Consider the following 288,358-nt stretch of genomic DNA (forward strand, 5'->3'; position numbering starts at 1 on the left):
TAGATAGTAGTGATGACCATGATGGAATTAAGTAACATATCTGTCATGCCTAGGGTGTACATTAGATCCCCACAACTAGTTCATCTTATAAATAAAGTTTGTACCCTTTGACCACCAGCTGTCCATTTCCCCTCTACCTTAGTTCTTAGCAACTACCATTCTGCCCCCCCATATCTGTGAGCTCCACTTTGTGTCTATTCCACACACTATGTAGTCACTTTATGCCGATTTATTTAACTTAACCTAAAGTTCTTTGAATTTATCCCTGTTGTTATAAAATATGATTCCCTCATTTATGGCTTAATACTATTCCTCTGTAAGGGTATACACTGCCCTTTCTTTTATCTTTTCATTCTTTGATAAGTAAGTTATTTGCATAGATTGGCTTTTGTGAAAAACAGGGTCATAAACAAGGCGTGAGGTGACTTCTCACTGTGGTTTTGGGTGTCACTTTCTGGTGCTTAGGGAAGCTAATCACCATTTGTACATCTACTGGGCACTTGTGTGTCCTCTTTGGGAGGTCTGTTCAAGTCCTTTGCCTGAGTTTAGCCAGGTTGTTTGCCTTTCTCCACCAACTTTTGTGAATTCTTTTTGTAGTTTGGATTTTAGTGCCCCTATTAGAGGTATGATTTGCAAATATTATGTTGTCCTCCATCCATAAGTTGATTTTGCCTTGTGTTGTTTGGCTCCCTTGCTGATAGAAGCTTCTTAGTGTGATGCCATTTCAGTCATATATTTGCTTTTGTTGCCCAGGTTTCATGGAAAACAAATCATTGCTAACACTAATGTCAAGGAGCATTTTCCCTGTTTTCTTCTAGTTTTACAGTTTCTGACCCTACATCAAAATGTTTCATTGTCAATGTTTAAAAAAAATAATATGTACCATGAGGATTTTAGCACAACAACTGTGCTATTTAGTTTTACCTGTCAGCTTGACACAACCTAGAGTCATCTGAGAGGAGAGTCTTCAAGAGGAATTATCCAAATCAACTTGGTCTGTGTGCATGTCAGTGAGGGATTGTCTCAATTACCAATTGAGGTAGGAACACCACTTGGTATGTGGGCAGCATCATTTCGTAAGTTGGGCCCTGGGGTTGAAAAAGCTAGCTGAGTAGTAAGCAAGAAAGGCTATGTATATTACCTCTTGGCACTTGACTGTGGATGTGATGTCTTCAGCTGTTCGAATTCTTGCTTTGACTTCACTGAAATCATGGACTCTAAACTGGGATTGTAAGCTTTTTGTCTTCTATCAAAGCAACAGAAGTGAGACTAGAACAACCTGAAATCTATATTTCTGCACCTCCTTTGATGTTCATTGTAGCCCTGGAATACACTCTGTAATGGTTTGAATATGAATGCCACTCCCCATAAGCTCATATATTTGAATGCTTAGTTATCGGGGAGTAGTACTACTTAGAATTGGGAGGTATGGCCTTCTTGGGGGTAGGTGTGGCCTTATCGGAGGAAGTATGTCACTAGAGGTGGGCTTTAAGGTTTCAAGAGTGCATGCCAGGCTCAGTGGCTCTCTCTCTTCCTGCTGCCTGCAGATATGGATGTAGACCTCTCAGGCTACTTCTCCACCACTGTGTCTGCCTGCATGCCTTCATGTTCTTCAACATGATGAAAATGAACTAAACCTTTGAAGCTGAAAGCAAGCTACAGCTAAATACTTTCCTCTATCAGGGTTGCCTTGGTCATGGTGTCTCTTCATAGCAAGAGACCACTGACTAAGACAGAAGTTGGTACCAGGATCAGGATACTGTTGTGTCCTGACCATGCTTTTTGTTGGCAGAATGTGGACTTTGAGACTTTGAATTAGAAAAGCAATTGAGTGCTTCACTCAGGGCTTAATGGGCCATACCAGTAGGTGAGTAGAAGCCAGTGGTACTGAGAGCAATGCAGATTATGACCCCTGGCTCAAGGGGTTTCAGAGGAGAGGAATATTAATAAGTGGCCTAGAGACCATTATTATGATATTTTGGCAAAGAATGTGGCTGCTTTCTGCCCTTGTCCAAAATATCTGCCTGAGGCTAAATTGGAGAGTTTTGGATTAATGGCTTTGGCCGAGGAGATTTCAAGACTCTGTCATATGGTTATTAGTGGCCACTCTTACACTGATCTATTTTGTAAAGGAGCAAGCTGAGAAAGGAAAAATACAACATGTACAGTTTGAGGAGAAAAGGAGCACCAGGAAGTGTAAGAGAGCCGAGTCCAGTGCTCAAGGAGAAGAAAAGTTTGAAGAAAAGCCTGATGTTAAATGGGATAAAGGGGGTGGTGACCTCAGGGCAAGACCCTGCCCAGCTGAGCTTCCAACTTGTGAAAAGGAATTAAAGAAAAGCTTAAGCAGTGAAGGAAACCATAAGAAACAGAAGGATGATGAAATGTATTTGAATGAAAAGGCCAAGTTCCAGCCCCAGGAAGCAGAAGAACATGGCAGCTTTAGCCACCTGGTTCTGGCTTTAGAGTTACCTCTGCCCCTAAGGAACACTGTTGGGGCCAGGCATGTGTCAGGGGTGTCCCTGCATGGAGGCCCAGAGACACCATTGAAGCTGTGAAGGTGAAACCTGAATTGTGTCAGAGACCCCAAGATGTTGGGGATACCTGCCAAGGAAAGCTGCTAACAGGGAGTGGAACCAGCCCAAGGGAAAGAAGTGTGTTACAGTCAACAAAGCTGATAGTGGTTGGAGATCTGAAGAGTGCTTTGACATCAATCATGGAGATGCAGAATTGGGAGTTTGCCCAGCTGTTTTTCAGTCTTACTTTGGTCCAATATTTCCTCATTGTGCTCTCTTTCCTCCTTTTTGGAATGGTAATGTATGTTCTGTGCCACTGCATGTAGGAAGTATGTGATTTGTTTGTTTGTTTTTAATTTATTATTATTATTATTAATTGGATTTTACAAGGATTGCAGTTAGGATGGCCTTGAGTCTCAGAAGATGCTTTGAACTTGGGACTTCTAAACAGTGTTGAGACTGTGATAGACGATGGGGACTTTTGAAGTTGGACTGAATGCATTTTGAATATGATTTGGCTACAAGCCTATGGGGGTCAGAAAGTGAACACAGTGGTTTGAATAAGAATGGCCCCATAGATTCATGTGCCTGAACGCTTAGTCATCAGGGAGTGACACTACTTAGAAGGATTAGGAGGTGTGGCCTTGTTGGAGGAAGTGTGTCACTGGTGGTGGGTTTTGAGGTTTCAAAATCCCAAGGCAGGTCTTACTAATATACACCCGCTCCTATGGGATGTGAACAACAGCGTTCCATGCCATCCATGAGATCAGTCCTTATGATGACTGAGTGGGTGACCAGCTGGATCTGTTTCCATTTGCACTGACTGAGAATTTGTCAGAACTTGATGGAAATTGTCAGACATTTTATAAAATTGTCAGAATTTAGAAGAACTTGTGTCTGGATATGGGAGCCACATATCAACTGAAAAGCTGTCCCACTGACCTTGGACCCTACGCTGTAGAGCTATTATGTAAGAGTGAAATAAATTTCTATCCAGTTTTTTTCCCCCTAGCCTCTGTGTTCTAGAATTACTTTTATCAGAAGTTAGCATTCTTTAGTATAGCATGGTCTCATTCGATGAGATAATAATTTGGGTCACCTGTCTTTCTCCCCACATCTGCCACAAAGAAGCAGTGCATAATTGAGCAAACAGTCAAGTCTGCATTTATTCTTCTCGAAAGTGAGAGTATTGAATTAGGCCTTTCAATATTATGACATAATAGTGACTAATATTTTTAGTATAATGCTTTAGAGTTTTTCCCCTGCAAGGAAAGTCATGAACTCCTGGGATATGAGATAGAGACGGATTTGGGATGGAGTGAGTAGTTCTTCTATCCAGGCCATTTTTGCAGTGGAAAATGAAGCAGTTTAGGTCTGGGGCAGAGCAACATTGAAGATGCCTTTGGGATATGTAGCTGTGAACATAATCAGTTTGAAGTGCGAGTCGCCAAAACGGATTGGCAAGCCAAGGTTACCAGGCATCCTGACCTGGGGCACAGAGTGTAAGATTCCTGGCCCAAAGGCAGTGAGTGAATTTACAGATGATTTCCTGGAGGGACTTCTGGGCCCCGCTCTCCAGGCCTGAGCACCCTACTCAGAGGCTGCAGTTTTTCTAACACAGCACAGTAGAGCCTGGCGTGGTAGAGGAGGCAGGTTTGTCTAGGCTACCCATTTGGGAATGGACTAGGAGAGCTGCACTGTAGGATTTCCTGCCCCCGGGCCACCACGTGGACATCATCACATGGCCAGAATGCCACAACAGTGAAACGGAAACAGAACTCTTTAGCTGTCTAGGCAGGGTAGCAGGGTCTGCTTAGCCAGGTACCACTGGTTGCTTTTGTTTTTAGATCAGAAATAGCTGGAGTGGGGGGAAGGGGAGAGAGAGAGTGCATGCACATGAAAGAGTAAGAGAAAGCAAGAGAGTGAGAGATTAAGATGGGGGGTGAAGGGGTGGGGGAGTGGAGGGGTGAGGGGTGGGGAGTGGAAGGGTGGAGGATTGATTTTCACTATCAGCAAGATGGTAGGTAACTCAAAGTCATTTAATTTGATGATGTAGAGGGCTGGGATTCTCATTTTGTCAACCACACTGGGAACGGGAAATAGAGTAGGGTTTTGAGTCTTTCAAGTACTCTTTAAACATTTGCCTGATTTTATTTCTGCACTCTCCTGCAGGGTGGACAGGGAGGCATCACTAAATCTATTTTTCCAGGTTCAGAAAAGAACAGGCCAGAAATTTGAACTTCTGTCCCAAAAGGTGACCCACGGAGAGCAGGGCCAGCTCCCTTCTCAGCTGCCTTGCCCTGAGAAGGGAAAGTGCCAAGCTACTAAATGAAGAATGATTGTTCTTAAGAGCCTCTGAGGGTGGGGCTTGAAGCATTTCTTTCCCACAGCGCCGCCCCCCCCCCCCCACACACATACACACACATACACACGCCGAGCTGTATCCCTGGGCTCAGATCCATCTGTTGCTCTAGCCAGGTAAGGAGAGAGAGGATTGTTTTGGGGTAACTCTTTCCTTGAGGACAAAATGATCCCTTTGGCTTCTGGATTAGAAAGCCCAACAGACTGAGTGACAAGGAAAAGTTTTTGATCTTGCTATTATAGTCACCTAATTAAAATGAGATGCAGATGCTCCAGCACCTAGTAATTTTCACCTCGCTTGCTTTGGCTGCAATTACAGCCCTTCCCTACTGACTTACACTGTTTAAATTACACAGGCAGAGGAAATATGACTATATACCTGTTTCTATTCATACATATACGTCTAACACATTATCTTTTCTCCCGAAGCAAGAAATGTGATCACAGGCTTTCTCTTCACCCTGGAAACAGAGGAGAATAAATCTTTGGTTCTTAAGTAAAATTAAACACCAATAAGAATTCAAATCAGCTGACACCTACACCAACCTTCAACAGACAATTTTGTCTCACACACACACACACACACACACACACACACACACACACACACACACTCCTTGTCTCCAGGAAAGGAGGAGGCAGGCATTCGACAATGGCAATCCAGACTCTGAAATACATAACCTCCTTTTCGAAGTTAACTGGCTATTGACTCTGACCCTTTGGATCAGGGAAAGTTAATTGCTTCCAAAGTTGTTACCCTTAATGAGTGCATAATTAAGTAAACAGCACTGCAGTGCAGGTGGGATTACATACATGTTTTATGCCCAAATTACTGTAGTTGATCACAATCAAGGTTCCTTATTTACCGCAAAGCACGTTTGCGTACAGGGAAAAGCCTACATAGACTGGAAACAGGCCTTTAATTGTCCAACAAACAAGCAAACAAAACACCGAGCAATCAGAACAAAGAAAACAGTGGGATCCGAGAATGTCCACCTTTATCCCCTGTCAGCAGGATCTTAAATCATCTGCCCATGGCTGGAGGAGATGGGCGTCTTCAGAGTGCTGTGGAGAGGTCCAGCCTGTTGACTGTCCAGCCACACAGCCTGGAGACAACACGGAAGGCAGCTCCTTCTCTCCCATACAGCATGTTGTTTTAGCTTATGTGCTCCGGGAGGTCTACTCTGTGACTCTTACAGAACAGGACTTGGGGCATAGATGATGAGGAGGGAAATGGGAGGTAGAGGACAGATGTTGTTTTCTGTGTCTTGAAATATTGTTCTAGGCATGTAAGCAAATTAACTGTTCACATCATCCTGTGGGGCCGGAGAGACAACAGTGGACATTCCTTCCACACCTTTCTTTTCCTAACTACCTCTGTCCTTTGGAGGAAGAAGGCTGGGAAAACTCTCCAAGCTGCTGGGGGTAGGTGGGACGGATCTCTTTTTTGCTTGTTTGTTTTTTTTGTTTTGTTTTGTTTTGTCTGCTCCTCATGCAGCCTGGGTTCTTGCAAATTGCTGAACCTTCTTTTGGGACCTGTGTGGCAGGGGTAGGAGGTAGCAGCTACCCAGGCTGAGTTGTCTACCTTTTTCTTTGCTTGGAGGCAGGCTGTCACCATGTGTGGAGTGGCAGGGTCCACCCTTAGAAGGACAGCCACCACGCTTGGCTCTGGCTCCTTCTTGCCCTCCTTTATTGAGCGTTCTTAATAACATGGCTGGCCCCAGGACTCTGCAGACGCAGGAAGGAAGAGTTGTGTTCTTTAATTATGGAAAAATATTAGAGCACAATGGCCCTAAAATAGAACCTGTGCACTGAGCCCTTATTTGGGGGACTTTATTGTTGTGATCATCCCTCTTGGGAAACGCCGCAGGAGTCTCTTCCCTTTCAGTGAAGCTGGGTAATTGTGTAACCCGAGGTGTCCCTGAGAGAGCTGCAGGGATGATGTCAACACACAGGTTTGTGAAACATGACTATGTTTCCATGCTAAGTGCTGTCCTGAGAGGTTCCCCGCCTCCCCGAATTCCAATTTCTGTAAAATGGGGATGATCATGTGCCTGCTGTCCATCACACCAGGCTAAGATGAAGATCAAGGGGTATATAATGGACAAGACACTTGCAAATTACAATATTCAAAAAATGCATAGTACTATGCTTTTCGGTAGTTGGAAACCAAGACTTTCTCTAGGTGATGGGACCATTCCACTTTTATTTTTATTTTTTTAAAAAGATAGTCTTACTACTAAAATTCATACTTTTCCACTGACAGGACACTAGCTATGTAAAACGTTCAGCGTCCTCATCAGAGGGTGGGCACAGCATTTTGTGAGAGTAGCCCCCTTTCTCACCTCCCCTGCACATGCTCAGAAAGATGTCATGACACCCAAGAAGTGATCTGCTCCTGGCTGAGTTGTCATCATTATCCTTATCAGGAGGAACCTAGGAACCCTGGCCCAAGTGTCTTTTGTCTTTGGTTTCTTGGTATCTGGTGGTGTGCTCAAGGTCACCTTCATCTGTTTTTATTGTTGTTGCTGGAAACCAGTGAAAGCTGCTTCTGGTTTCATGGCTCCCCACTTTCCCCTTTCATTATCTTCCCGGATTTGGACCATTATTACTGTGGGCGGGGCTAGCAGGATGGAGGACTTGCCTTGGGGATGGTGGTAATGAATCTCTGGAGAGCCCTCCTTCTGAATGTCATTAGGAAGAACGAAGAAGCTGTTAGCCACCTCGGCCATTGTCACTGGCTGTAAAGGGCCCCGCATAAAGCTCCCGGAAACCTCCTCGGTTCACATTTCTGAATTTGTCGTTCATCACGACTCCCCCCAGAAGTGCTTAGGCTGAACCCAGGTTTATCAAGAAAAGAGGTGACAGACGGTGCTTCTGGAAGGACTACTTTCAGAAGACACCAGTTCTGCAATTATGACCTCTGTGACAGTTTTGGTTCAAGAAAAAAACCACAGCATAGAGTGTGTGTGTGTGTGTGTGTGTGTGTGTGTGTGTGTGTGTGTGTGTGTATGTACATGAGCAAGCATGTTTTCTGAGGGGGTTAGGAAACCCTGTGCAAATCAGCTGCCTCCCTTGATTTGCTCAAATTTCATGTCCATTACTACCAGGACATCTGCACGGTTTTCTGCCCAGCCACATTTAATGCACATCCATTCTGCCCTAACCCTCCATGGAGGTCAACCTGCCCCATCTCAGGGGATATACAATACTCTAAATGGAATATTGAAGATCCCCATCTGTCTGGTAGTCCCAATCAATAAATGTGAGCCCTTCCATCCCGCTTCTGTAGGAGAGACATGTCACCCCTGGTTTCAGGACAAGCGTGAGATGGGGTTTCTCAGGGTTACTGGTCCAAACAGCCAGCTGTCACAGGGCTGAGCCAGGGAAAGGCTTATGTTCTTCATCACATTACTTCATTTCTAAGGGCTTCTTCTAAATTCCTCCTGTCTCTTTCCCTCCAGCCAAATGGACCAGTGTCTGAACTCAGAACTGTCTTTCTGACACTTGCACTTGCTGAATGACTTCGTTCTGAAAGAGCCTTTGTTCAGACAGCAAAACCCAGGCATGGAGGTTCTGGAGCATCATGGTTGGCTTCTGCCAAATTGCAAGGCTGAATTTACCTGACACAGAACTTAAGAAAAGAAGTAAGGTCCAAGATGTCCACTCTGGACCCATGAAACACCTAGCCTGGCATCTGTATGAGGACAGTCACTCCTCAGGCACAACAGTTTAAAGATACCCCGCAGAAACCTCTGGTCTCGTTAACAAGCACCCAAGCAAGCAAACACGGCAATTAAAAATCTGGGTTGTCTGAGATGTTCTTTTCCCATCCAAGTGGGGGCATCCCTGGGGCGCCAGTGAAAATACTCGCTACACCTGTTCAGCCTCTGTTGCCTCCTCGCAAGACCAGCGCAAGCTGACTGCGGTAGACGGCACCAGATAAGTATAAGGTTGCCCTGGAAGGATAGCCTACCTCACACCTAGGGCTCCTGCCCACCTCTTGCCTTGGCAGAGACAAAGGTTCCCAGTATGCTGAGCTAGCTGGGGAAGTGTGGGGCCTGTGAAGGAGGACTGAGGTTGAGATGTCATAGAGGGAGGGCATCAGGTCTTTGTATCAAAATGCTGCTCTGAGGATCTGAGTGAATGGGGGTAAGAGACGATGGACGGGTGTTCAGCTCAGCTGTTCTCTATCAGCTTTGGGATCATAAGCAAATCCTCCCCTCAGTCCCATCTCTTCCCCCATTATTATCTTTTTAAAGGGAGCAGCTGTGGGCCATCCTTCCAGTTCTATGAGAGGACACTTGGGGACAACTGGGCGGGACAAACTTGCCAATCATGCAAGAAGAGGAGTTTTTGTCTAGGACAAGGGTAGAGGTGGAAGGGCAATGTCAGAGTGACTTTCTGCTTTCTAGACATGGAGCTGGATGAGGGCTTTCCCCTTAAGTTGCCCCATCAATGGGGCATATCACTTGGCATGCTTCCACCACCTGCACCTATGCCCTAGGACCAGCTATTTTCCACATTGCTGCCAGGTGGCTTTTCAAGGGCATGGATACATGTGTTACTCGTTCTGCAAGCAGGGGAGGGCTCTGGTGCTCAGTAGTTCAAATCCTAGCACATAAGAGTCGGGTCTTCCGGTCCATCCTCACCCTTGCCCTTACAGGTTCTCACAGGCCCCGCTCAAGGCAATCCAAGCTTTTCCTTTCCCAAACACAACACAAGCTGCCTTGGCATAAGCTAGCTCCTTTCTGGGCTGGATGGCCAGAGAATGCTTCCTTTAAGGACCAGCTCAAAGGTGGCCGTGTGACCCAGGTTCTGGGGAACTGGTTCAGTACTTCGTCCTTACCTTTGAATGGTGACTAAAGGAACTATGCTAATCTCTCTGTGCAAACGAGGGCACAAAAACAGTCAACTCTGTGCCCAATGTGTTGGCACTATGGATGTACTTCAAGAAACAGTGCTAGTGGATATGGCCAATTATGTGACATGCTTATAAGAAATGCCGTTATGATGCTCATTCACTAGATATAATGACTATATAACACTAGATACAATGACTATATACCAAATACAAATGTGCATTTAAAAAAAGAACACAACTGGAAGTGATTTATGAGAAGATGACTGGGCCAGACCAAGACATCACTCTGGATGTGAACTGAGGCCCACCCTGAGCCTGCAGCTTCTCACACTCAAACTGGCTTAAAACATATTTTTACTACTAAAGGCCACAACTAAAACACCATAGCCAAATACTTGTCTAAAGAATCGTTTTTAGTATGCCTCCAGAGGGGAAAACTTGGCATCTCATAACAGCATCCTGGGGGGGGGGGGTGTCAAGCTCTTCATCCCAATGTGACTCCAGCCATCTTCCCAGTTACAAGAAGGAAATGCTAACAGGGAGTAAACTCCAGCGCCCTCCACCTTATCCATATGTAAGAAGGCTGAAGTCACATCTATGCAAGGATCTATTTCTAGTGGACCCTCCCACACTAAAACCCTAGCCTTGATCTCTGACTATCAAGTCTACCGTAAATGTTTGATGAGGAACAAGCCTGTAAAAAGAAAGCGCACGAAATGAATAGAGGGAGTCGACGCGTGTTCTGCCTTTTAATTACAGAGGCTTCTGCTAAACTCCTGCTCCAGGCTGGGTGCAGGCAGGGAAAACACATCGATAAGTTGGGTGGAGGGAGCAGGCTGAGGCTACAGCAAACGAATACGTCTAACTATGTGGTTATTTGTGCTGTTGAAACCAGATAGAGGTGGAAGAGAGAGAATGTATCCTAAAAGGGCAAGGGGGTGGCTAAAAAAAAAAAAATGGAAATTGAAGACATAAACAAAAGCATTCAGGACACAAAAGATAACGTAGAACAGTCCGGTTTTATTACTCGTTAAGTAATAAAGAGCCCTTTCCTCGCTTTTTCTTTCTTCCCCCTTTTCTTCTTCTTCACTTTTCTTCTTTTTCCCCCCCACAATATACATTAAACTGTGAATCGGATGTTAGGGTGTGTGGAGACGAAAGGAAAGATTGGTGACATCACAATATTTTTACAACTTTACAACCAATGTTAAGTCCAAGTCTGTGGCATCTACAGTGTCTAGCCAGGGTGGAAGGTAAAGGCACGCTCAGGTTTATGGACGATCCCCCCAACACAAGGCGAGGGCAGAGAGGGAAAGGGACGTGGAAATGTTGAAGACCAGCTTAAGACACGAGGTCCTGCAGGGTTAACACTACCAGGAATGGGCTGAGGGATGCAGGGATGTGGGTTTTGACACAGGTCTCCGTAACACAGCTGAGGCAATGGTACCCATGAACATGGGTACCAGGCTGGGGCAATACTCTTGGGAATCAAACACTGGTGAGAAGGTCAAAGGGTGATCAACACCCATTACCTTTTGAGTTCTTGTATTTGCAAAGGAAAGGCCAGGGGAACAACAGTATCTGTTTCTAGAAATTCTTTGTGGTGTCAGGGCACAGTGGTTACAGGCAAAATAAAGCCCAATGACATCTTAAGTACCCCAAAGAACAGCCTCACTGATCTGCAAAGGGACTCTTGGGACAAAGGACTGTGCACCTGTCCTGGGCTGGTGACTGCTCTGATTGTAGATGCAACACAGTAACTAACCAACCCAAATTTGTCCTTGTCAATCTTTTTTTTTTCCTGAAAGTTTTTTTTTTCTTTTATGATTTTATTTTTACTACAACACTAAATCCAGACCAAACTGGAAAAAGAAAGAGACAAAGAGACCACCGAATAAACTGTTTATATGAAAAACAATGCCAATAGTTACAGTGTGCAGACAATTCTTTGTTTATGAGGGAGTAAACAAAGGTTCCTTCTGTGTGCTTCAGCAAATGAAAAATAAGGGGAGAAAAACAAAACAAAACAAAACCACACACACACTACCCCCTCTCAACCCTCTACAAACACAAACAGATAAAGGAATTGAAAACAAAAGAACCTTTGCCCCAGAAAAATGGATTTTGCAGCATCCATTGTGGTTTGCCTCATATTTTTAGGGTACCCATTAATCACAGCAGGGACCAGCCTGCCCGGTCTACTTCCTGGTTTTCTCTGTGCATCGCATAGGTGTGCTGAAGGCACAGCTTGGAGACTCCTCCCATCTGCCTCCCCAACCACCACAGCAAGTTCTCCAGTCAGTGGACACAGCGGAGATGAGGGCTGGGACTTCAGTCCCTTCTCTGCCAGCTCAGGAGGATGTCACCATATTGAAATGATCTGAGAATATAAGGGGAGCAGAGAGCTCTGGGAAAGGGGATTTGCCACCCACAACACTCGTGGCGAGGGGGAGGGTACATGCTTGTTAGCACAGCCAAGGGTGGTTGGAGTTGGCACAACGAAGGCATCGTGAACTATAGGATGTCACCCAGCCTTCGGTATTACAATCATCACTACTGCGTTCTTTTTCCATCTGCTTGACTTCAGTCTTCCAGAGGGCGGAGTGGAGGGTGGGGTTTAAATAAATATCTGCATTTATTTCAAGTAGGAAAAAAAAGAAAAAGTTGATCGTAACGACAGTTGACAAGTGTACACAACTCAGGGTGTAAGGCACAAATTTACATGTGGAAAACAGGCTATTCACAGATGCAACCCCACGAAACACCCGTGTGATCAAATCACTAGTGTATGCAAGGTAGCAGCCAGCATATTAATTAGTTCACAGAGTTTGTGGATTTTCGTTTGCTGTCTCACATGCAAGGTGACATGAGATGGGAGGGGGGCTTCACAAGCTGGTGCCTTCGTGACAGTGGGGGTCTCAGACAAAGCCATGTTTCCAGCAATAGGGCATAGGTGCCGTTCTGAACATTTCTGTTCTGGTTGGAATTTAGGATCTGGAAGGATTTTTAAACTTTTTTTTTTTCTTGGTCGGAGACTGAACTGACCATTTAACTGGGAGATTTAAATCAACATTCCCCTCTAAGCACTGTCCTTTCGCTACCGACCCGATAGTCCAAACACAAAGCTCAGAATTCCAGCTCCAACTTATTTACTCAGTGAATTTATTGTAAAAATAAAGAAACTCAATTATTCCAGTTAATGGATTTCACGTTAAATAGTTTAACTTTCCACGGGCTTTCTGCAGAGCTGTTCATACGGTGGCATTTGGAAGAGTCTTTTCCTTAAGGAAAAAGAAAAGGGTGAGCAATAAATAAGAGTTACTTGCGTTAACGGTCACGTTATTCATTAAAAGCGAAGAGGAGCAGAAATCTATGACATCGTTGCCCAACATGGCATTTACCTGCTTTAACAAAGCCGTAACACTGGCGGGCATTTCACAGTATCTGCGCATAGTAAACTTCTGCCATTGTTAAAGTCTGAGTTAGAATTATCAATGAATTCTTTATTTTTATTTTTTTTTGTTTTTTTAATTTTCATGGTTTTTTTTTTTTTTTGAAAAATGTATTTGTGTTTTAAAGTTTTGAACGCTTAGCCCAGTTTGGTAACGTCCCATGCAGCCAGGGACAAAATGTTACGGTGTTTGTTCACGTGTGTGTGTGTGTGTGTGTGTGTGTGTAGTGCGCGCATGTGAGTGTGGGGTGTGCATGTGTTCATGTGGGGATGGGGTGCGGATGTGCTTTTGGCTCATGTTTGTGATGATACTGAAGTCTTTCGTGAGTCCGACCTGCTGTACGATGTGGGGGAGTGTGAAGGAAGAGAATGGACACGTGCCTGTTGCTAACCTTCACCAAACCACATGGCCTGCTTTTCAAGAGTGCCCCTGTGTCCCAGGGAGGAGGACCCAGCGTCCTCAACTCCTCCAGGGCCATCTTGGTCGGGTGGATACTCGAGGCAGTGGGGACCTTGCTGAGCTGGGTGGGTGCCTCGCCTCGTCTGATGCTTCGACTCCTGGCCCCAACCCCAGGGATTATGTACACGCATCATTGGGCTTCATGGATGTGGAAAGGGGAGCAAAGGAGGGTTTGGGGGGTACATCTGGCTTTAGCGAGGGGGTGCGCTTCAGCCCCGACCTCGTCAGTGAGTTGTAGGCATTGAGGCTGGGCTGCCTCGAAACAGTCACGGCCTGGCCAGGGGGCTGGGAGCTGTGCACCTGGATAGAGTCCACCCGCTGCGGGGCGGGAGGCGGGTTGTCTCCCCGGCCAAAGCTCTGGTTCCTGGAGAGGTGGGAGGAATTGGAGGAGTTAGTATTGTTTCTTTTGAGAGTGGTGGCCTGGTGGCTTCTCGTGAGCGAGTTCGTGGGGTAGCTCCTCTTATACTCAAGCCCGTAGGAGGAGGAGTGGTGCATTTCCAGCCGCTTGCTTAGGCCGGTCTGGGACAGCGAGGCTCCCGGGGGGCCCAATGAGGCCTCGCGCTGTGGAACTTTGGGGGGCAGGCTGTCCAGGTTCTCCACGAGGTTCACCCCGTGGTTGGGACTCTTGCTGCTCAGATGCTCTTTGATGGTCTTATACTCCAGGGTGGCAGCCTGGTCCTCCAGGGCCATCTGAGCCACCACCTCGCTCATTTTGGGCTGATCCACGTACTCATGCTGGTAGCCCTGCTGCGTGATGGGCAGCACCACCACGCTGGGGATGTGGCTTGGGGAAGCCCGTAGGGGCAGGTCCGTGGGAATCACCGGGGAGCCCATAGGGGGCATGTCCTTGGTGCAGGCGTTGATGAGGTTCTGATTCCTCTCCCACTCGCGGCTGCCCCGGTTGGGCTTCCGCTTCTGCTGCAGCGTCGGGGTGGATTCCGGGGTGGGCAGGGCGGTGAGGTCGAGGTGGTGCTGATCAGCCTTGATGAGCATCTTGGCCGTGTTGCTAGGCGTGGCCAGCTTGCCGTTGTGCATGAGTGGCGTGAGGATGGCCTCTGGCTTCGGGTCTTTGGACTGGGTGTCCCCAAAGAGGCCACTGAGCTTGGTGACGCTGCTCATCGATCCCCGACGCGAGTGGGTGAGCTCTTTCTCCTTGCGCTGCACGACGGCCACGTCTTTGCGACGGTGATCGCACACACAATACACGATGATGCCCGAGAAGACGGCCCCCATGACAAAAGCCAGAATGACTGCAATGGCCAAGAGGGTGACAGGAACAAGCTGGTCGTTGCTTTTGAGGTAACTTTCCCGAATCACTCCTGTAATAGACATCGCACATGACATTAAGAAACAACAACGACAAAACCATACTGTGAGGCTTACTGGTGTTTGGCAATCACACTGTTAATTAATAACAGGAATAAGTGACAGCAGCACCTCTGCATAGCTTGTCTTCAGGGTGCAGCTTGCCAAACATGAACTAATTAATCCTCCCTGCCCCCATACCACCCCAGCCAGCCCCGGGACGTATGTACATTCATTTTATTTGTTGTCTTCCTTGTGGCTTTCATTCTCTCTGGTCTATGATTTCTCAACTTCTTTCTAAGGACGATGGCAGGTTGACACTTTATTTATCTGGCTTTTCCTTTTGATCTCTTCCACCTTCATATCGCATGAATTAGAATACATGCGATATCCTGAGTCTGGAGGAAGTAGCAGCTATTTTATGGATGTTAAATGAACAAATCACCCAACAACCCAAGCTTTCCATTCAGCCTTTTCTGAGGACTGCCTGTGACGACAGGGGGGCTCTGTCTGGAGAAAGGCATGTTTGCTTTCGAAGCCTCAAGAGGATGGAGGCTTTGTGTCACCACAGTGAAAAATAGCTGAAGCTCGCAGGTTACAATATTTACATTTATTTTGCATCAAAAAAGGAAAAGCCACACTCGATTTCAGGTAAATGTGCAGCAGCACTGAAAAAATATTTAAATCAGGGGCCCGTTGTGGGCTTGTAAAGTGTCAGGTCCCATTATTACTCTTAGGGCTTGCTGTCACTACGAGATTCTTCAGCAGAGCTGATCTCTTCGATTTAATAAAAATTAAATGGCTACCCCCATCTATTATCTTCCACTACATTAACCAAGAAGCTTGGTTTCTGGAAAAAAAGTTGCCTTTTCTATCCCTGCTTAATCAGCCACCAAGCTGAGCGGTTCTAATCAAATGCAAACACCGAAGCTTTTATTTTTTAATACCAAGTGTGAACAGACACCACAGCCCTCAGATCCTAAGTGCTTGACGCCGGTAGCTAAAAAAATAAAATCTCAAATACTTCCATCCCTGCCTCTGGAGAGTGAAAGAACATGAATACATTAGAGGCACCGCACGAGAAAATGTAAACATTGTTCCTATTATGGAAAGATGGCAAGACAGAAAATGTACCTTGTCTGGTCTCTGGAGACACATTTTTCACCTGCTAAATCAACTCTTTCTGGAATGTGTTTAATGTATTTTGCTGGCAAGTGTAAGTGGCATTGAATTAAAATGAAATGAAATAAAAAATCTCTATCCATTCCCAAACTCACACCACTCATCCCTTAAACTTTGGTGACTGTTGCTGTTACATTTTAAATATCACAGCCCAGACCTAGAAGAAACACAGCTCTGTCATGAGGGGTTTTCTGACTAAAATATTTTGATTACTCAAGTGATGGTTTAGAAACCCAGAGGACCTAGCTGGAAGATCACACTCTTCTCTCTCAACAATCCTCTTCAATTGTGACATCACTTGTGTCTGCCGGGGTGGGATGGGGGTGGAGTGGGGGTAGAGTGGGGGTGGAGTGGGGGTAGGGGGCCGGGGAGGTGGCTGTCCTGTGACAAAGGAGTCTGACTTCCAGTAGGAGTAAACAGAAGTAGCAAACACCTTTTAAGATGCAAAATTTTATGATTAAACAAATACCCCTGGTGATGCGGGATTGAGGTCCCCCACGGAACACAAGTAGAACATGGTAAGCCACTGAATAATTTCCCAATGTGACATTTTTCAAATATTTCCAGACTTATCTTCCGGAGCTTTTTAAAGGGTAAAAACCAAAGGGGGGGGGGAAGAACCAGCAAGGAAATGTGGTTCTAACTCACACATTATATGTGTGGTGCTCCCCAGACAATGGGGTGTCTTGCATTCAAATATGTTTTAATATCTATGCCTGAAAGAAAATGTGCTAATGAAAATTTCTTCCCTAAAATTTGCATTTCCTTGTTGTTGTGTTCAAATAGCAACTGATTTTCCCTTAGTTTTGATTATGCATGGAATTCTATCTTGCACATTCTTTACTTCCTACACAACCACACGAACAAATGTGTACACCTGTGAATAAAATGGTTTTATTTATTTTTTCTCATTGATTTGGTGAGTTCCACGGTTCTAACCATGGCAAGACTCCCATCCACAAAAGGACGTCCCCACCACAATGGGCATTTCACAGAGTCCCTTTAGGTACTCACATTTAGTGGGGACCGTCTTCCCAAGGAATGTGTCATTATTAGAGGAAGCTGCCTACAATGGGCTTCGGTGTTCTAGAATTTAAATGGCTCTCAGTTTCGAGTCTCAACCTTTCTAATGCTGCGACTGTTTAATAGAGTTCCTCAAGTTGTGGTGACCCCCAACCATAAAGTTATTTTCATTGCTACTTCATAACTGTGATTTTGTTACTGTCATGGATCACAATGTCAATATCTGGCATACAGAATGGCCTTAGGCGACCCTTGTAAAAGGCTCATTGGATCCTCAAAGGGGTCATGAGCTACAGGATGAGAACCACTGGTTTAGAAGGTCCAAGGGAAGGATAAAACCAAAGCTGAGTGTTGAGACTGGGTATCATAAGGACTCCCCCCATTTCACATCTTCCTCCAAATGACACAGTAACCTGGTGCAGTGTGTTTTCTGTCGTCACAGCAAGTTTGGTGATGAGTAAGAGGAACGCAAGGAAGCTACTCCCTTCACCCTGTCCTTTGTTGGATGTCAACTGTGCATGGGGGCAAACTAGTTAGAAGGCTAGTCCCCAGGAGATAATGGTCTTTGTTCTGAAGACTGGCAAATCAGAAAGCCATCTTCTAACTACAGCATCCTAACTAGCTGTGCGTCATTTGGTCATATACCTCCGTCTCTAAGGAAATGCCAACAGGTCTGCAATCACAGCTCCTACACAAAGCAGCACCGAGCCAGCCCCTCCCCCTGCAGCTTGCCCTTTTAGCAGAGGGTAGTTGCTCATCTGAAAATGAGTTCACTCATGGGATTGAGCTCAGCCCCTACCAGCCCCTTGCCTGTAGACGTGCCCTCCCGACCATGCAGTGAGCAGAATGTGACTTCAGTTCAATAAGGCTACAACAACAACTCATTGACTTCACGGGGGGTTCTGTCCGATTACCACATTTATCCATTGCTTCTTATGCGTAATTTCAACTCCTAAATATTCTTCTTTCATGTAAAGGTCTTTAGTTGTCTGAGACTCATAGAAACCACTCACTCTTTCACCAGCAAAGACTTTTTTAGCTGATGACATGTGAGTTCAGGTTTCTGGTTGTTAACAAGTCAAGTAGGGTATGACCTTTCAGGAAAGTGGTGCGACTATTCTCTTCGGTCTCATTTTGCTGTGTAAATAGTACCAAAAAAAACAAACCAGAAAACCTTTCTGTATCTCTTCATCTTTTAGGTGACTGAAGCCTGGGGGGTGGGGGTGGGGGTTCACTGATCTGTTTAGATAAATCCAGAAACCCCAAGCTCCATGATCAAAACAGACCAGGTATTAAATAGAAAGCGAAGCTAGGAAAGGGGATTTTACTTTTGGGAATGCCTTCCAAACTTAAAGATTTCTGTGTATATCATGAAAATCAACAAAGGAGCATTCATGGCAATGATTAAATTAACTTTGTGATCTAGCCATGGTGAAGGCTTGAACTTCAATCAACCCAGTAGGGCTGATTCAACCAGCATGACGTAAGACCTCCAAGGGTCTGGAGTCTTGGGTCCTCCTCTATAGACTGGTGACATTTTGGAGAGTGGCTTAACACTTCTGGACCTCAGTTTTTTTCATCTATAACGTGGGGTCAACACTAAATGTCAGAAGACTCCACAGAAGGTAAGTGGTGGGTCAGTAATTCTCTGAGAGCTTCAGCATTAGCGGTAAGGCACAGCAGCTCTGGCTGAGTCTGCTAGTTATCCATCTCCCCAGGGAGGTAGGCAGACACATCCTTCCTGCTCCATATGCTGTCCAAATGTGGACAGCCAAAGAGATGAGGAGAGGAGACTCAAGGCAACACAAGACAATGTTTTTATTTCCGGACAGTGCGTAGGTCCCCAACTTTGAAATAATTAAAACAAACCTGGAAAATACTGAGCAAAACCCAGCAAGGGCAGTGAGATGCCCTGTGGACAAATAATCACATCTCCAGCTCCCTGAAGCGGTCGCCACGCCATTCACACTTGTCACCCTGACCTTCCCTAGGACTCAGAGTTACGTAGTTTAATAAGTGACTATTGACCATATATATGGGTTTTCAGTACATTGTAGGGACATTTTAAAATACATTTCTAAACCGTGTGATCCTGTGCTTCATCTTTGGATTGACTATATAACCTTGCTTTGGAGGTCTCAGAAGGAAACAGTCTTCAGTTTTGATCATTTTGATAGTAACACCCACCAGACAAGTGAAGAGAGATCCACAAAGGTACCCAGGTATTTGCTCAAAACAATAAGAGAAGAAACTGTGTTATAAATGAAAAGAAGTGGGCTCTGGGGTAATTCCAAGGGAGCCTATGCGGGTGAAAGGGTGATTTGTGATGGCTGGTGCTCCAGTGAGATTGCTTAATTCGAAACAAACGCACCCCTGCAAAGGGTTAAGGGCCACAGGCTGGGGCCGCAATGGACACCCGTTGCTTCAGATGCTGCATGGAAACCTGGGGATAGGGACAGTCTCACCTGCCCAGGTGCCCCGACATGGCAGGAGGAAAGAATAGGCTTCTCCACTCTGGGCAGGTGATAGCTTTCTATCAATCCCCAGGACGTCTGTTCTCACCGGTTGAAAATGGGGCGTTAGGAATGAAAACAGGATCTGAAAAATGCTCTGCATTGATTCATTAACCACCAGCTATGTCTCACCAGTCATGAGGCGCTAAATGGATCTTCATTTCCACCTTCCCACTGCAGGAAGCAAGGAGCACAAGCATACAGAGTTCTCTGAAACCAGGCCTTAAACTGGAAGAACTAAGAAAGGTAGTGTCTCTGTGGTTTTTGTTTTTTTTTCTGTCTTTTTTGAAGTGAGAGTTTTCAGGTTGCCTAGAGGCCCCAGTGAGGGAATCTGAAGCCCTTCAGAGGCCAAAGCAATGAAAAGATTATGAAGGATACCGCCCCCAGGCCCTGCAACACACACGATTCAAAATAAGAGCAATTATAGATTGTAAAACCAAAAGGAGCCCGATACAGTTCTGAATTTTCCCAGGATGACCTTGCAAATGAATCCTGAAATGTCAGAACCCCCAGTCCTCTGTTTTGAAGAGGGCTCTTGTAGGTAGCTCTGATTATGATTCCTCTGTGCCTGCCTCATCTGTGCATGGGGGTCACATCTGGCCTCCAGGACAATGTACTCTAGACACGATGCTATCTCGTGACTTGGGTTAGGCTGAGATTCTCTGGGTGTCTTTCTTTTCAGCCTCCTGATATTAGCACCTTTGTGGCTGCCCTCATCAGACATTTCCTGAGCACACTAAAGCACAATGCTGGGAGGCTGAAGCCAGGAAGAAGGCAGACCTTGCTCTTAACTCCACCCGAAGTATAGAAACAGAATAGGATACTGCACTCCTGCTCCAAGGCTGAACAAAAGCTTTAACAAGGAGATGAGACTGAGCTGAGCCTTAAAGACATGTAGGGCTGTAGAAATGCAGAAAGAAAAAAATGGGGGGGGGGACACTAATGAAGGGTGACAGCTCTATTCAGCGATAGGGAGAAGTCTAATGCCCTTCTGGTTCCTTACACGTCAGTGTGACCCACCCTGCTGGCTGCACTGTCCTTTGGTACTGGAGTTTCAGAAACCCTTGCCCCTTCTGTCTGGGAACATCTCTCACCTTCTCACATATGCGGCTCTATTATTCCAGTCGCAGCTCGGATGGAGAAGGACTCCCCACCGGGCCAGATCTACCTGCTACGTGCCATCTCGGCTCTGTTCTTCTCTGCTATAGCCCTCACTGGCGAGATGCACACCCTATGTTCCTCTTCCTCAGCAAAGCTGCTCTAAGAGAAATGAATTCAACCCTCACTCCCGGGGAGAACGATGTCCAGCAGCTATCTGTTAAACCAACTGTAAATAAACGCTTGGGTGAATGGATACAGCTGGAGGAGAGTTAAGACAATTAGAAGCTACACGCATTTGGGAGAAGGACTGGAATAGCCTTGAATGACCAAAAAAAAAAAAAAAAAAAAGGTGCTTAGAAAACCTGGCAGTCTTAGAAGGAAAGTTATTTCCTCTTGTCAAGGGAAGCGGCCTCTAAGCTTGCTTTGTTCTATATTGAATTCATTACTGAAAAACCACTAGCTTATGAAGAAACCAGAGCCAAGTACCCTTGCACCTAAAGCACAGCTATCATATCATCATCATCATTCTTTTTAAAATTAAAATGCTCAATCTTCAAGTGTACCTATCACCTGCCACTTACACAGAGACCTGGGAGATACTACAGGACCTATCAAAACAGACAAAGAGATCAAATCAGTTCTGCTTATGAAGCTAAAACCTGAGCCTGCTCCGACCCCTCCAATGACCTCTCTCCTGGTCTAAGATGCAGGCGGCCGGGAAACTCGAAATGGTTAAGTGCATACTTTAGCCTCTCACCCTGGTTCAGTGGGCTGCCTGTTTGGGAGCTGCGGTGGTATGATGGATGTGTCTGTCTCCATAGTGAAGTGATTAATAGGCATCTGTGTCGAGCGGACCCGGTGACCACAAAGACAACAAAGCTTTTCTGTGTCCTTTAGAGAAATATGCAAAGGCGAAAAGGAGGATGGACAGACATTTCCTCCATCGTTGAGCCAGAGGGGGTTTGTGTTGGGTCTGAGAACTAAGAACGATGGCAAACCCCCAAAAAAAGCCCCAGAGTCGAATTCCCTAAAAATAGACTCTCGATTCTGCTTTATAGTAAGACAAGCCTGCAATTTCCTTGAAATCCTCATAACAACTTGAGTGAATAGAATCTAACAACCCAATTTTTCTTGTTTGAAAATCTTATTGCAACAAACTGCCACGCTCAGAGTCTTCCAAGGCAATACGAATGAATGGACCAACCGAGAGCCAGCACCGCCAGGGCTAACCACACAGAGCCCACTGTAATCCCCATGAAGAGGAAGAAAAAAAAAAAAACCAAGCAGCAGGAAAGCCTCAACTGCAGACAATCTCTCCTCAGGGCCACACCCCAGCCCATAGGGATGACCACAGGGCATATGAAATGGGAGCTTTCTGTGGTTATCTTGGCAGGAAACGGTGTTCTTCTTGTCTTAGGGCCTAACGCTAACCAGATGGTTTGGGATAGACTGAAAATGCCAGCGGCCCTGGAAATGGGCTCAGAATTTGTAGCTCAAACTTTCCTTTTTATTTCTTTTTTTTTTTTTTTTTTTTTTTTTCTTCCTGACACGATGTAGATTAGACATTGGGAGGAGTCACTAGTCTTCGAGATGTCTAAAGTTAGGTGACTCACCATGGCTGAGTATGGGCAGCCTCTCGCTCTGGCTAGTTAGGAACCCCCCATCTAGGACTCACACATTGAAAGGATGTTTGCTGTGGCTGGATGCAGATGAGCCCTCTGCCAGTTCTACTATCTCTAAAATGGACACAGTTTGGGTTAAGATGCCTTCACGGGAAGAGAAAGGAGGGCTAGTGTGAAACTCGCTCAGCTTCATTTTTATTAGGAATGCTGCCTTAATTTCCCCCTGCGCTTGGTTTCTGCATCCTCTGTGGCTCTGCTGGTTTAGAGGTGACCTTAGACAGTAGCCTAGTGTCTCTGTTGGGCTGAGAGTCACAGCAGAATAATTTTTAAATCCGTGCCTTGGAATGTCGGTCTGTGGGCCCATGCTTTAGGACTGTTATTGTCCCCAAACGTTTAGTGATTATGTTAGATTTAAAAAGTTTTTGTACAAAATTGTTTTTTTTAATTGTGTGTGTGTGCATGGATATGTATGTTCGCATTCATCCTGGCGTCAGTGGAAGGTAAAGGTATCCCACTTAGAGCCAGAGTTATGGGTGGTTTTAAGCTGCCTGATGTGGGTGCTGGGCACTGAAACTCTGGTCCTCTAAAGAGCTGTATAAACACTTAATAGCTGAGCCATCTTCAGCCCCATTTACACAATTTTCAAGGCTTATTTTCCTGCCCTAAGGTTTTCTTTCTAAGTAAGATTGCGATCTTTAACATCCACATGATCCCTGAAATCAGACCAACGGTCTCATCCTGTCTTCTTTCCTTTGCCTTAAAATGAGGCATCGCACTATGAAATGGGGAACCGAATCTCCTTATAAAACTGGGGGATCCAGGCAATTCTTTGTTTGGATTATGTGTGGGGCTTTGATTTTTCTCTACAAAGCAAAGATAAAACAAATGAGGGAAGAGGTATGCCTTGATAATATTCCAAGAGGACACTGGGAGGTGGTAGTTAAGAATATAAACTTGGAGGTCATAAAGACCTGGATTCGAGATTTGGTTCTATAAATAACTGACTGTGTGACGTGTGGGTCTGTCTCTCCATCAGCCCCAGAAACACAGGTTATAAGATGAGGGTTATTAGAAGGATGAAATGGGTTTAGTAGATCAACACATGGAGAGCAGTTGGCCTGTTCAGGAAAAACACAACAGCAGTGTTTCTAGAATTTCGGGTGAGTTGCCTGCCTTGAACATGGTCTCAAGATAGACGACTGTAAAAGCATACTTTGGTACAACCCAACTGTGTTAGTTAAGACTGGAGAAGAAAAGCTTAAAACATACAGCCCCAAGTCTTGGCAAACGTGCTTCAAAGATACCCCATCAGCAACTTGAACAGTGTGATGAGTCAGTGCCCCCCAGCATCAGCATCACCTTGAACTTGTTAAAGACACAACTCGACAGGTCCAGCCTAGACCCTCCTCTGCATCCGATCTTAGCTGGGTCTGACACTGGTGTTTCTCGAATTCACTAACATTTTTGAACCCTGCCTTCAATGTCACCAGCAATGTTTTAGAAAACAAATCTACACAATTTAGCTCTGAAGCCCTATCTCAGACACAACTGAGGCAATAGATAATCAGATTTCCAGAAACGTTTTATGAAAAACATAAGAAGTAATGAACCAAGTGTGCCTTGGTGTTCAAAGTGCCAATCTTTAGGTTATATATATGTGTGTGTGTGATTTCTTTACTCTGATTAACACTAATGTTCTGACAAAGAATACAAAAGTGATGCTGTTTTATTAGAAAACAACTAAATCTATCATATTTTTTCCTTGCACACATTACTCTCATCTTTTTAAAGATTTTATTATTTTTACTCGTGTGTATATGTCTGTTGGGGGGGGGGTGTACATGTAAATACCTGACATAAATATTACATGTGCCTTAAAATATTCCACTACACTCATAACACCAAATAAAGCCACCCCAACTTGTTAGTTCCATGGTGCCTGGGAAGATGCCCATGGCCTCTAGTGGCCCTAACACGAAGACATGATGTTCCCATCCCTGTAACAGGGGCCATTGGTTTTTGATTGGAATTACATAACTCAGATGTGTCCCTGATCAGATCAGCCCAGGTATGTCTGGATCTCAGGGGCAGAAGAGGCAGAATGTCTGGAGTGCCCAGCATTGGGTAAAGTCGCCTCCTTTAATGAAACCCATCTAACAGTACCCCAAATCAGCACCTTAAACTCCATTCATGACCACTGAAAATTGCTCAGGGCATGTAAAAAAATCTTTCCCCCTACCTCTTCATGACTAGACACAAGAAAAGGAACCCAGGAAGGTAAGGAGGAACCTGAGTTCATGTTTCACCCCAATGTTAAGGTACTGCTTTATGATACCAAAAATGCCCAGCATGGCAATGTACTCAATGGAACCTGGCATTTAGTGTCTGTAAAGGCAAACTGAATCTGAAAACCCATAGAAATGCATGACTTTTTAAGTTACATTAAATTTCTGTTGTGTGCTTTTAAATCACAGAGTGCAAGGCCAATCAGCACTTGGGGTGTATTTATTACCCTAACAAATGTCAGATGATTGTGTCCAGCGTTATCTATTATTTATGAATAACAAGAGGCTAGAGGACTGCCAATGACACACTTTAATATGTCTAAAAGGTTAGGCATAATGCAGTTTACAGCCCTATAAATTTCTTGACACCGATTTTCCCCTTTGAAGAAAGCCCTGTCAGTGGCTGTCCATACGGAACTTCTATTATTTCTGTACCATTCATAATCACTGCCTCAGACTCCAGTGAAGTCATGGTAGATGCGAGTTTGAAAAGAAATGCATCCTTGTAAAAATATGAACTTTAAAAATAACCAGGGTGGGAGAACTCCAATGACTCCATTAAAAACGAACCGCTTCACACAGATAGCTCCCAAGCGGCAGACTTAGAAGAGATTAGGAACTATTAATTGAAGATGACAAACCTTCACATTGTCTGGAATAATGGGCTTTTGGACACTGATGAAGATCCCATCTAACGCGTGCCCAGGATATTTGAGTATATCCAACCAGGTTTCAGCAGTTTGCTCCAGGGCCTTGCTGAGATTTCAAGTACTAAAGAGATTGATGTCTGGTGAAGTTTGCAGGGCTGCTGACAGTCCATCCAGCAGTCTGTGCTCTTGGCAGGGCTATCCTGATGGCTTTGAACACTCTGTATCTCCCTGGTACCAACAAGAGGGCAAAGCTTTTCATGTCCTTTCTCTCTGGGGCAGTGGGGCTCGTTATATGTTTGGGGCAAGCCCGCTAGAGTTTGAGGCCATTCTCGTGTGTACTGTTAGGCAAAGAGAAGCTATCCTTAGGAAATCAGCCATTTTCCCAGGCCCTCTGTAGACCAGTCTGCCCCCAGAACATTGAGGGTTGGAAAGCAAGCTGTCTCCGAAGTCTTCAGACTCACAAACTACACAAAACTGAGTAAGCTCCGAGAGAAAGTTAATATCATCTTTCCATTCTTACATGGGACCCAAACTCTTAAATTGACTCTTCACAATTTCATTAGGAAGACACAACAGAATCTAGGGGAACAGAGTGCAGTTGAATCAATTAAAGAGCAAGTGTGTAACTGCTCCAGATGTTCTGTTAATAAGATCATGCCTAGCCTAGTCCCCGGAGTCCTTGAAAGTTCCATTAAGCTGTCAGGAAACTTTGTCATTGTGTGTGTTTTTGTACAAAGGATGGGAGAGAGTGGAAAAAAACCAAAGGAGAGTGAGGGGAAGGGTGGGGTAAAGTGTCATGTCGGAACGATAGGGCCTGAGAACACAGGAAAGGCAAGAAGAACAGCTGGACGGCGAGTTTCTTTTCTTTAATATACCACGGTTTAAGATGCTGCTTTAAAAGTAAAAGTCTAAGCTTTCTTCATCATAATTTAAGACCTTCATTTTGGAAGAAAATGGGTGTTATGTGGAAAAGGGGGTTTAGTGGGTGTCTCTAGAAAATTCCAATATTGGTGTACTGATTCAGGCAGGCAGGGAGATGTAATAGCTTTTGCATGGCTGACATTTAACTTTTTTTCCCTCTCTACCCTTTCCACAATAATCTCATCAAGACCTTAGATGAATTCAGCTGGTTGTCAAGAGGATAGAAAATTAATTAGATCAGATCTACATCCTTGCCTGCACCACCGAAGGAACAATTTCACTGTCTGCATGGGATTCTCAGCCTGAGCCTCCTCCCTGACAAATGCACCCAGGAAGTCCCCACATCCTCCACCCCGCGGCCCACGCTGTCCATAGCGCCATTTTCCTAGGTCCTTCCCAAGGGAGAGAGCACACAAGTAGATTCTCTTTCTGGGAGGGGAGACAAGTAATATTCTAAAGCTGAAAGGTAACACATTGGATTATATTTTCACTTTTTTTCTTAGCCTCCCATGACTTCAAGTTCTGTCACGGTGAAACATGTTACACATCACATACTCCGGCACCTAACTAAAGGGGCAGAGAAGGCCTCGTTTGGAGTTTGGCTTGCTAGGGCTTTCCCTGGAATCAGGAGCTTACTTTGGCAAGAGCATCTACCAGGAAAATGTCAGCAATGAGCAGTAATAAACCTATTAGAACTGAAATTGATACAAAAATCCCTCCCCCAAATTCCTAGAATATATGTAATCGAGAAGCACACGTGACCCAGCAAGCAGGCTGGTGTGTACATCACTGACAATCTACCTTTGTCTTTTCCTTCCTTCCTTTCCTCGGGCCTCTGGCTTCTGCTGTCTTCCATTCTACCCCCATGCCTGCCAAGAAAGCTAAGACACCTTAGCATGACATTCAGGGCTCTTACTTTGATCTCAGTTCACATTCCGGCCCTTCATAGTCGGGATCACTTTAGTCACTCCACGTGACATGCCTCTTAGTGACTCACCCAGTGCTGGAGCAGCTTTGTGACTTGTCCACTCAATGTGTTCCCCTTGCAATGGTTTTTCCTCTTGCTCTGCTACTGACATCCATTTCCCCACCGCCCCTTTCCTGTTACTGACACCCACCATTTCCTCCACTGCTTTTCAAGGCCTTTCCCTAGTCTACCCTACTTGGAAGCAGCCATGGCCTGTTTTTACCTTACCAGTGCTCTGTCTTCCCGTTTTTTGTCCTTGACTTCTCTTGCACGGACTTGCTTCTGTCTCACCAGAAGCTAGCTGTGTATCTCACCCACTAACTGGAAACGGCTTCTGTGCAGGTTCCTATCAAAATCTGTATTTTCGACAGGCAGTGGTGGTGCACGCTTTTAATCTCAGCACTCAGACGGCAGAGGCAGGTGGATCTCTGAGATCAGGGACAGCCTGGTCTACAGAGTGAGTTCCAGGACAACCAGGGCTAGACAGAGAGAACCTCTCTTGAAAAAACAAAACAAAGTAAAACAAAATCTGTATCTTCTTTAACATCCAGTAGAAGACTTACATTTGTGCATAGATGTTTGTTGAATGAATAAAGAAACAGAGGAATGCTTTTAAGGGTTTTTGTTTGTTTGTTTGTTTGTTTGTTTTGTGTGTGTGTGTGTGTGTGTGTGTGTGTGTGTGTGTGTGTGTGTGTGTGTGTGTGTGTGTGTGTGTGTGTGTGTGTTTGTGTATACAAAGGCCAGAGGACAACCTTGGGTGTTATTCCTCAGGATGCCATCTGTCTTTGTCTGTGTGTGTTTGTGCACAGGTACAAACGCACATGTCTAGTAGTAGGGCTCCAGGAACAAGGCACCATGTCTAGCTGTTTCTGTGGTTGCAAAGACTAGAATTCATGCTCTCTTGCTTTTCCACCATACACTTCGCTGGCAGCCTTCCCCACAACCCTAAGAGTTTGTTCTTCCGTCTTTCTTTGAGACGACGGCTCCCATCACCACTGCTGAATCTTTACTTCCTAGTGCTTTCTCAGTCTCAGTCTCCCACAAACAAACAAGCACGAAAGTGAGACCAAACACCTATATGGATCATAGGACAGTTGACCAAAACTTTCATGCTAAATAGACTTTCTTTTTTGAGACAGGGTTTCTCTGTGTAGCTTTGTGCCTTTTCTGAAACTCACTCTGTAGCCCAGGCTGGCCTCGAACTCACAGGGATCTGCCTGCCTCTGCCTCCCAAGTGCTGGAATTAAAGGCATGTGCCACCACGTGTGCCCAGCCCTAAATAGACTTTAAAACAAGTTTATTATCTTGTCCTGCTTGGGAGCAATTCTATTTATGAGCCTTCCTCCATAACAGTGTTAATTGGAGCCTACTTTCAGTGGGTGTCTGTTACCAATACTATGTTTCTGATGGATATAAAAATTATAGTGATTATTTCCTGAAATCAAATGTGATGAAACTATCACAGAAGGATTTGTTGTTGTTGTTGTTGTTATTTGTCTGTGCAGCCCTGGCTGTCCTGGAACTTGCTCTGTAGACCAGGCTGGCCTCAAACTCAGAGCAGAGATCTGCCTGTTTCTGCCTCCTGAGTATTGGGATCAAAGGCTTGGGCCATCATGGCCGGTTACAGAAGGAATTTTTAAACTGAGTTCTCTGATACAGTTTATTCTAAATCTGCCAGCTCTGAGACCAAAGTTATCAACACAGCTTCATGGAGTCTACTTATGCTACTTAACTTTTTGACAACTTGACATAAGCTAGAATCATCTGGGAAGAGGGACGCTCAATTGAGGAAATGCTTCCATTGGATTGGTCTGTGAGTGATGCCATCCCTGGGCAGGTGGTCCTGGCATCTATAAGAATGGCAGTCATGAAGAGAAAGCCAGTAAGCACCATTCCTCCATGATTCCTGCCTCTGATTCGGCTTGAGTTCCTGCTTGACTTCCTTCAACATGGATTGTTATTGGGACGTGTGAGCCAAGAAAGGGCTTCCCTCCCCGAGCTGCCTTGGGTCATGGTGACTTTCGCAGCAACAGAAAGCTAAGCAGGACTCTGCAGCTGTTAAACTTCAGACACAGAGGGATGCTTTGGAGAAAGTACGTCGCGTGAGGGAACTGGGATAAACCAATGGGTTCAGGTAGAAAAAACAGACAGGATACTTGCTAAATATAAACTTGGATAATAAACAATAGTGCTTTAAGAGAAAAGTATGTCTCATGTAATATTTGGTATATGCTTACACTAGAAGCATTCACTTTTATCTACATATTTGAAAAATAGTATTTAAGTATATTTGGAGTTCAAATTTCTCTGAGCACGTTGTATTTTACCAAGTACCTTTTCTACTTTCCAGCAATGTGTTTCCATGGCTCTATGACTCACACAGTCATTTAAAAGCTATTAAAATTGCTGTGTGTGTGTGTGTGTGTGTGTGTGTGTGTGTGTGTGTGTGTACACGCTGGTGCCATAGCACGCACATGTAGGTCAGAGGACAACTTATGATCGTCACTTCTCTCCATCCATCATGTGGGTCCCCGAGATCAAACTCACGTCCTCAGGGTTTCGCCCACTGACCCCCTCCACCAGCCCACAAACACTTCTGATACAGACTTGAAAGTTTTGGAGGTTAGCACAGCTTGACAGAGCTATAAAAATGATATTAAACTCTTCGTGGGGCGGACGCAGTACAACGTACACTTAGAAACGCTGCATTCTGAGAGTTCTCTTTTCCTTACCGTCGGGAGCTGCTTGTGCACCATTTTCCACGAACAGCACAGGGGGCCTTCCCTCTAACACCTCAAACGGCAATCAACCGACTCTGCTTTACGGCCAGTCCGCCCCCTCTCAGCTGCCCTGTCTCTGACCACGCATGCTCGTCTTGTTGTTTTGAACTTCAGATTGACCAATGGAGGTAAGGTAAGGGCCCCTTGCTCCTCCCACCACCGGATCCACAAGATAGCAGCCTTTTCTCTAGAACTTTCCTGGAGGCCAGGCATGCTCCACGATCACATCCGAAGATGACTGTGATGCTACATGAAAACTGTGCAATCAGTGCGGGTCGGTTGCAGACTTTTTAGAGAAAGCTCCAGCTATTCAAGAAGTCAGTGTTCGCAACACTTTAGACAGAAGTCCTCTCCGACACTCCCATTATCCTCCCCTCCCGCTTTGGGGATCCATTACTGTCATGATATTGGCACTGAAGGAAAATGGGCTGGGTCACAGCGTCCATCAGAGTGCCACACCCTTGCTGTTGGCAGCCTGTGGCTGTTCCCAACATTGACGGTGTATGTCTTGATCTGGCTCACAGAGGCCACACTGACCACATAGGCATTTTGTCACTGTCATTTCTACGTGTGTCTCATAGGTCTGGCAGCTGGATATGCCTCAGACAGCAAGGGAGTGTGTCTGTCTCACTCAGTTAGCCCAGAGGACACCTCAATGGCATCCAAAACTGCACTTTAGGATCAGTGATTAATTTTTCCTAAGACACCCCAGGAAACATTTTTTTTTTTTTTGCAGCGTATTACTGAAGAAAGAGCACAAAACATCTGGCTTAAGTCAAGAAGACAGCTGTTTGTCTTCACATTACTTTCAGGAGGAGTAACGTTTTCTGTGCATAAAACCACTTGTAAAAAGTTTGATAAGAGCCAAGAAATCATTTTTTCTTCTTGGGAGAACCGGCATGCTCTAAAACACCGAATCAGGAAGGCTTTAAGCATTGGCGAGTATTACAACTCTAACCGGACCTGTGCTCTGTGGTTCAGTGTACTTGACTCCGGTAGCATGGATTCCTCAGTCTGTTAGCACAGAGGGCCTCGCTCTGAAGGTCTGGGGCTCACAGAGTGAGCGGAGGGAAAGGGAAGAAGGGTCAGTGTATGTATTTTCAGGACAGGGGAACAGGAGACAGCTCTGAAGAAGCAGGGCTGCTGGAGGTCACCTTTCCCTCAGGCCACCGTGTGGTTAAAAACTAGCTGCCTTCTATTCTAGGGAGCTCACGGCGGATTGAGAAAAATGTGACAGGTGCCTGTAAGGCTACAGAGGCGAATTTCCTTATGGTCTAAATCCATTTGTCTTTAAATGCGCACTTGACTAAAGTTCTCTTGCCCAACTTCAAAGCTTGGCTGTCAGGACAGAAATGAGAAGAACACAGGGTTGTCGATTTCAGCACTGACCCATGGTCACTTGACCTTGAAGTGCCCAGACAGCCCAGGGCTTGGAAGCCATCAAATCTCCTTCCGAGTGCCAAGAACAGTGTGCTTGGTAGCAGTTCCATCCTTACCGGACTCTTTCAGTCCCTCTAGGCCAGCACTACCCAAACTTTATTAAGTCAGGGACCATCTCTACAGCTCTGGCTACACCAACAAGTCTCACCATATGACTTACTTAACAGTATATCTTACGACCACCGCCATGACTCCTTACGTAATATTTGCTTTAAATTAACTTTTACAATATTTCACATGGACTTCACATTAGTGTTATATTTTTATATAAAAAATGACTGTCACTTTTCATGGACAGAAAGTTAACTTAAAAATATTAACTGGAAGCAAACCAATATTCATTCTCGTTAAGTCCAGTCGCAAGACAAAGCTCCGATCTAAAGCCTGTTTTTTGCTATCGGTTACACAGGGAGGGATACCAGCAAGTTTAGGAAACTATTGACAACAAAGAATCGAGAGGAAACCACAATTAAGACATAGTTAAGAAAGAGGGGGCACACATTCCCTCCATAGCACTCGCTATTCCCAAAGGCCACCCACCATGTCCCCAGGTCACCTAAACCATCCTTATTCCATGTAAGGTGCTACACATCCCACTGGGAGGCAATACCATCACAGGCTATGGTGCATTCAGAAAATAAGCAATTGGCGATAAAGAGGATTACTGACAAATTCTAATTCATATAGTTGCATTCAGGATGGGCATAAAAACATGGGCACTCCACTCATCCTCCCCATAGATTTCACAAGTCTTACTAGAGGCGTATTTCCCAAACTAATTACACACTGATTAAAATACTGTCTACAGTTACTATTCATTGTATTTCAATTTAAACGCTGCTTTTCCTTCTTCCCCTTGTCTACAGTGACCGTCTCTTTTTGACGAAGCATGACCAGGTGACAGCATCTCACTCTCTGTTTCCTGAAACAGACAAGCATGCCATTTCTCACCAAGTGAGAACATTTAATTCTCTGGTTACCATTTACTCTGCTTTTCAGAGGACTCATGAGCGCAGCCTTCAATGAAGTCTGAAGAGGGGATCTCCCTCTGCTCATGAGTTCCCTCGTATATACCAACAGCAGGCTTGGGGTGACGTTTCATATTTGTGGCAGCTCTGCACCCGCCCGACTGCCTGCTGCATCTTGGGAATCTGGTTTTATACCATTCGTGATTTCAGGAAGAGAAAGGGGCTACAACAGTGGCCGTTCTCTCCCCAAGTCTGTCTAATTTAAAAAAAGAAAGCTCTTACATCTTTTGCTGTGGGGAGGCGTGGTGGAGAGTAAGGCCCGACCTAAAAATAAACCGGGTTCTCTCTTTTATTTATATGTAATTAGAGCCCCTTTGTAACTACCCATTACCACCTCAATGGTTATTGGATGGATACATAAATATATATTTTTAGATGTGGCAAAAACCAAGAAGGAAGGAGTCAGGCTGCATCTAATTTATCAAGTCCATGATTAAAAGGTTGGCCTGAGAGGTTCCAGATATCTAGGGACCCCGAGATAAAACAGCGGTTGGCTGTGTTTTTTTTTTACTAATGAATCCAGGGCTTGGAAAACATCAGGCATTTTTAAAGAATAGACGCAAGGCCAGAGACATTAGACAAGGCCAATAGGGTAATAAAGAGCAAGGCCAGGTACTGAGAGAGAAAATGACTTCACTTTCTATGAAAATGCTTCTTTGTGCCTCGCAGGTTTCCTCTCACGCTTTGATTACAGTGTGGTGGTATATCCGCGCAGCTTCTGAATGCTACTCACAGAATAGAAGGAAAGAGCCTTGGAACATTCCACGGGTGGGGGGTGGGGGTGGGCGGAGGGCTTGGGTCTACTCTTTTGAAAGGGGAGGCTAAGAGCAATGGTAGCAGAAGGGGGTTAGACGGCAGGGTGAGGAGGACGGTGCTGTGACGGAGGTGCGGGATGCACAGGGTTAAAACCAAGACCAAAGACATAACAAGGAAAAGAAAGGGAAAGCAGCAAACATACTCTGGAAATGTGTTTTGGAGGGTGGAGTGAACAAAGAATGGGCCCGGCCCGAGGTCCGTCAGTGACTGTGCAGAGCTAAGCCAGTTGGGCTCACGCTGCTCACGGATGCTTTGTCACTGGCGCAAATAAAGGCCACTGGACACTTGACTCCTCCTCCTCCTCCTCCTCCTCCTCAGATGCTGGTCAGCAGACACAGTTTCTGCGTCGTGGAGAAATGTGGAGCATCTTAGAAACAATTCCAGAGTATCTTTGGCTCCGGAAGCTGGAGCACACATGTGTCACATTCCCATGAGACAATTGGCCCAGTGAAAAGAGCGCCCGCAGAGGCCCTTAGGAAACCCAGACAAATCCAGCATCCCAGCGGATGCCGAACACGAGGATGTGACGTCATCAAAGCACTAACATCAGGAGATGAAAGGAAGCCAGGAGACCACAGGTTGGGTCAGGTTGAGGGACATCATAGTGAGTCAGAAAAGGAACGAAGACTTTTCCAACAGAGGAACATCATCACCAAGTCATACCACACAGTGCTCGGCAAAACAAAACGGAAGTTGGAAACAAATCATAAACAGCGAACAGAATGGTCATTCAGAGAAAAGGGGAATCAAAAAAAAATCATAAAAATCATGGTACAGGGAACATTAAGCTCTATCATTTTCGATTTCTGCATAACAGCTCATTGGCATTGCCCCATCCATCACATACTGCAGCCGTCCAAAACCAAACTCGTGTTTGACGGGGCAAGGCAAGGAGGTTGGTCATAGCACAAGAACAGCAACCATGTTAAACACCCATGCGGTCACCTCTGCCACCATTGTCTGACCCTGTGCAGACTGCTTCCAGCTCCGTCAGCGCTCATAACAAGACTCGAGAGAGGGAACACGGCCGAATTTTAAAACAGTCTGTCAAAGTGCGAATTGGATTCCTGGAGAACCTCCGTTACTTAGGGGAGTGGACAGATGGAGAAAATCCATGCTGCCCCTCTCAGTGAAGCGCAGAGAAAGATTGCAACCCATGCCTGCTGACAGAGACTTTTTTTCTCCCTAGAAAAGTGTAGCAGGTGAAAACAAAGTGGATTTTTTTTTTTTTTTTTTTTTTTTTAAAAAAAAACCTAAGTTGTCTCTACTTGAGACTACAGTCAGGGATGACGTATCTGAGGTCTGAAGCCACACACAAATAATGGCACATGCTGGGACTTGTGGCCTGTCGGGCAGCTTCCCCTTTACTGAATACTTTCTCAGGCTGGTAAGGACAGATCCGTCTAACTTAAAGAGGCCAATGAGACAAAACCAGCTTTGTTCTTCTTTAAATAGCTTTGGAGCGGGACATAGGAAGAAGCAGAAGTCTATAGAAGAAGAATAAAATCAGCAAAGAGGATGCACAGAAGAGCAGGATAAAAGGGCCATCTTTACCATTTAGGCTCAGGAACTAGGGCAAGAGAATGCTCACTGCTTACAGGACAAAAGCAGATTAAAAAATATATATGAAGAAATAGCATGGGAGTCCAGAAAGGAGTCCATGGGGGGGGGGGGGGGGGGCGGGGAATACGAATGCTGAAAACTCCTGGAGAGGGCATGACACGGATTGTCCTTTAAGGGTCCCCCTGGATGCCTGACCCTCAAAACTCCAACCCCAACTTGGACAGAACTCTTGAAAACCTATAGAAGCAAACAGTTCTGAGTGGGGGGGGTGGGGGGGGGGGAGATGGCTCAGCCACAGAACCGGGCTTTTGAGCTTTGATTTACAAGACTGTTTTGGGGATAAGTAAAGGCCTCTCTGAGCGCAGCTGCAGGTGAAGTAGGATGCGCTGCTACCAGAAGCAGCAAGCAGCTCGAAAAGACATGACATTTCCCGTCTGGAGGCCGGCACAGAAAGCGAAGGAGAGTTTAGGACAGTTCACAGTCGAGTCCCTTTCATTTAGCGAGGCTTCCATTCCGTGGCAAACGCATAGCAATTCTGCTTGATTAAATAACGTATTTTTGTTGCAGCTCTTGCCCTCCAAGGGTGATGACAGTCGTCTGAGGACCACAGGCCTGAGAGAGGGGTAATCCTAGGAGGAGGGAAAGACTTTGCCGTTGTTCCTCAAGTCACTGACTAGCAGCAGGCTTTAATTTCCATGGCTTTCACTTGCCAAAGCCTGCACAGCATTCCCATCTATTACGGTGGGGGAAGAGGGTCTAAAAACCTACAGCATCAGACCAGAAGGAGTTCAGAGGACTGGGAAGGGGTCTGAGGAGTAAGCATTTGCTCTGGACCAGCCTCAGCCTCTTCTGGAGAGAGGAAGCCCACGAGGATGTGCTATTGGTTTTGTGTGGTGTCTCCTGGGTCAGGAGACAACTGGGGATCAAGCCTGACTCAAGGGCTGGGTTGCAGTCTTTTCTGAGATGCTTTCAATCAGGTGCACAGGAGGTTCCCAATGCTACTAGATTCAGCTGGAAGCAGGTACACAGTCCTCCCCTTCCCCCCGCCCCTCACCCCCCCGCCCCCCCCCACTCCCCAGAGGAAGAGGCACTTCCAAGGCCTTACCCTTCTTGTCCTGGTGGTTATGTGAGGACACTGCCCCCAAAGGGTCTGTGCTGCCGGGTGCCTCGAGCAGGTTGTTCCAGTCCAGCATGCCTCCCCTAGACTCATACCCCTCTTGGGATGCCGAATCTGACGTGGTGGTGCTGGGCACGAGGGAACTGGAGTGCCCTGTTTTCATCACAAATACAGTTAGGGAAACATCACCACACAACACATTCCCTTTGCTCAGAGGCCAGGAGACAGGACACCCACGATGACCTTGAGACCGAGGGTATGCCTTAGCAATGACAAGGCTTGCTGGCAGGGGTGGACTGTCCTGTGCTAGGCAGAAGACCCTCTGACCCTTGCAGTTAAAGGGCAAAGGGCCAGAGACTGTCTCAGCCCCAAGTGGGGTGAGCCTTGGAAATCACTTACCCTGTCCTCTGCCACACCATAGGGGCAGTGACCCCTCTTCCAGAATTAGGAAGATAAAATGACACAACAGTCCTTCCTAACGTCCTTCCCTAGAACACTTCCCATGGCAGCATGAAAGGCCCTCCAGGAACATGGTTTGTGACTGATGGGGCATCGATGACAGTGGATGGCCTCTCCCATCACAAATGACAGCCTGTCTCAAGCCCTTCCCAGCGAGGCTCCACAGTGTGTCTAGTGTTCAGTTTCAGCTCAGCCTCATGGGCATTCCTATTCTGGGAGATGCTCTCTCTCCCACGGGATCCACTCCCACCTCTTTGGCAGGGAAGAACTTCCTCTGCTACCTGTTGTTATGGGCGCACCTTCTGTGTCTAGAGCTGGTTTCTGAGTTTCATGACTCAGATGTATGAGACATTGTTTTTGTGGCCTCACTGACTGAGAAGGATAAACTAGAAAAAGGTAGATTTCGATCTCGGATGTGGCCCAGCATAGGATAGTGCCAGAAGGCAGGTGAGACCGGGAGTCATGGCAGATACCCTAGACATTTCCTGTGAGCACATTTAGAAGCTTCCTCTCCATCATGCCACGAGATTAAATGCAGATTGTATCGAATCCTTTCATCTTGGCTGTCAAAATGATTTAAAGAAGTCTGATTAGCAGTCCTCTCTTGTAGAAATAAAATACAGCCTCTCTGCGACTTTTGAGTGGATTATTAAACCATCTCGCCTAAAGTAACATCTTGAGCACTTAAAAAAAAAAGACCACTGAGCATAATAGCTCATGCCTGTGATCCCAACACTTGGGAGGCTGAGGCAGGAGATTTGCTCTGCGCTTGGGGCCAGTCGAGGCACTGTAGAATATGTTCCAGGTAAGCCTGGGAAAGAAGCCAAGCTAGCTACTGCGTGTGTGTCGTCAATGTCTTTGGCACGATGGAGAATAGACTCAGAGTAATTCTAAAACTTCTCGCCTCAGGATACGACCACCTTGTACATGATAAATAAAATACTGGCCACCAGAAAGATAGATTCTATTGATAAATGCATCCTATCTCTCTCTATTCTTTGAAAATCTGCAGTGATCATTAGAAGTTGGAGTCCCAGGGGACTTTAGGATTACAAATTTAAAACAATGTATTTTAAAAACAGCATTCATCTTGAACTGCTGCTGCCGGTGCAAAGTAAGTCAAGAGGAGAGGTTCGAGTCAGCAATGGTGATTTCTTCGGACCCATCACAACTGAATGCTATCAGGAAGCCTCGGTAACATTTCAGAAGTCTCTCTCAGCGTACAACCTGCGTGGTTCCCACACAGCTCCCAACATCTGTTTTGTTGAAAATAGTCTGCTTCAGAGCCCACTGCTAAAAATATGCTCATTTAAGACTCAAAGAATGTTTGATTTTCTAGACATTGCGTTTCTGAGTTCTGCATCCCATCCAATGCTGATAAGAGGACAGGATTGGGAAAATCAGCCCAAGAAATGGAAAAAAGAAAATTTCCTTCCTGCTTACACTGTGGGTCTAAAATGTGTTTATTTCCACGTCTTTATGAATTCAAGACTACATAAAGAAAAAAAATATGGCCAGCCTAAAATACAACTCAGCACACAACATGAGAAAACAAATTGAACTAGCTTTGTAGGTGGGTAGGGAGGTGGCGGTGGTCGTGTGTGGGGGGAGTTATGCTCCTCTTCAAGTAGCAAGAATTTCTTCTACCTGAATTGATAGGCATTTTGAGCACTTTCAATTTAACTGTGTTCAAGGGGCAATTTTATGGTAATGCCATAAGTATGCTTTAGTGAGAACATTTCTTAATATGGTAATCTAGGGGAAATATATGCCTAAGGGACACATTTTCTGTAGAAAGATTTCCTGGACCATATGCTACAGATACATGGAAAACTCATTGATGATGGAACGCTATGGCTACGAGAGGAAATTAATGTGGACCAGATGGTGGTTAGGTAGGAAAATGCTTTACACAAATGTGAGAAATCAGCCTCTTCGTATCTCTGAAGTGTTAGTCTAATACACACCACATCTCGATTTTCTGTATGTAAATCTAGAGAAACTATGCATCTGATTTACTCCAAAAAAAAAAAAAAAGTCTTTGCAATTTTTAAACTTGTGCTTAAGGACAGAAAGCATGGGTTGGCAATAAATTAACCAGAGAGCAGATACTTGAGCCTCAAAAAGTTTAGAGCCACCAGGGGAGAATGGAGAACAGCCGCTTCTGTGAGCAAGCAAGAAGAGTATTCTTACGATGATTCTCCATGCCTTAATACAGCTGCTAGGAGATCGTGATGTTCTTTCTCACAACTTGACTTTACAGGCTATATGATTTGTACACGTTGTCTATGAGACTTTGTAACCAAAACGACTTGTGGACACGGTATGGCATGTCAATAGATTTGCGGCAATCATGCAGTCCAACAAGAGAGGTCACATTTAATCAATGGGACGGAATGGAGGCTCTGATGGTCTTCAAAGATACAAAAACTATAGATATATCCAAAAAGTTAATTTTCATGCATCATGTCGTTTCTCTACATCTACAAGTCACTATGATTCTAGAGGTTAGAGACCATTTCTACTACTCAACTGTTAACAACGACTGTAGCTGATTAGATATAAAAGGGACACTAATTCAATACAGAGAGGAAGAGAGAGAGAGAAGACAGTCAGGACCCAATTCACTAAAAGGGGTTCTTGCATATGTGACTGGTGTTGCCTACAGCATTAGCCAACAGAAAGCTCGCATAGCGCATTAAAACAATCCCTTCACCTGAGAAAGGAAATTCCATTTTTGTGGTTTGTTCTCTGGGCCTAAATTAGCCAGGAAGTGCATGGCATACAGAGGATATAACTACTACCGGTGCAGGTGCATTCTGGGTGGTCTTCCTCCTCTATCTTCACGCCCATCAAAGTAGACATTAGGTCCTTCCTCTGAGGCTACAAATCCTGCACCTACTCCATTGGCTGGCACAGAGCAGTCACTCAACAAATATTTGTTGGGTGAATTAATTAAATATTTTCTTAGTCAATGTCAACATAGCACCGGTTATGAGACTATATAAGTACTGTATAGAGCATCACTCTTTCTTTTTTCTCTAAAAAAATATGTTAGGTTTTCCCTCCTTAAAAAGCCTCTCTCTATGCCCTTAGTAACTTCCTGACCTCTGTGGTGGACCATCATTCATTTTGATGGTCAATTAGTCACCTTACAGCTGCATACTGAATAGCTCCTACCTGCAATGGGCGGGATCAGAAGCTAAAGGAAAGCCCCACCCTTTGGTTTCCTTACAGAAGCTTCAGGTCAAAGGCTCACAACAACTGAGCATTGTCCTATAAAGTTTTAATTTTTCCACTAACATGTGGAAAAATTAATAAATGCCTGTTCTTTGAGGAGGAAAGGAAAGATTCACTTGCTTGAAGAATGACTTTTTTTTTTGTCCATAAAGAGCATCCCAGAGCTTAATTATATGTTCAAAGAATTCCCTGGGAGTTAAAATTGGTCGTGAACAATTGATGAATGCTAGGAAGGTTGCTGGTTCGATTAGTTTCAAGGTCTGGATTTCTCAGCATCTGATAAAAATTATTCAGCTATAGGCAACGATGGAAGAGTCTGACATCACAAAAGAACAGGTGTTAAGTGGTTTCCTTCCAGAAGGTTAAGGTTAAGCCAGATGACATTTGCCTTTTGAGCAATTTTCTCCTGGTCTGCTGTTCAATATTCTGGTTTAAATCATAGATGAGAGGATGCCAAAGGTGGAGAAATCCTGTGGACTCCTCTGTTCCACTCTGCCTCCCATCAGGAGGGGGCTGGGCAGGAGGAGCGGATTGCACAGCTCTGGCTTTTAAGACTGTCTTGAAGACTTCAATGAGCCTTCTAATTTATGCTAATTGGTCTCAGAGATTGAAAACTTACACAGGGGGATTGAACACATTTGTAGACACCTTGAACTCGCCTCTCCATCTGAAACCTTGTGTTTTTCCTCTTCTTTGCATCTTTCCCTCCATTTTAGCCTATCCTTATATTTAAAGACTGTCCCTTAACAATTCATTTGTTATATATCTCAATCACAAAAACTACAAATGCACAAATGGCTGAACTCATGGTCTGAATTAAAAGGCAAAAGCTTAAATTTGATACCGTAGAGACGTTTTCATATTATATTTTGAAAAACACATTCAACCATTTAACTTAGCAGACATTTTGGGGGTTTATTTTAAAAAAACAAAAATGAAGCAGGTGCATTTTGGCTTGCACAAAAAGAAGTAAGGACACTTCCTGAACTTCACAAGTACTTGTGTTTTCAGGCAGAGAACAATGGGAGAAATCCTGTTTGGACAGCACGCCCTTGCCCCGCACTTCCTCATATACATTCTGAAGAAATCGCACTGGAAAATATGTGTAAATATTCAAACGCTTTCTGAGCTTAAATTTTGTTGGTCAATTTCATGCTACACTGCACACGTTTGCCTCATAAGACCCTGGTGTTTGTGCCCTATCATGGGAGTTCCTCTTTGGGGGAGGTTATCCTGACAACCAGGAATGGGGAGATGGTATTGTGGGGGCTACAGTTTATGAGTTAGAGCCACTGTTCTTTGGTTTTGAATCTCCTTATATACAAGCATATTCAAAAAGAAGAAATTTCTTTTCGCTTGAGAATCCATTAGATGTATTTACCAAATTCTTGAATGTTGGCATGTTTCGTATTATATGGATTAAATGTTTAAGATTTGTTCTACCTTATCAACTGTCCCATATAGACAGAGTTTTTTTTTTTTTTTTTTTTTAAAGCATAGTGAAATCTAGAAATACATTTAGTGAATTGGGGCCCTGAAGTAACAAAGAATCTGGTCTCTGATTAGGAATGAAAACTAGAAACTACCAAAGATGAGTAACTTTAAGTATTAATACTGATATGTATATATATCATCAATAAACTGACCATACACTGTGTTGAAAGACATTTCATAATCTGGTAGAGGAGTTGAAATGTCTATAAAAAATGAGGATAAAAATTAATTAAAAAGAAACCTAAGGTTTAAAAATACTCAGGCGGATTAGTGCAATAGATTTCCATGGGCATGAAATTATAACAGTAACATCTTCCTTACCATTCAGTGCCACGAAGGAATCTGAAAGACAAAAGCAGGGAAGAGGTTACTGAACTGCCCACAGGGAGTGGGGATAGCTAACGAGAACTGGGCCAATGGGGAAGCCCCAACCCCGGAAACTGCTTGTCACTTCCTGCTTGTAACCTAAGCTGCTTCCTACTCAGTCCCATGTCCTGTCTCCAGGTCTCTTCCACTGCTGAGTTTCCCCCAGACCCCTTGCTAACAGGCAGAGGAAACCCAAGGGTTAGCAGAGGAAATGGTCCCTGCAATGACCGTATGAGAGTCAAGAAGCCGCGCTCCATTTTGTACAAAGGGGCACGGCTGTGGGTAAAGTAACCCGGCCACATCCGTAAGAAAGAACTTCTCTTCATGTTCTGTCTGGCTCCATCCTCATGAATGAACTGAGAGAACCATCCAGTCTCATAATCCATAACGTTCTGAACTCATCAGCAGTTTTAGTTTGGGAATTAAAACTCCAAACCCAAATTTGGGAAGCCACACATGTAGGTCCGTGTGCTGGTGTCAAGGTCAGATCTCTGGTTCACCAAACACTGGCGCTCTATGACCAGTCTTCTAAGTGTGTCAAAGTCAGTGCAGCCACTACGCAAATACCCTCCGACTACGGACACATACACAAGAACGTGGGATAGAAGCAGTTCCTGTTCTGGTGGAGCATGCACAGAGGAGAAGCCCCCAGGGCAGCGGGCAGGCAGAGGCATGGTCTCACCTTTTGTTGGGTGAAGGGTGGAGCAAGAGGGAAATGGACTTTACAGCTGACCCTCGGCGTAAAGACTAAACCACTACATTGGATCCTTCTACTTTACATACACCTGTTCTCTTAGGTTCCTCTGCCTGAGAACACAGGTATGTGTGGGCACTTAAACACATCAGCATCTTCTTTGTATACTTCCTGATTCAAGCCAAATCTATCTTCCTGTTTTTCTACAGACACTTAGACCACCAGATCACTAAAATGAGATGAAAATATTTTCTAAAGCTAATTTAAGTATCTGTAACATCCCCATACCCTCTTCCCTGCCCCCGTAAAAAAACCTTATCTTTCTAAAACTGAAACTACAAGGCACAAGATAATTAAGATGTAATGATTGAACTTCAAACCATTTTACTGATCCAGGTAAATAATTGTACACAAAGCACAGACGTTTGGGTAATAACACATCGCCTTTGCCAATTTTGATGTGTAATTATTTCATATGAAGATACGATAAATGAAAATGTTGGCCATATATTTTACTAATAATCCAAATTACGTAAGAACAAGAACTTGTAGATAAGGCTGATATTTGCCTTCATAATTTGATTTTTCTATATCTCTTCCAAAAGAATATGATAGAGAGTTGAATGATAACCTAGTCTGAAATTTCAGTACTTATATGACTTATGCTGGGCAGTGATGGTGCATGCCTTTAATCCCAGCACTCAGGAGGCAGAGATCTCTGTGAGTTCGAGGCCAGTCTGGTCTACAGAGTGAATTCTAGGACAGGCTCCAAAAACTACACAGAGAAAAATGCTGTCTCGGAAAAACCAAAAAAACAAAACAACAACAACAAAGAAACCAACAACAACAAAAAACTACCTGGAATTATATCCATGATCTTTATTATAGAGTCTAATGCTGTTAGGCACTCCGTTTTGCTTCCTTAAGAGCTGTTTTCCAGTGCCATTTTGAATGCAAATTTCATGAAATTCAGCACATGGAACTTTTTTTTTTTTTGTAAATCACAAACTAGTTGAGTTTCCTTTAAGAAGCCCACAGCCACATTTTCAGATCTGTCTTGCCTCCTTCCTGAATGCCTTTCTTTCTCTTAACCCTAGTGCTTAGACTGTGTTTAAAAAAAAAAAAAAAAAAAAAACTCTAATAAGCTCCAACTGTGGTTTTAAAAAAGTAACAAACTAAAGAGCATTTCCTAAGAGCATAGCATTATTATTTAAGCTCACAACACTAAAGCATTTTCAGAGAATCCTGATATTGATCAGATCATAAGACAAGTGGACAGAGTTCTGAGATCTCTTCTAGAAAATTCTAAGTAAAATGTTGCCATGTATCAGTATGTGACATGAACTCTGAGAATGACATTGTGGGTTAATTTCTACAAAGAGGACATTTAGAATTGCTTTATGCTCATGGGTTATTTCTTAAGTGTGTTTCTATCTCAAATGGTTTCACACAGCCATACTTTGAAAAATAATTACTTTCGTTGGTGAATATGTTGAAGAACACTAAAACAACCCCACTCAATTAAAAAGCTAGAGCGCAATGATTAAGCTTTTGATTATTTGGCTAAAACGCAGTGTAATAGCACATTATGAAAAACAACAAAACTGTCACTTCTGTAACGGATATACTGACATGAACGCTTTGCTATAATTAATATCCTCTAGGATGGATTTGTTCGACAGCATTAGAATAATGGGAGAGGTGGCTGTATTTATAGTAATAATCCTGGGCAGTGTTGGCTTCCACACACACCACTTCCTTTTTGTTATGCCCAGAGTCGGCTGCACTGAGTTCCACATGTGGTGTGATGCTTCTAGACCATTCGATAAAAAGCGTCTTTATCCCTAGGCAGACAGATTTAAAAACGTTACTTACTGTGACAGTCTCCTAGGCCGTCTGTATTGCCACGCTCTATGTCCTGTTCAAAAGCCAGTCTTTAAAAAAAAAAAAATGGGAGGACAAGGAAAGAGAAAAAAAATTTTTTTAGTTTCATTAAAAAAAAAGTGACCCGTTTGCTAAACCGAGTGGCCAGTGTGAAAGAGAAACAGCTCTCTGAAGCTTATAAAAATGAGTTTTATACGAAACTCCAAAGAGAAGCTATGACAGCGGTGAGTTCAGATCTCATACAGGAAATTATTTATAAACCCGTAGTTTGTGGGTTGGTCTCATCCTTTCCTTAAGCACTCCTTAAACTTGAGAAGTTTTCATGCCAACGCTCACTCCTCCTATAAGCACCATGGGAAGTGTGGATGGAAAGGGTCTGCTCCTCTCCGCCTCCCTCTCCACTCTTCTCCTTGCTTTTCCAAGCCCTTTTTTTTCTATTCCCTTGCCTACAAAACACACAGAACCAGCGTTTAAAGGCACAACTGGCCGGTGAGCATGTGGAGCCTGTGAGAGGGCGGACCCCGGCTGAGATTGTGTGCTCTCCCCATTCATTCGAATCCTCAGCGTTCCTTTCCTCCTCCTCCATTCCTGCTCATCACCATTCATTTTGATTTTTAAAACAATCCCACTAGACTTGTCCATTGGAAGTGTCCTTTGGGAGAATTTTGTGCTCATTATTTCTAACACGTAATTGAAAATTCTGGTTCGTGGCTGCCTCGCAGTGTATCACGAGCCACGTAAGAAAACCGCTTTGAATGTCACACCTTGATCTAATAATCCGTATTTAGCCTCGAATGTCATTGGCTAGGATGAAAATTAAATTCATCCTCTCAGGATACGGATTTCTTGTAATGAAAGCCAGTATCCATCCAGTCCCCAAACCCACTCTCCCAGCAGGGGTACACATGTGTTGAGCAGTGCCCTGTGGCACTGAAACATGAACGCAGGCTTTAGAGGAAGCGTCTGAGAGCTTCGGTAGTAACTTTAAAAAAATAGTTTGTAAAAACTGTGTTACCTTTGGTCAGTTGTTGAACACAGGACAACTAACTGATGAGCCCCTTCTCGGCCGCGCCCCCACCCTCTCCCCGCCAAATCACTGATTCCTTCTGCTCCACCCCGAGGATTTTCATGAAAAGATACAAAGCTCCAACTCTATGGAAAGTCAGCAGGGCCCCTTCAAAGCCATGCTAATAATGTACAGCAGGCCATCTGCAGCCCTCGGGTTTCCAGGTTATTGTTTACAGTTATCGTCAGCTCTGTTCAAGAGAATATCTCTCCATTATGTGGACGGTGCTCACCAAACAGCCTCTTCCACGTGTCTAGCTATTTGAAAAGCAGAGAGGATGCTCCCAGCAGAGGAAAATAGTTGTTTCACAGGTGGGCCTGGGGAGGCTCTTCTGTTGAAGGAGAGCCCTAGACTGCCCTGGACACCTCACTTGCATTGTCCACAACTTCTCTGAGACATGCTTTGAATAGTTTTTTTCAAATGTTATTTAGATTTCACATCCCCTGAAGTTAAAAAAAAAATCCCAGGCCGAGCAGAGGAGTTTGATCTAGGGGACCCATTGGGAAACTGCCAAGCGTTGATTGTGTGTCTAAATGAGTGATAAGGTCAAGGTTTGTTCGGCACAGGGGAAAGCTTTATGGGATATGAACACCATGCTTGAAGCAAGATCACATGGGTTGACGAATGCTCCGCCATTTCTTCTCAGCCTTGTATGGTCCATTAGCTGTGGCTGGACAAAAGCATCCGCTAATCTAATTGGTACCCCATGGCTCCTTCCTCTGCTGTCCTCAACCATGATGCTCAAGGCGTGTATCATGTCCCACTTTCTGGGGAATACTTTTGAGGCCCATTGTGTGTCCCCTCGTGTTCTTAACCATCCATGTCTGAGGGGGATTATCCTATGGACACTCTGCCACATCCGACGCTGAGTCTCTGAACTGTGTTGGGGATGGAGCTGGTGCCTGCCAGTTCCATGCCTGAAATTCTCATCCGCAGAGGGATGAGTGCTGATGGTGTGAGCGAACACAGTCAAGCCTACATCTAGCCTGAAGAGTGATGGAGGCACTTTGCCCTCCCACACCTCAGGCTCCTTACCTGCTATGGGGTGACAGATGGACACAGGAACCACTTTCCTTTACCCACCCACAGTATGGGTCTCTGGAGGCGATACAGGTTCTGCGGGAAAAGGATGACTATCAGCTACCCAGGATTGCTTTCTGACGACTATGGATTTTCTATTTGTCAATGAGGCAAAATACATACTTTTTACACTTGCCATGCCGCTCACACCGACCAAGAGGCACCTTTATCACACAGGTAGAGAATGCAACATACAGGGAGCCACTTGCTCTGTCGAGCTGCATGCCCATGATCCTTTTGTCTTCTACGCCGTCATAGCTGCACCTAGTTTTACGAGGTAGGAGAAGACCATCAGGAGATTCTTGGGAACAATTTTCTTTCCCCCGCCACCAACCTTGTACTCCATTTGTGGGCCGACATAGTCACCGCATGATCTAAGACACCCTTATGTGGACATTATTAGCAAGGAAAACTAATGCTCAATATTTTTTAGAGACGGTGTGAAAAGTAACTGAAAACTACATAAACTATCTGGTCGGCCGCGATTTTTCCACAGGCAGAAAGGGTTGCAGTAACGTGACAAATAATTACCAAGAAAGGACCCAATGTTTGACTCACTTTTCTGGGTTGTAAACATTCATCTCCTCCAGGAAAAGGCTGCCATTTAAGAAACCACTGCTTCCTATCCTGGCCAGGAACTTCAAGATGATTCCCTTTTCTGATCCCAGGAAAACCACAGTGTGATTCTGATATGGCCCGGCCGCGTTGTCGACTGCAATTTTGGTCAGGCGGTATCTAAAATGACAGGGTCACATTTGGAGGGGAAAAGGCTCTGTGTTAGTCTGTCATTAAAGGTCCCCTTTCCACTTCAAACAACTGCGACACAGCTCTCTAGTAACAACGTCATGAAAAATAGATGCATGTAAGTAATGCTCTCAAGCTGTTCTGGCCCTTTACTTTCATATGCAGAACATTAGTATAGCTCCAACAGGGAGAAGGAAGTATGTGTGTACGGAGGCCAAGTTCCATAATAAATAAGTATCCATAACCATATGAAACCACTCATAACGATGCCTTCCATGAGCAAGAAGAAAAGACTGACGGCGCCAACGGAGAGGGCAGGCGTAAGAAGTGACTGTACTTAGCATTTCTTTGTAACATCAAGGGGGAAAGCAGTGGGTACCACTCTCCACGCTTTTCCTAGGAGGCACAAAGTGTTGGTCAACAAGATGCAAGATTAAGAGAACATTCTGAGTGTGCACAGAGGAGGAAGGAGGCTCCTGAAGGTGGAGGGCTCAGAGCAGTACGAATACTGCTACTGTACTAATACTAATAATCAGGACCTGCAAGCCAAGCCACTTTTGTTAAGGGAATGGAGAGAGACAAGCAGACAGTTAAGTCCTAGTGGGTATCCTCTTTCTATGAAATTCTTTGGTCATTCCACTTTTCACGGATACTTATTTGTCCTAAGTACCAAGACAGGAACTAGAAAATACCAGCCTAAGTAATAGGCCATGGTAGCTAGGTTATCGTCAAATGAGATTTCATACTTTAATAAAAGCCAGGGGATTAAGAATGGGGTAAACTCACCATTCTGTGTTATTGACTGCCGATCTAGAAAAGCCTGCTGTATTATTTGAAAATAACGCTCCCATCACAAAGGATGTTGGATGCTATCAGAGATCTCCAGTCAGCTACTGCTTCTCTGTTGGCATCACTTCAGATAACAAATACTAAGGTATAACTCCCTCCTGCTGGCATGCCATTACAAATGTGCTGTCCCGTCACGCCAGCAACCCAGTCGTGTGTAACCAAGCAGGTAACCACTTCTTCTCACGGGTCCTGCCTCACCATTCCTCTGCACCGCACAGATTGGATTAATAAGCTAATCTGGAAGGAAATATTTTTCTTTCTTCTAATTGCTGGCATGTGTAGAACCGGCCTGAAAATACTGGCACCCTTCTCACTGAGAAGGCGGCGATGGGGATTTAGTGGCATCTACCCAGCCTGTCAACATTTCCTTGCTGAATCCATGCCCAGGATAGCAGAAGATGTTTGTGGCATTTCAAAGCATGATCCACTGACAGGATCCACGAGCACAAGACAAAGTCAAGGAAATCCATTCGGGACGCGGTTTGCTTGACACCCACCTGACCATCGTCCTCAGGAACCACGGTCGGTTGATGATGGAAGGTACTGCCTCGTCCATCAGTGGATGCGTCTTAATGAAGTTCAGGGTATCGTCCGGAAACTCATTGGAGGTTGCATACTTTTCTAAAGAGGATGAGCCAGCACAACAACCTGGCCTAAAATGAGACAAAGGGTGGGGTGGTTGAGGGGAAGAGTTATTTCATGCCTTCTGGCAAATTCTTTGAATGAACTGCTTCTCTCAGCATCTGGCATGAAGGAGACTGTACTGCAGGCATTGAAGAGGAAGTTGAACAATGCAGAATGCCACCAAGTACAATATGCTGAGACTTCCTCTGGACCGCCTCCTCATTCTGTGAAGAAGCCTTAGCTGGTACAGCTCAGTTTCATCTCCAGGCAACTTGGCTTCCTTCCAGATGCACAAACCAACCCCAGTGAACAGAGCTGGAGCTGGAACTGAGTGAGTGAGTGTGTGTGTGGGGACATGCATCCCAGGCAGGCTTTATACTGTCTGTCAACTTGAGATAAACCTAGCCATACCTGGGAAGAAAGACCCTCAACTGAGAGATTGTCTCTGTCACACTGGCCTGTGGGCTTGTCTGGGAGGCATTTTCTTAATAGGTAATTGGTGTAGGAGGGTCCTGCCCACTGTGGATGGTACCACACTTCTAGGCAAGTGAGCCCAGGCTATGTAAGAAAGGTGGCCTGGCAAGCTAGAGGAGCCCAGCCAGTAAGCAGTGTGCCTTGTGGTTTCTCTGTCAACTTCCCGCTTCGGCTTCCCTTGATGACAGACTATAATAAACTCTCCCGAAGTTGCGTTTGGTCATGGTGTTTATCAGAGCAAAGGAAAGCAAACCAGGACACCTTGCTGGAGGTTCTAGACACAGTGGCTCTCAGCCTCCCTAACGCTGCGACCCTTTAATACAGCTCCTCATGTTGTGGTGACCCCCCCCCCCAACCATACAATTATTTCATTGCTACTTCATAACTGTAATTTTGCTACTGTTAGGAATTGTAATGTAAATATCTGATATGCAAGATTTCTGCTATGCAACCACCAAAGGGGTCATGGCCTACAGGTTGAGAACCACTGTTCTAAAGGTGTATGTTCTACAAAGGAGGGGATTAGGCTAATACTTTAAGACTCAATGTTACAACCTCTAAGAGTTTACTAGTTCACTTTTCATTTGTTATGCGTTTTGGGCAGGTCTGAAAAGCCAGTTACATTGAAGATTCTTTCCTGAAAGACCGGTTCCTTGCCACTGAACAGAGCTCGCTAAGGTGAACTTTTGCAAGAAATTCTGTAGTTTGGGGAGTTCCGTGGACATCTCAGCAGAGTCAGATTAGAGAATACGAAAGTCTGCAGTCTAGACACCCTGCTGCCTGCTGGTGCAGGAGAGGAAACTGTACAACATCACCCTCCCCCACCTCCGCCCCACAACCTTTTGTCATACCCACGTAGCTACAACTAGCAAGCCCTCCACAATCAGCCCACTGTTTGCAAAAGGGATGAGACAAGTGTATGGAAGCATGTGGGTAAACCCACTGACATGGGAGAAAATCACCTATCACACGTCCTTGTAATGCCTGAGTGGCACCATATTCACACACCAAAGTAGATATATATATTTTCCCCAGAAACCAGTCCCTCGATTTTAACTCCCCTTCTTGCTTATTCAGAAGGTGAGGAATAACCCCAGGTGCTGAGTTAGGTAATCTATCTGGTCCCTAGAGTGTCCCTTCACATTGATCTGCTTTGAACAGAAAAGGAACATGCCAGGCAACTCAGTGAATGGAATGGCCACTTAGGCTCCTTTGGTTCCTAATATCTAAATTGGTTCAGTTAAATGTACTTGTAGGTATTTTGGTAGGATAAGAGACTAAGGGAGAGCATTAGAAAACAAGACAAAACAGGAAGACATTGGGTTCGCTTTCAGCACCACACAAACTCAATGGAGAGATTTCCATGGAACTTAGACCACCAAGGTGAAGGTGCGGACTATGTACCACCCAGATTTGGAAAACATGGGATCAGGATGGGAGAAATGTCCCTCCAGAGTTAGCTCTCTAATGGGAGCATAGGAAGAGATTTTATAGAACCAAGAAATTTCTGCAGTGTCATGGGTCATGTATGTGAGCGAATCCAGGGCACAGCTTGGAAAGGGCTAGCACTCTATTGTATGTGGATGCAGAAAAGCAACCCACTGTACCAACTAAACAATTCTTATCCTTGATCTGGCGCCCTGGACTCAACTCTGATCCCACTTGTTCCCCCAATCAAGGAAATATCATTTATATTTCACATTTTATTGGAACTAAAGAGTTCATATAAAATCAGAGGGAGGCACACCAGAGGTATCTCTCTAGTTATATTAACTTTCATAATACAGTTTCCTTTCTGGTCCTTAAATTCTCCACCTATACACCAATGGGACTAGATGTAACAGAAGGTGCCTATCACCTATTGTACTGGGCAAACCACATTCACAAAGGTGAAGCAGAAGATTAAAGTCATGGTTTGTAGATACAAAGGTAACTCTGGGTTCTGGTAAAGAGGATGGATACAAATGGTCATGAGGGTCTTTCTGTTGTCCTTGGAACTCTATCTGCCCAGCTTGTGATGGAAGGCACCAGCGTGTGGTCCACAGGATGCTCACTATCAGAGATGCCCGTTTCACCAGTTCAGAGTTCAAAATAGCTGAATAAATAAATACTTGTTCATACCTGGGTTTAGGGACGCGCTCATCTGGAACTGGTGTCCAAGTAGAATCAGGAGATTTCTGTTCCTTGAATCTCCCAGTAAAAACATTGGCAATGTCGAGCATGTCATAGGCACAGACTGCAGACCCAGGGATGCTGCAAGGGACGTTTCACACAAGGTGTTACTCACATAACTGTTATACATTCCATTAAAAAACATACTCTGAAGAAACTCTTATCATGGGCAGGGAGAATTTAAAGCACTACAAGTAAAGGGATCATAAATGCAAAGAGGATGTGTCTGCCAATCAAATTTGCATCAACACTCTTAAAGAATAGACTAGTTAGTAAAGTAAACTTAAGGGGGAGAAGCCCATCAATTCTTCATCGCTCTTGAGGCCCCTTTGTTTGGGGGGAGAATTATGAGCTGATATAGAAGTGTTGTGAAGCCCACAGAAAACAGGGCCCTGCCTTCAGTAGCTAGATCATAGTTTACGATGAAGATAAATATAACATATTCAGAGCAAGCCAGTGAGGGTTGTGCATGAGTTAGCACAGGATGTCAGGGCATGAGACCCCTCCACAGGAGTTTGATGGGTGGACATTGGTCAGGCTGGAGGACCTTGCAGAGAAAGAAGGGCACGTTCCTGCACCAGACCACATGTCCGGGAATCCTGTGGTATAGAGTGTGCAACAAAAAATGGGAGAAAACAGGCTGAGGAGGGGAGGGAGCCAGAGCATGCTGGGGCTTGCTTGCTCTTTTTCCCCAGGGTAGAGAGGGACCCCTCAAGGCTTGGCAGCAATCTGGCATAACCTAGACTGCCTGTGTGGAGGAGGAAGTGAAAGGGATGAAACGAGACTGAGTAAGGCCACACATAATTTAGGAGGAAAATGGTAAACACATTTGTATATTGGCAAGTTAGGTTGTCTGAGCTTATTGAATAAATAATATTTCTGAGACCGCATAATCATAGTAAGAAGATAATTTTAGGGCCACTTAGCAAAATAAATGGATTATCTATAATACACAAGAACACATTATGGTTTTATAATCACAAAGTAATCCACACTTTTAATAAAATGAAACCCCCACACTAGAAATGTATTCCTAAATTCCACTAACCCCTGCATTCCCATGTACCAAGACAGTATGTTTTCCAAAAACCCTAAATAGATGGGATCTTCAATGTGAATATTCAAGCCCTGAAATGGTTTATCTTTCCTCTCCTCGAGTCTCCAAATCCCTATAGACGACCGAAGCTTACCTAAATCTAATCGAATACTTCTTGCTGCAATAGAAGCCCCTCTTTCATTTATCTGCAGTGACACATTCTTGACACTTGCCCTCCCTGTAATTGAGGAGCATGAGTTCATCCTTCGGTTTGTTCTCTTCTGGGCTCTCCCCCAATACCTAGGCATGTCTTTCTAGATGCTATCTTCCAATCTTATCATTTTTTTTCATGCCTGGCATCTAGGCACTCATGAAGTTCAGGAAAGTCCTGGTTAAAAAGTAGAATCCTAAGTGTATTCTTAGAAGAGGATATAATCTCTACACTCCTACATAGACGGGAGAGCATGACGCGGGCATTTAGAGCTCATGGCCAGGAGTTAAGACCCAGAGTTAGGCTCACTTTGTAGAACAGTGTTGGGCTCTGAAACCTTATTGGCTCTATAGAGAGATGGATGCCAGAGAAAGATGGTAAGTCTCCTCTTCTGTCATTTCCATGCATCTTGCCTGCTTTGGGAGCAATTATTCATGTGTCATTTAATTCATTCAAATTTCTGATGAACAACACATAAAAACAGAAATGAAATGACAGACAGTATTTCTAGGGATAGTGTTTGACGGCTGTGAGCCCTCGCTAGACGCTTCCAGAGGTGCTTGGGCTGGGGTTGGGATCTGGACCGTGAACCAACTTCTTCAAGCCACTGGGGCTTTACATGGAGGTTTGCATCTTCCAGTGGGATGATAAGTGAAATATTGTCAGGGGGGGACCCTTGGCAGGTGTACCTCACTCCTAAATCTCTCACTGTGGCATTTTAATAAATGCCCAGGCTTTACACACACACACACACACACACACACACACACACACACACACACACACACACATACAATCCCAATTCAGTCAGGGAAATACTAGAAGTGAAACAGGAATGTCAGATGACCTATAAGAGATCAGAGGAAAACACTGAATTCCAAACCTCTCCCTTCTATCACTGACTATGTGATCCAGCAATGGAATGTTTTAAGCTATTTCTTCATGTGTAAAAAAAGAGGACAATAAAATGTAGTTTACAGGAAAGGAATCACATATAAAGTATTTATATGTCAGTCATATAAATAGAAGATATTGTCATAACTTATGCTGCCTAAAAACCTTAATTTAATAATGTTCATAAATTCTAATTAGTTCATTGATGAAAACTCAGAGCAAAGTGCTTTTTATCTACATAGAGTGGGGGCTCCTTTTCTGTCAGTTGCAAATCTGTTCCCCAGGGAAAAGGGAGCTGGGAAGAACACATTAGGTCAACGCAGCCAGGGCACGGTTACCTGTTATAAGGCGTGGAAAAGGTTGCCAAGACAACGTCACGGCCATTAATGCGAATCACATCTGTAACTGCCTGGAGTATATTGAAATAGAAATGAGAGTCTCCAGGCACGGAGCAGTTCAGGCGAGCCTTCAGGAACGATGTCCACTGCTTCTCCAGGACTCTCTGAGACCCTCCCCTGTCATTCTTACAAACCTGAGCCACCCTCGGGAAAACCACCTGCAGAGAAAAGCACATGGGGAAAATGGCATGCGGTCATTTCCTTCTGAAATGCAGAAGATCCTAGAAGAATGTGCCTTCGCTTAACAACAGAAATAGATGACAAGGTGCTTAATTTAATATTGCATTTCTAAAATCAGTAACAAAAAAAAGGGAGGGGGAAAAAGGAAGAAAAGGAAAAAAAACTCAGCAGAGAAACAGAATGTTTTAAAAGATAAGGCGATGGCATTTAATATGGAGCCATAAATCCTTCAGGGGATCAGCTCCCAGCCACATAAACTCATTTCCATACAGACTGCTTAGCTTTTATTTCCTCAGACAAAAGCACACTTTGTATGCGCCATCTCTGCCATCCCCACCGGCTGCCTCTGGGGCCTGAAATCTCGTACTTCCAGTGAGTCCCTCTAGCCATGCAAGCCACCCTGGTATTTTATTCGTGCCTTCTAACTTAGTGACCTTGATCTGCTGTCTGGTAATAAATAAATAAATAAATAAATAAATAAATAAATAAATAAATAAATAAATAAATAAATGAACGAACGAACGAATGAACTAAACCTCCTCTCACTGTCCTCTTGCTTTCTACAATAAAACCAAGACTCAGTTTGCCTAAAGACACTGGGTTATCTCTTCTCTCTGTGGAGTAACTCAATTAAAAGGGGGAAATTGTACCTGGAAGCTACATCTCAAAACACTTAGAATTCGGCACGAAAATAACCAAACATCTGTTGGTTAGATCTTCAGTGGAAATATTCCAGAGGTTCCCTGTGATTTGTTACTGTTCTGAAAAAGTGCGTCGGGATTCCAGACAGCTCAGCCTGTCACTTCTGCGCATGCTTGCTTGTGGGGTTACTGGGTTCAAAAATGGGTTTCCCGACAACGTCCCACACGGAGCCGGGGACGCTCTCCCCCTCTTACCTTCCCCATGGTGTTGTACTCTACGGCAATTTCTCTGAAGAAGAAGTAGATATAGTCTCCGTAGTCCAGTGCTTGGACAAAGTACGGTTCTGCAGACAAACGGGCACTTTAATTGGAGACATGTCACATGGTGTTAAGAGAATTTTACCCAAGTGTAGCCAAAGACGTGTTATTAATTGCAAGTGCAGGGCTATTAGACATGTGGTTAACACTAACCATTTCTAATGACTTCACAAGTGCCAGCGCTAGTGATTTCAGAAGGCACTTGAGCTTACAAATTACATCTTTCACAAGCTTTGCAGCCGAGAGTGAAGAATAAGGACGTTTTGCAAATCTCGGTAGTTTTATTTTCCACAGTGGAATGTCCGGATTGCCTAGAGAAGTTCGTGTGCATGGCTCCGTCACCCTGACTCACACGGGGCTGTGAATAGCTACTTTCCTGTTCCCCACCACTTCATCCCCTGTCCCCTTTCATGAATGCTCTGTTCAGCTCTTTTCATGTGGGACTCTGCAATGAGAGTCTGGGGCAGGGAAAGATGAATGCAATGTATTCTATAGTCATGGCACTGGTAGTTTTGCTAATACTCCAGAAGCTCATGGGAAGGGAAAAAGGGAAGTAAATAAATCAGTGGAGGCAAAAGATGCAATTTACATGGTTTTGTCTGTCAGAAACCATTACTAAAATGAATCTACAGTCTGGTCCATGCAGACTCTAAATCTCTTCCGAGGTACGCATCCCCTCCTGCCTCTCTTCAGTTAATTGCTCACCTTTCAACCACTTTGAATCATGTTTGACGGTCCTGAGGGTAGGGCTGTCTCCAAGGCTCCTGTAAATGACTGCGTCAATGGCCAGGAAGTCAGTTACCGTGGCAGAGTAGAGTTTTCCATCTTAGGAGAAGAGAGAAAGAGTTGAACAGGGTCCTGAGCAAGGAGGGATGGATAACAGGGAAGATGTCCCCCAGACTGCTTTCCTACGTCAGGCAAACGAGACGGGACAACTGGGAAAAATCCAGGAGTCGCTAGGAAAATGCTTGACCCACATTCCTAACCGTTTGAAATTGGGATCTGGACAAAGGAAACATTTTTCCTTTTTAAATTGCATGGCAATTTTTCTAAGCAACAGTGGCAGGGGCAGCAGCTCGGGGAACGGAGTAAATGAAATACGTTATTTGCTTCACTTGATTAGATGGACCTTGACCGAAATCTCAAGGCCAAGGGACCCCTGGACGCTGCTACTGCCACCAGGCCATGGTCAACTGGATTAGGAGGCAGCCCTGAGCAACAAGAAAGCGATTTCATCAATAAAGGTTTTAAATCCATTCAGAAATATGGATGACCTGAGCCCAAGATGAGCCTGACTGGGTAAGGGGAAGAAGGAGATTTCCAGTGGTTGGCTAGATACCTACTTCTATCCTGAGACTCACGGTCCCCCTTTTCCTCCGTCATGAGATTCATTAACCTGCCGATCTAGCTTTAACAGACCTTTGCTTCTGGGTTCCCAAAACTCACAAAATGGAAGCATTGTGGTATACAAGTGGCCAAAACAAAGAACCAAAGGCTGGGGAGAGCTGAGTTCAAATTGATCCTTCCTTGGGAATGCTCTGTTTGGGGAGGTATTGGAGGGTATGTCCAAAAGCAGAGAGAAGGAAGAATATTGAAAGCGAGGCTCTGAACTTCTGCCTCTTTATTGGACTAGTAAATACTCTGCAACCAGGGCTGGAGAGATGGCTCAATGGTTAAGAGCACGGACTGCTCTTCCAGAGGTCCTGAGTTCAATTCCCAGCAACCACATGGCGGCTCACAACCACTTATAATGAGATCTGGTGCCCTCTTCTGGCCTGCCGGGACACATGCAGGCAGAATACTGTAAACATAATAAATAAATCTTAAAAATAAATAAATAAATAAATATGCTCTGCAACCAAAACAATCAAATGAGACAGTTAAGAATAATAAGATCTATGTCAATTAAATGGAAACCAAGTGTATTCAAACTTTGTACAATTCATTTGAGGAGGGTGGTGAGGTGACTCAGCAGTTAAAAACACTGGCTGCTCTACCAGGGGACCCAGATTTGATTTCCAGCACCCACATGGTAGCTCACAACCATCTGCAACTCCAGTCCCACGGGATCTGAATCCCTCTTCAGGCCTCCAGGGGCACCAGGCATGCATGTGGTACACAAATAAACGTGTGCACAAAATGCCTGTACACATAAAAAACAAAGAAAAATGTAAAGTCTTTGATTCGTTTTTAAAATCTCTCTGTGTGTATTTGTATGATGTGTATGTGTGATATGTATGTGTAGGTATGGGTGTGAATGTGGGTGTGAATATGGGTGTGCCTAGTCCACAGCACACATGTAGAGGTCAGAGGGCAACCTCATGTGCCAGTCCTCACATTTCACCTTGTTTGAGACAGGGTCTCTTTGTTGTGAGCTGCTGTGGAAGCTAGGTGAGCTGGCCTATGAACTCCTGAGGACTCTCCTGTGTCTGCCTCCCATGGTACTGTAGGAACATTGAGAGTACAGGCTCACACTGTTGGGCCCAGCTCTTATGTGGGTTCTGGGGATTCAAACTCGGGTCTTCATGCTGGCATGGTAAGCGCTTTACCCACAGAGCCATCTCCTTAACCCTCTTTGATCCATTTTAATTAACTTCATAGTTCCACTAATTAACCACAAAGAAACTTACATATAACATAGTGTTCTCTAAGTTTTTCCATATGTAGATTCTGTGGTTAATGTTTTTTTTTTTTAAAAAAAAAAAACACCTTAAATAAACATCTTTAAAAAATTTTTTTAGATTCATTTATTTTGTGTATGAGTATTTTTGCTAGCATGTGGGTATGTGCACCATGTATGTGCCTGGTGACCAATGATGTCAAATAAAAGAACGCATAGGATCCCCTGGAACTGGAGTTACAGATGGTTGTAGACACCACAGGGATGCTGGGAAGCAAATCCAGTCCTCTCAAAGAGCAGCGAGCCAGTGCTCTTAACCTCTGAGCCATCTCCTGCTTGCACCATATTCTGCCTCTGTTGGTAAAAATGCCATTTAATTGTAACTAGGCTCGTCCATTAACAAGCACTTAGTTTTTATAAGATTTCAAACATTCCAACAACAAAATAATGATCCAATATCCCTCCTGCTTGGATAAGGAGACACACGTTTTTCCTTGTAGCTGTTGGAAGCTGGGCAGCCTCAGTCAGTCGGGCCCCTCTCCCCTTTTAGTCCAGGCTTCCCCAAGTCCTCTGCTTAGATTCCACTTAACACTGAATCTTCCCCTGCTTTTCTTCCTGACCATGTACCGCTGACAGTGCAGGGCTGCTTCCAACGAAACTGGGCTGTCCTAGGGGGAGAACCTTCCTGTTTCTGCACTCTGTCCCTGTGGACCAACCCACAACGGGAGACCAAGAAGGAGCTAGGAACTAACTCTGCTTTATAATCCAAGGCTAAAAGCTCCCTCCCCACTTAGGCTGTGCTGGGTGTTAGCTGTCATGACGGGAAGAACAGATGATCCCAGAACAATCAATCCCTCTTACACCGACACCTCTCTGCACCCACTTCCACAGCCACAGCTGGCAATGAATTCCTAAACAAACTTCCCAATTAAAACATACTCATATACAAAAATCCCACTAAACTGCAAAACGATGGCCCTACTAGCTACTTCTCTACATCCTGTTCAGCAGGAACATGGGGGCCCGTAGGCGATCAGCATCACCATCTCAGACACTATGGCCATTTGGTCAGAGGCAGGCACGTAGCCGAATCAGATCAATGGCATTTGAGAAGTCCGCTGCTCTACTGCTGTGAATGAGCTTCCAGAAGCTTCCTTGTACTTCTCTCCCTTTTTGTTCTGTATGTAGACAAGAGGACCTGCAGTCTTTGAGGCTTTGAGAACCGCTGTCCCACAAAGAAGGTAATGGAAAGCAGGGAAGTGGCCAGGACAGACACGCCATAGAATACCATCAACCTGATCTCCAGCGTGAGATCCACATTGATGGTCCAGTATCTGAGCCCAAACTTCCTTTCAGCCATGTAGTGCTGTGCCATCATCCTTTCCTGAAGGCACCAAAAGCCTGTGGGAGTGAGGCAGAGACTTCTTTTGAGAAGCAAAGCTATAGTTTCCATCTTAATTTCAAATGGAAGAGGCATCCTTAATTACAGTATTCACCAGAGAATCAGTACAACGTTGACTATGCAGATCCTTCCGAGCAGCTTCTCAGCCACAGGCTGAAAGATGCAAAAACAAACTGAATGAGAAGAAATCAGGTCATTTACCTGCGAACAGAGCGATGTTGGCATGTTTGGCATCATACGGGCATCTGGCCATTCCGCTAAATTCATCCCCAAAAGTTTCCAAAGTATCAATCTAAATAAAATAACAGGGCTGAATTACTACCAGTCACCCACGACAGTAACAGAAACTCATATTTAAACAGGGATTAACATGCAAAGTACTTCATAGGCACCTTGCAAATGCATCCTTGTAAATGCCCGCTGAAGGAAATCTATTAGTTTCAGATAAGGAAATGGAGACTTTGAGAGACAATTTACTTGATCAAGACTCTGTAATTAGGGTAGTGTGAAATTTGAGTATGTCTGATTGGCTCTTAACCCATTACAGTAGACAGATTTCCATACCCTAGTGGAATGGCCAATAAATAAGCTTTTTAAACTAAGGCATTTCTGAGTAATTACCGGGAAAATCTACCTGCCCCAATTATCTCTTGAGTCATGAACTCTACAGAGAACGAGCTGCATTTCTGGATTTGTTTTTGCCTGATGAGTCCTTCCTTTGTGGATTAAATCCCAGTAGGAGTCACTGGAATTTTTCCTCCAGTTGGTTGGCAGAACAGTGTGGCATCAGCCAAGATGAGAAACACGTGTGCTAGCAAAACTCAGACGGCCTCCGCACCTACGCCAGCCCAGCTGCAGAATGAACTGCAGAGGAGCTGAGGGGCTTACGTAGGTCAGAAACAGTGAGAGGAGGAACCGCTACCCGCTGATCCCAGAGCCCAGCCTGGGTCTGGCTCCTTTACACTAAAGGATAAGAGGTTATAGCTGAGGTGCTTGTGAGGTATATCTGGCTCTATTAATATGGAGAGATAAAGACAGAGACAGAGGCAAAGGAAAAATGAGGAGAAAGAGAAGAAACTGAATACCGATTTTAAATTTTTATACAAAGCCCTGGATTTCTTCCTTTTTTTTTTTTTGGCTTTTTGAGACAGGGTTTCTCTGTGTAGCTTTGTGCCTTTCCTGGATCTCGCTCTGTAGACCAGGCTGGCCTTGAACTCACAAAGACCCGCCTGCCTCTGCCTCCCGAGTGCTGGGATTAAAGGCGTGCGCCACCACCGCCCGGCCCTCTTCCTTCTTTTGAACAGTAGAAGTCAATGCATGTCTTTCTCACTCATGTGGCTATTACTCATCTATTGCTCCACAGGTAACACACACATGCCAGGCCCATAGGCATTTGCGGATGTGGCAGAGTCTCCCCAGTTGTCCACCAAATGCCATTGCTCTTTCCTCCGGATCACACCACAGCACATCCCCCCACCTCCCTTGCACTCTGATGCAGTGGTGTGACCGTGCTCTGGCCAGTGACATGTGAGGACCTTGGTCCTTTCTGCTTCCCCTCAGCATACTATGGAGGATTCCAGGGCCCTCAGGGAGGGTGATGGTAGCCTCGGGGAAGACTCAGATCTTCTCAACACTGTCATAGAATAGAGACATCTCCCTGAGCACAGGTGACTGAGGGAAGCCCCGGAGTACACCTGTCACATGAACCAGAGGTCAGCCCATCTTTCCCAATGTTGCTCTGCTCCTGTGGTCTGCTCCCTCATTTCTTAGGATCTTATGAGAGCTCAACACCAAGTTCAAAATCTGATCTCATTAACATCACTATTGTCAACCTATTTCTAGCCTCCTCTTGGCTCCAGCGTCGTTTGACCACCGATCTGAGGATGAAGAGAAGATCAATCTAAGACAGAAAAGTCGCCTGCAGTGCCCCAAGCTGCCCAAATCAAGGCCCTTGAAGCCATTGCTCGGGAGCAGAGGTTGAGGATGTGACAGGCATTGTGCTATCTAGTCAGTCGTACCTACTGCTCTAATGTCTCCATTGCAGAGACTTTATAGGCCTTCCTCTTTCAAGCTATCCTGTGTTTGCAAACTGCATTTGTAAATCACATAAAAACAGCAGTGTTTAAAATGTAACTGTTTTGGGGGGAAAGAAAGTCAAGTCAGAGACACCTTTTAAAGCAATGTATTCTCCCTCACCAGAACATTCCTCACAAGGGTCTTTATCCCAAGAGCTTTCTGTTGAACTGCACAGATTGTGTGGTCTGTGGGTCTGGCAGGTACTCAGCAATGGACCCCCTGAACACACCATGCTATTGAAGTGAGCTATTCCAAGGGGGTCCCCGCTCTAATCCTAACATCAAGAAGCAAGACACGAGAGGGATATGAGACCTTCTCCTAAAAGGGTGGCTATAGGGACAGCTGAGTGAAAGCAGGAAGCAATAAAGAATGATGTGCTAATTTGTGTCTTTGGAAAGGCCTAGAGACAAAACAAATAAATACACACCATGGTGAAATACCTCTTTCCATGAAGTAACAACTAATCCTTGCAGTCACAAAAATCTCTGAATAAAACCAGAGCCCCTGGGGAATTAAATCTCCATCGAGGACAAATAGTTATCTAAAGAACCCTCCTGACTTTTGTAGACAGTTCAGGAGGTCTACAGCCCCAAAGGTGAAAAGGAGGAGATAGAGCTTTAGAAATAGTGTGAAGCCCTCAAATTCTTCCTTGGATAATTTTGTTGAGGTCTACAATCTTTCTAATACGTTCAACTTTATTTTAAAAAAACAACAAAATGTATAAACTAGAATGTGGTGAGGGGGCTGAGACTGAGCACCTGCCGAGTTACTCTGATAACATTGCCACTTGCTTTTCTATTAGAGACTGGGGCTCATGGTGGAAGGTTAGTTATTGACTTTGCTTTGAGTCCTTAGTCCTGACCTGTTGATGAAAAGCATGGAAGAGAATAGATAGCCCTTTCCTCCCTGTAACACAGCAGTCCTCAACCTTCCTAATGCTGCGACCCTTTAATCCAGTTCCTCATGTGCTGGTGACCCCACCGACACACACACAAACAACCATAAAATTATTTTCATTGCTACTTCATAACTGCAATTTTGCTACTGTCATGAATGACAGTGTAAATATCTGTGTTTTCTGACGGTCTTGGGTCACCCCTGTGAAAGGGCCATGTGACACCCAAGGGGTCGAGACCCACAGGTTGAGAACCACTGCTGTAGCCCCCCTGTCAAATCATCTCCAAAGCTACACTGTGCCCCAAGTGTAACAGAACATTCACGGTGCTGGGCAGGAGGCAGGAGGAGAGTGAACACCACCCTGTGTGTGACTTCTGAGAGCACCAGGCTGCTGGACATGTCACCACGGGTGTGGCTGCAAGGGAGAGGGGACAGCATTACTGCAGGTGATGGAGGGACTGTGGGAAATGGAATATGTTCAGGGGGAAATGAGCTAGAACCCTCGTGGCCTGTATACACAGGCCAGTGCCGGGAAAACCGAAAGATAGCTTTCCAGCTAGGGAATTCCTTGAACTGTGTTGGAAGCATTCATCTTAACGAGTCCTCAACAATGACAAACAGGGATGGAATATCAAGTGGTAGAATTAAAGTTAAACAGCAGCTGAATGCTGCAACTGACTAGAGCAAATACTAGGCTAGCTGGGTTGTAGTCATTAAAAATGGATGGGCTGTGTCTATTGTAAACGGGTTCTTTCCTTCCAGATAGACTTGTCCGTACCACTTTTCATTTCGTTTATCTTAGTGACTGTATTTTGGGCATCACCTTCTATTCTTTTGTGACGGCGTAAATAGAACCTCTCTTGCTTCCCCCTAATCTTGTTCACTCTGCTGCGATTAGTTTCTAAGCATAAGGTGCAAGAGGAAACACTTTCTTCTCAACATTTTTTTTTTTTTTTTGCCAAGAAAAGGCCTGAGTTGGGAGGTCTTCTTCTGGGGAGCCTGATAGTTGATGCTAGCCCACCACTGCTTTTCACATTCTCCACAGCATTAAGGGATTGCTTTAGGAGGATAAAACCCAATTTATTTCTCCCCTCATCGTTCCTGAAAACAAGCTTCCCTCCATTGTCTTGCTGGACATGTCTACTCATCTATACGGGTGTTACCTGCTGTCCTGGTTGGGTCTTCTGTCAACTTGACATAAGCTAGAGTTATCTGAGAAGAAGGGATCAAGCCCCCATAAGATTGACCAGTAGGAAGGTCTCTGGAGAAATTTTCTTGATTAATGTGGGATGGGAGGAGGTTCATTGTGGGTGGTGCCACTGCTGGGTAGTCCTGGATTGAAAATGAAGTCAGGCTGAGCAAGCCATGGGGAGCAAGCCAATAAGCAACTTTCCTCCATGGCCTCCGCTTCAGGTCCCATCACAGGTTCCTGCCCTAAGTTCCTGATTTAGTTTCCCTCATTGATGGACCTGAGTATTTCCTGGAGTTGTAAGCCTAAATGGCACAACCCATACACTACATTGTAGAACGCCCAGCTCCCAGAGCCCTGTGCATCCTCTGTTCCATCTAGACTGGAGGCAGCCGCATCACCTACTCTTCAAGGAACAGTCTAGGCGGCCTTATTGACACCTCTCTCCCCACTCCTTGTCTGTGCTTCAATTATTAAGTCTCCCTGGGTTACTTTGTTTTGTTTTTTGTTTTCTGTTTTTGTTTTTCCTGAATCCACTCTCTTTCCTTCATTCCCGGGACAACCTACCTTTACAGTTTCTTGTCACTGTCCCTTGTCATTTCAGGGCCCAACATTCCCGAGCTAGATGAAGTTTCCCAAGCTCAGTAGGTTGTTTCTTGTGCCATGTCTTTGCTTGTCCTGCTCTCCCTACCCAGAATGCCCTCAGCCTTCATGTGGCTGACTTCCTACTACCTACCCTTTAAGACAAAAAAAAGGGTAGAGACTGCCTCGTTCATGATTTATCCCAGTGTGGTGTTAATATGCCAGCTATGAGACCAGCAGATGGGAACTCTCTAGAAGGGTCTCATCTGCCTCCTTCCTACAATTCCCACCCCCTTTACCTCAGGTGAGGGTAATGACATTTGTGTGGTGCTTCCTTAACTCATCACATCATCTGACCAAAGCGGCAACTCCATGGACACGCTGCATTCTTCCTGGGGTGTGGCCTTCCTAGTGCCAACAATTCTCTGCCTTTATAGTCTCAGTGCTTGGCCACTACAGAAAATCAACATTCGTTTCCTGAGGAAAAAGTGTGCCGCAAAGAAAAGCTAACAGAGGCGGAGCCAATGTTAGAGCACTGGTACTTTCGCTCCAGCAGCTCAGGAGCTCCCAGGTTCCTCAACTGTAAACTACCTCCCCTCGCCCCCCCACTTGATTTCCTGAGTCTTTGAGGCCAATTTTTTTTTCCTTTTCCTCTTCTTGGCCAAAGCAAGTAAGGCCATGGCCAAGTGAGTTGGTACAAAATGGAATTAAATTCCTCTCTTGAAAAAAAAAAAAAAATCTTACAATGCAAGAGTCTACGGTTTCAAGCAGCATGCTTTGGCAATATCTTTTACAATAGGAATTCCTTACCCATTAAGTGAGTTTTTGTCCTCACAGAGGTAACACAGGAGTGGGAGGGACAAAGAGCAGAAAAGAGGAAATCCACATGCCATTATATGTGGCAAGTGTGCAGACCTCGGAACAATAAAGAATAGAACCTTCTAGAAATCACCTTCACATGAAAGGTTCTTTAAGGATGTGTCAGTCAAACAGAACAAACAGGAAGTTTAGAAGCCTGATTAGGATTACTCTCTTGGAGCAATACACCAAGCTGGGTAAGTGCAGGGAACCTGTGTGGTGTTGAGTTACCCCTCTTCAGTTGCGGCAGGTACGGTGACAGCAGATTACGAAATACCTCCTGGCAGTGTGCTTCCAAACAGACAAATGACATTTACCTTGTAGTTTCTGCAGGAAGGGTTGAAGGCATTGGTTCCACAGACAAACAGGGTATCATCATTCTTCTTGAGAAGAACTTTAATGAAATTGTGACACTCATCCTGAAACAAGAGTCAAACTGGTTTGAACAGAATCCACGCAGCACAAAAGCCCATTCATCACCACAGACCATGAGCCGACAAGAGAAGGACTGCTGTGAGGAGAGGAGAGTGTGTAAAGTTACAGAGCCGAGAGCCCCGGGTACATGGTCAAGCTGCTTCTGATGTTAACCACGAAAGGACATCCACGATTATTTCAACAGTAAACACAAGGCTGGCGGAGAACGGTAGCGCGTATGTTTCTTGTATGTCACGGAAGAAAGGAGAGTTGAATGCAGCCGTCTCCCATCATATTAATTTTAATGTCAGATGTTCAAGGGTTCCTTGAAGATACCTCTACGTTATTTGGCCAGAGGCACAAGACCCTGTGTGTTGAGTCTGGTGTGCTTTCCGGGAGTGCTTCCACAGACTGGAGGTGTGCCCTGGCCTGCAAGGTGGGTTACTGGGACAGGTCATTCTGAAGACTCAGGGGACCAGCTCGGAGTCAGTCAACCCTGCTGCGCCCGAGGCGTTCTCAGTGCAGTCCCAGCAGCTGTTGCAACGTTTCGTCACATTAAGAGCAAACTATTTTTGCAAATTAAAGCTTTCAATAAGTTGATGGAAAAAGCAATTACTGGGGCAAGGGGAATAGCAAGGTGCATTCAAATCATAGTCGACGGCTGGAGATAACCGTCAAAAACGTAACCCGAAGTGGCAGCCGCGGGAGAAATGAAAATTGCCTACCTTATGTTTCCCCTTCATCCTGCATGTGTCTACATCAGCCTGCCTAGATTTCCATGTCAGTTTCTGCAGGGATCAAGAAAGAAATCAATTAGAGCCCAGAGGTTGTTGCATTTGATTTGAGAAGTAAAAGTTCCCTTGGGGCGGCTGGAGGCTGAACATATATTTATTGAAAGCTTTCCACACCCTTTCCCCATGATTAATTCACCAGGACAACAAAATATTAGAGAAGGAAACTTTCTGCTTAATTTTGATTCTTCTCTGTCCATTAAACTACAGGATAAAGATAAGGAAGCGTGGGAATTTCACATAAAACATCCCAAGCAACGTGCAAATTGTGCTCATTTTGGTAAAATATGTGTCGCTGGCATTTTTGTTCAGTTCATCAATCAGTGTTCGCAAAACTGACCTTTCCCTTAAAATATGGAAATCGTTTTCTTAAACATAAAGTGGACATTCACTCCAGGCAGACAGCGATTTAATTTAGGTTGTGCTCCTTCATGTAAATTCATGGGCTAAGTCCCCTACTTGTACCGCAAAGTTTTATTAACTAAAATATCCCCATGTGGAGTCATGAGAAAAGCTTTATGTACGTCTGGATGATGATTAAATTCCAGAACCTTCACCACTCAAGGAACTTCCATGCTGCATGACGTAGAAACATCAACATTGGGACAGTTTTTAGTATGTTTTGGAGACAGAATTTTATTTATGAAAATTGATATTTTCTTGGATAAACACGGCAATATTTTATTAAAGGATTTTACAAATTATATAAAACCCCAAAATATATATGCACACACTGATGAAGTATGTGTTCTGGAATGTGTAATAAACCCTTACTAACCCCTAAATCGGACTTTACAAAAAGTATGCTGGCATTAGCCATACTATCCCAATCACTGCATTTTAGGAACATATTCCCTAAGGACCCCCATTTTAGAAAGATGGATTTAAAAACAACTTACTTTGCTACAATAAATTTCTTCTGTGTGGGATGTATCTATATCAACAGTATAAATATGGTCCCTATAAAAGAAAAATTAATACAGAGTCAAACACAAGAGCTAAAACAGCTCATTTTATACAGAATAAGTTTATTATATTTGGGACAGGTAAGCCCATGACCGTATTTGTTAAAAATCACCACTAACAACAAAAACAAGATATCAGCTGGACTTTGGTAGCGCATGATTTTAATCCCAGCACTCAGGAGGCAGAGGCAGGCAGATCTCTGAGTTTAAGATTAGCCTGGTCTACAGAGCGAGCTCCAGGACAGCCAAAGCTACAAAGAAAAACCCTGTCTAGAAAAAACAAACAATACCAACAAAACAAAAACAAGATAGCCACATGCTCGAAAAAGGAAAGAATTTAGTGTAAGAGATTATCTTGAACCACGTTTAGTACTTATGATTTATCAAACCATCAGGTTGATATACAAAAACTCCAGGCAACTATTCTCCTCATCTCAGAACTACAGAGCTATATGTGCAGAGCTCAGCTGGGAGGGTCTGCAGATTAACCTGGTCCAGAGGCTGGAGCATAGATGGTTCACACTGCCTCTCAGTATCTTCAAACCCATGCACAAGTTGCTTGGTATTCAATATGCTACATTTGATAATTTGACAGACAAGATGGAAGAAAGGTAAAATTATTTCCAGAAGCTGCCCTTCCCTCTGCAAGACCACATTAAATTAAAGTATACATGTACTCGAGCTAAGGTTGACACTTTGGGCTTCTGCCCACTTGTTTTGTTCTGAGTTTGGTTGTCTTTACAGTTTTTGCTGCCAATCTCCCCTTGGAAGGGGAGACACAGAATCAGCAGCTCAGGTGTGGGGCTATATTTAAACCTCCCTTCTGTGTGAGCAGAGTACAAGGGTCTTTTTGTCTGGAATTCCGAAGAAAGAGAAGAAAAGAAACACACTCAACGGAGGAGGTGGGGGGCTGGTGGGGGCAAATCCAAATAGCTCATTTTCCCTTGAAATAACATTGACTTTTTCTAAAATGCAGGAAGTCCTGGGGCTGGAAAATTATCCACAGCTTTAAACCAGGACCTCAGGGCTCCTGAGCAGACTTTCAAACCTCCTCATTAGTTAGAAAGAAACAGGGGCTGGGGGAGAGGAAAAGAAAGCAATTATTTGTAAGATTCATATGATATATGTATGTAGACATATACATATATGCACATGTACATATACGTTCCATTTTTGAGAAGTTTGTTTACTTTGCTTTCGGAGAAAACACAACAGATGAAAATTCAAAGCAGTTTCTCACATGGAAATAAAAGAAGAAAGCAGGGGTGTTGGCTTACAGATTCCCGTGCCTGCTTCTGAACCGTGTGTACATTTGGCAGAGAAAGACGTGTGTTTGGGTCAGGGTAGCGAAGGGTGGAGCGAGGAGCCCACTTTACCAACAGCTGGACTGGGAAGCTTCTCCCAGCTTCAGTAAGATGCCAACATCACTCTGCTCTGCCCTTTAATTTCGAGGCCGTTTATTGCATTCATTTATTACTTGCTTGACTTTATGATGGCGCTGTGGTCGGGCACATTATTAGACTGGAATTGCCTGTGACATTGGTATTGGGTTTGAGATGACTAGAAGAAGCCTTTCCTTGCCCCTTTTCCCTTCAAAACTTAAGTAGAAGCTGAATCTATGAATTGTAAATTAACCACTGATGAATATGCATTGGCAGCTCCTCAGAAAGCTCTCAGGTTGCCCCCTTTTGGCATGGTCTGTTTATGTTAATTAGCAGTTTAGAGATTAAAAAGAAAGAAGAATTTACAAAGTGGATAATAATAAGAAAGACTTGGAAGGCGTTCTTGCCACCAAACCCCATCAGTCCCCAGGGTTCTGGATGGGACTTGGCTTTGGATCGCTGACACCAATTGTCTGGGAGAACTGGGGAACCTTTTATAAACAATTCCATGAGTGAAATCTCCTTCTGGACAGAGGCAATCTTTTCAATATCTCAAGGATCACATGACCCCAGGGGAGAGAACTGGTGCTTTATGGTCGACTATAATCCAGGGTAAAGGACTGTTTCTAGCTGCCCCTCTACACCCTAGGACTCCTGATGCTCTTGCATCTGAATGTAGCGATTTGACTGATATCTGACTGAATCCTAGGACTTCCTCTTTCCCAGTCCATTGAATACCACTGAGCTGTGTTGCCATGGCTTGAGCCTCCGGGAAGGACTGAACTTTAAATCACGTTAACTTGCTACCCAGGAACCTGGATGTCTCAGGGTGGTGTTGGGAAATGTGAAATTAAAAGGAGAGCCCCTAAATACGGCAACAACAAAATTCTTTTTGGGATTTTTCAGAGTGTGTATAGAAGGGAAGTGGCTGGGTATGGAGTAAATGTAACATGTCAATATAAGGATGCTGTACACTTGACCTTGAGTGCATGGCGAGTCTGTTCCATTGCTTTGGAAAGGAACACACCCCTCTTTTTCTATTTCCTTTTTTCTTTCCTTGAGGTAGAGAGTTCAGATGAAACTGTCTTGGTGTTAATGAGCTGGAATAATGAATGCTTCTTAGGCTACACAACACCTGGTTTCTAATGTTCCTGCTGCCCTGGGCCTGCAGCCCACTCTATGCTAAATCACTGCCGACAAGAACTGTCTGCTACAACCATTTTTGTTCCCAGTGTGTCGGTTGGGAAGGAAACAATTTAGAGGAGATACCCAAGTCAACCTATTTTTCACGGGTTCGATGTTTAACCATTTGTTTTGACCAGCCATTTTTATATTGTGATATAAACATAATCTCGCTTTACTACATGTAAGAAATTAACAAGGATACTGAAGGAGCCACTATGCTTCCAAACAGGTAGGTACTGAGCCCTCACTGGAATGTTCTATAATGAATACCCACAAAAGCTGCTCTCAGGCAACAGTTATTAGAAAGTTATTAACTCGGGACAAAGAGTTTCACTTCACAGTGGGCAGTACAGTGAGTGGCTATGTAGTCACCACAACACTGCCACCCTAGGTCAAGGACTGCAGCTTTCATGGGGCCCCCTTATTTCCCACCTCTGTCCCTTAGGATCCTTCTACAGGAACTGGGTGGGGAAGGCAGTTGCTCTTTCTCATGAGGTTGTTTCTGGGATCCAGCGAACACACATTTATGAAGTTATGACTATATCATTTACTTTTATGGACACCCCAGCACTAGTAGCATGGGTGAAGGCTTTCATTTTGTCGTTGCTGTTGTTTAAGTGTTTAGTGTCGCTTCTATGTGCTGGGCTAGGGGCACTTTCATCACACTTGTGGCTTTTCACTTTACATTACAGAGATTGTCACCCATATCTAGACTTCCAAGGAATCTGCTGTTGGAATTCCTGGCCACTCCCCCAGCTACATGACCGCACATGCACCGGTTCAGATGCTTATACATTCCAGGGCTTTACGTCCTATGTAATCCGTGCGCTGCGTGGTTGCGTAATTTACGCACAGCATGATCACAAAATCTATGTGCATGAGTGGCGTAGCTCTGTAAACCCATATGAACACGTGCAAGGGAAATCCATAAAAAGCGGATCACAGACTCCTCCCTCTTTTTCTTCTCCCCTCCCCCCTTATGCATGTCTTCCACAGCCCTGATCACATTCTTTCCTGTCCCTCCCTTCTCCTAATAAAACTCTTACAGTGGGTTTTGTCGTGCCTTGTGGCTTTTCTCGCATGGTAACAGCGCCCGTTAATGAATAACATTGCGCCACCACATTAAAACCAACATCTAAAATATTATTTTAGCCACTCTGGTCCTAGGGTCACAGCCACATACAAACATCATCTGTCTTCTTCCCATCATGAAATAATTCATCTATTTAGATCCAGGTAAGTCTGCGGAGGAACACCTCAGGATGGTTCTCCCTGAACGAGTTACATACCCCAAACCTGGTTGGAATCGTGAGAAATAGGTTGACCCGGGCATCTCCTATGAATTGTTCTCTTTCCAATTCCATATCTTGTTGGAATCACCAAGCACTTCCTAAAGACACTTGCCTAACCTCTCACCTGGCAGGGGGCACATACAGCCAGAGAAGCTGTGGAGCAGCTGACCCAAGGGCAGGATTAGAACAAAAGTCCGAATCCACGTGGCCCTCTTCCAAGTAGCATTCTTATTATTCCACTCTGCCTTAGGATATCAGTGTGTCCAGATATCATTTTCCAAAGGATGAGTATAGCTTATTATTTCTATTATTACTGTTAAATACAAAACACTTATGAAATGAGAAAACACAGTATTCTCTTTTCTCTGGTCACCACTACCACTCTGTCAACTAATGGCAAAGATTTATGCAAAAATACAAATAAGCATAATAGACACACATCAGTGCACACTGTACAATACATGTTGATACACCCAAGTTGATTTAACAAACAACTACCAAGTGGTAGACTTCTCTACTATGTACTTGGGTAAATATTTACCTATATGTTCAAGAAACACAGTGGATTATTTGAGCTGTAAGCTCGAAAATATGCAATTATTTCTCCAAAAACCCACGTAAGCTTAAACAGACATAGACATCCCAGAAAGGTTAAACAGACAGAGAAAATCTTGAAAGAATAATTGCTTGACAAACACAAGGAGCTTTTACTTTAAACAGCATAGTAAGGAACCTTGAGTTCTTAGAAAGACGCATCACTGGTGAAGTGGGGACCGGGACCTTCAGGTCCCCTGAAGGTGCACGTGAGGAGTGTCTCTTACCGAGCTGCAACGTAGAGGGTTCTGTTCATGACCATGATCATCTGGATGTCCAGCCTGTGCCTCTGTGTGGTGTTCCGTCCTGGCTTGTGGCCCACAAACACCGGATACTGTTTTGTATCTGTGAAAAGAGGAGATGGGGTAAGAGAGGGAAACGCAGATCAAGCCAAGAATCAACGGGGTAGTGTGAGGGGGGAGGAGGGTTGGACCACAGAACAAAACCATGTTTAATTCAGACCATGCCACCATTTCCCATCGCTAGCCAAGCTGTTATTTCAGGAAACACTGTGAGAGCGCTCCTTAAGGATGATCGAATTACACTTCAGTTCCAGATGATAATAAACCCAGTTTTAACATTTCTAAGTGTCACCGTTTCTGAGGGCTAAACTTGCTGGTCAACCCTTTGCACGGAGGCGCTCTTTTCTTCCTCAGTCTTCTTTTCATCTTCTGTGGAGTGCTAAGCCTGAGGGGGGCAGGCTGCCAAAGATCTTGTCTCCGGACAAAACTATTTCAAAGCTGCCTTCCCCATCAATCACCACAAAGGCAATGTGGTCTGGAGGCGAGAGCCTTCATCCAGGAGCCAGAAGAAAAATACAGTCTCCACAGGCGCCCGGGTGGAATAATCTACCATTGAGGGCAGGCCCTGCTAGGTTGGTTGGCATTCTAGGAACTGTGGGAGTCCACTCTGGAGCTAAGCCATTGGCTAATCTCACAGAAAAGTGGGCTTTGACAGGCCAGGGTCAAAGTGAGCGTAGCCAGTCAGGTGACCTGGCAGAGGCATGAGCACATTTCTTTCCTCTGGTGCTCTCGGGCTGAGTCTGTGATGTGTAATAATAGCTGACCTTTAGAAATACCTGTATCTCAACATCTCTGTTTCTAAACCTATAGTCTCCAGAGCATTGGCATTCCTCCAAGAAGAAGAAAGAAAGATGAGTCACATTCAAAAGGCCATGTTTTCTGGGGAGTTATGGGGATGTAACCATGAGGAGGAAGCCATTCACAGATTCATGCCTGGATGACTGCACTTCAACCTTGTGGTATCTGGGCTTTCTCACAGCAGTGTGTTACTAGAGAGCTGTAATATATCTGACTCCCAAACAAGCCCGGTATACAATTATCTTAAGCTTTTCCTTCCATGGCTCTTTAATTTCATGTACCTGGTCATCATGGGGGTTGCTATGGTAACTCCTACATCTATTATCATGGTATTGTGTGACCATTAATGATTGTCAACAGCATATTAGGGCTCGGGTCCACATTGTAGTGGGACACCAAAGATAGAAACCTTATCTTGAATGAAGGTAAATACATGGTTATTTGGTTCCTAATCCTAAATGTGGGGAGCTTGGCTATTTCAGAAGTGAGAGCATTGACCTTTGACCCTTTGTCTTTTCACTGTTACATATTCCAGTCTTGGCTCCTCATCTTTGCATATAACATTATCTCCTTTTTTTCAGAAATTCCAGCTGGAATCGGAACACTGGCGTAGCTACTTAATATCTTGAACATCTTTTGGTATGTTTCACTCAGTGTTTGTTTTGGGATCATTACATAGAAAGCGGTACTTGGGGAAAATGTTCTTTACCTTTACTGGAACACAATGGTCTTTTGGAGGGCAGACAGTAAAAGAGGAAATCGGATGTTCTTTCTAAAACAGAAGTAAGGCTGTCCTCTTTGAGGGAGTCACCAGAAGTTTTAATTATGTCAGCACCTACCTCTGGCAGAAGTGGATACGGAAATAAACTTATAAGCGGAATAAATCTTCCATAAATTCAAAGATAGTCCTTCCCTGAGACTAGCAAACTTGTAAGCCTTATTTTTTTTTAAAGTTTCTTTTCCTCTTAAGTATTTCAAAACACCTGTTATTTTCTATCATGCTTTATAACGTTACAAGTTACAGATGGAAACATATAACACTCACAGTCCTCAAATGACAGCAATATTCCCCTGTAGCTGGTGTGAGGGCAGAAGCATGCTTTCGTGTGTGGGGGGTGAAACGTCATCAGGAGACTTGAGGGACATTTCAGAGACTCGATGAAGCTCTTAACAGTCACCCCATCCATCGGACTCCACCCACCTGGCCAGGTGTGCGTGACCAACTTTGGTCCGGAGCACAGTTTACCATTACAGAGCCTCCCCCCTGCTTCCTTCTTACTTCTGGTTAGGCTGCTGCAGGCTCAAATGTCCCCCAAAAGCCAACGGGAGGGAGAGTGTGGTACTTACAGTTGCCATGCGAAATACTGATTGGCTCAGAGTCTTCTGGGAAACCGGCCCCAGCGCTGTGCAGCAGTGTGAGACTTAGCAGCAAGGCTTCTGGCCTCATAGTAGTTCAGCGGGGAGACTTATCTCTCTACTTCACCCTGCCAAGAAGCAAAGGAGGGCTGCTTAGTGGTCGGTTGTTTTTCTTCTGCACGTCAGCCTCATTCAATTCCATAAAACGCAACGGTCTTGAAGGTAACTCAAGACCACAGGCATCTGTGTTCTGCTTGGTCCACAGTGAACTCACGGGTTACAGTATTTTACATAAAGACACTACCCAGTACCCACTGCACCCAACGTCACCCTGGCACCACACACTTTTGCAAAAAGCCTCACTTCCTCTGGCTAGGGCCGTTACGGGCCACTGTGTCTACGATCTCACAATTATGAGACTCTGGACTCCAAACAGTATGAACAACTGAAAGCAATTTTTTTCTTTACTTTTACAGAAGTCAAAAACGCCATTTTCCACATGTGGTTTGTTTGTTTGTTTGTTTGTTTGTTTGTTTGTTTGTTTCTGTTGTTGTTTTGGCCAGTCAAGAATCTCTCAGAAAGAGATGTGATGAAGAATGCTGATAACTGATGATTATCTGGAACTCCAGCTTCATTAGAAAAGTCAGAATATATATCCCACTGTGACGCAAGGACAGGATGATGGCACCATACCTCTGCCTCTAGCACGCCACACACAGACACATCAAACACACACTGACCCCGTTTCCTTATTTCCTATGGAACCTCTCACTTAGCTGAGATTTTTCAACTCTTGTCTATGTCGTTTTACAGTGACTTTAGACCTAAATAAAAATTACAATTTATTTTTCTATTTTAATTAAAATACAATCATAGTATTCTCCCCTCCCTGCCTTTCCTCCCCCGAGCCCCTCCCATGGCCCTCTTACTCTCCATCGAACTCTTTTTTCTTTGCTAGACATACATATTTATATACACGCATTAATGTATAAATACAACCTGCTGAGTCTGATTGGCGTCACTTGTATTATACGATTTTATGGCTGACCACTCCATATTAGGGGGCTCATCCCTGGAGAAGACAATTCTCACGCTCTCTCTCATCAATTGTTAGTTGCCTGCAGTTCTTTGTCAGGGGTACACAACTCTCTTTTTAGAAAGAAGTACACCATTTCCAATTCTGTGAAGAGAGTCTGAACTGGCATCTTGGAACAACATTGCTGATTTTTTTTTTTTAAAGAGACTCACATCTCTGTACATTTGCTTTGCAATGATACCGTTCTGCTCAGCTGTATTCTGTTAGAGCAGCTTTTATGGATAGAAAGATTCTTCTGCAGCTTAGAAATGAAAGTCCCAGGGAGCTGCTGGATACAGTGAACACAGCCTCATGCTACAGTAAATATCATATCATTCTCAGGAGTATTCAAATAAGCATTGATGTATCAGGGAAATTAATGTAAAATGGGGTATTATTTCATCTTTCTAGAACAGCATTCTTTGAAGCAGCCTGCCAAAGATTATCTTTTTTTGAACAAGGCTATTCTACAGTAGTCCATCAATCATTTAAGATTTGTGTTTAGAAATGTCAAACCTAGTAACCTAAATGTCTTTGAAAATTAATTTGGCAAACAAACTGCTAACTTATGCTTTGTGGAACACCACTTAATATTAGATACCTATGTCTCTTTTCCTCATGCCAAAAAAAGCATTAACAAGTCCCGGGTGCCTTGTAGGTTATAATTTCACAGACACAGCTGGGTCTTAATCATTTCTTCAACTGAAAAGTGCACATTAATTAATTTGCTTTATCTCAAAAAGAAAAAAAATCAAAGAGAGAAAGAAGTTGAGAGAAGAGCCTAAACAGGTCTATATCTCTATCTCTGATGTGAAGATTAAAACTAAACTTTGAATGACTACTTGTTCGCAAAGGCAATCCATTACCAAGAGACATAGCATGTATTTACAGGACGGTTAACAACAGGTCCATTCATTCCCTTCTCTGCCAGTACTCCCTAATCTGGGGCATCTGAACACAAAAGAAAGAAGCTCCGGGGTCCCCCATTTGCTTCTCAGGAGCCCTGTTTAGTATGACATCAAGGGGGAGCAATCAGTAACAAAGAGTAACTGAAACACAAACACAACACACATCAGCAGTTACATTTTATGAGAAAACATAAGGCTAGAAGCAGCACCAGCAGCCTCACCAAGGGCAGAATTACAGCCTGAGTTCACAGCATGGAGCAAGAAGAAAGGGGACTTGAAGGCAGAGCCGCCTTCCCTGGGAACACTGGGAAATATAGAAGATATGCTCTTAAAGATTTTTTTCCTTGACATGACTAGTGAGCCTCTACCCTTCCACAACCACATCCACCCCTGCACCAATGTCCTACAAGCTCTAGACAAAGCCCCACTTTTTTTTTTATTATAATCTTAATTCTTTCTGCCTTAAGATTACAGAGGGGGAAAACTCTCAAGCCCTCACGTTGGCAGGAAGAACAGTGCAGAAAAACCTGTTATGCAACTCCACAGCTTCTTTTAACACTTATACACGGTCAGCATCACAACTCAGATACGCCAGTGATGGATCTCTGGGTTTACAGGTGGGCTCTCTGCCAGGAAAGAATAACTGTTTTATATGTCCCTCCATCTCCACATCGTCACGTGGTTAACAAGTTCATCACAGGGACGAAAGTGGTGAAAGCTCGCCAGCCTTACCAAGTTGGTCTTGTGGGACCAGTGTCTACACACATGAATGAGAGGATGCTGCTTGATCTAAGACCACGTGGGGTTGCTCCACTCACTGTCTGCAAGTCCAGCTGTCAGAAATATGTAAAAATACTCTTGGACCTGACTGTGCAGATACAACTTTTGTCTGTTTGGGTACACACAATGGAATCTTCCAGAATGTTCACGCCCGAAGAAGGTTTTAATAGTAGGTAGTAACGATGTGAAAAACACGTCTCGGAAATCCTAGCAGTGGCTTTGAATAGAGGGAGGAAATAATGGTAGTAGGGGTGTGGCTTTTTCCTCATGAACAAAGTTAACTGCTACAAAGTTTCAACAATCCCTTTAAAACCACGTTGTCTACTGACATCATAGGAAGTCTTGACGACAATCAATAATTCACACTGTCATTATTAGAAGGAAGGACATGTGAGTAGTGTGACTCTAGGCAACTCAGTCAGGCTGCTGGTTCTCAGTTTTGCCACCTGCAAAATGGAAGGACAGGAAATGTCATGGATTCAAAAAGCCCTCAAGGTTGAGACTGTATTCCAGTGAGGCTGCGGAAGAAGGAAAGAAGAGAGAAGAGAGGAGAAAGGAGATGAGGAGGCACAGCGCAGGGAGGGAGCCAGGGGCAGGGAGAGAAGAGAGAGAGAGAGGAGCAAGGAAGAGCCCAAACCAAGGAGAGGCCCTAAGATGGGGACAAGAGCCAGGCGCTGAGATTACGACAACCCCGGCAGAAAACGTTCCAAGCACCTGGGAAGTCCGTCCGCTCTCCAAGTCAATCACGGTACCCGGACTCCTCTCTTCCTCCAGTTCCTCCTGACTGTTCATTCCTACACAGTGTGTGGACAGAGAACTGTCGGGACAATCTGCATGCCCATGTGCGGTAGTGTGTGTGTGTGTGTGTGTGTGTGTGTGTGTGTGTGTGTGTGTGTGTGTGTGTGTGTGATGAACAGGAGGGGTGGGGAAAAAAACCTAGCATCACGCTACTGCAGCAGTTCTCAACCTGTGGGTCGCAACCCCTCCGGGGGAGGGGCGGAGAACAACCCTTTCACAGGGGTCGGTTGCCTAAGACCATCGGAAAACACCAGATGTTTACATTATGATTCATGACAGTAGCAAAATCACAGTTAGGAAGTGGCAACCAGAATGATTTTATGGTTCGGGGTCACCACAACATGAGGAACTGTATTAATGGGTAGCAGCATCAGGAAGGGTAGGAACTACTGCTCTAACAGATGCCAATGGGCACAGTGTGGAAGGCTGTGCGCACATTTCGCCTACCAGTGCCAGTAACCACCAGCATGCCATGCTGCCTCATCTCAACATCAGGGTCAAGTGTAAGTCTGATAAACACTTCTAATGTGGCCAAAGAGAGTGCTACTGTCAGCATTTAATCATATTCAGAGTTTAGCTGGTATTTAAATTGGGCATTATCACATAATTACGGCAATCCTGACAGACAGGCCTTATCATGTCCGTATAAGGAAACTGAGGCCCAAGCAGGAGACTGTCACTTTTCTAGACAGCACACAGTCCATGGTTATAGCACATTAGGAAAAGGTAAGAGCACAATAATCAAAGGGGAAAGCTAGCTCTCAAACCCAGATCTGTGTGACTGTAACATTTATGTCCTTCCTGGGACATCAAGGAGGGGGAAGAGGAAAGGGTTTAGGGAAGGCATAAGTAGAAACTTCACTTAAGATAATAACTGAATACTGGTTGATGCGTCTTTGCTTACATAGCTAGAGTAGCTGAAAGTCCCTAATGGCTGCAGTCATAAAAATCCATAAACTGAGTACACAGTCACTCTCAAAACCTGTAGGCACTCAGGCTCACTCCACCTCACAGGCCTGTGATCGCAGGCCTGCAGTGATGGGAAGATGCAAATACTTCTCAACCACTGATTTAGGAGGAATTGATTATGTGGGGACACCACTGTGTTAAGTGGGACCATTCAGGGTCCCTCCTTCCTGCCTCCCTTGACGGGGATGTTTTAAAGTCAAATGTTTCATTGAAAGTAGTGTCATTTGTTAAGCGCAAGAAGGAGGCTGCCTGCACAGATTGGATACATCTCAAGCCAGGGCGGAACCTTCACCCACAGAGAGGTGGGGAAGCAGGTGTTTGTGCAGAAAACCCAGCTCACTGAGGGCGGGAGAGCTGTCAGAGACTGAAACTGCTGATTATTCTCACACTCGAAGAAAACGTAAGGAATTAATGAGCGTTTGAGTAGTAGGTGTCCTTCACTGACCTGGACAGTCCTGCTTCAAGGACTGCAGCATGAGAAAGATGCTCCTGTCCACAGGATGTGGAGCAGGGGGAAAGAACACTTCCCGAATGAAATTAGAAACAACTTGGGCCCATTGATTGTGGTAGAAATGGCCACAGTATGCAGGCTTCAGGGGGACTGTAAGCTAGACTCACCTGCTCGGTGATGTCTGCATTAAGAGATATGGTTTACGGAAAAAGGAGAGCAATAACTCTAGACTCTCAATAAAGCATCAGCCTCTTAATACAGTGTCATTTCTCTTCTTCTTGGCCATTAACAGAGACATAAAAAGCCCCCAGTTTAGAGGAAAGGGAAATGCCACAGACCTAACTTCAACACATTTTTGGAGACCAATGATGGCATTCAATGGAGGATTGTAATAAATATCGACTGTATGTAATAGATGATCCACTTCAGGTCTGAAACCACCAGGCACAAAGACACAGAAAAGCAGCTGTGAATTCAGAAGTACTTCTAGAAGAATTTTATTCATATTGTTTTGCATAAAGGCTGGTATGTGTCTACCATCTTGCAGCGGGAAGAGGGCATGTTGTGGCTTCTCTCTTATGTCCTTGCTTTTCCCCTTGCTCCTCCCCCAAACACACACCCTGAGCCTTCAAGGGACTTCGCTTAGATGCCTCAGATAGAATCTAAGGGCTCATTTGGTCTTTGTCACGTGGTCCTGATCTCCACAGGCCTGAAAACATTGAGGCGAGAGATCTTGATCGCAGAAAACAGCAAGGCCCAACCCTGTGTGCCCATGGCATACCCAGCCTTTTGCCATCCCCGTCTCTTTTAAACTTTAAAATATATTGCTGAACTCAAATATCTGCTCCAGCTGCAGAAACAAACACTCCTTTCATCCCACTGTTAAGAAAACGGAGACCCCAAGAAGTGGGGTCAGTTGCCAAATGTGGACCTTAAGGAAAGCGGCAAAGCCAGACAGCGGTGGAGGGCTCCTGCTCCTCCGTGGAGCTCTCCCAACACGATACTGCCTTCTGAAAAGGAGCCAAAATTCATTCATTTCTCCTTGGCTTGTTGCCTGATGTTCATTTGATTTTCATCTCACTGACTCTGTTTTCTACTAGGAGCCAGGCACTGTGCAGAGATGCTGACGTGGGGATGGGAAGCCCGTGAATACGCCCTGGTCCTCTGCCGTGTCAAGGATGGCTCCGACAGCTCTTGGCACTGCATCAAAATAGAACACCAACGCAACCATAACTTTTCAAAAGGAGTTAAGGTTTTACCTTGGGCTTGGGTGTTGCAGAGGTTAAGTGGAGGGAGAAGACCGAAGAAGCTTGAGGGGAGAGCGCCCAGGCAGGCTTTGTGAGCCTTATTGCTCCACAAGTCAGGCAGTTCAGACCTAAGGACCACGGCAAGGCAGCAAGAAGACAACTCCATGCTGATTGGACTTTGAGACACATGCTTGGGTCTAATTTGTACCAGAGGAAAATTTGCTTAAGGAAAGTCAAACATTTGTCCAATGTAATGGTTGGATTTCTTTTTCATTACACCACATACTTAAAGTATTGTAACTCAAAATGAAGACTGTGTCCGATGACTTTCTTCTAAGGATGTGACAGACAGAAGAAAGGGAGAGGGCTGCTTTAAGGTACAAACTCAAGATGTCATTAGGAGTGGCCAGAGCTGAGCTGAGCGTGTAGGTCATTTTATATCAGTCTCCCTAATTTTCTGTACATTTTTTTTTTAAATTTCAGTAAAAATGAAACACATTAGGTCTAAGGCACTTTCCCCAGCTGCTTAGAAGGTTATATGTAGAATGACTTGAGGAGAAAACTATAGAAACTTGGTGACTGGAGCTTTTCATGGTCTGTGTTAGCATGTAGGAAGGATGTAAACTAAAATAAAGCAATCACTATGTTCTACTAATCTATCCTGTTTTCTCTCAGTACAGTTAATAGAGAACAGAAACCCCAGGCCACAATTCTAACCTTCCGACCCTTCCTCTCCCTGGTCTGCAGGGTTCCTACCCTGTGGGGAGGTGTTCTTCCCCCCACTTCAAACATGGCTCAGAAGAAATCCAAACAACCCGAGAAACACCCCCACACACCCCGTGCCACAAATGACGCTACCAATCATGAATGACTGAAGCTTTGAAATTCTATAAACCCCTATTGTTTTCTTGCTTATAAATGTCTGTCTTGGCTAAAACTGTCTCAAGATTAGGAAGAGTGCAGAGCATTTCTCGTGCGGTCAGGTCCTCGGGTGCTGGCTGCCTATGCCAGCCTGCCTTCCGTTCCCTGCCTCTGCAACGATGCTTTCCCTGCACGTTGAAAGCCAAAAATAGAACTTATAATTGACTAATGGCTTCTGATTGTACAAAAAAGAGACATAATATCATTACAGGGACTGCTCCCTAATAGAGCGTCCTCCTCAGTAAATGTCTCGACGCTCACAGAATCTTTTCATGTCTGGGTATGTCTACACACTCCCACAAACCTAACAAACGACACTGAAGCACCGTTCCCCCAGTTTCCTTACATTCCTTTGGATAGATACTGCAGTAACTTTTTTCTCAAAGTCTGCTTCATGTGCTAACGATCTGGGCGAAATTGCAAGCCCACGCATTTAAACCTATTATTGAATCGGGTAGATCCTGCCAAGTTTGCCTAAGTTAATACCATTTCCATTGGCTGCGTCCATGTGCTTTACACGTAAAACAGTGAGTGACTCACGAGGTTGGCTTTATTTACTGAGAGCCAAGTAGCCAAGGACTTTCCCAAAGGCAGTAATCAATTTGCTTTGGGGTGGAGGGAAAAGCATTTGCTAGCTGCCCAAATTGGAGTCAACTCCGGTCATACCACTCCTTAAAATGTTCACATAATTTTTTTTTTAAATAAGAAGTCCTACCTTCAAAATCAATAATTATTCCCAAACATCCTGAATAAATGCTTCCTTAAGGCCCATGAAAGTGAGTTCCAGGAAGTCGGAGCTTTGTTTAAATGTCTCCATGACCTAATGATGTGCTTCTCTTCATAGGTGACTTAAGGGTCAGAACACAGATCCAGAGTTACCGTCCTGTTTACTGGACAGTGACAGAGAGCATCGAGGTGGTCAGCATCTGGACAAACCATTTGGGTGTCGCCAGCTGTTTTTAAATCTGTCTCAAACTCTCCCTGAGTTTAAAGGAAAACAAGATCGACTTCTCCTCCTTCGTATGTGGCATGCTTGCTCTGGAGCGCGGGCACACGGCCTCTTATTGGCAACTACAGACAAAACAGAACAAGCCTCCTGAAAGCCAGAAAGTTTTCCTTACTCTCTCTTGGCATCACAATTTGACTTAAACTCGCATGAGGCCATTTGTTTACTGCCTTTAGAGTAAATGTTTACACATTTCACTGCAAAACTATGAGTCGGTTTAATTTTGCTGCATATTGCTACAGACCTGATTTGAGTATCTGTCCCCTTTGCCATGTCCCTATCACCCGCTAAATTTTAAATTCTGAAACACACGTTTCCCAAGGCTTAAAAAACAAGAAGGCCTTGGACGAGAGTGAAAACAGAGTAAACAGGGAAAGCTCCTAGGACGGGGCTGTCAGTGTGGTGTTGCTGAGGGAGGAGACTCTGATCATCACATAGCATCTTGTGAAATCTTCACAGAATTAAGAAGAACCTCTTAACTGATTTATTTTTCTAATGTCACATTATCCTTCAGGGATAATTTAGTGATTAGAAATTGCTCAGTGAGTTGCCTCTTCCCTAATTTCCTCTATTCTGTGATTTTAATAGCAGGTTTCCAGGCTTCCCTCCCTGCAAGACACCAACAGGAAAAGGTTCCCACAAATGGAACGAGACTCACAAAGTGGACCTCATCTTGGAAGGGAGGATTTTGAAGAGTCCTATGGGAATGCAGTAACTAACAGCAACAGAGATGGCTGCTTCCCTAGGCTTGACAGCCCTCTGCTTGGGTGAGATTCCTTTTCTCTCGAAGCTGACCTCGAGGACAGGGAAGGGTGCCCAGCTCCCCTTCTTTTGTACATGTCACAGGCTTTTCTGTACTGTTGGTGATAGTTGCTCCCAAGCAATGTCCATAATGTCATTAGTGATCTCTTTCCCCTATGGAATAATGGAGCAATGGACTTTTCCAGAGACTCCTAGCATTTGGATGGCAGTGGCTGGCCAGCAGTAGCTTCTCAATTTGTTTGTGCATTACATTTTCAAACACCTGCAAATTTCATGTCTCTTCTTCCCCCACCCCACCCCATCTGGATTTTTGTAAAACCAGATGTTATTGAACTAGGAAATAAAAGAGAGAATTTGGAATTTTGGATTCCCGGGATCTTTCCAGCGTACAAACATGGCCTTGGAAGACACACATGCTCTCTCCCTGTCTTGATTACTTTTCTATTACACTGTCTTGAAATATCCTCTGCCAAAGAAATTAGCTATTAGTTTTCAACTAAGCTTCAGACAAATTCTTAGGATAAGGGCAAAAAGAAACCTCATTCTTTGTCAAACTATCACAAGAATGGCCTCTATCCCAGTTGCTGTTAAAAATCTGGCTTTTCGCCGGGCGGTGGTGGCGCATGCCTTTAATCCCAGCACTTGGGAGGCAGAGGCATGCGGATCTTTGTGAGTTCAAGGCCAGCCTGGTCTACAGAGCGAGATCCAGGAAAGGCGCAAAGCTACACAGAGAAACCCTGTCTCGAAAAACCAAAAAAAAAAAAAAAAAAAAAATCTGGCTTTTCTCGGAGTCTCTTGAGATGGGCCTCCAGAATCCTCTTGGCTCTCGGCACTGTCTTCCAGGCGCCTAGGGTGGCCTGTTAAGTCCTGCTCACAGCACTCAACAGCTTTTCTAATCCAGAGTTTTCCATACTCCTCCAAACAAAACAAAACAGATAAAAAACAAAAGAAACAAACAAAAAAAAACCCCAAACAACAATAAAAAACACAGTTATGTTTGTAACAGTAATAGACCACTTTCTGCTACCAACTTCTGTCTTAGTTTGCTTGTTTGTTTTTCTTTTTTTTTCTTGTTTTGTTTTTTTGTTTTTCTATTGCTGTGATAAGCTACCATGACCAAGGCAACTTACAAAAGGAAGTGTTTAATTTGTGGCTTAGAGTTTCAGAGAGTTAAGAGTCCAGGATGGTGGATCAAAGTCATGGCAGCAGGAACAGCTGAGAGCTTACATCTTGATCTATAAGTTGGACTCAGAGAGAGAGACTGAGAATGGCCTACAGCCTTTTGAAACCTCAAAGTCTGCCCCCAGTGACATAACCTCCTCCAACAAGGCCACACCTCCTAATCCTTCCTAAATAGTTCCACCAACTGGGGACCAAGTATTCAAATATATGAGTCTATGAGGGTCATTGTTATTCAGGCCACCATACTCCTTTCTCTCTCCACTCACCATCTCTTTCTTTTCTTTCTAAGTGGACATTGAGTATCAGGCACAATGGTAATCAATTTTAACTATGAAGTAAAAATGAAGGCAAATGGTTAATATCATATAACCTGGACATGAGGTTAATTACTGTAGTTCAAATTACCTGGAGAGAAGATAACCCATGGTTATCACCAACTAACCCCTCAATCAAAAGGGCAATCATGATTCTTATAACTAATAGCACAACAGACAGTCACTGCAATTAGAACCTCTGCTGGAGAGTTCCGAATAAGAGGAAAAGTGAAACTGTCCAGTAAAGCTTGAATATGACAGGCAGCGACCAGATTGATGTGCTGAGGGTCACACAAAAAAGAGAAATGATGAACCCGAGAGAAAGTGAGTGTGGGACACCCGGCAGCAGAGGAGCCCAGGCTCATCCCCCTCTTGCAGCAGGAAGAGCCAATCAAGCACTGGCTTGCCTTTCTTTGAGAGGAGATAGAGGCATAGGGCATGGAAAAAGGGATTGGAAAGCCTCTGATGCCCCGGCTACGGGAAGCCAAGGTCCATCTGGGTTGTCTGGCCTTGCCCTGGTAAGGACTGGAGGGTCAGGACAGACAGAAGGGATCCCACAGCTATGGGAGCTTGGAGGGGAATCATGCATGAATATTATTTCAGAGAGGAGCTAGCCCAGGTTCACTCTGAATAACCAAAAGACTAAGAATAACAGTATTCTTCCTGTTTAGTTAACAGTGTCTTCATCTAGCCAAAGAGTGGGGAGAAAAGTCATCCTCAAGTGTGATGCAGGAATAGGCAGGTACGTTCTTCACACATTGATTTAATCAGCTCTTTCCAGAAGTACCAGGGCATGAAATAAAGGCTAAGCATTCTCCAGGATCTTCAATGCTGAGAGAGGAGAGCAGATGCCACAGGAAGCTTGGACGAGATTTCCATCTTGCTGCAAGTGAGGGGCAGAGGGATGTCTTTCCTTCCAAGGTAATGAGAATCGTTATCAGTGACAGTTCCACTCTTTGAAAGTAATTTCATTCCAAAAGAACATTACTTTTGTACCTCATAGATTATTCTCTCAGTGTTGGGGGAATTACCGGCAAAAAGCATGAGGCATGAGAAAGCACTGTGCAAGCGTGTAAACACTGAACGGAGATGTCGTTCTCAATATTCAATAAAGCACAGAAACTGCCTTCGGTAGCAGTTCACTGCATTTGCTCATTCGCTCATCCACTTGCTCCAGACACGCTGCTGGGAGGGAAAGGAAGTAGGGAAGACCAGCCATGGGCTCTGCATGCACTCTGTTCTTAGAAGGCCTCCTGAAAACCAAGGCAGATGGCATAGAAACAGGTGGAGCTGTACTGCAAGGGAGTTAAAAATGGTGAATGGCAGCATCCAGGTGTTGGCTGCAGGTCCCAAATGCATGCCCTATTGTCCGGTTCCCTATCTGCAGCTCCAGTCTCCTTACCTTAACCCAACCTCCTCACCATCTGGATTTCTACAGGAACTATCTCATTAGTCTTCCTTCCATTTAATTCCTATATGACAACTAGTGGTCTTAAAAAAAAAAAAGAAAGGAGAAACAACAACATAGATAATGACATCATGTCCTGCCGTGTACAAAGCTCTTTGATGGCTTCTTATGCCATTCACAACAAAATCAAAGCCCCCAACCCGAGCACAGACGGGATCACCTACCTCCCTGCCTTTTAACATTCCATTCCACAAGTTTCCACTGGCTCCAACCCCTCTCTCTGTCTTGCCTTCCTCAGAGGCCACTTTATGCGGACTTGCTGTCCCTCTCTTTTGAAGAACCGCACCAGGATTTAGGACCGCACCAGGATTTATAGAAGTAGCTTGCTGTCATTCGGTTAAAACATCACGTCTTCAGATTAGGGCCCCTCCTCAGCCTCCAAAATAGCCTCGCCCCTTTGGGACTTTTTAATCATTTCATTCCTAATTGTTTTTGCAATAGATTTGAACCTAGATGGTCTTCTCACATTTCTATTCTCGTTTGTGAGTGTCTGTCCCTCTCTTATATATAAGACTATAAGGTCCACGTGGGCATATCTGCTCTCATTATCACGGCCACCCCTCATTCTAGAAAAAAAGCCTGAAGTATCATAAACGCTTAAAAGATACTCGCTGGATAATGAATGACTATTGCTCCGGACCGTTTTTGAAAGCTTCCTGTTAAAAATAAAGAAAAGAAGATCTGCTGAAGGCAAGGCTAGGTATTTCCAGCTGTCTGAAGAGAAACTTGACGACGGCTGTGAGACGAAGACTAAGAGTGAGGAGCAGCAGCCGTGAGGGAATGGCTTTTGTGGCGCATAAAAAGGGATTTCCCACAGTCCCAGGAACACAGACAGGAGTTGGCCTACACTGGGGTACAGGGGGGCCAGGTGAGTAGAAGGACCGAAGAAATAGTATCCCAGGGGACTCAGACAGAGGACTTGGAGCCAAAGTACACAACATTTATGGTCTCTGTGGAGAGCTTGCTTGCCTAGGGTTCTCACACCCTCTGACAATCCTTCCTCCCACATCCTGGGAAAGTACTGCCTTAGAGCAGGAAGCCACAGAGGGTCCAGCAAAATCCTGCTCCGGACTTAAGGCTCTTTGGGCAGCTGCTCCCCTCTAGCTCTGTTGATGAAATAATGTGCCTAGAATCAAAAAGACCCAAAGTCCACAGGCTTTGAAGACGTGTTACTTATTAAGCTTTTCAGTCTGGCCAGCATGTATGGTTTATGGGTCAAAAGTCAAAACATACTTGCAAAGAGAGAGAGAGAGAGAGAGATGTCAATAATGTAATTCATAACATGGGCTGTGAGGTCTCTGAGGGTGGGGACCTACAGCATCCATATACTCCCGCTTCATTTCACTCGAGGTAGCTAAGTCCTGGGAGGGTGGCTGGTGTGTGGCCTTCTAGGAATGTCAGCCACTGGCTTGATGCTGAGACTCAATTGTCAATGACAAACAGACCCCCATGAGCTGATTTAACTTCACTCTTGTCTCAAATCCCTTCCCAGTGACTCATAACTTTCTCCTGACATCAGAACAGCTGGGCCAGCCAGCTGGAGAGAAGACATCCAGATGTTGCTGGCTGGAGCTCCAGGGCCTCTGAACTCTCATTCATGCTGTCCTCTCAGACTGTCTCAGTAGACCGTGGGGTTAGGTGTTTCTCTCTCCCCATGTGGGTGGGAAGAGCAGCTCTGCCTGCCTGCTTCCATCCTTGAGCACACGAGTGTGTGGAACAGTATACAGCAGCTCTTCTTTGTCTGCAGTTTCAGGACGTTTTATTTGGGGAGGATGGGCAGATCTCTACCCAGTCCTTCTGCAGAAGGTCTAAGAGACACCCTAACCAGAATGTACTACACACCCTCAGGCATGGGCCTCACACATGGACCTCAGTTAGAGTATATAGGAAAGGCTGAGAAGCTGGGCAAGGGGGGGGGGGGGGGGGGGCGGGCAGGGAAAAGAAAAAAAAATCATCTCTGGCTGGGGAGAAAATAAGCTATAACAAAGACTTCTTTATTGTGCTAATATAAATTTAGATTAGTTGATTATTTTAAAAGTATGAAATATGTGTGTAAAATCCCCATTCAGAATCGCTTGCTTGACAAAAATCATACACATTGTTAACTGTTGGTTTGGTTTCAGTATCTCTGAATATTTTTTAATTTCAGTGTATGAAATCCTACAATGACTGTAAAAGGGGCTATTTTTGTTAATGAAGATTGAAATGCAAGCCAAGACTGACTGATTTTTTTTAAAACGTGTTGTGCATATTTGTTCCAATATGTAAGCATCTAGTAACAGTGTCTCTGAGGGAGGAGGACAAAGGGTCATAGGGAGAATTAAATAAACTTTTTATATATCGCATTCTTTTATGGGTTTTATTGGGAGGGTAGATTCTCACATTTTTGAGGGGGGGCAAACCTAGCTCTTATGTATATAAAACAAAACAAAACAAAAATCCCCACAACTTCCCCTCCAGAGACAAACCTGAATTTTAGCCCAATAACATCTGCCAACTCTCCACCCCCAGAATCTTTTCACGGTGTGTTCAGTCTCTTGTATGCTACATGAATGGCTGCCTAATATCAAGTCTTCCTACACAAATGTGGCCAATTCAGGAAGGCAGAGCACAATGGAATCCAAGGTAAAGAATCAGTAAGCTCAAGGCAAATGCTCGCTCTCTCTTTTTCCCCAAAATAAAGCAGTACTGCTTTAGGTGGGGTTTCCCCTCTCCTCTTCCCGAATGTCTGTTTTTGCACACATGAGCATCTCATGATATCTGACCCCACGACCTTTTTCTCCCTCATCTCCTGTGCCTGACCCCACGACCTTTTTCTCCCTCATCTCCTGTGCCAAGAAAAGCAAAGGTCCAATCCATCCTTGGAAATACACCCGAAGGATGACTGCTGCTTAGAAGCTGAATGGATGCTGATGGAAGCTGGGATAGTCTTTGTAGAGTGGACCAGGGCTACTGAGCTCACCACAGCAATGTGGAGAGGTACCCACGGTGTGGGGATATGATCGCCAAGACTGTCCTCCATGCTAGCCCTCACCTGTCTGAACGTGAGGAGCAAGAGGACAGCTTGCCTGTTTTTCACTTGTCCCATTCACAAACATTGAACTGGACACTAGGAAGCATCCAGACTTAATTCCCCTTTTCTTGGCGTCCCTGCTCTTTACGGCCAAGACCATTCCATCACCTCTGAAGTTGCTTCTCTCATGCAGTGGGTCATGGAGTTCAGGGTCTCTCACTGGGATAGGGAACAGTTTCTTACTCCAGTTTTAACTCCAACCTGAAACTTGGAAGCTAGTGATGTCCCTGAGATGTGGCCTTTCTCTTTCCCTTATACTGCTAGATAGACTACGATGTCCATAACCGAATACCTGTAACACTGTCGGTTTAAACCTCTGCCTTTCAAACTGGCCTGTGCATCAGAGATTCCAGGAGAACTTCAAACAGTAAAGGTATCTGTGTACCACACCTAGAGATGGCAACTTAATTGGCCTGGCTGTGCGACCTGGGCTTTAGAAATTTTAGTAGATCCCGGGGGGGGGCTTCTGCTAGTCAACAGATCCAGTTTGGGAACTTCTAACACATACACAAAGGGTTTCCAAACTCTAATCCTAATCCCTTCCATTGCCAAGCTTTCAGCCACAGGCAGGGATAATTAATCCTGAGTCAAAACCCTGTGCTTAGGCCAGCTTCATGGAGAGGCTTTAAAAACATCTAAGTTTGTTTTGCGCCCACCTACCCTCGCACCAATCCACTTACCAATATAATTTAATCCATTAAAAATTACAGGGAGCCACACAGAAACTTTTCGTCCAGCGTGGGGCCTGCAAAGTATTCCTAATGTAAACACAGACAATAGGTGTGCTTTCTCTGCTGACAGGCTTGAAAGAAAGCAGACCTAATTAACCCACCCAGATTCGAGGAGTGGAGGTCATGTGAATATCGCCTTCGGAAGCCCATCTCCCAGCCTTATCAAAACTGCCTTTCTCTCCAATCATGCTCCCGTAACCTGGGAAATATAAATTTTGATTGCTGATTGTTGCGTTGTTAGTAACTAAGTATATATCATCAGGCGCTGGTCACCAGTGTCTGCCCTGGCTTAATTATCTCAGCTGAAGGGAAAGGAACCCCATGAAAGAGCTGTTTTCCAATTAAAGCAGCTAGAATATGTGATTTGTCTCTCTGGCGATATCTGACTCCGAGTCCTTTTCATGTTATTTGTATTGTGTTCTTTTCCTCATTACAAGCCCGGAGTGGTGAATCTTGAGCTCCTAGCAAGAAACACATAAATATCAGGAGGGCAGCTGTCAAACCTTGAAGTCTTGAGCAGGCACCACCAAAGTCCTACCAGTAATTACAGAGCTCCCACCAGCAAATGCCCCAGCCAGGGTTAAAGACTTTCTGTAGAACTAATGGTGTTCACGGCTTCCCTCCTACAGGATCTGGGCAAGGTCACACAGTGTCACATGGTACCTACACCCACCCACACAACTTTCAGAAGCTGTTCACCAGAAGTCTGGTGCTCTGCATGCTGTCTCAGCCATTTTTTTACTGACAAGAAAAAAAATAATTTTCCACTATTATAAGAAATATATTTTGGGTAAAGATCTAGGTAAAACTATCTCCGAGTCTGCTTCTTCCTTATCTCACTTGTCTTCACTGTTCTTTGTTCTTTAGTCCACTTGAACAGCTGTCTTCCATGCCTTTAATTCTTTATCCTGAGAGCAGGTACAAGAGTTCATCGTCTGTGACTAACTGGCCCCTCCGCATTCCGTAGACATGGACTCTGAATTCCGGGTTAAGAAAAGTATTTGGGGCACCTACTGTGTGAGCATGCTATAGATATTGGAGTTCACCCCTGAAGAAGTCTCTGCATTCAGGTAGTAATAGTCTAGTGACTGGCAGATTCCTCCCATTAGTGGCCAGAATGGTCATGCCTGGGCTGTTTAATCTCTAAACTTCAGGTTTCTTGGATTTGAAATGTGTTAATGGTACTTCCCTTCCCTTTGGCCATCATTAGGATGAAATGCCTCCAACTCGTTTTTTAAAATGTGTAATGTATGCTTGTATCTTCCCTCGGTGTCCTTGGAGTTGGCGTTTGGAAAACTCAAGTATCGGTGCCATTCATCATTTTGAATTTTGTGTAGGTGCCTCTCACATCCACACACCATCATTCCCCATCCCCACCCCGCCCGAAACTGTTTCATCACTACAGTTTTAATTTTTTCCTGGATCCTAAACTTTATAACCACAGCCTTTTGTTCCTTGAGCTGGAGTTGGCCCTATCTTGTTGACTGTAAACCTTGGGGGACATTTGAAGAATTCCTTCGGGATAAGGAAGGTGGCGTTTCGTTGGGCCCATTTTTCAGTGTCAGGTCGATGCAAAAGGACAGGAGCCATCTGCAGCCACTAGGGTGGGTCCTGATTTACTTGGCCCCACGGCTCTTTCGCCAGCCATACTAGGAACACCTCAGAGCAAAGAGCTTTCTATTTTCAATTCTTTCCAACAATTTAATCTAAGCATGGATTGTCTATTTATGAGCACAGCGCTACTGATGTACTATGACCTTCACAAAGAGCAGGGTGGATGATCCGAGAAGCAGGATGGGAGCAGAATACAGGACTCTGTGCAGTCTTCTCACAGAGCAGTGGGGTGAGCTGCTCAGCCTCCACACCACACTGGGGCTCTCCTGCCCAATACCTGGGCTTAACAGCATGTTCCAGACTCCAATTCACTTGAATTGAACAGGTGAGCAAAGGATTCGGGAGGATGGCTCTTCTGGGCTCTCCATTGGCTTTCTTTGTTTTCGTTGGAATCTTGCACTACCCTTCTTCCCTTAGTTAGCGTCTGAGTTTATCTTAATACTGATGATTCTTACCATTCACATCCCCTCCACAGCCCGCCCAGTTCTCAACCCTGTTTTTGCTTCTAACTTTGGGATTCCTACCATTCCCTGAAGACTTCCCCCAAACTTCATCTCTTCTGTGAGGTCTCCTGATTCCCACTGGCAGCTGATCATTTGTTTCTCCCTTCATTTTTCCACGGCGCCTGAGCATGCTCTACCATAGCCATCAAATAGACGGTATTTGTTTACTAATACGTCCACAACACTCGATGGTGAACTTGCCAAGGGCTCACAAATGCTGATGTGTAAAGAAATGGACCAACTAGTGCTATAGACAATTCCTGTCTTGGGGGGATTTGTAATTCATGGACTCCTCCAGATGTGGTAATAACAAACTACAAACCAAAGCATATGTAACACACCAGAGGAACGCTGTCTGTGCTATGCTTTAAATCATTCTGTAATGGCTTAGGTCCACTTGCTTTGCTTCATAGGAAGCAGGAGTTGGTGTCCTTGAAGAAAATGGTTCTTGTAGATTGCACTAGAGTTGTTTCCATTTTAAAGGCCTATGGCAGATAGGCACCCTAGTAACTGAGCACACTGATGTGTGGTGTTTGTCTTCATCATCCTCAAAACACACAGGCTCACGAGATGTAAGATGCTGGGATGTTTAAAGTAACACAGCACCTCCGCCTTCTCTGGAATCCCTGAACTCATCACATTGCTGGGGGTACAGCTGAGTGGGTATAAAGCCCATCACAGGACAAAAAAACTGTTATTTTGAGAAAAGTAAATTTTGTATTCCCAAGTTCGGTATTATTAAATCTGTGACCTTATTATTGCATTAGGAGACGTTTTATTCAATTTTTTGATGGGCAATAAAATAAGAACGGAGAGAGATGTAGCTAGTCCAGAGTCCCTTGAGTATGAAAAGATGATATTTCATTTTATCTACTCCTGACAACGAAGTTAACACGGTTACCAAAGCTACTACCAGCAAAATAGAAAGTCAAGAAGGAAGTAATTGCTGTCAGTCATACCTAACATTAAACATCTTTTTATCCGCACTTAAAAAAGAGGCGATTGAGTGGTGTGGTGGCACACCCCTTAAATCCCAGCACTAGGGCGATCTTTATGAGACTGAGGCCAGTCTGGTCTATATTGCAAGTTTCAGGCCAGCAAAGGCTACATAGTGATAGTGATGGTGTTGGATAAGGAAAACTGAATATGGCCAAAAGCACTGTCACATTACACAAATGGATTTAGGTTTGCTTTAAAATGATAATGGTGGTGGTGATGATTATGATTGCTGGGGGATGTCTTTCTGTACCCCGTGAATATATGTTGTTCCTATTGGTTAATTAATAAGCAGCTTTGGCCTATGGCAAGGCAGTTTAGAGGCAGGCGGGAAATCCAAGGAGAAAGACAGGAAAGAGAAAGGCAGAGTCTGGAGAGAGACGCCAGCCTGTCGTCCAAGGAACAACATGCCAGCAGACGGGTAAAGCCACAGAACACGTGGCAAAACACAAATTAATAGAAATGGGTTAATTTTTTAAAAAAAATTTTTTTAAAGATTTTATTGATTTATCATGTATACAGTGAGTGTTCAGTCTGCAGACCAGAAGAGGGCACCAGATCTCATTGTAGATGGTTGTGAGCCACCATGTGGTTGCTGGGAATTGAACTCAGGACCTCTGGAAGAACAGCCAGTGCTCTTAACCTCTGAGCCATCTCTCCAGCCCAAAATGGGTTAATTTAAGATAAAAGAGCTAGCTAGCAAGAGGCCTGCCATAGACCATACACTTTGTAAATAGTATTAAGCCTCTGAGTGATTATTTTATAAGCGGCTGTGGGACCCTGGGGCCAGATAGAACAAAGACACCTTCGGACTACAGAAGATGATGGTGATGATGATGATGATGATGTTGATGATGATGATACAAACTATTTCTAATATTTCAATTCAAGAGAATACATGAGTTTCTTTCTACACATAGGGAAACATTTTTCACATAAATAATTACAGAAAATGGGCCAGCAAGGTGGCTCAGTGGGTTAAGGCAGTTTCCAAGCCTAACGAGCTCAGTTCAGTCCCTGGTCTCATGTGGTAGAAGGAGAGGCATCCCCTGACCTTCTGCACACACACACTGTGACACGCTTGAACACACACATATAAATGAATGGATGAATAAATAAATAAATAATAAATGTAATCTAAAATGCTTCCAAAAATTGTCCTTGTCCCAGCAAGCCGTGAAAATATGAAAGTATAAGTGAAATGATGGGGGAAATTCTACCCATCTGCCACTCAAAAGCTGATATGAGGGAACACTGGTGCCACATACTTTTAGCCTCCCATTTACATAAATGCTTGTGTGTGTGTGTGTGTGTGTGTGTGTGTGTGTGTGTGTGTGTGTGTGTGTTTTGACAATTGTTTTACTTTTCTTGTCAAGTAAGTCACTTCGAGCCAGGGCTTATTATTAGTCTTGGGCTGTCAGAATCAATAGCATGGTGTGAACGTAGTCAAGAGTGTTTTGTTAGGAGTCAACCAGTGCTGCCCAAGACAATAGATAGGATTAAATTATAATACGCAAACAGTTCAGATTTAAGCATCCAAGCCTGTCTAACGAATGGAAAGTGCAGCTCAGGTGCCACTAATTTAATCACTTTCAAGTCTAAAAGGCACAGGGCAGATGCTTATTAAAAGAAGGACAAATATAGAGGAAAGGAGTCAATACTGCTGGTGGGAATACACAAAAGTGCAGCCACCATAGAAATCAGTTCCTCAAAAAAGCTAAAAACAGAACTACCATAAGATCCAGGTACATCCCTCCTGGGCATATTTCCAAAGTCCTCTAAGTGAGCAGGTGATGGAGATGCCTGCAGACCCATGTTTATTGTTTTTTTTTTGGTTTTTCGAGACAGGGTTTCTCTGTGTAGCTTTGCGCCTTTCCTGGATCTCGCGCTGTAGACCAGGCTGGCCTCGAACTCACAGAGATCCGCCTGCCTCTGCCTCCCGAGTGCTGGGATTAAAGGCGTGCGCCACCACCGCCCGGCTCCATGTTTATTGTTAAAAAAAAATCACAAAAACCAAGACATGGACCCAGCCTAGATGTCCATCAACAGACGAACGTTAGATATACAATGTTTTATTCCATCATAAAAAAGAATGAAATTTTCCCATCGGCAGGAAAATAGATGGGAAAATCATTATGTTAAATGAAAATCAGACTCAGAAAAATATCATGTTTTCTCTCAAATGCAAAGTACACATATTCATGTGTATAGATTATGTGTGTGAGTGTGTGTGTGTGAGGGTGTGTGTGTGTGTGTGTGTGTGTGGTGTGTGTGTGTGATGAGTAGGAGGAGGAGTGTGTGGAGAGAGGAAGAAGTCTAAAGGGAAGGGAGAGGTCAGGAGAGAACAAAAGGGTAATAGTGGGAAGAAAGGAAAAAAAATCATGTTTTCTCTGACATGGAGAATCTAACCCCCCACCGTGTGTGTGTGTGTGTGTGTGTGTGTGTGTGTGTGTGTGTGTGTGTGTGTGTGTGTGTGTGTGTGTTGGGGTGGGCAAAAGAGACTTATGGGTGGGGGAAAGGTACTTAAAGGAGAAAAAGGAGAAAGAAAAGAAATGATGGGAAGAATGTGCCGTGTGTGTGTGTGTGTGTGTGTGTGTGTGTGTGTGTGTGTGTGTGTGTGTATGAAAATGTCACACCCAGGGACTGAAGCGAAGGCTCAGCAGTTAACATCCTTTACTGCCCTTGCAGAGGAGTTGGGCTGAGGTCCCAGCATCCACATGGTGCCTCCCAACCTCTTGAAATCCCAGTGCCAGGAGACCTGAAGCCCTCTTCTGGCCTCTGAGGGCTCCTGCACCCATCTGCTACACATAACCACATGCAGGATCCCAAACATGTACATACATTCTTAGAAAACTTTACAAAAAGTGTCATAATGAAACCCAATATTCTGTCACTAGTTTTAAAAATTAATAAAAACCAAAGAGAACTAACATGTCAGTTAAAAAGAGTGAGAAGTGGGGGGGGGGGGGGAATAGAGAGCTTTCCCTTCCATTAGCAGGTTCTTGTTAGGGATCAAGGCGTAGATAAGGTTTCCTTTAGGCCGTATCAGTTTAGTGGGTCTAGTTGTAAAGCAATTTCCAGCTCTCAAGCCCCACTAGAGTTAACACCCAATTAACAAATGTCTTCTGCTTCCTGTTCCTTGTCTCCTCTCCTTAACCGCGGCATAATATTCTTGAGTGATTGACAGGGGGTGTGACTCCTCCACTTCCAATGTAATCCTTTGAAATCAAAAGGGGTTAACAAGACTTAGCAAACTCCCTGCTCCCTCTCACGCCTCTCAATATAATGTGCAATTGGGGGACCACTCTCTTGAAATGGGGAGTAACCACACAGACCTGAGTTCCTCTTGCCAGACCCACTCCGGTCTGCACTTACTATCAAGCTGATAGTGCAGAAGCGGTTGGACTCCAGGAGCGCCGCCAGCTCAGGTGAACCATCAAAAGACTGAAACAGACTAGGCTCAAATGTCCACTCAGCTGATGAGGCTGCCATAGGAGCCCGGAAGAAGCGTCAGCATTCTACTACTCTTTTTCCAGCCCTTTCTCCTCTCCTTCCACCTGAAAACCAGGCAGAAGCTTAACAGAGGACAGACAGACCCGACAGAAGACCCGGCTTCGCATTTCCAGTTCCCCAAATGCAAACAGCAGGTTTCCTGAGTCCTGATTGATGTGCTTCGTGGCGAGATATACTTCACGGTTACCCAGCGGACTATGGGGGCTGCTGTGGTTCTGTAATTATATCCAGCCCCACACTCATCCACTCCAGGGCTGTGAATGGCTGTGCCCGGCGGCGGGGGTGGGGGTGGGGTTCGATTTCACTGCGCCCCCACCCCCCCACCCCACCCCCCACCTCCCGCTCCACCAGACAGTGCTGCCCAGGTGTCACTTTGACTTTGAAACACGGTGAAGGAGACAAACAGAGTTTTTCTCTGACTGTGTTAAATGAACTAATGGATTCTAGTTGTGAACTTGGCATAACAATAAGCCAAGGCGCTGATGGTAGTGGGTGGGTGTTTCCGGTCTCTGAGGGTACCATTAATCCACCGGAAGAAAACCAGAAGAACCAAACAGGATCTAGGCAGGCTGAATAAAAAATGATTGATGTGAATAAGGATTTTTTTTTTCTATTTCAATGAGTTGTTTTAGTATCTTAAGACTTACAGCTATCTATAAGTTATATGGGTTGTTATATGGAAGAAAATTGCACATTAAGAAAGCAACTTTTGAATTCTCTCTCCTTGCTCTTTCTCTCTCTTTTTTTTTTTTAAATTCCCAAGGACAGTGTTTTGTTTTCCAGGTCAGAAGGTGGCTGAGATTCATTGTGGCTGCAGGTATATCCATTTGAGGCAATACGTTGTAAATTCATTTACATTAGATTACATTTAAATTTTGGCCGTTTGCATTACTCACATACCAATATATGAGTTACTAATGCTTCTGATCAGTGGTAAGAGGCAGTCAGTTCTGAACATGGGATCATCTCATAGAGTCCAATGTTGTAGCTATGTGGACACACCCTGCCACACATGGTCTTAATTTTTAAGTATGAATTTTTCTCTCAGTTCTCTAAACTATTGTAGGCTTCATTTCCATTGAACTGAAAAGATAAATGCTCTTTCCCATGTTCCCATCAGAAGTCTGTGTGTTCTCGGAGGTCAGCAAATCATAACTCAGCTGTTCCGAACTGTACTAGGATTGAAATTTGGCATCCCTGATGTGAATTTATTTCCAAAAAGGAAACAGCCTCTAGCAATCGCTTCTTTTCCTCCAAAAGGGAAAAATAGTTTAGAAAAATTAGTTCGCTATTAAAGAAGATTTATACTGGACTTTGTTTTTATTTTAAAAATAAGGTTACGTGTAATTTCATTTGGCTTCTCAAGGGTCAAAGCTCATGTTTACAAAAAGTTTATACCTTAAGAACAGGCTATTGGAAATGCAGAGGCTGCGTGTCTTTCATTAATCAAAAGTAATCAAAATCAATTAAAAGTACCTGCTTGCATTTATGTAGTGTATTTTCATAAGTGAGCTCTCTGCCCAAAACTTTTGCAGAAGAGTATTTTGTAGTTTTACTGGGTGTCAGCTGTTGATATGTATGGAGTCAGTCATTTCAGCCCCACAACACCTTCAGGTACAAGCTGTTATTACCCCCATTTTACAGGTGAGGAGACTCCCCACGGCTACACACTAACTCGTAAGTCGGGGAGCAGGCAGGGGTTTGGACCTGGCCAAGCTGGTTCCAAAGCCCACATTCCTGACTACTATGTGTACTGTCCATCTAGCCATAGTCATTTCTCTGATCTTTAATTCACTAACCACTTAATATGTGGCACTTAGTCTGTTCAGGGCATTGTACTAGAGGTGGGAGAAAGTATAAAGTGGAAAAAGGGATGGAGGAGGAAAAAGCAGTCAGGTGTTGGGGGGACAGCTCAGTCTAGGTAAGGTGCCTGCTGTACAAGCATGAGGACCCGAATTCAGGTCCCCAGAACTCACACTTAAAATAAGGAAGCTGGCTGTGGTGGTGTGCCTGTAAAGGCAGTGCTGGGATGGATGTGTGTGTGTGCACGCGCGCGCGCACACGCGTTCAAAAGATGAGCCTCCAGTTCAATAAGAGACCCTGTCTCAAAAACTAAAGGTAGAGAGTAATCAAGAAAGGCATACCTCATCTACCTCTAGCCTCTGTATGTGTTACATTCATACGTGAGTCTCCCTGCACCTACATATGCCCCTCCACGTCCACACTGTCTTGTGGGCCAGCGGGACATGGGTCAATGGCTCCACACTGAAGTTGTAAACATTGCTCTCTTCCGGTGGTTCATTTTGGTACCCTTGATCCCTTCGGATGGTTTAACCTGTGCCCGGTTCAGAGGACCTTGTGTGAGGACCCTCCCATTGACCTGAGCATCTCCAAGAGCCTCCTTTCTACAGCCACCCAAACCTGGCGGCCAAGTCCTCACCCACATCACAGAACTTGAAGGCGCTGGTCCCCTGCGTTTTGTCACACATAGCCAGTTGTTAAGGTATCATTAGCAGGGCCCCAGACAGAGATGACAGGTGTAAACAGTTCATAATTGACGACGTGCAGGATCGGGTTTCAACACACCCTCTGCCAACCGCTCGCAAAACACACCCGGTCTTGGCTCTCTCTGCGTATGTACTGTACATGCTCTTACAGAGCTGTTTTTAAATAAATCCTGTAGGGCATCTATTTGGTAACGCTTTGGCCATTTGAGACTCTTTCATTGTTCACTTTTAAACTATTTGAGGTTGGTAAAAAAAAAAAAAAAATAGTTCAGCGGGTGAAAGCACTGGCTGTGCAGTCCCACTGACCTGAGTTCAATCCCTGAGACCCATGTAAAGGTGGAAGGAGAGAATCAACTGCACAACATTGCCCTCTGACCTCACACACCCGTCTCACCACATCACGCACATACACACAGCGATAAGTTAAGTAAATAAATACCATGTGACAGCTATTTGATACTACTGGGTAATTTCCAAGTTGGGAATGTCCTGTAGCACTAACTAGGCAAGCCCATCCTTCCTGGGCCCCTGAGAAGAGGCCTTCTTTCTGCTCTGAGCTGTGGCTCCCCTTTGTGTTTCTTCTTTTGAGCCCGAGGGCTCCCCTGCATCCGAGGTGGCATGTTTGAATCGGCTGGCAGCTGAAGAGCCGGCCACTGTTGCTCTTGCGCAGATGTGAAATTTCTTACGCCTTTTTTTTTTTTTTTATTGGACATACTTAGCTGCCTTCTGCATTTTTCAGTGCTGACATGTTTCAGTAAGACTTTGACTAACTGGAATTCTTGGGGGAAGGGCATTCTGGTTGAGTGATTTCCTGGTGAAACTGAAAGTTATTTAGAAAGCCCTTGTTATTGAAAATCTTTCCAAAGTCTATCAGCACACTTTTCTCTGGAGTGAGGTAGAGCCGTGGCAGAGAAACATGCAGAGCTGCTGTTTTGAAAGGCAGAAAAACAAATTTTAGAAAAGCTGCTAACTGCTGGCCAGTCCTTCCTCTTGCTAGAAAGCAGTTCCCAGAGGCAGCTAGGATTCCAAGAGGTTTTTTTTTTCCCCCTCAAAGCTTCTTGCCCCTGGTAGCACTGATACACACACACACACACACACACACACACACACACACACACACACCCACACACCCGCCGCAACCTGCTCTTACCCTAAGCACAAACAATAGGCAGGAGGAACCAGCCCTCCCTTTCCCGGCCTCCTACTTGGAGTCTGCCCTTGAGTCCCAGGCTGCCTATCCTGCTTCAGCTAAGGCAGCTCTGGTCCCCAGCCTCTCCAGCAGGGTTCCCCACCCCATCTCTTTGCCCTTTCTCTGGTGGTGTCGTTTTCTTTTCTTCTAGTTCACAGACATTCCTATAAACACACCATCTCTTTTTCTTCTACCTTTCCTTGAGGGCAAGGCTAAGCCACTACCAAATTCCCGCCTGGCTATGAGCGGCAGTTACTGCCTTGTCTCCCAGCCACTCCGAAGCCAGTCTCTCTCCACCAGTAACCCCCAGAACCACTCCATCGGCCATCCAAGGCTAGTCCACCAGATCCAAGGCTTGTTGTTTCTTCCTAAATTTAACTAGTGTTCCTTCCCTCCGCTCATTCGGCTGCCACCATTTTGTTTTGCCTAACTTCACTTGTACCCAGTATAAATCGGGTCTTATCAGTGCTTCCCAAAGCACAGAGAACAATGGGCAGATTTCCTGCACAGTTCTCACAGCCCTGCTCGGCTTGGGGCTTTGTCCATGACTTCCAGGCAAAGGGCCTTTTGAGCTAAGTACTCGCACTAGCTCCTTCTGGCCTGGAGATGATCTCAGATCACCTTCCTCACCACAACACTCTCTTCAATCCAGCCATCTCTGCCTTCGAGAGTGAGCCTCAGCTGTGGCAATAAATGCCCTTATATGCAATAGTCAGTGAATTACTGTGAACGTCCTCGAGGCTTTTCTGGAACTACAGAAATCCTACTCAACGAAGCACAATTGAAGAAGTTCACATTTTAAGCTTTCTAGCAATTGAAATAGCAGAAAGGGTACTCAGTGACCCTTATATATATGTAAATCAAGCCACTCGGCCTTGGCGAGTAAAGCATTAGCGTAAGACAAACACTTGAGGAGTAATGAGTATGTCACATGAACGAAGGTGGAAAGGTAGCCCGGAGCTCGAAGGTAGGAGAGCCAAGCAGCCCAGGAACCTGCCGAGGAAGAAGCTGATCTGGTGAGTAAGCAGGGAAACAGAAAACATTTCCAGAACTGTACAGCCAGTTGGCGTCACTGCTGGTTAGGGGCTGAGGACAGAAAGGGCTTGCGTGGTAATGAACAGATAAAGGAAATGCACACTGCGTTCGAGGCTGTTGTGGCCTTCTGAGCAAGCAGCCTGGGGAAGGTGTGTGATCTTTGGATCATGACACCCTGATAAGATATAAGTAATACTGTTCTGAGTTTGTATCCAACAAGACATACAAGTTATGTTCTTTTCCAACGAGAGACAGAAAGCGAGGAGATCCGGATGGAAGGGGAGGGGAGGAGTTACTGAGAGGAGCGGAGGGAGGGGAGACCACAATGGGGGTATAGTATGTGAGGAAAGAATCTCTTTTCAAGAAAAGGAGGAAAAGGAATACAGGCAAAAAAAAGGTTGATGGATTAAATATCAGATAGGAAAATGTATGCTGATGAGAAGCGGGCGAAATTCAACCTGAAGGGGGTCACAGCCCACCAGCTCAGCTTCACAGGGAGCCTAGAAGAACATCATTTCCATGCTATTCATTCCACTGGGGGTACTAATATACCCCATAAAACATGGCTGGGCCTCAGCTCTGGGGAGGTTGAAAATACATAGCTCCTTTCAACAAATGCCTAACATTTACTAATTAATTAATAATTAATTAATCTTCGAAGTTTTGAGAATCGAACCCACCCAGGGCCTCACACATGCTGGGCAAGCATCTACCCAGCCCAGTCCATTTTAAATATACCCACTTATAGTGCTAAGCACAGAGCCTCTGATCAACAGATTTTGGAAACCATATCAGTCCTACTCGCTCAAATTTTCAGCGCCTGATTGCCACTGCCAGAGACTACTCATAGACCCAAGGTCACTGTAGAGCAAGCATATATGACAGTCATTTCGAATAACTCTTTAGTTGGCTTAAAATACAACCCCACAAATGTTTAAACGCCAACCCCCAAGTGCCTCCATCAATCTAATCCCATTTTCCAAGAACCGAATGATGTCAAGTAACGATGCCCACCTGACGTTTGACTTGCCCGATTCTGCCAGCAAGGAACAGGATTGTCTTCGCACAGGGCTGGCTCATCAGCCATGAAAAACGGTATTCAGCATAGGTGTGAAACAGTAGCCAGAAGCAGTAAATTTGCCTTGGTGTATCCCCCCATCCTTCCCCGCTGTTGAAACTGGATTAGTCCTTTGGTATTACATTAGGAGTGATTGGAATTTAATTTTAGTTAGGAAGAGCTGAACCCACTGTTTACTTACAAACAAATAAAAGAATCCTCTTCCCAGCATTAGGATTCCTGCTTGGCTGGTTTTAAATAGAGGAGGCTGACCAGATATTTACCATCAGCTTGGTGAAGAAAGAGACATTGTCCGGAGGAGCCGGAGTCATGGGAATTTAGTCCACACAGTGATGTATTGCTCACTGCAAGCGGACTATGACCCGAGTCTCACTGTACATTTCACAGAGGTGGGACCAAAACAGGAACAAAACTTGCCCTGAGAGCCAGCCTGTTGGGAAGACAGCGTTGCAATAAGATTGGGAAACCCTCTCTGGCAGGCAAGCCTCAGCTAATACAAACGGCAATATGCTTATCAGGGTCTGACCAAGAATAGGGCCCCAATCTTCCCCAGAGCATACTGGCACCAGTCCCAGGCCCGAGGCTCCTGAATAAGTCCGCTGAGCGGAGCCTCAGTCAGGTACTCCATTGTCAGCCTCGAGATGTTCTCAGCAGTCCAGGGGCAGCTGCACAATGCGAGTAGCCTCTGAATGGGCGAAAAGCTTTTTATTCAGGCCTTGTGTGATAAAGGGAAAAAGAAAAGCCCACCAAACTGGTGTTCTTTTGTGCTTTACAAAGGCAGTACTTTGCTGGCTCCAAGTTCAAGACTCATGGGCTGTTAGGAGAGGCAAGATGGGCAATGCATTAGCATGTGTGGACAAAAAGAATAGGCGTTTCTGAGAATGAAGTCCATCACAAGAGGAGGCTAGTGTTAGGAACACCTACCTAGCCAGCAGTTAGAAGTTGAATGTCTGCAGGCAGCAATCACATAAGCACAGACACACACACACACACACACACACACACACACACACACACACACACACACACAGGCCTATCCATGTGAAATGACAGCATGTCTCCACAACAAACATTTGACACTGAGACAGTAAGAAAATGTGCTCACAGGAAGGTTAGAACCAGGAGGAACCAGAGACCATGAAAAGTTGGGCCTCAATCATGGGACAAGTCTTCTCTTCCAGAGAGGTTAAAGAGACTCACCCAAAGGCACCTGCATATTTCATAAGCAAACAATATCTCAACGCCCTTTACTGGGGATGCCGTGGCCCTTCTAACCCACTATGCACCTGAAGCAGTGTGGAAGGTTCCATGGAGACCTCACCATGGGCTGAGGCTCTAGCGTTGCTATTTGCTAGTAGTGACTTAAGGGAAAATCCCCTATTCTTCCAGTCTCGACCGACTTGACTCAAAACTTGACTCAAAACAGGGGACAAGAGTAATACATGCTCTTAGGATTGCTACCACGATAAGCTGGGCGCATCATTTAAGTGTTGGCTGTTGAATTTATTTCTATTAAAAGTAGAAGTAGGCTTTTCTTCATCTCAGGCACAGAAAGGTTATAGGAGAGGGGGATGGGGGAAAAGAGGGAGGGGGACATGGTAATGGGAAATACATAGAGCAGAACTACAGAGGTATGAGAGTCAGCATACGAGGGATAGATAGACATAGGCAGGTCACACAAGCCAGAGGTTTAATGGCTTTACCCTCTCTTGAAAACATGGGCCAAATGCTTAGTGTGAGTAATTATCAGCCAGCCGCCTGTAGACTGAATAACAGGCTTCTAAAACAGTAAATAGGCTCAATGGTTGGACTTCATTTTTTCCAATATTAGTAATAGGGGTTCATTGATCTTTTAAAAGCACCGTTGTCTCTCTCAAAATAATTTGTTGCTGAACATTTTAGAGTTGTTTTTTTTTTTTTTTCTGATGATCAGTGGGTATCCTGAAGGACTAATGTGGATAGCCAAGAGGCAATGCCCTGCATTATCTTGGCACCAAGACTGCACACATACGGAGCCTCCTGGGAGGTTTACGCAGTGCTAGTCATACAGCTCCAGGCCTCAGGAATGGTAGGTAGGCAAGCATTCTACATCCTAAGCTACAGTCTCAGCCGCAAGGCGCGGTCTTCATTTCAACAATAATTGGTAATGTTGTATTGCTACCTCATTCACTTACCTATTCTTTATTTTTATGTGGCTGTTTTTCACATATAAATTATATCCCTAATGTATGGTGAGCCTCTCATAATATAAATAAGTAAACATAATGGACAGTGCTCAAGTTCAACATGGTCATCACTCTAATCTTTTTTATTTTTCTAAGACAAGCCTTCTCTCTGTGTAGTCCTGGAACTCCAGGACTGGCTTCCAACCCAGAGACTCCACTGCCTCTGCCTGTGCTGGGATTAAAGGCCTGTGCCACCACCACCCAGCTAATCACGCTAATCTTAAAGCATTTATTTCATCCTCCAACACTCCCAGTCTATCCCACACCAGGGACATCCATTAGCATGCCAATTCTTATATACTTTCTAGAGTTTTTTTTTCTTTTTCCTTGCATTTGTTCAATAATACATTTTATTGTCATTACACTCTTGGAGTTTGTTGGCCATAGTTTGCACAGGAAGTCACTAATAACAGCTAACAAAATATTTTGTGTTCTGCAAACTCTTCATTACATATCAGTCACAGTTTAAATATCTCCATCCCCATCCTTATGTACCATTGCACCAGGCTTCCATCTTGAGAAATGCCAAGAAACAGCCTTTCTCCCTTTGGAGAAGGGAGAAAGCTAAATCTTTGCAACGTCTTCAGTGTGAAGCTTACATTGTGGTTCTGCCTCTGAAAGCTGGAGGCAATAGTAGGTTGCTCTTGCAGTTCTTATTTTATTTTTATAGTGTTTCTCCTGAAATATGTCACATATTCCTAAATCTAAGGTAATTAAAGCTCTATAGACTGTGGAGTGTGCACATAACATGACATGCTTTGAAAGCGGTTGCCCTGTTTTGCAATCCGAGAACAAAACAAATCATTGAGAGTCACGACAGGAGAGTTCTCCTGCTGCTGCAGCTGTGTGGGGTGGTGTGCAGAGCTGATCCCATGTGCCAGGCTTATTCTCCAGAGAAAGGCTCCTGGGATTCCTGCCTGGTGACCTAGCGCCTGGCTGCAATGATTTCAGCAATTGTTCTCCCACTGACATGTGCACCCTTTCTTTAATGTGTCCCCAATTAAGTCCCTTAAACCCCCCACACACATACACACACTCACACACACGCACACGCGCACACAATGTCAAAAGATAGGTGGATTTCCCTCTTGACATTCACCCACAGAAGGGTTAACACCAGTGGCAGATGCTCAGATGAATTATTTCCCCGAATTCTTGAAATTCAGATACTTACACCCAGTTATTATTTTACTTCTGGTCTGAACAAGAGCCTCTTGATTTTTATATAAAATTTTAATCATTTAGGTTTTCAAATGCTCCAGCCATTCTTAATATATCTTAAACTAACAAAATGCAATATATGGCTTTGTCTGATTAAATTTTAGTTAAATTGTGGATTAAAATTTGAGAGTTTACTGGTCCCATTCTTTTCTGCTGCCGTCGTTTTCTTAATGTTAGTGCTTCTTTCCATTACAAGTTCATTTGTCTTATTTACTGTGTAACTTCAGCAAAATTTCTTTTTTGCACTGTAACATCTTGGCTAAGTGAAAGAATTCTGTATATGCTTATTCTGTTTTGTTTTTTTCTTTTTTCTTTTTTTACATAGATGACATGGGATTCAAATACTCATTGTGTTCAAAGTATGCTGCTATTGTAACACTAAAACAGTCTTATTTTCATTGGAAAAACTGCATCATCACGTTCTTGATTGAAAATCATTGTAAATACTTCCTTTAAAGTAAGGGAGTAATTATTATGGTGCCTTCAAGCCACAGCCAACTCTGCCATCATTCCAAACATGGACTTGAGCAGGTGGTGAGGAGGCTGCTTTCTGCCCAGGCCTGAGTGTCATCTCCACCTCATTGGAAGTCTGTCACCCTGGATCACCTCTTGCTTCGGGTGTTCACAAAAGAGCCCATGGTCCTCACTGTACCCCTCTTCCTGGAGGGCCTGGCCCTTGTCACAGTCTGAACTACCAAAGAAATCAACTCTCTCCTCATTCCCATATGACACTTCATGTGAACCCAGAGATGCAGGGCTGAGCATAAAGTTGGCAAGATCAGGGGCAGGTTTTAGAGCTTTTCCTCAAGACTCTGTTTGCCTAGAAATCAGCTGTGCTTTATAATTCCAACGGATTGACACTGTACATATGCATCACCCAGGAGAGGGGTGTGGGAGGAGGGACGGGAAGAGAGATGGGGAGGGAGAGAGAGAGCAGATGAGCATGAGTGGCCTAAGTTATCATTTTCACTGGTATCTTCCTTGGCAGTTTATTCTCATCTGACTGGCACCAAAACCTGCCAACAATTTCTACTTCAGATCAGCATCTTTAGGCACTTAGATGAAAGCGTATTTCTACACATAGTTGAAAGTGGACAGGAAAAAAAGTCTTGTGTAAATAATGTTTTCCATTACCATGAACTCATGTCAAAGCTCTCAATCCATCCCTAGACAATAAAATTCTCAATCATGATAATGTGAAGACGACAACATAAATTACTCACAGGGCAGGCTGTTCTGCCTTGTTTGATATTGTTTGGGGGCGAAATTCAGGTGTCAGATCTGGATCATGTCTTTCTCGGGCTGCAAACGCTTGATAGTATTCATGAGGAACAGCAGTGAAGGGTGGAGACAGGAGGGGGGGCAGAAACCAGATGAACCACATGCTGTCCCTGCTACATAGATTACAAGCTGGTGGAATCAAGTGTCCGGTGTGCGGTAAATATTCAAAATCTGGCAGCTTCAAGTTGATATTTGAAAGGCTTTGGTCTTTGCCCAACCCTGATGTGTTAGTTTTCAGAAGTCCTATGCTACAGATTGGGGGTGAAATTATGAAAATGATGATTATTATTATTTTAATGAGTACTAGTATTCAGTGACAATGGAAACCAATGTTCTCGAAGGCATGCTACACAAATGTGACAAAGCAATGAGTTAACTATTGTGTATGTTCCAATGCTAAGAGGCCACCCATACAAGTCTGTTCTGGGGACACTAAGTTTGCGTGATTGTTATTACCAATTCAAACACTAATTAACAGTTGAGGTAACTTAGAAACATCTTACATATGAATGGATACCAGGGCAAAACAAACCAACAAACCAACCAACCATTAAAGTTCCTGAAGACAACCTTCTTTAGCTAGTTAGAAAATCTTAGTGCAGAAACACACATCGGTTCTTGGTCAAGGTAACTAACTCCCCATTCATTTTCTTCTTTATGCTTTTTGATGATTCTGTACCTGACTCTTGAGGAACCATTAGATTAAGTCTCTCTATTTTCTCTTCAGTGGAAATACAGGAAACAAAGCAAAATTTTTTAAAATTAATTTTTAATTTTAATTTTATTTAAAATTAATTATTATGCAAGTGTATGAGTGTTTTGCCTGCATGTATGTCTGTGAACTATGTGCATGCCCGGTGCCTACAGAGGCCAGAAGAGGTCACAGGAGTCTCTGGGACTGGAGTTACAGACAGTTATAAGTCCCCATGTGGGTGCTGGGAATGGAACCCTGGTCCTCTGGAAGAGCAGCCATTGCTTTTAACCACTGAGCCTCTCCAGCCCCAAAGATTTTGAGAAGGCAGTGAGCTAATTAATTATTACATCAAATGCTATTTACTATCATGCATGCCATCCACTCAAGTCTGCTACCAAAGCAGATCAATGTTGTTTGAGTGTTCTTTTTTTTTTTTTTTTTGGTTTTTTCGAGACAGGGTTTTGCTGTGTAGCTTTGCGCCTTTCCTGGAACTCACTCTGTAGCCCAGGCTGGCCTCGAACTCACAGAGATCCGCCTGGCTCTGCCTCCCGAGTGCTGGGATTAAAGCCGTGCGCCACCACCGCCCGGCTTGTTTGAGTGTTCTTAAAGATAAAATATCGCATCACTTTGAGAAGTAAATTCCCATTTAAAGGGCCTCCGGACTGTGAGTTTTCTTTTTTTTCCTTTTTCTCTTTATTGCTCTACTGTGCTTCTTCCCACGAGAACCATCTCCAGCCTCTCTACATAGCTGCACATACATGTAATTTAAACAGTCCCTTTACAGCAACCTTCCTGTCTTTTCATCTTTCATTAACAGCATCCAGAAAACATTTCTTTCCTCCTCCCTAACTTCCTACTACACCGAATATAAAAGCACCGTGAGTGCCTACATCTGTTGCATCAAATAAACTAACAGAAGAAAAGTCAACTACTGTGTTCTACTGGGATTCCAAGAGTTTGGATTTCTTTGAAGATGAAGTTTTTGGAAAGCCATCAGTCGGGGCCGGAAGTGCGGCAGAGTCCTCATCATTTTAAACACTGACTAAAGCTGTCCTTGCATCAAGCTTGAGAAGCAGGAAGTGTCTGTGGTGATGTGGGTGAGAAAGGAAGCAAAGGCAGGGTCCCTCTTCTTTCCAGGCACTGCGACATTGCCTCTACTTACTCCCAGGCTGTCACCGCTTCCTCGACTATTCAGAGGCCATTGCTTCAGGATATGCCCGAACCCTTGAACCCTCCCCTCCCCTCCCACACTTGATAGTTGTTTTTCATTTTGGAGACACTATTATTTGCAGGTTATAATGCTGAGACTCAGTAATATGTGGACCATGTGGGCCTGTCGGTAGACTCACAAACCTAAACATACATGGAAGGCTTTGACCCCAATCTCAGGAAACGGTACTTTTCTCTTTGAAGGTGATGTCAAAGTCATTTCCAAGTACTATGGAGAGGGGACAGGATTTTCTTTCATGGCAATAACTGGATTCTTTTAAGTCATAAAAGAGTTACCTTGCACTTCATAACTAATTCAACTGTACTTAATGTTTCTGGAAGACTCTCACAAGTGACCCCTTGGTCCAATAAAGTGCCCTTCTCCACCCCTCCCATATAATACGTGACAGAATGACCCCGCTCAGAAGTGGTCCTCTGTCCCTTGAAAGCCCTCTGCTCTCATCTCTGAAGTGTTCTGCACAACTGAAGCTGTTATCTCATTCCATCTTGTGTTTTTTTTTTCTCTTTCACTAGGTTCTGCTGAGAACACCATTATTTACATTACACTCAAAATCCAACTGGCCGCAGAGAAATCCCCATTCATTTCAACCAAAGCTTAATATCTAAACTTACTTGTTACTTTTGAAAACAAGGCCAAGAACTCCACTTTCGAATCCAAGGAGTGTCGGGAATGATTAACACAGGACGACTATTTTATCTCCTCCAAAGGTTCAGAATCGAACTGGCTTCCTGACCCTCCAGGACTGTTTAACACAGATTAGGTAGGAAAAAAAAATACTCCCGCGTGCTGACCTGAGTTTTTGCTGGCAGAAGAAAAAGTAAAGAGGGATGATAGGATAAAGCCAGCAGCAGATGTGGCTTGATAATGTGGCCAAGCCTTAGTGCTCCTGATCAACAGCCCAGTGTGGTTAAACTCAGGACCAACCTGGCCCTTAGCGCTTCTGCCTCTGTCTCTTTGGCTTTGCTCTTTGCTTCTCCCTTAAGGTCTGTGATCTTTGGGGAAGCTCTTTAGAACACACACGGAGCATCTTTGATTATGTAGGCTCGCTGGTTCGCTCACAAACCCAAACACGGGGCTGAAGGCTCTTTACCCCTCCTCTCAGGAAATCGTGTTCGCTGACGAAGTTCTTATGGAGAACATCTTCACTTTGGTAAAGACAAGACAATGAATTTCCTTTTCCCCTTAATGTTTTGCTAATAACTTAGGTACTGGGAAAGATGAGGCTAGCCTTTTTTTCTAGCAATATATTTACAGTTGTGGTTCCTTGCTGTTTCTAGGAATTGTGAAGTCAACCCCCTTCCAACCATCACAACTACGAGTACCCCTTTCCTTGTCAAAGTGAGTTCCTAGGGTCATTGAGAAATTTTCTTCCTAATCTTTCTCAAGATTGACCCTGGGACATGGATGTGGGGTAACACGGACACAGGGTCTATGATCTTCCAACTTTACAGCTTCCTTTTATACTTCTGAGGAGAGGTCTCCCATGACCCTGAGAATGGAGTCTGTCAAACAGACTGAGACCATTATATATATTTTTTAAAAAAAAAAAATGCCAGGAACAAAGGGAGACTTGTGACTGCTATGATGTCACCATTTCTGGTCAATGTTTCTCTAGCTTGGTATTTATTGCTTTTAAACTTTGACTTAAAAGATGAATTGGCAGATGACTTATCAGCCTCGCCTTCCACGGTTACATTCGACTATGTAAGGGGAAAGTAGCTGGCTCCCGTACCTCCTCATGGGCTTATTTGCTCTGGGAAATGGCGGCACTGAATGAGGAAAGGGAGCGCATCCAGGCTTTGATGTAGGTTCAGAGGGATCATTCAGATGTGGTGACAACCTGTTCCAAGGAGGGATCTTTTCATCCTACCCTCCCCACAGCGTTCCTATGTCCCGCCATCCATCGTCACTCTGCAGGCACTGTGGCAGAAATCACTCACCTTTTAGAATTAAGGGAACACAGCTCTGAGCTGTTAGCTGCTCGTGAGGCTGTTATGATGGCTGAGGTTTTTTTTTTTTTTTTTTTTTTTTTTTAAGGGCTATAAATCATTTTGGAAGCAAGAAGCTTTAATAAAATGATAAATCATTTCAATAATAAGTATGTGCTGGAGACCCAGGCAGAGACATGTTTTGCTGATGGGAAAGGCCTAGAACTTGGTGATAATTATAATCCTACAGGCCATTGAAATGATGATCCTCCTTATCACCCAGCTTTCTTACCTCTGCAGCATTTGTCCACGTGTCTCCAGTCTCACTAGGTAAATAGTAGTCTCTGCCCTGCACTACGTGGACAAGTCAAGGTCCAGGGGTTCACTTCCCAGAGATACTCTGATTCCTTTTCATCTTGAAAGACAAACTACTAGCAAACACCCTCTTGCGTTCACAATGTAGTTAGCACGCTAGTTAAAAATAGCCTGCCCCTCCTTTTCCTAAGATAACCCCCATTTTTGCAGCCCACATCTCAAGGGCATGTGTTCTTTCGACCATGCCTCTCATGAATTAACCTGCATGCCAATCACCTGCAGATCAGGACAGGGTGATGAGTCCTCTCTGGGTGGGCTGGCATGGGTCTGACCATCTGCATTTCTAATCAGCTCTCAGGTCACAGGGCTGAGGCTGGCTCAGAGAACAAGGCTTTAGACACCTCTCAACCCAACCATGGGGATGTAACTAAGTAATTACTGAGAGCTCTTCCCTGGGGCCAGGAGATTGCCTGGGAAGCCCCCATACTCATTACAGTTCCTTATAGTAACCCCCCTCCAATTAACATAAGAGCACGGCAGGGAATTCCAGAGCTTTCAATACTGAGCTCTCACAGCCTATACAGAACCCACCCATTTTCCCTGTCCCATCCCTGCATGCTCTAGCCATTCCTATCTCTTTTTATTGTTCATTATCACTAGTCTGAGCAAACACAAGCTTTGGCCTGATAAGTAATCAACTGACTTTTCCATAAATACAGATTCTCACAAAAAATAAAAAAAAAGGGAGCAAAATGGAAAGGTGTTATATATTCAATTTATTTTAGGTTCCAAACCTAGTTTTTTTTCCCCCAGCGTTTGTTACCTGATTTCCATTAAGTCATTCTGTTTCCGCTCTGCCTTTGAATCAGTTTTTCCTGCTGTTCTAAAAAGGGTCTAAAAGGATTTCTAAAAAATCTATTAGCCAAAAAGAAAGGAATAGAAAAAGTCCTTTTTATCTTGTGGTATTAAAGAAAAATGGTAGGTAATACCAGGAGTACTAAGTGTCCTGAAAAGGTGCACATTGATGTGGCTGAAAAGTTCCATATTCAGTGTTGTGGAAAACACCTACTTTGATCCTTTTCTTCCAGGTCATCCTAATTGGATTGTTCCCAAGGCATACACTAAGCCCTCTGAGTGTATCCACACTGTAATTTACGTTTATGTTTCAATACTCAAACATATGAAGGAGTGTTATCAAAATGATTCTGATTTATGTATTTTATATATGTTTATATATTTGTATTCTTAAAGTAAAGAGGATGTTTTAAAAGCTTTTATCATTTTCCTTCATTACTCCACTGGTTGATTCTCGTTAGTAAGAAAAAGAGCTTTTGTTTTGTCTATTAAGGAAGCCCTTACAACAGAAGCTTTATTTCCTAACAGTGTGATTAACAAACAAGCATTAAGACTGGCCAATAATATCTTTGGATCTAAACCAGAGGAGAAAATGCAATGATGTAAACTGCTATAGGTCTGATACTTTTATTAAGATCCTGAATGACCTCCAGTCAATACCAGTGAATGCAAAGCAGTCTGTAAATAGGGAGGGGACATGACCAGAGTGATTAATTAAGTGTGTTACACTTAGAATCTTACAATATGTAAGCTCCTCTTTTGGAGAGCCACAGGGTTATAAACTAATACTATTTTTTTTTTTTTATGCTGGGGGATTCTAGCTTCATGGTAGTCCTGGTTTGTGTAAGACCATCTACCCTAATCTCTTCATTCACACACTTCCCAATAGAGAGGTTTGGGCTGACCAATCTTCAACTGGCTCCAAAGCTCCAGGAATTAGCATAGTTGGGCTCTATGGAATAGCTAGGGCCCCTTTAGAGTGCCTTCACTATTCTTCACAGCTTTCTTCCCTGGACACTGTACTTGATTTCTGAACCTTAATTCTTGCTTCCAGGGAAGGCCCACAGATTCCTGATTCTACACATGGTACTCTCATGTGTCAAGGTGGCTGAACAATGGTTTTCAAAGCTCATGCTGTACCTTGGTGAACATCACATTCTTGTGACATTGAGGCAAAGAATGAGTTTTGGGATGGCGAATGGACTCCTGCTTGGGTGCTAGAGGGTTGCTACAGATGGGCTGTTGACACATTTCAGACTTTTTAATGGGAATGATAAGATATCTTCTCCACTCCCCGGCATGTGTTAAATTCAAAGCTCTTTGCCTTGTATGGTATACAAAGATAATGTTGCATCCCATGGCCAAGTTACTGTGCTCACACAGCGCACTTTTCACTGATACAACATCTTTCAGCTGAAGAGTTTGAGATACAACCCCCACCCCCCAAAAAATTGTGCCTTTCAGTGGGATGATCACTGAGGCCAGGAAACAGTTGCCTATAGATTATACAGAGCCTGTAGAAGAGATAAGAAGACAGATCATTTTCACTGTCTGGATGACTTCAATTCATTTCGAAACAGCCGAACAGTCTCCTTCTGTAAACCACAATGGATACCAAAGTACTTTAAACTCTATGCTTAAAAGAATGCTGCCTTAGAAACTAAAGGAGTAATTGGATGTGCAGCCTTCTCTACCTGCACTACCTGCTTCTAGAAAGAACCACACAGGAAGTGAAACCTGGTCTTACACAGTACTGTAAACTAGCTTTAAAGGGATTTTGGTCCTGGCTGATGGAAAGGTCAAAAAAGAGTACATATATGTACTTTATTGTTTAATAAAGTGGGCCTGATGCATTTTCCTCCCTGATGTGTGAAAACTAGGGAGAAAAATCACATACTGAATGCATGAATATAGCCAGGCATCTACTAAGAGATTATTTTATAAGCCTCATAAATTTCTTGTGTCTGAGGTCTGAGTGAAGAGATAAAAGTTTCTCGTGGAGTTTGAGAGGCCCCTTTAAAAACTGGATATGTGCCCTTGCTTTGCACCTTCTACAGTGTAGGGAAATCTCTGCCATTAAGACAGGAACACCATGGCTTGGAGAGACCGGAAACAGGTTCTTGATTGTGTTATTGTCTGACAGATGACAATACTGTAATAGCCTTGTGATGTCAGGAGCCACCAGAGACAGCTCCAACTGAAAGACCCAGCGGCCCTCCTGCTGTCCATCCTCTGATAGGGGTTACGGAAGTCACTTTCATCTTACCTTTGTCAAGAAGGCCTAGACAGAGAAGCAGAGGTGGAAACCGGAGACACAAAACAAAATGAGTTCATTTATAATAGCTAGGAAATGACACTCTTCTATTGAGGCATAAATACCCAATTACTGTGAAGAGAATGCACCATGTGAGTGCTTTCCCGGCAACCACAGGAATGAAGCACACTGCTTATGCAAAGTTCATGAGTTTCCCCCTTCTCCTTGACGCCACATGCAAATTATAATTCTTTTCAAAACAGCTAATAGTGTATAGACAATGATCAGAGTGCTCAACCAATATTTTTGCAAGATCACAGACATCTCTCTGACAGTGGCATATAGTATCTATATAGCCCATCAGGACACACATTCAACTCATCTAGCTGTGACCCCAAACTACTAGTTACATCCTTCATGGTCCTGTTGAACGACCATCTTAACATCATACTTAAGTTGGTGATGAAGCCTGACCAAGACAATAAGAAGCCATGTGTCTCCCTTGATAGTTTAATTAAACCACAGGGTTGATGGTTTAGAGGGTTGTTTGTCTGATTTTACTCATTTATTTACATTTTGGTGCTTACCAAACTTAAACAGATCATTGTCATTTTAAAAAATAAATTTCACACAGTCCTGCTAATTTTCAGTAGTTAATTTCTCTAACATTTCCTTCTAAGCCTATTAGGTCTTTATTTTAAGAACAAAATTATACACACTTACTGAAGGGTCATCACAAATTTCACAGCATCAGCAATGTCTGGATTATTTTAGGAAGGGGGAGGTTATCAAGAATGGAGTTACCTGACACCATTATTCTGCTTCTTATTCTTGAACTTGAAGTAAGGTCTGTGAAATAATACTGCTAAAGTGCCAATGCCAACAAAAATCGTGTGATCTGAAGAGCCCCGGGAGTCTCCTGGACTTGAAACTTTGCCTCTGATTGGCTTTCCGGAACCTCAGTGAGAACAGGGAGGTGTTTTTCCCAGATAGGTTGACGTAATCTTCCCCAGTGACTGACTCCAGAAGGACTTGTCAGCATGTGCCCAATGGACACCTCTGTGCTCTGTAGTCCGAGGGCCTTGAACAAGCACCCTGGTGTTGTGCAGCTAATAATGATAGAGATGCCTTAGGTTTGTCAAGAGCTTTGTGGTGCATTTAAACAGATGGGCCACCATGTGGTCAGGATCAAAATCATGTCACGTACAAAAAAAATGGTATTTTCAGAATGATTCCACTAGCCAGAAGCTTCTAGAATGGATTGAGTATCACGATCAGGAAATGAAGAGCCATTTACTTCCATGGACTTCCTTGGTCTCAAATGTGAGGATTCTGATCCAGCGGGTTTCTGGGCTAGGGATGTAGTTCAGTTTTTAGAGTGCCTGCCTAGCATAACTAAAACGCTGGGTTTGATCACCTCAGCGTGACATAAAATCAGGTGTGATGGCACACACCTGTAACCTTATCACAAGGGAGGTAGAGGCAGAAGGATTAGAATTCAAGGTCATCCTAAATTAACCAAATACGTTGAGAGTATACGGCCAACCTGGGATACATGAGACTGTCTCAAAGCCAAACAACAAAACAGAATTCCATCACAGACAGAGAAATTAGCTCCCCTTTCAACCATTTGTCACCCATGAGCACGCTCAACAAGTAACACTAGGCATAAATGACTTGGGTGACTTCAAAGGTGAGTGGCTTGATGTCATTCAAGGAGTGTCACCTGGCTGAGATACCTGTCGCTACTAAAAGACACATGGGTGCAAGAGTAGAAGGAAGAATGTGGAGGAAGGGAGTGGGGAACAATGGCTCTGAGAGCAGTGAAGGTATCGAAGAGGGTAAAGAAGTCTACAAAAGCTAAATCCAAGAGGACAGTCCTTGCTGTGCGCTATTTTCTAGCATGTGCATACACACACACACACACACACACACACACACACACACTCAGAGCTCATCTCTCCCTAGCTTACACAAATTTACAGAAGATGAGAGTGTGAGCACTTCTCTAGTACTAACAGTGTAACAGGTGCTTAAAACAATCTACACACATTGACTCATTGAATCCTACGGCTACCTCTCAGGCAGGCCCAACGACTACACTGTACAAGAAAATAAAGATCTAATGAGGTTTACCATCTGCCTGAGGTCACACAGCCAGTGTGAGTGGCAGCACACGGATCTGAGTTTAGGCACTGGTTGCTCTGGAGCTAGCCACGAATGTGCTGTCCGCTCCGTACATATTTCCCTGTTTGCTGGAGTTATTTCCCGCCAGCCGTCCCTAAGTTTTGTTCTGATTACTGGACTCAAACACACCAGGTATTACAGAGGTTGTAATCAAAAGCTTCCTCTAACCAGCTTTGGGTTTGCAATTAAATGCAGACATGCTACAAGGGCCACTGATCTCAGGATGTGTGAGTATCTGGGCTGCCAACCTAAAACATCAGGCACCATCAACTCTCTGACAGACAGACAGGGCAGGGCACTGGAACATCTGCCTGATATTTACCACAGGCATTCTCTTGCAAGACATGGTGCCCAGTCTATAGAGCTTCCCTGTAGTTATCTGGACTAACCCGAAGAAACAGTAAGAGGAAAACCTACCAGTCACTAGACCCAGAGTGTCGCCGACACTCAAAGAACTACAGATTAACCAAGAACACTCTAAGAAGAACCACTGGCTACTCCTTGCTCTTTAACGCCTCCCAAAATGTGTGAAAAGACACAGTCTGTGGCCCAGGGCATCCTCTGATGTTTGCATACTTTTGAAAAGAAGGCTCTTGCAGGCAGCCATCATTTCTATGTGTTTCAGTTTGTCAAGCTGGAGAGTGCACAGTATAATATTGGGGGGGATTTATTTTTTTTAAAAGTCTCATGACTTGACACAGACCCTCTTTGTGTTGAGAGGAGAATGTTCCTTCCATTTCTCTAACTAACACAAAGAAGGTGCATGAAGTTCTGTCAGAATAAAATGAGATGGCGGATATAAAAGAGCTTTGAATACAATCTCTACTTGGTCACCCTCTGGGTCAATTAATGATTTGGTTCCCAGTGAAATCCTCCGGGGTCAACGTTGTCGGTAGAGGACGCACTGCTCCGTGCTCTGCACGGGTGCACAGGCCATGGAAGAATCTAGTTAAAGAGGCCCGAAGAGTAGGAAGGGGAGACGGTCCCCCAAAATGTGACATCAGGCTGTGTTGCTCTCTCCAGGGGTGCGCAACCAATTTGAAGTGGTGGGATGACTACTATGGGAAAGCCCATTCACACCCATAATTCCTCACACTTGACCTCATGGGGAATATTACCAATGGGGCAGCTTTAGAAATCCAATAGAAATTATTTCATGAGCGGTCCCAAGTGTTGCCAGATGTGACAAACATGAATAACTTGTCATTCAGCCATTGCCAAAATACACTAGAAATTCTTTGAAAAGTGTCTGGATTGTGTGCAGAGGGGCAAGTTAGTAATGATGGAGATCCCACATCCCCAAGAAAAACATCAGGGGCCCAGCAGGAAGAGGACAGGCTCCAGGATGCCTGGGAAGTCTCCAAAGGACACTTCCTAATTTGGAAAACAGAACAGTGTTACTAGTTTGCATGCTTCTTTAAAAACTATAGAGTAAAAAAAAAACGAATACATACAGCACATTGATTAGCACACTACGTAACTTTGTATCAGACCTACTTTTTGTGACCCCGTTGGGAAACTTTTATAAATGTATTTACTTTAAACATATTCACCTCATTTATTCCTAAGTATTTGAAAAAAATTCATCAAGCACCATCTTCGTCCAATTTCTCCTAAACTTCCCGTGTTAGCACGGGAGTGGGAGCATGTCTGAACTCCAGGTTTAGACCCTCACAGGAATTGAGTCTTAAACACATCATCTCCACCGCTGCTTTGGCTGATCACGGCTTGCTGTCATTAATGTCTATTTAATACGGCAGCTGATGCCTTGCGGTTCCCTTGCAAATGGGGAGGAGCAGAGCCTTGGGGAGGAGTGAATTCTAATTGCCTGCTGCTGCAGGACTGTGTGGCGCTGCCTGTGACAGCAGCAAATGGGGAAAATAGGAAGGCATTAGAGAAAGTCTGTTGTCATCCTGATGGAGTGGAATTCCTAGAATACACTCTGCTATAAAATGAGATTTGGCTCCACACTGCTGGGAGAAAACAATGGGCTCAATAGTGCCCGGCCCTGGTTGCTGGGCACATTCTAGCTCCTTTACTCAGAGCTGCCTTGCATTCATGGGAGTAGGAGCCACACTAGAAAATAGATGGGAGAGGGGTGGCCTACTGTTGTAGACATGCTGAAAGTAAGATGTCAGAAAAAAACCCCAACATACTTACAAGTAGGATGAGCACCAGGATCAGGACAGACATACGGCTGTTCACACCCAATTGGACCACAGCTTCAACAAAGACTATAATCTCTTTCAAACAAACAGCTATGATTAGTCAAATGCACCCAGCGTCCTAGCTGGATGACACAGATCATATTTTGAAAAGACCTCGAGGGCAGGATGGATCTTTATCTCTGGAAAGAGGGAATGAACGGGGTGTTGGGAGTACAGAGAGCCTTATCCTTAGGGAGAGTCCCTCCTTTGTCTATATATGGCCTGACTCTGTAACGAGAAGCAATGAACAGTAACATAGGATGAAAAGGTTTTACATCACATTTGTAAAAACCACACTCCGACTCAGAGGGAATCATCCGCCAATCATGGAAGGCTAACAGATTCCGTCAGTACACACCAGGAGTGACTTAGGATTTGTTCCCAACATGCAAAATTGAAAGGAAATAATGAGAATAACTCACTCAAAAAGTGCCCCAGAGACTCCAACGACTGCTGAATTAAGAACTAGCTAATTGAAGGCTGCACAGGTAGGTGCAAGCCCATATAATTATTGATGAGCCCATTGTCAAACCAGTTTGCCCCTAAAGCACCCGCTTTAATGTTGTTGAGTTTTTTTAAGCCTATTTTAACTGAGGTGTATACTCAAGACTATTGCTGTCACCCGTCAATAATTAGCAAAGGGGGAGATGGACTATCCTAGTTCAGTCGGGGATGCTCATGTGAAAGCAATACATAACTTTTATAAAAAAAAAAAAAAAAACTGTTCACAAATATTGCACAGAATCCAAAATGGTGGAGAAAAATCTGCATTTGGGCTTGGCTTGGTGAGCAGGGGGTGGTGATGTCCAAATGGCCTCTGATTTGCTGCCCATTTTGAAAGGGTTCGTCCAGTACACACACAGGCGGAGGTTCACATTAAACACCCCTTTGGGAGCTTCAGGCAAGAAGCCCTGTGAGTCAAAGTCTCTGGCTGTGGAGAAGGCTCAGTGTCCCAACAGGGTCTCCACCCTCAGCCTAGGGCCAGGCTTGGGTGGTGATGGCCATTGGTGACCTGCCCATTCCTGCCTTACTTGTGACGATGTTAGGACAGTGTCAATTAGTGCCTATTTTGATGAAGCTTTTTGTGTTGTGAACATCTGTCCACTAGCATCTGGTCAGGGTCCAAATCCATTTCACAAGAGACACCAAACAGCTGTCAGATGGTCCTGACTTTGGGTGAATACCAAATGAACACAAGTTTTGCTACCCCTGGGGGATGGCCCCAGTTCCTATCATCTATCTCCAGAGACACCCCATCTCTGAGTCCCAGCTTGTTAGCACATTCCCCAAACCCTGACCAACAACGTCCTTATTTTTGTAAATTAGGCTGTGTTGCCCATTGGAGTAAACAATTGGAAGAGACAAGGCCTGAATTAACTCTTGCTTATCTGAAGGTCAGGGATCAGTTTGACCCTTTACTTTTCTCCATCTTCCTCTTTTATTTGTTTCTGAGCGTGGCTTTGCCTTCAGACTTGCTCTGTAGACCAGGATAATCTTGAGTTCCTGATCCTTCTGGCTCCTGAGGTTATGAGATTGCAGGCCCGTGCCACCAAGCTTATGTTTACGCTGGGGATGGAAACCAGAGTTCTGGGCATGCTAGGCAAGCACTATACCAACCGAGCTACAGCTCCAGCCCACTTACTTTCTTTTTATATAGAGATATTTTAAATATTTATCTTACTTTTGATTATATGTGTACGATTATTTATTTTACTTCTGATTATATGCATACGATATTTATTTTACTTTTGATTATATGTATAGGCATGTGTCTGTGTGTGGGTTTTCTGTAAATGAATGTGGGTGCCAGTGGGGACCAGAAGAGTGTTGGATCTCCTGGAGCTGGGTTCAAATCCTTTGGAAGACCAGTGAATGTTCCTAACCACTGAGCCATCTCTCCGGATTCTTCCTGAATCTCCCAATTTTTCCATCTCCACATGACACTTTCCTAAAGTAGGGGGTGAAGACCTGGTCAAAATAGGGAGTCACTTCCCTATTGGCCCACTTCGTTGTTGAGGAGTTAGATTTATTTGGAAACCAAGGCTGTAAAGCTAATGCCTCAATTTGACAGGCCGGAGTGCTGGGAGAAGTAGTTAATAACAGTGTTTCACTGTAGAAAATAAACTTGTTTGCATTTATATGTTGGTTTTGAGTCTACCATTAAATTAGAAGAGACCTCTCTACTGCCTTTCTTGTGACAATCCCTAAGCATTATGATTTCAAACAGAACATCACTTACAATCTAAACACTGCTTTCAGAAAATCCACTCAGCAAGGAATCTCAAGCACATGACTGTTCTCCAATACAGGAGAGGTATAACCTGGCCAGGCATCAGGCGCCTCACAAACATGCTCTTGACTTGGAGCACTGGACCCAAGGAAGGCATAATTTAGTTTCCTCCCCTTTCAAGCCTTACTCAACATTTTGGAACTGGGCGTGATGGCTCATGCCCATAAATCCTAGCACTTAAACCGCTGAAGCAGCTTGGCTTACAGAGTGAGACCCTGTCTCAAAACAAAAAGATTTGTAAATGTAAGGTCAAACTTAGCTTTTTGCACCTAGGAGGCGCGTAGTAGGGAACTCATGGCCATTAAGTCAGTTCTTGTAAACCGTGCATGGACACAACGGAGCACAGAGATAAGAGGAGAGCAAGCAAATGTCTCACTAAAAACAATCACCCGCTCATCATTTTTGCCTTTTCCATTGTAACTTCCATTCCACTAACCCACACTGAGGTGGTGACAGAAAACACCGTCTGACTTCTCTTGAGTGTCTGCATATACCTGACCTCATTCAGGTATGTGTTATCTCAATTACTCTATGAGAGAGGCATAATGGATAAGTCCCTTATTACAGACGAGAGAAACAAGACACAGAGGAAGACAGGAACTTCCCCCCAAAAGTCACAGTCAACCCATTAGCAAACCCCAGAGCTCATGCTTTGAACTCTATCAGGACATCACAGACAAGTTGAAGTCCCAAGTGTAAAGCGGACTGCATTGTACATTGTGATGTATGTTTGGCCTCACTACACTCTTCCTTGTTCCTTCTGATCTCCGTTTTAAAATACCGGAGCAAACCCCACCACCAGTAGTGGTGGCGACGGCAGCAGCGTCACCCTGCCACTGTCACAAAATATGACAGCCACTCTGCCGCTGTGTGCTGGATGCACTTGGATCACGGTCACGCCACCTCCGTCCCTCAGGCAGAATGCTAACGTCGCACATGCAAAAATAGCTGCTGAGTCTGACATTTCTTCTGCACTTATTGCAGACTCTGGAGTACGCTCACTCCCCAGCCAAGGAAAAGCAGAGCTGGCACCCCTGTTGGCACAGGACTCATGCCCAGGGTGGCCGCAGCCAGGCTTCCTCATACGGTCAGAGAACAAAGCGCTAAACTTCCCATTAGAGGGTTTGCAACAGGGAAATGTACTGGTCTCAGAACTCCATAGACTCCACAGTTCTCCTGATACTTGCCACTTTTACATAATCTTATTTCAAATTCCTTCTAAACTTGCTTACACATATCTTATTTTAGCACTTACGGAGAAAAAGATAAGTGCCACTACTTGATAGTCCGGAAGCTTGTTAGGTGTTAATTTTCGTTTGGCATTGATTTACAGTCGTCAATGTGTTTTTCCGTACATTATTGTCTCCTGTGCCATCAAGTGGGATTGTGATGGGCACGCTTTAATTTATCACAACCATTCAGACCTTGTACTGTAGGAAGTTTCTTAACTTGAGGAGCTCTGGGCATCTGGACAGGCGGTGGCTGCTGATCAAATGCTAACACTGTTGTGTTCACCTTTCAGGCAATCAGAACAAAAGTGGGTGTGCTGAGACCAAGCAACACTAGAGGGCAGCCTACCAGTGGAGTTAGAAACAAGCTGGCCCACATCTGTGCAATAGGTGACATGCCATCGATAGTGATCTAAATTCAGCACTCAGCATTATGACACCAACTCAAGCATGGTGCCAATGTTGTTCTCAAAGAATCAAAGTATTAATTTTCCATTTGAATGTGCTTCTAAAATACAGGTTTTTCCCTTCTGAAAACGGAGTCTGTTAAAGCCCTGGAAAAAACTTGAAGCTTCTCATCTTTACTCTTCTTACTGCTCACTTTTATTGTCTTATTATTGTCTCATATTCTTCGACCTCCTTTTGGAAATACTAGATAAGAATAAGACGTTCATGCTACAAGTTTTATTTAGAAAACTGTAAGAAAAATGCAACATGAAAGTAAACACAGAATACTCACCCTTTTGGAGACTTTACAAAATGATAAATATTTCTTAATATTTATACTACATTAAAAGATTCTTCTGGGCAACTATACAATGTCAATATTTATCAAAAGAAATAGAATCACAAAATTGAAATATGTGAGACCTCGATCGCCTATACAGTGAAGATGTTTTTAATAAGACACTAAACATCACATTCTCCCTTCTACTGTATGAGCAGTGTTCAATTTTAGTACAATGACCCACACATGAGCACTCATTCACACACACACACACACACACACACACACACACACACACACACACACTAGCTGCCTGATTAACACTGTTTTATTAAATCAACAGCAGAGTTGAGGTATTATTTGTGTTTTGTGAGTAATGTCATCTGTGCCATTTCAGTTGCTTAAGAGACAATCACTCACTTAGATATGACCCATAAGAAGGGAAGGGAAGGGACAAGTGTATGGATACTTAATTCCAGAACTCAGAAACTTTCAAAAAGGTCAGTTATTCAGAATGAAAGAAGTGGGAAGCGGGTAGCTCACGTATGGCCTGGTTTTCACATGAGCAGTAGACGCACAAGATAGTGTTCAGTCTTCCTCATGCTATCTACCTTTGAACACACTGAGAACCCTCTCACAGCTAGAGAAAGTGGCGGGGCTGCCAGATGAAACATGCATGAAACCCTTCATCCGAAGGCCTTCAACACAAGAGAGGCAGCGTGTTCAAAGTAGACGTGTGCAAGCCTTATTCTGTCTATTCTGACTTACACACAGGGTATGGGGGCTGCTAGTTAAATACTTTGTAAACCTAGCCTCCTGTCTTGACCGGTGTCACCACCTTCCATTACCAAGATGGGACATCTCAGAGCTACTTAAATTCATTCCGCTCTGTACCACTCACATCCAATGAGTCCCCAAGTCCTGCTGGTTGAACCTTGCCCATACAGTCAGAGCTTACCCCTTCTGTCCACTCACAGTCCTATCACGTGTATATTTACTTAAGAAAATCCTATTTGGTGATGCCACCTTCTTGTTAAAAACATGGAACACGGGCCCACGGTCCAGCCCTCTACCAGTTCACGATAAATCAGTACATTCTAAACGCATTCATTGTTTTCTGTGCAGCAGATAGGAAGCTTCTTTGCCTAGAGAAGGTGCTAAATGTCTGAGTGCTGAATTAAGCCCAGCTGTTCTTTTCACTAGACTAGCACTTAGGCTGAGTCATATTTAAGATGGCTGCCAAAGGGAAGAGCCACCTCGGTTGTGCTATGAGGTCTACTTCATTCCTGCTGAAAATGCATTTCTGTCCCATAGGTGCAAACTGCCATATCCCGGAAGGTTATTCCCACCAAAATATCTGGTTCAACCCTTTGTCCCTCCTGTGGCACCCAGGGTCACAGAGGTGCCGCCTGATGTTACTGTTTTCCCTCCAGCCATAAAGCAGAACCCCAAATAAAAATGCCCTCTGCTGCCAAATGGTCTTCTTCGGGAGACTTTTGTCCTAATACTTCAGGGGTCTCCAGGGACAGCACCCACTTCGGGAAGCCCCTCTCCACTGAGAAGTAAGAATTCAGGACCCAACTGCTCTGTAGCCTCTGAAGACATTCACAGACAGCTTCTTCTAAAGGTGTCCCCTATCAGGGTTCAGACTGCAGATGGACAGAGGTGAGAACATCTGTGGTTAGAAACTGTACTCCATTTACAAATTAAGTACTGAGTAAACAACACAGTGACATTTTAGAGGAGCAGGGGGAACAGGTTCTAAAGGTTGGGGATCTTGTCCCAGGCCTTTCCTTTACCAGAGATGTGCTCTCAGGCAAATTATTTGACCTCTCTACCCCTCAGTTATCTCATCTTTAAATTGAGCATAATAACACCTGCCCTGCCTGAAGCCATTATCCTACCTGCTCTACAACCCAGAGTTGTAATGAAGCTGAAATGAGGTAATGTTTGTTGACATACTTAAGGAACATATACGCACGATATAAGTGAGTCTTTACTATTAACACTCTTGACAATGATCAATATATCCAATTAGTTCTGAGGCAGGACTGGGCAGGACGGCTAGAAAGGAAGACCTTTCTTTACAGAAGGGCCCCGTAGGAGCAGTTCACGGCCGGAAGCCCACCTTTTCCTTCAAGGATAAGGACAAGCATGGCCTGGGAAGGGAGAGTGCCCAGTAAACATGGGCAATGAACGAGGGACGCACATCATGAATACTTTTGATAGAACAAGCCCTCGGTTAAGGCTAGGAAGGCAAGGACGGTTGGTAACATGCAAGAAAAAAAATACTTTGTCCTCACCCTTTCATTTCTGCTGGGAAGGATTTGCATTTCAATAATAATGTGATAATGTCAGGCTATTCACAACATTTCAAAGCCTTTTCTTCCACACCTGGTGTGTTGGGGGAATCTGCTGAAGAACTGGATGTCGTTGTTTCCTAACAGCAGAGGTGGTGGTGGTGTTCTCTTTATTCTTGGGAACGGATGTGGTGGATAGTAACAGGGCTTGTGTTCTAGGCACAGCAAAATGTGACATGGAAGCTCCACCCTCTGAGATATCTGGAGAATTAATTAATCAGCATATTCAAGATGTTCAACTTCCCCTCATCACAGATGAGAGGAAACACCTTGTATATAAAAGTTGATTTTTAATAAAATACGTCCCTAGACTCTGGACATCACACACACAAAAAAAAAAAAGGATCCCAGGACCTGGGAGATGGCTTGGCCAGTAAAAAGCTGTAACTGTAACGGTGCAAGCCTGACCACCTGTATTGAATCCAAGTCTACGTAAAAAGGCAGATGTGGAGGCAGGCATTGGCTGGGAGCTCATGGGCCAACTAACTTAGAGTATGCATCAGAACGGCAGAAACAAGGGACTCTGCCTCAAAACAAGGTGCAAAGAGGAAACCAGGCCTCTAAAATTTATCTTCTGACTTCCACATGCCCACACAGCACACAGATGAAGAACTAGGTCTACACTCATGCACACACACAAAATAATAATAAGTTTAAAAACTTTAAAAGTCCAAAAGACATGTTACCTTTTCTCTTGGCTACATATGATATGTCTCTGCTCTCTCGACTTTTGACACCTCTCCTCTGGTCAAACATGGATCACACTACAGAACTTTTCTAGTAGATGCAATATTGTGCCGCATGCTGTGGGAGATGGCTCTGAAAATTACCTTGGGCAATCACTATTCTAGAACACAGTCTAGTGAATATTACAAATCAATTCAATTTTGGTAATTTCTCATTAAGATGCCTACAGATGGGTAAGTCTAATTGTAAAAGCTCAGCATTTATAATTCATAAGCACAAATTATGCTAAACTAGATGGGGCTATATGTCATTAAGGTTTCATATAAGCTACAGAATGATTGTTCAGACCAAAATTTAATTCATAAGTTGGCATTTATATATTATATCTAACTTTTATTAGGCTCTCTAGTTAAAAGTTGAATGTAAATAGCACATTAACATTTATAATTCAGTTTCTTGATATCTGTTGTAAAACTCATGACACAGAAAAACGCTTTCAACCAAAAGTTAGACCCTGTTTCCTCCAGTTTTCAAAGTCCCCTGATAAGTTTAGCACTCACTAAAGATGCTTTTGGGTACAAGAAATGCCACTTGGTCCACAGCATCCAGTACATAGCATGTTTTATTTGAAAGAGCTGGGGCACCACTCTATGTCCCATTTTAGTCTTTGGAAGAAATAATTTTGAGTCCAGAACGGAGCCAGTAAATATCAGACAACGGGATAGAGAAACTCTTAAAGTAAAAGGTGGTTGCTCTACAGAGCCAAAGGCTCCATCACTTATAGCATCCCAGCTGCTCCTTTACTGGACCACTCTGGTGAGGGGGCAGGATCATTTTCTCCATCACACTAAGAATCCAGTGTGGTTTGTTTTGCCTAGCAGGTCAGTGGGCGCGTGCTCACATCCCTGCTTTGAGAAATGCTCTACCAAAATGCAGTCGCCCCCACCATCACCACTGGTGACCATCAAACTTGCTTCAAGTTCACTTTGTGTTTGACTGATACCCACACAGAAAGCATCGAATATTTTTTGCAATACTATGTTTAACTGGATCCCCAACTGTAGCCACAATCTTGTTATCACTGAGAGGGCAATAAACTAAATTCACTAAAATACTTCCAGAAACAACAATTTTTTTTCTCTTTTCCTAATGCTTTTCTTCTCCCTCCATCTCTACACACATGTGTATGCACGAGTGTGTACATGTGTGTGCATGCATGTACACATGTGTGTATTTGTGCATGAATGTGCATACATGGATGTGTGCATGTGGACACCTGCTTATGTGTGTGCATGTGTATCCACATGTGCAAACATGTACAGAATACTGAAGAATGAGCAGGGCCGTTTTCTTACCCTGCCCCACCTCCCTCAAAAAAATCAAGAGTCTATAGTACTGAATTTACAAAAGCATGCTTTCCTTGCTTCTGGGCGATATATGGGGCGGGGGTGGGGGGTGGGGGGGCAAAGCAGGGCTGGTGGGTAATTGCAACCAATGGGTAAGGCAGGCAGACCACATGATCAAAAACTGATGTGACACTTAAAAGTGTTTCTCCACAAGGAATTCCGGTGCCCAGGAGCCTGGTGAAACCAGTAGCAATTATGGCCATGTTACCCTTTTCATTTACTTCATATTATTGGTCTCTAAAATCAATCATTCAGTGTGGTTGAGTAAGGGAGGCGTCTTTATAATAGGCGCGTGCATTCAAAATGCTTGTTGATCTTATACAGACATTTTGGCAAGCTAGATCTAGGGAAATTTAAAACGGCTGCTTCGAAGCTCACTTTGAAATAAAAACTAGTCATTTTCTAGGTTGTTTTTTTTTTTTTTAAGTGACTAATTTTCCAGATTAGCCCTATTTGTAATGAAGTCCAAGTTTGCTTCCTCTGAATCTCCAGGATCTTCACATGCTGCCTTGCACGTCCAGAATTCAGCCCAATTTGCTTCTTTGAGTATAAGTTTTTTTTTTTTATGTTTTAATCTGCAAAGGAATCAGATTGCTTGGCTTGGACATGTAGGAGTTGCAGAAAGTCCACTAGAGAAATGGGAACTAAGACTTTAAGACGTGTACTAGCCTGTGTTGCACAGGGCCACACTGGGTTAAGGAACACCAGCTGTGGCCTCCCTCACCCAGGAGGCTTAGCCAGCCTCACAAGCCTTTGTCTCCCTCCTGCAGCAGTTGCTTCCTCCAAATCTTCTCTTGATGTAGCCACACAATAGACACACAGCTAGAGAACTTTTCCTGCTCAGCAACCCCAAAACAGAATATTAAAAGAACAAAGACATGAGAAACGTCAGTCTGCATGAGTGCTGACCTAGGCAGGAGACCTGCTGGTCCAAGGTTATCCTTTGGTTGCAAAAGACAACAATGGCCTCCAACACCTCAGGCATGGGTGTCAAACTTAAAAACAGTGAAGGCTAAACCTGAAGTAAAGTTCAAACTTTTACAAGGCGAAGCCAAACGTAAGGCAAGACCCTCATGATGGCATCGCACTTATTTAGCTATCTGCCATGCCCACATCAAGCGTAACGAAGAGGGTTACACCCCTCTGCCTCGGGAAGACGAAAGTGACATCAGCCTTTGGACTGTAATTTTTTTTTTCCACTGAGGAATTTTTTTCAAGGCTGAGGAAGGGGCAAATCCTGGAGTAAACATCAGCTGGATGGCCACATAACAAGGTCCAGGGAGATGCTCTCAGAAGTTGCCTCTTTTAATCTAGCACTGAATTACACCAGAAGCGGCTTTCAGCTCTTCCAGAGCGCCATTGCCAAAATAACTGCAAGGCTTGCAAGCCCTAGTATGTCTCAAATCTTTCCCAAGACACCCCAATACTAGCTGAGGCACTGAAACTATGGCAACCGAATAAGAAAGCAGCCTCCATGATTAATAGATGAAGATCCCCGTGACAGTGTCTAGCTGGGACCATCATTCATGATGTGAGCAGAATTAGCACAGAATCCATCTCGAAAGCCATTAACAAGGATTCTTTCAAAAAACCAACACACCGCCATTCTGCTACACACACTGGAGTTTGGAAGGCTCTCGACGATTTAGTTTCTATTTCTCATTCACTAGGCGGGGATGAGACTCTGCTTAGTGACTCAGATGCTCATTTGTTTTGAGAATCGTGAAAGGGATGCTGACTGAAGGGTTGCCCACCTGGGTGCCTGAGGCTGAAGAACAAATGCATTCAAATTCCAAATATATGAATGAAGTCACATGGCTCTCTGAGGCAGAAAGGAGGGAGGACAGTGACTGGGTCATCTGGGGATGTTTGCGGAAAGAGCTAGTTCATGATGCCTTCCATTTGGGGAACAGGAGCATCCACACACTAGATCTATCTGTTCTGTCAGCTACCTCACTCAAGGGCATCAGGAGTCTGGGGAACAACAGAGCAGTAGTGGAGATAATTACTTTCCAAAGCGGGGGAAAAATACCCAAACAGCAAAAGGAAGGAGGGCCAACCACAGACTGCTCATCTATAGAACTCCCACATAGCGTCACAGAGCAATTAAGAGATCCCTTTTCTCTTCCCTGGTCCATACAATGATTTTTCTCCCAGGGGTATGTTTTCATAGTATAAAATGACAGATCTTGTTTTGCATTTTATCAAATCAAATCATGGCAGAAGATTGGTCACTGAGAAGCACCTGGCCATGTTAAAGGGAGGTTCCAAGTCTAAAAGTGGTACCTATGTGGAAATATCTATTGCTAATCATCCTTTCAAAGTAATAGCCATCTCATCAGCTGCTTGGAAGGAGCCAGCCCTTCAGTCTTTTGGGGCATGTTAATTACTGGCTTGTCTCACTCTTCCCATACCTCTCCACTTACAGAACTTGAGGAGTCTCCTTATCCCCAGAGCTGAAAAGAACTGATTCTCAGGGATGAAGGGGTCCTGGAGGACAGAAAGCAGGCAGCATCCTCAGGGAACTGTGGTGATGTTGTCTCTTTCAGGGATCAGATTTTTCTCACTGGCAAGTCTTGTCCCTTGACTGATAGTTCAGATTTGGTGGGAGGGGTATTGGCTAGTACAATCAGTGTCAGGCTTTGCTCCAGGCAGCCACAATTTCCCACTTGTAATGAAGAAGGCAATCCTTTGCTTTTGCTTGGAGACCCCACTCTTCCAAACTTATTTTAAGTGTGGTCAGGGAAGAGTGGCCAAGCCACCAAATGGCCGCCCTGAAGGTAGTCTTGCAGACCCTGCAGGCGAAGCCTCCAGAAATGCAACAGGCAGCCCAGCTTTTCTTCTGCACGTTTTCTCTTTGGTAATTTGGCTCGTCCTTGAAGAGATGACCCTCAGATCCTAAACATGGGTAAAGGCTGTGCACTTGATTTTTAAATGTTAGTAAGTGGCAGTTATCCATTTAAAACAACAACCCTTCGGTCTCTGATCTTCCACACATCCCCGGGCTGTTGCTATCGTGTTAGTTGTAGAGTGTCTTGCTTGTGTTTCCTTTCCTCTGTTTTGGGTGTGACATTTGAACTTCCTAAGTTAGAAGAGGATCGTAGCTCCTCCTGCCCTGGAGGTTCACACGCTTCAAACCTGCAACCCTAGGGCTGGCTCATGGTGTGGTTGTTTCTTTGGAGTCCAAGGGTTGTTTCCTCTGCATCCTCTCTCTGTATTACGGATCTGCAGCCATTTCCTTCTGTACTCTGCCCCCACAAAGCAGTCTCAGCGGTTCTGAAATCAATTCCCAGGCCATTTTCCGTGACTGTGGTTACGCAAATAAAAGCAAGCCTTTGTATTAAACGAGTGCGCGCTTGCATGTGCCAGGCATTGTGATCATCGCAGGTGTTACCCCGCTTACCCCTTCCAGCGTCTACAGCACTGACATCACTCTCAAAATTTACAAATGGAAACCAAGAAGGAGGGAACAAAGTCATTCTATTTGTAAGTAGTGAAAACACACGTACTATATGTGTATATGTGTACACACACACACACAGTGTATTGTGTTGCCAAGCCTGACCTCAGAGCTGCTTCTGGATTTGTCCATTGCATTCCATGCAGCAACCTAAACGTCCCCAACCACAATGAATTTGCCCTTGTTACTTCAAACATGGAAGCTTCCTCCAGGACTCCTAGTTCACCCTGAAATATCTGTGCTACACTAATGGCTGCATTGACATTGATGCATATGATTGCAGAATAATTCCGTCCCCTTTTTTTCTTTTATACTGTCTGGCAGAGTGCCACTCTCACGACCTTGCCCCAGTAATGGTCATATTGAAAGCAATCTTTACTTGAGGCAGTTGACACTCTGATTGATACAGCTGCAATCCATACTCTATATGGACTGTGTGTTTTCAATGATTTTCAGGAAACTCTTCATTTTCATAATGTGGCTTGCAGTCAAACTAGATCAACAGTGTACAATACTCATTTGGAAATATAGAAGACAGTGTAGGATATACATTATGGCACAGTCTGAGACAGAAAGAAGAACTGACACCAAACTTTCCAAGTTAGGCAGAGGCAGGAGGATCTCTGTGAGTTCGAGGCTAGCCTGGTCTACAAAGTGAGTTCCAGGACAGCTAGGACTGTTACACAGAGAAACCCTATCTCATCAAAAACCAAAAAACTTTTCCCCAAGTTTCCAGTAGTTATTTTATGAAATATTCACATTTCACATAATTTCATATTGTTCTGTCTGTAGTCCCATGAGGTGGAAAGAGTGGGCTCACAATTCATAGAACTTGTTCAAAATAACGCAGTCTCAGGGAAGTAAAGTGTCTCATCCAAGAAAGTAGGACCCTGGAGCTCAAGTCTTCCAGGTCTAGGCTCTTTATCAGCTGTTCTGGCACAGGGCAGAGGTTAACAGGCATATTACATTCTCACCCCTGCCCCCCTCAAAAAAAAAAAAAACCAGCAAAATTGGAAAATTATTGGGGAAAAAAAAGGTTCACTAGCCAATGATTAGAATGCAGAGCCAATGAAACCAGAGTCAAAGCTTAGTCCCCATGAGTGTTGGCTACTTCTTAGCTCTGTTTCTTGGCAAGTTGATTTTCCTCAGTTCAGTCTTCCCTCCAGCTAGAACCAGGTGTCTCACAGATGTGTGCTCTTGGCCCTAGAAGGGGACTGGATGAGCCTGTGGGAGTGAGCAGACTCCAAACCATTATCAAGGACCGGAAACACAGCACACTGTGACTATTCTACCAATAGCAGAGGAGAACTCACGCCTATGTCCACGGAAGATAGCAGACACTCACGCAGGAAGGAAGCATCCCTCTTGAGGCAGAGAAAAAACAAGGCAGAAAAGAGAGACATACTACTTCGACTGCTTATCTACAAAAAGATGCCCTCTTTACTCACTCAACAAACACTTGAGATGGAAGGCTTGTGATGCACAAGACAGTTTTTTGGGGAGGTTGGGGTGGGGGGAGGGGTGGAGATAATATAGTGAATAAAACATAAAGATGCTCACCCTTTTGGATTATGTTCTAGACAATAACAGAAAATAAACAAGGATAATATATAGTGTGTTGGACTATGAAGGAAATATAAGAAGCCCTAAAGGAGGATGAGAAGTACTTCCTGTCCAGAGGTAGAGTAAATCAGGTATATGGAAAGGCTTTGCTGAGGAAGTGGTATTTGAGCAAGTATTTGTAGGGTATGAGGAGCAAATCACGCAGGCATCTGGGGAAAGAGCCGCCCCAACCCTCACGGGGCCAAGCCTGTACAAAAGACCCCATGGAGGGCCTCCAGGACTGCATGCCTGCACACGCAGGTAACCTCAAGGAGCCGTGGTGGAAGTCATGTGCCAGAGGAAGGAACCAAGCTTTTAGCAGAAAAAGGCGGGTTAGCAGAGCTAGCTTAGGAAGGTATTGAATTTTCATTGTTGCTGTGTTGTAGCTGGCTGTGTTGAGAAAAGCTGATAGGAGCCAAAAGCAGAAGCAGGCCCACTGATTGGGATGCTGGCACAATACCCAGCAGAGGAGAACTATGTGAGGACCAGGGAGGTGGTAGACCAGGACGGAGTGCCTGTGCATTCTGGGGTGTACCACTGCAACTGGCACGTGATATGAGATAACGTTTCAGCTCCGGGGCCTGAGCAATTCATGGAATTACCAAGGTGGAGATGATGAAGAAAACTAATGCAGGGTAGAATGAGCCAGAACAGAACTTTTTGAACGTGTTAAGTTTGAGATGTCTATTAGGTCCTACAAGAGCGAGCTACCTACCCAATGTGCCCTGGCTCCTTACTTTCTTATTCTGGGATAAGTCTCATTAAAGAGGCTATGTGAGTAGCAAGGTGCTAGTAGTGGAATATGACTCCATGAGTGTAATTACAACTATTCTAATAAAAACCTTTGGGAAGAGCTCATCTCTTTCACAAAGCAAGACACCCTTGTGTCTATACCACACTGTAATCGTCCCATGCTGAGCAGTCCTGAACTCTCTTCTCCCTTGAGGTTTGTGGGTATGACATCTTATTTGCCCATTTCAAAGGGATTAAATGCCTCCCTCCCTTCCCTACCTTACCATATCCCCAAGAGGCAGCCATGTGGTTGCCAGAGAGAATAGCTCAGTTGCTCTTGCAGTACATTTTAAGGCAAATGAGAAAAGCCTTCATTCACTCTGAAATAGAAATAGCTCAGAGCTGTTTGGCTCCAGGACACCCTAAGAGGCATTGAAGCCGGGCGGGGTGGGGGGAGGGGGGTGGGGGGAGGGGGAGAGGGTGGGGGAGGGGTGGGGGATGGGAGGCAGGCACAGCAGGATGCTCCCTGCTTCACCTTCCTCTGGCACAAACATAGGCGCTATAACACAAGGCTCTTAAATAAATATATCAAAGAGCGTCAAATCAGCTCTGGGAGGAGGACAAGAAGCTGTCTTAACCTGAGGGAGGGTGTGGCAGGGAGGGGCAGTGCAGAGACAAGACTTCACGTGGAGGGAAGTGGCAGGTGCCTAATTAAGGCATTTCAATTAGTTAGGCTTGTTCTGCGATTCCCTTTGTGTAAACAAATTAGATGGGAGACTATACTAGCTTTCCAAAGCTAGTTCTAAAAAGCTCTGCGTCCCATCAATACCCCTTTATACTACTCTGAAGAGAACTAAACTACAATATGTGTAACACACACACACACACACACACACACACACACACACACACACACTTCCTTGTGCAAAACAGTATTTCCCCCCATTTCATTTGAAAGTGCAATTACCCATTCACTTTCAAAGCATTGGTGCTTACTGTAAATTTGGTACAAGTTCTTAAAACCTGGATGCTTTATTTTTACTCAATGGTAACAGCCTGTGTAACTCCTGCCACCCTTATTTAACACACTCAGTTTAGATGGTGCAATGTGACACGCCTCCTCAAAATGCAAATGTTCTTTTTTTTTAATGATAGCAAAAGCATTACTAGATGTAGAAAGAACTCGAGGGGTGTGTATGTGTGTACAAAGGGTAACCCTTATTACCACCTTGCCATCACCACTCACTTGAAAGCATAAGCTGTTTTTACTACAGGAAAAATAAACCTGCCCGCTGAACAAGAAAATAGTGAACCATGTGTGACATGTTCATTCATCCATTTATTCATTCATCATTTACTTGAGTGTTCTACACAAGGTCATATGTATTTTAACTCTACTTAAATTGAGTTGTTTTGTCCAACACATACTCTTTAGGTGATCCCAAAGGTAATGATTTAGGGTGTCTGTGAAACATTCATGGATGTATTCTCAGGAATGTAGTAAGGTCTAAATGGTTATAGCTATAAAATATAACACATAAGGGAGGCCATCACTCCCAATCACAGCAAATAAGAAATATAAATATAATACTTCTTTACATCAAGATGAATTTAAAGACTCGTAACAAAATCAAGGTTTCAAGTCTGTGGCTCATTCTTTTCTGCTTAGATTGGCTTCCCAAGTCCTTCATTCAAGAATGTATAAAACCAAAATAAAAACAAGAGAGTATAGGTTACCTAAGATTCAAATAGAAGCTACTATATAAACAGAAACGGGTAAACCAGACTCAAACAGCTAGTGCAATTATGTTTTAACAGACAGTTTAGGTTAATAGGGGGAGACACAGATCTGCCACTGTATTTAAGGTTAGGTTAATAATTAACTTGGGTGCCTGGAATAGTTTAATAAAAGTTTATTGTAGAAGACTAAACATGGAATTTATAAACCATATAAAATGCTTGCTATCTTGACTTCTGGTAGCTGTTTGGGTAAGGAGGAAAAAAAATGTGTCCAGTATTTTCATTCAAAAACTGAGCACAGGCATCTTTACCTTGGGAGGAGTAAGCTAAATAAAGGATTAATGTATCCAAAAACCACTAACCCCCTGCCATCACAGTAGCAGATGGTGAATTTGACGCCAAAATGTAAGTCCAGAATGGGAAGGAAAGCCTAAATCACCAGGATTAAGGAAAAACAAGGCAAAGACACTCGACCTCCTTACCAGAAAAAAGCATGAAAACCAGAGCAGATGGGCACTGTTTTTTTTCTGAGATCCACTAATAGAAGACTACGACTGAATTACATGGCAAAGTTATGAATACAGTGTGTGTGTGTGTGTGTGTGTGTGTGTGTGTGTGTGTGTGTGTGTCCAGGTTCCCCTGTATTTTAAATCTTTCAAGGATCCCATTCAGTAATAACTCGATTTTCATCTAGAGTAAATAGGGCGAGATCCCTCTGTGGCTGTGCTTGGTCACCACACTCTCAAGGCAGCCACAATCGCTCTGCACAGACTGAGGCGGAACTGCCCGCAGGACTGCCTACTTCCCTACAGGCTGGAGGCCGCCCCTGGAAACGCTGGCCCAGGCTAGGAGGACAGCGCCTCCAATCGTTCCCCTCTCCTCCACTCCATCAGCACCTGGCCCTGCTCCCTCTCTGGACATGTGCGAGCTGCAATGGCTTGCGACTGGCGCAGGAGGTTCGGGATGCTGCGCTTGGAGGTAGAGACTCCTGAGCCCGCGAGCCAGGGCCGGTGTCCACACGCGCCCTCACACCAGCTTCTGTCCGCCACTTGTGATCATATTAGCATCCTGAATTCAACACTTCCCAACCCCGGCCCCCTAGCCCTTCTCCAGCTGCTTGAGACCCCGGTCCAGGAAGTGCTGCGGGCCAGAGGAGGTGCCATTCTCCAGTGGACAGGCAATCTAGCTCCTAGTCACATCCCAGTGGTCCGCTCAATTAGCTCCGGGTCACACTGAACAAGCTGAGCCCTCGTCTGGTGTTTCCAGCAGTCTTTAGCTATAACAGAAACTTTCCAGAAGCGCCGGGTGCGGGGGCCCTGCACTGTAAAGGGGAGGAGGCGCTGGGAAAGGGGCGGCGAGCGAGCGGGAAAAATGTCGGGGTCCGGTTTCCGTCCCTGTCAGGCAGGATCGGGACAGGAGCCTGGCTCTGTACCGCCCGCTGGAGATCTCAGGATCCTGCTTCATACCGTCTCCCTCCGTGGGGAGCTGAGAAAAACGCGGAGATCGGGGGGGGGGGGGAGTGACACTGCCCACCCAGGAGGGTCACTAAGAGAGAACTGCCCAGCTTGCTTCGGGCGCCCCACAGCTCCGGAGGCTAAGCTCCAGGACACAACAAGCAGTCAGGACACCCAACAATCTGCAGCCCGGCAGAGCTTTCATCAGAGTGGCAAGCCCAGAGCTATTTCTTGCCAGGTCTCCCCACCCTTCCCTCTCCCGGGGTACATCTTTTCTCGAGAGGGACAGCACAGGTCTTGGAGGAGGGCGCAGCAGGGGCCAGCCCCAGCGTGGAGAGCTCAGTGCTTGAGAGAGACGCAGCTGCGACAAATGGTGCCCTGTTCGCTGGGTTGGGAGCTGAGGCAGGGGACAGGACCTAGGGCGGGGGCGCCGCGCCATACCAAGACACCGCTCCTAGGCACTTATTCCAGCAAACAAAGCCAGGAACCTCTGGTGCCAGCGGCGACTGAAGAGTGGATCCCACCAAGCGAGAGGGCGCGCAGATGCTCAGGGCCATTACAAGTTTCACGCACTCCACGGAGCCCAGCCCAGACCCCGCACTGATAACAAAAGATCCTCATCTCTTCTCCATCGTCCTCGTACAACCATTTCTCCCACACCAGAGCCTAAACCTGTGGCTGGACACAACAGCCTTGTACTCCCCAACCCTCCCTGGCCCTCGAGGGAAGAACCCTTTCCCCTTCCCCAGCATTCGACACCAGGACCCGGCGCTTTGGAGAATCCCACCCTCCAGGGCCGCTCTCCTCCCTACTGGCCCAAGAGTGAGCTCTTGCCTCGGGTCCCGCACACACACACACACACACACACACACACACACACACACACACCCCGCCGGGCAGGACAGCCATCCGCTCGGGCTAGGTCCGGGGCGGCGCCGGTCGTGTGCGCGACTCGGGTGGGGAAGCTCCTGACATGGAGCCCGGAGTCTCTGGGGTTCAGGACTGAAAAGAGCTGCAGGCAGGGCTCGGGGCTACTCCCCCAGGAAGGGACAACGCTCGGGAGACAGAGACATAAGACCAAATACAACACAGGCACTACAAAGCCCACAACGCGCACCTGGGGTAACCCCGGGACCCTTACCCCCAGCCTGGATCCAGGAGGTGGGGCGCTCAGGGACGCTAGGGCCATACCTTTTCGGTGCATCGACGGGCAGGCGGCCGCGGCTCGGAGCGGACTGGCACGGCGTGTATCCCATTTAGTAATCCATTATCGAGAAGATCTCTCTGGGCCTTGAGCTGCGCTCTTTCCTTCGCAAGCCTTTGTCATTCCTACATGTGTGCTTGTCTCTTTGGGGGCAACAGTCACGGCGATTACTTTCTGGGATGCAAACGAGCTGTGTTCATCTCCAATGACAGAAGAGGACGGGAGGGGAAGGCAAAAAAAAAAAAAAAAGGAAAAAGGAAAAAGAAAAGAAAAAGGAAAATAAAAAAAAAAACCAGAGGAAGAAAAACCAGCGAGGACCAGGGTAAATGTTCAAGAAACTCTTTTCCAAATCCAAATTCCACTTGGATTCACTTCTGAGTCCCCTCAGCGGTGCCAGCGCCCATTAACTAGTCATTTCAGGGCGGGGGGGCGGGGTGGGGGTTGAGGCAGAGGTGCAGGGCTCTGGCCGGCTCTGCAACCCCGAGCTCAGTGTCCCGGGTGTGGCGACGCTGGCCGCGGCCGCACGCTCCTAGGCGGGCATCTCGGGCCGTCGGCACCGCGGAAAAGCGCCGGTGTGTGCTGCGTCCCGAGCGCCTAGGCAGCCGAGTGCGTGGGGAGCGGAGTTGGCTGCAGCCTCACCCCGTGCGGCTCACTACTCCAGTGTCACCGGAGAGGCCGACGCTCCGGGCGGAGCCAAGTCCCGGACTGGATTGCGCAGAGCGGACTCTCCTCCAGCAACCCCGCCTCCCCGGGCTGGCGTCTCCGACCCGAAGGAGAGCTTTGGTGTGTGAGCGAGGGAGAGAGACAGAGAGAGAGAGAGAGAGAGAGAGGAGAGGGAGGGAGACCGTGCAAGTAAGCCAAAGGAAGGGGAGGCTTGATGCCGTGTGGCTGCAGGTAGCGCTTTGGACTCGGTCGCCAGCACCGCTTCTTACCGCCTCAATTTCCCCGCCCCGGGGCGCGCACCCGGGAGGTCCCAGCGGGGGCGACTCCAGGAGAAGCCCAGCCCTCGCCTCCCCACCCCCACATCTGCTCTAGCAAAAGAAAAAAAAAAAAGAAGAAAAAGAAAAGAAATCCCAGACAGCATTGCTGAGCCCTGCCAAATCAGAAAAATAAATAAAAATAGACAGTGAGGAGCGAGTTACAAGAAAGAGTTTGCCCATCGATTTTCTTAAATGGAAAAGTTTTAAAGGGACGGCGAAGCTTTCTATTTCTGATTACTGTATCAGGAGGTAGATTCTGGAAGTGATGGACCCTGTTCCTGCCCAGATGAATTGGATACAAGACGGCGTGGTTAAAAATAGTTTCTCACACACACTGGTTCATGGCACACGTTAAATAAACATATAAACCACGGTGCCGAGAACGTGGTTAACGACCGCGATCTGTTTGAAAATGTCTTTAGTTTCAAAGTCCGCGGTGAGGATCGTTCTTAGAAATGAGTAAACTTTAGAAATAAGACTCAAACAATACCCAAGGGGATCCAGCAGCTTCTTGGAAAAGGGAAATCGCCAACTATTTCCAAGGCTCTATTGTTATGAGAGCGTGAAGAATGGCAGGCACGGCCTCTCTCCGCTGCTTGGACTTACAATAGCAAAGAAGTCTTGCAGTTTACGGGCTTGTGCCAACTGGTCAGGCCACACCACAGTCCCCTCCCCCAGCCGCGGCGCTCTCGCAGCCGCGCCGGCTGCTCCCCGCAAGCAACTGCGCGCCTGGGCTGCTGCTCCCAGAGTAGGTTTCGCAGATGGTGCCTACTGAGACCGCAGCCTTCAAAGAAAGTAACGCTGGGTGGCCAAGCAGCTCCCGGAGCAATCTCTACGGCACGTTAGGTCAGCGGAGAAAAAGCAAAGTGGGAAGGAGGATCGGAGTCTCCGACCCAGGTTGGCCGAGAAGCATCGTATTAGAAATTGTACCTGTTTCCCAATTTGGGGCTAGTGCCACTAAGTCCACGTTCCCTGTATTCCATTCCAGCATGTGCAAAAAAAAAAAAAATCTGTAAGTGCTCTGGAAAGAAAAACCGACTACGTGACAATGTCCTCCACATCTCTTCCCCCGCCCTCGGGCTTTTTCTCCCTACCAAAACCACCTGGGGAAAGGGTGGGAAGAATGATTAAAGGGGAAAAGCAGTTCTGCTGTTCTCCAAAACGACCAGCAGGGGCCGCTATCCCCACCCTTCCCAGGCCGGCAAAAGTCGATCCGGATCCCGGGTGGTTGGGGGCGCGGCCCTCGGTGCGCGCGCAGCGCCCGCGCGCGACTCTGGAGGAAGACTGGGCATGGGAGGTGGTGGCCGCCTTGCTCCGGCTCTAAAGGCTTGGGTGGGCGCTGCCTCCCAGTGTTGCCCTCCGAGCCCTGGGGCTTGGTGGGACAGGCTCCCACGGCGGAGACTTCTCTTAATACCCAGGTTTAGGCTGACGATGGGCAGATTCGGTGGCTTTCGGTCCTTCGTCCGGTACCTCCACCCCGCGCGGGTCGCCAAGGCTCCCTCTTCGCTCCCCACTGCTGATTTACATGCTAATTATGTCTGGGAAAAGTTCTTTAATTGGCAGAATTAGGCAGAGCAAACGAATTGTTTCACAGACTGAACCAAATTAATTCCGGTTTAGCTCCTTCCCTTGGAGAAACAAACAATTAAGCTGTCTTGTTTGCTTTATGGATATATTGGAAGTGCCCCACATCGCGTTTCAAGATATTGTTTAAAGGGTAATTATTTTCAATATTAATACTTGCGTCTTTAACTTGTAGTATCACCGAGCCACGAGGAGGGAGATTAAATTTACCTAATTTAAAATTGTGGGCTACAAGAGGGAAGGAATTTGAATTTACTTTTGACGGTAAAGAAATACCACCCAGAATCTTACTGGCAATTATTAGATCCTAAAATCTCAGCATCCAATTAGGCGCCAATGTCCTGAACACGTGGTACTGCTTTTATACCTGCCAGAGAAAAGATGCTCCAGGAACCAGGAAGAAAAGTCAACCAACTAGAAACCTCATGGTGCCATCACCCAGCCTGACTCTCCCAAAAGCCTGACTTAATTTCTCAGCAAAATCACTGCCCTTCCAAAACACTTGGAGTCTATAATTTACCCTGCTAGTCAAGAGAAAACGGCCAATGAGAGTAAAAAAAAAAAAATCACAGAACGTTAGAATTTGAAAACTTAGCTGGTTTTGTAGTTTAGTGGCATGGTTGTGGAGTGTTTTAGGCAGCCACCTGGGGTGACATAACAGCTGGTCATCTTAGGCAAATCCCTTATCTTTTTAGAGCTGCAGTTGACCTACCTGTCCCTGGGGTTAGTAACTTACTCACTTCCCAGGAATGTGGTAGATTAACCAGGGTGAATAGATGGAGAATCTAGGACGCTCACTTCCTGGTAAGCATTAACAAGCATCTCTGTCACCCTCCACATCAGTCCTGAGGTCACGTTTTACAGGGGTCAGGTGGAGGCCCAGAGAAAAGAGGTGGCTTCCCTTGTGTCAAGAATTAGGTCAGGGCTGGAAGCTACCCTTAATGACTCCCAATAACAGCTATCTGTGTGACAGCACCCACTTCCCTCAAATCACCTGAAAAGGTGGGGTGGGGTGGGGGTAAAATAAGACAAAAAAAAAGATAAGCTCACCCAACATTCCTTTAAAGAGCACATCTAGGCACTTGATGAGAATCTTGGCTTTAAAATAAAAAGCCTGGGAGAAAGGGATGCCGGCATTCTGTCTGTTCCCCCGTGGGTATGAAATCCTGGGGGACCCCAGGGAGCCTAATTTGGGAGTCTCACTTACAACCAGAAACCTGTCTGTGTCCCAAACGTCTTATTCAAACTCCTTTTCGATTTAAATCTGTGGCTTCAAAATCCACTTGCTGTTATAACCACCAGGGAGTGTCTTAAAGGACGCAACTGCCCAGGTGTCAGAGATGGGATCTGGGCATGGGTATTCGTTGAACCTTCCCAAGCAATTCTAAAGTGCAGTTCACAGAACCACTATCATAATGCATCCTGGGTATGTTCTGAAACATTGCGTTCTCCAGTGCACAGTCTCTGTCTCTGTCTCTGTCTCTCTCTCCTTTTCACCCCCTCTCTCCAGTTCCTTGGCTGTTTTGTCAACACCTATTTGACACTCATTAACCAGCCCTGAATTATGGTAAAAATCAACAGTCTCTGTTCTTGCACTGGACAGCTTTATTATAATTATAATGGTTAATCGTGACTGTCAATTTGATGGAATCTAGAATTGAAAGACAAACTTTTAGACAGGTCTGTAAGGGTGCCTTCCTACAATCGACCCAGATATAAACATCTCCGAGGAGAAAATGGTGTCCTTTGCTTTTTGATGGTGAGTGCATCTGCGTTTGCTGCTGCTGCTGCTGCCACCCTTCAAGAACATTAGTCCCCAGCATTCCCAGTCTTCTCACATGGATTGAGGACCGGAAACTCTCCAGGAATCTTCTTCCAGGCCTTCAGGAGTCAGGTTGGGACTGCTGAGACTTCCAGCTGCAGGAGATTGGTCATAGTTGGAACATTCAGACCCTGTTGTGCAACATATTGGGATGGGTTTGCTCCTCATTTCTCAAGTGTCTCCTCTTAGGTGGCGGAAGCATTTCTCCCAATATAAAGCCAGTCCCTTCCCAAGTTCTCCACAGTTAAGCCATCCTCAGAAATTCTGCCCAGGTGTTTTTAGCCTCTCCCTATCAAGATGCAAGTGACATTGTCTTTCAACCAAGCTCTCCTTAGGTCCCCTACTCCTTTTAGGCTGCCATGTGCTTTCCTCTCTTCTAAAACCAACTGGTCCACTATGGATCACTTGTCCATCTGCTCATTTGTTCCTTTGGTGTCTGTTCCTAGCAATCCACCAACAAGGCTTTTCCTAAGTTCTTCGGTTGCATCCAAGGCCGTGGGTATTTTGCAGTGGGTGTTTTAAGGTTTTCATTGTATTTGAGTTCTCAGCAGAGTGAACAGTTGTTTCTCCTCTTGTGAAGCACTTTATGCTCCTAACTTCTGTGATATACTACCCATCTCCTGCTTCTCTTCCTTAAAAAAAAAAAATTAGAGTAAACTGAAGATAAAGAATTATAACTAACATCAATCTTTCACTCAGAGTTAACAATTGACAACATTTTCTCACTTTGTTTCCTTTCTTTTTTCTTTCTTTTTCTTTTCTTAAGAAATAAGACATGGTTACAAAGCTTAATTTTATGGCAGGAGAGGTGGTCCAGTGGTTCATGGCACTTGCTGCTCTTCTAGAGGACCCTAGTTTGGTTTCAGCATGCATACGGCAAATTGTGTGGTGTGTGGTGTGTGTGTGTGTGTGTGTGTGTGTGTGTGTGTGTGTGTGTGTGTGTGTGTGTTTTAAAAAGCTGGACTCCTTTCTATGTAAGGCCTGTCGACATACTTTCTTTTTTTCTTGTGGCAAAAACCTCTACTCATTCTTCAGGTATCTGCATCAAATCTTCTACTTCAAGAGAGACTTCCCTGATACCGCCCCTGTATGCATGTGAACACACACACACACACACACACACACACACACACACACACACACACACACACACAGAGCACACACACCTCGTCCTTCTTTCATTCTCAAAGAACTCTGTAAGTTTACTTCATAGAATGTATCCTACACCACAGCCAGAGTTAAGATCCTGTGCAATGGTGTGTTGAAAGCTTCCTTTCCTGCTTAGAAGCCTTGAGCCCTAGGACAGTCTCTGATTTTTGCTGTTATCTCCAGCACCTAGCAGACAGCAAGGACTCCATTCATAAAGGAAGGGATGAACGAGTAAAAATCAGTCAGGATCCTAAACTCTAAGGAACTCTAAGGTAAAAGAGCAGCACTTACAAAATGAAAAAAAAGAAAAAGAAACACTAGAAAGCAATTACACCTTTCTTATTTTGTGATTCCAGATCTGAAGCTGAATAAAGGCCACCACCACCCCCCACCACCTCCCACCCCCGGCACAGAACTGCCACCTTACAGTGTCTGGCATTTTCCAACGAAGAAAAAGGGCCTTCGAGATATAAGTGGTGACTAAATATGACAAGATGCTCAGGAATAGGGAGCAATGAGAAACTTAAGTCTTAGAGACCCATGGCACGGCCCGAGGTGAGGCTGCGATTGGAATCCACGGGGTGTGATGCAAATGGGGCTTGCTAGCAGTGATTTACTGTCTGCCCCTCAGTGAATAGCTGCACCCTGCTGCCTCCCCCAGTGCCTAACAATCACTCCACTGTGTCACAGCAGAGCCTTCCTCCATTCCCTTGACATATCAGATTATTGTTTGCAAGATTAAGAGAATGGTAGATTAGAAATAAGATAATGAATGAACAATGCATGTTAAGTAAACCAGAACTCACAACTCTATTTTTTTTTTCTCTCTCACAAAAGTCCTTTAAGATGCAGTTGAATTCGCTTGTTACACGATATGCAGAGCAAGGGTTGTCTTCGGCTTTTTCTTTTTCCAACCTAACCTAGTAACCATCCTTCTCCCTAATATTTAGACATAACGATATCTACTTGGACATGAGTTTGTTTAAAAGTGCAATTACCTAAATGTAATTTATCCCACTCAAAATTAGATAAATTGACTGATGGAATACCACTTTGTCATTTGCTGTTTGACCAGAGGAATGATGAAAATTAAAATACACTTGTTTATGAGACCCACTTCTAGGCCTTCCCTTCACAGAAGGCCCCACTAGAAGGGAGGATTATCCTGGCACACACATACTCACAGAAAAATGTATGCTTCAGGTTGTTCCAATTTTAATTTTTAGATTACACTGGAAAACTGTACTGATATCAACTGAAAGATATTTACAGGCTGTTTTTGTTTAGGAGTCATTTCATAACCAGAGAAATGGTGAGAACTTGGTGTTACCCTTGCGTTAACATGAAAGCCGTAAAACCAGGGAGAGCTGCTTCAAACATCTAAACTTAGGGTGGATAATTGTGGACAACATCGGTGAGTATACTTGAAAGATTGTTTGCAGCCGGGCGTGGTGGCACACGCCTTTAATCCCAGTACTCGGGAGGCAGAGGCAGGCAGATCTCTGTGGAATTCAAGGCCAGCCTGGGCTACAGAGTGAATTCCAAGACAGGCCCCGAGCTACACAGAGAAACACTGTCTGGAAAAACCGTTAGGGGAAAAAAAAAAATTATATGCATGGGGCCGGTCGGATGGCTCAGCAAGGAAGGGCATCTGCAGCCAAGCCTAAAGACCTGAGTTCAATCCCCTGAACCCACAATAGTGGAAAGAAAGAACCTACTCCCAAAAGCTGTCTTTTGGTATCCGGATACACATGTGCCACAGACACTTATTCACACATATAGATAAATGAATGTAATTTTTTAAAAAAAAAATGATAGGTTCGGATTTTAGTTAAGCTATAAACATAATACTATTGAATTAGACTCAGAAAAAATACCCTATATGCGGATGACAATAAAATAGAATGTTTTTAGTGACTTTACTTGAGATTTTGTACTTGGGACAAGTCTCCAGTTAATTATTCTGTAAAACACTGCTAACATTTAACTAGCTAGATCGAAGAGCTTCCGGGTAGAGCCTGTAGGCTGAAGTGAGTGGAACCAATACTATGAAACTCTGTACACCCCCAGAGATTCAAATGATCCAGCCGCCACTGGGGCCGCCTCTCTGATTGGGAACCCCACCCCCAGTCATTAATGGAAACGAGAATATTATCGCTTACCATCTAAGCTGAAAATCTACATGCCTGTTTTCATAAAGTTACTGTGTTGTGAGCTGTCTCAGCGACTCATAAAAAGTGGCCAAGGCCCCACTCTCTTCCTTTCTTTCCCTGCCTCAAAGCAACTGAGTCATTTCCTTGTCCAAACAACTCCTTAAAGGCTTTTCTTCAATCGAAGCCAGCTTGTGGAAGTCCCTAGCCATGGCTCTTCCTCACTACTGCACCCTCTATTCACATGTTTGCGTTATTATAGCCCATGTCTTCACTTTTCCTTTGTTGTTATATCCCCTTGTTTTAGGGAATTCCCCTCCTGATTCCCTAATTTCTTAGTCAACGCATACCTTATGTTAGGGTTTGGTTTGGTTTGGTAAACAGCTATCTTTCTTCCAAATACAAGGTACTAAGAACATTGCATTCCAGTACTAAATACTCTCACTTGTAGGCCAAGAATCACCCTGATGTCTCAGCTCCTGCGGGAGCTCTATGGAGTCCACACCCTATCACTGACTGATGCTGTCCTTTGGCTACCCAGCCTAGAAAATTTGACTCTTTGCCCCCCACCCCCGTCCCCATCTTTCTCATTTGTTACATACTCTCCATCAGCAAATTCTGTGTCTTATCCTTAAACTTGGTCCTGAAATGCCTCCTCTCCATCACTACTGCATGGGTCTAAGCCACCACCAGCTTCATCTGAGTGCCCAGCAGCATGTTAACCTATGGCCCTCTTGCTGACCTCACTTGCCCACAAGCTAGTACCCAATAGCAGTCAACATGACTCTTCAATTCATTCATTAAAATCTTGTCTCCCCCCACCACCACTTCTACTAAAACTATGCAGAATTTCTTTCTTGCTTCTTTGAGGGAAAAATCTACAGTCCGTAGTACCCGGCCTTTCTACCAAATGTCTAGCCTCCTCACCTCTTCCTTTTCCCCCTCCTCACTCTATCTTGACCTTGCAGCCTCCTGCATCTATGCACCTAAGGCTTTTCCTCTCTCTCTATCTCAAAGTCCATTTCCTTTGGAGGCCTCCTTCTCTCCAGCAGGTCCTTCCTGAAGTCTTGGTTTCTCAGCAAATGCTCATGACTTGATACAAAATAACAATTCCATGATCTAGTCTACTTCTTCCACCGTTCACCCTCTTCCATCTCCCCTTGACATCTGACTTTATACAAGTACAGAGCTTGCTTGAATGCAATGTCTTGGTCTGACGTTGAGTAGACAGATGATTTTCAAAATAATACTGTTTGCTTGAGAAGGTGCCACTGTTTAGTTATCAGAGTAGGGATGGATGTTGTCAAGACTCAAGAAATCAGCCCCCCAAGTGGCATGGTGAATATTTTGGACTATTAGACACGGTTGGTTTGTCGGAAACAAGTTTTTCTTGGCTTTTTCTTGCTTCCTTACAGATCAGGTCAGGCCATGGAAATGAAAATTCATCTTCCCTTATGCAATTCGTGAAACTGGAACCCCTCTTTCCCAAAGCCAATCATAAAACCTAGAAAAAAAAAAGCACTCTGGCTTCCTCTCCTTTTTGTGTGAACTGGTCATAAAGTAATTCTCTAACCCACTGTGTCTGATAGTCACTCTAAGATGCTCATTAGCTCAGGAGGAAGGAATGTCACACAGAGATCCCAAGAAGAGTTGGAATAAATGGGCCCAGCTGGGTTTTCCCTGGGTCCATTATCCTTAGGTTAGAACTTTTGTACAATCTCATTGTCCATTCCATACATTTCTCTGAATGAAACACAAAAATAGAGCTTTCTCTGAGTCTTTGGGTCTTTATTTCTGAAGGCTGCCCTGCCACATGAAATCAGTTAATGTCTTTCTTTTCCTAACCTGTCTGTGTTATTGGTGAGGAAAAAAAAGTCTCAAAAGCTCACAGCCTTCTGCCCGCATGGGTACCTAAGAGAGGACGTTAAGAAGGAGGATGCTTGCTCTAGATGAGCAGGTAGGTCTTGTCTCTAGTTCAGCTTTTCTCAACCTGTGGGTCACGACCCCTTTGGGGTTGAGCGACCCTTGCCCAAGGGTCACATATCAGATATCCTGAATATTAGATATTACATTATGATTCACAACAGCAGTGAAATTTCAGTTATGAAGTAGTAACAATATAATTTCACGGTCGGGGGTCACCACCGCATCAGGAACTGTATCCAAGGGTCGCAGTATTAGGAAGGTTGAGAACACTGCACTCGTTGATGGCGGTTTCAGCTCTTCAGGTCCACAGAGCAGAGAAGGAGGTCAGTGTGTCATGTTATAACCTCCATCTAGACATCTGTGTCAGTCAGTTGAGTCTACCACATCAAAATACGACAGACTACATGGGTTGAAGAACAGAGGCTTATTTTCTCAGAGTTCTAGAGATGGGAAGTCAAGATAATACATGTAGCCAATGATGGTGGCTCAGCTGAGGACTCAAGTCCTGGCCTACAGAGCACGATCTTCTTCCTGTGCCTCAACTGTCTTTCCCTTGCTCTCTTTGGGGGGGTGGGAGGAGGAGAGAGAAGGAGAAAGGAAGAAAAGAAAGGAACAAAAAGGAAAACTGAAGAAGGCAGGAAGAAAAAGAAAGGAGGACAGTCAGCTGGTGAGATGGAGTCTGACTGGTGGGGAACGTAGCTTATGTGATAAAAGCGCGCAGGATCAAGACCCAGAAAACCCAGATGGCCTGGACAACCAGGAGCCCTAGTGTTTCTGAAATGGTCCATCTGAACTCTCCAGAGCTGCTCACCAAGAGTGCCTCAGTCTATAAACCAGGAAGCATGCTGGGGAAGCTTCATTGGGACACGTGTAGAATCCCCATGGAGTGTCCCCAAAAATCTCCCAGATCCCTCTCATAACTCAGGCTTGAGTCAGCCTGGCCTGTGTGTGAGGCTCACCTTTCTTTGGAATTATACTGGGTGTTGGGGTCAGGGTACGGGTCCCAAAGGCATCTCTTAACTTCCTTTGACAGTGAATTTGGCACAAAGACTCTATCTCAAACACACACACACACACACACACACACACACACACACACACACACAGAGCGAGCGAGCGAGAGAGAGAGAGAGACAGAGAGAGAGATAGAGAGAGAGACAGACAGAGAGAGAGAGAGAGAAAGAGAGAGAGAGAGAGAGAGAGAGAGAGAGAGAGAGAGAGAGAGAGAGAGAGAGAGAATAAAAAGATAACTTGAAAATGTGCAGAAATTTTAATTGACAAAAGTAAGAAATCATCATAGCGGCACCCCACAGAGTTGAAATTCTCCCCAACATTGGAAACTGCCCTCTGGATGCTTTTCTAGACCCTTTGGGAGGCATTGGACCACTTAGACATTAGGATGACTCTAATATGGAAGTATTTTCATTACCTCTCTCCAAGAGACAAAGCAAATGAGGCAACTGGGTATTAAGGCAGCCCGGCCAAAGCTTAATGTCTGGAAGTGACTCAGGCCATCAGTGACCGCCAGCTCCAACGGCAGTGTCTTCGTGCAGAAGCAGCAAGCGCCTAATAGAGTCCCTTATTTCTGCTATTTGAAAATTACACACAAGTCCAAAATATCATTGTGGCACGTGGTGTTCAATGCTGCTGGTAATTTAACAGACGAGGAGTTGGTTCTCAATGCATCTAATGTTACGGCAAATCTTCCCTTAATGTCAGCAAATCGTCTACATTCAAATACAGGCTCATTCAACCAAAAACCAAGCTATAGGAAATTTTTAATTATAAAAGAGATAAAAACAGAGGCTGATAATTAGATTTGTAGAAAGGATGACTGGCTTTTTGAGAGGGATCAGTGTTAAAGTAAGCTTTGATTCAAGTTTAATCTTTGGTTTTGCTAAAATTATACTGGCAACCTGTATTTATTTTATGGAGAATGAGGACACCCGAGGCCAGTGGTTCTCAACCTGTGTGTCATGACCCCCTTGAGGGATTGGAAGACCCTTTCGCAGGGGTCACCTAAAACCATCAGAAAACCAGAAAACACGGATATTTACATTATGGTTCATAACATTAGCAAAATTACAGTTATGAAGTAACAACAAAGTATTTTTATGGTTGGGGGTCACCACGACATGAAGAACTGTGGTAAAGGGTCGCAGCATTGGGAAGATTGAGAACCACTGCCCTTCACTGGCTCTATCCTTCAGAGAGAGGCTGAGGTGGCTGTGTTCACATGCAGCTTGGTCCAAAAGCAGTGAGTTATGAGGGGGACTCTCCATCTTTGGAATGAGGTTCCAACAAGTCAGTTTTCCCCACTGGACAAGCAGCAGTCGATTCAGAAAAAGATAACGTGAGTTCTTGTCTTGTAGCACTCTCAAAACAATCCCAGGTCAGTGACATACCTAAAACAAAAAAAAGAACGAACATGAGACCTAAGTCCGTTAGAGAAAACAGTTTCGACCTTGGGACAGAAGAGACCTTCTTAAGACATAGAAGGCAAAAGCTATAAAAGACAAAATATCAGAAAATTTGGCTATTTCCAAAATTAACACTGTCTGAGTCAAAATATGCCATAAGTTGTAATAAGAGGGCTGGTGGCAGATTGGGAGGATGTATTTAGGACCCAGTTAACAAAGGTTTAACATATAGCAAGTCATAAAGACTGGATAAAGTTTTTTTTCTGTTTTTTTGTTTTTGTTTTTTTAATGCTAGGAATAACATGAACAAATGATGTGAAAAGGCAATACTTAGGAATGCTGTTGGCCAATGCATAGCCCAGAACACCTGTGCTGCAACATCACTCAGAAAAATACAGGTCTAAGCAACAAGGTAACTTCTCTTTTGTACTCAGCAGACAGGTAAAGAATGCTGGTGTTTGATAATATCAGTGTTGGCAAGGATGGTCAAGGAGCCTCCTAGCAAGGCTCTGAGTCCGCATTTTTTTGCTCAGCAATGGGGCAATCACTACTAAAATTGATAACGTGCATGTTTTATGATTTCACTTTGAGAAACAATCAGATTTTACACCAAGAGGCATAAATGAAGCTTTTCATTGCCAAATGTTTTCAACTGTAAAAAGAGTTTACACATGAATGTTTAGTAATATGTCAATTATATAAAATAGGTAATTCAGCGTGGCAATCATATTTTAGAATAGTATACACAACAGTTAAAATTTAAAAAGGCATTTCAAAGAATAAAAATTTTATCTTAAAAAAATTAAAGTCAACATCTATGTACTGATGTGAAAATTCACCAAACCAAAGCATTGTGTGTGTGTGTGTGTGTGTGTGTGTGTGTGTGTGTGTGTGTGTGTGTGTGTGTATTAAAGTCTATGGACTGGAAGATTTTTAAAAAGTCCTCAGAGCAAAAATAATTTCATAAAATCTATGACTATATTTTTTTCATTTTTAGGAAAATCTGTAACTAAGAATGGTAATAGAAGTCATAATTGGAGAGGGTATTGCTATGAACTAAATATTTGGATCCTTCCAAATACGTCTGCGCAGATTTGTTGTACGGCAGTTTCTTCCTAGGTGGAATGTTCCATTCTACAGTGAAATTTGTTACGATCCAGAATGTTCTAAAGTCAAGCTTGTTAGTGCTGAGGAGGTAAACAACACAGAGCTCCCCAAGTCACAAAACTGACCAGATATACTAGACCCTCCCTCCTCAAGCACATGTAAGCAGATAGGACCAATGACAGACACCCCCACACAGCCCAAGTTGCTTAGAAGAGGCTTCAAACAACTGAGCTACTTGTAAAGGACACTCTCCAAACTGCTGAGCTGCCTGCAGGCTGTGCCATGTGCTCTGGGTTTCCAGCTTTTGTCAGCTGTCACCCATGCTGGAGTGAGCTCTTTCTTGGGGATACAGTTGTTTTTGAGGCATTTCTGCTCCTGTAAGTATCCCCTCACCCATGCTCCTGCAAGTGACCCTGATAAAACTCATTGGCTCACCATGCTGGACTGTGGTGGTATCCTTACCGTGGTCTGCCCTTGGCTCCCTATTTGGGGTGAATAGATATTTATTCTCGTCTTTCAAGAATAATGTCACATCATAAGCCTTAATCCAAAAATGCTTGCATTCGGAATAAGGAAGTAATTTGATTTTAGTGAGGCCAGAAGGGGTAGGGGTGGAGCCAGATTCGATGGGATTATTGCCTTTGTATTTCAGAACTCTCTTTATCTTTCGGTTTCTCTTTCCATAATGTGTACCAAGGAATGGACTCCTGAGGACAAAATGGGAAGGCAGCTGGCTGGCTGGGAACCAAAACAGGAGTCTTCCCTAGAAACCAAACCCTGTGAGAACCCTGATCTTAAACTTACCAATCCACCCAAGTGTGAGAAAACAAATTTCTGCTGATTTAGGCACTTGATCTGTGAAATTTTGTTATAGTGGCTTGAACAGGCTAATATAGGTGTCACAGAGGATTCTAGGCTGGTTTAGAAATGATAGCTGTCATTTTCTCAGATTGTAGAAAGGGGCTGTATTCATGTATTACTTATGTGGTTGACTTTTAAAAATCCATTTTCTCTTCCCTCTTCGTCTAAAACCATCCACCCTTCTCCACCCCACCCACTCTCAACTGGACAATATTAATCAAGGCACTGACAGACATCTATAGTATTTTCTGACCCTCCCAGCAACGCTTTCTAAGAGGACTGCCCTTCAGTCCAAGGCCAGACAATAAATCTTGCCATAAACGCCCTAGAAATACCATGCATCTAACAGAAATCCCTAGAGGTCACACCAGTAGAGTAAGGGAGTGTGACTTGATAACGAGGTTTATGGCAAGGAGAACTCACTTCTCTTTCCGCTAGAAAAGGCTCCAGTGAAAAAGTCATTCTCTGTCATATAATGGTATGTGATATGTTCTGCGTGTTGTCTCAATATTGATGGCTAGTATTTACTGCTTCTTCAGTACGTGGTGGACACTTCCTAAACATTTTAGCAATACCCCATTAATCCCTGAAAAACACCCTATGAAGAAGTTGAGATAATCTTTCTTTAATCCTAGACATTTCTTGTTAAAAGTATTTGTTAGAATTTGCAATTATGCCAATATTGGAAGAAGTGGAAAGTGAAAGAACTTCCCCAGCATAGTCTCCCTCCAACCATAGCACTGTTATTCTTAGATAATCCTTTTAGAGGTTTAGCTATATTCTTACATGTGGGAATCAGAGGAAGTCCTGAGTGACTTCATTCATGAGTAGAACATGTGTCGTTGACAAGAACATGGCCGTGTCAAAGATCCTAGCCTCAGACTCAAAGAAAAATGGCAACCCCTTCCCTTCCACGTGCAGATGTTAACAGTGTGTGCAGAAAACGTCCACCATATTCTCTTCCCAGGAGATGTTACAGTCTGAAGACTGCTCCCCCACAGAACTGCTCCTACCAAGATTAGCTGAACCTGTCTCCTTGACCCAACTGTATACCATAAACCCCATCTCCATGTTTATTGGGTGTAATACCCCGCTGGCTTGTTCAGCTATATGAAATAACCCCACCTCCCTATCTGATTCTATATATCACCATGGTGAGCTTCTGGGGTGCTGTGCTATCTCCGTCAGAGGTCTCAGACAACAGGATCGCACGTTTCTATGTACCCATTTCTCATTATTTCCTTTAGCGTCTCCACTTTGGCGGGTCAATCCCTGGAGCCTGCTGGGTTTGACCCTTACACATTTTGTGTTATCAAAGGGCGTCTGTACTTTTGTAGCTAGCAGTTTCCACTTAGCATGCTTGCTATATACTCTTCATAATTGCCCTTTAACGAGTACTCAATATTTCATTCAATTGTTGTGCTATCATTTACTTATTTATTCCCTCGTGGTTGGCGTCTCGACCATTTCCAACTTGTTAGCACAGATAATGTTGAATAAACATTTTTACATGCTTGAATTTTTAAATTTGAGTTATTCCCCTGCGGTAACTCCTTAGGAGGAGAACTGAGTCATCAAATATAAGCACGTTTTATGACCATTGATCACAGTCGATCAATAGCTTTCCAAAGCCTTGTGCCCAGCAATGATGCCACCAGTCACACACAAATATACCAGTTACACGACAGCATTGTCAGCTTGGGCTAGCGTCACTGCAAGACTTTTGTTGATGTGAAGATGTCAGAAGAATGTTTCTCGGAACTTCTGAGTCTTTTTGGTGAGAAAACCATGAGAACGTGGGAAATGGCTCAGCACCCATTCCTTTTCGACAGGAACAGCATTTGAGCTCCTCTGCTTTAACGTGCGGACCGACCATGGCCACATAGTCACTGGCGAACCCGTTCTTGTACCCGTGCCTCTCTACATCTCTTGTTCTCTCTGCCTGTATACACCCCCCCACACACACTCTGCCTTCTCTCTCACTCATTTTTGCTGACTCTCCCATCCCCCCACCCCCACCCCTACACATACAGATATTTTCACGCTTGGCAGAATGGACCTAACAACAGAAAAAGCGAAGCTGGTAGACACAGTGAGTCCCGCAGCAGTGCTAGGGGCTGTACATCCAGCTGGGTTTGCTTCCTCACTCTCCTGGACTCAGGATCACTAGGTAGAGCTGAGTAACTTGGAATTACTAACAAAGGGTTGTTAGTTAGAAAGCTAAATAGAAGCTGAGATCTACTCTGAGAGCAAGGCTCCGTCCCGCCAGAAGTTTTGATTTTTGGTTTCACGATTTTGATTTTGACTTTTGTTTTTCCAAAAAAAGCTTAGCCGAGATGTCTGCTCACTTGGAAGCCCCTTTTTCTGTCTCTCCGGCTGTGACGTGCCATGGGAGTACTGGCAATCGAACCCAGGTCTTCTCTAAGAGCAACCAGACCAGTGCTCTAAGCCCCTGGGCTGTCTCTCAAGCCCCAGTACACCATTATATGAGCTTGGGTTTGAAAGACTAACGCTACTGGGAGGGATTATCTCTTCCGAGCTACTCGGCCTCCAGTGGTGTTACCCCAAGTCAGTGTTGGCGTTGTGAGCCACCACCTTCAGGACATACAGATCTGAAAATTAAAACAGGATGCAATCAGCAATTGTAACACATGTAGGACATCATTTCAGAAAGGGCTGAGACATTAATCTTACCACATCAACACTATCATAAGTAAACTAAACATTTGCACACTTTAGCCGAGGTTTTGAGAATAGATGTAGTGCATTTAGATGCTTTCCAGTCATCCCTTACCTATTAGGATGGACCGCCCTCTTTGCATGTGCTTTCTCCCCAAGCCTAAGCAGGAACTTCAACTCAGGACTTGAACTCCGGGGGAGGTCTCCACTGACTCACTGAATTCTAACTGGCTTTATTTATTTGATTACAAAAGATAAATCCTTTGATATTTCTGAATTGTATTGTCATGGAGAATCTGTTTTCTCTTCTATATGCCTTCTTACTTTGAACAAAGAGGAGACTTTCAGCCTTTCATTAAACACAATGAAAAACCCGCACTGTTTGTCGACTCTCTGTCAAAGCCTGTCATGGTCTTATCCCCGACAAAAATTAGTAATTTCCGTCCACCAGACAGCTTTCTGTCCACCCAAATTTGCCCTGGAACAATGTACAATATGATCCCTTTCTAAATTATATAGAGGTCTTGTTTGGAGACCTCATTTCTTTAACACTGACTTTCAGACAAATTGCTTTTCAAGGAGCTAGGTCCCTTTCCTCCTGACACTGCAGAAGCCTTCTGAACAGTGTGATCTTAAAGTCCATCCGTGTTTGATGATTCCTGGTTGCACCTTCCGTTCTTCAGTACTTCTCTGAGACTCGGATCCTGAGGCTTAGTTCCTACCTGACCCTTCCTGCTTAGGCAACATGACTCAAGTACAACTCACGTTCAGTCTCCTTTTTTCTGTGTTAGAGATTCTTCTCATTATTATTATTACTATTATTATTATTCCCTCTCACAATGAATCTTAGCAAAGCCTCTATGCTCGATCTCTAAAATCCATCACCCCATTCTCTCTTCTGTTTGACTGCCACCACCCCTGTTTTTCATTGCTCTGCTGCAACACCCTCTCAGCTAGTGTCTTGGAATCTGGTCTTGTTCCCTTCAGACTCACTCTTCATGTTGTGTCCAGAATAAAGACACAGATTGCAACATATCACCTCATGGCCTTAAACCATCCAGGAATTCGCTGACCTTAAATCTGTAAATCTTAAGTCTTGTCTGATCTACAAGACTTAGATAATCAATGCAGGCTTCCTTCTTCTATCATCTTCGCTATTTTCTTCTCAGTGCTTAACATCTGAAACACATGAAAACCATTCAGTAAATGCCTGTCACCCCCTCGAATGAGTGATGAGAACTTAGTGTGCTCTGTGTACTTATTTGTTATATCCATCCTCCAACGAAAATAAAACTGTAGGTTTCTGGGCACTGGTGGCCCATGCCTTTAATCATAGCACTTGGGAGGCAGAAGTAGGCAGATCTCTGAGTTCAAGGTTAGCCTGGTCTACAAAGCAAGTTTTAGGACAGCATGGGTATGCAGAGAAATCTGTCTCAAAAAAACATAAGCCAAACAAACAAACAAAAACTTTGTACAAACAAAGACCTAACTTTTTTGTCTGATCCTTTATTCTGTTTTTGTCATTATTGTGGGGGTTTGTTGTTATTGCTTGTCTGTAGTGTTGGGGATCAAACCCCAGGCCTGGTATGTGCTAAGCAAGTGCTATATGACCACACTATAGCCGCAGCCCCTCATCCTTTATTTGTAATAGAAAAAAGGTTACTAGGAGTCACACAAGAGTTAGCAAAACCTGCTAGGTGTGATAGTGCATTCTTTAGTACAGCACTGGGGAGGCAGAGGCAAGAGGAGCTCTGTGAGTTCAAGGCTATCCTGCTCTACCCATCACGTTCTACATAGTGAACATAGGCTACATAGTGAGATCTTTTTCTCAACAAAAACAAACAAACAAACAAACAAACCCAAAGAAACAAAAGGGCTGTCAAAAACAGATTGATAGTGTACATAATAGTAAGCTTATATCAAAAGATATAGTGTTAAGTGTAAAATACATGAAAGGAAATTAGGTATACAGCCCCATATCACAAACATAAAAATATATGCAATCAGAACAGCAATATGCATTTTGTAAAAGCATAAACAAAAACACACACATTAAAGGTATTGGGATGACTGCTCCAGCAAGGAGTGGGTAGACACAGGAAATAAAGTAGAAAAATAGCTAAAACAAGGGGGAACTGGTTGTTAAATGATGAATGGATTCTGCAAATGTAATGAGACTCGACAGTGGTTGAGCATAAAATTTTAAGGCATGGCTATATAAAAAATGAAATGAGTTTATAAACATTCCTTCATTAGTGTATGTCCTGGTTGGTTTTGTTGTCAACCTGGCATACCTGGGAAAAGGGAATGTCAGCTGAAGAACTGTCCCCATTAGATGGCCTGTGGGCATGTCTATGGGGCTTTTTTTTTTTTAGTTGTTGATCAGTGGAGGAGGACCAGGTCTACTATGGATGGTGCCATTCCTGCGCAAGCAGGCCTGGGATATATACGAAAGGTAACTGAGCAGCAGCCTGGAAGCAAGCCAGTAAGTAGAATTCCTCGATAGTCCCTGCTGCAGTTCCTGCCTTGAGTTCCTGCCTTGCTTCCGTCAATAATAGACTGTGACCAGTAAGTCACATACACCCTTCCCTCCTCTGAGTTCCTTTCCAGTGTTTCATCCAGCAGCAGGGAGCAAACCAGGTCAGCTGGGGATTCCCTCCAAGGTTTTTCAGAAGAAATATGAGTGGGACCAGGGTTGCAATGCAAAACACTCACAGCAGAGACCAGAAAAAAAAAATCTTGATTTTCACCCTCATCGAACATTACAGATAAGAAGAGTCCCAAGCTGTCCCTTATCAAGTTGTAGTATTCTTAGAAAAGTAGTTCCCAGATCCAGTTTTGCTGATCTCCAAGAAAGCTCTAAGCATGCCCCCAAATTCTTAAAACAAAGTTTATTTTTAGCTCGCTTTAATTAGGACAAGCAAATATATGTCATGCAGCACTTTAAAGAGAAAAATGGATGATCACATTTTATTAATGAGACTCGAGTGGGAGTATTAGCTTGCCACTCAACTCTGTAGAAAACAATTAACATTTTTAGGCCATTAAAAAAATTCTGGAACTAGGTAAATGGCTCAGTGGATAAAGTCCTTACCAAGCAAATGTAAGGAGTTGATTTCAGTCTCCAGAACCCATAAAAATCTGGTCATGCAGTTGTGTAGCTTGATCTGCTTAAGGGGCCCCCTGGCAATGGGATCAGGATCTGTCCCTGATAAGTGAGCAGGCTTTCTGGAGCCCAGTGCCTATGGTGGGACACCTTACACAGCCTTGGTGCAGGGGGAGGGGCTTGGACTTGCCTCAACTGAAGATACCAGGCTGGGCTGACTCCCCATGGGAGGTGGGAATGGGGGATGGGTTGTGGGGGAGAAGGCTTGAGGATGGGAGGAGAGAGGGATCTGTGGTTGGTATGTAAAATTAATAGAAAATTCCTTAATTTAAAAAAAAAAGGGAAAAAAAATCTGGCCATGGTAGTGTAGGTCTCTAATTCCAGTGCTCATATAGCAAGATGAGCAGTGGAGACAGGGGGATGCCCCAGAAGGTCACAGGCTAGCCACCCTGGTGTTCACGGTGGTGAACAGCACACCACCAACAAGAAGAGACCATGATTCTATCAAAGTTGGCAGGACTGACACCTGAGGTTGTCTTAACATCCCATGAGCAACTTGGCATACACACACACACACACACATACACACACACACACACACACACACACACACACACACACACACACACACACACAATCGGAGAACCTGAACAGAATTCACATGAGCAACTTGGCACACACACACAATCGGAGATCCTGAACAGAATTCAGTGAACCAAGAAGAGGAAAGCAAACAAGTTGAAATGAGTCCATTAGGGTTACATGTCAGTATTGTATCCAAGAAGGCCACTGTCACTAGCGTGGTCACAAACACATACACACATCATAGGTTCAGTTAGGCAAATGGAATTCCGAAAACAAGCGTCTGCGACTCTCCCTCTGAGCTCTACCGTTGGGAAACTGCAGCTGCGTCGCACAATCGATCGTGAAATATTTATAAACTTCGGTGACATGACTTCCAAACTTCACCAACGAAGCTCACATATCAATTTGATGGCAATCATAAACCTGCCTTCAGCATCTGCTTTGCCACAGCCTGTGTTTCCTGATCAGGTTAACAGACTCGGCTTCTTCAGTTCCTGATAGCCGAAGTATTAACTGGGGATCAGCTCCATTCATAAAATATGACCAACACGTTTTATCATGAGGATTATCACCAGGAGTCTGTTTAGTCAGATGCAGTAAGTAGTTTGTCACAGGTGGCTTGACCAAGGAATAAGAACTATCATTTTTCAGCCTTCAATATGTGACTCTAGTTTACACCAGAACCACCTAACAGGGACAAGTTAAAAAACAACAACAGAGGCCCTGAGGGCAGCCCCTCCCATGCCAGGATCCTGGACCCAGTCTACCCACAACAGGCTCCCACTCACCTGATCGCTCACCACCTTATGCACCAGCAGCAACAGCGCTGGATGCAATACCACCTCCAGAGAAATAGCAGATGTGATAGTTCATGTATTCCTGAAGAACACATCATCCCTCAATTCACTGCTGGTACCACCTCTCCAGGCTCAAGCAGCAAACTACCTTCTCAGTTCCCTCAAGGAACAGACACCTGAGGACTTCACAATGGCATTCAACTGAACACTTCTTCACTTACACCTCCTGCCATGCATGACCCTGACTTCCAACTTCCCCCTCCCACTTGGCCCCTTGTCAGCAGGAAACTGTCTGAGAATTCAGTGCCCTTATTCCCCCCACTTGCTATCCATAACTCACCTGTTTATAATACATTGTATGCATTATGAAATTTTCAACAAATTAATAGATTTATATTAAAAATAGCTTCCTTTCAGGGAACCATATGCCTGGCCTTCATAAAAAAAAAAAAAAAGAAAAAAGGAAAAACAACAACAACAACAACAACAACAACAAAAAACCCATCTTCAGTGCCCCAATTATGGAATTTCAAGTTCAGAAATAAGGGATGAGGCCGAAAAATTTGCATTTCTCACCAATCTCCATGTGATAGCGAGACTGCTCTTTGGTATCCACTCAGTAGATAAACACAGCAAGGCTTTCCTCTTGCTTTCATTAAGTCCCGTGAGTGTGGGCTGGGCTGGGCTGCCTATATTTAGAGCCCAAGTTTCCACCACACGAGAAAAGAAGAAACTGTGAACTTCCTTTGGGTCCCCTGGCTCCCCATTCTCTTATGAGCACTCACTCAGGAACCCCGGGATATTCCAGGTACACTCTGTCCGTTTCTTAGAACGCTGTCCTATGTTTCTCATGCATGTACGTAAAGGAAGAGTAACAGAACTATTTACCACTCATTGGTGGTGATAGCAGCATTGTTGTAATAGCAGAAGCAAAAACAAAATAAGTATCTGCCATTGGGGAAAAGAAGAAAGAAACAAAATATGACCAATTGAGAGACCAAAACACCAACCACACAGAGGCAAACAGTCCTTATATGTATCAACATGCATAGCTCATACAATAATACAATAGAGTCCTCCATGTTGTAAATGCAGGAAAGGGTATGAGTTGGAAGGTAGTTTTTGGTTTCCTCCATCTTGCTTCCCAGCCTTCCCTGTCTTCTCCCAGCAACTCCCTGGACCCTCATCACATTGACTGTAGATGAATTTTTCTTTGGGCCTCCAGCTCACAAAAAAATGACATGAAGACTTTTATTATTAATTATGAAAGCTCAGCCTATAGCTTAGGCTTGCCCCACTAGCTCTTATAACTTAAATTAACCCATTTATATTAATCTACGTTTTGTCTCGTGGCTTTTCATCTCTCATCCTTCTTGCACCTCCTGTTTCCTCTTCAGCTCCTCGGGCATCTCCCGCGTGCCTAGATTCACTTCCTACTTCCTCTCTCTCTGCCCTGAAGTCCCACCTATACATTCTGCCTAGCTATTGGCCATTCATCTTTTTATTACACCAATCACAGCAATACATTTTCACACAGTGTTCAAATATCCCACAACAACTGACTTAGATTTCTTCCATTTCTTCCAAGAAGTCTTGATCGCATACTACCCTTCTTGTTCCCACTACCCCAAAGCCAGGCAACACCTGTGTTTGGTCTGGTATCTCACTGCACTGTTCTTTCAGATGTTGTTTCTCTTAAAGCATGGTCCAGAACTTTTACACAGAAGCCATACCCCTGAGCATACCACCAGCACATGGAACCATGGGCAAAGGATGCCAACAGATTTAGCTGGCTGGCACTAGGATTTGTCTGTAGTTAGCAGAAGAGTGAGATGGTCCACAGGCAGCTGAATAAAGTTAGAGATTATCCTTTTATTTCTTTGAAGGGTCATTAATATTTTAAAGGAAATTACTGTTTTTTTAAGTGCAAAGATCTCTGAAGGTGGTTAAATAAATATATCATTATACTAGAAACAGAACTGCCAACCAAGACCCAATTTGCTAATTGGGTCTGCAAATCCTTTAAGGTCTATTTTTGGTACCAATTAGTGTCTTAGATTTTCCTCCATTCTATCATATAGAGATTGTCTTCTGCTTTCGCACCATGAATTTAAATATTTCTGGGTATTTATTTGTTTCTTTACAGCTTTGATCACAGTAGGTTAACTTCTTTAGTCACATAAATTTGGAAATTTGTCAGAAGTATGTAATCGGTGAATGGACCTTGAATTTTGGTAATTGCATTGTGGGTGGGACCTTTCCTTTGAAGGCTTTGGCTGAGTGATAGAGACAGCTCGTTCAGAATGATTCTGAGCTCATAGATGGAGAACATTTTCATGTGGGACACGTCAGTAGCCTTCATAAAATATTTGATGAATTTTGGCTCTTATCAATCAGGGTCACCGCTCCATCACACACAAGGTCAAATTCCACCATGATTACCACTGTATGGCTAATGCTGCTGTTAATACTCACTTATCTCATGTACCCCACTATCATACACACACCACACCCATACACAGACATACACACGTACACACACATAACATACACACATGCACACACACACACATACACATACATAGACATATATGCACACATACACACAAATTAGTAACATCTAAATTACGCTATAGCAGGATCTGGTTTTAGGAAGCATCGTTCTTGATTTATTCAGTCATTTATTGACTCAGACCTGCTGAATGCCTGCATTCTCCATTTTTGAGAAATCCAGGAACCAGCAGTGTCTCTGCTCCCACGAAGCCTACATCATTTTAGAGGTGGCAGATAAGTAACTAGCACAGGAAAGCCAAGCAATGTCTAATAGCGGTAAACGCTGTGAAGAAAAATAAAGGCAGCCAAGGGGATTGGAAGTAGCTAGAAGCAGAGGTTGTTACCGAGTCTCTTATTGCTGCTGTAACAAATTACTGCATTATCAGGATCTCAAAACAACACAAGTGTATTTCTCCTACTGTTAGGTCAAAAGTCCATCATGGGTCTCCTTGAGCTAAAATCAAAATGTGGGCAGGGCTGTTTTCTTTGTGAAAGCTCTTACAGTGGGAACTGTTCCCCTGCATTCTTTGGCTCATTAAACTTCCTTCAAAATCAATAGCTTGGCGGTTTCAAGTCACCGCCCCCAAATACAGGCTAATTCTTGCATCTCGAAACAATCCCAGGTTCAAGGCCTCTTCAGGGATTAGGGTGATGATCTCCAGCAGAGCCACTCTGTTACCTGCTTTGGGGGGTGAGGGAAGGGTTGGGCCTAAGTCACCTGACTAAACTGTGTGGACTTGGTAGAAGGCTTTCTTTAGATAGAAAATGTGCAAAAGCCCTGTGGCAGGGTGAGCGTAGGTCTGTGGAACTGCTGAGCAAAGGCAGGTATGAATGAAGGGAGAAAGACGTGGGTGGCACAGGACAGAGACTGAGGCCCTCAGGAGAGGTGGACTGGGTATCTGGGCTTTGTAGATCTTCCTAGGAAACATTTGGATTCATCTGAGGGGAATAGGAAGCTTAATGGAGGCTTCTGAAGAGATGTGTAGGGTTTCTTGTGTTTCTGAGGGGGGTGGGAATGAACTTGTAGGCATTTCTATTATGGCGGAAGTTTCAGAAAGGAACAGAACTGCTTCTGAGGCCTTATGGTGAGGCAGTCGAGGAAGGCAGGATGTGTTCTACAGAAAGGAAGCAAGTGTGATTTCGTCAGTCTACTTCCCTCTTGTGAGAGCCTGAAGCCAGCGTTGAGCGGAACAGACACTTTGGTATAAGAACTTTGATGATCTTAGCTCCATTTTGATGGTCTTGACTCCGTTTTGATGATCTTGGCTCCGTTTCATTATTCTCATTTTTTCCCCTCAACACAGATGACAGACGTAGAAATGTCATAGACCTGAGCACATGTGTGTAAAGGCTGTAAGGTGCTTGTTTAGAATTATTCTTCATCTAATTAAAAATAATTTCTGGGTCTTAGAGTACAGCTCAGTATTTAGAGTGCTTACCTCCCATGTTTGGGGTCCTAAATTTGGTCTTCGATTCATTTAGATTTTTCATTGCTGGGAGGAATACCTGGGATAAGGGGTTTAAAGAAGGAAAACTTTCCTTGGCTTGGCTTCAGAGCTGTCCGTGCCCTGCCTTCTGGTGAGCTGGCTCCATTGCTGGTCCACTGCAAGTGTGAAGAAGTGTGGATGAGAGGCACAGGAGAAGAATACTGCTCACGAGATGGCAGCCAGAGAGCGGAGACCAATAGGAAGGGACATCGGCAAGACACCTTCAAAGGCATGCCACAGTGACTTACTTCCTCCCATCAGGCCCTTCTTCCTACTTCCCATCATTTCTCAATAATGCCCTCAAACCACACAGCCACTTAGGGATTCACCCAATGATTAAGTTAGAGCCTCCTCAATCTCATTACCGTCTAACCACGAAATCTACCAGCTGGGGACTCAGCCCTCAACACATGAGCCTTTGGGAGGGATACTTCATATCTACACCATAACACCGCCACCGAAAACATAAACCATTATTTCCTACAATATTAAGGAAATGTGACAACCCCCAAACCTTTTTGAAGTGTTATTTGTAGTGATAAATGATATGCTCTTGATTTACCTGTCACATGACCATATTGGTTGCTATTCCCTCATTGCTGCTTACACTTTTCCGAGACTTTTGTATTTACTGTTTTTAAGTCCTGGCAGGTATTGAATGTAAACTGATCAATCTAGAACCCAAAGTATTTTTCCACATTAAACATAATGCCTTTCCAGAAAATGATATTTTATAGTGATCTTTAAGTAAATGAGGAAGAGATCTGTGATACACACAGCCCACTCTTCTCCAGCTACCACTCAGCAAGTATTTAAAAACCAGAGAATCTCCCTTCCTTTTAGAAGCTCTTCCTTTAAAAAAAAATGCAGTCAGCAACTTAGAACTAAAGACAATAAAATCCACAGTTTTGCAGCTGCTGTTCCTGTGTATTGGATCTGGGGCTCCAGCTAACCTCACAGCATTGTTTGGAAAAGAAAAGTCACTCCCTGGGAATTTGCAAACGAGATTTTGACAAGAGCTCCATGCACTAAACACTGAATGCCCAGCAAGACTTCATAAAGGCAAAGCATCGATCAAAATTTTAGGGGAACAGGGACGGAGGCCTGTGCTTGCCTTGGCAAGGCCTATGCTGCTACGACAGAAGCCTGTGGACCAGCGTGGACCATAACCATAGCTACAGAAAGAGCCCAAGTCACAGAAAGGCTGTAATTGCAGAGAAGTGGTTCAGAGACATCTGTGTTCTGTCATAGGGACTTTGCATGCAATTCTAACACCGAACAGCCTGTTAAAACTCAGTTTAAAGCAATAGGAAAATCATGAATAGATCAACCAAAAGCTGTCTCTCTGTGGCCTTTCTGTAGAATTCTGCCACAGGGAACTGTACATGAAACAGCCTCCTAGAAGGTAAGCAGTGGTTTACGCCACTGGAGGTGTGAATGCTGGATTTTAATTGAGAGTTTCAAATATTACAGAGTGAACCGTTTTCTTCCTGATGGGATCGAGAAGATGACGACACTCTTGGAAAGTCTGGACAGGAAAGATTATGGTGGAAGAAATACCAAAGGCCAAGGTAGAAGGAGGAGAGGAGAGTAGAAAGTAGAGGTGGAAAGAGGAGAAGATAATACACACTAAAAAGAAAGAAATCGAACCAGAACGTTTTTCGAGGAGAGGCTAAAGGAAATGATTTTTTTGTCTCTTTTGTATGAGTAGTTAATATCTGGCTGTTCTCATTAACCAAAACAGACTGAACAACCAAATCCAGATGAAAAGCAAGAAGTAGTCAGTCAGCCAGATGTTTCCAAATAGCTAAGGTTTTGTCATCAAACAGATAAAGAATCTCAGTGATTGACTGAACTTTTCACTTGACATTTATGTATCTTGACACGATATGACAGCCAAAAACGGCTTGGCACCTGTCCATAGAAAATACATTTCCCTCTCTGACTCTGTTTTGGTGCAGTCTCACGCTAGACAGCCTTTGCAGGCGTGTGTTTGGTTTGGCCCCGGCACAGCACTCTGCCGCCACCATCTTTATGGATTAGAAGGAGAATCAATGTCAGGCTCATTGTCATCACCCACAAGGAAAGGTGACAGTATTTTGAAAGCTATTCCCAAATACTTGGGAAGACTGAGAATTCTTCTCTTTCAACAGCTTGGAACTCACTGGTGTTCAAGAATTTTAAAAACCATGTTGATGTTCTTCTAATCTGTGGAAATGATGGTGGAGTGCATCTCAGTGCTGCTGAAAGCCCTTTATCCTAGGGGCCACAAGACCCCCTCCTCAAAGGGCTGCAGAGGAAATATTCAAGGCTTTATGGACCTGCTTTAGTTGCTGCCTCTGAGTTCTATAACTCAGAAACAGCCTCACACAATGCATGGATATGTATGTGCGCGGACATGTAGGTAATCGAGCAAAACTGTGTGAGTACTAACAGACCTTTATCATGGACAATAAAATGCGCACTTTTGCAAAATGGTCATGTGTCATGCATGAGTCTTCTTGAGATTGTGCTCCAACCATTTCAAAATATTAGAGGAATGCTTTACTCTCAGGTTCTACAAAAGCTGTCTGTGGGGTGGAGTTAGTCTGTGGGTCACAGTTTGCCAACCTCTGCCCTAAACCATGAGAGATTTAGGTTATGAATAACACTGTGGTCACAATAAACCGTGGCAGCCTGTTTAAAGTGCACCAGCCACCGTACTAAACACTATGTGCTCTATACCAATTAAATCCTTAAAAGAGCCCCCACGAGGCAGTCACTCTCGTTTCTTTCATTGTACAAAAAGGAAATGAAAATGCAGGGGGGTCAAATAGCAGAATCACTACAGACGGTGCTGATGACCGCTACTGAACCTGGGTGGTCAGTCAAGGTGATAAGTGGAGGTCAGAAGCTAGTCGTCCAGCCCCCAGGGTCCTTCATCTGCCAAGAGATTTTCTTGCTCCTAATGTTTACAGGAGTCCTAATCTGTTTAGTACCTTGCCAAAGACCACATCATTAGTAAGCATTAAAAGCCAAGGTTTGAACCTCAAACGTTCAATTGAAAACCTTTACATGCCACTGAAGCAACTCCCTGAATGCTTTATTATTGTTATTGCTCTTGTTGTTGTTGTCATTATTATAACAAATAAACCGTCAACTTTTTACAATCCTTTATGTGTGTGTGTGTGTGTGTGTGTGTGTGTGTGTGTGTGTGTGTGTGCCCGTGTGCACCTGCCACTGGGGAGGTCAGGGGACAAATTACAGGACCAGGTCCTCTCCTTTCACCCACCACGTGGGTCCCAGGGATCCAACTCAGGTTGTCAGGCTGGCAGCAGCCACCCTTCCCACTCAAGCATCTTCCCAGCCGCTTGCCTGTCTTTTAAATGTGTTTTGTATTCCAGAGGCAGTTTTGGCACAAACCTTGTTGGTTGTTTTCTCGGTTCTTTCTTACTTCCCCAGGACTCATAGATACAGGCTCCCACCGTTTGTTTCTACAGTTAGAAGCCTTTGTCCCCATTGTGTGTCCCCCCCCCATTGTGTCCCCGTGTGCTCCATGCAACCACATGTCAAGTGTCAGAAGACGTTAACCAGCAGTCGTGAACAGCATTATAGGAGTGAAAACATTGTAAGGCTGGAAACATTTGTTTTTACTTCCGCGAGTCTTTCCCAACCCAGCCAAGACTAAGGTGAACGATAGTTTAAAACAGCAAACTGAAATATATCACCTGATGTCTGACAAGGAGGCAGGAGTGAGAGTGAGCGAGCCATCCTGGGTCCAAAGAGACCCACGGATTGTGAGAGTCCCGGAACAGAATGAGAAACTCGGCGCCGTGACTGGCCACGCCAACTCCACTCTCCATAGCATTCGGACCCACTATTTGTACTTATTTTCTCTTTCATTCACAGATAAACCTTCCTCCCATCTTTGCCGAAATCACTGAAATGGCCTCCCATTCATTGTTCTTATTCCCAATCTCCCTGCCAGTCATAACACACCATGCCAACTACAGATAATCTTAGCAATAAAAATCATTTCACAGCCTATCGGGAGACTCGCTGTGGGTGCCCTATTGCGGTATCCAACTCAAACTTGTGAGTCAGGATCTCAGAACCCTCTAAGTATGACCTGCTTTTATCTAGTCATTCAATATCCCCCAATGCGGTTGTCAAATGAATGTCCCTTCTATCATTACTTTGAATTAGTCCACTCATGCTCAGCACTGAGTCCTTGCTCGTCCCACATACACCTTTATTTTCATACTGTTGGGGTATCACACAAATAGCCCCTTTGCATAGAGCTTCACGGAGGTCTACAACAGACAGTCCTATCTGTTTGTAGTGCAGAATTGCATTCGACCTCTCTCTGTTTTGGTTGTTCTCAGATCCACTGTCTCTGTTCTCCATCTGGAAGACCCTAAACTCTTCCAGAGGGCTCACCTGTCCCTCCTACAGCAGCCTTGAATTCTACACACTGAACTCGGGTGTGTGAGCGGCGATTCGCCCTCTTGCTTTCTTTTTACTGAACTTGAGATCTTACTCTAATTTGCCTACTGGGCTGGGTCCGTGGAAAAACAAGTCAACACATAAAACAATGGAATTTTAGTTTGTCTTGGGATAGTCTGATTTCTCCCCTGGGGTATGCCCCCAGTGGCATCTTCCACAGAGCCAAGTGCCGGGGGCCAAGAGACACTGGGGTCTCTGTTTTTGCTGGAGATGGGATAGGCTGAGAGCTTGTCATTTCTGTCCTAGTTTTAATGGTCTTCTGCTGTTCCCATGTCATGCTGGGAGCCCGGGGACCTTTGTGGAGCTGCTTATATTTCTGTCAATGCACACAATGTGGCCATCCCTCTCCAGGCTGGCAGCCTTCCTAGTGGGCTGCTTAATGTGGGGCGCTGCCCCCCTCTGCTCCTGGGACTGGCTCCAGGCCTCCCCCTCTTCCCCTCTTCTCTAAACCCAGAGTACTTGGGAAGTTTGGGGGAACTTCTTCATCCTGTTTCTTTAGGGTGTGAATAGAGAATCTCTTCCCCCAAGGGTTAGGCTTTTATAACACAAAGACACAAAAGCTGTGGTTTGCCCTGTTTCCCACTCTTATTGTGTGGCTCTCTGGAGTGAGAGATCTGATCTGGTGCTGGAGTGGGGAAGGGTGGGAGAAACTTATTGGAAAGGGAGGAAGCATGGGAAATGTAGAGAAGGGGGAACATGAAGATTTGAAAGCAGCATCTTCTCAGGATTTGGGCATGTTTTCCATAGTACCTTCAAACCATCTCTGATGACCAGTGAGGAGCCAAATGCAGCCTCACCTGTACCAGTCTTTCTTCACATTTACGATGGCAACAGTGGGTGTCATGAACTCAAGGACCAGAGTTTGCAATGTGTTATGTCTACCTGTTTATCCACTTTTACTTTGGATTGTGTTTAATTGATGTTGCTACATCTTTTAACAAAAAGAAATCCTCTTTCAAATAGGTGGCTTTTCATCCAACAGTGGCATCTTTTCCTAGGGGGGAAAAAAAAACTGAGGAAGACACTCAGCATCTGCTTCTAGAAAAGAAATTCTGGCTCCCATCAGCACCAACAGGTGAGTGGGTGGAGTCTGGGCAGGTCGCTGGCAGAAAAGCCCCTGTGGACATAATGCCTTAGAGTAATTCATTCATAAACAATGTCCATCTATTAGCTAGGCCAGGAATGATCCAAATGAATCCAAAATATTGTTGCTGAACTGTAGTGGATGCTACAAACAGAGCATCCCCAAGGGATGCCTCGTCTCAGCTGTGGAAACCACTACACAAGCCTTAAAGGACCCAAAAGACAACAGTAGCACTGGAATGTGATGTTCACACTGGGCTCAGCCCCTGTGGCTTAACCTGTGATCTTATTACCTGTGGTACCAGGATGTAGCCTCCTCTGGCAATTCTATTTTCTTCATCCATCAAAATGGGAAGAAATAAAATATTATGATAAGATTTTATAAAGTGTGAGTAGATCAGCCTTCTGGCGAGGGCACTGCTGGGCATACAGTAAGGAACATGTAGTGTTTGCTATGTTTATTAATAAAACTTTTTTTTTCTTTATCTCTATTACCTTTACTTCCACCTTCCTTTTTTCTTTCTCTTTCTTTATTTCCTTCTCTTATGCTTCTTCTTTTCTTCTTTTCTTCTTTCTTTCTTTTCTCTCTCCTTTCTTTCCTTCCTTTCTTTCAATCTTTTCTTCATCATGTGATCATCTCTTCTAAATTTCTAAAGAGACTTTTTATGATTTATCATTCTGTCCCTTATGTCACCTGCAAACAATTCAATGGGATCTGTCATTTTAGGGCATTTAGCCTCATGGCCAATGTCCTAGTTAGGGTTGACATTGCTGTGCTGTGGGATGGTCTGTATGTCAAGTGTGTTGCTGATTGTTCAATAAATAAATCACTGATTGGCCAGTGGCCAGGCAGGAAGTGTAGGCGGGACAAGGAGGAGAATAAAGCTGGGAAGTGGAAGGCTGAGTCAGAGAGACACTGCCAGCCGCCACCATGACAAACAGCATGTGAAGATGCCAGTAAGCCATGAGCCACGTGGCAAGGTATAGATTAATAGAAATGGATTAATTTAAGCTGTAAGAACAGTTAGCAAGAAGCCTGCCACGGCCATACAGTTTGTAACCAATATAAGTCTCTGTGTTTACTTGGTCGGATCTGAGCAGCTGTGGGACTGGTGGGTGAGAGAGATTTGCCCTGACCGTGGGCCAGGCAGGAAAACTCTAGCTACATTGCTGTTATGAAACACCATGACCAAAAGCAACTTGGAGAGGAAAGAAGTTTATTTCACTCACAGTCCCAAATAATAGTTCATCATTGTGGTGATTTGAAAGAAAATGGCCCCCAAAGGGAGTGGCACTAATGGGAGGTGTGGCCCTATTGGATGAAATGTGTCCCACCGGCTTTGAGGTCTCATATATGTTCAAGCACACCCAATGAGACAGACCACTTCCTCTTGCCTGCAAGTCAAGATGTAGGACACTCAGCTATTGCTCCAGCACCATGTCTGCCTGTAAACCACCATGTTGCACCATGATGATAATGGACCAAACCTCTGAAAGTGTAAGCCATTCCCAATTAAATGCTTTCCTTTATAAGAGTCACTGTGGTCATGGTGTCTCTTCACAGCAATAGAAACCCTACGACAATCATCAAAAGCAGTGAGGGAAGGAACTCAAACAGGACAGGAACCTGGAGGCAGGAGCTGACACAGAGGACATGGAGGGGTGCTGCTTCCTGATTTGCTCAGCCTGCTTTCTTACAGAACCCAGGACCACCAGCCCTGGGATGGCCCCACCCACAATGGGCTGGGCCCTCCCCCATCAATCACTAACTAAGAAATGCCCTACAGCTGGATTTTGATATAGATATGATAGGATGAAAGGGTAGATTAATGAACCTACTTTTAAAGAGCAACAACTTATTTGAAATGTTTTACATTGGTATAGATTTTAGTTTATTGATACAAATTTAAACTTAATTTTGTTATACTGTGTGTATATTTCTACTCTTGTTTAAGGTATTATGTTTGTACAGCTCATTTAAAACTGTAATGGATAATTAAGAAATAGATTAATAATTAGTCATCTATGATAATCATAATTGTAGCCATGTTAGTTAAATCTTCTAGGTATACGTAGATATATTTCAGATAGATAGGTAGTCTTCAATCACTTCAAAGACCTACAGAATATGGCATTTAAAATGTTTTCAAAATTTAGACTTTCTGGACAGTGAGACATGTCTGCTCCTGGCAGCACTGATTTACTTCAGAGAGGAGGATGGGCATCGAAGACACTCTATATAGAGTTTATCTTCACCTTGGCAAAAATAGCCATTTGGGCAAGAAACTTGCCTGGACTGCTTGATCAACTGGACATGCAGGACCCATGGGAAGGTGACCACTGAACTTTGCTTGGAGAAATGGTCCTTCAGGTTCCTGCTTTGCAGAAGAAACTGCCAGACATTCTACAGGACACAGAGAGAAGTAACTGAGAGACTCTAGGCCTGTGGCCTGAAGATAGGTGCCCCAATTTTACAAAAGAACCTTGGATGACTGTCCAGGCTGCCAGCTGTCTCTGTCTACTCTTGCAAGATTCCCAAAAATTGCTTGCATTCGTCTCCCATTTCTCAGGCAATATTATACCCTTCTGAGGTCTTTGATGTAGTTGAAGACCAGATAGCTATAATTTCCTTAGTTATGATAAGAGATAAGTTAGATATGAAACCTTAGACTCACAAATATAAGATAGATAGGCTATCTTCTTTACTTTTGCCAAATATAAATAGACTAGATATTGTAACTGTAATTCTTGCTTGATAACTATTTTGTTATATGTAATTTTACTATGTGAAGTTAAAAACCTTCCTTTTTGAAAAAAAAAGAAAAGGGGAAGTGCTGTGGGATGTTCTCTATGCTGTGAATGTGTTGTTCTGATTGGTTAATAATAAAGTGCTGATTGGCCAGTAGCCAGGCAGGAAGTATAGGCGGGGCAAAGAGAGAGGAGAATTCTGGGAGGAGGAAGGCTGAGACAGAGAGATACTACCAGCCACCACGATGAGAAGCAGATGTTAAGATACCGGTAAGCCACGAGCCACGTGGCAACTTATAGATTGATAGAAATGGGTTAATTTAAGATTTAAGAACAGCTAACAAGAAGACTGAGCCATTAGGCCAAACAGTTTAAATAATATCAGCATCTGTGTGTTTATTTTATAAGCGGGCTGTATAAGCGGGCTGTCGGACTGCCGGGGCTTGGCAGGACCCGGAGAGAAAACTCCAGCCACAGTGGTCAGCTGACATGCATCAGAAGCAATTGAAGAAGGTAGAATTCTAGATGATTTGAGAATCCTGTCCCTCATCCCATGGGCCAGGCATAATTCTTTCCTCTTGAGTGTAGGTGGGACTGAATGCCATGAAACATTGTGTTATATGGCGAAGAGATTTTATAGATGAGATTAAAGTCCAAACTCAGTTGAGTTTTGAGCTAATCAAAAGAGGGAAACCACTCTGCATGAGCCTGAGTTTAATTAGGCAAGATTGGAGGTACAGGAATCATCAGCCCCCTTTACCTGACCTTGAAGAGTTCAGCTGCTGTGTTGGGGCAGGGGGCTGTGAGTGATAAGGACAGAAGGTGTCCTTGAGAAGGACTGAAGGACAGCTGGCAGGCACCTAGAGACCTTGGCAGCACAGCTGCAAGGGAATGAATTCTGCCAACACACAGAGAGCGTGAGGGAGGACGCTGCCTCAGATGAGCTAACAGCACAGCCTACACCTTGACATCAGTCTGGAATGAGCCTTTGCAGAGAGCCCAGTTAACCAGTGCCTGCCATGCTGATCTGTGGGAACTGGGTCATAAGTCGGTCTTGCTCTAAGCCACCAAGTTTGTGGGAGTTCGTTATGCAATAAGAACAACAATAAAACCTAAGTGAGTTTGTCAATAAGGGTCAGAGACCACTGCATAAAATTGAGAAAACATGAGGATAAGCGCACATCATCCCCATCTAAAATGGTGGGAATCAGAAATGCAGTTAGCTTTGAGGGGATTCAGTTCCTGGGAAGGTGTAGAAGGGACCCACTGGAGTGCTGGGCAAGTATCGTGATGGAGGTTGGGATCTGTGCACTAGTGCCTACATACAAAACAACTGTATGCATGTCTAAGGCCTGCATGTATTTATGTCTTGATAAAAAAAGAACAGAGCTCAGTGGGTAAGAATAATTGCTGTGTAAACATGAGGATCCACGCTGAAATCCTCAGCCCTCCTGTAATTGAGTGTGGCCATGCACACTTATAACCCTAGCACTATGGGAGGTGGAGACAGGAGGATCACTGGGATTTGCTGGCTCCTGGCCTAGTTCCAGGTTCAGTGAGAAATCCAGTCTCAAGGAAATAAGGAGGACCATGATAAACCAGAATGGCTGATGATCTCCTCTGGCCTCTTTGTGGACATATCAGCCTGTGTATCTACATACATGAATGCATACACCACACACATCCTCTTTGTGGGCATATCAGCCTGTGTATCTGTACATACATGAATGAATATACTACATACACACACACACACACACACACACACACACACACACACACACACACACACACAAACCAAAAAGAAAAATTAAACTCAGTGAGCTTGGTAATAATTACCAAAATTCCCTTAGGTAAACTATGCATTTCAGGCATTGAGGAAATACTTTAGAATATTTTATATCTGTACATACATGAACGAATATACTACATATACACACATATAAGCATGCACACACACACACACACACACACACACACACACACACAAACCAAAAAGAAAAATTAAACTCAATGAGCTTGGTAATAATTACCAAAATTCTCTGAGGTAAACTATGCATTTCAGGCATTGAGGAAATACTTCAGAATATTTTGTAGCTCTGAGGGTCAAACCCAGGGCCTTGCACATGCTAGGCAAGCACTTTGGGGCTGAGCTACATTCCAGTCCCTTGTCTGTTTTGAGGCCAAGTCCCCCTATGCAGCCTAGGCTGGCGTACAATTTGTTATATAGATTAGGTTGGCTCTTCATCTTCTAGTTTCTATCTCTAGAATGTTGAAGAAATACGTCTCTGATTGTTGTAAAATATGCATAATTGAACTGTATCATTTTAATCATGTCAAGCATACAATTCAATGACATTTAGTGCATTCTTATCATTGTGCAACCTCCACCACCCACATTCAGAACTTTCACTATCCCAAAGGGAAAGAAACACATCACAATGCAGAGATACCTGGCCCTGTTTTGGTGTTGCCATGTAAACAAGTCAGAGAACAATACTGAGTGATTTTCAAGGCATTTCTCCTATTGTACTTGCTTATGTATGAGCCTGCCCCGTGGGCTGATGCATTTCCAGCGTTTTGTGAATAGTTCTTGGAAGGCTACTTTCTTCTTCTCAGTTTTATCAACCAGAGACCAAGTGGTTTTGTGTGTTCTTGTTGTTGTTATTTTAAAAATTCTTTTCCAGCTCACCTTTCACCACTTCCTCATTCAAATCACATTCTCCTTCACAATTCTCAAAAAAACACGGAGACCATTTGACCTTTGCCCCTACGCCTCCTCCTAAAATGCTGTCATTTCCTCCCATGCCTGACAAACATATTCCATGAACTCTTTTACCAAATTTATTGATCACTTACTCTTGCTAGGTTCTAGAATCTTCAGGAGGGGTGGCTGTTTGTCCTTAGATATTTGTTCAGGTATTAATTCCATTTGTTACTTCAGACTGTCTTCCTTTTGTGCTTCTGCTCACCACTGCTATGATCTGAGGCACTTTGGGCTATTTAGACATTTCTGGAGTCTCTCCTTGTTTCATCCTCCTTCACATCCTGGAAACCCGGGCTCTGTTTTGTGCAACCTTGCATCTTCTGAACCTTGCATTCCATTTCCCCATCCTCTGACACCTACTTAATATTGGCTGGATGGCCCTAAGTTGGGCAGTGGGTACAGACTTTAAGGTTATAATTAAATTACATCTGCCACTTCCAGATCCTGGCAGGGTTAGCTGGGGTTGCAGCTCAGACAGTAGAGTGCTTGTCCAGCATGCATAGAGCCCTGGGTCTGATCCCCAGCACCGCATAGACAGCACATGGTACTACAGGTGTGTAATATTGTACACCTGTAAATGTATTACACACTCAGGAAGTAGAGGCAGGAGAATCCTCATTTCCTAAACTCTAGAGACAAGGAAAGGGGGTAGGATAAATCCTCTCGCTTGTCTGCTATCTGCAAGTTATGATTTGAGCTCCTCCTCAAAGTGAAGCATGCATTATCTTTTCCAAGCCCTGATGGTTGATATCTGGTCTGGCCACAGCTTAATGATGGCAAAACTCAGGCAGGGCACTGTGAAGGTTCGTGGTATACTTATCTACTGTCTTCTTTTTTTTTTTTTTTTTTTTTTGGTTTTTCGAGACAGGGTTTCTCTGTGTAGCTTTGCGCCTTTCCTGGAACTCACTTGGTAGTCCAGGCTGGCCTCGAACTCACAGAGATCCGCCTGGCTCTGCCTTCCGAGTGCTGGGATTAAAGGCGTGCGCCACCACCGCCCGGCCCCTGTCTTCTTTTTAAAATGTCAGTCTGAACACTTTTAAAAACTCAGTGGTGGTGAGGGGAACAATGAGATTCCTTAGCAGTGTATGCTTGAGGACCTGAGCAAGCCTCAGAACATAAGGTGAGAGAAAGGGAACCAACTCCTACAAGCTGTCCTCTAACCTCCCCAAGGCTACTGTGGCATACACATCTGCACTCACACACATATCACACACACACACACACACACACACACACACACACACACACTAATAAATTAAATTTAAAAGATAAATTCATGAGCAAAACATTTGTATGTATTAGTTCATATGAGTATTGAAATACAACAGTTTTCTAAGAAGAAAGTTGAGGATAATATGGCATTTTCCCAGTCGTTCATAATAGGCAAGAGCCAGGGTACTGATTAATTAGTAGAAGACATTTGTTAGGATAGTTGCTGAATCAACCTAGAACTGAAGGCCAAAAATGGGTAATGTCGTGGCTCTTGTCATAGCCAGATAGAAATCTGGCCACATCCTCAGCAATGCTCATAGCCAATGTTTTATTTTTGCATTGTAGAAAAAGATATGATCTTATGATTTCTCCTCTTTCTTTGATTTCTTTGTTTTTTCCTAGCATCACTTCTACTATCTATCTATCTATCTATCTATCTATCTATCTATCTATCTATCTATCTATCTATCTATATTTATCATCTGTGTTGTAAAATATTATTTTAAGGTTTGTTACTTTTGTTTATGTTGCATTTGTTTAACTCTGTGAAGCTGTGTTACTGTGTCTGTCTAAAACACCTGATGGTGTTATAGAACTAATAAAGAACTGGCCATTAGCAAGGCAGGAGAAAGGATAGATGGGGCTGGCAGGCAGAGAGAATAGATAGAAGGAGATATCTGAGAAGAGAGATCTAGGAGCAAGAGAAGGAGGAGGACTCCAGGGGCCAGCCACACAACCAACAACGGAGTAAGAAAGAAAGGTAAAAGCCCAGAGGCAAAAGGTAGATAGGATAATTTAAGTTAAGGACAGCTGACAATTACAATTAAGAATAAGCCTCCATGTGTGATTTATTTGGAAACTGGGTGGTGGGTCCCCCAAAAGAGCAAAAACAGACATGAACACATCTGTCTGTCTATCTATCTATACACACACACACACACACACACACACACACACACACACACACACACACACACACACACCAGAAAACAAAAAACAAAAAAAGAGTATGAATATGTGTATGTCCATGCTACAGAGAGCTCAGTTGAAGATTGGAGGACATCTTGCATGAGTTCCTCCTCTCCTTCTACTATGTGCGTCTCAGAGATTAAACTTGGGTCATCCAGCCTGGTGGCAAGTTCCTTTACCCACTGAGCCATCTCCCGGCCCTGCTAGTTATCTGTATCCTGATACCATATCTATTAGCAAAGATGAAAGAACTTACTACAGTTTTCACTTCCAATTTCTCTAGATGTACTCATGCATCCAACTGTTCCCCACTTTGGGCTCCCAGCTAACTCTTTCTACCCTTCTTCCCATACTCTGCTGTAACAGGGATTCTAATTGGTCTTAATAATAAAAACCCGGAGTCAGATATAGGGGTAAATGCTGAAAGACCAGACAGACAAAGGAGTAAGCCACGGCCATTTCTTACCTCTACCGAATCCTCAGACTGAAAGTGGCCGAGCTCCTGTCTCCACCCCGCCTTATGACTCTTTCTCTCCGCCCGGCCTTATCACTTCCTGTTTCCTTCTCTTAAGTCCTAGGATTAAAGGCATGAGATCCCAAGTTCTGGGATTTAAGGTGTGTGCCACCACTGCCTGGCCTCTCGTGGCTAGCTCCACACTACGTGAAGGAGTTAATGGGGTGCTCGTGGCCGGGCGCTTGTGGCTGGTCGCCGCCCGCAGTGGCCACAGTGACAGAAGAGAGCGCTGGATGCTGCAGTGGCGGAAAAATCACGAGCCATGGTTACCTTTTTAGAGCTTTATTAGGAGGAAGGAGAGGGGGGGAGAGAGAGAGAGAGAGAGAGAGAGAGAGAGAGAGAGAGAGAGAGAGAGAGAGAGAGAGAGAGAGAGACCCCGCAGAGGGGAAGTACAGAGGGGATAAGGAAAGAGAGCCCGTGGGAGGGCACGCCCGTTTTTTAGGCTGGGACACTGTCACAGGCTGATGACATAATAAGGACATAATCCTTACACTCTGATCTCCAGGCAAGCTTTATTTGTTAGAGCACAAACAAAATATCACCATACTCTGTTCCTGGGGTTGGGTCTGTTTCCTATGTTTTTGTGCCTCAATATAGACACCAAGAAGGGTTGGGGCACTGATCTTGTCCTGTTCCTTATTTTGTCCCAGAGGAAGATGGAATTTCCATTTACCTAGTGGTTGTGTCATATGGAGACAGCGTCGGATGACTTTCTGCTCTTGTAGCCACTGACACTGCCATGGGGACTAGACCTACCTGAAGGACTAGACCTTCCATCGCCTAGTGCTGGCCCCTGAATGAGTCACACCCACTCCGTAACTTATTATCTTATCTCTCTCCTCTCAAAAGTAGGAACAATGTGCATCCCTCATAGAGCCAATGCCAGTGTTACCCAGAAAGCCTGACACAAAGCTTGCTCTGGAACTAACACTTACTGAGTGACCCCAGCAGGTAGGACTCACAAGAAGTCGTGAACCTTAGCTCCTCCATCCTCCCTCCGTTCCTCAGCCCCACATGCTTCCTTTGGGGTTAGAGCAGGAGGATAAGCTCTGACTGTTGCCGGGTTGGAGAGAAGGGAGGGCAAAAGTCGCATAAGACATCAGGACAGCAGCCAGTGGTCTGGAGCTCACCCGCATGCCAGTCCCAGCAAGCTGCAGTGCTGGGCTCCACCCTTAGACACAGCCCAGAAGGCCACTGAAGGATGGCTGCCTCCAGCTTCTCTTTGTCATGCTCATGAGCTACAGGTTCGATCCTACAGAGGAATGGCGCTCTCTAATAAATTCCTCCACCCTGTGGCTAGAGAGTAGGGTTGTACACGGATGCCCCTTCCATGTATGTAGTGACATGCTTCTCTTGCCATCTTAGGGTTCTCTGTACCCACCCCAGTGTCTATATTACTGATGTTGGCAGGGTTCATGCTCTCTGAAACGGTCTCTCTTTCTCAGTTTGCAAACGCTTGCTCTTCTCCTTCATTCCAGTACTGCAATGTAAAACGATACTCACCCTTTATTTCGCAGAAACTCCACTTTGGGCAGAAATAAGCCAACTGACTGACTCAACAGGAAGTACCTGTAGGCTGACAGGGGTTTGGGCCCAGACTTCCCTGACCCAGTTGAAGCCTTAACTTCTTGGCCAACTGCCACAAAGGGCCTGAGCCCATTAGGGCACATTGTTAGAGGTACCAGGCCCCACAAAAGTATGGGGCTCCTTGTCCCAGTGACATTCTGTGTGGACCAGACCCAGTATGTGGAATTGAGTCTGTTCTTGCAGGTGCCGTCTCTCTGTGACAGGGCAGAATGAGGTTCTCCATAACACAGCGTGAAATGGATGAGAGGGAGGCGGGACCCCGGCTAAGGACTCATTTTCCTTGGTGCCATATTTCTTTGCTTGTTATAGTTTCTTTAGACCCTAGAGCTCTTGTCAGCGACCTGTTTTCTGAATGGAGACATCGCTGAGCTTTGAAGTCATCATTTATCCTGCAAGAGCTGCTAAAAGAAGCGCTTTGGAGCTCGCATCCCGGCAAAGGCTGGGAATTCTAAGTCACCTCCCAGGGCTCAGGTAAATTGCAAAAAGGAGCGTCTACTTACCTCAGGGAGTCAATTTTAACTTACTGCTTTTTTCCTCTGAAGATAGTTTTCTCAAACATTTTCTCCCCCTTGCTTTCCTTGCACATTCTAACTGAGGTTGTACAAATTAGCTGTTTCTGATTTATTGATGACAAGGAGTTAGTCATGAGGTAACCCGTGACTCCCCCATCATTAACCATCGAGCTAAACACGAGTTTTGAAACCTGGCCTATGGCAAGCCTAGGGACACATTGTGTTTTCCCTAACTACTCAAAGACAATTACATTCCGTATAAAAGTTTCTTCCTCAGCCTATGAGATGGACAATTATGAAGCTTGACCCGAACCTCTGTGCCTGGATTCAAGTCCTACTCTAATCAGTGATTAGAACTGTGACCCTAGGCAAGCTCCTGGGCTTCTCTGTACCTTGCTTTTCTTGGTTTGAGGTTAGTCAAGTTCATCCCTTCCTCACAGGGTTGTGGTAGCTAAGAGAGGAGTTCAGATGGGCAAAGACTAGAAGGATGCATGCCGTAGAAAGCAAGTGTAAGTACGGATTCTTAGTAAACTGTCGTCTTCCTGTTATATTTGCAGAGAGACACACAGACAGACCAGAAGAACGATATTTTAAAAAAATGAAAACAAAACAGGTATCTTTGGCCTTTATGGCTTAGTTGTTAAATGACTATTAGAAGAAAATGCATCTAATGCAAAGATGTTTGCAGATCTCACCAAATGTATTTTGTTAAGTATGATCAGTCTTCTGGGTGTGACAATGCATGATTTGGAATCTCATGCTTTAAAGGTTGAAGTGAAATGTCTTCAACATCCAAGTTTGTATAATAAAGCCCATCTGACTGAGTAGAGCTATACTGAGTGGCCGGCACCTTTGGTGTCTCCACATCATCTCTTCTATACCTTCCTACGTACTCTTGAGAGGCACATATGAGCACACTCTGTGCAAGTTACAGAAAAGAAAAAGAATAAAAACACATCTCCATCTCCATATGATATGGCTTTCTCTACTCACTGAGTTTTCAGGGTAACTATCTTGTCAAATTTGCCTATTGCAGACAAGACTATTCAGACAATATCCTGTGCCCTCTGATAGGCTGCCCATTTTCCCTAAATGGGAACCCCCTCAAACATCCCTTTGTTGTAATTCAAAAAAGCACAAGAGAGCAGTCGAACTGTACAACCAAGTTTTATTAAGAGCCCACTGGAAGAGCAACAAATGTTTTCTTGTTACAACACACACACACACACACACACACACACACACACACACACAGAGTTTTGTCACATTTTCTCTGGAATTGGTTAGCAAAGCATTTAGGGTTATATGTCTGCATGCTCGGTAGAACATTCTACCTCTTTTCCAGGAGTTGTAAGTATTACATTCCTAATCTTCACAGTGTGAGGCTAGTAGGACTCTTATCAAGCTCATTTTATTACCAGGCAGTCCAAGGACAATTCTAGGGATTTCATCCATTCGGAATAAGCCAGGTCAGTCACTTCGTTTTCATAATTCACCCATGTGGACTCAAGCCCTTTCATAGTTGGGGCAGGCCTGTGACTGCCATTTCTGTAGCAGGGAAGTAGGGTTAGGGGGAGGAGGTCTACACAGCCTTAAGCCTGAGGCCAGAACACTGCCTCAAATCAACTGTATTCCCTACCTTCAGATCCTACAACCAAGGTCAGGTCCTGTTTGTGTAATCTCTAATCTTCTATTCATTTTTATGATTGCCAGGAAGGTCTGTCTGTTTCTGTGAGGGCCGTGAGGATTTCATGAGATCTTAGAGAATGATTTACTCATCACCATTGCAAGGGGCAGTGTTTGGCAGCTTGACACAAGCTGGGGTCATCTGGGGAGAACTTCAGGAGAGAAAATGCCTTCATCAAATTCACCTATAAGCAAGTCTGTGGGGGCATTTTCTTGACTGATGATTGATACAGGAGGGACCAGAACATTGGGGGTAGTGCCACCCCTGGGCAGGTGGTCTTGGATGATATAAGATAGTGGGCTGAGTGAGGCATGGAGAACAAGCCAGTAAACAATGTTCCTCCACGCTCTGCTTCAATTCCTGCACCGAGTTTCCTGCCTTGAGTTCCTGCCATGGCTTCCCTCAGTGACGAACTGTCACCTGGTGTTGTAAGCGGAAATAAACCCCGTCCCCTACAAGTTGCTGATTCTCTTGACGTTTTATCACAGTGACAGAAATCAAACTAGAATAACCATATTCTTAGCAACTTACCCAGTGCCAGGGTTTAATAAACAATTCGTGCATTCTTTTGATGGAATTCCTTTCTTAAGCAATTATTTTTAAGTTATATTTATATGTGTGTGCCCAAATTTGTGTGGAGAGGAACATTAGTGTAGGGTCCTATAGAGGTTAGAAGAAGGCATCAGTTCCCCTGGAACTGGAGTTACAAGTGTTTGCCAGCCACCTGATGTGTCTGCTGGGAACTGTATTCCCTTTCTCTGGAAGAGCAATGGCTGCTCTTAACCTCCAAGCCCCATCTCCAGCCCCTGCTGTGATTTTTATTCTTATGTGGCGCTACTGACTCTCAGTTGCTGGTGCCGGCTCTGTAGACATGCTCAGGATTGCTGAGTGACTAAAAAATCCTTTGGGCTGGTGGGAAGCTGCCCCGTCGGTCAGTGATTTTAATAGAACTTATTACAGTCTTGCCATGCGACTATGGTGTTCAGTGCTAACAGCTGAGGGAGAATTTGAAATGTCTGTTAGTCTCTTTGGCAGGAGACTTAAAAATCTAGCTGGTAAGATGGGACTTACACAAACTAAATGTGAATTTTGATAGATGGGTCCCTAGTTCTAAACAAAACGCAGTTTTAGAGACTGGGCTAGAAAAGGACTACATGGGAGTCCCAGCCTCCCCTAGACTGAGAGATGTGACTGAGTAGAAGTGATGCTTACCCTGGGGATGCATGGTCTGGCTGAAGTGAGGAACAGCCACTGACGGAACTGCAGTGGGATGCGTGTGAGAGGAGAGAGAGGTAAATTATGAAGAATCCTGAAATGTATTTCATGATCTAAAAACCACCTCTGGAGTCAGCCTGGCCAGTGTGGGACTGTGGTAGCCAAAAGAGCAAGGACAATCAGTGAGGCTTGGTGCCTGGAGAATGACATGGGAATCATCCTTGCTCCTCCAACTCCATGGTCTCCATGTCACTCAAACCAATGCTGAAGATTGATTTAGATATCCCCCTTCACAGTCAAGGCAGAGGTTTTCAAACTTGGGTGTAATTTGAATCCTGAGGTCCTTTACTTCTTCCTCCTTCTCTTCCTTCTCTTCCTCCTCCTTCTTCCTTCTTCTTCTTCTTCTTCTTCTTCTTCTTCTTCTTCTTCTTCTTCTTCTTCCTTTTCTTCATCTTCCTCCTCCTCCTTCTTCTTCCTCCTCCTCCTTCTTCTTCCTCTTCCTCCCCCTTCACCTCTTCTTCTTCTAATGTTGGGGATAGAGCTGGGATTGTCCATGCTGAGTCCCTGTTCCTCAGCTACATCCACAGTGCAGGGGGCATTTATCATCAACACTGCATACAACCAACTGACCTAGCCAGCAGTTGGGATCATATTTTAAATGCTAAATTCTGACATCTTTCTCCCATACTACACCTAAATTCTGACTCAGCAGACTGGGGTCTAATGAGCTAGAGGTGGTCCATGGACCAAAATCTGTGACAATAGCCAGAAGAGTAAGTAGCCAGAGGAAGATTAAGCATCTCAGAAGACAGACAGCCAAGGAAAAACACATTGAAAGTAAAGTATACAATTAGCCTCTCTGACTTTTTCAGAGTTTCAAATGCCACCTAGAACCATTCTTTTCTTTTCCAATAATTTGGGCACTTACCTAAATTCGGTAAGTAGAGTTATCTATATTAATGGCAGAGAAATTATTCACTCTCCAGAAGCCCAGATGGTAAGAATACCGAAGTTCACCTTAATTCAAGGACATACTGAAAGCAGATAATTGAATTTATGTCTCTCTATCTGCCGTGCCCAGAGTAGCTCATTTGAAACTACAATTAGTAGCAAATTGCAGTCAGACTGACTTTCCCAAGAGCTGGTTCATTCTGCTAGGAACCGTTTAAAAGATCAGACTGGTACAGCCATTAAATCAGATGGGTTCATCTAGCACCAGTGGTTTGGCTCTCCCCACCCTTCATGGGCTGCAAGTTGGCCTTTCTTGGCACAAAGCTTAGCTCTGGATTTTGCTACACTTGTCAAGTTCACTTTAATAGTGCTTAGGGATAGTGCTAGACACTTAGTGACAAAAATTCGGAATGAGGAGCCCTGGAGACGGCTCAGCAGTTGAAAGCACTTGCTATGTTCTGCTTGCTGCTCTTGCAGAGGACCCAGGTTCAGTTCCCAGCACCCATGTGACAGCTTATGATGACCTGTAACTCCAGTTCCAGGGGAATTCAACGGCCTCTTCTGGCCTTCTCTGTGTGCATGCAGACCCTTTGGCGCATACACATAATAAAAATTAAAAATACATTTAAAAAAGAAATGCAGACTGACTAGAACATAGTGGTGCACACCTTTAATCCCAGCACGCAGGAGGCAGAGGCACGTGGATCTCTGTGAGTTCAAGGCCAGCCTGGTCTACAGAGTGAGTCCAGAACAGCTAAGGCTACACAGAGAAACCCATGGCTTGAAACAAACAAACAAACAAACAACAAACAAACAGCAGAATGAGAAAATATTCATTCTGTCTGTACCTCCAGATGAAGATGTAAAGAAAAACCCAACTTAGTAGAACCATGCCCAGTTTCTTTAACAGTGTATCGAGGTTCTGTGCACACTCAGGAAGGAAGGAAAGAGGGTCCCAAGGGTGACACTTTCCTGAGTGAGTCACCTGTTCTTTCACCATTCATAGTAAAGAAAGACTGGATAGTGTGAGTCACCCCTGAGTTCTGCCCAGTTGGAGGTCTGACTGTGAGAACTCGGGGGTGGGGTGGGGTGGTGACTGGAACAGAGTTGGAATGCGGGGTGCACAGTGTGGGCCCTGAGTTCTAGATGAATGAGCTTGGTCAGAGTTAGACTCTGAGTAAATTGTAGAAAACCTTTTGTTTCCTGTGTCATGGCACCTGGGGGAAAAGCTCCTATACTACTTTATGTTCTTTTCACTTTCCACTCTTGTGGAGCTGTGTACTAGTGCATAGCCATTCCACCTGAGGTAAAATCAGAGGGCTCTAATAGCGAAGAAAATAGATTTTAGGACTAATCTTGCTCCTTTTCCTTTTTTTTTTTTTTTATCTGCAAGCAAAAGATACTTGGCTTCGCTTCATGTGATCCTGGCTGGATTTGAAGTCAAGTGTTTGTTAGGGAATGCAGAAGGATTTCTCATTACACCTATGATACCTGGGCTGGAGAAAGAGCTTTTGAGTCCCCAGCCAAAGGCCTCAAAGGTAACACTACCTCCTCACGAACAGGCAACCTTCGACTATCTCAAGGGGAAATTAAGTTGAATTTGGTTTGAAAGCCAACACCTTTTTCAGAAATGTGAAGAATTTTGTTGCTTAGATTCTGTGCTGGGCACTGAACGGGTGGGTCTCTGGCGGTTCTCCAGGACCACCCTGCTTCTGACTGCCGGCCAGGTGTCTTCCAGAGTCTAGATGAAGAAAACACTTACTAGAAAAGACATTTTATCCATTCTGATTGATACCTCCTTCAAGGTCCTGGTGATGATCTGTGTCCCAAGGTTGGCTGACTTCAGCAGCTTCAGCTCTGTAAGGAGGATCACTTTCTTGGGTGAAAGGGAACCAGGTGGGGCGGGGGGGGGGGGTGGGGTGGGGGTAGACACCTATGTCTGTTGAAAAGATATGGTTTGAAACTGATGTCCCTTCAGGTATTCACAACCTATGCTTAGATGTATTTTGAAGAATCCAGATGGTATGACTTCTTCATAGGGACTAGATGTGGATGCAAGCCCACAGGAAGGTGTTTGTGTGGTGTGAACTGCATGAGCCTCTCCTGACTCCCTACTCCTCCTCACTGTGACTCTACTGAGCAAGCATGCCAGTAATCTTCAGGGGAAGCGTAATCTCCAGCCTCCTCTGAGTGCTTGTATATTGCTGGTGGTGCTACCAGCCATCTGCCTAGCAGCGTTTCCACTGGCTGAATTGTGTCTTCTTCCATCCTGTGTCACTGGGCATTCCAAGGAGTCAGAACACAGCACGCTGGTCTCTCAAGGGCAGCCTTCGTGCTTTTTGTTGTTGTTGTTATTATTTGTTTTTTTTCGAGATAGGGCTTCTCTATATAGCCCTGGCTGTCCTGAAAGTCACTGTAGATCAGACTGGCCTCGAACTCACAGAGATCCACTTGCCTCTGCCCCCCGAGTGCCGGGATTAAAGGTGTGTGCCACCATCGCCCTGCACCTTCTTGCTCTTCTAGGTATATTATGGACTGATCAGATCTCCCAGGCTGCTTTGAGGGCTGACTCCTGGTTCCCAGTTCCTTTCTTGTCCTCAGTCATATACCAGCTCATTTTTTATCTAATTTTCAAAATCCCACCTCCGTCTTTATTTTGTAGTTGAGGGCAGTGGGACTCAGGACACTTGAGCGCCTCCTGTGCACAGCTGGATGGGCACTCGTCTCACTGATTCCTCTGCTCCTCCTGTCTTGTCCTTCTTCACATATGAGAGAGAAGTAAACAGAGATCGAGGGTATGCAACTTGTTCATGGAGAAATTCATTGAAAGTTTTATTCAAGAGAACAGAAACAAGATAAAGCACCAGTGTTTGTCGAAGCCTCTATCACCTCTGAGGTTAGGAGCTTTTATTACTGTTAGTGTTACTGTTAGTGCTTGTTGTTGAGACAGGGTCTCAAGGAGCCCAGGCTGGTTTTGAACTCCCTGGATAGCTGAGGCCGGCCTCGAGATCTTCATCCTCCTGTGTCCATCCTCCTCCAGGGGCTGGGATTGCAGTCATGAGCCACCATGCTGCCATGCCCGGCACAAAGCTTTTTGTATGCCATCTCATTTGAGCTTTGTATCAGTTCTCTGAACTAGGTGTCGGTATCTAAAATGAAGTGTAGGAGAGGTGAGAGTTCAAAGACGTTAAGAGGTCTGCTTTGTAGAGGTCGCCCGTCTGGGAGGAGCTGTGCTTGGGACCCATGCCGGCCTTAGCCAGGGGCTGTTCCGTTATGGCATCCCTCTAGAGTTCTGTGGGAAGCGTCATCCTGGACTCTAGAGAGGAAGTCCCGTGAAGCGTGGGGGGGATGGGGGGTGGGGGTGCAGGGCTTGGGTAGTCACAGGACAGCAACACTGAGGGGTGCTTGGCTGTTCCTGGGAGGCTGCCCGGCTGCTCCACTTTCAGCTCGGAAGATATTTCCAGCCTGGTGTGACAACAGAAGAAAAGCCAGGATCTTGGTGTGGTGTTGAGAATGGGGACACCCAATGTGCCAGTGCTATACATACCCTGTCTGACGTCACGGCTGCTACCAGGAATATAGAGAGAAGGTGGTGGCGGGACAGTGGTGGCGGCGGCGGGGGCATCCTCTTTCTGTGGGGGATGAATCCTAAACAAAGGTGCACAGACAATGAGCTCCCAGGAAACACTCGTTCACTTTTTGGTGGGGGTGGGGGGTGGGGGGGGTGGGGGTGGGGGGGGTGGGGGTGGGAACACATCAGTTTAGGATGATTCGCCCTCCAGGTGGCCTTCCGGAATGGGGGTGAGAAAAGAGACAATGAGAAGGGAATTTACAATTGTTGACCAAAGGCAGCCTGGTTAGGATGCCATCTTTCCTTTATTCGTTATATTTGTCTTTGAAGAAATCCTGACTGTGGTCATTGCTACTTTTCCCTCTCTCCAGGGAACCGCTGGGATTCACTTTAAGATGGTAAATTGTCAGAACTTGTTTTTTTTCTGTTTTTTTTTTTTTCAAAACTTGCAAACTTGTAAAGTGATTTAAATATGAAGAAAGGCCATTGAACTCTTGTGTTTTGTTTTTCCTTTAAAGAGCCGAAAGTGACTTTAAGGAGATCAGAAGGAGCTAACTGGTGCTATTTTATTGATTCTCATAAGGGAACAAAATCCCAACAAAGAGCAGAAAGTGATATAAGAATAACATGAGACTGGGGCCACGAGTTTCCCAGAACTTTCCATTGTCCACACGAGATGCTTGGGAATGCCACCTTCTTACCGTTGCTTTGACAAGGATGGAAGAATCAAAGTCCACTCACAGGACTTTCATTTCCAGGGTTATCAGCAAAAGAAAAGCTTTAATAGTGTCCCCTTACAGTGGACACGACAGGCTGTGGAATTTCTTCACAGCACCTCGGCTGCGGTCATCTGGTGCAGCTGGGAGTGACCCGCTTTGCTCCTTCATTGCAAGGTTTTGCATAGGAAATAAGAAAGACCAAGATGAGAGGCTCTGATGCTGCAACCCCGTCCGTGGAACTCAGCAAGGCTTCTCTGCTTCAAATCCCTAGGCCAGGTTCATGAATTTTGTTTATGGACTCCTTTATTGATATGATGTGTGGTGCTGAGACACGGATAAAAAATTAAAACATAAATTCATCAGAAGGACCCATCCTGGAGCTAGATGAAAACCCAAACCTCTGAACTTGCCCACACCTCCTGCCACACAAATAACAAGGTCATTACTAATCACAAACAAAGGCAGCTCTCTCTCTTCTCCACCGTAAGAGGCTCGAAAGCGGACCTGGGAATACTTGCATAGCTCAAAACATCACTCCCAACATCCCAAACCAAAACAAAAGCAACTTGCTAAAAAGCCGAACAAACAGAGAAGTCAGCCCCCAGCAAACCCTGGTGAGCTGCCAAACCCGGCTTCTGGCGGCTTGCCTTGTGGGGATTACGTAATCCTAGACAAGGGCTCTCCGCTGATAACTTCAGCCTCCCCTCAGACTCTTACTCCTGGGAACTGGCAGCAAAAAGCAGGTGAGACTCTCACTTCCACCGACGTGACAAGGCTGATGATTTTTATTAGGTAATTTTGCCAGTGGGGTAGTTAGAGACGGTGTGGAAGGAAATGCCGTATTTATGAAGTTATAGAACAAACTCCATTTTTCACGCCCTAAACAGTAATTAGAGTAGCCCCCACGTTGACGCTCAGTCATCCATGCCTTCAGCTCTCAGAGGCCAGTAAATGTGAATAGCCAACCCAGGCGGTGCTGTGAGCCTCCTTTATCTTTCACAGTGGGACAGCAAGCTCCCACCGAAGAGCTAGGCTTGCGGGGAGGGGTGCTCTTCTGGGGATTAGCTCTGGAAATGCAGGAGGTGAGAGGTGAAGTTCGGAAGGTGAGTTTTGTGTCGGAGACCAGAGGCAGTGTTAATGGATGGGCATGGTGACCACAGTGGACAGGATGCTCCGTTGTTAACACCTACGATGAGTCTATAAACTGTTGCTCTGAATTCACTCTCAGTTTGCTGGGGATTAAATACCCAGTGAGTGCTGGCCTGAACTTCAGTGGCTCTAAAGCCTGGCCCACACCCACCCACTGGGTGTTTTCACCTGAAAGTGTCAGATGCTGTCATTGACTCACGGGGGGCCCTGCCTCCATAGCTATTCATCCCTGGGATCAAGGCCTACACATCCCCTGGTCTCTGCGTCGCTTAGGTGCCACAAGCCACCTGCAGCCATTTAAATGTAAATTCACTGAGATCGGATAAGTCAGACCACTCAGTTTCTCTGCCTCATCGGCCACGTCTCAGAACACTTTGGAGCCACATGTAGCCAATGGAAGCTGTAGAACATTCTGGCCTTAACAGGAAGTTTTGCTGGACAGCATGGGAGCCGGACAGCCACGGGACATTCGTGGTCTTAAAATCAGCCCTCCTCCTTGCTGATTGCTCTTACTTCGCCTGGCCCTGGAGGATCTAGCTCAACTTGTTTATTAGAGCAGAAATGCTTTGGTTCCCTCCTGGCTTTCCAATGGGAAAAACAGAATTTTCCTTAAGTGCATTGCTGACTTCTGGCTGCCCAGTTATGTGTTCTACTCCTGGGAAGCGGACTTTTACCGACTGTTGTACTAACTGGTTAATTGGGGGAGAATAATTGTGAAACTGTCTTCTGGGGACACCAGTTCTGCTGTTCCTCCAGGGCTCTGCCCCCATGCTGCTGGGCAGGGTGCCGGGGCATCCTGAACACCTTCTGTTTGCCTTTTAACCAACTCCTCACCATCTTACTTCTTATGGCGAGAGTCAGCACAGCATAAAGTCATATTCATAGCAGGATGAAAGCAACATCTGAGGTTGGGCACCAGCGCAACATCAAGGACACAGGGAACAGAGTGAGCAGGTGACATTGGCCATTTCCCTGCCATTTTTGCAGCCAGCACCTGTCCCTTAGGTCACACCTATGACTGCATGTGGGTAGGAGACTTCTCGGACCAGTGGATAAAGGAGTGAAAGGCCACATTCGGTTTGCAGATGAGTTGACTCTTCTGTGGGTCTAAGTTGAAAATGGCCTGCTTCAGTACAGCCCCACTCAGGGGTAACCTTGAAAAAAAAAAAACAGTGAAGATATTGGGGAGGATACATGGCCATACGGTTTATGTAGAAAAAGAAGTAGTATACAGTAAAAGAGCCAGGAAGCCCGCTTTCAGTGATAAGTGGCATGTTCGGCTGATGATGACCAGGAAGGAGAAAGAGTGTAGGATTAGGAATTAAGAAGTCTAGGGAAGAAGTATGTGGAAGATGTATAAGAGGAGTACGATGTGTGACAAGCTTTGTGTTAATACAGCAAGCCTCTGGCATGAAAGAAACAACTAACCACCAACTAGGCAGAGGGACTTGGTCACCTGACACCAGTCACAAGCTACATGTCATCATGACAGAGTGGAAATTACGCATGACCCAATACCATGGAACTCTTCTTCTGAAGCTAATTTGCTACTGATAAATATCTAGATGTCTAGGAACAACCATCCACACCGAGCCACTGGCTTGGCTCCATCCTCAACGGAGATCAACCATCCAGTTGGTGGCAGATGATTACATTGGACACCTTCCATCTTGGAAGAGTCAGTGATGGGTATTGACTGAGTCAACATGTACACTAGGCACCAAGACTGTCATTTTTGCCTAGAGGCATCTGTCAGCATGACTATCAAAGGGCTACAGTGTGCCTGGCTCACTGGCCCAGGAGTCTATTTAGAATTCCACTGGACTGAGGAACCTGGGTAAAGTCAAGGAGGTGTAGCAGGAAGGCCCATGATCATAGTCCCCATCGGCCTTGTCACAAACAGCCAACACCCAGATGATGAAGTCTGATAACGTGGTGAAACAATTTTTTTATTTACCAGTGAGGACACAGCTTAGAGATGGACCTCATCCTCCATGACACAGTGTCCATCCCCAGTCAGTAACAATTTCATGGACAGCTTCTGCATAGGCAGCATTGTGAATATGGGAACCAAGGAACAGAAACAGACGTGACCCTGCTTACATCAGGCTACATCACTCTTTCAAGAATCTTCGCATCATTTTTACTATACCTTCAGGTTTCTAGGTTTGGAAGGTCTCAGTTTCTAGAAGGAACATTTCCTCCAGAAAACTCAGCAGGAGCCTTACTAATTCTAATTACATTGTTGCCAGACATTTATGCCAAGGTCTGCCATGCAGGGGGAGTAGCCTCCACCTTTTCCAGCAAGAGTAAGGAATCCTGATGATCACTAAGAGGCAGGGCTGCTGTCTCACACCAGGGTGGTCTGGAAACTCCTTCATTTATCTTTAATAGTAAATGGACAAATATAGCAACCATAGCCTAAGAATGGCTCAGATCTCATTGACAAAGGTCAGAGTGACCCTCCAGGTAAACCACTCAGAATGTCCATGTGTTTGTGTGTGCATCTGCCTTGCTATGTTGGGAAAACACTACGGTTTCCTTGAAGTCATCCACTTACAATCTTTCTGACCCCTCTTCTGCATGCATTCCCAAGCCTTTGAGGGAGGGGTGTGATATAGACATCCCACTTAGGGCTAAGAACTCTGGTCCCTTATTCTCAGCACATTGACCATTGTAGATCTCTGTGTTAACTGCCATCTGATGAGGGTTGAGAGATTCACTATGTGCATAGCAGTAAGTCATTAGGATTCTGTATAATGCCAAGTCCATTCAGCAATATTTTTTAAAAATTTTATGTATTTGTGTGCACACTCATGTGCATATGCTTGTGCACCTGGTTGTATGTACATGCACCATATGTATGCAGGTGCCTAAAGAAGGCATGAGATGGGCTGGAGAGATGGCTCAGCCGTTAAAGGCTAGGCTCACAACCAAAAATATAAGAAGGCATGAGATGCTCTGGAAGCATGGGTTCTGGGCCCTCTGCAAGAACAACATGAGCTAAGCTATCTCTCCAGTTCCCCATCTTTATTTTTTGAGATAGGGTTACTTGAATCTGAAGTGCATGCTGTGATGGCTCTCCTTGGTTGTCACCTTGACTATATCTGGAAAGAATACAATCCAGAAATGGAGGGCACACTTGTGATCTGGATCTTGAGCCTAGAATGCTGTGGGATGGTCTGTATGCCAAATGTGTTGCTGATTGGTCAATAAATAAATCACTGATTGGCCAGTGACCAGGCAGGAAGTATAGGCGGGACTAACAGAGAGGAGAATTGAGAAAACAGGAAGCTGGGTGGGAGAGACACTGCCAGCCGCCACCATGACAAACAGCATGTGAAGATGCCGGTAAGCCACGAGCCATGTGGCAAGGTATAGATTAATGGAAATGGATTAATTTAAGCTGTAAGAACAGTTAGCAAGAAGCCTGCCACGGCCATACAGTTTGTAACCAATATAAGTCTCTGTGTTTACTTGGTCGGGTCTGAGTGGCTGTGGGACTGGCAGGTGAGAGAGTTTGTCCTGACTATGGGCCAGGCAGGAAAACTCTAGCAACACTAGAAGACATAGGCTTTTGATCCAGATCTTGAAGCAGGAAGACACACCTTTAACCTGGGCCACACCTTTTGCTGGAAGCCTATGTAAGATCATGGAAAAAGGAAGGGTTCAGTTCATTCTTCCTTTACCTGCTTGTTCTTGCCTTGCCAGCATATCCATCCCTTCACTGCCATTGGAGTCTACTTCCTCAAGACTCCAGCATATATAGAAGATCAGCTGAGATACTCAGCCTCATGAGACTGAGCAGGTACTAGATTCTTGGACTTTCTGTTCACACCTAGCCATTGTTGGACTGCAGCCTGTCATTCCAATAATGCATATAATTATTACAATATATATTTCAATATATATAGATAGATATAAATAGATAGATATAGATATGGATAAGGATAGATAGATGAGAGAGAGAGAGAGAGAGAGAGAGAGAGAGAGAGAGAGAACTCATTCCATAAGTTCTACGACTCTGGAGAGCCCTTACTAATACACATGCATTCAGCTAGACTGGGTGACCAATGAGTTACAGGGGTTGGCCTCTCTTCAATTACCCACCTGAAAGTTCTGGGGTTGCAAGAGCACCCTTCCACACCTGGCTTTTTTTGTGAGTTCTGGAGATCTCGATTTCCATCCTTATGCTTGCACACTAGGCACTTTACCAACTGAAATACCTCCCCAAATCTCCTTATGTTTATTTTTAATTTTTAAAATTTTATGTGTATAAGTATTTTGTCTGCATGTATTTATGTGCACCATGTACACATGCCTGGTAGCTGTGGTGGCCAGAAAAGGATGTTGGATCCCCTGGAACTAGAGTTACAGATGATTGTCAGTCACCATATGGGTTCTGGAAATTGAGTCTGGGTCCTCTGCAAGAGCAGCAAGTGCTCTTAACTGCTGAACTATCTCTCTAGCCCTCCATTTTTTTTTTATTTAACTTAATTTTAGATTTCTTTTCTGACTTTAAGAGCTTCTGAAAGCTTAAGCTTATTGAGATGGCATTTTCCATGTCCTCTAGTGTGGAAAAAAACTGAAACAGATTTCAGATTAGAGACCACACACCTCCAAACGTAAGTAGAACCTACCGTTCCAGTCTCCCGCAGTTCAAACACTTAGGACCCACAGTCCATTCCTTTTGGTAATTTTTCATTGTTAATGTATTTCAATGCCAAGGATGTTTTACAATATCGTCACTTCACACAGTCACCCTGAAATAAACAGGAAGTTGTTTTTCCATGTCACGTGAGCACAGTGAGGCAACAAGTGACTTTCAATGAAATCATCCAAAATTTAATAGGATGAAAGACTTTTGGGGTGCCTTTGTGTTGTCTTACAACAGTATTTGATCATTTGGGGTTGGACTCTCCATGTTTCTAAACAAACGAATACTCTTATCCATCGACTACACTTTGAAAACTTTTGATTATGCGTACAAATACATGGAATGTTAAGTGCAGAGTTGTTTGTAATTGTAATAAAGAAGGCAAAAACTTAATAGGGACTAAATAAACAGTATGTTTTTACAATGACATGGAATAAGATTGTAAAAGCAGTGAGGCGAAAATTCAAGTGCTAACATGGAAAATCTTCAGGATATACTGTTAAGTGCAAAAGGCGATTACAGAATGATGAAAGCATTCTGACTGTCTAACTAGGGCTGCTTACACAAATGATAGCCAATGGAAATGCATTGAGTTTGGTGAGAGGAATCAGAATACACGGAGAGCCTGATGCCCATCACTGCTCAGTTCTTCTGGCTTTGCTGTATCATTTCTGTCTCCCCATTACACCACTTTCCTCCCTCAATCACTGCTCTGTAGGAGTTAAAGATAGAAGCCAACTCTACATCCTATGAACTGTGTGTGTTTCCTCTCATTAACAACTAGTTGAACTCAGTTGATTAACAACACCTCCAATCCAGGCTGCTAGTTAAAGTGTCAAAATAAATGGATCCATTGCCTGCACCCTGGCTCACAGGATCCCGTTGATGAATAATTAATTGAGCAGCAACACGATGTGTTAGATGGAAATCTGCCTGCTGTGGCTACCTCAGAAGCTTGAAGATTAAACCACAATTTAGCAGAGCTAAAATAAATAAATATTTGAATAAAAAATACTTTACAGTGCAGATTAAATAATAAAAATATAGTGTTTTTACTAAAGAAAGCACCAGTGGCATTATCCTTTGTGTCGTTATTAGAGCATGCAGAGTGCTTAAGTTGAAACATTCCAGTCTCTGGGAGCTGATTGCTTTTGTATCGGGGGGAACTGGACAGCTATTTCCTGGTGACCCATTTAGAGACAGTGGAGATGTCTATTTCTCTTTCATTTGGGAACTGCCCTATCTTCTCTGGTATAGTAGGACTTAAGTATGTGGATTCTCTGGTAGTCATAGTTCTGTGATGGCACAATCATCATGGGTGGGGTAGAAGTGGCCGTCAGTGCTGAAGGGGTGGTGGAGCTCTGGTCTGCTCTGGAGCTCTGGGCCATGGTTTAAGGATGAGTCCAGTCTTGCAGCACATGGCAGCAAAAGCAAATGAGAAATGAGGACAAGAAGACAGCATTTTCAGCTAGACAGAGAACCAGGAGTGAGGTTACCAGATGATACAAGAGATCTAGTTAAATTTAAATTCCTTATCGACAATGAATACTTGAAAATGTAATTATATAGAAGATATTCCACAGGCAAACATATTAAAAGTTATTCATTGCTTGTCCAAAATTCAATTTGAGATTTAATTGGGTGTCTCATCTCTCTCTCTTTTTTTTCTTTTCTTCTAATGTTGAGTATCAAATTGAGGACCCTGTATGTGTGTGTGAGAGACAAATACTTTATTACCAAACTATGTCCTCAGCTTGCACTTTGCTCTTTTTAGTTTTTTGAGACAGGGTTTCTCCGTGTAACAGCTCTGACTGTCCCAGAACTAACTTTGTAGATCAGGCTGTTCTCGAACTCAGAGAGATCCTCCTGCTCCTGCCTCCCATGCCCAGTGCACCTTTGCATTTTTATTTGTTAAAAAAATCTCAGCACTCTGGGAGGTAAAGGCAGGCAGATCTCTATGAGTTGGAGAGCAGCCTGGTCTATCTACAAAGTGAGTTGCAGAGCAGCCAGGGCTCTGTAGAGAAACCCTGTCTCAAACCGAAAAGAACCCCAAATGTATTGGTTCTATAAGAATATATGCAGAATATTTAATTTGAAAATGCTGTATGAAATTGGAAGTGGATTGTTCTGTTTGTTCCTTGTCTTTACTGACTCCAAAATAATAAATTATGACCTATATTTTGAAATCAAAATGTTGATATTGAAGCAATTTAGGGATTAATTTTCTAAAAATTGGGGCACCTTGTACTGAAACAGATTGTCTCCAATATGTCTCTGTGTCAGCAAAACTGCTTTATCAACACTTGGAATCAGTAAGAGCCAGAGAGACTATTTTAAAACATAGGGACACATACATGGATGGGATTCTCACAGACTTTTTCTCCTTTCTTCCTAGTTACTTTCAGGGACTATCACTACACTCATAATGTCACCACCTAATTTGTGGTATGGCAGACCAGTGGGACTTCCTGTCTCCTCCTGGGCACTCCTAAGACACTTCAGGATGCTTCCCTGTCCTTACACTACTGGAAGGCTTCCCTGTCAATCATCCACTAGAGAAAGGAAAAGAACAGCAAGGGTGTTAAGATTCACTTATGTAAATCAAGAAACCATAAACATAAATACATTTATCTTAAAACATATATAAACATATATAAAAAACATATATAAACAAAAATCATTTATGTTGGCTTAGGGCTTGAGCGACCCTCCTGTGTATTTACTTTAGGGAAAGGGACCAGCTAATGAGGACAGGTGAGAAAGACGTCATCATGTCTTACATCTTCGGGAATGGACGTCGAGGGCAATTGTATCAAAACAGTGACCATTTTCCTGTGAGGAGCACTGTGGAGGCACTTCCTGAAGTAGGAAAGCCATTTCCTATTTCTTTTAGGTGAATGGTGATATTAACTTAAAGGTGAATGCTGAGGAAACCTCTACCGTTTACTTTGGGGAGCACCACTTGTCCTTGAGGGCATTCTACCCACCTCAAAGTTCACGGTTAAGAAAACCATCTTTGAAAGGACCTCTAGCTGTGGGTCACCTGTGCTTGCTAGTGAGTGTCTCAGGTCATTTTCCCAAATGAAGGGAAAAATTATCTGAGGAATGACCTGTTACCCACAAATCCTTTGGCAAGCCTTGACTATTAAACAATCAGAAGAAAACTAACCTTGTACTTCTCCTTTTGATAACATCTTGAACTAAACAAAATTAAATAATTCATGGACCAACAATGCTAAGTAGCAGTGTGGTGGTTTCAATAAGAATGTCCCCATAGGTTCACATATTTGAATACTTAGGCTCCAGTTGGTGGAACTGTTTGGGAAGGATTAGGAGGTATGACCTTGCTGGAGGAAGTGTAAAGTGGGGGTGGACTTTGAGGTTTCAAAAGCCCACACCATTCCCAGCTAGCTTTCTCTCTCTCTGCCTCACACTTAGGGATACAGATGTAAGCTCTCAGGTACTGCTCCAGGGCTGTTCCTTCCTGCCTGCTACCATGTTCTCTGCCATATGGTCACTGACTCACCCTCTGAAGTTATATGCTCCGATAACATCTTTTTTTCTATAAGTTGCCTTGGTCATGGTATCTCTTCATAGCAATAGAACAGTAACTGAGACAGTTGGTAATTTTAGAGTTCAGCAAAGACTTCTTGACATTCCTTTCTTTGCTGTTTAAAAACTTTGTGAAATGTCCTTTTAGCAATAATTGCATGAGTGAAGGATACCTTTCGGGTGGGTATGAGGGTGTATGCCTATAATCTCAGTACTTGGGAGGTGGAGACTGGAGTGTGCGGATCATTATCAAAAACATAGCTAAGTTCAAGGCCAGCCTGGACTACACAAGATATTGTCTCAAAAAACAATCAAAAGACACATTTGAATGTGTTAACTATAACCCAATATTTCTAAGTGGGAGAGAGGAGGCTTAGCCCACACTCCTGATGATTTCTTCCCGGGGAATTCAAATCCGAAATTCAGACATGTTGGCCTTTGTTCATCTCCCCTGAGAAAAAAGGGAGTACATGAGATTACCTGCTTGGTGAGCTTCCCTTTTGTCTCGGGGCTTGTCACTTGCAGTGGTCTCCTCTGTTCCCCCAGCGGCAATCCCTATAACTCACTGCTCAGAATCTCTGCAGAGAAACAGGCTCCGTATTACAATTTGTTGACAGATGGGCTTTTGTTCTGAGCGATGCCTCAGAAGCTCTGTGAGCACGCAATTTCCCCTCTGCTCTCAAACCGTTCAGCACTGCCAAATTTCAAATGCTGATCACACTCGAAGGTTGCATCCGTTGGATCTTTTAGTAGGGGGTGGCTACCGTTATCAATGTGAACAGGTCAGATTTTGCACTCAGGATACTTGGGTAATTTGATAGTCAGATCGAAGCATCGATGCTGTCTTTTTAACATGTGAGGATGCGGTACTCTGTTCCTGTGATTATTTTGCTTTAGGCTACATACTTGATGTTGGGATGGAACTAACAATGTTGTTGTGCGTTTGAACTCCCTGCTTGCTAATAAGAAGTCTGTTTCCCCAAAAGCACTTCCAAGTCTGCCTTTTAAATAGTGTAGGATGAATGTACAGAAAACCCATTAAAGGTATCAGTGCCTGACCAAGAAGGAGCGTTAGCAGTGCTTCAGAGGCCCCTTGTACCTGTTCCCAATCCCTGTTCCTTTCTGTTACCTGCCTCCTTGACTGTCCATCAGACTTGTATCTGCAACTTCATGGAAGTTCGATCATCTAGTGTCTGCTTTTGGTGTCTGGCTGCTCCTAGTGAGCCCTACTATTGTTTTCTTAATCCTGTAAATAAATAGTGCTTGCGATGCACTCTAAAACAATTATTGGGAAGGAAACGAGGCAGGCAGAACGGGAGGAAGGAAGGGTGGGGAAGGGAATAAGGGGGCAGTGGGGTGTAGGTATTCATTGTATCTATTTTCAAGGTGATGTAGCCCATAAAAGTTTGGGGAGAGCACAAACAAGCAGGCAGTGGCTATCTTGAGGGCTTTAGTTAGAGATGAAATAAAGAGATCTGGACTGAAATCTTGCTGAGCTGCCTTGCTGGGGTTGTGCAGTGGAAGCTGTTGACACGTGGTTCTTTTTCCCCTGTGAACCTTAAGTGGGCTCCAGGGAATTGGCTTGGCCAGACTTTACGGTCTTACCTTGAACACCTTTGTCTTGGTGATATGGTTTTATACTACAGTTGTCTGCCCATGGTCTGAAACAAGTCTCCACTGGGACTGTTTTCCTCCCAGGTTTTCAATGCAGTCGTAGATAATGGATGGAAAGATGGTATCTTAATTCTTTATTCCTACATGTCCTCTTTTTAATTATTTAAATAAGTGAGTCCATGTTTGTCATAGTCATATCCACATGAAGGGAATAAGCCCCTCCAATGCCTCCCTAAGACTTTTCACTTGCTGTCATATGGACACACTGACTGTTCTCCATTACCTCCATCATTCAGAAAGCAGGAGGAAGTGAGGGTGCAGTTAACAACTACAGAGTAAGGAAGACAGAGTTCGAATCTAGCTGTTGGGTTCCCAATCTAATGTTATTCATTCTGTTTCATTTTTTGGGTGAAGCACAGTGGTCATAGCTTATACCCTTTCAATTTTCAGATGAAGAAATGGCCATTACACAACTCCTCTAGGGCCTTCTCTCTCTCTGTCTCTGTCCCTTTTTCTTTTTGGAGAGGGGGATAGTATCAATTTTCCTTATGGAATATATAGATAGATAGATAGATAGATAGATAGATAGATAGATAGATATAGATATAGATATAGATTTTTTGAGATAGGGTTTCTCTGTGTAGTTTTGGTACCTCTCCTGGATCTCACTCTGTAGACCAGGCTAACCTCAAACTCACAGAGATCCGCCTGGCTCTGCCTCCCAAGTGCTGGGATTAAAGGCGTGCGCCACCACTGCCTGGCTATTGTTATATTTTTTACTCTTTAATATATTCTGTATACTTTTAACCATGTATTAATATCACGAAGCCTAATTGAAAGGGCCATATGTACGTACGTAGGGAGTTTTGCTTGTGGAACAGTTTTGGTCCCTGCATGAATGAACATTTGCATTAGATTCTTGCATATCCTTTTAATATATAAAAGCAGGTACAAGCATATATTCTATAAGCTTCCATTTAACATAAAGGCAGCCTAAAATCTATTCTAATCAAAATCTCATTTTTTCCCCTCTCCTATCAGTATACACCCTGGAGCTCTGGAACTCTTTCTACATTAGTACTGAGATTTCTCTATCTCTTATACAGCTACGTAGTATTCTTTTACAGTGGATGATCTGCTATTGTTTTTTGAATCAATTCCCATTTGATGGATTTCTGGATTACTTCCTCTTCTGCAAACAAATAAACTTGTACAAGTGTCACTCTGTGGGTGAGCAAGTGTTGCCATAAGATATACAACTGAAAATGAGGTTTCTGTGATTAGGAGTGATTTAGATTATGCTGCCATGCTGTCCTTGAAGTGGATGTCCCAATATAGCAAATGCCATGGGTAGGCTCTGCCTGTCTCTTTATAAATGTTGACCATATTCTCTGAGAGGAGATGGGACACTGGGAGAAGGTCCAGCTCCCTGGGCATGGCTCTGTCTTTTCACTAACCCCCACTCAACTCTTCTCTGAGCTTTCACTGACATCTTCAAGTATGGGTTCTTGATTCTTCCTTGTTTAAAAATTTTTTTTATTTATTATGCACACAGTGTCTTGTCTGTATGACATATGAGGGCACCAGATCTCATTACAGATGGTTGTGAGCCACCATGTGGTTGCTGGGAATTGAACTCAGGACCTCTGGAAGAGCAGCCAGTGCTCTTAACCTCTGAACCATCTCTCTAGTCCTTTTTGATTCTTTCTTGGTTCTTCTTTTCTTGGTTCTTCTGTACTTATAATTTCTTGGTTCTTCTTCTGCACTTATAATCAAGGGATTCAAAAGTTAAACTTGTAGGCTCAAGAGGAATATAAACTAATAGTTTGACATTGTGCTGAGGAAGCAGCTTGGCAGTTTCAAAAAGCTGTTACATCTCTAACAATTCTATGTAAGTTGACCTGTCTTTCATTCATCGATGGTGTTGTCTTCACAATATTTATTCATTCAGCATCTACCATGTGTGAGGCAGTATCAGAGGGGCTTATGACAGCTCTATGAATGAAACAGATAAAGCTTCTTGTTCGTGTGAGGCAAGAGTAAGTAGTAACTATTACAAAAAATAAATTGGTGTATTACGGTTCTTACCAGAACATGTCCAATAGGATAAAGTATGTGCAAATCAATAAAATTGTGTATGGAGGGTTAGGAATGTTGGAGGGCCCTTGCAGGATTCAGATTCAAGCTAGACTCTTTAACAAGATGCCAAGGCATTTCTTAGAGACTTGCAAGCAATACGCCATTCAAATGCTTGGAGGATGTCACCAAAGGGATTAGTCAGGGCAAAGTTCTTATTGCAGGATCATGCCTAGAATGTGGGCAGTACAGCAGCAGGCCAGTGAAGGATGACAATAAGAGGTGAGGTCAGAGAAGTACCCAGGAGTCAAATCATGTAGTGACTTGTCGGCCATCATTAAAACACAGGCTTTGCTTTTAAGTGAGGTGAGAAGGCGTTACAGGACTTTAAGCAGAAGGGAGACATGATATGTCTGATACTTTGATTCATAATTTTGGTTGCACTGTTAAAAACAGGCAGTAGGGGAGCAGGGAGGAGAGTGAAAGGGAGGCCAGTGAGGAAGCAATTTCATTATGGCAAAGGATGGTGGGGACTTGTGATGCTACCACAAACTGACTGTAGTCTGGATGTGTGCTGGTGGCCATGTCAGAGGAGCAGCAGGTGGCAATCGACTTCAGGGTGTCAGCCCACCAGGAGGAAAATCCCTCATGGGTGAATCCCAGATAGGCAAAGCCAGGAGACCACAGACCCCAGAGTATCTTTTGCTTCTGCTGTACCTTTACATGTTTGCAGCTGCCATCTTTCCCTGGTATCTGGTGTGGTGTGAATGGGTGTGGGGAGATCCCCACTGCCTGTAATGTAGTGTGTTTATCTCATGGAAACATCCCCATCATATTTTTTACATCCCCATCACAGCATTTTTACCTGTGGATTATTATGGAGATGATTCCTTCCTAAGCTGTATTGTCTGATTGATAACAATAATGTTAGTTTATACAGAGTTTTGATGAATAAAAATAAATACAAGGAAGTGTCACACAGCAGGAACACACACATTCCTATGAAGGAGCCATATGGACTGTGGCTTAGGTTAATGATTAAGAAAAACAATTGAGTCCCAGTAGCCCAGCTAATTTAAATTCTTCTAATCTTAATGTTGGAAGATGTGTTCACAGGTTTTGGTGTGCATCATTAGCTGAAACAAAGTTTTAAAATAACTGCAGGTTAGATCAGATGTTTTGATAACAGCTTTGAGATGAAGAGCCCCAGAAAACAATCTAAAGTTCACAAGGACACATGGCTGAGCTATAGGTTCATTAGGTTAGAGTAAAAAATACACAGCAGCCCAATTGTTGCTAGCTGATGTACTTTTCCTTGCTAGGTTTGGTTGGTGACCAAAGGTGATGATTAATTCCTTGTGCTCATTTTTGCCCTCAATCTCTTCATATAAGAAACTATTGATGAGTGGGTATGTACCCTAAAGATTTAAAGTAGAGTAGACTGATTATTTTTCACATATGGAAGTTTAGGTCTGTGATTCCTTTAAGATTCATTATAAGGGCTGGAGAGATGGCTCAGAGGTTAAGAGCACTGACTGCTCTTCCAGAGGTCCTGAGTTCAATTCCCAGCAACCACATGGTGGCTCACAACCATCTGTCATGAGAACTGGCACCCTCTTCTGGCCTGCCTGCAGTCATACATGCTGTGTACATAATAAATAAATCTTAAAAAAAAAAAGATTCATTATAAGATTACCTTCTAAGATAATCTTTGTAACTGCAAAACTGCAGCCTGCCAGTAAAAGACCTGACTGAGAAAAATATCTTGCTTACCTACACAGTTAATCTATAACAAGTTGCTTCCTAATACACATATGAATGTGTGTGGGTTCTTGGGATAATTTGTTTTTCACCTGTAATACATAAAATGTTTAATCATGTAAGGGAGATGAAAAGCATGTTTTTACCTGTATTCATTATAATCATTCACTTGAAAAATAGAATGTAACCACATTGTAATTCCTATGTTACCTGAAAAACTTCGTTGGTGTATATAAGCTGTAGAAAAAAAAAGTATACAGTGGAAAGAACACAGGAAGAATACAGAAGAACAAGAGAAAAATGAAGAATAAAGAAGGAAACCATTAAGAAAGAGTGTGAGTGTCTTTTTCCTTTAACCCCCTCAGATAAAAAAGTCTAGTAAGCACACACTCTGTGGATTCCCTTTGAGCCCTGTGGGGCTGGAGGCTGGCCCCCAGGCAGCGATAAATGTGTAAGTATAGCAGACATGGGATGTGATTGAAGAGACCGAGACCGATGTTAATGTTTTGGTGTGAGATACTTGAAGAGTCTGTTTCTAGCATCTACGATGGAAAAGGCTACAGAAAGAACAGAATAAAGTTTTTCAGAGAATTCAATATTGAGCATGCAAAGGACAAGGTGTCTACTAGACAAACAGAGTAGAGAAACTGAGTCCGAGGTTTGAAGAGCATTCTTGTGGAGGTAAGCTTCCAGAGTTGTCTGATATAGATGGCATTGAAGGGTAAGAGAGTAGAAACCTTACAGAAATGGTGGTGGTGAGCGGAGAAAAGATTCAAGGACTGTCTCTGGGGCAACCCAACACTAAGAAGTGAAGAAGACGACGAAGGAGCCAGGGAAGGATACAGAGGAGGTTTCAGGGAGGTGGTGGTGGGGGCACTTTGCGGTGCCCTGGAAAGAAAGCGCACAGAGGAGAAGAGAACAGCAACCACATTGGCAAACTCATCAAATGTTGCTCGTGGGTGGAGGGACGTGGAAACAGAATTAGAAATTGGATTCAGCACTGAGATGGCCCAAGGCAACCTTGACTAAAAATAGTTTTAGGGGCTGAAGAGATGGCTCAGTGATTGAAAGTTCTTGCTGCTGATGCAGGGGACTCATGCTCAAGTCCCAGCACCCATACGAGCCATCTCACAACAATGTGACTCCAGTTCCAAGGGTTTGGATGCTCTCCAGCCTCCATGGGGACCTGGGCCCATATACATAGGACAAAAGTAAAATCAAATTTTGAGGAAATTGTTAGTGGAGTAGTGATGGGAAACAGTATGAAAACCCAACCATAAAATGAGCTTTGAAAACTCGGTGTTGTCGTCTGCTCGTATATTTGTCCTGTTTTTATTCAGAGAGGGGGATGTTACCTTTAGGAAAAGGGGATCTTCTGCCTGCAATATACCTTGTGAGTTACAAGGAAGGCTGGCTGCGTTTCCTACATTGGCCCCTCCTTTCAAGCCTGGCTCATCCCATTTCCGGGAATGGACACTTGTTTTCCTTATTCAGAAGTTATATTCTGGCTTGAGGTATAGCTCAGTGGCAAAGTAGGTGCTTAGCATGCATGAGGTCCTGGGTTCAAGTCCCAGCACTGAAATAAAGCCAGCCCATGCCTGTTACTCTTCCCTCCCTATGCCTAGGCATTTGAAGCACTCTATGGCAGAGGTAGGTAGCCATTTGAAAAGACATGCCAATCAATATTTCTATTGTAGATCTTAAACACAAAATAGTTGATGGCTTTTAATAAAACTTTGCTACACACACACACACACACACACACACACACACACACACACACACACACACTTTTACTTCATTCAGTGGTCACAGAAGTCCTTGAGGAAGATGAAATGACTTATTTGGTCTGAAATGTCCAGCAATTTAGCACATTAATTTGATTGCCTAGGGAAAAAGAAACAAGAGAACATTATGTATCTTCCTTCTGGAAGACTTGCTTTCTTTCTGTTTTACAGAAAAAGAGCTCTAAGCCCAAATGAGAGACTGTCTCTCCCATCCCATCTTGTTGCATTATAATCCTACAGATTGATTGGAGAGGCACGTGTCAGTCCCTAAGGAGTCTAAACCTGTGCATCCCAATAGAGTCAAAATAAGCAAAGGAACCCTACAGGAGAGCGTTGCTCATTCCCACTCGCGTTCCAAGCAGAGCTGTTGGCGTATGTCTGTCTAGGAGGTCACCGATTTTATTTTTCTGGATTTGTTCTTTCAGTCACCTGCAATGACTGGTCACATTGTAAACACTGGAGAACATTTCTGGCAAGACCATAAAGCTACTAGATTGCCTCTCCTGCTGAGGACCCTGGGGCATCAGTCATGGTTCTGTTGAGAGAGACTGATTTATAATAATACACCTCACAGGACTATTCTCATTCTGAAATGACATAATGGATATGAAACTCATTTGAAAAGTGTAAAAACATGAGTGGAAATAATAAAAGAACAAAGAGCATTGTGATTATGATGATGTCAGAAGGCCCCGCCCCAGAGCAGTCAGAGCTGTCAATGACAGCGCAGAAATTCTCTGCAAGACTCCAGGGTTTTCACAAGATCTCAGCAGATTTGCTTAAAACTACCTTCTTCTTCTTCTTTTTTTTTTTAGTCAGGGAAACAGAAGAATGAAAAGAGTCAGGAGTGCCTATGTGGACTGGATGTTTCCTCAAATATTCTCTCTCATACTGTTGCATAGCTGGAATTCTGCCACATAGATTTGGGTTCAGAGATCTCAGCTCCCAACTTCACACCGAAAGTGCTTAAGACTTCTAAAAGTTTCCCAAGGCTATGCAACTTCTTACCATTTCTAGTGTTGGGTTTCTACTTCATTTCATTTCTTTTCTTTTCTGTGTTTTTTTTTTGTTGTTGTTGTTTTATTTTTATGTGTATGCTTGCATCAGTTTCTGTGTGTAGCATGTGCACAGGCACCCGCTGAGGCCGGACGAAGGCACCAGATTCCCTGGACCTGGAGTGACAGATGGTTGCAGGTGCTGGGAACAGAACTCCAGTGCTCTGCAAGAGCAGTAAGTGCTCCTAACTGCTGAGCCTTTTCTTCAGTCCTACGTCTCTATCTCTTACAGTGTAGAGGGAATCAGTCTTCCCTGTCTTCAACATGCTACACTGTTCATCCCCAAAGTGTCAAATAGGTGAAGATCTGGTGTTACCGACTCCATGTTGTAGCCACCAGGCCAGCTCCAAGCAGTTAAGACAGGATAGTCCATGCTTGGAGTGGCTGTTGATCACCCTTTTCAGAGGTGATTCAGAGCTTTGCTCCAAAGACATTCTTCCCCACTTCTTATTTCTGTCTGCCTTCACGCACTCCACATTGCAAACTCCTGCTCAAACTCCTGCTTGAAGCCAGATAATAGATTTCTTCCCTGTCCCAAACCCCAAGTGCTGGCTGGGGCTTCCTCTTTGACAGGGTGTTCTTTCAGTGAAGGAGGCTTCTCAAGTTACGAAAATGATGTGAAGTTGGGTGTGGCCCAGGACTTTAATCCGAGGATGTGAGACGCAAAACCAGACAGATTTCTGAGTTCGAAGCTACCCTGGTCTACAGAGTGAGTTCTAGGACAGCCAGGGCTGCACAGAGAAACTCTGTCTTGAAAAAAATCAAGACAGACAGACAGACACACACACACACACACACACACACACACACACACACACAGAAAGAGAGAGAAAGAGAGAGAGAGAGAAATAGACTCTACTTTCTTCCAAACACAAGTTTATATATATATATATATGTATATATATACACATATACATACACACACATACACACACACACACACACACACACACACACACACACACACACACACACACACACATATATATATATATACATATATAAAATGACTTACATCCTGAAGTCCATCCCAGTTTCCACAGATAACACCTGTACTTTGGACTTTGAAGTATCACTGTATAAGTTACTTACCTGAATCTCTAAGTTGGACCCCCAGTCACAAAACTCTGGCCAGGCTTTGCCATCCTCTGATGACATCCCGTGCTGCTCTGTTATTCTACTGGAAGAACGTGGGGCGGGGTATTGCTGTCAGAACTGAAAGTGATGAGCTGTCTAAAAAGAATGCTGGGGGACATCCCCTCTCCCTTCTCAAATGTCACGTCACATTGGTCTTGGTGAGCCAGGAAGTCACTTAGTGCACTCTCTAATACAGAGCCGAGTGTCCAGGGAATGAAGGACACTTTCTTTCATTTCCAATCAGCTAACTCATCACTCCTTCTCCCCATTTGTAGGCTTGACGAGTAACTTAAAAGGCATGAGTCATGTTCTGAAAGTCGAACACGCACACGCAGAGCATATAAAATGAACCGCGAGGAGCGAGAATTAGAGACACGACGTGGCCTTTGTAGAAGATGACAGCCTCCCTGGGGACCACAGTTTCTGAGAGCTGTTGAACTAAGGAGAGTAATGACAGGGTTCAGGGTTTGCCAGAGGAGTGTGTCATAACACGGAGAGTTTAGGAAAAGTGTGGAGAGCCTTTAATCAGACCTAGGAGAAGCTTACAAACAGTGCTCTTTGTCAGTTGTTTATGTGGTAACGGGTGAAATCTGAACTTGGCTATTTTTCGTCATTGTTATGAAAATTTATGGTGTGTGAACGTGTGTGTGTGTGTGTGTGTGTGTGTGTGTGTGTGTGTGTGTGTGTGTGCTGTTATTTTCCAAGGAAGCACTTGAGAAATGTTATTGAGAAAATGCAGCTTTACCTTTCCTGGAAGATAAACCCTAAAATATGACTTTCCCTTGGACTCACCTCTCTCCCATGAAGCTGTCTGTCACCGTGAGTGGACGTCTGCGCTTCATGGATCCCTGGAGACCCACCTTTGTTGACAGGGAGGTTTTATTTTGAGTTTCAGACTCTGGCTGCCAGACAACACCTTGGGAGGATCCCAACCGCACACAGATGCAGGAATTACTACTTGTTGAAGCTTTTCAGCTTGCCAAAGCAGCTATTACCTTATTTCTGATAGAGTTTCATCCCACCCCAAATGTAAGGGCTGAGTCTTTGATCTCCTCTTCCAAAGTTAATTGTAAGATTTTTGAATGAGCACCTGGATTCCTGGATGACAAAACGATACCGTCAGACAAGTCTTATTGTCATGGATAATTGGCACGAAAAGGAGAAACGGGAGAGAAGGGACCATAAAGAACACAGTAAACACTCATGGGAACATTAGGGTTTAGAAAAAGGCACTACAATGTCACAACATAATGACTTCAGCCCCTGGCTCATAGTGACTTAATGAAATAAACAGCATCTGAAGCTCAAAACGTATGTTTACAGAGGCACATTGAATATCACATATTTCTATTGCAAAGTAGTGATTTTTGTGTCCAAAATGTCATTATCTTCAAATGATAGATATAGTCCTCGGAGCTCTGTGTATACGGACAGCTAGCTTTTAATGCTCCTCCTGGTTAGCATTCGTTGTTTTATCTTGGAAGGCACTTACTATTTCTACAGACAGACAGTGTGATTGGATTTCCATTCTAGCAGACAGCAGTCCTCAAGACTGATAGGCAGGCTGGCAAAGACGGGGGAGACTTCCCATGTGGGCTGTCATAGCAATGACTGGGTTTATAAAGGACCTCAGGTTTAATGACAGGGAGAATTCATAAGCCACAGCTTTCAAGTCAATTGCATGTTCTATTCTTAATTAGAAGTAGCCCCCTTCTACCTTGCCTTCATTTGTGGGGGAGTGGAGACCTGGCCAAAACTGGGATGAAAAATGTGTATTTGGAATCATGTCATAAAACAAAGGAAAAGGTGAAACCAACCCCGAAGCAGGGCTGTCCTGCCTTGCTCCCACTGGTTGGACTCCCAATAGCACAGAAAAAGCAAGGCAAACACAAACCCAGATTGAAAACATCCCCTAAAGTTGGGGTGGAGGATTTTAGTTAATACACCTAATATTTTATCCCATGTAGGTTATTTGAAATGCATGGTTCTTTCATGCACAAGGTTAGGAAGCTCCTGCCTTGACTGTCAATGTATCGATCACACACACACACACACACACACACACACACACACACACACACACACTCCCTGTTGTTGGTTGTTTTTCCCTTTGGCTCTGTCCTTTTGTGGGCCCGCCACCCAGCTCCCAAATAAATGATACATGGAGGCTTATTCTTTCTTATAAATGCCTGACCTTGGCTTGGCTTGTTTCTAGCCAGCTTTTCTTAAATTATCCCATCTATCTTTTGCCTCTGGCCTTTTACTGTAGCTGGAGTTTGCTCCAGTCCTGCCCAGCCCCACGGATCCCACAATTGCTTATAAAATAATCACTCAGAAGCTCATACTAATTAAACTGCTCAGCCATTAGCTCAGGACTACCACTGTCTAGCTCTTACACTTACTTACACTCAGCCCATTTCTGTAAATCTATATGTCATCATGTGTTCCGTGGCTTTACCTGCTGTCTTTCCATGCTGCTCCCTGGATGACAGGCTGGTGTCTCCTCTCCTCAGCCTTCCACTTCCCAGACTTCTCCTCTCTCTTTGTCCTGCCTATACTTCCTGCCTGGCTACTGGCCAATCAGCATTTTATTTATCAATCAATCATCCACAGCATTTTCCCTTTCTCTAGTTCTGTACACCTTTTCTTTCCTTCTTATTCTGTGTCTGGCTGTGTAGCTGGCTGGGTGGCCCTGAAGTCCTTCTCTCCTTGTTCTCTTGCTTCTTCTTCTCCTTCTTCCCATATTTCTCCTTCTATTCTCTTCGCTTGCCAGCCCTGCCTATCCTTTCTCCTGCCTTGCTATTGGCTGTTCAGCTCTTTATTAGACCAATCAGGTGTTTTAGACAGGCAAAGTAACACAGCTTCACAGAGTTAAACAAATGCAACATAAAAGAATGCAACACAGCTTTGCATCATGAAACAATTGTTCCACAGCATAAACAAATGTAACACATCTTAAAATAATTTTCCACAACAATTACACTCCACCCCCCACCCCACCCCCACCCTGCCATCTCTCTATCTACTGCCTTTCAGCTCCCCCCGAGCTTGGCTTTGTGTACTGTGATTTCCTTAATATTTAAGTCATGCTCGAGTGTCCATGCTTCCTTGAGTGTAGACCTGGGGAACTGTTACTGAAAGAAGAGTTGGCAACTCTAGTTGGGCTCATCTTGTCCATGGGTCTTGAGGTCTTCAGCTTTCCCCCTGTTCATTCACCCCAACTCTAGGATAAAGGCTTTCAGCAGCCATTTTTCCCAGTAAAAATTTTCATGTATTTTAAAACAAAAACTCTTATTTTTTCAGTGAAGAAGCCATCAAAGTTTCAAGAAATTTTATTATCCCAAACACTGCTTTTTTTTTTAAAAGCTACATACAGTTGGGCTAAAGATGTATCTCTGTTGGTAGAGTGCTTGCCTAGCATTCACAGAACCCCGAGGGTGATCCCCAGCAACAGATAAACTGTGTGTGGTGGTAGGTACTTATGATCTTCCAACTTGAGAGGGAGAGACAAGAGGATGAGAAGTTCAAAGTCATCCTAAGGCCAGCCTGTGCTATATGAAACCCTGTCTCCCAAATAAAAACCAAAATTAGAAGAAACGAAATATAGACTTGAAAAAGAAATAAAATGCTTTGTGTTTGAATAGGGAAGTTTTGCTACATTTTTTTTCTTGGCTATCAAAGTTCTGGTGATTTTGAATGCCTTTGAATAAAAGACTTTGATCACTGTATCCTAGTAATTATATTGCACTATATTATATAACACACACATATGGTGGGATATCATACAACACATATATACTGTTATATAGCACGTGCACACACACACACACACACACATATACACACAACAGCAGCTGATTGCAATTATTTATCCTAGACAAAGACAAAAAATGGTTCTCATTTCTTGGTATCTATGCAAAGATGCCATTCCAGATGGGGCCGTTATGCGATGTTGTATTTCAGTGGGAAACATTTCTTAAAGTTGCTGGGGGAAAGACTATTAAGGAAGGAAGAGCTGCCGAAGGAAAGACGAGTGTTATCTATTTCTTCAATTAGTGGCAAAATCCTGGTGGTATGCCTATAGAACCATGGGGGTTCTAATCAAAACACTTCAATCCTGTCTTCTTCCAGGCTCTTCAGTGGTATTAGAAAGTGGGGGAAGAGCCCCAGAATTAAATTCTGGGTGGAAGCCATTTCTGACTTGTTGCTATGAAAACAGGGTTGCACTATGTTGTTTAATGCATCATTTAATAAAAGTTTTTCACAGTAGGACAGCAAGCAATTATTTGAAGCAGCTGGATTCAGGAAGGCTGGATCCCATGTTATCACACACTGAGGAATCATGGGTTATGGGGAGCTGAACAATATAATTATGTTCATGGAGTGCCACTGACTAATTTTGAAGGTGAGAATCATAACGATTCCATAATAACCACCAAATACCAGTGTCAATGTCTGACTATGCTTACATAGGCTCTCCAAGGTTTAAAATGCGAACACGGACTGAATCTTGTTAAAGTGTATTTTGCTGGATAGTTCTCAATGCTCCAAGGAGAATGAAATCCTGCAAAGACTGAAGACAAAAGCCTAAGACTTCACCTCAAGTTCTCATTTCCTAAACGTTTATTAACCACAGCTCCGCTCCCCGGGTCAGTGGACTTCTCCTAGGACCAATAGCTTGTATTCACTTCGAGTAGTTATACGAAAGTAAAAAGACGATACAAGCATGCCAATCAACACTTCCCCTGGCTTCACTATGACAATCGTTGGAGAAGTGTCACCTTTGAGAAGTTCCACAACCACGCAGAAATCAGGACTAGTTTGGCTGTCTCCACACTCCTACCCGACCTGTTTGAAGGGATTTCTCTTCATTCTGTTTTCCACAGTCTCTTCCAGTGTGTGGAAAGCCGAGTTTGTCCAACTGGATGAGGAAGGTCACTTTGGCTGGGTGATATTTCCAAATGTACTTTATCAACCTTTTTTTTCCTTAAAGTGCTAATAATAACAGTAATAAAACAACAACAATACATGAGAATGAAAATCAGACGAGACCAAGAAATTAATACAAATTGTAAGGTCACCTAAAAAATAGGAAACAATCCAGATAATCTAGTTGTTCAAGCAACATAAGCTTTTTTTAAAATTTCTATAGCCTGATATTAAAAAACAAGAATATGGAATCATTCCTCCAAGTCTGATAAAGTTTTAAATTTTCTAGCTGCCACATAGTTATAGAAAGGACTATACTTACTTATTAACATTCTTATTTATTTGCCTGCCAATGCGATGAGTGCCAGTATAAGAAATTTAAAGAAGGGGCTGGAGAGTTGGCTCAGTGGTTAAGAGCACTGACTGCTCTTCCTGAGGTCCTGAGTTCAATTCTCAGCAACCACATGGTGGCTCAGAACCATCTATAGTGGGATCTGATGCCCTCATTGGCACAAAGTCATACATGTACATAGAGCACTCATACACATAAAATAAGTAAATAAATCTTTAAAAAAAGAAAGAAATTTAAAGAAAGGTCTGGGAGTGGTACTCTTCCCTCTAATCTGAGCATTTGGGAGGATAATGAGTTCAAGACTAGCCTGGTTTACATATGAGACCCTGTCCCAACAAAAAAACTGAAAATTTGGAAGTGAAAATCCCCAGTGAAAAAGTGCTACAGTTTCCTATTACATAACACTTTCTGTATGGCAGGTAGGCATACATATCAGACACGAATATATTTAAATGCTTTTAAAATCAAATTCCATCTGCTCAACATTCCTTGTGGAGCATCTACTGCCATGGTACAACAGGTCTTCGTGGTGAGGGGAAGCAGAGGTTGTTCCCACCCTGTGCTTACCAACCTACAGACAGAAACGTTGAATAGACACATCATTAACAATATGATACTATACTTGTGACCACTGCTAAGGAGAGACACCTAGTACAAGGCCTTAAATTAAGGGAAAGTGACTTACTTGGTGATTTCCCTGAGGCAAGTTAGCACACTGAGTTCAGATTCTAAGGCAACATTAGAGGACATTCAGCACCTGGAGCCAGAAAGAGAGGGGACAGACAGGAATGATCCAGAGCAGCTAAGCTTCGTGGTTGGAGAACACTGCTAAGGTCAAAGTCTTGTGAAGAAGGAGCATGCACACATTAAAACAAATGAGGAAGGCTCTTATCTAGGGAGTGTTCGTCACAGTGAAAGACAAGTCTGGTGTGAGTAGGAAGCCACGGGAGCCTTACAGACCCTCCTGGTGGACTTGAATAATCATGGAGGGAGTATGTGTTTCCTTAAACTCAACTGGGATTGAGGAGGCAGGCTGACAAGACGCAGAGGGAGGCAGCCCAGGAGGGAAGGCGAAGACGGTAACACAAATCAGAGCGGAGAAGATAGAGTTAAATAAGAGAGGATGGTGAATGGAGGTGTGGTGGGAATGGGAGAGAAGAGTCTTGAAACTCCATCTTTATAACTTCCCATGTGGCTGCCTTCAAACTTCTGGCTAAGTTTAGCCCTGTTTCTTATTGACTATTTAGGATGTCTATATATTGTGGCTATTATATAAATGTTTCTGTTACATGGTCCACATTTTATCATTTTCTTCATGGTATTTTATGACAATCCAGCTTGTTCTTCCCAGGCATATTTATCAGTCTGTTTCCTGTTTGCTTCTAGATTTCCTCTTTCTCTCTGTTCCTTGTTCTGAGACTGGCTCTTGCTATGTAGCCCAAACTGGCCTGAAAGTTGCTCTCAACCCAATATATATATATACACATATACACATGTATACATATATACATATATACATAAGAGACAGAGAAACTCTGTGTAGTTTTGGTGCCTGTCCTGGATCTCGCGCTGTAAACCAGACTGGCCTTGAACTCACAGAGATCCGCCCAGTGCTGGATTAAAGGTGTACACTGCCGCCACCACAACCCGGCCAGGTTGTATTTCTAACTCTACTACTTTTATGATAATCTTTAGTTAGCTTTTAAAAATTGATTAGTAATCTATTTTTATAATTTCTTGCAAGGGCTAGCTATATTTAAAAAAAGAATCACTTTCCAGGCTTGGGCCTAGGTCATGGTGACATGGCTAAACATACCAAGAAGGTTAGCATCTTAATTTGGAAAGAATTGTCAGTTTTCACAGAACTGTCTTCCCGTCTAGCAATGCCCCATGTCTTCTTTTACATTTCTTCAGCAATATGATCATATTCATGAGACTTAAGGCGAAGGTATTTGTTTACTATGGATTCTCTTGCAGTTTACACCCCCTTGACTTTCGTTGGGTATATGTAACAAATCCATTTTCTCTGTTGAAAATATTTTGGCTGATAAATTTTGAGAAGCTTGTATACATCAGATAATAGAAACAAATCCTCTCCTTCCAAAAGATTTGACAGTTTGTTCCAGGCAGGAGAATGTGGGGAAGAGAAAATTTTCTTTTTCGTGGAATAAATGCCTTTATAAAGAATTTCAAATCAATCTCTCTTTGCGAGTGATGGCTTGTCTTATCAGGTACAAGGTTGAACATGGGCAGGGGCTATGAATCTATGGATGTATATCTACATCTTTAGAAACACACTCTATAATGAGTTGGACATATTCCAGAATACTTCTGCTGCTGGTACATATTCAAGGCCCGACTTAGGAATCACTCATCTTTGTCCTGGTGAATTTATCTGCCCGCTGATCTTTCTCCTGCCTGCCTGCTATTCTCGAGATTTATTGAAGTGTACAATCTGGCCACAAGCCCCTAAGGGCTGACCCTGAAGTTCAATCTTCTGTTCTTGAAGCACATTCTCTTCTTGCCCACTCCTGCCTAGGCAAAGAAAGACTATCATTAGATATTGTGGTTGGTAATATGCAGAGAAGCACGCTCAAGGAAACATCAAAGACTCCAATGGGACATATCTGTTCTACAGAGCTACCATTCTGTGTCGAAACAGCTTTCTTCAGAACTGCCCTTTCAGTGGCCAAACTGAGCTTGTCCTTGGTAGCCAAGTCTTCATTGACAGAGATGTCTTCAACTTCTTTGTTCCCTGTTTCTCCTCAGCCTCTACTGTTTGGCTTGCAAAGTATAACTGAGACTGTGTCCTCCTCTTGCTTGGCCTTGCTCCTCAGTGAGGACGACTTGGAGCTTGTTATTTCTTTGAGAATTTATGCCTTGTTGTTCCACTTATTGTGTGGCTCCCCTCTCCTGCCTGGTACTATAATACACTGTCTTCAGTATCCTAACGGGACTGTGTGGGTCTGCCATCACTAGTGTGATTTTATAACAGGAAACCAGGACAATAAGAGCCTTGAGAAATGCGTGTGGCTGTCTAGGGGCATTAGTGTACAATGAAAGCACCACTGTCTGCTACTGCACGTTCCACCACTCCATTTTCATCAGCGAACAGTAGCGCTCTTCCCTGCATCCTGGGTACTAATAACAAGATAAAGACTTCAGCCGTCAGGGGCTGTGCTTGGAGACGTTCTAGAACATCACTGTTAAGGAATCTTCACCCTCTCTCATCCTTTTTCCTTTCATGAAATACTCAACTCTAAGGAAATACTTGGCTCAAAGAGTACATCTTCAATAGTGACGATGATGATGACGATGATGATGATGATGATGATGAAAACATTTCAAAAGAAAAGCTCAGGTAAACCCCCGTGACAGGTAACTATTAGCAACTTTTTCATAGGTTAACTTAACCTAAGTAGATTAGTACAACTTGGCTTTGGGGAGATCAGTTCCAGATAGAGCTGGCCTTTGAGGAAGGAACTTCTGGTACTTTCCAGACCCATTTAATGACACTGTGGGTTGTGGTGACAAGTTAACGGGACTTTGAACAGGATTTGTGGGCTCCCAGATCCAAGGAAGGATTCCCAAGTTTGAGTTGTTCTAAAGGCAGACAGTCTGGATGGTCAGGCTTGAGCTGGAGCAGAGTGTCAGGCAGCTGGTGTCCAGCCATCCCTCCCTGGGGCTTGCTTAAGGTGCTGCACAGGCTTCTGGAGGACACTTCTTTCCTTCTTCTGGTCTTTGTTGACACTCCTTCCTGCCTTCAAATGCCTCCTCCAATCTGATCATAATAATTATATTTCATATCTATGTGTGCATCTCTGCACGGGGACTTTATATGTACCACATGTGTGCAGGAGCCCCAAGAAGCCAGGAAGGGGACATTGGAGCCCCTGGAACTAGAGTTACAAGCAGTTTTGAACTGTTGTGTGGGTGCTGGGAACAGAACCTGAGCCCTCTGCAAGAGCAGTAGGCATGTTTAACTGCTGATTTATCTTTCTGACCCCCTCCAATCTGATCTCGAAAGGGATAGACGTTTTGTTGTTCATAGGTTTCTGTTCTCTTCTGTTGCAAGAATAGAGTTTGTGCTTGGCACACAGTTATTGACCAGAAAAACCACATTCTCCATGTTTTCTCATGAACAATTCAGAAACCAAGCTTGGGCTTCTGGATTTCCACTTGTCTTCATGGGCCAGCAAGAATGTGGTTTTCCTGCTTGGATTGCCAGTCTCCCACAGCTGCCTGGGCACATGGCTGTATCTTGGTCAGGTCTCTCTCTGTTCAGGGAGCTAGTTCAAGAGGCTTACCTCACCTTTTGCAGCACTTTTGCAAGCCCCTTAATGCCTGCATTCAATCCACTTTGTCCCAGCTACCTAAAGTGGGCTCTGCTTCCTCCACTGAGCAGCCAGCAAACGACATGAATGGTGTGAGGTCCCATTGATTGAGGGTAAGGACTGTCTGATTCAAGGCTTTCTCAGGAGGGAGTGACTTCCATGCACCCAATCTGATGCATGGCACTTGACATACACGTTTACTGAATTGTCCCTATGGCTCTAGGAGATGAGCGTCTCCATCATTTGAGGTCCCCTCTGTAACAGGAGTGGTAAGAAGGCCACAGACCTCGGAAGTAAAACCCACTCTCTGCTTAACTCTCTTCTGTCATATCAGAGAGGATCTGGTTCCCTTGGAAGCATCTCTTACAAGAACTTCCCAGGATTTTAGTTTTCACTAGTATTATGATTTGTTTTTTTGGAAATTAATATAGTTATATCATTTCTCCCTTTCCTTTCCTCCCTCCTGCCCTCCCATGCACCATACCCTGTACCCCTACTCTCTTTCAAATTCATGGCCTCTTTTGTATTGTTTTACACACACACACACACACACACACACACACACACACACACACACACACACTCACACACACATACACACACACACTTCTAAATTATATAAATACAACCAACTCAGTAGTCTGTATCCTGTTATGCTGTTATATGTGTGTGTATGTTTTCAGGACTGACTGTTTGGTACTGGAGAGCCAGTTTGTGTTAGGGGAAGGCTATTGCTCTCGCTCTCAGCATTCCTTAGCTGCCTGTAGTTGGTTGTCCAGAACTGTGGCCTCCTGAGCTTTTCCCCCTTCCACATTAGCATGTGCTTGTTCAGGTCACATTCAGGCAGCCATGTTAGTGAGCCATTTTTTTAGGAGACAGAAAACTTCCTGTTCCTCTGGCTCTTGATAATCTTTCCTCCCCTCTTCTGAAATGACTCCAGAGTCTTAGGGACAGGAGTTGTGTCGTGGATGTATCATTTGGGACTGGGCTCCACAACTCTGTATTTTGATGGGTTGTGGTTTCCTGTGATTCTTTCAGACAGTTGCAAAGGGATGCTTCCCTGTATAAATAAATAAATAAATAAATAAATAAATAAATAAATAAATAAATAAATAAATAAATAAATAAATAAACAAGAGACAGAGGCAGAAGCAGAAGCAGGTGGATATCTGTGAGTCCAAGGCCAGTCTGCTTTAATAGGGAGTCGCAGGCCAACCAGGAACACATAGTGAGATCTTGTTTCAAAACAAATAAGTGAAAACCTAAATGCACATATTGTGAATGCTTCCAGAGATACCATAGGCAGTGGTAGAAATGAGGCCCGCAAAATTATCTCTCTGATTTCTTCTTGTGTTTCTCCTCTACTCCTGGGCTGAAGGCTCCAAAGTTTGTGCCTGAGGTGGAGTCCTTCTGTGTGGAAGCCTGGCCTATGTTTCTCACGCTGTCACACCGATCCCCACCGCCCCGTGGTCTGACTTTCCAACTGCTCTTTCTACTCTGGTACTAGGCTTGAGTTTAGCTTGGCCTTAGTCAGGACAGAGAAGCACACATTAGTTTGGGGTTTGGGCAGTGCTAGAGGAATCCTACACTGTGAGAATTTTGAGGGATTTCAACCTACTAAACTTGGATAAAGGTAGTCTCCTAGATGGGTGTAACCCAGCTTGTCAGAGTGTATGCTACCTGGTAGGGGATAGGAAGCTGAGAAGAAATTATTGGCTTGCTTGCTTTGCCTATTTTGAGCAAAGCACCCATTCATGCAGAAGTCAGGTGCTGTTATTGTACAAGTCTATTGTCAGCATGTACTGCTCAACACGTACTGCTGCGTGTCTGACCATCCCTCCTGCAAAAATCCTCCTGCCCATTCATAACGCACACCTCTCCGGAGTAAAGCCCATCTGCTGTCAAGGCTTGGCTCCATCTCTAGCACCTCTGGCAAGTCTCTTTAAACCTGGCAGGCAGAATTAATCCCTTTGTCTTTTGCAGCCCACAGGCTTTGTTGACACAATGGAAGCAGTACTGTGGCACTTACCACAGTGTACTGTAATGAGCTGTTTACTTGTCTCCGTTTCACATTATGTATTGGCTTCCTTAAGGAAAGTGACTAGATCTTATTCATCTCTTAATCCTCCGCAGCTAAATAAATATTTGCTAAATCAAATTGAATTCTCACCCTAATTCGATATACTGTATCAAATCCAGAATTCTTTGATAATTGAGGCTCCTGGATACAATGTACCTTTGGTTTACTAATTTTTTGATGGAGGTAGATATATTCTCTCTCTCTCTCCATCTACTATCTATCTATCTATCTATCTATCTATCTATCATCTATCATATCATCTATCATATCTCATCTATCTTTATCTCTATCGTATCTTTATCTCTATCATCTATCATATCTACCTATTATATCTATCATATCTCTCTATCATATCTATCTAGCTATCTATCTCCATGAGCATCTATCTATCTATCTATCTATCTATCTATCTATCTATCTATCTATCTATCTATCCATCCATCCATCCTTCTATCATCTATCTATGAGCAACTACAATGAATTTAAGTATGTGTGTCATACATGTATGATAGATGATAGATAGATAGATAAGTAGATAGATGGATAGATAGATAGATAGATAACACACACACACACACACACACACACACACAAACACACACACACACACACACATCACCATGGATGCTCATGGATTCTGGAGTCCAGGACGCTATTTTGAACACTGCTAAGTTCTGTTTCCCTGGACAAGTGACTTCCTTCTCAATGCCTCAGTTTCCTGCTCTATCGAATGAAGCCAATGGCCATATCTATTTCACAGTGCTGATGTAAAGATGAAGCAAGTAATCTTCAGAGCACCCAGAGTACATCCTTTCACATGGAAAGCACTGTTGAAATGTTTAGTTACTACCTCAGTGCCAGAAATAATAAAATGCAAAGTGCCTGCCTTATACTTAAATAGAGTTTAGCATTCTACATCTAGTTGGAAACCATTTCCACAGTGTGAGTTGCCTGCAGAATCGTATGTTTTCTGTGGGCTCTCACAGGGTGACCATCCCATCCACTGGGGTCTTGATCACTTCTCTTCTGGTGTCAGTTTCTGTCCTTTACATCTGTCTTGTTTTTAATCTGAAGGGTTGCCCAGTGACTTACATGCTTGAACTAGTGAGGAATCTAACCGAGGGCATCTCATAAAACAGCCAATGAACAAATGAATCACCAATGGAACCCACACACAACACCTGGAATCGATGACTAGATACCGTTGACTCAGAACCTTGGAGTTACAGTCAACAACTGAGTATATAAACCCCTCCTTCCACCTCCAACTCTGACAGGCGTGTGTTTATGTTTTGGAGAACAGACCACCTACATGGACACCTGGTTGTCCGTACATTTGAGCCCATTTCCTCTATGACTGGCCTGTACCCCTGCCTTGCCCAAGCTGGGATCGAAGAGTTTATGTAGGAAGATATCACTAATACAGGAATGCTTCTTGCTCTGCCTGCCAGCTCTCTGCCCTGAAATACATTTGCTATGTGGTAAATATTTGGCCTTCACAGAATGACTGCCTTAGCTTTAACTGATTCAGCAATTTCAATTATCATTTATACTTTGGAAATATCCTTCTTCTCATGTGTGGAGGAGAGAGTTTACCTATAGTGTTGTCATGACAAGTCACCCACGTGTCACACTTGGAAACTACTTAATACACACTTTTGGATAAAATATTGACACTGGCTTGAGTAAGTTGTTATATGGGAGATAAAGACCATGGATGCTATGGCTAGTCCATGATTCATTCTTTCATTTATTAAAAAAGAATCAAACCTGTTTGACAGGTTTGGTGCCAGGTGCTAACCAGGGAGACACAATTAAAATATATTGAAATGCATTATTATTTACAGTATCATTCGATCGTTGTGTTATTTAGCTTTCTGTAACAAATACCCCCCAAAGTGACCAACTTATAAAATGAAAGGGGTGATTTAGGGTCACAGTTTGGGGGTGTTAGTGCATAATGTGTTTGTCCTGGGAGCCTCTTGTCTATCAGATCAAAGTATGTGGTAGAGTAGACTTGCTGACCTCATGGTCCAGAGGTGAAAGAGAGCCTGAGTCCCCACCATGTGCTTCAGAGGATGTCTTCAATGACCTGAAGACCTCCCATTAGGTTTTATGTATCAAAGTTCTATCCTGACCCAGTGGTGTCTTGCTTGGGGACCAAACCCTCAGCACATGGGCCTTTGGGGACACTTAAGATACAAACTACAGCAGCCAGGATTAGAGGCATTCATCAGAATGAGAAGTCAAAGTGGCTGGTCGGTCCCAGTGAGTGTTCAGGAAGAGACTGAAACTTCACTGACCTTGAAGGACTGAGTGATTCAAGCTGGTGGTGCCAAGCCTCCAAGCAGAGGAGTATGGCAGAGAGACAGGATGAGCACACCACGGGTGGGAGGGTGACCAGTTTGGCAGGAATGGATAACAGGAAGCTTTGAACAGTAGCCTATGCATTTGATGTAGATGAAAACAGGTTTCTGAGAAGAGAATGATGTAACGAAATTGGACAGAAGATACTCTAAGAATGTACTGGAAGTGGAATTGAAAAGCGGGGAGCAAAACCTTGGTCCTGTGGGAATCTAGCTCTGAAGGACTCAAACTGGCAATGTGGAAATGGAGGGAAAACCAGGGCTTGACATATTCAGAAGGAAAAGCAGAGCCTGTCTTTGGTTAGAGTCCCAGTATATTTTCTTGCCGGTGAGAATCTTCAAGTTGCTTTTATGCCTCCTTGCTATTAACCTTGGAGCAGTCTCATCTTAGCCTTCTATGTGAGCTGTTCAGACTTAAATCCAGGCCACAGCTTGACAGCAGGGAGGGACCAAGTCAGACCTGGAAGACCCAGGTTTCTGCTGCTCCATTGTGTGGGGATGATGCTCATGATGGATGTTGATGAAATGACAAGCCAGTCCCTGTGAATCTCTGCCAGCTGGTCTGGGACGTCAATGAATCATCCTTGTTGCAGATAGGGTTACGCTTAATGAATGATAGATACCTGACTCCAATATCCTCTTTTCCATATCCCTTCCCACTTCTTCTTCTTTGTTTTTTTAAAAGGCATTTTTAAAATTTTGAATTAGGTGTATTTATATGTGCATGAATGCATGCATGCATACGTGCGTGAGTGTGTGTGTGTGTGTGTGTGTGTGTGTGTGTGTGTGATTGCAATTTCCTTAAGAGGCCAGAAGAAGTTGTAGGATCCCCTGGAGCTGGAGGTAGATTGTTGGAAGCTACTTACATGGGTACTGGGAATTGGGCTTGAGTCTTCTGTAAGAGGAGAGTGCGGTCTTAACCGCAGAGCCATCTTTCCAGGCCCCGATTCCTGTTTCTAATACAAAAATACCAATTATAGCTCAATGAGTGACATGGGCCAATGAATCCATCCCTCCCAAACCCTGAATTTCTTTTGTACATACCTTGACTCTGCAACTTGGGTTCTCTATACAGCTGAATGAAGCTTCCATGGAAAGAACTCAGCTTTCTCAGCCATGCAGAAGAGCTTCACCAATAGCATCACTCCTATTTCCCCCTCTTCTCTGAAATTTAAAGGTGCTGTCAGGCCACTCTGGTGGCCATAGCAGTGCCTGGTTTTCACGATAATCAGCTTTCCCTCTCCAGGTGGGCTTAGGTTTCCTTGAGGGCTGGCCACGTCTTGTACTTTTCTCCACGGTTATCAGAAGTGGTTGCTGAGCAATAATTGAAAGGAAGAATGAACAAATGACTTCCTGAAACAGTACTGATGGTGAAGGGCTCACATACAACCCCCAGCCCTGGTTTTTTCCTTTTATTGAAAATAGGCTCTTACACAGTATGTCCTGATCACAGTTTTCCCTTTTTCTTTTCTTTTCTTTTCTTTTTTTTTTTTTTTTTTTGGTTTTTCGAGACAGGGTTTCTCTGTGTAGCTTTGAGCCTTTCCTGGAACTCACTTGGTAGCCCAGGCTGGCCTCGAACTCACAGTGATCCGCCTGGCTCTGCCTCCCAAGTGCTGGGATTAAAGGCGTGCGCCACCACCGCCCGGCCCGTTTTCCCTTTTTCTATTCTACCCAGTTCCTCCTCCTTTCCTCTCCCCTCTGGATCCTCTCCCTTTGTGGCTCTCCTTAGAACAGAACGGGCCAAACATGACAAAATAAAACACAATGAGATAAATCAAAAACCATCACATCAAGGCTAGACAAGGCAACTCAACAGAACACAGAGAGCCCCAAGAGCAGGCACGAGAATCAGAGACGCACTCATTCACAGACTCAGGAGTCCCATAAGAATACTAAGCCCAGAGCTATAATATATATGCAGGGGACCTGGCGCAGACCCATGTCTGCCCTGAGATTGCTGCTTCAGTCTCTGTGAGTTCCTATGAGCTTTGCTAAGTTGATTCAGAGGGCCTTGTTCTCCTGGTGTCCTCCATCCCTTCTGGCTCTTACGAGTTTTCTGCCTCCTCTTCCTCCGAGGTTCCCTAAACTCTGAGTGGAGGGATTTGATGGAGACATCTCATTTAGAGCTGTGTGTTCCAAGGGCTCTCTCTGTGTGTAATGGCTGGCTGTGGATCTTTGCATCTGTTCCTGTCTGCTGCAGGAGGAAGTTTCTCTGATGATGCCGGAATAAGGCACTGATCCATGAGTATAGCATATCCCCAAACACATCCAGATAGACCTTTGCAATGTGTTTGAGCTGGGACACAAGGCAAAGCAAGGGATTTTCTACCTTGAGGGAGGAGAGTCAGAGAAAACTATCTTCAGGGAGAGAAGAAAGAAGTAACTTAGCGAGCAGAAGAAAAAGGCAGTGTGGAAATCCTGAAATGGAGGAAAATATCAGCCCTTGCCAGCTTCCTGTTGGGGTTTGCATCTCTCTATTCCTCCTTTTTGCTTCAATTAATTTAAGTGACTTTTGTTCCTTGCAGCCAGAGTTCTTGCCAAGGATCTGTAGTCACAATTGTGATTTTTTTTCCTGTTCCTTCCCCGATGCTCCCCTAAATCTATGAAAATAAAGAAAAACCCCAATAACCAATAGCTATGCAACAGTAATCAAACACTACAGTGAAATTCTCTTTTCATTATTCGCTTGCAAACTGATCTGCAAGACTGCCATTTATAATATCGTTTCTGTATCAGAATTGATTGTGAGCTGCTAACATCTAATTTTTCAAACTTGTTTAAATGTAGTGTGTGTGTGTGTGTGTGTGTGTGTGTGTGTGTGTGTGTGTGTGTACATACACATGTGAATGCCTTTGCCTGTTTGTTGGTTAATTGTAGAGGTCACAATACAAGACAGGTTTTGGACTGATGGCTGATCTCTAGTGACTATAAGACTGTGTAAGTCTGTTTAGATTTTTTAGACAAAAGTTCCTTTATTAATCCTAAGATAAGGACAGCAATGCTGTCACCACTGGATTGTTATAAGGATTAAATGACAGCTGTTAGAAATCACTCCTGCTCGATACACAACAGCCCTCTATGAAGGACAGGCCCTTCCTTCTTTTTTGGCCATGATCAGATGAGTTCTCCTTACCAATGTAAGTCCTTCTGCTCTGGAAGGACTACAGACACATCAACTATTTGCTTCATTCTGCTAAGCCATTACCTTCCTCCTTCAAAGTATGCTGTCTCAATTATTCTCTGACCTTGGGAAGAGGGGAGGATTTTTGTCTGAGACAGATAAATGCAAATACCAGCTCAAAGAGTTGACCATTAACAATGTGTTTATTCTCTTGAATGGACCGAACCATGAGAGAGGAAGGTCTTTATGAAAGCCACAATGATGGCTTCCTCTTAGACGCTTTCAGTCAGCTGGAGGGATCTTGATTTGATTTGGGTGTGATTCAGTTTGTAACTGAATTAGCTTTGCACTCCATTAAAAACCGATCCACTGACTTGCCCTGCAGAAATTTTGCTTTTATGAACAAGACTTCATTTTAGAGCTCCCCTCCCCTGCTCCCCATTCACCTTTTTCTTTTTCTTGTGAAAGTTATTTAGCCTAAAGCTTTCTGGGCTTCCCTTATTGGTGTCTCGGTATCTTAATTTTTATAAGGATATGACTATATTATAGCATCCCTGTTAGCTATGGGTTTTGTTCTTTAGAGTGGAGCTAGATTTCTCAAAATTCTTTTCAACATATTTATGCTGAGAATTTGGTCACGAGGAAAGTTGAGAATTCCTACGGAGGGTAGAAGAATCTGGGCTTATGAGGACATTGAAAAATGTTCTAACAGCAGACATGAGCCGGGTGAGGTGGTGTTCACCTCTAGGCTCTGCACCCAGGAGGCAGAGCCAGACAGATCTCTGTGAGTTTGAGGCCAGCCTGGTCTACACGGCGAATGTTTCAGGTCAGCCAGGGGTACACAGAGAGACCCTGTCTCAAAACAAGAAAACAAGGAAACAAACAAAAAGTAAATATGAAATAATGATTGTGTGGAATACAGGGAAGAAGACAGGTGAGTCCTGGTAGTGGATTCCGTGTTTCAAACCCATGCTCTGTTTATCTTGTACATATCATAGACCCAACTCTGTGGATTGACTTAATAAACATGCCTTATAATATTATCCCCTTTTAAATGTATAAACAGTAATTTTTTCATGTAACTGCATGAGTGCACAGTCTGATGTCAGAAGTTAGACTTCATAGCTCCCAAACACTCATGATATTAACAAGGGAAGAAGCAGGAGAGCAATGACCAGGGAGATGGAGCCTGTGCTTACTGTACATCCCTTCTGCATCCTTCTCTCTTTCAGTCCCCTGAGCCACCTTAGGAGGCAAATTTTACTGTTCTCTCTCTCTTTTAAAACCATCATTGAAATTACCTTATGTTGTTCGCCCTGGAATGCAGGCTGGAACAGGGTGCAAGGTGATTCAAACACAGGCAGTCCATTCTGCTGGGAGATATGTACTTGGGGTGTGCTCCTCTAGAAAAGTCTCGTTTTGGTAAAGTCAGCCTGGACTTATGAGTGACATGGGATCCATTTGGCCAATAGGAACTTCAGAGCAGCTGGAAATGTCTCGCTTGGTGACAGATGTTGTTGAACATCAAAGATCTTCTAGAATGCTTGCTTCATCGGTCAAACTCAGTTTTGGAAAGGTGTTGATTCGTGGACACAGTTGTTTTGTGTTCAGGCTGGGTGTATACTCAGCCTGTGAGAATACTTCCTTTTAGTTCAGTGTCATGGAAAATTGACAAGTGAGTCTTTATAAAAAAGCAAAAATAATAAACAAACAAATAAATAAATGAATAAATAAATAAAAGTGAAAGGTGGGGACAGGGTGCTGACACTGATATTGTTTACAAAGGTGTTGGGGTCCACCCCTACCCCTCACTCTTCCATCCCCCCTTCACAGACAGCATTTCAGAGATGGTCAGTTGCTTTGTCTTGGCTGACACAAAACTCGGTTGTTTGTCCAACTGTTGTCGAATCACACTTTGACATTTGCATAGCCAGGAAGTGCTTGAAAAGAAAAGTCCCAACATTTCCCTGTATTATTTTTGTAGTAATTATGAGTAAAGTTTATTTTTAGCTTTCTGGCAGTAATTATTTATCACAGCTCTTATTTTAACTTTGCAAAGAAAGCTGTACTTCCTGGTTGCCTGGAATGGAAATGCATTCCACATACTAACTCCTGGAAGACGGAGTAGGTTTCCATGTGTTTTAATGAGACAAATTCCAGGATTCTTGGGTAACGATGAATTCTTCATGGAAAAGCACTTCAACGGGAATATAACGCAGGAATGATTACTCACCATTACCCAACATCACACACAAAGCTTTTCTTTGTCTTACTTGTTTAAAATGTACAAAGATTGGAAATATGTGTGGAATCATAAAAAGAGAAAAATCTACTTTGTTCTAGCAGATTAGCAGAATGAAAACATGTACACGTTGTTTTGCATCTAAATCTGGCTGGGCTGCATACCAGCTCTGGTTCTGGTGCAACACACTGGGCACATTTCGACTTTGAGTCAAGCAAGATTTCATTAGGAGGATATTACAACGTGCCAATGTGCCTGGATATGACTCGGCTTGCGTTCTTAAATGTTAGCAGCATTATTTCACTGGTGGTAGGTACTCTCTCTCACGGAATCTCATTAGGGTCTGCCTGAGAAGAGAGGGCTTGGGTAAAATCGAACCGTTTGTCACGTCTGCTGTGCACCTGCATTGTGACAAGCTCTCAGAGGGTGATTCAAAAATAAACCATCTCTGGTCTCTTCCCCTGGAATATCATACCAGAAAAGTCATAAATGAAAGGCCCGTTTGGCAAAGCAAGAAAAAGGAAGAAAAAGAAAAGGGCATCTTAAAATATTCATAGCCATAGTTTCTGCTCTCTCCATAGTTTTGTGCTTGAAGGATTGGCTGAAATATCAGTGGATTAACCACTATTGACCTCTATCTTGGGAACTTTAAAAATTGAATATTTCATATTCTATTCCCTTGGTAAGTTAAAAAATGCTTTTCTGACTTGACATATTGCATAAGCTAACAATTTCTGAGCAAGTACTAATTGACCTAACAGCAATGGTCTTTCCATGTGCAGCAAATGTGAAGTCAAATGTAAAGAATTTGGCTGCAGGAATTCAATGTTATTTAAATATACCTCAGAGATGTGGGGCTTGGACTTGTGGTTCCTTTTTGTGGATTAAGACAAGATGAGTTTAAAGCTGAAACAGGGCAAAGTCATTGATAATTTTGTTTGCCCTCTGCCCCTCTCACAGCTTCGAGAGCACTGGTTTGTGTATTCGTTGAAGAGGGGAGATCACTATTTCTTCAGCGTGTGACCTCGGAGTTTCAAGCGTGCCCAGTCTTTTCTCAAGTCGGTGAGGTCATAGAGTCTTGCTGTCGGAACAATAGGTGACTGAAGCTTGGACGTGGCGTGTTGAGTGTGCCAGTCAAGCCTCCTTGTCTACTTGTAAGTCCACTCATATGGATGCTGGCAGGCCACGGTTCCAAGCTTGCTGTTGGCTGGAGGCTTCAGTTTTTCTATCACGTAGACTGCTCCAAAGGTTGCTCACACATCACAGCAACTAGCTCCCTTCCCGAGAGAGAGAGGGGGGGTGGGTGGAGGACACCCAATGTAGTAGCAGCAGCAATTTTTACAACTTAATCTTAAAAGTACGTATTCTCTCTTGTGTCATAGTCTTTTGGTAACAAAGTTCAAATTTGTCACTGGTAGGTATTCCAACCATGCCCCATGGTCGCGCATGCCCGGCGGGACACTTAGTCATCTACGCCTAGTCATTTCTGGGTAATATGTCCTGCATGCCCCATGCCCCATGGTTACTCGGTCATGTAGTCATGCGGACATGACCTCATGATCTCTGTGCATGGGCCTGTGTGCACAGGTGCATCCTGGCCTTTATAAGGCGACGCCATGTTCCCCCAGTCTCTCTCTCTTTCTCTCTCTCTCTCTCTCTCTCTCTCTCTCTCTCTCTCTGTCTCTCGCATGTGTCTTCCACAGGCCTGATCACATTTATCCCTTTCTCTTTGTCTTGATAAAACTCTTGTTAGTGGATTCTGTCATGTGTTGTGACTTTTCCTTTGGGGTAAGAGCACTGCTAAAAACCAACAGTCACAACGCAGCAGAAAACTACACAGGGGTGTGACTACATCAAGAGGGACTGATGGTGGTGACCGTGACTAATTGCCATCAGGTGTACTTTTACTTCAGACAACTTTTTGTAGAACTTTCCACTTTCTGTTACGTTGACAGGGGTATAAGGTAACAAAAGGAGGATGTTCAACAGTCTTCACTCCTGGTGGCTTTGTTGGTGGGTATTTGAAATGATAAACTATGTTCTATTAAACTTGAAGATGGATGGTTTTGAAAAGAGGATCAAGCTTGACTCAACTGAAAGCTGACAATGTGTCATAAGAGTGTAATTTAAACTGTTGCTGACACACCAGTAACATCAATGGTCAATGGTGCGGTGCGTCATAGTGTGCGTGTACATTTAAAAGCATATTCCTATGTCTCAAAACTTGTCATCAATTATAATATATGAATTTTAGACTTAGCTAGTGTTTATATTTTCAGTTATTTATGACTATTTTCTAAAACTGTCTCTAATGTGCTATTATTACATTTGAATAGAAATGCAAATTTCTATTTGTACCAGAAAATGTGTTTAACTCATTTGATGACTGAAATTGCTTGGGACTCTAGTGTCCAGATTATGCTTTGAACAGCAGAAGAAAGAATGTGTGATAATGGATCCTGACACCACACGCAATCCATTAGCTACTTTATTAATTAACGTCTTTTGGGTTATGGTTTATAGGTGGGCCATGAAAGATGTAGAGGGGTTGAGAAATGAGAAAATCAAGTTAGGACGCTAAACAAAACCTTCTGTCCACGCAGAAGACTACTCTAGAGCTTTAGGAAATGAAAGAGGACTGTGTTCTCAGAAATAGGTACATCATCTTGAGCTTAGTTTCTGTTTGTGTTCTCTTTGAAGGTTCTCAGGAGCTTGACACTGGGGAGGAGCTTAGCTGGGGATTTGAGACGGTAGGGAAGGGCCTCCTGACTGGATACTTCATGCATGAGGTTAAGAAGTAATGGGAGTATCAAATGCTTTGGACAGAAGATCACAGTTACTCCAGTAGCACACTCTGTCCAGCCCTTGGAGGACGGAAGCCGTCCCAGGACACACTTTACAACCTTCACAACAGGCATCCCTCTTTCAGGGCCCTCAGTCCTTCTGTGGAGAGGGTGTGCAGATTTCAGTATCGCTGGAAGGACTGGTCAGGCAGGCTGGGTCTGGACAGGGTTCCTGGAGGCTTAAAGCTGATTACAGGACTGGTTATCCTGCTCTCAGCTTCTGGACTCTCAATTGCTAGAAAAGCTTCCTGTGTGGACCTCTAATCTCTGGTGGTATTAGCTGACTTCTTAGATACCGCCTTTACTCACTGGCAAGGTCAGATCCAGGGTTTTTGAGCTTCTTAGAAAACAGCACACAATCCAAATATGTAGTAGTTCTAAAAACAGGTATTTATTTAGGATGTAAATGGCATGCAAAGTCTCTGTCCAGGTCCACAAACAGTACAAAGCCAGGGGAGAAAACAAGACAAAAAACAAAATCAAACACACAAATAAAAAACAGAATAGCTATTTGGCCCCACACCTTTTTTAAAGGACATTTCTTTTTCGTTTTGCTGCCCCAAAACTGTGTAGCTGAACACTGTGAGGCAAACTGAAGTCACAATATTACTTTATGTCTTGCATCTGTGTCCCGGCACTGTGAAAAGTATACCCAGAAGTCCTTATAAACCACATGAACATAATCACACTGAACCCAAGCTAAAAGATTCCCAACGCGACCTCACTCTGTCAGGCATTCACAACGTGCACAGCTATTCTAGAACTTCCTACGCAAGGGGAAATGGAAGGCAAATCAGACGGGGAAAGAAACAGTTTCATCTCCGGCAGTTAAAATACCTCCATTTTCCAAGGTCTAAAAAAACAGGACCCTGGGCTTAGGGCTCTTCTTGGAGTCTCTGAGAAGTCAAGAACTTTGAAGATAAGTCTGGTTAACTCTGATGGAAACCCATCTCTGGTCCTTCCTGAAACCATTATCCTGAAATGTGTTGATTGGCACAAGCGGGATCATCATCCTTTGCCTGGCTTTTAACCTTTGTCGTTCCGACTGGCAGCCTTGGAACTCTGGGAAGCATGATGCCCTTGTGTCCCTGGTCAGCTGACTCAGACAGGATGTACTTTTTCTCTGTTAAATTCAGCATTTAGGTCCTGTGTTTTAGAAAACCAAAGGAACGAAACTGTTAGAGGCCACTTGGGCCTGCTGTAGCAATCCTTACTGCTCTTTCCCTAGTACAGATTGAACCCTGAAAGGAAGGTTAATCCGCTGTTGCCTTGCTATCCAGTCACACCCATGGAGCTGTCTTCAAAGGTATTTCTATTCTCCAAAGGTAAGACAACTGATGCCCCCACCCCTGCCCCTCACTGTGGACAAGGACTGAGAATAATCAGAAAAGGAAATCATTAGCTTTTTAGACTGTCATCCACCTAACCATTAACCCTGTGAGTTTTAGCAAACAGACCTGATCCATCTCTGCCTCCATCCTCAATGTTTCTTTCCAAGTCCACATGAATTGACCGTGCACCTTGCAGGGTAATGAATATCCCCGGTTAGATTTTAGTTTAATCCATCAAATGTGTCCATTAGCATAAGGAATTTGTGTGGCCCCCACCCTGGGGAAAGTTGTGCAAACATCAACCAGTCGTGACAGGACAAGTCCAGAGCTCTAGGGACTCTGGTTTTTCAGGCTATCGCATTCCAATCTTACTTTCCATTTTCCTAACGTCAACTAATTATCGCCCCTCACTAATCTAACACATAGCACAGAAGCTTAGCCATTCACACGAGCCGCGGTTCCCATTCCCCCCTGACTTTTCTTTTAGATCCCTCCTCCTACCTTTTATTAATCAATTCATAGGTGAACAAAAGTCTACTCCTTCTTGTCCAATTTTGAATTTTCAGTCTATGTTGGCAAGGTTTTCTTATCTATCCTGGTGGGGGATTTGGGCAAAAGTCAGACCTCCTGCTGTTCACAATACCTAACTGAACTTGGAAGGAAAAGTAGGTAACGAGACCAACTTCACCAGTGGGCTGGGGATGTTTTTTTTGTTTTGTTTTGTTTTTTTGTTTTCCTGTGCTTGTCTCTTCTTTTGAGCTCCCCTCTGCTATATAACACCAAGTAAAATCATGCACAACTTAGGTATATGTTTAATTCAAAAGCATTCTGTGGAGAGATCAAACTGAAATTTCATCTTAAATAGACCTATTCATTCAGTGCTTTGGAGGCTAGCCAAGAATGAACTCCAAATGTGAGACTCTCCCTCAGCAACTGGAAGCCCGTAGTCCACGTGACTACAACCTGTATTTTCAAACGGCCAATAGAGCAAGCTTCAAATGCTCTCAAGCTGTGATTAGGCTCATATGGAGAGATAAACAGAGGCCCCAAACTGTGCACTGAATATATAAGTCATCAAAGCAATTTTAAAATCAATTCAACCTTTGACAAGCAGCCAATACAGTTCCCCTGTGATTTGAGTGACATGCTCAGGCTTCTACAGCACTGTTTTTATGCATGTGGGAACCCATGAAGGACCCCTCCTCCTCACTCCCCACCCCAAGGAAAACCATCACCAAGCATTACAATGGTGTCTCTGTGAGATCACTAACACATGGGCAGCACTCGACTGTGAGGGCATTGATGAAAATTCTAGTGACTAGGCAAAAAGAGCCCAAGACCCAAGGGCTCACAGTACAGCCTCATCGACATTCCTATCAAGCAAAAGGAATAATCAGCCTGGAATCAGAGATAACTGAAAACATTCTTCTTCTAAGGATGGGTGCTTTGTTGTTGTTTAGGAGGAACAGGGTGAGGATAGGGGAGATTCTCAGTGATTAACGGAGTGGCAGGCCCTCATATTTAAGACAGGGCTCCTTAGAAAGCTTGTTATCCCATGGACAGCTTTCTTCTTTATAGAAATACCACTCCCACCACCACACCTCTTTTGTTATCCTGGGAAGTGTTCCTGGCTCTTCCAGACCCAGAGCAAACCTGATGGAACGGGAGGTTGACTCTCAAGCTTCCCCTTCTAGTCTGACTTCCAGCCGTGGTCGCTCCAGTTTTGGCTCACCTGAACCGAAGCACTAATTACCACCGTTTCTTCCTGGTGACTCAGGAGAGACAAATGAATCACAGCTGTGATTCTGATGCTAGCCACAATCTCACTCACCATAAAGGGCTCAAAGCCACATTGTCTCCCTGACCTTCGATTTCTGCTTCCTTTCAGCCTGGATTTATCACCTGCTGGAGCTCTGTTGCTACCGTCTGCTACTGGCTTCCTACCAGCCTCCCTCTCTTCTTTTTCCATTCAGAGTTCCAGTCATAATAGGCCCTGCTCGTCCTCTCCTGCTCCATCATCGTATCTCTAGTTCTCATGCTCCAAGGCAGCACGAGTATCAGAGGTACCACACACCAAGGCTCCACACACAACATAATAGAGACTTTGTTCTGTGTTTTGCTCAGCTCTCTTCCTTGGACAAAGAGTGGTATACATTCCTGCGCCCGGAGAAATAATCAATAATATTACTAAAGATGCTGGAACAAAGCCCAGGTACATTTTTACTGAATGAAGATCATAAACAAGGTTTGGCTGCTTTCTTTCTAAAACATTCTCAGGGAAGGCAAAGTCGTGGAGCCCTGTTCTGCTTTTCTCCATAGATGCGAGGTATAGACATAGGACAACCTCTGAGGAGACGGAGAGTGTATCCAAGGTCAGATCATGTCAATCTCCGGATGAAGAGATAACCCCTGTTTTCTATGACCTGTGAGGCCCTCCTAGGTGAGCTGCCCACCTTTCTAATCTCATTCCAGGGCACTCTCTTCTGTCATTTTGGTTCCATGCGAAGATACTGGCAAGGAGCCGGGCGGTGGTGGCGCACGCCTTTAATCCCAGCACTTGGGAGGCAGAGGCAGGCGGATCTCTGTGAGTTCGAGGCCAGCCTGGTCTACAAAGCGAGTTCCAGGAGAGGCGCAAAGCTACACAGAGAAACCCTGTCTCGAAAAACAAACAAACAAACAAAAAAAAAGGTACTGGCAAGGATCTAGCCCTTCTGTCCAGCATGCTCTTCTCATGCATCCCAGCCTATTAATCAACATCTAACTTGTAGCTTAACTCCTTACTCTTTGGTTCATTGTCTTTACTATTTCCTCTATGTTGCTTCTGGACAATTATAGCACTATGTGTTAATCGTCCTCTGGTACAACAAGCGCTGTTAGGACAGGATGCTTTTACTGTATTCACCATTCTGTCACCAACATCTAAAGCAATGGCTGGAAACATCCAGTAAACAGCTGTCGTATAGAAAATGGGTAGAGTATCACAGATGAGCCAACCACAGTCCTTTTGCAAAGTGACCAACCTGCAGAAATATGTTTGGAAAACAATGTGCCCTATCTGCAATCGTAAATGAAACTGGCCTACAAAATTAGGAGTTTTCAGAAATTGCGCAAGCATTTGTTGGGCCTGTCCAAGGATGAGGTGTTCTAAAGGATCTGATGCTAGTAGAGAAATTGTGCCTGGCACAGCTAGGTCTTTGACTCTGTGGAAGGTCAGACTACCTCTTTGTAGGCAGTTATACAAAATAAGAAAATGTGAAGGAAAAGCTGACTAGAGATCTGGGAACCTAGCATATATCCTTTCTCCTAACTACTCACATCAAAGTTCACCATATTTGAGGTGTCTACTTCCCATTCTTTGCCTAGCCACTTTTTTTTTTTTGCACATGCTGCCATATTTGAAAATTTCCCCAAGTATCATCCTAAGTCTAATACCCCTACTCCTAATTGGCTCTCATTTCTTTCCTTCACTGTTAGTCAGAACGGTGATTGTTGAGCTCAAAATTTCAACAGGTCTGGTCATGACATATCATTCTCCTGAAAAACCTCCAAGGGCTGGTGCTGTCTTTCCCATAAGGACCAGCCTCTGAAGCATAGCCTGCGAGGCCCTGCCTGACAGTCACTTGGCCAACCTCTCTGCATTCAACTCTACCACACCCCACCTTTCATGCTTCAAAGCAGCCACAGAGTTACCAATTCATTTCTCTAAACCGCCATGATCTCATTTGTCAAAGGGACACTGGAGATCACTCCCTCTGTCTGTAGCTCCGGCTCAGGTCAGAACTCAGCTTTTCTGGCTTGAGCTGAGTGTTCCCTGACCCTACAATCTCTTCTTGAACACCGTTGTTAGTCATTTTCTTTTGTCTCTGAGACAGAGTTCCTGAGAAGCACAACTTCACGGAGGAATAATTTATTTTGATTAACAGTCTCAGAGCTTTCAGTCCGTGGCTGGTTGGCTCCATTGTTGTTAGGTCTGGGGCCTTGGCAGAAGGCTTTGGAGGAAGAAAGCTGTTTACCTGAGGGCATTCAGGAAGCAGAAAGAGACAGAGGAAGTGGGTGGGGTCCCAGAACATACTTCGAGGATCATGTTTCCTCCATCTCAGCCCCACCTCTTAATAGCCCAATCAGTGTGACTTGAACAATGGATTGACCCATGAATGACCTGGGCGCTCTCACTATCCACTCATCTCCCCATGGCACCATCTCCTGGGGCTCAGCCTGCAACCCAGGAACCTTTTGAGGGACACTTCTTAGGAAACACCCACCCTTCACAGCCCAGGCTCTCCCAGCCATCCCACTTTAGAGTCCTGGTCACTCATTATTCGTTGCTTCTCTGTTTCTAGTAGAAAGGAATCTCCTCAAGTAAAGGACTGTGCCCAGTTAGAAAGAGGATAGAGGCAGGGAAGGGGGTAAGATAAATTATACACAAACAGTTTGATAAATATTTAAGAATAGGTTTTATAAAAACCTATTTATATTTTAAAAAGGTAGGGTTTCTAAAGCTGAGATCATTTACGGCTTTATGGAAAAGGCTTTGAAGTATGACAAAAATTCACAACCAGGGAGAACACATGAACCATTTGAGTCTGAGGAGAATGGCAAAGGGTTTGGCTTGGCTGACAGGGTGCTGAAGACAAAGAAACCCAGAAAACAGCCTAGAGTTGGGTCACCAAGGACTTCAAATGCTGTGCCAAGGGGTCACGGCTTACTCTGAAGGCTACTGGGATAGGAAAGGTGGTTTTGTTTTTTGTTTTTTTCAGCAAATGAACTGCTATTTTTGGGTAAGAAAGAACATTCAGGTAACCAGGTTAAAGAAAAATTATGGAGTCTGGAGATAATAAGTTGGCTGGAGGCCATTTCAACCTTGGACTGAGCCAGGGGTAGGACAGGATAAGATAAAAGACTGTGGGAAGGTGGGCTGGAGAGATGGCTCAGAGGTTAAGAACACTGGCTATTCTTCCAGAGGTCCTGAGTTCAATTCCCAGCACCCATATGGTGGCTCACAACCATCTGTAATGAGATCTGGCTCCCTCTTCTGGCCTGCAGGGATACATGCAAATAGAACACTGTATACATAATAAGTAAATAAATCTTTAAAAAAAAAAAAAAGACTGTGGGAAGAAGGCAGGTAGCGTTAGAGAAGAGGGAGCCTGGTCAGCCGAGAATGTGATCCGACAGACAGACAGACACACAGTGCGGCTGCCGAACTGAGCGTCTGAAACAATACTCCACTGGGAGGGACACTTCTCAGCACATGCTGAGAAGAGTGTGCTCCACGCTGTGCACTGCACTTGAACTTTGAAAGTACATTTCATAAACATAGCGGGATCCATACAGGGAAGAAAGATCCTGGGAAGGTGACCGACGTCTGAAAAGTGGACCAATGCTGTTCAGTTGGGTGCACATGTGTGTATGTGCATGTGTGCAAATAGAACAAGGGGTAACTGTCACAGATTCCTTCATGTGTCTGAAGGGCATTCTAAAATAGACGCTAAACATATCCAGTGAGCAAAACTAAGGCCGAGAACAAGCTGACTTTACCCCAAAGCACCTATGTAGACTATAGCCTACCTTGTCAACTGAAGACTCACCTGACCATGTGAACAAACAGAGTAAAAGATCTTGTTGGGACTTACTGAGGAATTTCTGGGGTTAGACTGGAAATGGGACAATGTTCCAACACTCCTAGGGATTTTATGTTCCTTTCTAGCGGAGGCCTAATTCACACCAACCTTCCTTCCTTCCTTCCTTCCTTCCTTCCTTCCTTCCTTCCTTCCTTCCTTCCTTTCTTTTAAATTTTTTAATTTTTTTTTTTTTTCGAGACAGAGTTTCTCTGTGTAGCTTTGCGCCTTTCCTGGATCTCGCTCTGTAGACCAGGCTGGCCTCGAACTCACAAAGATCCACCTGCCTCTGCCTCCCTTCCTTTCTTTTAACACAGATGAAATGTAAAAACTTCTGGGACCACAAAATCCTAACAGGGAAGATAGAATGTATGGTATAGCACAACTCTGATTCCTGGTGGAGGAGGATGGGGTTTTCAGGTGTCCTCTGGGTACTTGAGACCTCTACTTTCCTGCTCAGCTGTATTCCCCTCTCTGGAAAACACAATGTTCTACTTGGGCCAATGTGGGCCCTTCTGGTCCTACAGACCAGCCATATGGCAGTCAGGAACTGGCACCATCCATTGTCAGGTGTTGAAATCTTCCCGTCTTGGTGTTTTCAAACACGGGACAATGTAAATGCACTGTACGGATCTCTACCTCTAAGGAGTCTATTTTCCTGTGCTGAGGTTCTCTGTCTACCTTAACCTTCCTCCACTCAGCTCATTCTCTAACCCAAGGGCTTAATCAATCTGTCAGTTAGAACCCTTCTTTCTTATGGATATGGAGATCAGGGAATAGAACATATTATCTCCGTATCAACCATAATATAGATTTTATAATACAATTAGACTGTTTTTCTGAACAGGATATGTTGGCGCATACCTTTAATCCCAGCACTTGAGAGGCAGAGGCAGGTAACTCTCTGTATTCAAGGCCAGCCTGGTCTGCAGAGTAAGTTCCAGGATAGCCAGGGCTACACAGAGAAACCCTATACTGAAAAACTAATGAATGAATAAATAAAAAGATAAATAAATAAGAAATAAATATTTTACTGATTATTATAATGACTACTCCCACTTCTGCTCTGAGAGTATGAAGTTTTGAGAAGTTAAGTCAGTTCTCCTTACTCTCATAACTATTAAAAGACAGAGTGGAAGTTCTAAGGTCAGACCTCAGTCATGGCATTTTGTTACTTGGCTGTACATTTTTTTTTTGTACAGATTCTATTTGGAAATGTTGTGGGGTATCCACTAGAGAATACTGCTTGGACATGGGTTTAAGCCAACAGAAAGTTTTTATTAGCCAGCCATTGACTACACTGGGTGTTTGGGATCCCAGTGTAGCCCTGAGCCTTTCTCAGGGTGAGTTGTTTTTTTTTAAGATTTATTTATTAATTATGTATACAATGTTCTGCCTGCGTGTAGGCCTGCAAGCCAGAAGAGGGCACCAGATCTCATTACAGATGGTTGTGAGCCACCATGTGGTTGCTGGGAATTGAACTCAGGACCTCTGGAAGAACAGCCAGTGTTCTTAACCTCTGAGCCATCTCTCCAGCCCAATAACTTGTATTTGTTTTGGTTTCACTTTTTTGAGACAAGGTCTTGCTATGTAACCCTGGCTGGCTTGGAACTTTCTATGTAAGCCAGGTTGGCCTGGAACTCACAGAGATCCCTTTCCCTCTGACTCCCGGGGCTGGGATTGAAGGCGTGTACCACCACTCAGGGTGAGTTTTTAAGCACAAAAACCATGTTCTGGGTTGACATACATCAGTTAACAAGAACAGTTAACCAGAAGTGGAACTGTAGAAGCCCAAAAACAAGGTTAGTACATTTAGAGACTTTCCAAGAACTATGGACTTGGATGGATTAGGTCTTTGTTTTCATTTTGGCAGGTGGTGCTGTCTGCGTGCTGAGTTTTGTGGCATGAATGAATGGTAGGTACTTCCATCATGGAGTCAGTCATGCTAAGGTCTGGGGAACTACTAAGGTTTGGAAGCCTGTTACAATATGACTATAGCCATATTGTCCACGGTTGTCCTCTAGGAAACCGAATGGGTTTCTCCTGTGTCATTTTCTAATGCAATATAAAACCATTTTCATAAGATGTCTACTTTACAGGTAGATCCTGGTGCCAGGAATTAGTCTGACTTAGTATGAGATAAAGGTGACAGGAAACGTTGGGAAGCCCCACATTGCGTGCCATATGTTCCTGGGAAAGTTGCAGTTCCCAGTCTCATTAACAAAAGAATTTAGAAACAGAATCAGAAGAAAGCTCTAGAACAATTTTATTGGAGATTCAAAGAAAAACAACAGAGTAGGAAAGCCACACATCTTGGCAGCTACTCAGAGGAGGAAGACCTGAGCAGTCACAAGGTGGGTGGGTGGGTGGGGTCAGGGATAGCTTCAGAGAAAGTGTGAAAAAAAAAAAACAACCCAAAACATCAGCTAAAGCAAGCCTGGACTTAGGCAAAAAGAAATACAGAGAAGAAGAAGTTATACCTTTCTACAGAGAAGCAGGTAGGATGAACAGAGAGAGATGGAGCCCTAGTACTATGGGCAACTGAGCAGGGCCAGAGTTTCTGGGAAGGGTAAGTGTGTTATCTCCTTAAGAGGCTAATTATTCCTCCCCTTTCCCTAGCATATTTTCAGAAGCCACATTTCCTAGGGGTGGCCTCCTGGCTCGGTGATTGACAGGCCCAGCTGGATTAACTGTTAAGGGTCGGGGAGACAACAGCATGAAATGTTCTAGTCTTTGGAGCAGATCAGACTCATATGTTCACACAGGGTCAGAGGTAGATCCCCTTCTTTTGACCATAAGGAAATAACATTCTTTAGTTGGGCCTCAACAGAGCCTGAGGACCCATCCTTAGTGGCCTGCAAGGCTACTGTAACAAAAGCAGGTACTTTCTGGATGAAGTAAGTCACTTTTGTTCTAACCCTATAAACTCCTTCTGGTGAAACAGAATTCATTTGGTCTTCCGGCCATGCATGACTGAGCTCTGTCAGCGCCCTTCTCCCCCGCCACACAAATTCCAGTTGTATATCCACTGGTGTCTTTCTTCTCATGGCACCTTGGGGTCAGTTCTGATACAGTGGAACCGGGTTCTGGACCACTCCTTTTTTTTTTTGTACAGGCCTTCAGACAACTTTAACTGGTAGATTGTCTTCAAATTTCTAGTTCTTTCAGAAGTTTTAGAAGAAAACTCTCAGAAAACTCCCCATGCTTCAATGGGTGCATTGTCCAACATACATAATAAAGATTAATTTTTAAAATGCTCGTGTATTTTAAAGATAAAACTTTACAAAAATAATTAAAATACATCACATTTAGTTTTAGCTTGCTCTTTCCACTCTTAAAGAATGTGGCTTCTAGAACTCATAAGTTCTTACCACAGTAAGAAGCGCTCATTAGTATCTGGTGGACAGCCTGCTTAGAAGACAGAGGCCAAGACTTTCCCTGAACCCATATTACAAGTTCTATTAGAGACTGAAAAAGAAAAAGCAGAGGGAAAACTGGAAGTGAAATCTCTAAAAATTCCCCCACAGGGATCCCCATGACCATGCTACAATTCTGTACAATCTCTCATTCTTTGTCGCTTTCATCTCCTCCGTGGAGGTTTGCTATTGCCCTTTGCTTTTGAGAAATTTTTGAGAATGCCAGCTCATAGGCAGGCCCTCTGGTTCTCTGGTCCACTGTGGGAAAGCCTGTCCTGAGGTGGAGAGGACAACCATCCCGTTCCCCATCCTTTATTTCCATAGTGTTCTATTCTGCACTTCTGGGGGTTTGTGGGGGGTGCCTGGAGGGCTAGCTAGGGCTATGATGCACCAGATTATACAAACGTATCCCTGGAAACGCTGTGAGATAGGGACATTTCTGTTGACCAGTGCGCTTTCCTTGGTGAGGATACAGAGCTTTAACAGTCTAAGAACCCTAAGGAGCTGTAGTCCGTCCTAATGGTTACTAATTGTCTTCTAAACAGCATAGATGTGGTAAATGCAGAGCTTTTTGCCTTGAAGAGCTGGAAGTTCAGGTTTGAGGCAAGAGGTAAAGACCACTCGGGTGCAATAGAAAGGTGAAATGCTCAAGGATTCTGCTTGCCCCTAATTCCTGGAGCATGTAGTCTTTTGTTGGTGTTGTGATGGTTATTGATTAGACGAAACAGCACATGATCGCTCTCTGGAATTCCCCGGTATCTGAGCCTGGGCTTGGCATGCTCTAATGATAAATATTTTCCTCATACCTTCAGGTACCATCTTGCTTTGTTTTGTTAAGACTGTGTTTGTACATGAGATGTTCAAAGAGATGACAGAACTGTGAGCGTGCAGGACACAATTTCATGCTTTTAAGAGGAAACTGAGACAGAGACCACTGTTCAATCCAGACTGCTGAGTTCTAGGATTTGCTAAGGAGACCTGTTGCATAAATGAGAAATGCAAGCACACACCTCCTCAAATGAGGCTGGGAAGCTAATCCAACATGGATGCTCTAGGGGAAGGCCAAGGAAATATTTGCTCAGACTCTAACCCATCCACTCAGTATGAAAGAAAGTTCAAAAGAGACGTTTTTCAAGACTTTGCTCTCTCTAGTCCACTTGACCCCAAGAGCCACAAACAGTTCCTAGTCTTTTCTACAATCTAAAAGTGTGTAAGACCATGTTCTCACCAAAGGGATTCTGGATGAATAGGTATATGGGCTAAAAGGAGACTTTCCTGCCAGGGCTGGCTAAGAAGCGCCTTCACAGTGGTGGTTTTGTTTTGTTTTGTTTTGTTTATTTATGTTTTAATCAGCTTGAACCTTCTCCTTTCAACAACAACAATAACAACAACATCCTCCCTGTAGTCTGTCCAGAGGCACAGCCCCGCTTGACTAGAACAGTGGCCATTTTCCATTTTCAGAGCCTAAATCTGCAATACGTGACACAGGTCACACCCAGACAGATGCACACTCCTAGGTTTCCTGTTCCGGCTGCTGTGATATGCTTGCAGCAAGGTGAAACACAGGGCTTGGAATGTGGTCCCCAGCACACATGTCGGGGGATGGGGTTTGCTCAGTCAGGGAGTTAGTTACAGGACTTTCCTAAAGTGTTTCAAAGATACAGTCATTCTTCTGAAACTAACTAGCACCAGCCTTGGAGTTTTATGGTGACTTGTCATCTCCACACTGTGATCAGCTCTCTCTGGAGGTGTCCGTTCTAGTAATTTCTAGGTGCAAGTCAGAAAAATGCCGAGGGAAATGGACCCCTTCCCTAAACAACGTCACTGGTCAGCTCAGTTCTACTGAAGGGAAGAGCAGCAACTGAAAGCAATTCTAAGACAGTTGCCTTGGCAAACATAAATATGGATCCTACAGCGTGCCGGGCATTGCTCTAGGCACAGTGCTCACATCAACTCATTTCATCTTCATGGCAGTTGTGGGATGTGGGTACTGATGATAAAGGGGAAATGGGGTCCTTTCTTGGAGTTCTTAGTCTTATTAATAAAAGAATTTAAGAATGAACTTAAATGGAAGTTCAAGGACATTTTTATTAGAGTTGAAAAGAAAAAAAAAAAAAGCCCAGGACAAACCCCAAAGGCAAGCTGTAAAACTCTGCAGCTTCCTGAAGGAGAATGGAGAGAAGGAAATGAGCCATGCTGTTCAAGCTGGCCTGGAGGCTGATATACGTGACACACGGTGACCACAAGCAGCCACGCAGTGTGTGTGTGTGTGTGTGTGTGTGTGTGTGTGTGTGTGTGTGTGGAGGCAGAGTGGGGGTTAGAGAAAGAATAAGGAAGCCCAAAGCACCCAGGAAAAGCTCTGACAATATTCCAGTTAATATATGAAAGACAGAGGCAGAAAAAAAGAAAAAGGAAAAAATGTACCTTTTTCTGTCTTAAGTCACAGAAAAGTATGCAGACCCAGTAGAATTTTGTGGTCACTCTTAGGCACTGTGTGTGTGTGTGTGTGTGTGTGTGTGTGTGTGTGTGTGTGTGTGTGTGGTGGTAGTGGTGCTGGGGCAGGAATTCTGGGATGAAAAAGCACAGAATCTCCTACCTCTTTAGAATGGCTTAAGTTGAATCTTACTTCCTACGGACTCCTGGACCAGGTGATTGATTGATCTGGCCCAGTTGGAATCCTGGGTTTCCAACCAGGCCAGAGTGTCTGTTTGTAGCATGAATCTTAACAGTTCTTATTAATAAGATCAAACCCAAGGCCAGTTATTGGGGTAAATGCTGGAAGGTCAGAGTACCAGAACAAGCCACAGCTAACCTCACCTGGCCAACTTCTCAGCTGGTCTTGTTTCCTCAGACTGGAAGCTTCTGTGTCCTCATCCCAATGGCTTTCAGCTGAACTGCTGCTAGAAGCCTGAAAGCTTAACCAGCCAAATGCTTAACCAGCCAAATGCTTCTAGTTTCTGGTCTCCACGCCTTATATATCTTTCTGTTTTTGCCATCATTCCCTGGGATTAAAGGCTGGCTTTCTGGGATTAAAGGCATGAGTCACCATGCTTGGCAGTATCCTTGAACAGATGGATTTCTGCCTCTGGAATGCTAGGATTAAAGGTGTGTGCTACCACTGCCTATCCTCATGTTTAATATTGTGGCTGTTCTGTCTCTGACCCCAGATAAGTTTATTAGCATGCTCAATATTTCAGGGAACACAATACCACATTCTGTTCTTTTGACCAGAAGGTGTTTTCTCTTGATGAACCTTTACTGATACTCTAATACTACTGTTATTGTCCTTTCATAGATGTGAAAGCTGAGGCATGCAGAAAGCCTGTCCAGGATTAGACATTTGACACATAGAAAATATTGAATTTACTTAGTGTCTTTCAGGTACTAGACTGTCTTTCGTGGAGCATTTGCTGGCTAACACATTTGTGAGTTTTCTCATATTATAGTTGAGGAAATACATGGTAGAATTTAGCAGGCCCAAGTAATTTTATCTGGGAGACGAAATAGAAGAAGAAGGAGAAGGAGGAAGAGGAGAAGGAGGGGAGGAGGAGGAAGAGGAGGAGGAAGAGAAGGAGGAGGAAAAGGAGGAGGAGGAAAAGGAGGAGGAGAAGGAAGAGGAGAAGGAGGAGGAGGAGAAGAAGAGGAAGAAAAGAAGAAGAAGAAGAAGAAGAAGAAGAAGAAGAAGAAGAAGAAGAAGAAGAAGAAGAAGAAGAAGAAGAAGAAGAAGAAAGAAAGTTTGAGCAGGTATCTCTGGCCTGTACTTGGCTGCCTGACATTCCCCTTAAATGTTTACTCCACCATGCTGGTGGCTCGTGTGACAGTCATTTATGCACACCACACTTTTAGAGCCTGGATTGCTTGGCCCTGGGTGTGTAGTTGTGGCCTCTGACAAATGGTTTGTTTAGATTCAGATTCCAAACTTCGGATCTAGAGAAAAGAAAGAAGATTTAAAGCATACTGAATACAAAAATCCCATAATAGTTCTTCCTGCATTCTAAGAACTTGATAAGGCGAGTGGAGAGAGGGAAACAAGGGGCAAACAGGGCATCAGGTCATTGAGCATACAAATGAAACAATGGCCCCCGAAACAAGAAGCAGCAATACCTTACAGAGTAATCGAAATTTTCATAGAAATAAAAAATACATCCAGGGAACTCCTTTTTGAGTGAAAAGACTTGAAAGTTGACAAAATCTAAGCAAGTCATAGAAATGATTGTGGCTTACTATTTGTGGTTTTTAAGCAATGTAAATTGAATTATTTTATTTAGATCAAGCATTAAGATTTGGATGTCTTTATGGATGTGTAGCTTCAAAAAGGAATTGTTTGTGAGGCTGGGGTTTAGGCAAAAGGAAGGACTGAGCAGGGTCTTCATGTCTCCCTCTGCATCCCCAAGGCCCTAGAATTAAGTAACAACTGTTCCTATATGGGAAAGAAAGGAGCGGTTTAGTGGGCTACCATCATGAGACACTTCTGAAAGCTGGAGTTAGGGTGAGGGCAGGTTGAAGGAGGAGCGAATCCATGTCCAAAACAGAAGCAGGAGGGGCTGTGGGGGCAGTTAGTAAAAGCCAGGGAGAACTCTGAACTAAAGGCAGTGGATGGGCGTGAAAGGCAAGCATCCCGGCATGTTGTAGACAAACTCGTCCCTCCCTCTTCTAGGCAATGACTGCGAAAGCAGAAGGTAGGGTAGTATTCTGATCTGGTCAGTGGCAGTGTCGGCAAGGGGTGATCTACCCTGTGACCAGGACTCGAGTTGGGTCTTTGGAAGCAAGCTGTAATCAAAGACAGGCTAAAACAAAGTGACTTCTCACTGAAGATTCATGGTACTTCAGAGGAGCAAGTATTGTCAAGGGTACACTGCAGAACTTGGGAAAGAAAGAAAGTGTGCAGAGACTTCATTGACTCAGTGATCAAGATGATCTTCAGAATATACATTGTATTAATCACTTTTGTAGCTAGAGATTTCCTGCCTGGCCCACGGTCAGGGCAAATCTCTCTCACCCGCCTGTACCACAGCCACTCAGACACAACCAAGTAAACACAGAGACTTATATTGGTTACAAACTGTATGACCATGGCAGGCTTCTTGCTAACTGTTCTTACAGCTTAAATTAATCCATTTTTATTAATCTATACCTTGCCACATGGCTCGTGGCTTACCAGCATCTTCACATGCGGCTTGTCATGGTGGCGGCTGGCAGTGTCTCTCTGACTCAGCCTTCCACTTCCCAGCTCTATTCTCCTCCTTGTCCCGCCTACACTTCCTGCCTGGCCACAGGCCAATCAGTGATTTATTTATTGACCAATCAGCAACACATTTGACATACAGACCATCCCACAGCACTTCCCCTTTTCTTTTCTTAAAAAGGAAGGTTTTAACCTTTACACATCTCCAAAGTCAGCTTGGTATATTTGGGAATTTGGGCGTAGCTTCTCTTACTACTTCCTGCTGGAGGGGGGCGCTGTATCTTATGGGGACACAAAGAATATTTTAGGGTTATGGAGTAGTCCATGAGGGTGTATCGTCTGAGCCAGTTGCCTTGAAACGGTTCTGGATGTTGGATCATCTGGGCCATGGTGTCATTGGAGACCTTTCAGGTGGTCTTGGCTGGTCAAACCTGATGTGTCTTAATCTGGAACAAATCCATAGCCTCTGGCTTTCTGTGGAAACAAAAGCAGAGCCTCCTTTCCAAAGCAACATATCCTTACATCCAAATTTTGAAGTCAAGGTACCTTTAAAATATACATTTTGGCATAACTCAACAGCTTTTGTAATCAAATGTTTTTCTGCAGTTAAAAATCCCAAAGACAACACAATCCAGATTCTCTGTGTAATATTCATCTTTACGTGGCTTATTTTTTATATTAATTTTACTGTCTCTTTAAAGACTTTATTTTTTAAAACTATGTATTTGTTTATATAACTGTATATATCACCTTTTTAGTCTCTTTCAAGCCTACGTACATTTTACACACATTGTAAACTATTACATCTGAATCTGTCTTATTGTGAATCTATTGCCTTAAACTGCAGCAGCTGTGGCTGCTGACTCCGCCCACCTCAGCTTCCCAACATGGCGGCGGTAGTTTACCACCAGCTCTGGCAGCTATCGTGGGTCTCTATGCTTTTATCTAAGCAGCGTGTATCCCAAAATACTTTTTTTGTTTGTTTGTTTTGTGCTAGCAAAGTCTAAATCCACCATGCAGCTTAATGTGCCACTTGCAGAGGCCTCATTCCCGCCATATGGCAGCAGGTCAAGCACGCACGCCAGGAACCCGCCAGTAGCTCAAACCGGCAGCTGCCGTTCATTTGAGAGAGACAATTAGGAAGCTGTTTTTAGCTTCGTTTTAGAATCTTTTTTTTTTAGTTTTTAGGTGGAAACTCTTGCCCCACGCTGGGCGCCATTTGTAGCTAGAGATTTCCTCTCTGGCCCACCGTCAGGGCAAATCTCTCTCACCCGCCAGTCCCACAGCCACTCAGACCCAACCAAGTAAACACAGAGACTTATATTGGTTACAAACTGTATGGCCGTGGCAGGCTTCTTGCTAACTATTCTTTCAGCTTAAATTAATCCATTTTTATTAATCTATACCTTGCCACATGGCTCATGGCTTACCGGCATCTTCACATGCGGCTTGTCATGGTGGCGGCTGGCAGTGTCTTTCTCACTCAGCCTTCCACTTCCCAGCTCTATTCTCCTCCTTGTCCCGCTTACACTTCCTGCCTGGCCACAGGCCAATCAGTGATTTATTTATTGACCAATCAGCAACACATTTGACATACAGACCATCCCACAGCACACTTTTCTATTGCTGTAATGTAAACCAGCATGATCAAGGCAACTTATAGAAAGAAGGGATTCTTGGGAGCTTATGATTACACAAAGATGAGTCCACCATCATCACAGTGGGGGAGCAGGCAGGCACGGTGGCCTGAGAGTTCACATCTTAAACCACCAGCCGGAAGCAGAGTCTGAACTGGGAGTGACACGGCTGTTTTTGAAATCTCAAAGCGAGCCTTCAGCGACAAGTTTCATCTAGCAAGGTCACACCTCCTAAACATACCAAACAGCCCTGCCAGCTGGGACCAACTGTTCCAATGCTCTGTGCAGTGGGGAGACACCTCATTCAAACCATCATATAGGTGGTATTTCAGAGAGCTGTGAGGACAGTACCCTATTATACTATCAACTCACCACTCAAGTGTGAGTATGAATTGGGACATAATGAAAACGATAAGAGATTTAGCATATTGCTTGTAAGCCTCGGGAGAATAGCTAAGAGGGAATATACTTGAACAATAAAAGTAAACTCAGAGGGAGATCACAAAACAAAGAAGCACTGGGCACAGCAATGTCATTTATAATTAAGAAGTAATTATTTTAAATATTAAAAACATCAGATGTGCCGGACAGTGGTGGTACAAGCCTTTAATCCCAGCACTTGGGAGACAGAGGCAGGCAAACCTCTGTGAGTTTGGGGCCAGCCTGGTCTACAGAGTGAGTTCCTGTACAGCTAGGGCAGTTACACAGAGAAAACCTGTCTCAAAAAAACCAACACCTCCCCGCCCCCAAAAAAAATTCAGATGTAAAATTCCCCTAAAAAAAAAATCTCAACATTGTGAAGACCCAAGTGAAGGAAAGGTAGACATAAATTAAGTACTGACTACAGCTGCATTTCAATTGATAAATATCATTTTTATGTAAATTCCACATCTTTAAATATATGTGTTAAAATTTTGTACATCAGTTAATAACATAGTAGAAACAGAAGGCATAACTTCAAACTAGAGACAAAAGAACAATAGAATAAAAATTATGAAAAAGAAAAAGGGGGCCAGTGGGATGGTTCAGCAGGTAAAGGCACTTGTGGCAAAGCCTGGGGACCTGGATTTGACCCCTGAAAACTACACGGTGGAAGGAGAGAACCAACTCCTGAGAATTGTCTTCTGACCTCTATGTGTGTTCATACCAGCACACACCACACACATACACACACACTCCCACACATGGACATACATATTAAACAAATGTAATAAGAAAAACCATGTAAAAAATATCATCAATCCAGCCAGTGAATGGTGCGTGTCTTTAATCCCAGCACTTGGGAGGCAGAAGCAGGTGCCTCTCTGTGAGTTCAAGGCCAGTCTGGTCTACATAATGAGTTCTAGGACAGCCAGAGCTACATAGACTGTCTCAAAAAAACAAAAAACAAAAAACAAAAAAAATTATATATATATATATATGTTTCATCAATCCAATAATAAAATAAGATTGATAAACCACAGTAAATATAATATATACAAAGATGATGTACTATAAGGTAAAGAAAATAAGTGTAAGCAGTTTAAATGACCCTGTTCAAAAACAAAGTTATTTTCATTATTTCATTTGGAAGTGTTTATACCAGCGCAGCAAAGCTGACCTCAGAAAAAGTGGATGGCAGTAGTTTAAGAATCATCAGCTTGTTATAAGAGGGAGGCATAGAAGTTTTCTATATGATGAAATAGTTCAGAATGTCAGTGGGATGGGCAGCTTCATGTGACGTCATTTCAATGGTGCTTTCAGGGTGCATACTTTGCAAGAATGTTACCACCTCTATAAAGACACAACCCCTGTCGTTTGCCCCTCCATGTTCTTGGAGGACTTTGTCTCCAGCTTTCAAACTAGCTGGTGGAATCTGCCCTTTCCTTGGAGCCTGGTCCCACAGCTACGACTGTTGCCTGCAGTACTTTTCTTGAGGTGACACAATGCTGCATTCAATTACAGCTTCGGCTGCACCCGTATCAACCCATACTTTGTGGAACAGCAGAAGAAACATCCTGAATGCTGCAGCTGGGCCCCTGGCTTTTGCTCGCAGCTTCAAGGAAACCTGAATTCCAGCCTCAGCTATACTTTTTTTTAATTATAGAAATGTAAAAATGAAATAAAAGAGGAAATTTTATAGATAGATAAAGCAAGTGCTAATAATTACAATGATGGCAAAACCTATTGTCATGTACTAATAGTGTACAGAATTACGGGATAAAATTAAATGGAAAAATTTGATTTTTATAACAGAAGCTTCAGTCTACAAGGAAGCATACCTATTACATGCATTTATCGGTACCATACATTCATTCTAATTATCTAAGGCAGAAATTGCCAAAAAAAAATGAGAAAATGGACATGAAGATTGTAATTGGTATATTAATTAACTTGTTTTGAAAACTAACAAGTAAAGCAAGCAAACGTTTAAATAAAGCTATAAAGTATGTGAAGAACAGTTATCAATGTTGAGAACATTGACATAATTAGGAACAGTCATGACCAGGGGCTGGTGACAATGATATAACAGATGAAAGGCACATGTTTGTTAATTTATTTATCCTATCTTCTACATTCCCTTCTATATTATGTAGTTGGAAGATTTCCTGTGTTCCAGCCTGCCGGAGGTTGAGACAAATATCTCCCACTCGCGTCCCCCAAGTAAACACACAGAGATTTATATTAATTATAACTGCATGGCCATGGCTCAAGCCTTTTGCTAGCTAGCTCTTATATCTTAAATTAGCCCATAACTATTAATCTATGTATTGTCACATATTCCATGGCTTTACCTGCATCCCATTACATGTTGCTCCTTAGGCGGCTCACTTGTCTCCTCCCTCTTCTTCCTGTCTCTCTCTTTAAATTTCCCACCTGCCTCTAAGCTTCTTTGCCATAGGCCAAATGGCTTTCTTTATCAACTAATCAGAGCAACACATATTCACAGCATACAGAAACACATTTCCTCCTCACTTACCCTTTTCATTCTATTCAAAAGGAAGGTTTTAACTTCAACATAGTAAAACTACATACAACAAAACAGTTACCAAGCAAGAATTACAGTTATAATATCTAGTCTATTTGTATTTGGCAAAATTAAAGAAAATATTTTATCTATCCTATATTTGTGAGTCTAAAGTTTTATATTTAATTTATCTTTTATCATAACCAAGGAAAATTAAAATTACCTAGTCTTCAACTACATCAAAAACCTTAGAAGGATATAACATTACCTAAATAAACAGGAAGTACATTGTAAGCAGCTTCCAAAAATCTAGAATGACAGAGATAGCTGCCTGCCTGGACAGTCATCCAAAGTTCCTCTGCAACGTTGGGACATCCATCTTCAGCCCATAGGTCTAGAGTTTCTCAGTCACTTTTCTCTGTGTCCTGTAGAATGCCTGGCAGTTTCTTCTGCGAAGCAGGAACCTGAAGGACCATTTTGCCTTGCAAAGTTCAGTGGTCACCTTCCTATGGGTCCTGCATGTCCAGTTTATACAACATATTGTCAATCATTTGATACAAGGGCATTTTTTTTTTTTTTTTGCCCAGTGGCTAACTTTTGTCACAAAGAAACCTTACTCTATAATGAGTTTATTCAGTGTCCATCATTCTCCTTGAAATAATTGGTGCTGCCAGGAGCAGACACATCTCATTGTCCAGAAAAGTCTAAGTTTTTAAAACATTTTAAATACCATATTCTGTAGGTCTTTGAAGTGTTTGGAGATTACCTACCCAACTGAAATATAGCTATGTATACCTAGAAAGCTTAACTAATATGACTATAAGTTTGATTATCATAGATGACTAATTATTAATCTGTATTTCTTAATTTTACATTATAATTTTAAATGAGTTACACAAACATAATACCTTAAACAAGAGTAGAAATATACATACAGTATAACAAAATTAACTTTATTTGTATCAATAAACTAAAATCTATACCAATGTAAAACACTTTAAACTGGTTGATCTTTAAAAGTAGGTTCAACAATCCACTCTTTTATCCTATAATATCTATATCCTGTATTTTCATATCAATATTAGTTACTTTTTGTTGTGCTAAAAGGCAACTTATAGGAGGAAGAGTTGATTTGGGGATTATGGGCTAAAAGGAGGAGTCCACAATGGCAAAAGAGTAGTAGCTAGTGGCTGGAGCAGGCAGCTGGAAGTGACGGGGCTGTGGGTGGGAGCCCATAATGGCAAGAGAGGCATGGTGGCAGGTGGCTGGAGCAGGCAGTTGGGAGACCACATCTTTAACAGCACGTAGGAGGCTGAGAGTGTGAACTGAAGTGGAACAAGACTATAAACTCTAGAAGCCAGCACCCAGTGACATTCCTCTTCCAGCAAGGCTCCTGTCCTACAAGTTCCATAACCTTCCCAGAGAGCACTAGCCACTGGGGACCAAGTGTTCAAATATCTGAGCCTGTGAAGGGTGTTTATCACTCAAACCACATCCCTTTCTTCCCTCACTTTCTTTTTCCTCCTTCCCTTCTTCCCTTGTAGGGATAACTCTACAGCTCACGTGGTTGAGTCTGTATGATAATGAGTATTCAGAGACGGGTAATGCTTGGGGGGCGGTCATCAACCTAAGACAGAGCACTTGTGTGGCCTGGGCAGGTGTCTCTATGACGGGTAAGGTGACCTGCTGACGTCCCACGCAACCTAAGTCAGAAGCTCATTTTTAGTAAAAAGGGGGGACCTGTGGGCCCTGGCCCCCCACTGTGAGTGGCAGCCGCCTTGCTTGCTGACCTTGACCAGATGTCCTCCCTATTCAGATTCCCTGCCAGTTTCCTTCTCACCTAACGTTCTACCGGAGGTTCTTTGTTCCTGTATCCTGCATTTGGTGTAAACAGCTTAGATGCAAGAATGTAGAACATTCAGTAGCAAACTTCTGCCCTCCGGGGATCCGCCATTGTGCTGTAAGCCTGTATTTAAGGTTTCCTCCCTCTTTCAATAAACGGCATTCGGCTGGCACTCGGCATTCAGCCGTGGCGAATGACTCGCTGTCTCTTGTCCCTTATTTTTTAATCCACAGCCCCTCGCTCGGACATGGTGAACGGGTGGTGATAGCGCGGGCGTTATCCCTACATTCCCTCATAGGTAAGATCACTGTTTTTATTTATGATCAGTTATTCAAACAGTACAAAGCCAAGCATAGGAGGAAGCCTGTCTTTGGTGTCTGTTCTTCAGTCCAGCTGTCCTTCACGTAGATGCGGCTGTGATTTTCCAGTTTTCCATCATTCCAGATAATGTGAATAGAAGTTTTTGCCAGTATGTCTGCATCTATACATTTATATATCTATAAAATTTATTTATATGTATAATTTATTATATATATGTATTCCTACTTCTTTAAATATGTGTGTATGGGTATATGTGCCTTCTGTGATTTGGGTTCTTTTTGTTTTGTTTTTTTTTCAAGATAGGATTTCTCTGTGTATCCCTGGCTGTCTTGGAACTTGCTCTTAGACCAGGCTGGCCACAAACTCACAGAGATCTGCCTACCTCCGCCTCCCAAGTGCTGCCACCACTGCCCAGCGATTTGGGTTCTTAAAAAAAAAAATGTGCATATGAGTGTTTTGCCTAAATATGTATGTGAGCATCATGTATGTGCCTGGTGCCCATGCAGGCCAGAAAAGAATGTTAGATCCCCTAGAGCTGGCTAAATTTGAGTCAGAAGGCCAAGGGAAATGGGGAATTCTAGGCTCTTGAAGTTCAGTCTTATGTGTATTCCATATCCCTCTAAGAGTTAGAGTGCTCTCAAAGTTTTGTTTTGGAGAGTCATACACTTTCATTCATTCATTATAAATGTTGTTCTTGCTTTCAAATACGAATTTAGTTGCTTTTGAGAATTCCATATGTGAGCACATTGTATTCATATCATTTCTCCAGTTCTTTCTCTCCCCTTTCCAACCTCTCCTATGCCCTGCCACATATTCACTACTCAGATTTATAACCTTGTTTCCTATAATTCTTATTGCTTTACTCACTTATGTATGGTTTATATATGGGTTTAGGGCTGTATTGTACAACCTATCAGGACACTGGGCTCTGAAGAAAATGAATTCTCCCTCCCTCAGCACTCACTGGCTACCTGAGGTTGGAGTTTGTGAAATTTATCCCCATCAACGTAGCCCACTGACTGGTTTGGTCTTTGTAGGTCTTGTGTGGGCAGCCATATTGTTGAGATTTTATGGGTGCAAAGTCCGTGTCACGTCCAGAAGACGTTATCTTGCAGCCAGTGTCTTGATCCTTGGGCTCTTACTATCTTCCCACCTCCTCTGGCTCTATGCTCCCTGAGTCTTAGGTGTAGAAGCTGTGTTACAGATGTCACATTCAAGGCTGCTCCTCCACAGTTACTTAGTCTCTGCGTTTTGACTGCCTGTGGTGGTATGTAACAGCCTCTGCTGTGAAAAGAAGGTTTTTTTGTTTTGTTTTGTTTTTTTTGATGTGGGAGAAGGGCTGTACTTATTGAGAAAGTATCACATGCTGCAATACACTTTAAAAAAAAATTCCACCTTTAATCCCAGCACTCAGGAGGCAGAGACAGGTAGATCTCTGTGAGTTCAAGGCCAGCCTGGTCTACAGAGCAAGTTCTAAGACAGCCAGTGCTGTTACACAGAGACACCCTGTCTTGAAAAAAAAAGAAAGAAAAATTAAACATTAAAAATTAGGCAAACACTATTTATTTCATAACAAAACATCAAATTCAGCCTTGACCATGGGGTTGGGTCAGTGGTTCCAAGAGAACAATATTCCCTTAACATTGTCATCAAAACAGGGTCTCAATTATATCAACAGCTTGAATATTATAAATTCATATTAGCATATTTATGTCTCAGGAAAGTCTAATTTTTTTAAAGATTATTTTTATTTTGTGTGTATAGCTGTTAGCCTACACACATGTATATGTACCATGTGCAAGCCTGATGCCCACAGAGGCCAGAAGAGGACATCAGATCCCCTGGAACTGAAGTTATAGGTAATTGTGAGCTGCCGTGTGGGTACTAGAAACTGAGTCTAGATCCCATGCAAGAGCAGGCAGTGCTCTTAAGCTCTTGGGCTATATCTCAAGGCTCTGAGAAGCTTCATTTAGAATGTTTAATTTTACTCGGCATTTTAAAAATCTATTTAGCCATTGACTTATATTCCCTTTAAAGACACGAGGCATATTAAATGCTCTCAAAATTATCATTCTGGAAAACGTATTTCTAGTAATTCTAGTCTCCAAGACAGTAGGTTTCATCAGAGAATGACCAGCTTCTTGGTATAATTTCCAAGCAGCTCTATTAACGCTGTTGAGTGACAGGACTGCTATTTTGGGACCTATCATTCAACTGAGACGTAGAAATGAATCACGTTGAATGAGATGACTTGAACTTTTCATGTCTATATTAACATCTTAATACTATATTATTGTCAGCTTGTCCCTCTAATTACAAAGATGCCAAAGACTATCTTCAGACATTTGTGGACAGAGACGAGATTTTTGATTTATTTGGGGGGTATGCTTGCCATTTCTACATCCATTCTGATCAAAGCTGTCAATACTTTTTCTTAAAAAAGTAAACAAAAGCAGGCAGCAGTATTGCTAATAGGAAGTCATCCAAAAAGAAAGCAAAAATGACTCCCTCTTCCCCTAGACCCCTGTACAGACCATCAATTAATGTGACATCAGATAAGTGTATCTGGTCAATAATGGCTGACGAAGATCCCTCAATTCTGCCTAACAGTAATTAACAGGAAATTCTTTTATCATAAATCATTGTTTTTTAAATTATGAATAGCATAGATCAATCTTCTCCTACCTGTATCTTACTTAAGTTTTTATTATGAAATAAATGATTCTGTTGAAAACATCTAATGTAATGTTTGCATTTTACTTTTTCTAATTTTTGTTGCTTGCTTTTGATTGCAAATTGACACCCAGGGGATCTGAAGAGCCCAGTGAGAACCATCCATCCAAGGGGAAAAGTGAATAGATGTGTACCTTCTAGTCTTGTTATTCTCCAATGTTAGACCAGAGAATATTTGTATTTTAATACTTTTATATATATATATATATATATATGTATAATACATTTTCGTTTTCACAAAAGATTTATCCTGTGTTGCTATAACATTCTTTCTTCCTTCTTAGCAACAGTCTAATACTATTTCATTTCAGTACACATAGATTCACATTGTTCATTTCATGGTTGTTTTACACTCTAATATGTGTACATTCTATCAAGATGTACTTACCAACTCCAATACATGCATGCAAAATTATAGTATTATAATTTTGGCCTTTTTTTTTATATAAACAATGCACTGAGACTTTCTTTGTGGCTTTATTTGTTTCTGGTCTTTTGAGACAGGTCCTCACAATGCAGAATGGCCTTGAATGTAAAATCATCCTTTCTCAAGCCTCCCAAGTACTGGAATTATCTGCCTATACTACCACACCTGGTTCACTCTGTGAGGCAGTGTAGTTTACATAGCTTATAAATTAAGTTTACATCTTAATTCCAGTCAGGGTACAATGCAGTAAGTCCCTAGCTGCAATTTTAACTTGTGAATTCATCAGATGACAATACTTGATTTTTTTAACACATATAGTACAAACTTAAGCAGTCATATGTGTGTATAAATATTTAGTATACACAAAAATGTGCACAATATAATAAATTTATATATAATATGTAATATTCATTGCTGTAATTAAAACAGGATCTCATTTAGCCCAGGATGGCTTCAAAACTCCTGTGCTGTGGAGGATGTCACCTTGAATTTCTGATCCTCCTGCTTCTGACCTCCTGGGTTCTGGATTGCAAATATGTGCCAGCATACTTGGTTTGTGTGGTACTGGGGATCATACCCAGGGTCCAGTACATGTTAAGCAAGCACACCACCAACTAAGCCAACATCCCAAGCTCTACAGTACTGTAATGTTTAGTGAAAGAGAATGCATAATTGAATTCATACAAGCATGGAGATGTTGTTGTATACAGGTTTCTTTTTTCTTACAAGAATTCAATATTCTCCCCCAGTGGTGGTGGCGCCCACCTTTAATCCCAGCACTTGAGAGGCAGAGGCAGGTGGATATCTGTGAGTTCAAGAGGCCAGCCTGGTCTACAAAGCAAATTCCAGGACAGCCAGGAGAAACCCTGTTGAAAGAAAGAAAGAAAGATAGAAAGAAAAAGAAGAAAAGGTTCTGTTCCATTCAACACTTAGCATATTGTTAGTTATGTGTTAACTGTAGTGTGTACTAAGAAAATATAACACTTGGTTTCTCCCTTGGAGGAACATATAATTCCGTTGTGTATACCAGACTCCCACTTGTAACTTAGAGGGAAACAACGTAACAACAACCAATGATTCAGCTCTAACCTGCATGGCACAGACTGCAAATGACATGTTATCAACAGTGTGCTCTGAACGTCATGAGCACTGCACTGGGGCAGGCCTTGAGGGAAAGCGCGAAAGGAGAACCAGCGTGTCTATAATCAAGCAGGCACCAGGCCTGCAAGTCCGTTGTCAGGTGCAGAGGAGATGGAGCTGAGCGATGGGCAGAACTGAAATACACCGGGGTGTGGTTCTTCCAGCAAGGACCAAAAGACAAGTGAGGGGACGGCATTAAGGGTGAAGGCAACCTCTTCTTTCATTATGAAAAATGATCCCACACATAAAATCACCTTGCTCTATTAGAAAATTTAATTGACGGCTGCAAGTAATTAATAAAACACCATGTAATCACTGTGTGGCGTAGCAATCAGGAGGCTTATAGCAGTCTTCACTAATAAGGTAATTTAAACTCCTTCTGAAGGAAAAGAAGAACTGAGCTCTGAAGGACTTCTTGATAGGATTCCACTTGACCCCAGACAACACCCAGAAGGTTCTACTTCATGGTGCATATTTATCAGGGTCAACAGGAAGGCCTACAGAGAGCAAGCCCACACCTTTGCCCTTAACAGGGTAAAATAAGCAAGATGTTCTGAGACCTAAAAGGTCTCTATACTCTAAATCTGTGTACTTAGTTACCCACTACAAACCCTGAAAGATGAACATTGCCAAAAGAAAAGGCGCTAACCACTCTAGCTAGCTGGCTGTTTTTTGTTTTTGTTTTTTAATTTTTATTTTATTTTTCAAGACTAGGAGAAAAACACAGAGTGCACAGTTTAGAACCAGAGGTTCAGGCCCACAAGTTCAGTACAATGTGAAGGAGTCTCTTCTTGCTCCCTTTCAGCTGGTCTGGAGGAAGAGGCAATCTACCTTTTAAGCTGTATTGTCTACACCATGGACAGGTTTATCAAACTCTCTCCTACACAGTTCAACAACATCCTCTACATGGAGTTGTACAAAGACAGCATTTAGTACCCAGTGTTTTCTGCGATGATCACGTGAACCAGGCATTCGCTGGAAGAGAATTCTCACACTTGCTTTTATTTTTGTTTTTCCGGGCTGGATTAAAGGCATTTGAAAGGACAAAGTAGCCCCCCGGGGAGAAGAGGAAGTGCCTGATAGTCACAGGACCCAGTGGCTTAATTGTTTTACAGATTCCTTCTCACTCTCTAGCTGAAAAGCAAAGTTTTATGCAAAGCCTGAGCCTCCACACACTTCTCACATGAACGGAAGGATCTTTAGGAAAACAAGGCAGCAGATTGTTAATGCTAAAATGTAGATGTCAGTTTCTGCTGCCATTACCAGCGTGGTTTGAAATAACAGGTTCTGACCTCTTGCTCCAAGGTTGAGAGCGATTGAAAACTCCAAGTCTTTTGAAATTGTCTAGGCTGGTGGCAAACCTTAAGTTTGTCATTTATGACCTTTGCTCATGTAAATATAGGCAAGTTATTTTGGATGGCTCCAAAATGGTGTTGTAAAAGCGAATTTCAGGCTTTTGTCCTTGAGGGAAAGGGTTGCTTTCTGCTTGTGTTAGGAATTGCCGTTCTCGGATGGTTTTTCTGTGATTAGCACTCATTGGACACTTAAAAGTATTTCTTATCGGGTAGATATAATTGGATCTCCTATGTTTCGTGTCTTCAAATGTATCCCTGAGTGGCCGCCTTGAGAAAGCATTTAGGCGAAACACTTGTTAATGGATTCCTTTCTTATCCCAGGTTTACTTCTGATGCAACAATAATCGCAGACATTTCCAAGGTGCTTTGTGTGCTCAAATACGGCAGCGTTCTGTACAACAGAGCTGCAGTTCTGAAATCACTTTCCTCATCTTGCTGTGGAGAAGGCTTGCCTGTAGCAGCCAAGAAACGAGCACGGAGGGCATCTGGAGCTGCTTCTCTCCTTCCAACTTGACATGGTTTCTGGGGATGGAACTCAGGTCCGCACATCGCAGTCAGGCCTTTCTTAACCGTGGAGCCATCACACCAGCCCACGCTGCCTTTTGGTGTGTATATATCTTGGACACAGGTTTAGGAGTGAGGGTCCTTCTAATTTACATTTACAGGAGACAATGCTAAATACTTTACTTTTCCACCAGAAACCCACCCCGACAACCATTTGGTATTAGTAAATTGCATTTTTGGGGGGTAATTTTAACCATTTTAGGAAAATGTAGTATCTCAGTTCCATTTGTGTTTTTTTTTCCCCAGTTACTAATGAGGTTTGCTTCTCTTTTGTGCGTTTGTGGTTGAAATAGATACTGAGAATAATTTATTTTTATTATAAATTGTTTATATGTTTTAGTTATAAATTGTTTACTTTTATATGTTTTAATTGTAAATTATTTGTCTTTTGATAAGCTAGTTTTACTGCATGTACTCCTCAGTTCTGCATTGTTATTTTTATGGTCCAGGAAGATATATGAACAATTTGCTAATTCCTAGTCATCTATAACCATCACATGATGTTTGATAACAAGATATCAGAAAAAAAAACAGTGGCCAACAGAAACTGTATCACAGTCTTTATTCTCTTTCTTTAAAAAAAAAAATGTATGCTTTATGCTTGCCTCTTTATGTGCCATATGTGTGCTGGTGCCCATGGAGTCCAGAAGAGGGCATTAGATTTCCTGGATCTGAAGTTACAAGTGGTTGTGAGCCACCTGCTGGGGTCTGAACTCAGATGCTCTGCAAGAGCAGGAAGTGCCCTTGGCACTGACATAGTTCCCATTCTTAAATTGCTGTTTGCCAAGTCTCCTCAACCCTTCGTGGTAATTGCTATTGTTACTGAAAATTTGGGGGAGTCCCTTTGTAGTTGCCTCATGTTTCAGGGGAAGTCAGGGATCTCCACTTGGCGTTCTTGGTTTGGTTAATAAAAGAAATTAAGAATGGACTCGGGCTGGAGAGATGGCTCAGAGGTTAAGAGCACTGCTTGCTCTTCCAAAGGTCCTGAGTTCAGTTCCCAGCAACCACATGGTGGCTCACAACCATCTGTAATGAGATCTGGTGCCCTCTTCTGGTGTGCAGGGATATGTGCAGATGGAAAACTGTATACATAATAAATAAATCTTTAAAAAAAAAAAAAAAAGAGAATGGACTCAAACGGAAACTCCAGGATGATTTTATTAGAGAGTCAGAGAAAACCCCCAGGACAGGCCAGCTGTGAATCTCTGCTGCCAGGGGCTGCAAAACGGAGAAAAGAAGGAAAAGAAGCCTTTTCCTTTGAGTTACACCCGCCTGGAGGACAGACACATGTCAGAGGACTGGACACATGGCAGGGAGATGGGTTTACAGAAAGAGGAAGGAAGCTTAGGATATGAGAAAAAAGCCCAAAGTCTAAGGTAAAGAAGGAGAGAGAGAGAGAGAGAGAGAGAGAGAGAGAGAGAGAGAGAGGGAGGGAGGGAGGGAGGGAGGGAGGGAGGGAGGGGAGAGAGAGAGAGAGAGGGAGAGAGAGAGAGAGAGAAGAAAAAGAAGTTATGCTTTTCTGAGTGGTTCAGAAAAGTGAGCCGCTTTACAAGCACCCCAGCGCCGTAAGCTCCTGTGCTAGCGTGGAATTCTGGGAAGAAATCCATCACATGTTGAAGAGGTTACCCCTCCATCCTCTTTAGCTTTGCCTGAGAAGAAGTCAACTTCCTGAGGACTGTGTCACGGCCAGGTCATCCACCTGTCCTACTGGGCCAAAGACTTCATTCTCTTGGCCAGCAGGGAACACTTTTCCCCATGAGTCTTCACTGTTACTGTGATCCAGTAGAGGAGGGGAAATCGATAGTTTGCAAAGACAGCCATCAAGGAGTAGAGGAGAGCTATTTTAGATCCATTTGCTAGGAAAGCTACCTTGAAGATGTATTAACTTGAACACAGATTGGAATGTAGTAAAGGAATTAACAAAGTGAAAAATGGCTTAGTTTAGATTGCATCAGACTACCTGAATTCTGGAAAACAAGGAATTGTGCTTAAACTCGAGAATTTCGAGGAGAAAGACCAGTTCCCCAGGTATCCTAGTAAAGCAAATTTTATTTAATACTGGCTGGGAAGACAGACACAGGCCGGGTCCATACCTGGGATTCCTAGAGAAATGGCCCCAAATTTAGGTCAGTCAGGTGCTCATAGAAGCAAACTCGCACAAGGCTATGGTACTTCCGGCCTTTGTCCAATCAAGGGTAAGCATCCAGACCTACTTCCTGCCTACGCTCCTCCTTTCGTGTGATGAAGCACATCCTGTGCAGTTGGGGCAACCAGTTTTGTTTATTGACGTGAGCAAACCAGGACTTGTTACCTCTTAAGAATCACAGCTCCCAGCATTCCAGGAAGTTATCTGTCCTTGGGCGAGTGGGGCTTACAGGTTAACTTTAGCTCTTACAATTGAAGAGTCATGGTTAGGAAGGAAGTGTGATAAGTCTTTTGGTTTTTTTAAAGACTCAGATTGCTGGGTGAAGAACAGGAGGAAGGAGAGGAGAGTGACAGGGTGGGAGCAGTCCTTAGAGAGGAGCAGTCCATGAGGGAAGATGGTGGCCGGTCACAGAGGGTAGTCATCTGGGTAGTGGTAATGAAAAGGAGGCGGGTTTTGTTTACAGTGTTTATACCGTCTATCTCCTACAGGATAGGATTTAGGACTTGAGGAAAAGGAAAGACCTGGGTGCGACTTTCATTGATAGGAATTCCAACCATGCCCCATGGTCGTGCATGCATGGCCGGCGGGACACTTAGTCATCTCCGCCTAGTCATTTCCAGGTCATACGCCCTGAGTGACCCACGCCCCATGGTTACGTGGTCATGTAGTCGTGTAGATGTGATGTATGATCTCTGCTCGTGGGCCTGTGTGCGCATCCTGGCCTTTATAAGGCGGCACCATGTTCCCTTGTTCTCTCTCTCTCTCTCTCTCTCTGCCAGGCCTGGCTTCTCCTGTCCTATCCCCTCTTCTCTCTAATAAAGCCCATTCTAACTCTGGTATCCATGGCTCCTGTGACTCTTCCGCCCAATGACCAGCGCTGTTTATCCCTTCACTTTCATTACTTGTAGCCTGTGTGAGCTGGAACTGTGGCGTGAATGAGAAATGTCCCCCATGGGTTCATGTATTTGAACACTCGCTCCCCAGGACGATTATGGAACCTCAAGGGTGTGAAGCCTTGATGGAGGGAGTATGTCACTGGAAGTGGGATTTGAGAGTTTATAAAATCACCCTACTTCTGTTTCTCTCTCTCTCTGCTCCCTGTGTGTGGTTGAGATGTGATCTTTCATCCTCTGTCTTCTGCCCCCTTCTCTCCTTGCCACAGTGAGCATCTAACCTGCTGCAACTGTAAGCCAAGACCAACTCTTCTTTAAGTTGCTTTTGGTTTTGGTATTTTATCACAGCAACAGAATGGTAACTAGTACCGTGGGTAACTGGGTCTTTTGTTTAGCAACATGCAGAAAATGGGGACAGTGATGTTCTAGAGGGGCAGGGTGGATAAGGGTTTACCTTTGAGGATGCTAGATCTGAAATGCCTAATGGAGGTCAGAAAGGAAATGTTGAAAGGCATATATATATATGAATCTGGAGTATAGGAAGGAAGTCAGGGAAACACATAAATGTGCGAATCTTTAAAAATGTGACTATCATATCTCGAAAAAAAAAACAACAAAAAAGTGAATATCATGAAACTGAGTAACAAGACATGGTGACTAATAGAACAGAGTCTAAAAGGGAGTGGACAACTGTGTTGAGTGTTGATGGAGGTTCAAACAGATGAAAACTGAAATCTGAGCGTGGCCTTTGATAAGATGGAGACCTCCAGCCATGTTCGATGAGTGTTTCCAGTGTGGCAGTGAAGGTCACATAAACTGGAGTGGCTTGAGAAGCAGCGGCAGGAAGTGTAGCCCTCTCTCTCTCTCTCTCTCCCCCCACCGCCCAGGGTCAATACACAGAAAGACAGAGAAGTGAGGTCATCATTGGCAGGGGTGATGAAGTCTGTGTATTTTTTTTTCCTAATTGGGAAAAAAAAAGCAAAATATTTACATGTTGATGGAAGAGACACTGAAAAGATGATTCAAATTCCATGGAAGATAAGGAAAGGCAATAAGATGCAGATTTTGAACAGAAACAGAACTAAGCTTTGCTCAACTACTGTAGGCACTAGCCAAAACCAAAAGATAATCAAGCTTTTGCTATTTGAAATTAAGAAGCGAATATTTTCCCCATGGGTATTCCATAAATCAGGGATGCTGTGTTTCCTTAACGGCTGTATTTGTACATGTGTATAAAAACACAAAACATTTACAAGTTCCTGTCAGACATGTTCTGTGCCTAGTCTAAACCGGCACCCACGCTGTCGATGGATTATTTGTGTAAAAGCCACCTGTGTTAAACCAAAACTTTTCTAAGTAACAGCATCACTGACATAGTCTATCAAACAGACTTGTAAAAGAGAGCGTTTTTAGCCAGCAGGTCAGCCATCGTTTCACTCTTATTAAAGCGATTATGTCACTGGCTAGCTGTCTCATCAGTTTAAGCGACCCTGCACGTTTACTCCAATCTTTCCTGACTGCTTTCTCAGAGGCGTCACTGGAAGGTATTTGTGTATCTGTGGGCGTGCGCACATTCCTCTTCTTTTCCTTCTGCAGTCCTTTGTTTGTGCATAGAATAGCACACGTTTCGAGGGTGATTTTAAAAATTCTTCTTGTTAGCATGCGTCATCCTTTCTCTAAGCACTGTTGACAAGATAGGAAAGAAACAGTGTAAGCAGGGAGCTATTTCCTGCTTCGTAAGTAAAGTCGGTAAGTTCAATTTATATAAAGACGAAGAAGGAAAAGTATACAGTGCCAAAGACTCTTCTCCGTAGTGAGAGTGTATATAATTGGATATTCTTTTTAAAAGATCACACGATGAGCACCAGCTATTCGTTTTCAGATTTCTTAATTTAAGCCAAGTTTTGATAAATGTTCATGGTTTTCACAACGTCCCATTTACAGCTAATCTTATTCTCCTAAAGTCACATTTATTTCATGTGTATGCACACACATGCGTGTGCATGGGTGTGTGTGCCATAGCACAAATGTGGAAGTGAAAGGATGACTTGAGGGAGCTGGTTTTCACCTTCTACCGTGTGGATTCGGGGATCAAACTCAGCTTCTCAAGCTAGGAGGCTTTTACCTGCTGAACCTACCTGCTGAGCCATCTGCCCAGCCCGGCAACCTTATTCTTTACACGGTTGGCGTTACACATTGTACTTCTTACATTTATATTTTAAGAGGTAATTTGTACTATGTGACACTTTTTGAGTCTTAAAGCCTGTTAAATCCTTAGTCTCATTTGAACTGTTTTGTGACCTAGGCAACTTCTTCGTCACAAACCATACTAAAGTTTTGGGATAGTGGGTGACTTACCTAGCCATTAACCTGAGTCTGAAGTTCAGACGTTCTGACTGCCAACGTCACAGGCCTTCCACTGAGCACTGCTGTTTCCCTAGGCCTCTTTGCTTCCATTTTTGCCCATGTCAGTTTCTGAAAATCACACCCGAGGCTCCCCTTTGTAAGGGGTCTGCTAGGCTGTCTTGAGGAAGATCCTCTTAACTTCATTTATTTTTTTTCATTTTGACAAAGAGTCTTTTTATGTTGTTCAGGCTGGCTTCCAACTCATGATGCTCCCGCCCCCACCTCCTCCATCCTGGGATTACAAGTGCCTAACACCACACCTAAAGAAACTTGCATTTCATTGAATCATTTCAACACCAGGGCCGGGGAGGTAACCCAGTGGGTAAGACTGCCTGCTGTGCATGCAGAAGTACCTGAGTTCAGATACCCAGCACCTATACAAAAACCTGGTGGAGCTAGCTGACTGCACAATGAGCTACAGCTTCCTTGAGAAACACTGTCTCAAAAGAGTAAGACAGAATCATGATAGAGCAGGACACTAGCTCTCCATCTCTGTCCTCTGCATGTGTGCCCTTGGGTGCCTGTACACACCACATACACCACATACTGCAAGCCTGTGTATGCGTGCATGTGCGCGCACACACACACACACACACACACACAAATACTTTTTTAAAAATCGTATTTTCTTTAGTTTTATCAATATACATTTTTTTCCCCCAATGCTGAGGATCAAGCTTAGAGCCTTGTACATGCTAAACAAGTCCTCTACTGATATAACATTCTTTCCAATTTTTTGTTTAAGAATATTTATTTGACTGGGCGCTGGTGCTGCACGCCTTTAATCCCAGCACTTGGGAGGCAGAGGCAGACGGATCTCTGTGAGTTCCAGGCCAGCCTGGGCTACAGACTGAGTTCCAGGAAAGGCGCAAAGCTACACAGAGAAACCCTGTCTCAAAAAACCAAAAAAAAAAAAAAGTAAAAGAATATTTATTTGTGTATTTACCATGAGCCAGGTACTCTTGCTTCTGGATATAACATGATTCAAAGGTGTTTTTTAAAGACAGCGTTTTGGTTCCCAAGGAGCCCACAGTTTAATTGTAAAATTTCTGCAGGATATGTTGAGTTAGCACTGGTGGCCAACTGTAGGAGGGGGAGTTTTGGAGAGAAGCCCAACAGGGTTTTGTGGCATGTATCAAAGCTGCTGGGTAGACTTGGTCATCAGTTTTTCTAAAATGGACTATAATTACAGTAATTAGAACATGGCACAGCTGATCCGCTTGGTCATGCATTTGGATTACCCATTGTGGAAGGTGTGGAGAGCACTGTTCTGGAAAAGGTTGAAGACCACCTCATGAAAGAAACTCCGTGAAAAATGATCTCTGTTTATAGACTCTGCCAAACCAAGAGGCAAAGCTGCAAATATCAGCTAGCCAATGGCATTATCTACAGAGGGTCATGTTTGAAATTTTTTGGAATGAACCAAAGTCTGTCAATCTTAGAAGTCTGTCGTTCTTAGAAGAAAGCGCCCACATCATCCCCACTTCATTTTTAGTGTGTGTGTGTGTGTGTGTGTGTGTGTGTGTGTGTGTGTGTGTGTGTAGTGGTGGTAAGCGGCACTGTTTACTGTGTGAGAAAAGTCACGAGGTGCAACAAAACCCACTGTAAGAGTTTATTAAGGGAAGGGAACAGAAGGGATGTGCATAGGTCTAAGGAATGACTGTGCAGGAAGAGAGGGGAGGAATAGGTGGAACCTGCTTTTATAGGTTCCCCACCCCTGCACATGTGCATATGGGTTTATGCAGCTACACCACGCTTGTGCACAGATTACACGATCACGCTGCGTGCAGATGATGTGATCAGGCACAGATTATGTAGGATGTAAGACCCTAGGGTGACTAAACATCTTGCCAGCACACTCTGGGGGAGTGGCTAGGAATTCTAACGGTGGTGGTGGTGGTAGAGTATGAATATGCTGTGGTGCATGTGTGGAGGTCAGAGGACAACTTTTGGGAGCTGGTTTTCTCTTACTCTGTGGGTCCTGGGCCCCAAACTCTGTTGTGCCTAGATCGCGACCCCCAGAGAGACCACCAAAGACGAGCAAGCCAGAATGCAAAAGCAAGGTTTCATTTTGGGGTATCCAAATGCAATACAAGCCTAGGCAGGGACTTCGTCCAACAGATCCAATGCAGTGGAGGCTGGAGGAAGTTCCCGCCTGTCTGCAAGCTCAGTTTTTGAAGGGAAAAATCACAAGGTTACATCATTTAGGGGTGCTAGTACGGGTACAATTCTGATTGGCTCGCTTCTAGGGGCTTTCTAGAAATCATGGCTCAATTTTACTTCTAAGGGGGTGTGCTGTGGGATGGTCTGTATGTCAAGTGTGTTGCTGATTGGTCAATAAATAAATCACTGATTGGCCAGTAGCTAGGCAGGAAGTATAGGCGGGACAAGGAGGAGAATAAAGCTGGGAAGTGGAAGGCTGAGTCAGAGACACTGCCAGCTGCCACGATGACAAACAGCATGTGAAGATGCCGGTAAGCCACAAGCCACGTGGCAAGGTATAAATTTATAGAAATGGATTAATTTAAGCTGTAAGAACAGTTAGCAAGAAGCCTGCCACGGCCATACAGTTTGTAAGCAATATAAGTCTCTGTGTTTACTTGGTCGGGTCTGAGCGGCTGCGGGACTGGCAGGTGAGAGAGCTTTGTCCTGACTGTGGGCCAGGCAGGAAAACTCTAGCTACAGGGGTGATTGCCCGCCACCATTTCTCATTGGTTGCCCTCAGGTGGGGACATTTTTATGGTCAGTTACCCTGGAAACCAGGGTTGGAACATTCTATAGTCTGGCAGTCATTACCTTGTGACTACCTTGTGACTCTGTACTTTTACACTTCCTGGTTTCTGGAATTTGAACTGACTGGTTTCAGTAACTAATGGCCTATTCCTAAAAGGAGAAATCTTAGGCCTTAATTTTTGGGTGAAAGCATTTTGGTCTTATTTCTAAGATGGTTCATTTTGGTCTCACACTCAAGTTATTGGACTCGGTAGCATGTGCCTTTACCCCCTGATCCATCTTGCTGGTCCAAGCATTCCCATTTTAACTGTGAGGCTAAACTCCAGAGAGAAAAGCTCTGCTTCTATGTTTCTACAGTTGTAAAATCATTGCATGGTCTAGACACTTTGAAAAATACTTCAAAAGTGGGGTGATAACATGGGGATTTAGCAAGGCAACTCCACGTAGTTAAAATGAGGTTTATTTGGGGGTAACTTACAGCCAGTAAAGGGGTTGGTTACAGGGTCTGGGAGAGGTGAGGTGCAGTCCAGCGGGGTTCTCTGAAGAACTGTGCTAGGTCTACCATCCAGCACCCAGGATCACAAGGAACCAAGAGGCCTGGCACGTCGGGATCTCAGGTCTTAAGGTAGGCATGGCAGTTACCAGCTGCCTCAGTGGGGCAATGCTTCAAGGTCAAAGCTGGAACTGCTACCCACTACAGGACAATCCATTAACAAGAACCAGACACTGAAAACAACTTTATCTTCTGTTGTTTTTCTGTCAGCTTAGTGGTCATACATGGATCTACTGATACTTTAACTACTGTCTGTGCCCAATGGCCCAGCAGTCAGCATCCCGCCACTCAGACAGAGGCCTGGTGGGATGGGATTTCTGGTCCTGCTGGCACCAGCTTGGCATCAGGCACCAAATGCAGTTTTTAACTAAGTCTCTATCCTTCTATCTACCAATAAAGACTTGGGAGTTAGATGTTGGGGTGAAAACCTGCTCGATCAGAGAAGCCGAGAAGTAACCATTTGAGCTTCCTTTTTGGCCTAAGACCCAGCAAGAGAAGTGTCTCTCTACTCATCCCAAACCCAAAAGACTGAGAATCTCTAAGTTCCTCCCTACTCCTTCCTGTGTGTCTCTCTATCCGTCTTCCTGGCTCCTCTGTCCTCTCTATGGCTAATTCTTGTCAACTAGTTCCTGGCTCTGCTCCCTGATCCAAGGTTAATTTTATTAACACAGTCTCAGAGTTTCACAGTGGGATCAAATATCTCACAACAATCATTTGAAATTGCAATCTAGGCAGGAGATAACAATGTTGTGAGGAAAGGGAGCCCATTGTAGCTACTATGAGGGGACCCCCCCCCTGGCAATTTTCAGCAGGCAAAAAGTGGCCGTTTCTGGCTCTAATGACCTGGTGCTTTAGATCTGGATTTCTTTATAGTGAACTCCTCACTACAGAGGGCTGGAAAGATGACTCAGCAGGTAAGAGTACTTCATGTTCTTCAGAGAACCCAGGTTCAGTTCCTAGCAGGCATACTAGGAACCAGCGGTTGACTCCAGTTACAGCAATCTGTCACTCTCTTCGAGATACTGCCTTCATGTGCAAATACACATGTTTCCGACACACATACTCGCACATATGCAATAAATAAACAACCATCTCCCTCTTTTCAAGTTCTAAAAAGGATACCAAACTATGTAAAAAATAAGGCCGTGTTGACTTAATCATTCAACAGATAGGAAAAAAGGTTTTGTAAAAGGTGTAATCTTTGAGAAAGAGATCAAAGCATCTGAAAAAACATGAAGTATGCATATGCTAAATGTGCTTGTGAATAAAATGAAGGGGAAAAGATGAGAATTGCAACCTGCTTAGGGCAGAGAAATTAGTGAGTGACGGACCTGAAAGGTGAAGATGGTTCCGTCTGTAAGTTTCCCTGATTCTTCAATGATGCAGCCCCAGGTCTTCTTTTCATGAGATTGGCCAGGTCTCAGTGGATAGATGCTTACCTCTGAGTTGTCCCCCCCACCAAGTATTAGAGAAGGGTACATTTCTGGTTTTTGCTTCTCAGGAAAGCACTCTGGGAAGTAAGTGAAAATCCTTCAGAGTCACTCTGTGTTTTCCCATAGTGCTTAGGTGACCATCCGGAAAGACAGTGAATCCATGCTTCTCCTGTGGAAGAATCGGCGAGTAGGGAAGACTGTGGCCCTGTGATTTGCGCTAGGCACTTTATATACTCTCATTCATGGTTTTGGCCTGTACTGTCTTCTGAACAAGGGGCTAATTGGCCTTCAGTCATGCATTATCTAATAAATCCCTGTAAAAGGACACCTTTTTTTTTTTTTTAATAGCAATTCAGCCCTGTTCAAGACCACTTCATAAATCATGGAGCATAAAACTTGCTGCAGTCACAGCTGGACTGGTAGAGTGTGGGGTGGGTGAGTTCAGCACAGTTTCCATTTGCCAAGATCTTATTCAGGATAAGCTGGGCCAAGACCAAGTCTGCATTTGAAAGGCTGAATAATATTATTAAACCATGTCTTTTGTCGTTATTTGTGTTGTCTTCGTTGTGTTTCTCCGTTCAATAACAATACACAGGAAATACATATTTTTCCCTTTTGCTCGTAGAACATACACAAAATGTAATTATACATTTAACTTGCGAAAAGCATCAGCATCCTCCCCACCAATTAAAGCTCTTGAAGGACCCATGCTCTGATCAAAAGCCCCAAAATAATATATTTAAAACAGTAAAACAAAATAATGGAAACCACTTTAAATTTGAAAAACAAAACAAACAAACAAACCTCTTCTAAAGGCTCTTGAATGGAGAGGAAATAACCTAGATTAGAAACGCTTTAGCAATTAATGCAAATGAGCTCTCTTCATTGAGAAATACCCAGGATGGGAACGGAGCCCAACGCAGAGCAGAAGTCACGGCTTTTAACTTTCTAATGATTTTAATGCAAACCAATAAAACAATTAGCTTAGGAAACTAGAGAAAGAATTACAAATATAAGAATGTGATAACTTGATAAATACCTGACCAAATTTTTGATATTTTTAAGGAACCTACCTACAAATTCTGCAAAAACACAGTATTTAATCAATAGAATGGAAACTGCTGTTTTTCATTTTCTGCAATGACACTTAATAGATTTGCCAGATAAAAGAACACATTCTCAACTTAAATTTAGATATCAGATGAGCATTTGCTTAGTGTTAGTCTGTGGCATACTTGGGACATAGTTCCACCAGCGTTATTATTTCCTGCCTGAACTTCAGGTTGCACTGTATGTCCTTTGCTGGTCTCTGCTAAACTGGTCAATGGTGATAATGGGAGAGAATCTCTTGAGAGCTTAAACATCTGGATGATGGGCTGGCTCTATGGATGAAGGCATTGTCTCAAAGTCTGACAAACTGAGCTTCATTACGGGGACCCACAAGGTGGAAGGAGAGAACCAACTCTTGGAAATCATCCTCTGGTCTCCGTGTGTGTCATGACACACATGTGTGTGGGTCAAGGTTCTTGTTGTCAAGCCGGACGACTTGAATTCAGTTCCCCAGGACTCCATGACAGAAGGCGATAACCAACTTCTTCAAGCTAATCTCTGACTGCCATAGCAGGTGGTGACACACGGAAACACACACACACACACACACACACACACACACACACACACACACACACAAATGCAAAGGGGGGGTGGGCGCTGGAGATATGGCTCCATGGTAAAAGCACTTACTGATCTTTTGGAGGACCAGGGTTCAATTCCTATCACCCAAATAGCTCTCATAATGACCTTTGACTCCAGTCCCAGAGAATCCAGCGCTCTCTGAAGGCACAGACATACATGCAGGCAAAACACCCAAGCACATAAAATAAAATAATAATTTCTTCTTAATTTAAAAAAAAATCCAGGTGACAATATAGATTTTTAAGAAAATAAAAATTATACACATTACTTCAAGAAATGACAAAATATTAAAAGCTAAGCAAAGCTTTAAGTTCAATTATATAAAACTGTTGTCATAAAAAAGGAACCAAGATTTCTGCTTCCGTCTTGGGGGAGTAACAAGGACCAGATTTAACCTTCTTCAATAAAACTGGACAAGACATATGGAATGGCTATTTTTAGATTTGGACAACGGGTCTACAAGAGGCATCCCTGGGCAAGGGAATGGGTGGAGAAAGCCCTCAGATCTTCTGGGTTTATTGCTTAAGGCAATTTCCAGGCATATGAATGTGGAGAAGAAACCCACACAAAGCCTTGCTGAGGTGTGAAGTAAGCTGGAGGCAGACACAGCCAGAAGCTGCAGCTCACAGCTCTAGAAATGAAGGGCCCTCGAAACAAAAGCTCCCAAATCCATCTGGGGAATCCCGTGAGGCCGGCTGAGCATGTGCAGAGTGAAGTACCACATACGTGGACTGAGAACCACGCGGAGCTGTGAACTGAGTTAATTCCCACAGTGCATGCAGGAGCTTAAACACAGTAAGAGCAGAGGAGATATACAGGAAATACGATCAGTCTTACTTGTGAGGATAGGTTCAGACATCTTAAGTGGTCCACTTAAAATAATACAAAGTCAGATTTATCAGGTGAGTATAGGGTGCATTCAGTTATTTGTATAAAGAGAATGTAATTGAGTGGGATTATTCAAAGAATGCAAGGGTAATATATTAATGAGACTCTTGGTTTAGGAGCTATTCTCAGTAGAAGTTCAAAGTAAATGGAAAGAGATGGGCAATTCCTAAATATGTAAAACAATATTTTTAGATACAAGCAATAACCATCACATTAGATATGTGATATGCCTATGGAGTTCAGGAAGAGAAGGCATTATTGTCATTTTTCACTTTATTTTTAAAAATGATTTATTTATTATTATCATTTGTACACACACGTGTGTGTCTATGTGTATATGTGTAGATCAGAGGAACATTTTGTAAGATGGTTCTCTCTTTCCACTTTGTTGAGGCAGGGCCTTTCTGCTCATGAGTTTCCAGAATGTTCTCCTGCCTCTGCCTCCCTTCTGCCTGTAGGTATGCTGAGATTAGAGCCACACAGCAAGGGCTTTTACCCACTGAGCCATGGTTAATAAATAAAGTGCTGATTGGTCAGTAGCCAGGCAGGAAGTAAAGGCGGGACAAGCAGAGAAGAGAATTCTGGGAATAGGAAGGCTGTGTCAGGAGTCGCCAGCCAGACACAGAGGAAGCAAGTTGTAAAAGTACTGGTAAGCCACAAGCCATGTGGCAATTTATAGATTAATAGAAATGGGTTAATTTAAGATATAAAACTAGATAGCAAGAAGCATGCCACGGCCATATAGTTTATAAATAATATAAGTCTCTGTGTGTTTACTTGGGTCTGAGCAGCTGCAGGAGCCGGGTAGATACAGGAAAACTTCAGCTACAATTATTATATGTCCCGAGTGACCAAATGCTTAGAAAATCTGAATGCAATAGACTTCAAACTCACAACAGAGACCATAAACACACTTAGAAGCAAGATAAATACATAGAATGGGTTTATTTATATCCTCAATTGGTGGTCAGCATTAATTTTTAAAATCTAAATGGTAAATGTCTCAGGCCACATGGAATAAGACATGTACAAGCATCACGAAGCGAGCGTGACTTTTTGCCTAAAGAGTGGGAGGTCTAAGTCAGTCCTGTGAAACTCATTGAAACGGGCCCTACAAAGCTGCTTTTAGTAAGAAGCATCTACCCTCAGGCCCTCAAGCCTTGTAGAAGCTGGAAGAAAACCTCACATCTCTGCATTGATTTTGTGTATGTTTTGGCTCAAGAACTTAACCTTTCTGTTACAGTTAGCTTTGATGCCAGGAAACTAAAAACCTCTCAGGACACATATCATGCCAACAACACCACCCTCCACCATGAAAACAATTCACCTTTGTAGAAAGGCTGTCTGTCCTCTTTTGATGGCGCATGCCTTTAATCCCAGCACTCAAGGAGGCAGAGGCAGGCAGATCTCTGTGAATTCGAGGACAACCTGGTCTACAGGCAAGATCCAGGAGAGGCTCCAAAACTACACAGAGAAACTTGGTCTTCAAAAAAACCAAAGCAATCAAACAAACAAATCAACAAACCAACAAACCAAAACAAACCCCTCCAAAATGAGAATTTCTTGTTACAATCTACAACTCAAAATGAACAATAAAAACAAAACAAAACATCAAATACTACATTGCAACAGATGTAATGCACATCTTATTAGAGAATAAATATAAAAAGTAGAATAATTAAGATACTAATACTTTACTATTTTGAGGTAGTTTTTAAAGTATGACAGAATTCATAAGTCGTAATGAAAAATGGCATCTATTATTGTTTAAAAATTTAAAATGGCTTGTGAAAAATGATGTGAATAACATTGAAGAACAAAACATAAAATAGACGAATCAAGGAAAAACTCAGGATAGCGATTTCTGCCTACCTACTTACCTATTCTGTACCATCACTGATATGTAAAGAGTTATTACAAATCAATGAATTAAAGTAATAATTCACAGGAAGCTGTTAAGTGTATAAATGGGCAACTTGGAGATATAAATTCAGATGACCAAATGAAAATACACTAAACTATGTTAATATTTGTGAATATATCTGTGAATATTTGAATTAAAATGAGATGTGATTGCTCAGGTTTATTTATATTTGCAACAATTTAGTGGCTAACAATACCCCAGAGTTGACCGAGTTCTCAGGCAACAACAGTTTCTCGGCCAAATATAGTAATACATGTCTTTAATTCCAGCACTCAGGAGGCAGAGACAGGTGGATCTCTTTGAGTTTGATGCCAGCCTGGTCTACACAGAGAGTTCCAGGACATCCAGGGTCCTATTGCATAGATAGGCCCTGTTTCAAAACAAAACAAAAACCATTTCTCTGCACTTTAGTGATTACAGACCATTACAGCATTTCTAGCAGAGAATTTGACATGATTCACCACATTTAAAAATACTTCTATCGTTTGATCAATAAAGCTTACATCTAGGACTCAGTGTATTGAGCTTCTCCATAAGGCTAGCTTTTAGTACAAAGGCGTCCGGCTGCTGTGATCACGTGGTTCTCCTTGGTCTGAGATCCTGTACAGCCCCAAAGTCATTGGCCAGCTTGTTCCTCTCTATCAGTTAGTTCACCAGCCTCCTGACATTTTAGATCACCTCAGCCCCATACTCCATGGTTCCCAGAATATTTTACACTAATAAAGTTTCTTTCCTCCTCATTATTACGGTCTTGCAGAGGAGTCCGAATTTCTCCACTTTTTCCCCTTCGGCCCCAAGAATGCTGTTCCTGCATTAAGTTAAATCCCAGGATTTTCACACACACAGGAAGCCCTATGTCCCTATGCAGTCCAGCTCAGAGGAAGTCACAGAGAGACCCAGGGTTGATGTGTTCTTCACTGATTCCAGATTTTATTATCTGTCTGTCTATCTATCTATCTATCTATCTATCTATCTATCTATCTATCTATCTTTATGTATTTTTATTTTTATGTGCATTGGTGTTTGGTCTGCATGTGTGTCTGTGTGAGGATTTCAGGTCCCCTGGAACTGGAGTTACAGACAGTTGTGAGCTGCCATGTGGGTGCTGGGAATTGAATCTGGGTCATCTGGAAGAGCAGCCTGTGCTCTTAACCACTGAGCCACTTCTCCAGCCTCTAGATTCAATTATTTTTATTATAATTATTTGTAGTATCTGGGATCCGGTCCAGGTTTGCAGGTATGCTCAGCTATCAATCCTACTACTGAGCTACACCAAGCTTTCCAGTTAATGTGCTTCATGCATTCTAAAATGTAGAATTCTTTCCCCTTCCCTCACTGGTAGAATTGTGATGCCTTAAAAAATCAAAAGTGTTCTGCAGCTTAATTGGTAGTGATTTTCTCCTTTCTTAGTAGGTCCTAAGGTAAGAGTGTATCTTTTTATAGTCAATGGTCTTTTAGGCCTGGAAATTGTTTCTTATATGTAGTTTAATGAAAATGTTAGACCAGTGTTATATTGCCGGTGTGATGTGGCCTCAGCGCTGTCACTTAGGGCTAGCTTAATTGTGTTTGCGTTTTGTTTTTTAACCTCTTTTAATGTGTTGTCAGCATTTTAGAGAGACGTTTTCTTAGTTCGAAGGCTATTTACAGAGCAGGCTTTTGCAAACTGGCAACTGACTTTGGAGGCGTTCTTGACCCTGACCATGCCACCAGCTCTCATTTCTGGGGATCATTTTATATAGAATCATTTTTGCTTTGCTTCTGGATTTCTTTCAAATGCTCGCTTCCGCCCTTTGGAGAGTTTATGTGAACTATTCAGAGGAAGCATTTCTGGGAGAGGCTAAGGTGAGACTAAGTAACCTCAGCCATAGAGATGGGGGTGGGTTTTTGCAGCTCCCAGCCCCAGCATTCGAATTTGTGAAAACCTTACTTCAGTGTTTTGGGGACAAGCAGCCAAGGAAACACGCAGGAACGTACTTTCTAAGCTCTGAAGCTTTGGCATTTCTGGGTGTTATTAATAGTCTCCGAGGGCACCTTTAGTAATAGCTAGCTTTAACTAATTTCCTGAGCAATGACGCAAAGCACCCTCCATACTGAGTTAATCTAGGATGAGTTCCTCGCTTTCTACTATAGATCATTATTGTATCTGCCCAGCCCTGATAGTACCTGCTCTCGTGTTCAGATAACCCTACAAAAAATAGAATTACATCAAGGTCACCTCCCAGGCTTATGCCACAGTGAAAGGAAAATGTACCTATTTTTAAAGCCAGGTTGCTCCATCATGGGGAGATTGCTTCCCATCCATACAGCGTTCATTCTGCCCATAATTCTACAGTGAACATCCTGCTTCTATAATCTTGTAATCAATCTGCAACCATAGGATCAAGTACAAATTGCTAAGCAATGCGCAGCTCTGTGCACCCTGATAGTCTGTGAACAATGGAGCTGTAATTCCAGAAGAGACTCGGAGTCAGTTCCTTTGCCCTAACGGATAATCACATCCGAGGCTTCTAAGACAAATTATAATTTGGTCTATTCTTAAAGACCTCCTGAGGTGACTCGCCAACCTCTCTCAGAAGCCCTTTCCAATATTTAGCAAATGTTGCTGTCTGTAAATACTTCTTTGTACCTCAAGGAAATTTCTTATGGCACAGAATAACCAATTTTTGTGTTTGTCTTCTTTCTTCTTCTTCTTAGAGGTAATACTGACAACATACAATGTGTCTGAGTTCATCTCTGACTTGTTTGAAACTCTCTGCAAGGTAACATTCAAATTTCTTAGTGTGCCAGAGAGGCCAGCCAGACTCAGTCACTGGCTTCATTCAGAGTACTGACTCCCGACATGCCCCTGTGTGTGGCTTGTGCTTAGCCCTACTAAGTGCTTTTTGAACCCCAGCAACATGATACTTTTGAAAAACATTTTGCTGGAATGTTTTTCTCTCTTGATCTTCCCAATCTGACAAATTTATTTTGTTTTCATTCTTTGTAAAAACGTGAAAAAAAATACATTATTAATATTATTATTTGAGGTTGGGTCTCATGTCTCTCAGGCTTGCCTTGAACTCACTGTGTGGCCAAAGGATGACCTTAAGCTTCTAGTCCTCTTACCTCTATGCCCAGAGTGCTAGGATTACAGATCTAACCTCAGTCTCTGGTTGACACAGTGCTGATGGTCAAACACACTGAGCGATAGCCCAAGCCATCTTTTGTTTTGTTTTGTTTTGTTTTGTTTTTCGAGACAGGAATTCTCTGTGTAGCTTTGGCACCTTTCCTGGAACTCACTCTGTAGACCAGGCTGGCCTCGACATCACAGAGACCCGCCTGCCTCTGCTTCCTGAGTGCTGGGATTAAAGGCGTGCGCCACCACCGCCCGGCGCCAAGCCATCTTTTCATTTTTTTTTCAGATCAAGTCTTACCTCTTCCTCCTGTCTCCTAAGCTCTTGATCATGTTGCATGTGCTATTCTTCATCAATGCTAGACGATGAGAAGTAAACTGAAATGAATTGTCATCTTATGTGTACACAGGAACTGACCTCTAGTCGGGGTTCATGGAATGAATAGAAGAGTGGTTAAGTAAATGGCTGTCCCGATACTCTTCTGTTACTCAGAGAATCTAAAGGTTTTCTGTTCCCATAAATTAGGGTGAGTGTGAATGCAAAGTGGGAAGACCTGCACAGAGAACCAACCTGCGATGTGTCTGTAAGATATGCTGACTAAGCTACTACCATCAGGAGTTGTTGAGGGACAAATACAAGTGTGTGTGTGTGTGTGTGTGTGTGTGTGTGTGTGTGTGTGTGTGTGTGTGTGTGACCTTGAGAGACATCATGACAGGCCCCCATCCCTAACACAAATAAATAAATAACTTGACCAAGCCAGAAAGTCAAGCATCACTGTTTTTTTATCAGAGACTGATTCCCCCCCCCCCCCCCCCATTTGTTTTTTAGTACTGATCAGCGGGACATTTTGTAGAAGTTTTTGGATGCTGGCAGGCAGCTCTGTTTCAGATGCATGCCGTTAGAATGCTCCAGAAGCCTATCGGTGTCATCAGCGATTCTGATGGTGGGAGTTGAAGGACTAAGATCTGCTTATGTAGAACACACCTGGTGCAGAATTGTGTTATCCAGAATCTTCAGGGTGTCCCGAGGCTTACCTGATTCTATGACCACTCTGTGCCCCTGAGTGTGCCGCAGAGTCAGTAAAGCAAACTGGAACCAGGAAGAAACAAGGATGAGAGAATCATTTTTGTTTCCTAATGTGAAGGGAAATTCTCAAAGCTGCCCTTTATAAATACTCACACAACAGTTTTTTTTTTCCTAATGCTGTCTTTTCTTCAGAATACTATGTGTCTACTAATGTAGATCACTGCTGATCTCTAGCCTACCCGCTTCTGAAAAATGTTTTGGATTTTCCTTGAGTTCTACCTCCCTCTAGTAGAGGAGTTGATGAAAGTTGAATTCATTCAGATACATTTTTGTTGCTGTTTATCTGGGGTTAGTGGGAACAAGAGGAAACACAAAGGCTTGTATAATTGACAGACTAGAAATCCCCTTTTGCTGACCATTCCTGGGTCAGCTGATGACATGAGGCCTGTCGGATGTTCTTTTCTGGACCCATCCATCAGCACGTAGGACAATAATTGTAGCTAAATTGTTGAGTGGAAATGGAGAACTTTAAGCACCTTTTAATTTGTACCCCAAAGAAACATTATGTGGCCTCTTTGGAATACCTCTTTTCTGTTTCTAATGAGGAAAGCAATTATGATTTTGATGCATCTGTTATGACTTGAGTCAGCTATTAAGGGAACAGGTGCCTTGGTGATCGTGCTAATAACAGAAGTTAAAGTCTCTTGTAGGTAAACTTTTCAGTACATGGACAACAGCCCCTTCCCTTTCTCCCTGTATCCCTGCTTCCCTCCCTCTCTCCCTCCCTCCCTCCCTGCCTGCCTTCTTTTTTTTCTTTTCTTCTTTCCTAAATTAGATTCTGAGTGTCAAATAGAGATGTCTTGCACTGTCTATACTACACATTTTTATTTGGGCACACCGTTTTCCTTTGAAAATATCATTATTCCCCCTGGTTTCAAAAGATAAGAAGTTGGTTACTGATTTTGTTCATTGTCCATGGGCACTGCAACACTGGCAGTGTTTGGGTTTTGGTAAATGGGTTGAAAGTAAAGAAAAGGCAATGGAAATAGCCTGTATTATCTGGGCGAGGGGAGGGCTTGAGGATACCTGTGCCCAACAATATGAAGAGAGAGATCTGCCTGATACTTGGCACCGCCAAATTTTTTGTTTGGCAACCTATGGCTTCTGTGTAAACACCATGCCCTCTGTAGAGTTTCTCCAGTTAAATTCGTCTATGTGAACACACACACACACACACACACACACACACACACACACACACACACACACACAGCTACGAAATAGTAAGTTTTCATATGGATTTTCAGCCACCTTTAGTGTTAGTTATCCCTCCTTCCTAGCCCCTCCTCTGCTCTACCCTCCCAACCCTTTCCCCTCTAGACCTCCCTCCCTTTATTCTCTCTTTTGCCCCCACATCACATGACTTCTACTATCTCTGTTCAATAAAGATCTTTCTTCACCCACCACTAGTCCCTTTCCAGTTTCCTTGAATTCGTAGGTAGTTTGAGTTGAACACACAGATCTGAATCAATGCTAAGATCTATGTAGGAGTGAGAACATGGGATGTTTGTCTTTATGGGTTTGGATTACCTCACTCAGTATGTTTTCCACTTCTGTCCACCAGCAGCCAATAGCTAGGCAGGAGAGAGGGGATGGGTGGGGCTGCCAGACAGAGAGAATAAATCGGAGGAGAAGAAAGAGAAGAGGGAGGAGTGAGGAAAGGAGAAACAGAGGACGCCAGGGACCAGTCACACAGCCAGCCACAGAGTAGAGTAGGAAGGAAAGAAAGAAATATAGACTAGAGAAAGATAAAAGCCCAGAGGCAAAAGGTAGATGGGATAACTGAAGAAAAGCTGGCTAGAAAAAAGCCAAGCTAAGGCTGGGCATTCATAAATAAGAATAAGTCTCCATGTAATGTATTTATTTGGGAGCTGTGCAGTGGGTCCCTAAAGAGGAAAGAGTGAAAAAAACAACTACATTGATGGCTGATTCAGTTTCCTGGGTGAGCAGGGTCCTATTCAGTTTTTAGCTGAGCCTGTCACCCAAAGTATACTCCCTTTTTCCTGGAAGTTTCATAGTTTCAGCTCCAACATTTAAACCTTCGATCCACTTACAATTATTGGAATGCAGGATGAGAGAGAGGAATCAAGTTTCATTTTTATATACAGAGATATCTAGTTTCCTATGCTGTTTTTTTCTTCAGAGTATGTCTTTGGTGTTTTTTCAAGACTCAGATGGCTCTGGGTGCAAGAACTTATGATAGTAAGACCCTAATGCTGAAGACTCCACACACCTCAGTCACAGGACATGGAGAAATGAAGCTGGGTCTGACCAGGAAGCTAATGACCAGGATAACAAGATGCTATTTTGGGTACATTAGTGGCATGAATTTTATGGGGATAATCAACTACTTTCTACTTGGATTTCTGATCGATTCACTCCACAAGAGATAACACATGCTTGATACAATAAATCTGGCCAAGAACCTATGGTTGGGGAGCTCATAGGCTTCCAATTGAACCTGCTATTATTAGTTCTCTAAATGGACATTGTATCAACCTGCCCTCTGAAGTCATATTCCTGTGCTCTTAGTGAAGCACTCAGACCACAACAGAGATGTTTCTCTGTGCAGTAGATGGAAATTAACACAGAAACTCACACGTGGTCGAAGTGCAGACAATAAGTGGGACATCTGTGTTGGATTTCTTCCCCAAGTCTCAGGGCTGTCACAGATAACGTCAGAAAACGTGTAAGAGGACGAGAGAGACACCGTGTCTTCTGGACACGACAGGGCCATTGTGTTCGTGGACTCACAGCAGCTGTGGTTGTGTGCTCATGATCAAGCCAGTCAACATTCTGGCTTGGTGGCGGGGAGGGTGGGGGGGAGGATGAGCTCCCAGAACTGAGGAGCTATTGATAGCAGATGGGGGTGAGGGAGCCTCTGTTTCCTTCAGGGGTGTGGCCATTGTCAATAGTGCTCCAGCGGATGGCGCCACACCAAGGACTACCGGAGCAGCACAAGCTGGCTCAGTGAGTTACAACAGCCGGTCTCAACCTCTGGGTCATGACCCTTTTGGCAAACCTCCATCTCCAAAAACATTTACATTACAATTCGTAACAGTAGCAAAAGTACGGTTATGAAGTAGCAACAAAAAGTAATTTTGTGATCTGCTTGCCTCTGCCTCCTGAGTGCTGGGATTAAAGGCATGCACCACCACACCTTAAACATTGTATTTCCAATTATAAAATAGGTTCAAAATTGTATCTGTTCCATAGCCTAGAAGTACCTGCACCAATGGGTTATTGTGAAAATTTAATAAGATAATGATACAAATAAAGAGCATTCATGTATATAGTACTTTAAAATATGCATGCACACACACACACACACACACACACAGAGCTACACAGACACATGTAGACACACAGACCCCTATACAAACAGCATGGCTTTTAACCCTGCAGCTAGAAGGAAGGTTAGATGGAAAAATCTGGAAATTGTGCACATTTCATCTCTCTGAATGAGTCTGATAAACAGACATATTTGAGAATCACTGATCTTTTTTTTTTTTTTTTTTAATTTATTTTAATTTATTTTGCAATACAATTCAGTTCTACATATCGGTCACGGATTCCCTTGTTCTCCCCCCTCCCGTCCCCCTCACCTTCCCCCCAACGCCCCCCCCCCCCCATTCCCATCTCCTCCAGGGCAAAGCCTTCCCCACAGACTGAGGTCAACCTGGTAGACTCAGTCCAGGTAGGTCTAGTCCCCTCCTCCCAGGCCGAGCCAAACAATCCTGCATAGGCCCCAGGTTTCAAACAGCCAACTCATGCAATGAGCACAAGATCTGGTCCCACTGCCTGGATGAAAGGCGAGGGTCGAGGGAAAGAGAGCTTGGGGGAGCGGGAGATCCCAGCTGGATCAACAACAGAGAGGGAGAACAAGGAATAGGAGACCATGGTAAATAAAGACCACATGAGAACAGGAAGAAGCAAAGTGCTAGAGAGGCCCACAGAAATCCACAAAGATACCCACACAACAGACTGCCGGCAATGGTCGAGAGACAGCCCGAACTGACCTACTCTGGTGATGGGATGGCCAAACACCCTAATTGTTGTGCTAGAAACCTCATCCAACTACTGAGGGATCTGGATGCAGAGATCCATGACTAGGCCCTGGGTGGATCTCTGGGAGTCCAATTAACGAGAATGAGGAGGGTTTATATGACCGAGAATTGTTGAGACCAAGGTTGGATAAAGCACAGGGAGAATCACTGATCTTAAACATTTGTTATTGTTGATATTTTTTTTTTTAAATTTCCATCTGACTTTATTTCCAAATACACGTTCTTAAAAAAAAAAAAAAAAGAAAAAAAGAAAAAAAAGAAAACAATACATTTTCTGTGGGAATGACAAATATCAGTATTAGGAAATCCAATTATACAAAAAATACTACATCTAGTCTGGGGTAGATATATTTATTTTTGGTAACATACATCGAGTGGCACTAATTACACAGTAACTATAAGGTAACTAACATGAGACCACAGAACTGTAACTCTGCCACAGCTGTGTGGACTTGGGCCTTTCTGGCTGAGCAAGTTTTCAAAAAACTGGATGCCTTCCCCAGAGCTCTGCCAATGGGTCTGTTAAGGAGGAAAGCTCTGAAGTAGTGACTCACCAGAGTTCCTTGCAGCTGACAGATGAGAGGCAGGACATGTTAGTTATAAAGTAGTTACAGCCTAATTCACAAAAGTTACCAACTGTTTCTTTCTAGAAAGAAGCAAGAAGTTAAGAACTCCTTTGCCTTAGCGCCTGGTGTCAGGTGGAGAGCAGAGAGGGCTGTTAGAGCAGTGTCAGAAAGACCCTGGCTGGGCAGACAGGTCGGACATCATTAATAATCATGGCTGGCTTCTAAATACTGGTAGCAAGATGACTTCTGATTTGTAATCTTAGGTAAATTATAGATAAATGAAAAGGCCAGTAATCATACACTAAGATTAATAAACAGCACTTCAAAATTAACCGCATGAGGGCTGTGCTTGCACAAGGCTTCACAAAATGAGGCACCCAGATTTTTTCTTCCCACGTCTGGCTTGCAGAGCAGCTCTCGTGGCCATTTCAAAAACCTCTCTCACTCCATCTTTGGTCTTTGCTGAACACTCCATGTACCCAAAAGCGCCAATCCTGTTTGCCATATCTCTGCCTTCTTCAGGTTTTACCGGCTCCTGCTTCATTTTGGCTAACTCCCGTCTTGTGTGCTCATCATTCCGAAGATCCTTTTTGTTCCCAACCAGGATGATGGGCACATTGGGACAGAAATGCTTGACTTCAGGAGTCCATTTTTCTGGGATGTTTTCTAAACTATCAGGGCTGGAAATTCTCAGATGCAAGGCTCAAGGCGACGACTCCGAGTCCGGCCTCTTCGCGCTCAGGACGCCTGTCCACGAGTCCGCAAGCTCGGAGACGAGGACCGGCAGCTCCGCAGGAGACGGCGGTCTGAGGAGAGAACCGACGGAGGACCGCGGGCGGCGGGCGGGGAGCGCGAGCGAACGAGTATTGTTGATATTTTTAAACAGAGCTGATTTTTAACAAATAAGGATTCCCTTATAACTTCTCAGAGAAGGTGAGTCCAGAAACTTTTCCAGGAATCTCTTCCAAGGGATTCTCATTGTCCCTGAATTCCTTCTTAAGTTGTCTTCTTATATGATCCACTGAGCAGGAAGCCTTTACTCTTGTCTGCCCTGCAAGTTCAAGGACGTGTGACATGGAATCCCACTGCAATGGATATTTTATACTCGTACCGCAGTCTTGACTTTGAATTTCAAGTTAAGTCTCAGAAAATGCCTTGCTTATGTATACTGTCTGCATCTTAGTAGAGTGAATGTAGGGACACCTCCATTGGAATTTCCAGGAAAGGAAAGCTGGAAAGAGATTCAAGTGGGAGATTATAAACAAAAATCAATGACAGTCTACTCATTGTTGCTAAATTGGGTGGTAGAAAACATCACCGATTCTCTGGTTCTGTGGTTGGTTTGATTGATTTGGAACATGGGAAGAAATCTTCCAGAGAATCCTTCTTCCTTCCTTTGCCTTATGTAGTTCTCTGATGCAAATCTGGGCTCTTATCAGTTGGAAGTGATCATAAACCAACTCGTGTTAGCATTCAGGGGGCCAGTATGAGATTATATTTCAGTTTTTACAGTGGTTCAGGGATTAGTGTGTTCACCTGCTTTCCGCCATAGTTAGTTCTAGGGGATCACCACAAATCTTTAGCACCCACTTAATTTCAGTGTATCACATAGATCATGTTCCCCTTTACAGTTGGTTTCTTCTCAATCTGTCTTTAACTGTATCCTCTCAGCTTTGCTAATCCAGCTAGGAGAGGATTCTCTTGTCTCACAATTCAAGCAACAGTTGGAGGATGGGATCTCATCTGGATCATATGTCCATTCTTGACCTCACGTCATCTGCACAGTCAAGTACTATCACACAGTGATTCACTAGACCTGGGATGGCATGCCAGTCCCTCAAGGGATGGGATCGACCACATCCTAAGAACACCGGGAAGTCAGAGACTTGTGATTCCTACAATCCATTCGCCGCTTTCAGAAAGATTTAAATACTGCTTTCCCCAGCTTCCTCTCGATCAATTTATTCCTTTCTACTTGAATGACTTGACTTTCCAGATGAGCGTGTGGACAGCAGGCTACAGTGGAGACATTAGTTTTTTGAGAAGCCTGTGCCGACAGGTTCATATTTAACAGGAATCCATATAGTAGCTACCCAAGGCCTTGTCTCCAGAACAGACACTTCACGCAGTTGTTGAAAGCATTTTCTCTGTGGAAAAGCCTTTCCCTCTCACTCCTCCACTTCCTCCAGCAATCTGAACTTCAGGAATTAATGTGTTTCCTCGGGCTTCCTAATTCACAGCATCTTTGACTTTCTGAAGTATGCTCTAGAAATCACCACAGTAAAGGAGGTTTGTGAAATTGGGTTAAAAAAATGTTTTGCTGTTGTGCTTTGAAGATATTCATGTTTCCAGACCCATGAATAACATGATTTCCAATTTTGCTTCAAAAGATGTGTTCTCAGAGACTCAGTGACCCATCTCTTAAGACATCTTTCTGTGAGGCAGTGGTGAGCAGAGAGGTGACATGGCCATGCCTTTCTGGCTTTGAATGGTTCCATGTAAAAGGGAAACGCCTGCTGGTTGTTCTGCATGCAACCTTGCACTTGGTACCAAGACTGAACATACACCCAATAGAATTCAGCTCTGTGTTGATGGATGCTGGGACTTAGGAGGGAATGGATAATGTATAGGGACAAGTGTGGTGGCTTGAATGAGAATGGACCCTATAGGCTCATATATTTGAATGTTTGGTTCCCAGTTGGTGGACTGTTTAGGAAGGATTAGGAGGTATGGCATGTAGAGACCCACAGTAGTTTCCTAGTGAGAACTTACTCAGGGTCTGACAATCGGAGCTTGCTTTACCCAGCAGGGCTGCATAAGGGGATGATTTGACCACAGGCGTGGTTACCAGGTGTTTGGAAGGGTCTACACTTGGCTGTGCGGTGTGCTTTGATATAGCAAGGGGGAGGTCTTTTGCCCTGCCCCTTGACATTGTTATAGAAAGCCCTTTGAAGAGGCAGAATGGGCCAGTGGGTTTTGATCCAGGTCCTCCCAAAGCTATCCTGTGTTTCTGTCTGTCTCCTTTCCGCTATCTTTCTATCTAAAAGTTTCTTATTCCTCTCTCCTCTCATAGGAACCCTTTAAAAGGTGGGAGCTGGCCTCTCACAATGGCCTTGTTGAAGAAGGTATGTCACTGGGAGTGGGCTTTGAGGTTCCAAAAGCCTGCGCTAGGCCCAGTCTTGCTCTCTCTGCTATATGCTTAGGGATCAGATGTAAGTTCTTAGCTGCTTCTTCGGTGCCATGCCTGCCTGCCTGTTACCAGGCGTCCTGCTATGACGGTATTGGACTCACCCTCTGAAACTGTAAGCAAGCCCCCAATCAGATGCTTTCTTTAATAAGTTGCCTTGGTCATGGTGTCTCTTCACAGCACTAGAGCACTAAGGCAGTGGACAGCAGACACTTTGAATAGTAAACGTATCCTGTGCTTGGAAGTCGGACTTTGCAGAATCTCCTTACAGGACAATTTGTCGATAATTATGACGTTTCAAATACAATACCCATAAAGGGTCAGTGAGATGCTGTCAAGCCTGGTGACCTGAGTCTGATCCTTGAGACCCACACGGTGGGAGAAGAAAAATGACTTCCTAAAGTTGTCCTCTCACTCCAACACTTGTGCTGTGGCATAGAAAGCCCCCCCCACAAATAAATACATAAATGATTTTTAATTTATAAAGATTTAATACAATACCACGAAGACTTAATATATAATGATCTGCAATTGAATAAAGAAATTCTAAGTATGATATAAAACCTTTAATTTCAAAAAGTGCTAAACTATTTAAAAAAACCAACCTCTTTTTTCTGCATGATGAAACAAATAACAGAGGCAGAGGACAAATGGCAAATTGTAATTTATAATTCACATAAAACCTCCACAAATCAATGAGAATGAGAATAGCAAACAAATAAAGATAAAGAATCTAGTCAGATCACAAAGAATTATAAATTGATTTTAAACATATTAAATATGATGATTACCCATCAGTAGATATGCTTAGATTAAAATACCATTTAACCCGCCAGACTAATAAAGATAAGAAAATTTCTTAGTATATTACATGTGTCTGGTAAGGGGACATGTTAGGAAACAGTCACTCATACATCCTGTTAGGGATGTAAATAGATAAATTTATTTGAAATCTATCTACCTTTTGTGTAAATAGTTTTATTTCTAGACATGTGTCTTCCTTTGGGCCTGTTTGTAGTTTTGCCAAATGATGTGTACATGTGGTTTACATTGTCTGACCTTGCTGAAGACTCCAGTGATCCAAAAATCTGAGAAAGAGGGATCCCTCAAGTATGTGTGAGCCTTGACAAACACTGCCCTGCTGGAATAGAGAAGCATTTCCCCATGTGCTGACATGTAGCCATGGCCACAATACAGGGTGTGGATGAGAAAAAGGGGAGTGTTGACCCGAGCATCATGTTTCTAGGTGTGGATTAGACCAGTGGATACCCGAAGTCCCTGGCAGGAATGGGAATTGAGTGGCTTTCAGACGATTATATTCAAGAGGGTTACTTTTTTTCTAAATACTCATGCAACTTTTATATCTGTAACTTGAGAATGTACTCATTTTTTCAGAATGCAATAGTGTTTTAAATGTAATAAAAAACACCTATGGATTAATCTACCACTTCTATTACTGGAGATCCATCCAGTTTATAAAAGGAAAACACACTGGTAGCACAAATAAACAGAGTCCCTCCTGTGGTTGTATGGAATATGGAATATTTTCTAAGACAAACTGCAATAAAATGAAAAGTGAGGTTGGGCATGGTGGCATGTGCCTTTAATCCCAGCATTCAGGAAAGAGAGGCAGGTGGATTTCTATGAGTTCGGGGCTAGCCTGATCTACAAAGCAAGTCCTAGGACAGCCAAGGCTATACAGAGAAACCCTATCTTGAAAAACAAAACAAAACAGAAAACAGAACAGAACAAAGGGGGGGAAAAAAGGAAAAATGTTGATGGGCATGGTGGTGCTTGCCTTTAATTCCAACCCTTGGGAGGCAAAGGCAGGTGGATTTTTGTGAGTCTGAAGCCAACTTGGGCTACAAAGTAAGACGCTGCCTCAAAACTAAATTTAATTAATTAATTAGCTAAAATAAAACACAAAATAAAAGCCAAGGCCAGCAAGATGGCTCACTGAGTAAAATCACATAATATTGTGTGGGCCTCACCACTTGAGTTTGATACCAGAAGCCCCAGTGAAAGGAGAAATTCACTTTCAAAACCTGGTCTCCGGTGTCTACACTTGTCATAGCCTGTCTGTGTCCACACTCACACATATTATACACCAAAACACAATAATTTTTAAAATTAAAAAATAAAGATAAAAAAGAGCAAAAGTAAATTCTAGAAAAAATTATATGTTTTGTGTAATTTGTGGCAAAAAAGAAATATAAATATTAACGCAATTAACATTCCATATATATAGTACTTGCATATGCATAGGACATTCATGCATGTAGAAAGACAGGGCAATAATATGGGACAGGAAGTCTGTAGTTAATGGGTATGACAAAACTTATTTTGCATTGTAACCCTTTATATACCTTATTGTTACGGTTAAAGATGTATAATGTCTCCACAAGCTGATTGTGATTGAACACTTGGTCCCCACCTGGTGGCATTATCTTGGGGGTTCATTATCTTTGAGAGGTGAGGCCCAGTGAGAAAACTTGTGGGTAAACCTTGAGATCTGTAGCTCTGCCTACTTCCTGTCTTGCTGTGGGAAGTCTTTCTGTATGCCATGAATATGTGTTGCTCTGATTGGTTGATAAATAAAGCTGCATTGGTCTATGGAAAGGCAGCTAGGAGGAAGGTAGGAAGTCTAAGCAGATATATGGAGAAAAGAAAGGAGAGGAGGGAGAGATGCCAGCCCACAGCCCAAGGAGCAACATCCCAGAAGACTGGTAATGCCATGGCCACATGGCAATACATAGATTAACAGAAATACGTTAATTTAAGATATAACATCTAGCTAGCAAGAAGCCTGCCATAGGCCATACAGTTGATAATTAATATTAAGCCTCTAAATGATTATTTTATAAGTGGCTGAGGGACCGCAGGGCTGGGCAGGACTTGAGAAAACTTATGGCTACACCGTCTCCACTCTGCTTTGTGATATTTCCAGCTGTTGCAGCCTTGACTTCCTGCTTCAACAGCTGGAGCTGCTCCTGCCACAACATATTTCCTGTCCCTGCCCTGATGTCCTGTACTCCCAAACTGGGCTAAAATAAACCTCTCCATTAAGTAGCTTCTGGTCAGGTATTTGGTCATAGCAAGGAGAAAAGTAATTAATATACTCATGCATTAATATACTCATGCATTTTAAATTCTGGTGTCCAGATAATAATATTCCAACAGAAGGGAAAGCATAAAGACAGGGATAAACATGTAGCTTGGCCGGGCTGTGATCAGCTTAGTTGACCTTCTGGATGAGGAGAACCATGCCAGTTAAAACTGGATTAAAGGAAGAGCCAAGCTCATGGTGTGTGGAGTTGGAGTCCCAGAGACACATTTGGATCCTCTGTAATCCCAGAATGACCCAACAGACAGAAAAGGCAATGGCAGAAGATCGATGGCTTCGTATTTTGAGCAATAATAGTCTTATTTTAGAGAAGCTATTCAGTTTTAACATCTAGTGTTCATAGGGAATGTTGGATTTTTATAGCCTTCCAAGGAATTTGGCAGACACAAAAAGGGAAATGTTGACTTTTACATGTTGCCCATTATGCAAAATTCTGAACTATTCAGAACACAAGGGAAGCATGCTACAAGCACAGTGACCTTAAAACGTTCACAGACAGATGCATCAGAGTCCATTTCTCATTGCTGATGTCCTTGGTCAGCGGGTGGGCGCACAGCTGGCTAAATGCCTTGCAGCAGCCAACCTAGGGATGCACGTTAGCTTCTGATTTAAAGGGAAGGGAGGGAGGGGCAGGCAGACACTGCTGAGTTGGTACACTGCCTTATAAGCATGAGGCTGTGAGTTCAGATCTCCAGCATCCATGTAAAAAGAAAAGCCAGGCATGGTGGTGGTCATTTATAACCTCAGCTCTGTGGGAGTGCATACAGGCAGCTCCCTGAAGCCCACTGGCCAGCCAGCCTAGCAGGTCAGTGAGTTTAAACTCTACCGAGAGGCTATACCTAAAAAAATACCGTGGACACTGTCAAGAAAGGATGTTGCGGAGCGGTGGTGGCACACGCCTTTAATCCCAGTACTCAGGGAGGCAGAGCCAAGCGGATCTCTGAGTTCGAGGTCAGCCTGGTCTATAGATCGAGATCCAGGACAGGCACCAAAACAACACAGAGAAACCGTGTCTCGAAAAACAAAAAACAAAAAACAAAAAACAAAAAAAAAACAAAAAAAGAAAGGATGTCATCCTCTGGCCTGACACAGATGTCAGCCTCTGGTCTCTACATACATGTGTATGTGCACATACCTATATAATATATGCATGCACTCATTCAGGCACAGAATGGGTGGGGAGTGACCTATGGTGGAAAGTGAGACATGAGACATGTTATTTGGGGTCAGGAGGTCAACAGGGAGGCCTGGAAAATAGGCGTAGTGAAGCCAGTCACCCATCCCAATGAGTACTCATACCTCTTAGCCACAGTGACTATCATGTGGGGCACATGTGTGTGACCTGGTGGCTTACAATAGAATAAGGCCTGGGATCAGAGGGAGGCACTCTGGGACGTAATTTCTCAATGGATTGGAGTGAGCCTGGGAGTGAGGCCATACACTCAGCAACAGCACACGCCCAATCAACATGGAAACTGAGCCCAAGGAAACGATGTAATCACTGAACCTGCCAGACCCAAAGTCACAGCTAACCCACCGTTTTGACAACCAGAGTCTCTGAAACACAATCCCTCCCTTTCCAGCCATCTCTGTAACACAAGCCAGCTTGTGTTTTCTGCTGTGGTCAATGAGAACCCTGACTGACATATCTGTGGTGGTGATGATAATAGTGATGAACTAGACATGTCCTTCCTCTTTCCAAATATTTTCACCCTCAGTGGCTGATTAGTTCTCCTGACAATCCTATGGGGAATCAGGAGTGTGACTCATACTAAGGAAACCAAGGCTCACAGAGGTTTGGTGACTAACTTAGGGGCTGTAGTTGGTAGAGAAAGAGTCCACTCTGAAACTCAGGACCGTGAATTTCATGGTCTCTGCAGCATCTTTCAAAAGTGTCCGGCATGATGTTGGGGTCCTTGGCTTCTATTCTCGCACTCATGACTGGGCCGTTTGCTCAAAGGACTTATCACCTTCTCTGAAGATATGCCCTGGAGGATCCTTCAGACTCAGTCACTGTGTGAGGAGCTGGCCCAGAGGAACAGTAGATAAAGGAAGCTCAAAGGATCTCACGTTAATGGAAAGCAAGAGGCTCCTCTGTCCCCAAATCCTGCCAGAGCACAACGTATTGGCGGCTAGAAATAGGCCAGCCTGAGTAAGGAAGGCGCCAAGAGGTGAGGCCGATCTGTGACTGCTGGGGAGGACGTAGGGGAGGGAAGCACAGACAGTGACATTTCCGTTTCTGGTGGCCCCATTGCTGTGTGTAACAGGCTCAGCCCAGTGTCCTCTACCACCCCCTGCCTGCCCCCACCACCTGCCTCATGTTTGACAACTGCAGTTTATATGCAAGTAGAATAGACATAGTAATGTGTGATAAATGGGAGAGGTGTCAGGTATTGAAACATTATGGGAACCAGGAGATAGACGCCATTTGGTGTGTTACTGGAAAATACAGTCCCCGGTTGACATTCACAGTCAACATGCAGACCAAAGTCCTTCAACACCAACCTGATTCCAACAGTGAGGTTAGACATGTCTAAGGGGCAATTGCAGCAGCTAACCTGTTCTATAATTAAGACTTGTTTTTTCTCTTAAAGGATCACCCTCATTCTTCAAGACGTTCTCAAGTTACTGCTCTCTTAAAATATATTCAATAAACTGTTTTGTTTTTTGTTTTTTTTTTTACAATAAAGAATCGCCATCTACTACCCACAAGGGAATTCTCATTGGCTCAGTCTGTCCTGCCTCCTGGAGAGTGGCAGGTCCTCGGGGAGGGTGAGTTCCTGCTAGCCCCTCCTCTGAGCTAACCTCTCTCCTTCCCGTGTACTGCTTTTCCCTCTTAGGGCCTGGC

General features: G+C 43.8%; 2 protein-coding genes across 4 annotated transcripts; both read right to left on the reverse strand.

Annotated features, from left to right (window-relative positions):
* Window positions 1-11,623: 11,623 nt before the first annotated feature.
* Window positions 11,624-137,743, reverse strand: Sema6a (semaphorin 6A). 3 transcript variants are annotated; one of them, XM_052742160.1, is made up of 20 exons: window positions 136,886-137,743; window positions 73,481-73,617; window positions 71,261-71,378; window positions 66,515-66,575; window positions 65,550-65,612; window positions 64,728-64,829; window positions 59,010-59,100; window positions 55,492-55,611; window positions 54,724-54,812; window positions 53,588-53,805; window positions 51,058-51,189; window positions 48,336-48,491; window positions 46,804-46,980; window positions 46,369-46,509; window positions 46,201-46,281; window positions 44,091-44,149; window positions 41,477-41,497; window positions 41,308-41,358; window positions 35,951-36,115; window positions 11,624-14,968 (listed from the first exon to the last, which is right to left on the reverse strand). In XM_052742160.1, exons 2-20 carry the CDS (start codon window positions 73,578-73,580, stop codon window positions 13,767-13,769), a joined length of 3,147 nt encoding a protein of 1,048 aa, XP_052598120.1. In that variant the 5' UTR covers window positions 73,581-73,617; window positions 136,886-137,743; the 3' UTR covers window positions 11,624-13,766. The 3 variants fall into 3 exon arrangements, with proteins under 3 accessions (XP_052598120.1, XP_052598121.1, XP_052598122.1); XM_052742161.1 differs by lacking the exon at window positions 41,308-41,358 and having other exon boundaries at window positions 136,886-137,741; XM_052742162.1 differs by lacking the exons at window positions 35,951-36,115; window positions 41,308-41,358 and having other exon boundaries at window positions 136,886-137,742.
* Window positions 137,744-278,968: 141,225 nt separating this feature from the next.
* Window positions 278,969-287,449, reverse strand: LOC128113087 (transforming protein RhoA-like). The gene is made up of 2 exons (XM_052742759.1): window positions 287,320-287,449; window positions 278,969-279,901 (listed from the first exon to the last, which is right to left on the reverse strand). Exons 1-2 carry the CDS (start codon window positions 287,447-287,449, stop codon window positions 279,561-279,563), a joined length of 471 nt encoding a protein of 156 aa, XP_052598719.1. The 3' UTR covers window positions 278,969-279,560.
* Between the last annotated feature and the right edge of the window lie 909 nt (window positions 287,450-288,358).

This window comes from Peromyscus californicus, unplaced genomic scaffold, assembly GCF_007827085.1.
Source record: "Peromyscus californicus insignis strain IS unplaced genomic scaffold, ASM782708v3 Scaffold_17__1_contigs__length_78620276, whole genome shotgun sequence".
NCBI classification, from domain to species: domain Eukaryota; kingdom Metazoa; phylum Chordata; class Mammalia; order Rodentia; family Cricetidae; genus Peromyscus; species Peromyscus californicus.

Bases quoted from the DNA above. Each gene is read 5' to 3' on its own strand.
- Sema6a (XM_052742160.1), bottom strand. From the start codon at position 73,580: ATGAGGCCAGAAGCCTTGCTGCTAAGTCTCACACTGCTGCACAGCGCT. The intron at 51,190-53,587 runs GTAACCGTGCCC...CGTCCCTTGCAG, and splicing joins TTTTCCACGCCTTATAACAG to CATCCCTGGGTCTGCAGTCT. The intron at 36,116-41,307 runs GTCAGTTTATTG...TGATGAAAACAG, and splicing joins GTCTTTCAACACAGTGTATG to GGCACTCCAGTTCCCTCGTG.
- LOC128113087 (XM_052742759.1), bottom strand. From the start codon at position 287,449: ATGAGTGCGAGAATAGAAGCCAAGGACCCCAACATCATGCCGGACACT. The intron at 279,902-287,319 runs GTTAGTCACCAA...CGTCGCCTTGAG, and splicing joins CTACCAACTACAGCCCCTAA to CCTTGCATCTGAGAATTTCC.